This window comes from Podarcis raffonei, chromosome 7, assembly GCF_027172205.1.
Source record: "Podarcis raffonei isolate rPodRaf1 chromosome 7, rPodRaf1.pri, whole genome shotgun sequence".
Lineage (NCBI taxonomy): Eukaryota > Metazoa > Chordata > Lepidosauria > Squamata > Lacertidae > Podarcis > Podarcis raffonei.
In genome coordinates this window covers 58,958,419-59,246,776 of record NC_070608.1, presented here as the reverse complement: position 1 = coordinate 59,246,776, position 288,358 = coordinate 58,958,419, and the positions used below count along the sequence as shown (strand labels likewise).

The following is a 288,358-nucleotide window of genomic DNA, read 5'->3' as shown; positions in this document are numbered from 1 at the left end:
CCTGCTTTCCCTATTAAAGGCAACTATTGCATTACTTATTTATTTGCACTCTCCTTAAATAAAGTTCAGCTCAGATGGATTCGAAGAGTAATATTCTGGGCCAGATGTTCATCTGAAGTGTTGAGAGGCTAGGATGAGATGGGAAATTTGAAAAAGGGTGGCAGGGGGTTCTCTTAAGGTTCCCTGTTCAAATGAGTTCTAAAGGTAGGGAGAAAGAAGGGATTTTGTTATATTGCAGCCCACGTAATATAGAGAATCAATATAGAGCATTAGAAAAGTGTAGGGTAAACCAAAAGACAGGAAATCAAAAAATGCTGCTAGCCCCCCCCCCCCAGCATGTTCAACAATGGTGTTTAAAAAGATCCAAATGCACTTTCCCACTGTAAATATAGAGAGACAAAGTAAAAGTCTTTTGTAGGGTCAATCCTAGGCCACTCAGCCTAGCTTAAGTTAAGGCCCTGTGCCTGCTTAAAGTCTTGTTTTTTGTTAGTTCTGCACAGAATGAGTTTTGTTTAACTTGGTGAAATCTAGGCTCACAAGGGTCAAATCTGATACTATTTAGGCACATAATATAACAGATTAGGAGATGACACAAGCCTAAAGATCTTATCTTTATGTGATCAATTCACAGCAGCTGGCTTCCCCTAGCAGCTTAACTCCTTGCTTCCTATCATTTATTCTCTTCTCTTGCTTTTATCTCTGCTTTTCCTTTCCAACCACCCCTTGAGCCAGTTTTGCACCCTAGCACTGAGAAAAGTAAGATATTGGTTACGAAAACCCTGCACCCTACCCAATGAGAACTTTCAGACATTTTTGTTCACCTGCGGAAATTTTCAAAATGCAATTCATTTTTCCATTAATTGATGGGTGAAACAAAACACACACAAAATGCATTAGCATTACTGCAAATAGCTATTAACCAGTAACAAGCAGATATAAAAAGCAAGATAACGAGGTAAAGGTAAAGGTACCCCTGCCCGTACGGGCCAGTCGTGTCCGACTCTGGGGTTGCGCGCCCATCTCGCTTAAGAGGCCGGGGGCCAGCGCTGTCCGAAGTCACTTCCGGGTCACGTGGTCAGCGTGACAAGCTGCATCTGGCGAGCCAGCGCATTACACGGAAACGCCGTTTACCTTCCCGCTAATAAGCGATCCCTATTTATCTACTTGCACCCGAGGGTGCTTTCGAACTGCTAGGTTGGCAGGCGCTGGGACCGAGCGACGGGAGCGCACCCCGCCACGGGGATTCGAACCTCCGGCCTTTCGATCAGCAAGTCCTAGGTGCTGAGGCTTTAACCCACAGCGCCACCCGCGTCCCTTAAGATAACGAGAGTGTGCCGTAAATATATAATTTCACTATTAGATCACAGAGACACTCTGAAATTCATTCTAGGAGTCCATCTCTAGGCTGAACCAGCGGTAAACTGAGCATATTTTTAGTTGTTTGAAGACATACTTGATAGATGAGTTTGGAGTAAATTCATGCAACTGAGCCTAAAAGATCAGCAGGGACTCATTTTCAACAGTGCATTTTCAAGAGTGGCATAGAGGTGGCCTGATGGGCCAGATCTTTATTTCCCTTGCACTGCCAAACCAACTTTGACAGGTAGGTGGGGCCACCAAGCTACCAATCATCTGATATCCTATTGATGTCATGTGACTGACACGTCCCCCTACACCAGGGGTAGTCAACCTTTTTATACCTACCGCCCACTAATGCATCTTTCTTGATGGTAAAATTTCCTTACCGCCCACCAGTGCCGCAGTAACATGTAGAACCCCCTACCACCCACCTTGAATCCTCAAATACCCGCTAGTGTAGTATGGACCAGGATGACTACCCCTGCCCTACACCAAAGTCGACCCGCTACTGTCAGCAGAGCTACAACACAGATAAAACAGTAAGTAATCTCAATCAATTAACAATTTGAAATTGGCCTTGGTTTCTGATAATATTGCTCTGTAAGGTAGTGCTACCAAGAGGTTTTCAGATCAGGTACAGATGCAGAACTGCCACTTCTCCAAGACAGAAATATAACCTGGATTGTATGCACACATATGCTGAACTGTTTCAATATTTTCTGCTAGACAGCAATGCATGTGGCTGGGAAATGGGGAACCGTACATCAAATGGCAGAAAAACAAAATAAAGCCAAATCAAATAGATGGGGAGGGGAGAAAGCCTCACCTTCAAATTGTTGGACCAATTTAAAACTGGCCAGGTGCCAGCTCCATTTGCTTATATAAGCACACGAACACACAGATAAAACCCCAGGCATAATGAGCATTTCAAGTGTTGCAAAACAAGGCAGATCAGACACCGTCCCGTTCAATAGGAGACATAAATGTTTATCAGCTTTGATAAACTCTCTTGCTTGCACCGACTGTATAAATGAGTATTGTGGAAAGTAATAGCTGCCATGTTCATTGCAATTTTTAGGTATTATATGGTGCCAGTAATATCACAGACATTGTGAGAAAAGGTTTGCAGGTCTGTGTTTTTGTTTTTTGTAGCAATGAACTGGTCTCGTGAAAATTCACAGGTGTATGGTATATACACAGGATCATGGTCCCCTTTTCCGTATGCGGCTACAGCATCCATCTATGGCAAATGTTAATTGATTTGGTTATTGTGGTAGAAGTCCTTATATTAAAGGAGAAAATTTTAATTAGGTGTGAACTGGAAGAATGCTTATATGGCTTCTCTGCTCCAGTTGCTTCCTGGAGCTCTCTTCCCCCCCGTATCATTCAAAACAGAGTTGTGCTTTGAATACAAGTCAAAAAGTAGATTGGGGGTATGTTTGCAGTAGAAAAAGAGTACAGCTGGAAACAAGAGTTGGCAACCGCTCCTTCCAGATACTGTTCATAATTCCCCTCTTAAAGCTGCTTTTCTTCTTCACTGCCAGTTTTTGTTTATATGCTTTATAAGGCATGCCGTTTCTGCAATATGGTGCCTTTATTATACTTTATATGGCATGCAATTTCTGCACAATTAAGCAAAGCATGAAAACAAATTGGCCTAGTTTTTCTACATCTGTGGCAATGTAATATGTGACTAGGAATTTACCCATTGTGCATATCTCCTTAGGTGTTGTATACTGTACTTATTAAGAAGTAATTAGAGATAATTTTGACCCACAGGTGATCTAGTGTGGCAAAATATGCTGTGTAGCTAACACCTTTCTTCTCATCTATGCAAACTGTGTTTTTCTAGCCACTTAACATTACAGTGGTACCTCGGGTTAAGAACTTAATTCGTTCTGGAGGTCCGTTCTTAACCTGAAACTGTTCTTAACCTGAGGTACCACTTTAGCTAATGGGGCCTCCCGCTGCCGCCGTGCGACTTCTGTTCTCATCCTGAAGCAAAGTTCTTAACCCAAGGTACTATTTCTGGGTCTGTAAACTGAAGCATCTGTAACCTGAAGCGTCTATAAACCGAGGTACCACTGTATAGCAAAAGTATTTTTACATGATACTGTCTTCAATAGCCCTGTCAGTGATTTTAATCATTGTTCTCTTGAATTTTAGACCTGAATACATTTTCTTGAAAGATGAGTTCATTACTAAGACTTTTAAGTTTGAGTATTGATAGTCAAATAATGGCTAGCATTTTGTTGCTGTTGCCTTCAAGCCAGTCAATTTAGACAGGATTATACTTTCTGCTGTACTGCCCATCACAATGATCCCTCTCCACTTACATCTGACTGACGCTGTGCTTTCATGAGCAGTACTGTAATATTGTATTGTAGTATTTCACGTTTCTAAGCCACCAAGAGTATGTCATTGTGCATCCTATATAAATGCTATAAATAAACAAATGAAAAGCATCTGATCAATATAAAGGTCTGGTCCGTTTGTGCTATTGCTTCAAAACCACACTTTACAACTTTGTGCTAGTCACTAGTACAAAGACCCTTACCATGGCTCCTACAGTATATGCTCTTAGCTTTGTGTCTTAACATTTGGCTTCTCCACTCTGTTCTATTATCAGTTCCAAAAATAAAATTTAAATCGTCCTGTAATCTGAAGTTCCCTGTCTCATATCAAGGAAGATACACACAAGAAGGTGATGGACTGAAGACTGAGGGTCCTGTTTGAGGGTCAGGGCAGAGAGGGCTTCCCAGAGGGGCAAGCTCCCAGGCAGTGCTGGATTAAATCCTGTGGAGGCCCCTAGGCAGTCAAAATCCTGAGGGGGGGCTCATGCATGATCTCTAGTGGGATAACATTGAACTAAGAAAGTTCAATTGTAATTTTCTTTCAAGAACAAATCAATGTTATTGTGATCTGTTGCAGGGCACATAAAAGACATAGGGCCCAATAGGCCAGTGCCTATTCTACCTATTTATTGTTTCTTGTGTGAAAAACTTTCAATGAAAATTGATTACAAAAATAAAATTTAATTGAGCATTTAAAAGTCGCAGACACCAGTGATTCACAGGAATTCTGTTATCAATACCATGGTTTGTGCATTTCCCTTTACTTCTACAGTCCTTGTTTCTTATTATGGAACCTGCATGAGTATTTATTGATGACATTTTTCTTTCCATTCAAAGATGCCCAAGGCCACATTCAAAATTTAAACAACAGGTATATACAACAATCATACCACACCACTGACTGGAGAGTAAATCTCTTTGTCTGTTGGGGCCCCAGTACATATTTCTGTGGGGGACCAATTCCACCCCCCACAACAGTGTTTGGACTGGTAGCAATCATTGGTCTCAGGAAGAACATGGGGACCTTGTACATCTGTTTCCAGGGACCTGACAAGAAACAAGCAGCCACCATTATAAATACAGTACCGGCCCAGTCTTTGTCTTGCATTGCAGCCTCTTTTTCTTCAGCTGAATATAAAACTTTTGGCCCCAGATGGTGAAAACGCTTGAGTTTGAGGGTCATGCTTAACAGGGTCCATTTAGGGAATTAACGCTCTGCACACACAAGTGTTTTTAGTCTCTAAACAACAAACAGGATTGATTTCCAAATGGTGGCATTAAATCCAAACTGCTAGTGCGCAAACACAATAGGGCAATGTACTAGAACTGAGTCAGAAAGCAGCTAAAAGGAAATAGTATTCTTGATAGCGAGTAAACTATTAACCGACACCAACTATTGCAGCTGCAGGTAAAACAAATGAGCGATAACATTGCACCTGGCCTTCAATAAAATGTTCTCTGTGATTTAACTAGGGACGGTGATAAGTGAGCATTTTCTAGCTTGGTAATTAATAGCAGAGAGAGAGAGAGAGAGAGAGAGAGAGAGAGAGAGAGAAGACTTTGTTGTTTTGTAGGAACAGCTGATAGTATTTTACTTAGCACAAACTTTTGTCTCTGTGCAGATTTATGATTTACAAGATGAGAAGGTCTGTGTGAAGAACAAACACTTTGGTACATGGTCTGGAATACACTGGTTGACTTTTCCAGATCAGTGCCTTTCAGATAAAGACAATAATCTGTGTTAAGTGAAGTAACAAACTAGTCTTTCTTATTTAACCGTTCTGATTTCTCAAAAACTTGCCAGATGTTCCTAAAGTTAACTTAAATTACTCTTAAGTGATTTGGTTTCTACCACTTCTTGAAATCACCTAGTAGTTATTTGGGGGGGGGGGTTGCCATTTTTAACGTCTCTTTTCAAAATTTTAGAAGTATTTTTATTGCTGAGTTTATCACTAAGACATAGTGGCAAAAATATTATTTAAAAAAAATCAACATGCATGAACAAAGTGATTGCAACCAGTTTTGAGATGAAAGCATATAGTGCAACAGAAGAAAGCACTGCTGGAATTCCTCTGTGACAAGATTATATCACTGTGCTGAAGCTTATGTCTGGTCAGGGGCGAAACTAGGCTTTATTTCACTGGGGTCAAAGACACAGTTTGCTGCGTGCGTGCGTGCGTGCGTACGCACGCACGCACACACACAGGAGCCTCAATGGCGCTCCTCTGGAGGTTTCACCCAAGGCAAAAAAATCAGCTAGGAAACCCCGCCCCCTAGCTATGGGAATGCCTAAGTGACAAGTGGTTAGGACTAAGGACTTGGGGGCAACAGCAAGTGAATTGAAGGTTATGAAAGAAAGTGCAGCAACAGAACAACACAAATAAGTAGACAAAGATAGGGAAAATGTAGAAAATTAAATAAGTTGCCTTTTTAATATTGCTGTTCTTGTGACGTTGACTTTTATTATTCATGTAAGCTGCCTTGAACTAAATGAGAAACTAAGAGGTATACCCCTTCATGGATCACTGCCTTGCCGTGGCGAAGGGGCTTGAAGAACTCAGAGAAGCTATGAACTACGCCGAGCAGGGCACACAAGATGAACAGGTCATAGTGGAGAGTTTTGACCAAACGTGATCCACCTGGAGGAGGAACCGGCAAGCCACTCCAGTATCCTTGCCAAGAAAACTCCATGGACAAAGACAACAGGCATATAAAAGTTATGACGCTGGAAGATGAGCCCCTCAGGTCGGAAGGCGTCCAACATGCTACTGGGGAAGAGCGGAGGGCAAGTACAAGTAGATCCAGAGCTGATGAAGCGGCTGGGCCAAAGCCGAAAGGACGCTCAGTTGCGGATATGCCTGGAAGCGAAAGGAAAGTCCAATGCTGTAAAGAAAAATATTGCATAGGAACCTGGAATGTAAGAACCATGAACCTGGGTAAGTTGGAGGTGGTCAAAAATGAGATGGCAAGAATAAATATTGACATCCTGGGCATCAGTGAACTAAAATGGACGGGAATGGGCGAATTCAGTTCGGATGACCATCACATCTACTACTGTGGGCAAGAAACCCGTAAAAGAAATGGAGTGGCCCTCATAGTCAACAAAAGAGTGGCGAAAGCTGTACTGGGATGCAATCTCAAAAATGATAGAATGATCTCGATACGAATCCAAGGCAGACCTTTTAACATCACAGTAATCCAAGTTTATGCACCAACCACTGGTGCTGAAGAAACTGAAATAGACCAATTCTATGAAGACTTACAAGACCTTATAGAAGTGACACCAAAGAAGGATGTTCTTCTCATTATAGGGGATTGGAATGCTAAAGTAGGGAATCAAGAGATAAAAGGAACAACTGGCAAGTTTGGCCTTGGAGATCAAAACGAAGCAGGGCAAAGGCTAATAGAGTTCTGTCAAGAGAACAAGCTGGTCATCACAAACACGCTTTTTCAACAACACAAGAGACGACTCTACACATGGACATCACCAGATGGGCAGTATCGAAATCAGATTGATTATATTCTCTGCAGCCAAAGATGGAGAAGCTCTATACAGTCAGCAAAAACAAGACCTGGAGCTGACTGTGGCTCAGATCATCAGCTTCTTATAGCAAAATTCAAGCTTAAACTGAAGAAAGTAGGAAAAACCACTGGGCCGGTAAGATACAATCTAAGTCAAATCCCTTATGAATACACAGTGGAAGTGACGAACAGGTTTAAGGATTTAGATTTGGTGGACAGAGTGCCTGAAGAACTATGGATGGAGGCTCGTAACATTGTACAGGAGGCAGCAACGAAAACCATCCCAATGAAAAGGAAATGCAAGAAAGCAAAGTGGCTGTCCAACGAGGCCTTACAAATAGCGGAGGAGAGAAGGCAAGCAAAATGCGAGGGAGATAGTGAAAGATACAGGAAATTGAATGCAGATTTCCAAAGAATAGCAAGGAGAGACAAGAAGGCCTTCTTAAACGAGCAATGCAAACAAATAGAGGAAAACAACAGAATAGGAAGAACCAGAGATCTGTTCAAGAAAATTGGAGATATGAAAGGAACATTTCGTACAAAGATTACCATAATAAAGGACAAAAGTGGTAAGGACCTAACAGAAGCAGAAGACATCAAGAAGAGGTGGCAAGAATACACAGAGGAATTATACCAGAAAGATATGGATGTCTCGTACACCCCAGGTAGTGTGGTTGCTGACCTTGAGCCAGACATCCTGGAAAGTGAAGTCAAATGGGCCTTAGAAAGCACTGCAAATAACAAGGCCAGTGGAAGTGATGGTATTCCAGCTGAACTATTTAAAATTTTAAAAGATGATGCTGTTAAGGTGCTACACTCAATATGCCAGCAAATTTGGAAAACTCAGCAGTGGCCAGAAGATTGGAGAAGATCAGTCTACATCCCAATCCCAAAGAAGGGCAGTGCCAAAGAATGCTCCAACTACCGCACAATTGCACTCATTTCACACGCTAGCAAGGTTATGCTTAAAATTCTACAAGGAAGGCTCAAACAGTATGTGGATCGAGAACTCCCAGAAGTGCAAGCTGGATTTAGAAGAGGCAGAGGAACCAGAGACCAAATTGCAAACATGCGCTGGATTATGGAGAAAGCTAGAGAGTTCCAGAAAGACATCTACTTCTGCTTCATTGACTATGCAAAAGCCTTTGACTGTGTCGACCACAGCAAACTATGGCAAGTTCTTAAAGAAATGGGAGTGCCTGATCACCTCATCTGTCTCCTGAGAAATCTCTATGTGGGACAAGAAGCTACAGTTAGAACTGGATATGGAACAACTGATTGGTTCAAAATTGGGAAAGGCGTACGACAAGGCTGTATTTTGTCTCCCTGCTTATTTAATTTATACGCAGAATACATCATGCGAAAGGCTGGGCTGGATGAATCCCAAACTGGAATTAAGATTGCCGGAAGAAATATCAACAACCTCAGATATGCAGATGACACAACCTTGATGGCAGAAAGTGAGGAGGAATTAAAGAACCTTTTAATGAGGGTGAAAGAGGAGAGCGCAAAATATGGTCTGAGGCTCAACATCAAAAAAACGAAGATCATGGCCACTGGTCCCATCACCTCCTGGCAAATAGAAGGGGAAGAAATGGAGGCAGTGAGAGATTTTACTTTCTTGGGCTCCATGATCACTGCAGATGGTGACAGCAGCCACGAAATTAAAAGACGCCTGCTTCTTGGGAGAAGGGCAATGACAGGCCTAGACAGCATCTTGAGAAGTAGAGATGTCACCTTGCCAACAAAGGTCCGTATAGTTAAAGCCATGGTTTTCCCAGTAGTGATGTATGGAAGCGAGAGCTGGACCATAAAGAAGGCTGATCGCCGAAGAATTGATGCTTTTGAATTATGGTGCTGGAGAAGACTCTTGAGAGTCCCATGGACTGCAAGAAGATCAAACGCATCCATTCTTAATGAAATCAGCCCTGAGTGCTCACTGGAAGGACAGATCGTGAAGCTGAGGCTCCAGTACTTTGGCCACCTCATGAGAAGAGAAGACTCCCTGGAGAAGACACTGATGCTGGGAAAGATGGAGGGCACAAGGAGAAGGGGGCGACAGAGGATGAGATGGTTGGATAGTGTTCTCGAAGCCACAAACATGAGTCTGACCAAACTGCGGGAGGTAGTGGAGGACAGAGGTGCCTGGCGTGCTCTGGTCCATGGGGTCACGAAGAGTCGGACACGACTAAACGACTAAACAACAACAACAAGAGGTATAAATATTTATTATATAAAAAATCTACAGACACCATCTTTTATACCAAAACCTTGCATTTTAACCCAAATTACAAACCAAAATGGAATTATACTACAAGCTTGGTTTACAATTCAGTTTGTAACCGAATCTTAAGAATTTCGCTTTATCGGTGATACTGTGAAAATCAATGGAAAATATTCTCAGCTACGTTTGGGCAGAGTTGCTCAAAAATCTGGGCATTGACATTATAAACTGAAATGAACTGTCTGTTCCATGTTGGTTAGAGCCAATATCCCAGATCGTCTACAGATTCAGGCATGTTTGGGGATACATTATAAAATGAAACAGGACAATGCAACAAACATCTCTTAGATACTATAGGAAAGCAAGCAGGCTGAAGCCCCACTCACTCAATTAGAATATGACCTAACTATAGGAGATCTGACCGATTAAGAGCTTCGCTAGCTCACCATTTTTTACTCTCTAAGACGGGACTGCAAGCCTGTCAGATTTTACTATAGCAGACATAATTCATCCAATTCTCAATTAAATTCTTGAAGGTTTTCCACAAGGCCTGATGCCAGACAGAAGACACTCATAGTGTGTTGTTATTACTCCCGAATCAGAGTCTATATAGCTAGCTAACTTGTAAAAATAAACAGATAACTTGTGTTTTCTCTTACCGAGCCATATGCATTCTGCATATAATTTCCACTGCCATGAGTGCAAAAAAAATAAAAATACCAAAAATGTTTTATGTGTTTTATAAGCACCCTGATAAGTACTGGTTTCTTTTGTAAGACGTGCATCTTACGACTAAGGAATTATGACTAGGTATGCACATGCACATAGTATGCATGACATAGGTATGCACATCTGGGACATGGGTGGCGCTGTGGGTTAAACGACAGAGCCTAGGGCTTGCCGACCAGAAGGTTGGCGGTTCGAATCCCCGTGATGGGGTGAGCTCCCGTTGCTCGGCCCCTGCTCCTGCCAAGCTAGCAATTCGAAAGCACGTCAAAATGCAAGTAGATAAATAGGTACCGCTCCGGCGGGAAGGTGAACGGCGTTTCCGTGTGCTGCTCTGGTTCGCCAGAAGCGGCTTAGTCATGCTGGCCACATGACCCGGAAGCTGTACGCTGGCTCCCTTGGCCAATAAAGCGAGATGAGCGCCGCAACTCCAGAGTCGGTCACAACTGGACCTAATGGTCAGGGGTCCCTTTACCTTTACGCACATGTCAATTTAACCACCCTCAACATATATATACATTTGGGGACCTGTTCCTATATGGTCTTTTAACCATACATTTGCTTGCTGGTAGTGCTGCTGTTATGCCACACCTTAGATCAGGCCACGACCCAGGCTGTACTGGGTCCCAGTTGAAGACTGCTTGCCCCATCAGAGGCAGGCTCCTGTCCCCATGCAAGTTCCATGGCAGGCAACTATGCAACAGGTGTAGATGTATCTAGTATGGTGCTGGTGCCAGAAGGGAACCTGCACATGCTCCTCTGCTCATTTGTTGAGTTACACTGCTGGTGTGACGGCTTGGCAACACCACACATGTGTTTCCTTTTCAGGCATCCTCAGTTTAGTGTTTCCCCAACTTGGGTCTCTCTCCAGCTGTTTTTGAACTACAATTCCCATCAACCCTGACCACTGGTCCTGCTAGCTAGGGATGATGGGCGTTGTAGTCCAAAATCAGCTGGAGACTTAAGTCCGGGAAACATTGTCCTAGATGCTATTCATTCCCAGGCACCTTTTGTTTTGTTTTCCGTGCTAGGGATTGGAAGATAGGATTCAACTGTCCCCACCCTAGCTTTATCTGCCTTCAGCTAGTCACAGGATGGGACTCAGGCGAGGAAAGCAGGAAGTTTGGGGAGTTCACGATGTGTGCCTCCTCCTATCTCTGATCACTGTAGTGTAAGGAAGCAGCCTCTCAGGCTGCAGGAGGATGGGTGCTGCTGCCAGGGTATATGGGGCAGTCAGCAGGGGGTGGCGGGGAGGGAGAATGATGTGAAGGGTGCTGGCATTACTGTTGGCTGTGTCCCTTGGACCGATAGAGTTAGGGCACTCTTGCATCATGCTGTGCTGCAGGGATGTGTGCTGAGGGCACATCCCCATTGTTGTGAGTTTCATTGGCATGTAGGGTCATTGCTGACACAGTCCCCAACTGATGGCCAATGGCCATGTTCCAGGGAGGCTGGAGATGCACCTGTCATTTTCACCCCACTTTTCTATTGCCTACTCAAGCATACAGTATTTCCCCTCCTGAGTTAAGCGCACACTAGATATTGGCCTTCTACCAGCATAGCAGCAACATCTCGCTCCCCCCTCCTGGTTTAGGATTATGTTGCCTGACAAGCAGGTGCCTGAGAATTTTATTTTACTGTAAAAAAACAAAAAATACTTTTTTTAAAAAAAAGATAGTGAGGCCATTGGAATATTTATTGTCATAAAGCACAAAATCTGAAACTATAGAATACTTCGATTAATTTAAAGTGACTGCGTTTACACAGTCTCTGTACAGTACAGCTGTAAGCAGCTGTAACTTCCCCGTTTCCTGCCCAGAAAATGTATTAGGTAACAATTCATCAACCTTAAATACAAGCTTTAAAGAGAAAAGCAAATTCAAATCCTGTCTCAGTTAAGCACACCTGCACATTAAGATCAATCATAAAAAATGATCGCAGTGTCAGTTGTAAAAATGCTATCCAGAGGAAAACGGATGGTGCCCAATCTAGTATTTCTTGAAAAACTACTTTAAAGAGATAACTTGGGGGGGGGTTGTAATTATATAACACATTTCCTTAAGATAGTTCATATTTAGAATCAAGAGCACCCTCATTACGTACAGGCTAATCAATGTGCGTACAGGCAGCTGACATGAATAAATGTAATATATGAAGTTTTCCCTATCACTTCATCTCTAGTACAAGGGGGGAAACGCACCTTCACCAGTTAAATTTCTGATTGTGAAGCTGCTGTTAGCAGCACAGGAGCCTTAAAAGCACCTTACCTGTTAATTGTGACCAACAAGATTAACGTGTGAAAAACGCTATTCACAAATATGTACAATGTTATGGGGGGGTGGAGGATGGAAGACTAAAAATACACTTCACTTAGTTTAGAAAATGTCTATTCACAGGTTACATGAACAAAGGTTTAAAGGTGTTTATAAATCCTACACCTTCCTACACAGAAATTGATTTTTTTTAAAAAACCTTATACATGTGCATTTAAAACTGCATTTCTATCTTTCACACATGCAGGTGGCACAAAGGGAACATGTGAAAAGAGTACATGGGCAACTACATACATAACATTTTAAGTGCACTCAACAACAGGGTTCCATTCCAATGCATCTGCTTTCAAAGCAGCAAATGTGTACTGAAACCACGTCCACTGCATTTACAGTGCAGTAAACTTTTCATATTTGCTCAGAAGTAAAGCTCACTGATTTATGTGTGTTTCCTTACAGCTGTGCATAGAACTGCAGCCTTAAGCTCTGTTTTCACTCTTAGGCTGTTCACAACACTTGAGCTTCAAGTTATAACGTGGCATTTGATTTCTGAAAATGACAAGTGTTAGGGCTTACTAAGGACACACGCACGGAAGTAGTTCAACTGCAATTGCCGTTTAGCTAGGTGTGACCTGGTCTCTTTGAGCTTGGACACTGAAGCAGGGGCAAAGCTTCAAACTACAACCCACTCACTTTGGAGTAGTTCAATTGATTTCAATGAACACTACATTACTAATACCAGAGTCTATGTGTTCTCAACATTTTGGGAGGAAGAGGGGTAGGAACTGCCACTGTTAATAAAGGCATTATCACTGTATTTTTCTGTAATTCATTTTTTTTTAAAATAAATTTTTATTAATTTTCCAACACATATTAAATAACAATACAAAACAATACAAAAACAAACAAACATATAAACATGTATAATTTCTTAACCTTCTTTTCCTTAAACCTTCTTTCAACGACTTCCCCATACCTCCTTTTTCTGCATCCTTGTTTTAAATTTTTCCAGCAACCCCTAAGTATTTTTCTGTAATTCATTTCCCCCCGACCTCACTGCCTACCATCTCCACTTCTACCTGCAACTCAGGATAACACTTCATGCATCTGGTGAAGTGGATTGCAGTCCAAGGAAGTTTATGCCATGATAAATGTGTTGATCTTTTAACATCTTTTTAATCCAGAATGCGGTAGCTAGACTGGTGACTGGGAGCGGCCACTGGGACCATATAACACCAGTCCTAAAGGATCTACATTGGCTCCTGGCATGTTTCCAAGCACAATTCAAAGTGTTGGTGGTGACCTTTAAAGCCCTAAACAGCCTTGGACCTGTATACCTAAAGGGCCTCCTCGACCCTCATCGTCCAGCCCGGACACTGAAATCCAGCTCCGAGGGCCTTCTGGTGGTTCCCTCACTGCAAGAATTGAAGTTACAGGGAACCAGGCAGAGGGCCTTCTCAAGAGTGGTGCCCGCCCTGTGGAATACCCTCCCATCAGATGTCAAAGAGAAAGAACTACACAGTTTTTAGGAATCATCTGAAGACTGCCCTGTATCAGGAAGTTTTTTTAATGTTTGATGTTTTATTGCATTTTTATATCTGTTGGAAGCCAGGCAGAATGCGAGGGGGGGTATGAATAAAAAAAAATTTATTGTTGTTATAAGATGCCACAAGAACCTTTGCCTCCGAAGTAATCCTTCTAAAGTCTGCGTCTCTCTCTACATGCACTCGCAGGCTGCAATCCTACACGAACACTTCCTTGGGAGCATGTCCCGCAGACCTCGATGGGACTTACTTACTCCTAAGCACAGGCATCCATAGGACTGCGCTGTCGGTACATGAACTAAGCATCGGCAGTGTCTGTGTCTGCGTGCGTGTTGCAGAACAAGCCCCCACCGCCAGGCATGGGCAAGGCTCGCAATTGCGCTTGTGCAATCCCTCACCTTTTTCCTTGTTCTTTCCCCCTCCCCCAGCAGGACTCCCGGCGCCACCTGCCTGTCTCGCGCGCAGCCACGCGCCACGCCCGCTCCTTCCTTTCTCTCTCTGCCAGCCAAGAGGCGCGTGGCGTTTCCTTTTGGAAAGCTCCTCCCGAAAGCGGTGCTTTCCTTTCCCCCACCCAAGAGCAAATCCAAGTTCAAAAAAAAGGGGGGGAGGGGAAGGGTGCAGGTGGGAGGGCCGGACGGAGGGGCGGGGGGGGGGGGGAGAAAGGTGACTTTGGCAAACAGAAAGAAGTTGCTGCGCAGTCCCGGGTGGATCTGATGAAACGCAACCCGTCTGCGCGTTTAAACGGTCGGAAGCGGTTTTGTTGAGGAGGCTTACTTCAAGTACGGTACAGTGGTACCTCGGGTTACATACGCTTCAGGTTACAGACTCCGCTAACCCAGAAATAGTGCTTCAGGTTAAGAACTTTGCTTCAGGATAAGAACAGAAATCGTGCTCCGGCGGCGCGGCAGCAGCGGGAGGCCCCATTAGCTAAAGTGGTGCTTCAGGTTAAGAACAGTTTCAGGTTAAGAACGAACCTCCGGAACAAATTAAGTACTTAACCCAAGGTACCACTGTGCTAACAATAAGGCACAGGATTTCAGTCTCTTTGTGACCTAGGGCACCAAAGCAGGGTTTAAACCCTCAGGCAAGCTGCACCTCCATGATTTCTCGCATTTTCACCCAGTAAATGTGCTGCAGAGACTTGCACCTGGGCGCACTGCAAAAGCTGGCCATTTTACGCACGCTTACCAGGGCTCAAGTCCCCTCCCGCTCAGTGGCGCAAGGTAGCGCTATCTGCGCACTTACTTGGACGGGACGGGGATGGTCGCCACAGGCGCTTTCCTTCCAGCGAGCCCTGGGCGTCAATGGTGGCTGGAGAAAGGGCGGGAAAGCCTTCGTCAGGAGACGCCGCCTATTTGTTTTGCTTTTTCGGGGTAGGGGTGGCGACGAGCTCCTAGTGCGGGTGGGTGGGACCGAGTAGGCGCGGGCTGAAAGTGGACTTTGGCGGGAGAAATCGGGCCACCTCCTTCTCCCCCCCACCTCTGAGGCTGGAAGAGGAGGAGGAGGAGGACCGCGAAAAGGTCGCGCCGACGCGGCTCCTGGTTAGAAAAAAAAAAAGCCCTCCGGCTTGGAGCGAGACGCCGGGTACTCCGCAGCGCGCGAGGGGTTAAAGACAGCGGCCGCGGGAGCTCCGCCGACGCCGCGCGCGCCCGACGGCGGGCTCCGCCTCGAGTTGCTCCAGCGAAGCTGCTGCTGCTGCCCCTCCTCCGCGGGGTCGGCGGGAGGCAGCGGCGCGCTCCCTTCCCTCTCGGCCTCCCGCTCCGGCAGGTGTCTGGGCCTGCCTGACCGCGAAAGCGGAGCAACCCCCTCCCCCTGCGGCTTTTTCGTAATTATTATTATTATTTTAGCGTTGCGCAGCAGTTGGTTCTCTTCCCAGTTTCTCTCTCTCTCTCGGTGACCCCGCCGCAGCCTTTCTGGGGAGGAACCAGGAAGAAGAGAAGGGAGGTGAAGGGGGAAGAAGGGGGTGAACGGCGCCGGCACTTGCTACGGGGAGCGAGTCAGGCACATCGAGAGAGAGAGAGAGAGAGAGAGAGAGACACACGTATATATTTATACACATCCTTGTTCTCCCCCCCTTTTCCCTCTATCATTTTCCATAAAATATTGCTATTATCCTTTCCCTTTTCTCCCCCCCCCCAGAAGATTGCTGAAGAGTTATTTCCACCACCCCATTCCCCTTCAGAAATGTAGAGATCTAACTGTGGTTCTCACCATGGGAAACCACTGGCATGCACAAACAGGACTCATTTGGTAAACGCTTGCACGAGTTTACACACACACACAGCCCAGAGAACCTGCTTTCTTCGAGAGATGTGGCCCTACAAAGGCAGTCCAGTCAACTTTCATTTAAACTTTCATTTAAAACCAGTGGGACTGACAAATGAACCAGTTAAGGAATGCCATGCAGCCTCCCTCCCAGCAATGAGATATAATTTTTAGCAATAAATGGGCTGTATGTACTTGCAGTCCCTTGTGCTCACCCAGTACAAAACTTGCCTGTTACAGACATCTGCTTGGAACCCATTAATTGCTTCCTGCAGATGGCAATGACCTTGTCAATAGTTAGGCTTTTAGGCCGTGTCACGTGCCTGCCCTGTTCTAAATGTACTGTACATCTGAAAGTGTAAAGTCTAAGTGTGACAGATGTATATCACAAATACAGATGCACTCGTCAGGGAGACAGGTTTGGCTGAGGCTTCTTGTTTGCACAGTTGGCAGGCCCAAATGAAACAGCTCTGAGATTGCAGGTCACGGGCCTGGAAAGGCACTGAGAGTCTGTGCCAACAACTTGCTGTAATGGAAAAGGCCGTCTTCGTTGCAGCTGTGCTAGGCATGAAACAGTTAAAAGGCACAGAGATTGTAGCTTTTGGCGCATGCAAAAAGTCCCATCCCTGGCATGTCCCCGTAGGACTGGGATTGAAATCCTGGATAAACCACTTCAGGGTCAACATGGACAGTAATGAGCTGGATGGGTTAATGGTGCGACTGTAGAAGGCAGCTCCTTAACCATGTGAGCCTTGGGTATGTTTCAAAAAAGTTTGAACAGGAGATCATAGAACTATAGAATTGTCAAGTTGGAAGGGACTCCAAGGCTCATCTATTATTATTATTTTCAAAAAAAATTATTGGTTTTCACAAAATTAAACAACACACAAATAAACAGACAAACATAAATCATAACCTTATTAAAACTAATCTTCTTAACATTGTTAAGAAGGCTCATCTAGTCTCACCCCCTGGAAGGCAGTAATCTTTCGTCCAGTGTGGGACTTGAACCCACAACCCTAATATTAAGAGTCTCATGCTCTACCGAGTGAGCAATCCCCTGGATCCTTGGTAAGCTTGCAAAAGGGTTGTGAGAAACAAGTATTAGAGGACAGTCAACAGGAGTGATTTGCACATCACACACTGCATTTATCATGGGTGCCTAGCCTGCAAAACATGGGGTATCTCTTAACATTCTCTGCAAAAGCGAATGGAGATGCTTGCTCCCAGCTACGTATATCATATAGGAATGTGTATCGGGCAACTGGGACAAGTTGCAGCTCCATGCCTCATAGCTGTCCCCACAGTATCTTGCCTGAGGCCACATCACCCATGAAACCACTGGGAAAGTTCTGAACTGCCGACTTCCTGGGTCACAGCTGACAATCTTGCACTGCGATCCTTTACTCAGCTGTAAGTGTAACTGTATTCAGTGGGAGCACATCCTCAGGCTGGTGTGCCTTAAACCATTAAGTACCATAAAACCAGTCTGACGGGAGTTCCAGGCCATTTCTTCATCTCTATGGGTGCAATGGGGCCTTATTATGAGATACTTCAGGGGTCATCAGCAGGGCCTGTGGTGCTTATATCCAGTGTTTTTTTCCTAGAAAAATAGGTGCCGGAACTCACCATGAAGTTGTTACAGTAAGTGCCACACAAAAAGAGGTGCCAGTACTGCGTGCCCTTGCGTACCCCCTGGGGGAGCCCTGCTTGTATCTACCCAGAATTACTGAATGACCAGGTAAAGGTAAAGGGACCCCTGACCATTAGGAATGACCAGGTAAAGGTAAAGGGACCCCTGACCATTAGGTCCAGTCGTGACCGACTCTGGGGTTGTGGCACTCATTTTGCTCTATAGGCTGAGGGAGCCGGCCTTTGTCCGCAGACAGCTTCCAGGTCATGTGGCCAGCATGACTAAGCCACTTCTGGTGAACCAGAGCAGCGTACAGAAACGCCGTTTACCTTCCCGCTGGAGCGGTACCTGTTTATCTACTTGCACTTTGATGTGCTTTCGAATTGCTAGGTTGGCAGGAGCAGGGACTGAGCAATGGGAGCTCACCCCGTCGCGGGGATTCGAACTGCCGACCTTCTGATCAGCAAGTCCTAGGCTCTGTGGTTTAACCCACAGCGCCACCTGCGTCCCTACTGAATGACCAGTTAGGATAAAAAGCTTGCACTCTTAGTGCTGGGATGTGGGACCTATGGCTGTTCCAATGGCAATGGTCAGTGGTGGAAGTTGTGGTGCAACAAGCATGACAATGGTGGCCTATTAGCTGTTGTTTTGTATTGGAAGTTCTATGATCCTTTGCTTCTATGAATGGCATCTATGTGTTTTTTTTAATTCTGGAGGGGCAGAGGTTCCCTATATCCCTGCTTTCAGTGGACAAGAAAGCAGACCCACTTGGCCCCTCGACCCACCCACCCCTGACAAGTTTTCCAAATGAGCAACACGGGTGTCAAATTGTGCTGGATTAAGTGCTTGGAACTTTGGGATTGGCCAGCATTTCAGCAAAGAGCAGGAAGGAGGAAGAATGAAGGGCAGTGGTCTGACTCATATGGTCACTAGAGAAGCAGCGCTTCTCCTCTGTTCCCGGGGCTTGCGGTGGGAGGAGGGTTTTTCCTCCCCACCGCCAACATTCAGAACAGCCTTCTGAATGTTGGCGGTGGGGAGGAAAGCCCTCCTCCCACCGCAAGCCTTCAGGACAGGTCTGGGAACAGAGGGGAAGGCGCGCTGCAAGAGAGGGGAAGGCGCGCTGGAGGCAGCAACTTCTAGCATATTCTCTTTTATATCGTAATTTATAAGTTCCAATGCTTTCCACAAAATGCAGTAAAAAACCCCCCAAAAAACCTAAATTTCCCACACTATGGTAATATTTAGAGCTAACTTCCAACTGTTCGAAGTTGTGTGTAGGTGTATGGTGTTTTCCCTCAAGAATATATTTATATATAAAAAAGCCTTTGGAGTTCAGTCAGCAGCATACAGCTTTATGCTGTTCAATAAATCATGGGGGGAAATAATACATTGTGTTAGTTACATCTGAATTTTCCCACGTTTACTTACTTTTCTGCAGAAGAGGCTCAGCACTGCCCCCTAGTGTTCTGCTTTCCATGACATACTTCATTTATTAGGAAGAAATATAATCAAAAGTGAAAATGTGCAATTTTATACCCCAGTGTATGGATCTTTACAAAACTCTTGTGGAGTAAGTTATCAGAGGATGGTGACCAGAATGCCCAGTTCTTTTAAAAATATGTTCGTTTGTTTTTAAATGATACCTTTCGTTGTCTTTCACCATTAGCTTATTGACACACCTTAGGTATTTTGAGCCTCTCTTCAAAATAAAAATAGTTAATAATTTTATCACATGAACAAAGAACAAAACAAAGTTAGTGTTATACATAAGTGCTTGTTTTGCTCTGTATTGTTAAAAATATGTGTTTGAATTTACTAATTATAACTGTTACACTACCCTGCTTACAGTTTATAATACATGGTTGACACAGTTCTGAAGATAAAGACAAAGCATTGATTTCATATGGAAACATTTATCACGGTATCAGGCTATAAGGGTGAGGGGGGGAAATCACCAATGGTTTCGTTCAGCTTTGTCACTCTATTTCCCAGAATGTATATGTGCTTACATTGATGATGCAGCACCCAGTGCAGTTTGAGCACTCTAGAAGCAAGTAGACCAGGAGACACAAGGGTCTTCAAAGAAGAAGCTGTGAAGAAAGGGAAATTTGGAAAGGCTCGTGCAAAAGCTCCTCGACCTGCTTTCAGCACCTGTCTTTACTTTGCTGCCGGTTACACCTGCCACAACTTGTAAGCGGCTTCTTTTAGGATATGCTTTCTTCAATGCACTCTGGGGGAAAGTGAACTTTGGGGCCTCCTGTAGCACACATCCTACAGCTTCTGCTGCTGTTGCTTTTGTGTGATTGGGACTGATTTTTGCAGGTTCTGCACTCTCCGAGAGTTCTGATTAGCTCTACCCAGACGCTAATGCTGATTGTTTTGCTTTCTGTAATTTGGGTGAAGGGAAGAAATCTGGGCCTGCTCAGAAATGCACCTGGAGGACCCTAACATTCAGGTGGGTTGCTTTCTGTGCCCTCCACCTGAAGCAGACACTTCTCCTGCTCCTCTCAACTCTACATTTTCTCTCTCCAAAATACCAAACACGGCACAACAAATCTAAACAGAGATTAACCTTAAATTAGTATTAGGTGTAAGCTAGTTATTATTGCAGGCTGACACTCGTTCACATCAGTGGCAAATAAGCATCATCAAATTCAGGGTTACTGCAGCCACACCATGGTATAAAATTAGAGTATTCTGCTGGAGACATGAACAGATACAGAGCATTGTGCTGGTGTGAAGAATGTGCATGCTCATGCTACTGCAGTGGAAACAGCTACCAAAATCGGTACACCATAGCAGCTTAAGTGCTGTTATACTACACTACACTACACTACACTACACTACACTACACTACACTACACTATATACTATACTATATTACACTGAAAGCTGTGGCTGGTATGTAGAAATTGGGGGCAGGACTGGAAACAGCAGTGTTCCTCTAACCTCATTTCTGATATATGGTATTTGTAGTAAGAAGTTATAGCATAGCATAACAGAAGAAGACAGATGTGTTTTGGTTGACTCACATGGGATGTGGCTGTGCTTTTCTCCATATAAGGGTCTAACTAAATATTACATGCACGTGCATATAATAAAACCCTTCTGGCCTGCTTCTGCATTGCAAAACGGTATTGGGGGTGGTGGTGGAGGAAACTTGCAGTGGAACACAGTAGAGGGAAGGGGTGATTGTTTAAGGCTTTCCCACTTCCTACTTATCCCCTTCTCTCCAGCCATTTTGCTATGTTACAAGGTTCCAGGTCTTTTTGCAAGATTAAAAAGTCACCAGGTGCAGTACTGCACATCAAGGGAGCTGAGGTTTTTTTTATTCATTCCCAGTGCCCACTTGTGGAGTGTTCATGTGCAACACAGACTGTGAAAATCTGGAGCTGATCCCTACCCAGAAATGGCATCCTATGCTTTGGAAAAGGTCAGACTGAAATTACGCCTGAGTAGTAGGCTTCTGCTCAATCAGACTGAAAGTAAACCTGAGGCTTTTGCTAAAGTTGCTGGGATGTATACATTACCAAATAACATTGGCCATGTTCAGTTACGTGTATGTTACTGACTAATGTTTTGTGCATTGGGCATAAAGTTACATGTCGAAAACTTCATACACAGTGAAATCCCTGGATGTACCTAATATAACAAGTTATATTTTTGCAGTGGGGCTGGGAAGTGCTTAGGGAAGCAGTATTATTATACCCAGGAAGCTGGTGTAAATTAAGGCAGCATAAAATTATACCCAAATCCAAGCTGGCCCAAGCCTCACATAGGGAAAATGAGCCTTGGAAATAGTGTTTGTCACACCACACTTTCGCCAGCTTAACTTACCTCAGGTTGCCAGGTCATCTGGCTGTCATGGGCTGACCCCTATAACACTGACTGAGCTGAGTGGGCTTTGGATCCAGCCCTGATTTAATCCTGCTCCTGAACGCACCTTCTTCAGGGTTTATACTAGCATAAGACCTGCTGGGCTAGGCTTAGCCAGCTAGGTCCCAACTGAGACAGGAAATCCATTGCTGTATCTCTTGACTGAGCCAAGGATGAGGGAGTTAAGCTGGAGTAGACCCTTCCAGCCCAGCTAGAGATCTGCTGGATCCTGGCCTTGCTTATCCAGGCGGATCATGCAATAGGATTGCTCCCTATGAAGTGAATGTCATTTACACGAATGTAAGTTTCTGGTTGAGGCACTTCGAATAGCAATGGTTCTTTACCAATGAAGGCACTGGCCTTTTTCTACACCAGAACATTTTATTTGTCTCCCATTAAGGCTGAAAATCTACACACACTTACTTGGTAGTCCCAATGAACTCAGTGGGCCATACAGTGGTACCTCAGGTTACAGACACTTCAGGTTACAGACGCTTCAGGTTACAGACTCCGCTAACCCAGAAATAGTACCTCAGGTTAAGAACTTTGCTTTAGGATGAGAACAGAAATCGTGCGGCAGCGGCGGCGGGAGGCCCCATTAGCTAAAGTGGTCTTCAGGTTAAGAACAGTTTCAGGTTAAGAACAGACCTCCAGAACTAATTAAGTTCTTAACCTGAGGTACCACTGTATGTGTGTATATATATATATATATATATATATATATATATATATATATATATATATATATAAACAAAAACAACAAACAATAACAAGCATTTCATTCTGAATATTAAAATGGATTCAGCTCCTCTATACGTACTCAAATTGTGTACGCCACCAGTTAATATAATCTCAATGTAATGCCACTTGTGCAAATAGATTTCTACTATATTTTGTTCAGTGAATGTAAAGCCAGAAAATAAAGTGCTGTTGTTAATTACGGAGCCTGATCCCATACACACAAGTCCCAAGTGAATGGGGCTTACTTTCAATTAGATGCACAGGGCTATAACACTGCACAGCAAGGTAATGTGTATTAACAGTGAACAATGTTAGCTGCTTTCTTAATCCATTAATATCATATAGTCTCCTCGCCTACTGCTGCATTTGCTGTGATGGGGGGGGGCTTGCAACAGTTTAAACAACAGAATTTCAGCAAATCAATCAACAGCAACAGAGACCAGTAGTAAAAAGAGAAACAAGGTGCAGAAATAAAACAAATCAAAATAGGGGGTCTATTAGGATCTTAACAGTGTATTTATTATCATTGCTATCAGGCTGAGTAAACTAAAGATGATGATCAGATGCTGCCAGCACTTTTTGAGAAATGGATGAAATAACTAGATATTGGCTGGCTTGGATAGGCAACAATTTATCCAGATATTCTCTGCATACAAAGTTTTTCCTGTCTAAGATACAAATGTTATTGACTGATCTGAACCGAAAAGGCAAGATCTGGTTTAGAAAAGGATCCACATTTAGGCAGTAAATCAAACATTAATAGTTTTTAAATGTTCCTGCCACTGAAGAAGTGATGTATTAAGAGCATTTGAATTTAGCTTCGAACTGTTCCTTTCACAGCTCTCTTACTGAAGTGATATTTTCAGTAATTGCATTGCAGTTAGGCAGGCTGCTTATCCTAATCTGTGGTAATTGTTGCAGCAGAGGTAGTAGCTTGTGTTGTCACCTATACTATAGTTATCTTATCCATCTGGGACTTAGGGGTATTAGTGCATGTAACACAGATTTTGTGCCAGTCCACGTTGACTGAATGTATGTTTCTGGGATCAAGACTACTGTAAATGTTGGTTTTGACTTGTGAAGCCCTAAAAGGTTTAGGAGCAAGTTATCTGCACTCTTTGGAGCCTGTTTGAACACTGAGAGCTGCCTTTTTTAAAAGGCCTGCCACTGAGATTGGTTCGGTTGGTGGGCATGAATGAGAGTTTTTCCTCAACCTCGGTCCTCCAGATGTTTTGAGACTACAATTCCCATCATCCCTGACCACTGGTCCTGCTAGCTAGGGATCATGGGAGTTGTAGACCAAAAACACCTGGAGGGCCGAGGCTGAGGAAGCCTGCCCTGGGTTATGTAACCACTCCCCTGCTGAGTTGGAACAAACTCTACATTAACAGCTTTAAAAACATGCTTATTTAGGAAGGCCTAATTATTATTTTATGTGGGGCGTTTGGGGTATTAGGGGAGGTGTAGTACCTCTGGTTGGGAACACATCATGCTCCTTCTGGGGTAGTTTGTCCACCTTTTGTCCTCATCCTGGGAGTTCTCACCTGTGGCTCCTAGAAAAAATCAGCATATGACAGCAGCCACACCCTGGGAACAGCTTCGACTGGCTGGCTAAACCAAGTAATGGGGTCTCAAACCCTCAGTGAGTTAGGGACTTCACTGCATGTGAAGACAGGCTCTAGTGGATTGAGCAGACAAGACCAATAGTGGCTGCAACGGTCAATAATGTGGTTCCTGCATGTGCTGTAGAGGGAAGTGAGGGGCAAATGATGCTCATCAACCTGGGAAGGTAGCTCATGTAGGAGAAGGAAAACTCTGATGCTTGGGAGAAGAAAAGGCTAAGGAGTAAACCCTACATAAATACAGAGTGGAATCCCTAAGATGGTTGGATGGCACCTTGTATGCCTCCTTCCAGCAACTCCTGCAGCCACGCTGATGCCAAATATATTGCTCTGCTTTTCTTTGGACCACATCAGCAACACCGAGGGGGAGGTCTTGTCTCCTGGGCAGCCCAGGACCTCCATGCACACTGCCCAGGCTTGTGCCCTGGGGAGGACCCTTCGGTGCTGCTAACCGAGTTTCAAGTTACCGGTCTCTGCAGCCACAACAGGCCCTTTAAATACTCCAGTGCTTTGACTTCACCCCTGGAGGTGCACTCCAATGTCTTTCGAGACAGACGGAAACCAACAATATTTCAAGTTATTCAGCTGTCTTAAAAATGTTTTAATGCTGTGGGGTCCCCCCCAGCCCTGAAATTAATATCAAAGCCTATGCTTTTATTCCTGTTTGTAGTTTATCTGGCTCATGTTGCATTTTTTTATGCTGCTGCATAACTCACTTGTTTTGTGTGTGTGTGTTACAGCATTTTGTTATTCTGCTGTAAGTTGCCTTGTGTGGGTTATGCCCCAAAATGTGACGCATAAACATGTTTATAAATGAATAAAACAATTGTATGACTGTCTTTACACAGTGTCATTTTCTATATTTTTGTGTATGGGCCCTTAAACCCAGTTCAAGGCACTATAGACCTAAAGTGCTATATCATTAGAAACAGACTGTAAAACTCTGTCCTAAGATTTACGTCACAGTTACATACCTAGGATTGGACATCCATGCCACCGCTGAGTCACAAAACATCCCAGCCGTGTCTAGCGATACTCATCTTCCTAGGGTTTCAGGCAGGATCTGGAGAGGTTGGAGACACAAAACATGCATTCCACCACTGATGTGTGAATTTCGCTTCAAATACTTGTTGCTATTTTATGTGATTTGTTTAAGATGGGATGTTCACTAAATCAAATTCTGCAACTGTGTGGATTTCTGAATTTACACTTTCCAACCGTATTTGAGATGTCCCCTAAGGTATTATCTCTGTTAAGGGTACAGTAATTTGTCATCAGTCCCTATGCAGTCTTCAGTGCTCTGTGTTCATGATTAACGGTGCATGCTTAAACCGGAAAAGAACAAGACCATCATTAGAACCATCCTATTAGGAACCTAACACCAGTTTTGGGACCTGTCTGCTCTATTATTCTTATTATTAACCCCCCTTCATTCCTAGATCTCAGGGCAGTTCACAACATAGGAGTCCTGTTCGTTCACTCCAGCATTTCTGTGACACACCAATTTTGAGGAGTGCAGAGTATTTGGGAGATAAGTTTGGACTGCTTTTGTCTGATCGCACTTTTTTTGTCCTCAATTCATTCCCCCCCCCTACATTGTCATCAGGTGGCATGTAATTTATTCTGAAGGTTCTCCTTTTTTTGTCTCAGCACCTACTAGGGATGAAGCAATGACTTGATGGGTGCTGTAGAACCTGTTTCACTTCTAACAGTACTGTTGGATAAGAAGGGAAAGTCTGAGCTATTTATTGTTTGTTTTAAAATTACTGTTTTCCATTTTCACAGGCATTAGGATTTGAGAGTTGGGCAACTCAACGAATCATAGACAAAGTATGCCATTGTAAACAATGTACCTGAGTGTATTAACGAAGGGGGGGGGGCGAGAGACAAGCATCCAGTTTATAGCCTTATTTGTTCTGCAAACCATTCGTTGACCAGCCTATTTGCCACCGGCTCACCAGGGCTTTCCAGAGGAGGAGCTCTTCACGGAGGCTTTTTTTGCCTCCTCCCTCCAAGAGAAACTGAAGGGGGCGAGGAGGGAGGGAGGAAGACTTGGCATGCTACTTAATGCAAATCATCCAGGATTATAAGAAATCATATGCAGGAGGGTGAACCTTATCCACCTGCCTGCATGGCGAATAACGAGGGCCGGTTGGCAGTCAGGATATCCACGGTAGCAGCTTCTAAAGGCAAAGCAACACGACGGTGTAATTTACAGCCACAAAAAACTCTCCTTTGCACCTTCTTCCCCAATAAGTATGTAGAAGCTGCGCTACTGTGCGAAAACTACTAGTGGGGGCCGTGGTAGCCCCAATCATACAAACCAGTAGGCCATATGTTTTCCACTGGAGAAGACAGGATCGAATAGAAAGCAGTGAAGAGCGCGCTGCGGGGCGGGAGCGAAGTTTGTGTGTTTAATCTGTTTAGATAAAAGGAAGAGATTAAGCAAAAACACGTGCTGGGTTCTTCTCCCATCCCCCACCCCGCTTCCTCCTCTCAACTAGGAAACGCTCCCAAGGAGTCGCCTTTCCCTTTACGCGGAAGTCCACGCTTCCAATGCATCGCCCGCCCGCTCCCCCCTCCCCACCCCCCTTCTCTGCTAACATAACGGGCAGAGCTCATCTCCCTCCCTCCCTCCCTCCCTCCTTCCACCCCCCGAGTGTAGTAACACACGGACGCCAGCCCCGCTCCCTCCTTTCCGCTCGCGAGCGCGCCGGCGCGCACACGCATTCACACGTGCACACGCACGTTCCTCTCCACGCCCCCCTCCCCCGCCGCCCTTTTCGCCCTCACACGCGCACACGCGATGAAGTAGGAGGAGAAATGCAAACTCAAAAAAAGGGAGGAGAGGTGGGGGGAAAGAGAGAGAAAAAGAAAAACCAGAAATCTCAGCTGCACTTCTGGCCCTTTTAAAAAGTTTGTGTAAATTGGAATGAGGTCAGATTTGGAGCTTCTCATTGCACGCGGTGATTATTGTTACATTGGGTTCCAAGCCAATGGGAGCCGAGGGGGTGGGGTTTGGCACGGCGGAGCGTTGGATACAGCCTGCGATTGGCTGGAGAAATGACTGTGAAAGGATAAAGAGGCGCGAGGCGGAATTGGGGTCCGCTCTAAGCTGCAGCCAGAGTAACCGTCTAAGAGAGGGGGGCGGTGCGAAAAAGCAGGCCACTTGCATCGCCCCGGTTTGTACATGTCTCTTTCCTCTCTTTGGGGCTGTGCATCCAAAGGAAGGCGAGACGGGACTAAATACATTGATTGCACCAGTCACCGCGCTTCCTCCCGGGAAGACACACATTTGTTAACGCTACTTGGTTGCATGCGCGGGGCCGCCTAATCCCTCGCAGCCACTGAATGCCCGTCGAACAAACTCCTGCTCCCTTCTACCACGAGTCCTGGACGGACTGAGGAAGATTTTCGTTTTCTTTTCTTTTTTCCTTTGCTTTGTGGGAGGCGGCCTTTTTTTTAAAGAGGTATTTTTTGTTTTTTTTGCTGTGCCCTTCCAAGAAAACGAGAGACTTTCAGCAGTGGGCGTGCTGCTTTGCTGAAACACCTCGAGCAGGGAGAGGAGAGGGAGAAAGACGGAGCGAGCAAAGCACTTGTAAACTCCGGGGTGGGGGAAGAGGTGGAAGAGAGAGAGGCGAGAGACCTTGGATTGGCGGTTGGCGGCGTTAAAAAAAGAAACTGTTTCTGCTTGGAGCCCGGCTTCTGTAACTAGACCCCCGGCGCAAAGTTGCGGCGGAAAGGCGGGCAGAAAGTCTGCCGGGCAGAGGAGGAGGAGAGCGGTGTGGAGCTACAACTACTTCCCAGAGGGAACCGTGCCTTAAGTAGCCGAAGGACGGCGCGCTCGCCGAGGGGGCTGCCGAGCGACGGGGAAAGTTGAGCGCCCGGTTCCAAGCTGGTGCCAAACTGAGCGCCGCCGCTTCCCCCGACAGCCGCCGCTGCTGCGCGCGCGAGCCGCCGAGATGGTGCAGCAGACGAACAACGCGGAGAACACGGAGGCGCTCCTGGCCGGCGAGAGCTCCGACTCCGGGGCCAGCGTGGAGCTGGGCATCGCCTCTTCGCCGACGCCGGGCTCGACGGCATCGACGGGCGGCAAGGCGGACGACCCGAGCTGGTGCAAGACGCCCAGCGGGCACATCAAGCGGCCCATGAACGCCTTCATGGTGTGGTCCCAGATCGAGCGGCGGAAGATCATGGAGCAGTCGCCCGACATGCACAACGCCGAGATCTCGAAGCGCCTGGGCAAGCGCTGGAAGCTGCTCAAGGACAGCGACAAGATCCCCTTCATCCGGGAGGCGGAGCGGCTGCGCCTCAAGCACATGGCCGACTACCCCGACTACAAGTACCGGCCCAGGAAGAAGGTGAAGTCGGGCGCCAGCGCCTCTAAGCCGGGCGAGAAGAGCGGGGGCGGAGGGAGCGGCGGCGGCGGGAATAGCAGCAGCAGCAGCAGCTCAGGAGGAGCCGCCTCCGCTGCCAACTCCTCCAAAGTCGCCCTGAAAAAGGGCAGCAGCGCCGCCGCCAAGCTCTCGTCGGGTGGCGCCGGCGCGGGCAAGCCGCATCCCAAGCTCAGCCTGGGTGGCGGCGGCAGCAGCAGCAAAGGCGCGCCTCCGTTCGCCGCCTCGGAGCAGCCGGCCGCCCTGCTGCCCCCGGAGCACCACTCTCTGTACAAATCGCGCGCCGCCTCGCCGGGCTCCTCCTCGCCCTCGGGCGGCGGCAGCGCCAGGCACCTCCCGGAGAAGAAGGCCAAGCGCCTCTACCTCTTCTCGCACGCTTCGCCCGGCGGCGCCGTGCCGGCGAGCCCCACACTGAGCTCGTCGACGGAAGCCAGCGACCCGCTGAGCCTCTACGACGAAGCGGGCGCCGCCGCCGGGGCCCCGCACGACGGCGCCGAGCCCTTGGCTTCGCCCTGCTCGCCATCCGACCACCGCAGCTACACCAGCCTGCGGGCGCCCTGCTCGCCGGCCCCGTCCACCTCGCGCTCGTCGTCGTCGGGCTCCTCCTCCGCCTCGTGCGCTTCCTCCTCCTCGGACGACGAGTTCGAAGACGACCTGTTGGACCTGCACCCCAGCCCGGGCTTCGACGGCATGGCCCTGGGCAGCCTCAGCTCCTCGGTGCTCGACCGGGACCTGGATTTTAACTTGGAGCCCGGCTCGGGCTCCCACTTTGACTTCCCGGACTATTGCACCCCGGAGGTAAGTGAGATGATCTCGGGGGACTGGCTCGAATCCAGCATTTCCAACCTGGTCTTCACGTACTGAGGGGGTCGAAGGTGGAGACAGAAAAAGAGAGAGAGAGAAAGAGAAAAATAAGTGGGGCGCATGGATGGCACACAGACCCCATTGCGCCCTGCAGACTGGAGGAACGAGAATTTTGCCCTCTGAGTGTTCTTCTTCCCCCACCCCTGATGAATCTGACTTGGGGGGAGGGGGAGTTGTGTGTATTTTTAAAAAATAAATAGATACGGAACTTGGCAAAAGGGATCAACCTTTTTTCCCCTTCTTCTTGGAGAAAAAGCGACCGCAGGAGTCCGATTTCTGGCTAAACAGATCCTCACACAGAAACACACACCCCTCTCCTCCCGCCCCCACGCTTCATCCTTCCAACAGCCGGAGAAGGAGTTCCACGTTTCAGAGACTATAGCGAGAATCAAGTGGCTAAAACAAGAATGGCAACGACTTGCGGGGGGGGGAGGGAGGGAGGGCTGGAAGTCACGCACATCTCTTAAGGTTTGTTTCTTGTCCATGAGTTTTGAAAGGGGTGGGGGTGGGGAGCAGATTGTGCTTTGGAGATCTCTTTTGGGGGGCGGGCGAGGGTTTCCCGGCGGGTGGGGGTGGGAAATTATGTTTCAAACAAATCAGCAGGACTTGCAATTGACGGGGGTGGGGGTGGGGAAGAATCCTTGTTTGCGTTTGGGGGGGGAATGGGGGTGTCCTCTTTCGCCTGGAGAGCAGATGGAGTTAGAGAGAGAGGCCCTAGGAACTGGACTTGGCACCCCGAGTGGGATGGAAAATAGGGGAGACGTTAAAAAGGAACTGGAAGCTCTGCTAAGAAGATAATAATAAAGCTGAAAAGGATTTGCACGTATAAAGGAGGTGGCAGCGATTTTCTTAAGTCACCTTATATTATATACAGAGAAGTCAGTATGTGTGGAATTTCAACAACGCTGAACTTTTGTTTAGAAAAAAAAAATGGAGACAGATATAGAACATACCAAGTTTCTGTAATGATGTGGTACAGGGGAAAATAGAGGGCAGTTGCTCTTTTTTTTTTTTTGCGAAAATGTGTTTTCTTGCTCAGAATCGTGATGGTGTTGGATTATTTCACTGGTGGGGTTTAATATAGCATGTTATCCTATCTTTCTGAGGTTTCTGTAAGACTGTTGAACAGTTTAAAAGAATAGTGTTAGAATAATATAAGAAGCAGATAGATGGCGCTATGTTTGATTCCTACAAAATTATCACCAGCTTTTTTCATTCTTAACTCTTTAAAGGATTCAAACGCAACTCAAATCTGTGCTGGACTTAAAAAAAATGAAATTCAGGACCAAATTTTTCCTCAGTGTCTGTATGTGTGTGCGTGCGTGTGTGTTCTCCTTTATAGCTGTAAATGAAGTCTCTTTTCTTTTCACACCCATGATCCATCCTTGAAACATTATTATTTTTCCTTGTAAATGTAATTTGATGCCATTTTATAAGTGAAGTATTTATACTGGCCAAACATTTTTTTACCTGTATTACTTTGTCCTATTTTTTATTTTGGTAGTTTTGTTGTTACCCACACCATTTTTATGTCACCTTCACTGAAGGGCTAGAGTTTTAACTTTTAATTTTTTATATTTAAATGTAGACTTTTGACACTTTTAAAAACAAGAGAAGAGAGATGAAAACGTTTGATTATTTTCTCAGTGTATTTTTGTAAAAAATATATAAGGGGTGTAAATTGCTGTTTTGGATTTCCTGATTATAACAGGGCTGCTGGTTAATCTCTCACACACAAAAAATCAGCCCCTACTTTCCTCATGTTTACACTCCAATCTGCAGGCTTCTTAAAGAGACAGCATCCCTTGCTATTCCACTCTACTTGTGAGTTGAGAGAGAGGGATTGTACTAATTCACTGTAGGGCTAACTTCTAACAAATAAACAAACAAACCCACTCAAAGTAAATAGTATGTTGTACAGAAACAACTGGAGCATTTCCAAGAGAGAAAAAAGGGATCCTGTAGCTTTAACTTTTAAACCACATCTTTTGCACTTTTTTATAAGCAACAAAATAAAATAAAAAACCGTGCCGTTTAAAAATCACTGGATCTATCTAAATGCCGATTTGAGTTCGCGACACTATGTACTGCATTTTTTCATTCTCGTATTTTGACTATTTAATCCTTTCTACTTGTCGCTAAATATAATTGTTTTAGTCTCTTATGGCATGATGATAGCATATGTATTCAGGTTTATAGCTGTTGTGTTTAAGATGAGAAAAAAAGTGAAAACATCTTTGTACATTTAAGTCTGTATTATAATAAGCAAAAAAAAGAGTGTGTGTTTATGTATGTTAATATAACATGACAGGCTCTAGGACCATCTGCCTAATGAGGAGGTTGTTCCGTTAAGGGTTTTTCCTTTTCTTTCCCTTTTGTTTTTTGGTCATCCATCCTGTGCAATATGCTGTGTGGAATATCTTTGTCTAACAATCTGCCCATAACACAAAGGTGGGGGAGGGGTGGGGAGGAAGCTGGCTAACGATGCCAAGTTCACTGCCTGTCAGATTGTCAATATACTTTCTGTAAATAACCTTTTATCTTTTTTTTCCAAAGGAAATAAAATCAGCTGGAACTGAACCCTAAAACCCTGCCGTCCTTGTTGTCATTGCCAGAGCTCTTCTTTTGTGGTTTTCTCATACTCTTTTTTTACATTGCCAGTGGAAAAAAATGTCTTTAACCGTTGATGCTTCTGAAATGCAAAAAACTGTTAATGCAGAAGCTTGGCCCTTGTCTCCCAACATCCCCCCCCCCACACACACCTGCCCCGCCCCCCCTGGAAGGATTTGGCAAGCCAGATCTTCAAGCCCTTTGTGCTGCTTTGAATGTGTGCTGCCACAGCATGCTTTCTAGGAAATTGTATGCACTAAGCAAGTGCTGATAGCGTTGGGGTTTTTTCCCTGGAAGAGGAAGGGGGAGGGGAAGAGGTGCAGGGAGATGATGGAGCTGCTGCTCACGGTAACACAGAAAGCCACTGGAGATGAAAGGCAGGGGATAAGCTTTAAAGGCCCCATCCACCATTTGTCCTCAACAGTCTGACCTTGCAGTGTGAAAATCCTGCCTCACCCTTTCAGTAGGCTTCTGGCTACATTTCTGCCCAGCACATTGCCTGCTGGTTCGTCTGCAGTGAAGATGGGAGAAAGCAAGCCTGTTTGGGGTCACTGCGAATTCACAGAAGGGTTTCTTTTTTTAAAAAAATTTTTACCAGCAAGGAACTTTTAGAATTCCACTTATTAGAGCCAGAGCACTTAGATTCCATCTCTGGCATTCGAGAAAGTAGATTTAAATGTTTTTAGCTTGGTGCACTGCCAAATAAAACAAAACACAACCACACACATGAATTACATTTGGTGGATCTTCCTTACCCTCCCCTCCCCCTGTAATCTATTTGTGGAAAATGCAGGGAAAAGCAATTAGAACACTATAAGAGAGAGGGGAAAGTAACTTACGAAAGGACAGGGAAGTGCCAACCGAAACGTTTTTCCCCCTCTAACTTGGGCTGATCTTCAAGCATACTTCATTGGCTTCACTTTCTCTAATGGCCTTTTAGATAATCCTTTTAAAGCAGATATGAAATATTAGGTCAGTGGGTGAACTGAGAGTTCTGTAGCAGCTTTGAGGAAGAAGCTTAGAATTTGCATTGCAGATCAGGGTTAGGGGACACACACACACACACACACAGCTATGATCTAAAGCTTAGCAGTTAATTGTGCAGTGAATGAATTGTAGCTTAGCACATCTTTTTTTAAAAAAACCACCTGTTCAAGCTACATTTCTAAGCACACTGGCTTGGAAACTGAATGCACTGAAAGCCATTGCACTTGACAAGCCATTGTTGAGATTGGGGCTGTTTAAGAGCATTTCCAAACAAGTGGGGGGGGGTTGGGGTTTTTTATTATTTAAAAAAGGTTGATCTTCGTAAGGGAGAGCGGGCACACTGGATTTTAGTTATCACTTCATAAGCTTTTATATTTTAGATGGTGGCAGTTCATTTGGGAAACACTGGAAGTCCAGAGGAAGGTATACTCTCTCACACAGAAAGGAACAAACATACATGCAAGGAGCCCATGTTGAAAAATAACTGCAGCATTCTTGTAGCCTTAGGTTGCATTTATGAATACTCTTGCTAGAGAGTAAGCCCCACTTAATTTAATGAAGCTTACTTCCAAGTAAACTAGGATTGAGTTGACGAAGAATTACATGATGCATGAAAACACAATAAATCCTTTCAAAGGGATCTTTCTAGAATGGGTTGCGAACCTCAGAACAATTTCCAAATGTGGCCTTCAGGTCACCCTCAAGGCTGCACATGGCACTCTAGGCATAAGTCATGCCCCTAGCACAGCCTATCCCAGTCTTTTTGCCACGCTCAAATGTGCCCTTGAATTGAGATAATACCTTTTGAGATTGGAGTATGTGTAGAAACAAACCTTTTGAGTTTGGTGTGGCTGGAATGTAGCTTACTATACAAGGGCAAGAGTCAGAACAGTTGTTCCATCCACTGTTCCCATTGGTCTTACCCCCCCCCCCTTTGCCCCAGTCACCACTGGCAAAGTTGCCTATGAAATATGTGTCCCTTGGGCAGAAGAGAGTTCCCCCTTTGTCTGGAGGGAAAGTGGACTGTGTGGTCCACCTGCAGACTACTGGCCTGTTTCTGGTGAGCCATCTAGCATAGTGGTTCTCAAATGCATACAGGGGGGCACTTGGAATTCTTTGGGGGTCTCATGTGGTTACTTAAATCTTTCTTTTCCCCGGGAAAGGAAAGCACATTTAGGACATGCCGTAATGCTGTGAATTAGCGTTTTGCTTTCACTAATGGACACAGATTTATATTTAGTAATTTGCTGTATAGAAGCAAACATCTCTTTCTTTCTACAGTCACTTCCACCCGTGAAACACTTAAAAGCACACAGCTGACAAATGGTACCCAACAAAAGAAATATATGAAACTTGGCCGAATTGCATCTAATGAAAATCCATGATGCAGGCTAGCTGACAAAATGTGTCGGGTGAAAGCTATGCATGCACGGCTGACAAAATGCAATAAATTAAAACTATATGTAATACAGCAGGGTGGTGCCAATTTAAAAGGAGGAAAAAACACATTTCCCTTCTGGGTTAAATATGAAGGAAATTAAAGTAATGTTTCTCCAGCACTGGTGTAATGATCAAAACTAGGGCTGTGTTTTGGGGCCTAGGCCAGGACCTTATCAGCCAACCTGACAATCTGGCCATGATTAAACTGGCCTAGATCTCTGGCAGGAAAAATAAATGGAGTGCAGAGCCAAGTACAGTGGTACCTCAGGTTAAGTACTTAATTGGTTCCAGAGGTCCGTACTTAACCTGAAACTGTTCTTAACCTGAAGCACCACTTTAGCTAATGGGACCTCCTGCTGCTGCTGTGCCGCCGGAGCATGATTTCTGTTCTCATCCTGAAGCAAAGTTCTTAACCTGAAGCACTATTTCTGGGTTAGCGGAGGCTGTAACCTGAAGCGTCTGTAACCCGAGGTACCACTGTACACATATTCTTGACACTGCTACAATCTTTCCTTGGGCCTCTTGAAAGCTCACGGGCTACAGTTTGAGAACCTCTGATATACACCCTACTAGATTCTGGAATTCTTGCAAAGAAAGCCAAGGAACTGGGAATGTGACCCAGGAAATCACTCTGTAAGTTATTCAGCGAGAATTTACACTCAAGAATCATTTAGCACACACCAGTTATTCCTTAAGTGCTGAGGTCCTTTGTAGGCATGCTTTTCTTTGTAAATGTAAATGACATTTGGTAGATCACAACAATAATTTAATAATGTTACTTTTTATATTTCTATACAAGGATTCTAGCAAAAATAAAGTCAAATCTGGCAAGGCTGAATGCAATACTCCCAAAGGCTGGTATATTTCTTTCATTAAGCTCCATATAATAGCTACCAGGGTAGGTCCCATCTACAAAAAGTAATAGATAAATGATACAGTAACAATTATTTTGTGCAGCTGTGTTCTGCATATTTTAAAACTGGATTCCTGGTGCAATATAGATGGACTGACACTTGGGATACAAGACCTTGTGCTTATCAAATTCATGTTACTGTTAGAAGCCGAAGAAGAGTCAATTTACAAGGACAGTATAATATGCCTTTATTAGGAGAAACCACATGCAGCATGTGAGCTTTTGACTTCTAGCAAAAAATTTTAGTCCCAACTGTTTAAACAAATTGAGAAACAGGGAAATGTTTGAGTGAGGATCTGATTTCAATGATCTTCAACTTATTTCACTTGCTAGCTTTCCATGGCCTAGAAATTATTTTATATGGGGGAGTATTTATGCCCTCCCCTGCAAGCCTAATATCGAATGTAGCAGTACTGTTCAGATTGGTTACATAAGATCAGACCAAAGTCCTCTGGTTCTTACAGATTTCTAAGGGAATCCTGGAAGCAGTAGATGAGTGCAACAATCTACTGTGATCAGTTTGCCTTCCTGCTGTCTAAACCACCTTCTGAGTTAGTGACATAGAATGGCAGGGGCCACATCACAGACTTACATGCTTCTAAACATATGGACGCGGGTGGCGCTGTGGGTAAAAACCTCAGTGCCTAGGACTTGCCAATCATATGGTCAGCGGTTCGAATCCCCGCGGCGGGGTGAGCTCCCGTCTTTCGGTCCCAGCTCCTGCCCACCTAGCAGTTCGAAAGCACCCCTAAGTGCAAGTAGATAAATAGGTACCGCATTATAGCGGGAAGGTAAACGGCGTTTCCGTGTGCTGCGTTGGTGCTGGCTCACCAGAGCAGCTTCGTCACGCTGGCCACGTGACCCAGAAGTGTCTGCGGACAGCGCTGGCTCCCGGCCTCTTAAGTGAGGTGAGCGCACAACCCTAGAGTCGGACACGACTGGCCCGTACGGGCAGGGGTAGCTTTACCTTTACGTTTTTAAACATATGGAGGTAGGAAGGAAGAGAGGAGCAATTGGTCTCCTGACAGGAAGGAAGTGAAGGCTGCATTAATATATGTTGTATATTAAAACTTGCAAAGGGGCCCAGATGCCCCTCACTGGCCCAACCTAGCTGCATTACTATTGACTTCTTGTAGTACTCCTGGATGCTTTTTGTAGGTGAGCAACTTTTCGGTGAATGGAAGCCAAATTTGGCTCCCATCAGTGGTGGCTGTCTGCCATTTAAAGATGCTCCAATGTATTGCCATGGCTCCCGTCTTTCATGTAGAGCCAGTGTGGTGTAGTGGTTAAGAGCGGTAGTCTCGTAATCTGGGGAACCGGGTTTGCGTCTCTGCTCCTCCACATGCAGCTGCTGGGTGACTTTGGGCTAGTCACACTTCTCTGAAGTCTCTCAGCCCCACTCACCTCACAGAGTGTTTGTTGTGGGGGAGGAAGGGAAAGGAGAATGTTAGCCGCTTTGAGACTCCTGCGGGTAGTGATAAAGCGGGATATCAAATCCAAACTCTTCTTCTTCTTCTTCATAAAGCTATAGACATAACGGCTGGATTCACACAAGCCTCATTCTACAGAACATGCTTAGAAATCTTTGCTGCGAGGTTTAAAAGTGCATTCAACTAAATACGCTTAGAAATCTTATGCAGACCTTCATGCTAAACACCCAAAGTCTATAAAGAAGCCTACATGATGAGGGATGTTAGGAACAGGACCTAGAACAACCCTGTCCTGCCACCATTTTGAGCTCGTGTGCATACAGACAGGGCCTGAATGGGACTATATTGAACCTGCCTTCTGGTATTTTTAGACCCCTTTTCTCTTCCAATGTGGAAATGAGAGCTGTTAATAGAAAACAGGGAGGGGAAATAGGATTTTAACTTAGGTATAACTGGGCAGCAGCATATTTACAACTCCTTGAAACAAGAATAACTAAATTAGTTCCTGCCTTTGGCATTCAGTGTGAAGCTGGAAGTTCCCTCTTCAAACAATGAGATTGTTATTGAGGGGGAAATCTAGAGAGATCACCCATGTGGTGTAATTAATAAAAAAACTTTGCTAAATCCCTACATCCTAAGCATGGAACTAAACACATGCTCCAGTAAGAAAGCCTTAAAGGTAAAGGGACCCCTGTCCATTAGGTCCAGTCGTGACCGACTCATCTCGCTTTACTGGCCGAGGGAGCCGGCGTACAGCTTCCGGGTCATGTGGCCAGCATGACTAAGCCGCTTCTGGCAAACCAGAGCAGCGCACAGAAACACAGTTTACCTTCCCGCCTGGAGCGGTACCTATTTATCTACTTGCACTTTGACATGCTTTCAAACTGCTAGGTTGGCAGGAGCAGGGACCGAGCAATGGGAGCTCACCCTGTCACAGGGATTCGAACTGCCGACCTTCTGATCGGCAAGTCCTAGGCTCCGTGGTTTATTTTTTTTATTTTTTTTATAAGATATTTATTAAGGTTTTACAGAAAAAACATAAAAATGCATACATCATAAAAAGAGAGAACAAAAATAACAAAAATACACAAAAAATAAAACAGAGAATACATAATAAAACAATACAGAAAAAAATGAAAAAACATAAACAAAAGAAAATCCATCTTTAACTCTATATTTGTTTAGCCCTGGTTCTTGACTTCCTCACACCTCCCTTTCTTGTGTTCCCATTTTTCCAATCAAATTCAGCAAATCCCTACCCTCTTTCAGTTCTCATTATTAATTATATAACTTAACATAGTATATCTCCAATCTTTCATCCCTTTTTAGTTCATTCTTACCATAACTTAATCACTAATGCCATATTATTTTTAAAACCAACATCATCTTAGCATTAATAAATTTTGCAATATTTTTGAAGGTAATCTTTAAATTTCTTCCAATCCTCTTCCACCGACTCTTCTCCCTGATCCCGGATTCTGCCAGTCATTTCTGCCATCTCCATGTAGTCAATTACTTGCATCTGCCATTCCTCCAAGGTGGGTAGATCTTGTGTCTTCCAATGCTTCCAATGCTTTGCGATGAGTATTCTTGCTGCTGTAAATTTCATACCGGTGGTCCACAACTGCTTCCAGTCAGCAAACATAATATTATGACCAATATCTTGTGCCCATTTAATCATAGCAGATTTTACCGTTTCATCCTGTGTATTCCATTTTAACAGCAAGTTATACATTCTTGATAGCGTCTTAGTTTTTGGATCTAAAAGTTCTGTTTCCAATTTTGATTTCTCCACCTGGAATCCATTTTTTTTATCCGAATTATAAGCCTCTCTTATTTGAAAATAATGAAGCCAATCTCGCACTTTATCTTTTAATTTCTCAAAACTCTGCAGTTTAAATTTGTCTCCTTCTTGTTCTAATATTTCCCAATACTTCGGCCAATTGGCCTCCATATTGAGTTTTTTCAGAGCCTTTGCTTCCATTGGTGACAACCACCTTGAGGTCTTGTTTTCCAATAGATCTTTATATCTTATCCAGACATTAAACAAAGCTTTCCTGACAATATGGTTTTTGAATGCTTTGTGTGCTTTTACCTTGTCGTACCACAAGTATGCATGCCATCCAAATGTATTGTTAAAACCTTCTAAATCCAACATATCTGTGTTCTCAAGAAGCAGCCAGTCTTTCAACCAGCAGAATGCTGCTGATTCATAATAAAGTTTAAGGCCTGGCAGGGCAAACCCACCTCTTTCCTTTACATCAGTTAATATTTTAAATTTTATTCTGGGCTTTTTGCCCTGCCAGACAAATCTAGAAATATCTCTCTGCCACTTCTTGAAACAATCCATCTTGTCCACAATTTGCAATGCTTGAAACAAAAATAACATTTTTGGCAATACATTCATCTTTATAGCTGCAATTCTACCCAACAAGGAAAGCTTCAAATTCGACCATATTTCTAAATCTTTTTTTACTTCTGACCAGCATTTCTCATAATTATCTTTAAATAAATTCAAATTCTTAGTAGTCATAAAAACCCCTAGATATTTTACTTTCTTAACCAATGTTAAGCCTGTCTCTTTCTGAAACCTCTCCTTCTCTATCGGTGTTAGATTTTTCTCAAGCACCTTAGTTTTAAACTTGTTCAACTTAGATCCTGCCACATGACCAAATTCTTGAATCAGTTCCAATACCCTTTTCGTACTAGATTCTGGCTCCTGTAACTCCGACCCGGATACCTTCAATCAGACGGTCCCTTCTAATCATGTTTAGGAGAACCTCCAGGACCGAGATAAAAAGTAATGGAGAGATAGGGCAGCTCTGTCGTGTTCCTTTTTCTATCTTAAATTCTTCTGTCACCACATTATTATTATTATTTTTTATAAAGATATTTCTTAAGTTTCCAATTTTATACAAACAAAAAGCAAAAAGAAAAAGAAAAACACATACAGTTCTGAATACTTAATTTTCTATGACATATTTCCCTGACCTCCTCATACCTCCCCTTCTTGTATTCCAATTCAAATTATTTACTCAGCAAATCCTTATCTCAAAACATTACAGCTGGAAACCCCTTAATTTCAATCCAACATCATTCAGCATTCTTTAATTTTACAATATTTCTGTAAATAGTCCTTAAATTTCTATCAATCTTCTTCCGCTGACTCTTCTTCCTGGTCACGGATTCTGCCAGTCATTTCTGCCAATCCCATACAGTCGATCATCTTCATCTGCCATTCTTCCAGAGTGGGTAAATCTTGCATCTTCCAATACTTTGCAATAAGTATTCTTGCTGCTGTTGTAGCATACATAAAAAACGTTCTGTCCTTCTTTTGCACCAATTGGCCGACCATGCCCAAGAGAAAGGCCTCTGGTTTCTTCAAGAAGGTATATTTAAATACCTTTTTTAATTCATTATATATCATTTCCCAGAATGCCTTAATCTTAGGGCACGTCCACCAAAGGTGAAAGAATGTACCTTCGGTTTCCTTACATTTCCAACATTTATTATCGGGCAAATGATAGATTTTTGCAAGCTTGACTGGGGTCATGTACCACCTGTATATCATTTTCATAATATTCTCTCTTAAGGCATTACATGCCGTAAACCTCATACCTGTGGTCCATAACTGTTCCCAGTCAGCAAACATAATATTATGTCCAACGTCTTGTGCCCATTTAATCATAACAGATTTAACCGTCTCATCCTGAGTATTCCATTTCAACAGCAAATTGTAAATTTTTGACGAAGTCTTGGTTTTGGGTTCTAGCAGTTCTGTTTCCAATTTAGATTTTTCCACCTGGAAGCCAACTTTCTTATCCAAATTGTAAGCTTCCATTATCTGATAATAATGAAGCCAGTCTTGCACTTTATCTTTTAATTTCTCAAAACTCTGTAATTTCAATCTGTCCCCTTCTTGCTCCAAAATTTCCCAATATTTTGGCCATTTGGCCTCCATGTTAAGTTTTTTCTGAGCCTTAGCCTCCATTGGTGACAACCACCTTGGGGTTTTATTTTCTAGTAAATCCTTGTATCTTATCCAAACGTTAAACAATGCTTTCCTGACAATATGGTTTTTAAATGCCTTATGTGCTTTAACCTTGTCGTACCACAAAAATGCATGCCACCCAAACACATTATTAAAACCTTCTAAATCCAAAATGTCTGTGTTCTCAAGAAGCAGCCACTCTTTCAACCAGCAGAATGCTGCTGATTCATAATAAAGTTTAAAGTCTGGCAGGGCAAATCCACCCCTTTCCTTTACATCAGTTAATATCTTGAATTTTATTCTGGGCTTCTTGCCCTGCCAGACAAATTTAGAAATGTCTTTCTGCCACTTCTTGAAACAATCCATTTTGTCCAAAATTTGCAGTGTTTGAAACAAAAACAACATTCTAGGCAATACATTCATCTTTATAACTGCAATTCGACCCAACAAGGAAAGCTTCAAACTTGACCAAATTTCTAAATCTTTTTTCACTTCCATCCAACATTTTTCATAGTCATCTTTAAACAAATTCCCATTTTTACCTGTCATATTAATCCCCAAGTATTTCACTTTCTTAACCACAGTCAGTCCTGTTTCATTCTGAAACTTCTCTCTTTCAATCGGTGTTAAATTTTTCTCAAGAACCTTAGTTTTTAACTTATTCAATTTGAACCCTGCAACCTGACCAAATTCTTGAATTAATTCTAAAACTCTTTTAGTACTAGATTCTGGCTCCTGTAGTGTCAAGACTAGGTCATCTGCAAATGCTCTCAATTTATACTGTTTAGCTCCGACCTGTATACCTTTAACCATCCGGTCCCTTCTGATCATATTCAGCAAGACCTCCAGGACCGATATAAAAAGCAAAGGGGAAATTGGGCATCCCTGTCGTGTCCCTTTTTCTATCTTAAATTGTTCCGTAACCACATTATTTACAATTAATTTGGCCTTTTGTTCAGAATATATTGGGTTCAGAGTTTAAAAGTCACAAAGCGTAGCGACTGAAGTATTTGGAATATAGGCTGAACAGACCACACTTTAATAAGTTTAAACGCTTTACTTACAAAACTTCCAAAGGTCAGATTCATTTGTTATTCCATGTAGCAGCAAAAACACAGGGGTGGGTGGGTGTGGAATGAGCTTGTGATCTGAGCTTGAAACGATCAAGCCCAGATGTGTTGCCTGGTCAACTTCACATAGTGGAAGAGAGTGAACAAAGGAAGCTTCACTTCCTTCTTCACCAGAGATGAGGGTGCATGACCTAGGTGAGTCTAGAAATACAATTTTGCGGTCTTAACCCCTTCATGCATTAACTATCCCTAAGCTTACTAGTTACATTTGACTGCAATTTCCCACAGTTATGTCCTCAGCATTTCATAGGTTCTAGATGCTTATATCTTCTGAAAGTGTTTTGGATTTTTAATGTTACCAGAAAATAATAATTACAAACTTAAAACAGTTTTTGCATAGCAAGGGAGGCTATGTAAGCCATTACCTTGTTGTTTTGTTTTGTTTTGTTTTAATTCATTCATTGAGGTTGGAACTCCTGACAATTATTTTAACAAAATTTGGATTGGATAGCAGCTTTGGGAGGTGTGTCTTTAAAGATTTCCCCAAGCTACTTTTCCCTAACCTTTGTCCTCCCTCCCCTAACCCCCTGCCCTGTTGTTTTCCATTAAAGGAAAAAATAAAGGCACATATATCATACATGCAGTTTCCCCTCATAACTGGATGAAGAGCAGATAGAGAGTGCAGTCATTTATGTAGAAGAAAAGCCATGGAAGGGAAGGATTAAAGCACTGCCTTCCCAGCACCACTTTGTATGTGCGTGCACGTGTGCGTGCGTGCGTGCGTGCATGCACGCTTCAGAATTAAAATAAATGCCATGAGATCCAGTCATGGCGATAGAACTTCTGCATTAACTACAATAATGACTCATTCATTGCTGAGCCTGTTACCTGAAGGTTGGGCACTTGTTAGGCAGTACACTCATGCATACGATAATACATGTGGTGGATTACATAGGTGAACATTTCAGCTTATATCATTTGCAAAATAGGAACAGAGCAGGTTCATTAATTATACTTACCAGGGCCCCTTTAAATTCATTATCAGCCCCAATAAGAGATGCTAGTTTTTGTATTATTATTTGCATCAAGTTGCCTGGCATGACTACCGCACATTGGGAATGGAAGAGTGTGCAGAACAAGAAAAGGAACAGAAATGGGCTGAAAATGCAGTACCGCATGTGAAGTCATTCGCTTGGGACTAATAAGGTTGTCTTTGGCTATCTCCTGCAGAAGACTTGTCAGCTTGAAATTACAGGGGAAGAAAATGACCTTAAGGTCTTGATCCATCAAAAATGTCTGTGAGCTGCCGATATAATGCAGTTGCAGAACAGGTAGACAGCATAATTCTTAGGTTCTGAAAATGAAGCATTCCTAGTACTTGTGATAGGAAATTTAAAATATTGCACAATGGCATGAATGGTTGGGCAGGGTGCACATGAAATACAGATGTTTCATGGTATAAAAGGAGATAAGTAAAATGTGTGTATCTACAAACACATCAAGCTACCAATGAGTGAGTGGTTTTCCTATTCTGTAATCAATTTTTGTGAAGAAAACCAGGGTTGGTTTAGTTTACAGTGGTACCTTGGGTTACATATGCTTCAGGTTACAGGTGCTTCAGGTTACAGACTCCATTAACCCAGAAATAGTGCTTCAGGTTAAGAACTTTGCTTCAGGATAAGAACAGAAATCCTGAGATGGTCAAAAAGACATCAGGTTTCAAATAATTCAAGAACGCAGCTACCGGTGGGATAATTTGTACATTCTTTCCATTGAAAAATCTTAAGCTTACACACATTGAAGCAGAAATGGTTTGAATACCTCAGACATGGAAGGGGGCAGGGATGGTAAAATAATATCATTGTACGTCTGGTAAGACGTACTTATACAGTGGTACCTCGGGTTACATACGCTTCAGGTTACAGACTCAGCTAACCTGGAAATAGTACCTCGGGTTAAGAACTTTGCTTCAGGATGAGAACAGAAATCGTGCTCCAGCGGGAGCGGCAGCGGCAGCGGGAGGCCCCATTAGCTAAAGTGGTGCTTCAGGTTAAGAACAGTTTCAGGTTAAGTACGGACCTCCAGAACGAATTAAGTACTTAACCCGAGGTACCACTGTATAGATAAATTGTGCATTATTAAATGTAGGCTGAGACATTACAAGGATCCCACCCCCCTCCCATGTTCTCAGACCAGTTGCAATGGGCTGGACTTGGAGCGCAGCTCCTGCATCTGGAGAACTGTCACCTGGACATGTGTCGGGGCCCAGCGGAGCCCCAGAGATGCTGGTGAGTCTGGTGCTGACACGGCTTCATCATCTGCCCGGCACCCACTTGCTACCATGGCTGCTTATTCAGTGATCAGCACCTGACCCCTTTTTCTAATGATAGCCCACTGGGTGTTCTCCAGACAGTGGCTTTCAACTCCCAGGAGAGCAGCACCACCTCTGTTACCATTTGTGTGTTGTTTGGGACTACAGTTCTCTGTGTGAGGGGGAGGGTGCACTATTTTTAAATTTACTACTAGTATTTTCCTTTTGAAATTTTGCATGTGCCCCTTAGAAATCTGCGCTGGGGGCAATGGCCCCCTGCCCTCACACATTACGCCACAACTTTGCCCTCCTCTAGAGTTTTACATTTAAATCTTTTGTCTATACAGTTTACCTCTTTTCTCTGTATTGAATTTTATGGATAGAATTGTGTGTGACCATCTTTTAGTATGAGTTCTATTATTCTCAAGTAGAAATACTAAAAAATAAATAAATAGGTTGTTACATTGTGGGTTTTTATATTTTTTTTAAAGAAAAAGTTAAGTAAGAATGTTCGGTGGTTAATTGAGAAAGTTTAATAATAATAATAATAAATTTTTATTTATTTATACCCTGCCTTCCCCTGGCCAAAACCGGGCTCTTTGAAGAGAGTCTGATGTAGAAAAGGAATTGGTAGGAAGACTAAGGTAAGATTTACTGAATAAAAGAGCCTTTGCATCTCAGCAATTTTTTCAGGGTACCAGCCATTAAACTATTGATCAGTCTACTCAAGATCAACACTTGAGAATAACGGCTTATCATCAGTGGTGCAGTTAGGTAATTTACCATCCACATTTAATAGTCTTGTACACTCCACTCTTAAGATGGTCATGTGCATGATTTCATTTGTGAAGCACACAATTCACATCCCCCTCCATTCCATGTGTTAAAACTACTTCTACATTCTGGCATGTTAGAGCAAAAACAAACATGCCAGCACTTAAAAAATAATAATATTCTGAGCATATAAGGTTCAGCATTTTAAAAACTTACTTAAAACATAGTGTGTCATGACTACAGGAATAAAATGGTGTTTTCATCTGCTACCCTAATGCTAAACATATTTACTTGGGAAAAAGCACTATTTTGTTGCAGAAAACGACAACAGATTTTAAATGTAAAAATAATAAAATGAGCACCTGTAACCAGGCACATACCTGGCCAGTTGCCTTGACTATAACATTGTGGGTTGTTTTTTTTTAATTTTAATAAATAAGAATAAATAATGAAAGAACCAATGTCATCCTTGGTGGGCCCCAGTACTCCCTTGCCAATATAGGTGCTGACGTCTGGGAATGTTTGCAGCTTCTATGATCAACTGCTGACCTCTGGATGCTTGTTTTGGGGATGGGCCTGGACTGTGGGGCTCTGAACTTTAGCTCTGAGGTTGTCGGAGCTGCACCGCTGCTTATCATTAGCTAATCAGAACATGTCGGAACAATGAACTGCCCAAAAATTCGGAAAATCTTTAATCCTTGAAACTTTGGAAACTCTGGTCAATTCCAACCAACCTGTTTAATAATCATTTAGTCTGATTTGTGGGGTGATTAGACAATGTTGCACCCAGCAGGTGTTATTCTATACTTTCCAGCACAGTTTTCCATCACTTATGGAAAGCCGTATTGTTTTACAAGAGCTCAAAATCATCTTTAACTGAGCAGCCTGACTTTACTGGGATGTGACAGAATCCCACCCGAAAATTGTGAGTCTAGAAGTGCCCCCCTAAGCATGAAAAGTCCTTAGATATCCTGATTATCTAAATTAATTAGCATGGGTGCAACATTTGCTATCAAAGCAAGTGGCAGAAGATCACAGCCGAAGTCATTATTTGACCCCTGATGAACTGCAGGTTGATGCATCTCCCATAGTAGGAAAAAAGCTAAGTTTACATGGACATTTCCAGCATTTGGACTTTCAAAACAAACACAGCACCGACTTGCTGAGGTGGCATCTCTAGGCAAAAGAAGAAGAAGAAGTCATAATTCCCAGCACAACATATGTTGTTTCACTTACTGGCACATTTATCTTGATTGTTATATCTGTACTTGTAGATTGGTCTAATGATTTAATTCCTATCTTAAAACATAATTTCAGAAGCTGCATTGGTAGAAGACAGAAGCTGTTGATTGGAAGTAAAGAAATGGGATGCAGAGCGCTGAATCCCATGTTTATGATAATATGGACTGAACAATCACCATGAAGGGATACAATTCTGGGGATTGAGTTATTTGTTTTAACATGTGTTTTAAAAAATTGCAAGATTCATCATATATACTAGTTTTAGAAACCTTTTATCAATCAATCCATAGAAGCATAGAATTATGGAGTTTGAAGGGATGCTGAGAGACATCTAGTCCAACCCCACAGCCTGCCTACAGCCATCCTTGGATGGTTTTGAAGCACCAACCTTCTGGTTAATAGCCAGATGCACTGACCCATTGCACTGCATATCTAGCAAGTCCTTCCATGCTCCCCTTTACTACTGATGGGTTTGCCACCCTGGGCTCCTTCGGGGGAAGAGTGGGATATAAATTGAGGGTTGCAGCCACTGCTTGGAATACTCAAGAGTAGATCCACTGAAATTAATGAACAATACAAACTTGGGGCCATTAATTTCAATGGGTAAAACTTAGTTGGAGACAACCTTAAATGCAAGAATGAAGTATGGGTAGGAAAGTATAACCCATGGAGACATGAATGGGTCATTATCTGATATGTATTTGTGTCTGGCCTGTGTGTGTGCAGCTTGGTCAGACCTGCTGTCACTATCTATAGATCACTCTCTATGTGATCTGAGGCTTCTCTGTCATTGGCTGTTCTCCCTTCCCCAGCGGTAGTGTCAGGACAGGACTTTGAGGCAGACATCCAGGGTCCTGCTCAGCAGAATGAGCAGGAGGGCCTCCCAATGGAGAGGAATTTTGAAGGAAGTGATGTACCGTGGTACCTCGAGTTACAGACTCTTTAGGTTACAGACTCCGCTAATCCAGAAATAGTACCTCGGGTTAAGAACTTTGCTTCAGGATGAGTACAGAAATAATGCCGTGGCGGTGTGGCAGCAGCGGGAGGCTGCATTAGCTAAAGTGGTACCTCAGGTTAAGAACAGTTTCAGGTTGAGCATGGACCTCCAGACCTCCAGTGGTACCTCCGAGGTACCACTGTCATGTAAACATTGCCATAAGCTCATTAAGCCCAATGTAACCCTAAGAACAACTAAAGAACGCAAGAGTCTGCTGGAACCGGAAAATGGCCCAGGGGCCCACAAGACGCCTATGGTACCCACACTATTACCTAACTTCAGTACTGTTTTCTAACTAGCTTGAATATTTACAGCTAGCATCAATATTACTAGCCAACGCTATGGTAGGAAGAATGGCTGGGGAAACCCAGCCAGATGTACAGGGTATAACTATTATTATTATTATTATTATTATTATTATTATTATTATTATTATAATATCTGTGAGCTACGAGCATTCATCTGTGTGGAGGCTTAGTGGCTGAAGAAATTGTCAGGATATATCTGCTGTGGCCTGGCCTAGCTTGGCTGTGCATGGAACTGCTTGACTTATTACACTTTGAGAAGCTAGCAAAAGAGCTTTGATTTCCTTTCATCCTGCTCCAAGTCAGGAAAGATGCTGGAGATGCAAGGCTGAAGAGCTAACATGCACTTGTTGCAGACAGGCACTGAGGGTTTTTATAGACAACTTGATTCCCCCTCCTCTTGAACCGAGCCAATGAACAGGAGGCCTTTGGCTTTTCATTGAACATTGCATTGCTGATCCTGAGCTTTGAGCTGGGACACTGATCACCACTGCTCCTTTGATCTTCTGAGGCTTGGGGTGGGTGTGCTGAATAGGGCAGTGGATCCCAGGTATTGGAACCCCCTTGAGGAAGTGGTGTCCAGATGTGCCTCAGAAGGGTCAACCACAGCTTCTGGCTCCCTGTTCTCTTCAGAGAATGTCTCATCAGGACCGAGGTCTGGGGTCTAACAACCCTGAAGACAGAGCAAACTGTTTGGCTGATCTTGGGGAAGTTCGCATAGAATAAGAATGGGAGGGGGGCATACATGCCACCAGCTGAGTTTTCCAATGTTCTTTCCACTTTATTAGAGGATCATATACAGTGGTACCTCAGGTTACATACGCTTTATGTTACATACGCTTCAGGTTACAGACTCCGCTAACCCAGAAATAGTGCTTCAGGTTAAGATCTTTGCTTCAGGATGAGAACAGAAATTGTGCTCTGGCGGTGCACCAGCAGCAGGAGGCCCCATTAGCTAAAGTGGTGCTTCAGGTTAAGAACAGTTTCAGGTTAAGAACAGACCTCCAGAGCGAACTAAGTACTTAACCCAAGGTACCCTTGTATTGCTTTATCATTGGTTCCCAGGGCAGTGATCCCTCTCGCTCTCCTGGCTTCAGGGATATCCATGCAAAGCCTACTGAGTGCAGCGGCCCTTCCATTTCTCCTCCTGCTTTGCTGGAGAGGCACTGCGCAGAGAGGGAGATAATTTTTTTCTTTCTTCTTCTCTAAAACTAGGTGTGTCTTATGATCGGGTGTGTCTTATAGAGCGAAAAATATGGTAACTGGCAGAGGTAAAAGAGGTGTGATTAAGAAGCCTGGTTAAAATAATATAGATCTTCACCTTGTGCCAAAATGACATTGATGCAAGTGCTGGGTGAGACACCACCATCGAGAAGGCTGCACCTCCAATGGCAGGAACACACTAAGGAAGGCCTCTGTTGAAGGCACATATGTGGAAAAGCAATCCTTCTGGCACCTCAGGCTGACGGCATCTGAGAGTGTACAGAGTTCCTGTTCTTCTACAGCAGGTAAGTCTCTCATCCCCTTTGATCTAACATCAAAGTGCCTAAGCATAATGTATTTCCAAGGAACGCTTCCCTTGTCTGTCCTAGCTTGACTGCCTAGGGTGGCAGCAGCCTGTGGTTATAAATGAAAGGCTTTACTCGACTGAAGGGCTTTGGGTTCTGCTTTGAGCAGAACATTTCACCTACCTGGTGGAACTGGAAGACCAAGTCCAAAACACATTCTCACTAAAAACGTGCTGCAAAATTGTATTTATTATATGTCCTCCTTGTAAAAAAAAGGTAAAGGACCCCTGGATTGCTAAGTCCAGTCAAAGGTGACTATGGGGTGTGGCGCTCATCTCGCTTTCAGGCCATCAGCTTTCTGGGTCATGTGGCCAGCATGACTAAACCACTTCTGGTGCAACTGTGATGGAAACCAGAGTGCATGGAAACGCCGTTTACCTTCCCACTGCAGCGGTACTTATTTATCTACTTGCAGTGGTGTGCTTTCAAACTGCTAGGTTGGCAGAAGCTGGGACAGCAACAGGAGCTCACCCTGTCGTGCAGATTCCAACTGCCAAACTTCTGGTCCTCCTTGTATCCCAGGTCTATTCAGGTGGATGGCCACAAGGGACAGTTCTAACTCTATGGTGGTCCCATGGCTATAGAATTTTCTTATATTTTTCAATTGGCCTTCAAGGCATGGTGTTAATTAGCTGGGTGATAGTATGGTTGAACTATGCTTTCCCACTCAGGGAATGGGATATTGCTGGGTTGTAGTTTTAAGTTTTAGAAATTTGTATTGTTGTTCTTTTAACTTACTATTGTTTTTAGTTGTGAACTGCTTTGGATGGTCAGATGCCCAGAAAAGCAGCATAAACTATTTTAACAATGTTTTAAAGAAATAAAAGAATTAAAGGTGGCAAAATGTGTTATTTTTTCACATCCAGAAAATTGCAACTTCTATACTTTGAAGATGGGTGCTCCTCATTCCCCAAAATGGCTCACTTGGAATCTTTTCTGTGTCTGCAGCCTCCAATTCTGGCAAGTGGCCAAGAGGACAAAATCTCAGCTGACTGGAAACCTTAAGAATTAGTAGTAGAAAGATCCTGATGTGCAAGGATAATTTTTAATCTTGTAGAAATATATCTCCTTGGGCCTCCTGAAGCTCACAAGGGAAAAATATACATGTAGCATTATCAAATTGTAGCTGAATGTGAGCTACATGATGGGAGGGTCTGGGCTGAAGTGAAAGAAAGTGATAAATGAATTTCTGTGGTTGAGAGATATTAGATTGGGATGGCAAGACACGGGAACGAAAAATGACTTTATTCATAATAATAATAATAATAATAATAATAATAATAATAATAATAATAATAATTATTATTTGTACCCCACCCATCTGGCTGGGTTTCAGTCTTCTGTTGCTATTTTACAGCCCTTCTGGGTCCCATCTAAAGTGCACATCTTCATCTGATAGTAAATGACAACTTTTTTCACCACGATTTGAACACTATGATGCCCCTTTTAAAAATGTCCCAGCAAGTCACAGGAAAGTATTTTTGCATTGTTTCCAACGTTATGTGTAGGACTACTAGATCAACACATGTAACCTTCAGTTCTATGAAGCTTGAAACAACAAATAGCAATGAACTTCTTTTAATTTGTGATACACTTTTATTCCTATATGCTGTTTTTCCTAAAATTAAGGAGAGCTGTGTTAGAAAATATCCTTTTGAATGGGATATACCATAATTTCTTTAAAATAAATAAATGGTTGACTGGTTAAATAGGAATCACCCCTAGGTGAAAAGACAGAGAAGTATTTGCAAAAGGTTCACTTCAATTTTTTTAAAACCTACTTTTAAACCTGTGTGTGGACAGGCGGTCTAGTAAAAGGACTGTAAATGGATTGGACTTATTTTAAAGTCGAAATAAAGCCTGTTTCTACAGCCACCATGTAGTCATTAAATTAAGGAAAAAAATTTGGGGGGTGATATTGAACTAAATTATTTGGCTAGATTACTGCAATGGGATTCTCTTCTTCTCCCCCTCCCCACGTCTCATACAAGACATGCTAGATACAAGGGCAGCCCCACAGTAGTGAACAGTAGTAAAATATTGAGGTTACCAATACATGGACCACTGTAGTCAGACTACCTTGGTCCAGGAATGGTCACAGCTGGAATATCAGGCAAAGATGATAGAAGGCACACCTAGTCACAGAGGTCACTTGGGGCATTTGTGATAAAGATGGACCACTACCCTCAAACTCCTTCAGATTAAGTGCAAACCTAACCAAAACAGGTAATTGGGCTAACTCTTGTGCATGGGAACCTCTCACCTCCAAAGCCTCTGTCTTTGAAGGACACAGCTCAGTTTATTCTCGTCCCATCCACCACTGCACCTGGGGCTTGCACAGCCTCATCTGACTCAGATGCAATGGAGAAACAGAGATGGGCATCATCAGTGCACTGATGACACCTTGCTCCAGAACGCCTAATGACCACTCCCTGCAACTTCATGTAGATAAAACAGTGAACTGTAAACATCAGGGGGCTTAAGGGAACTCTCCCAAATGCATGTCTCCGGACATGACCCTGCAGATAGGAAGACAACCACCATAACATAGTGCCACTGATGCCCATCTCACAAGGTCAGGATTGCACCATTTTCAAGGATGTATTGGATGCTGTGGAAGAGTGGAGTCTCGCAAGGTAGGTACTAATTCAAGTCAGACACTAGATATATAAAACCATACTTTCAGATTCAGTGTTTAGCGTCCATTACACACCACCAACATCCAGTTCCAGTGGCGTAGCGTGGGTTGTCAGCACCCGGGGCAAGACAAGTAATTTGCGCCCCCTAACCCGTGGATTTGCACCCCCTAACCCATGGATTTGCGCCCCCTAACCCTAACCCCCAGATGTTGCGCCCGGTGCGGCCGGCCCCCCCTGCACCCCCCACGCTACGCCACTGTCCAGTTCCATTCTCAGAAGTCACTAACATGAATTATGGCTTTATCACTGAAACAGGATGTATTCCTAGCTACATTTCCAAGCAGCAGTAGTTTGCTTGCATATTCTATTCCGTGGTGTTCACATTGCCAGGGCAGTAGGGAGCGTTCCTAAGAGTCGGCACCTCCTTTTTCAAGCAACCCAGAGAAGACAGCAGCAAACAGCCACTGGGTTTTTAAGCAGCAGAATCACGAGAACTGTAGAGTTGGATGGAACTACAAGGGTTATCTAGTCCAACCCCCATAAAATGCAATAATATCTCGCCCAATGTGGGGCTCAAAGCCATGAGAGTAAGAGTCTCATGGTCTACAGACTGATTTATCCCTGATATGAGGTGGGGGTGATCATTTGAAGGAGGGGTGCTTCTTACAATCAGGGTTGACCAGTGAAGACTGGTTCATTAGGGGGCTTGAGGCACTGCCCCACTCGTCCCAGTTTGCTCTCACCCAGCCCCCACCTGCCTGCCTTCATACTTATCACCAATCCGGGGGTGGCAATGGCTGTCAGCGTCCTCCTCCTCAGTCTCAGTGTTGTTTCCTCCCAGCGAGGTGGGGGGGGGAGTAGAATTAGCTGCCTCTTCCTGTCATGGCCAATGGCTCTGCCGACTGTTGGTCTCCCAGCCTCCTGCTCTGCCAGTCTCAGTAGGTACCACCCACCATTGGAACTGAAGCAGGTATACTTCAATAAGATGCCCACTTCAGTTCTGCTCAAGTCCTCTGCTACCCTGTACCTCTCTTCACAGTAAATCCACCCTCCCCAGAAGAAGGAATTGTAGGCAGGGTTTTTTCCCAGCTGGAACTCAGTTCTGGCACCTCTCAGGTGGGCATTATTGCCATTATAAGGGTGAGTTCCAGCACCTCTTTTTCTAGAAAAATAGCACTGAATGTAGGTCTAGATGGATTGCGTCAATTGGACTGACCCAACATTTCTTTTGAATGGTTGAATTTCCCCCTCAACAGTTTTTGAACTTAGCCAGGAGTGCTCAATGGACCCACTTGATTTTGAGGCCAAACATTCTATGGCTTTCTGACCTCTCCTGCTATCTACATACAGGTAGGAGGTTCACTCAGAAGCACTTCCAGGGGTGAAGTGCCACAGGGAATGAATCCACACAACTTGGAATCCTTTCCTCAAGGTCAGAATAGTGACCCAATAGAAGGAGGCGTTTTGTTACCAGTGGTGGTGAAATAGACTGTGCCAGTTTCAGATTGTGGACTGAGGAAGGGATATCATTTTCGAATATCCCTTTATACTAAGTTTTTTTTGTTGTTTGTTTTTTTGTAAACTATTTACGAGTAGCAAATTTGCTGCCTGCCCTAAAAAAAGGTTCCTCTTTAGTGCGCTAAATGTTTTGATTTCAGGTTGGTCCCTTTTTGTTTTAAATTGGCGCTCTCTCACCTGCAGTCTAAAGTGGTGCAGTCCATTCTACCGCCCAATTTCTCTGCAGGTGTAGACCGGCAAGGTAAAGCAACATGGGGACGTTGTAGGGAACCAACTCCGAATTGAGCTTTTTTTTTTTTTAAATAGCATATTGGCGCGGCCTTGGTGGAAGTTAGCCGTGGGGACTGGAGGAGTGCCGCGGAGTTTTCCGGGCACTACTTGCTCGGGCAGGCGCTGTTCTGTAAGGGGGCCTAAAGGGAGACCCGGCCGCGACTCGTTGCTCAAGAACGAGGCGGGGTCGGAACTCGGAACATCTTCAACTTTTTGCGCACGTGCGCACAAAGGGATCATTTGGCGCCGCGACGCGCTCCCCCTCCTCCTTGGGGTTAACAACGCCTTTCCTCGTGGTATCCAAAACAAAGCGCGCGCAGGCCATTGGAAAGAGAGGAAGAATCAGTCTACCCTTGTGGACTTTCCCCAACTTCCAGGCTCGCTATGATCCACATCTCCTTCCCCCACCCCGCTTCTAAGACTTGTTTGCTGAGGGGTCTTAGTTTTTAAAGAGCGAAATCGTTACAGCATGGCATGGAGGATGGCACAATGCAATAGCGGCGGCTGGGGGAGGGGGGAGCGGGCGCCTTAATTTTTCCTTTTGTGTCCTTTTCACGTCTCCGCAACTAGGCACCCGACTTGGGTAAAAGTTGCAGAAGCGGGATCGACGTGAGAAAAAAGTTAAGCGCAAAGCAAGCCGAGCTCTTGGCTGCGCCTTTGTTTGGTGCCGGGGGACGCGAGGAACGGGCGGGCGGCCGGCCGAGGGGGAGCCACTTAGCTCAGATAGACGGACCCGCCGCAAATGCATTGTTTTCTCCTCCTCCCCCCCCCCGCCGCCCCGTCCAACCGTTTGGAAGAGGAAGGAGGAGAAAGCGGAAGGGGTTATCCTTCTGTCTCCTAAGGTGAGTTGCGTTTCTCTTTTGTGGAGCGCCGCGAACTTTAACTATTCTTCTCCCCCCCCGCATCTTCCCAAAACAGCGGGACCTTATAAAAGTTTTCTTTTTGTGTGTTCAATATCCCTCCTCTCCCCAGCCCGGCCTTAGCTGTGCGCGTTAGTTAGGAAGCTGCAGCCTCAATGGCAGGCAGTTTAGTCTGGGATTAGAATGTGCTCTTGGCGTCCGGGTGTGTTTGTGTACTTCCCCTCCTTCTCATTGATAAAAACATGGAGCAAGTGGAAGGAACAGGCCGGGACTGAGACTTGTTGCTTTTGGGAGACGACTGAAAACGATGGTTTGTAGATGAGAATGGAGGCGGCGGGGTGTGGGGTGTGGGGAGGACTGTTTTTGGCTTTCTTCCCTAGTCCCCACACTCTTTGCGTTCCTCAACCCCCTTCCCTTTCATTTTGGGAAGCGGCTCCAGTAGCCCCTATTCAGGGAGGACAGGTGAAAAGCTTGGCGGGTCCCTATTATTATGGGCTGCCGGGTGCTCTCGTTCCCACCGCTCCCTCCCTCTCGCTGTGCAACAGGTAGAGAGATGTCAAAAACTGGCTGCTGCCGAGCTCCTTCGCGCGAGGACGCTTTTGTTCCCCTTGGCTGGATGGAGACGTTTCCAAAAGTGAAAGGGAAACGTGTTAACCCTACATCTTGCTGGCCTCCCCTATCCTGTACCTCCTTCTCCCCCTTCACTTTGGGTGTGAGGATATCTTTCCCATTTTCGGGAAATCAAGACCTTGTTCTTGGGAATCGTAAGGGGAGGGGGCTGGGAAGGGGAATCGCGCCTAGCCCGAATACCGAGGGGAATTGTTCTCAATGACCGTCAAGGGGAATCCAAACAAAGAGGTGCATCTACCGGAAATAATGATTTGAGAGATTCTCCTCCTTGCCCCCTCCCGCCTCCATTAAAATTGTTTTTCTGGGAGGCTCAGTTAGAGGGAAGTTTTGAACTGGAGGCTGTGATGAGGCGCAAAGGGAAGTCTACGAGAGGCTTCTTTTTGGGGGGGAGAGGGAAAAAAAGTTGCCGGGCAGGATCTGTTCAAAAGAAGAAGAGAAGGCTGAAGTTAGACTTGAGGTGCTCTTGGATGGGGGTGGGTGGGGAGAGGGAGGGAGGGGGAGGGAAAGGGGGTGAGAGGGAGAAACCTGCTGCCGCTTGCTGGTTCTTTGTCTGCTCAGGGAACTTGAACAAAAGAGGAAACTCGGATGAACTCTCCATCTCCCCTTCTGTGTTTATCTGGTCTTTTCAACAGTTTATTCAGACTTCTCCAACTTCTCCCAAAGACTTTGTAGAATGTTCCAGCTACTCCTCAGAGAGTCCTGGTTTTTAATTTTAATATATATTTTTTGGTCTTAAGAGAAGAAGGAAGGTGAGTTACTTCTGCTATTTCTCTCTCCCTCTTCCCTTTGTGGCTTTGTTATCAACTGAAAGTGTTAAGTGGAAACTGCCGATAGAGAGGTTGGGATGTGTGCATCAGACTAGTGTGGAATCCACTTGGGTCTGGATGTTAATATGCTGGGGGTATGATGTTGATTTTGTTAATGCCTGCAATTCTGTCAGTTTGGATCTGCTTATGTAATGCAGTTTGGCGGGCACCAAGGGGGGGGAGAGACTGCCTCTTGCTTGAGATGTGGATTCTCTGGACAGTGACTGGGAAGAGTGTTTTTTGTGACTGGGGCTGCTGCTGGCTGAACCAAGAACGGGATGCTGAAATGATCAGATTGAAGGGAAGGTGGACATTTTGGAAGGTGTGGTCTACATTGAATCTGCCTGGGTGAGATGCAGGTGAATGCTGGTTCTTTGTTGATGTGTGGGTTTGTGGAGGCATAAATGTAAGGTAGGTACCAGCAGAAACTTCTCTACTTCTGTAGAACTGGAAAGCTGTTCGGAGTTGGACCATTAGGATAGCACATTTCACTGTTAAATGGGCCATTATTAAGATGGAAGTTTTCAGGCTACTTTCCAGTATACTTGTGAAAATCTTGTATTCTTTTTGTTTGTTTCAAAGCTCTAGCATTTCTCCCCTTTTGTTAACTTGTTTTGGTAACTTACATTATATTCCTCTTTGCTCTCTTATTATTATTATTTAAATTATTTGTCCTGGTTTTTTCTGTTTTTTTCAATAACTACTTTTTTCTTAATCCCATTGTTTCCTTGCTTTTCCCGGTTTCTGTGTTCCTTTTGATTTATGGTACCTACCATTCTACAACTTCTTTCTTATACACGACATTTGTTTTGCCGTGATATCTGCAGGCATGTCTTCTTTTAATACTTTATTTTGATGCAGACACTTATACTAGTTTAATACTTCTTTCCTCCCCGGGGAATCCTTGAAAGTTTAGTTCCAAGATGTGGACTAGAAATCTTCAGTGCGATTTTCAGCGCCCTTGTAGAACTTCATGTTCCAAGGATCTTTGATGAAACCATGCTAGTTGGATTGGTACCAAAGCATTTAAAGTTTGTAGTGTGTATCCGTCCTTCATTTTCTCCTCACTTTCGTCTCACAAATGTTAGTAGATCCACAGGAGAGCCCGCAATGGGCAGATTATTTCCTTTCATGGCTGGTCTTGTTGAACCACTATATCATAATTCTAGCACTTGGATCTAGTACTGGAATGACAAATGCTGGATCTAATGTGCAGTAACACACAGGCCTTGTCTATGTAGGAAATTCTGGAGCACATTCTGAGTATTGTAACCACTGATAGAGCCAGGCTGGTAAGATCACTAGTACAGATAAAAGTATTGGCAATCTGGTCACTGTGTGACTAGGCCTTCATATGAGTCCAGTTGTGTGATTCCTGTACAAGTTAAGGGCTAATGTTAGGGTTTGAGAGTGTAAGCTGTAATGCCAGAAATACTTACAAAGTTCATTAAGCTCAGCAGAGCTCAGAACAATAGAGTACTTCAAGAATAGAGCTACAAAGGAGAGACGGTGGGAAGAGAAATAGAGAAAAGAGGCTCCTAACTTGTACCACCTCATATCTCATATTTTTCAACTTCTCCTGTTCCTGTATTGTTCAGTTTTCTTATTAATTTAATCTTATTACTTTAATTTTTGCTTACATCTTTGTTTAATGTATTTCACTGATTCCCTACTAACTTTCCTACTCCATTTCTTACCTGAGGCTTTAACGCTATTTCCAGGGGCTTTTCAACAACAATAGAAGCTTCAAGCCTATAGAAATATTGTGGGGGTTGTGCAGTTGCTATTGTGATTTGTAGTTAAGGAATTGCACTTGGTGCATATTTGGGCAATGGGCACTTGTTCTACGCCTAAAACTCAAGCAAGATATGAAAAGGGAAGTTGGCCTTTTAATAGTCAGTGCTAAAGGTTGCCTTTGGTTTTGGGAATCAGCTGTGAAGTTTGGTTAGAAATCTTAAAAACAAAACAAAAACAAAGATCACCTAGACTTGTACAGAAAAAGATCCCTGTTGGATTAGGCCAAAGGCCCATCTAGTCTAACATTCTGTTCTCACAGTGGCTCATGGGAAGCCTGCAAGCAGGACTTGAGTGTGACAATACTTCCTCCACTTGTGCCCATCATATTATTCAGAGGTATACCACTTCTGAAAATCTAGGTGACTGCTTAGATTCTAGAATAAAGACAATCAGTCCTTTTTGGTTAGATAACTATTCCTCATGCAAGTGCATGCTGTCTGTTGGAACTTATACCCATAGTCAACATGACTGCATAAATAATAATAATAACTTGTCTTTTTGGTGCTACCAGAAAGACTCTTCATTGTTTTTGCAGCAAGAGACTAACGTGGCCACCCCTATCGAAAAATGGTAGGACCACAGTTTCCAGAAGATGAGTTGTAACCATATTTGGGAAGAGAACTGTGGCTAGTTTAACCATGTAGCTCAAACAGTGTTAAGTATGTTACACTACAGTCAAATGCACCAAAGCCTCTTTCTCACTGCAAAGCACCCCTGGAGGCACTGTTTTGCCTGGGAGAAGAGGTGAGAAGGAAGGGAATGCTTAAGCCAGGCATAAGCCAGGCCCTCCAGCTGTTTTGGGACTACGACTCCCCTCATTCCTAGCTAACAGGACCAGTGGTCAGGGATGATGGGAATTATGGTCCCAAAACAGCTGGAGGGCCAAGTTTGGCCATGACTGGCTTAAGCCTTCCCTTCTGGCCCACTTGACCCTGAAGATCCTCTCTGCAATCTGTTCCTTTAGTTTCTGCTGGTATTGCAGATCCATGTTTACCTTGCAGACATGGGTCTGGAAAATCACAGGGTTAGAAATTTAAATAGGGATGGGAAATTGATGGGCAGAAGGAAGTGATTTGAGCAACTCTCTTCCTTCCATCTTTTCTCTGATGCAGATTGCCCTTTGGGCTTTGTTATAGTGTAATGAAGTTATAGTGTACCTTGCGACTAAATCTACAGAAACAGAAAACTTTCAAATGTATGCAGATTATAAAGTCAGGAGAGCATGGTCTTTGGGGGACACATTTCCTCAAAGTGGTGATGGCTTCATGTCTGGTTCTGCATGCTATTTCATCATCTATTACTCCATGCTGTATCTGCATAAGGGTTGAGTTGCCAGTCACTGGGGTCAGCAAGCTTTTTCAGCAGGGGGCCGGTCCACTGTCCCTCAGACCTTGTGGGAGGCCGGACTATATTTTGGAAAAAATAATAACGGATGAATTCCCATGCCCCACAAATAACCCAGAGATGCATTTTAAATCAAAGCACACATTCTTTCTACTCATGTAAAAACATGCTGATTCCTGGACTGTCTGTGGGCCGGATTTAGAAGGCAATTGGGCAGGATCCGGCCCCCAGGGCTTAGTTTGCCTACCCATGATATTAAACAAATCTTCCCTTTAACAGGCAGTTAAGAGTAATGTTTGTAACTCTTTAGATTTGTGGGCCCACTTGTAATTGCCTAAGAGTCTAGGATGGTATCCATTTGATACTCTTTTAGTGATTGTGTCAGTCTTCTTTTAATACTTTGTGATTTATGCAAACAACAAAATTTGTGTTTTACTGTGCACCAAACTCAAATCGTTATTTGAATAGAAAGGTTGGGAAATGTCATTGCTGTAGTTGCTAGGAATTAATGGCTAATGATAAGTTGCCAGAGGTAAGATTTAAAAGTTCAATGCATGTGGAAAAACCCTGTTGAGGAAAAGTTGCTTCTGTAATGGTTGAGATGAAATGGGTTAGGCTGCAACCCTCTATGCCTTTACCTGGGAGGAACTCCCATTAAGTCCAGTGGAGCTTACTTCTTAAATAGGCACACATAGATTTGACTGCAATAAAAGCTTCTAGAACAGTGGCTCCCAATTAGCTAAGTACTGCAGACCCTGTGTTTTTCAAAAGCCAAGTTATGGACACCTTACTTTTGAAAATTTTCATATCTCTATGGCATCGGTAGCTTTTGTTATGTGAATGGTGCCACAGATTCCCTTGATGGTTTATTTATGCGAACCCCTTGAGGTCTGCAAACCCCCAATTGGGAACCACTGTTCTAAAGAAGGGGTGGCTCACCTGCTGTTTGGGGCTCTGGTTTACCTTCCCCACCAAGCATTTTTCTGCCCCCCACCTAAGCCCTACCAGGTTTTGCAGCAGCAAAAAGGAAAACTACACAGTAGATTCTGCACTGGGGTGGGCACTGGGGATGCAAATCGCCCTTGTGTGTGCAAATGGTCACGCTCATCATTGGCATGTGGTCCACTAGAGCACCCCTGTTGCAAAGGAATATCAGGATTGTTCTGATACTTTCATCTTTGAACACAAATGAGGCTTACAGGAGTCTTCCCCCTGAATTCTAAGCATGTTTAGGTGAAAACAGACCCTACTTAAAAATCAGTCGGACTTAATTCCAAGTATGTGTGCTTACAATCACAGCTTTAGAATTGTTTTATAGTGAAACTGTTGAAATGTACCAATACCAAAGCTTACAACCTTTCATTTCTATTGAATAGGTAAACTGTGTGAATATCTCTGAAGCAGGATACCTGCCAGCAAGCTACGTCTAAATCGGTATCAACCAGAACCAGACAGATGCCATGTTTTATTAACCTTCTCATTGTGGAATACAGTGTAAACCAAAGAAGACACTAATACTTGGATTTATAAGTTGTAAGAATTTCTCCAAATGGAAGCTGGTGAAAATTGTAGGTGAATGGCTTGGTCGCCTCTGTGATTCAGAATAAGGTATGTGTAAAATAAACAGTGTTGCTCAGCATAAGTCTTACTCAAGTACTGATTTGATGCCAAATTTAGGATTGCTCCTTTAACTATGTTATGCATGTCAGTTATGTGCTCCAAAATATGTTCATTTGTTAAATGCAGCTTCTGAAATGTTGAGGCATGTATCGGGGGTGGTCCTCCAGATGTTGTTGGAGTCAGTCAGTCCCAGTTGGCGTGGTTAATGGTCAGGGATGTTTGGAGCTGGAGCCAGTGTGGTGTCAGACTAGAACCTGGGAGAACGGGGTTCAAATCCCCTACTCAGCTTTGTAGCTCACTGGGTGACCTTGGACCATTCACTGCCTTTCAGGCCAACCTACTTCGCAGGGATGTTGTGAGGGTGAAATGTGAAGTGGTACAACCATCTATGCTGCCTTGAGCTCCTTGGAGGAAAGATGGGATAAATAAATAAACAATAAACATCTGGAGGGCCACAGGATCTGTGTGTGTGTGTGTTTGTGTCTGTCTGTCTGTCGATCGATCTGGATCTGGCTGGCCTGAGCCTTGTTGGTCCACAGTGACAAGAAGAGATTCTTAACTGGTTAGTTCAGAGGGATCAGGTGGTCTAGGTCAAGAAACATATTGTGACCATAGACTTGACCTTCCCAGTCTGAGCAACTTGTCACAGACTCATTTATTTCCATTGCCTTATAACACATCACTCGTCTGCTGCCTCTTTGTCTTTTCCTGCCTGCCCTGGAACCCAACCTTCAATGTGACTTGGGCCACATCGCCTTTTTGGACTCTTGGTTACTGTTTTCAATATTACCTCCTTTGACCCTGCTTGGCCTTACTAAAGTGAAACCTGGATTGGGTGTTGCTGTTCTTAAAAGGTGGTTAGGATCTCTGGACTTTGAATATGCCTTCTTTGGGTATCTTTCCCTCCACCATCTGAAATTTGCTGCAGGCTTTTCTTTTAAGTTTGTTTCATTGGATGCTTCTGTGGAAGCCAACCATTTGTACATATTATGAATGTCCATTTACACAGTGAATTAGGCTATGGCTTTAAGTGGTCAAGGTGGATACTATGGGGGAAAAGATAAGTATTTGGGTGAAATATTAGTGTTGAGAATAGATGCAATTTTTTTGGATTTGTTTAAGATTGGGTGAATGTTAAATGCATGCCTCTAAAAGGTATCGCAGATAGTTGTGATGTTTGCATTGGCTTTTGTCTTGTCAGTTTTGTATGCTCTGTTTGTATTTAGGGCACAGTTAGTGCCATGAAAATAGTTGCTTTTGATATGCATATTTTCTCCCAAAAGATTTGTTGAGGTCTGTAAAAGATGTAGGGCAGTTAAGTATGCACTCCTTAAGAAAAAGTGTTGAGGATGGCTGGTTTTTTTTTAACATTAGGGAGAGAAACATAATCTCTTGTTTTCCAAGTTGTAAAGAGAACTTCAATTTCCTCCCCTTCCAAATCTGCATTATATTGAGGGTTTATTAATAATAATAATAATTTATACCCCGCCCATCTGGCTGGGTTTCCCTAGCCACTCTGGGTGGCTCCTAATTGAATATTAAAAACACAATACAGGATTAAACATTAAAAACTTCCATTGCCAGGGCTGCCTTCAGATGTCTTTTAAAAGTAGGATAGTTGCTTGTTTCCTTGACATCTGATGGGAGGGTGTTCCACAGGGCAGGTGCCACTACTGAGAAGGCCCTCTGCCTGGTTCCCTGTAGCCTCACTTCTTGCAGTGAGGGAACCGCCAGAAGGCCTTCAGTGCTGGACCTCAGTGTCCAGGCTGAACGATGGGAGTGGAGATGCTCCTTCAGGTATACAGGACTGAGGCGGTTTAGGGCTTAAAGGTCAGCACAAACACTTTGAAATGTGCTCAGAAACATACTGGGAGCCAATGCAGGTCTCTCTGGCCAGTGTTACATGGTCCTGGCGGCCGCTCCCAGTCACCAGTCTAGCTGCCGCATTCTGGATTAATTGCAGTTTCCAAGTCACCTTCAAAGGTAGCCCCATGTAGAGCGCATTGCAGTAGCCCAAGTGGGAGATAAGTAGAGCATGCACCACTCTGGCGAGACAGTCTGTGGGCAGGTAGGGTCTCAGCCTGCGTACCAGGTAGACAGCTGCCCTGGACACAGAATTGGCCTGCGCCTGCATTGATGTGGTAATTTCTCCCTTGTTGCTTCATGGTGCTTGTAATGTTAAAATTGAGGAACCAGGCAGCTCCTTCCCATGCAAATGTTACTTCCCTTTTCAGCTCAAGTTGTACTTAAGCAGAAGATTGAGGTGTGTATTGAAGCTGCAAATGGAAGCTTGTGTTCCCTTCATCCCAAGCATTTCCCCCAATATTTTGGTAGTTGCTTGGCATTGTGATGCTGATGATACTGATAATGGCTGCATAGGAGTGGAAGGGGGATGGGGGCAACCAAGGAGGGGGAGGCACTTTGACCAGGAAGACAACACTGCATAAAGAAAAGGTTGTATGAGCAACCAATAAAGACAAAATGGTTGGTCTTTAGAAAGTCTAACAATATTTGAGTCTAGATTAACAATGCAGATAGTAAATCAAAAGCAATAAATAAATAAATCTGACTTTATATTGTCCGTAGCTGTAAATTTTGTGACTTAATTTCTTCCTTAAGAACAGCCATTCACATAAAATTTACCTTCGAGTTACTTCAGTTTTAAACATCAGCATAATCTTCATTTTGCTTTTGAGAATATGGGCTAACTACTTTAAGCTACTATTGCTTAAAGCATAGCTTTACAAACTGTGTGTTGAGACACGTTAGTTGAATATGGGCAAACTATGGTACTACTACTACTACTTCTTCCTGTAAAAAAGGTCTTACTCCTGTTGGAACAACTAACAATCTAATATTGTACACACTTACATGGGAGTAATTTCTATTGAACTACCTATGACTTACTTCTGAGTAGACATACATAAGATTACACTGCTCCAAAGAAAAAAGTTTGAAACATATAGGCTGCATCAATCTGCTTCAGACAGTTAGTTTATTATTATGAAGGAGATCACAAATTAAGTGGTGATAGGAAACATTGTGTTTTAAGTTTGTTTGTATTATTTTAGGGAGTGGATTTCTGTATCCTTCTGTAGCCTTCTACAAATTAAGTGGTGATAGGAAACATTGTGTTTTAAGTTTGTTTGTATTATTTTAGGGAGTGGATTTCTGTATCCTTCTGTAGCCTTCTACAAAACAATGTTCTCTTCTGAAAAAAAGAAAAACCACTCCATAATGATTCACTGTAATTAGTATGAATTATGTAAAATGGCTGTGGAACTAATATGATTTCAACCACTGAGAATTTCACTGCAAGATTGTTGGGTTTTGGAATTGGTATGGAAGCTGGAGAAACTCCAAATTCTTCACCACAGTGGTGCTATTTTTTCCAGATTAGAGACTTCCTTCATTGCTTTTTCGCCAGTGGCGAATTTTGTAAGAGCATGCCTGTCTGGGTATAAGCTCTGCTCCCCAAATAGGGAGGGTTCCTTGTCAATAGAAACCTTCAGAATCAGCACTGAATGAAATAATGTTTTTGAAAACATTTTTAATGGCAACTGCTTTTAGAATAAACAAAAAAATTTTTTTCTTTCCAGTAGCACCTTAAAGACCAACTAGGTTAGTTCTTGGTATGAGCTTTCATGTGCATGCACACTTCTTCAGATACACTGTAAACTGCTTTTATATGTTTTTTTTAATAGTAATTGTTTTTAGAATGTTTTAACTGTTTAGCTATTTTTTATTTGGAAACGTTGGTGTGTTTGCCACCCTGGGCTCCTTTGGGAAGAAAGGCTGGATATAAACTAAAACAAGTAATAATTAAAAGAATTTGTTCTGAGCAAAGCAATTGGGTCATGATGAAGTTACAGAAAGGTAGCCGTGTTGGTCTGCCATAGTCAAAACAAACAAAATTTTTTTCCCCTTCCAGTAGCACCTTAAAGACCAACTAAGTTAGTTCTTGGTATGAGCTTTCGTGTGCATGCATTTTTTTGTTTTGGGTCATGATGCAGTGATTGTGTAAGGTCTCTCATAGAACTTACATGTTGGCAACGTTAATTTTTCCAGTAAAATTAGTGACAAGTCAAAGTGCTTGGTTTCAACTGGATTGGGGCCTGCGTGTTTGGATTGGGGCCTGTGACTTAAGTGAGTACACAGCTTGGGGGTACTTCTGGAATCCTTTGCTGTCACTTGAAGCTCAGGTGACCTTGGTGACGTGGAATGCCTTCCATCAGCTTCAGCTGGTTGCCTAGCTGTGCCCCTGTCTGGATAGCCTGTGCTCTGGTAACCACTGGCCAGGTTGCTCAAAGGGGCAAGACAGTTTGAGCACATAAAGCAGCCATGGCCCGACCACACTGGCTGCCAGTTAGTTTCTGGGCCCAAGTGCTAGTTTTGCTCTATAAAGCCTTAAGTGGCTCAGGACCTCAAAGATCACCTCTCCCCATATGAACTGACCCAGACACTGTGATTGTCACCTGAGGCTCTTTTTGTGTGCCTCTTTCATGACAGGTCTGGAAGGGGGCAACCCGAGAAAGGCCTTTTCTGTGGTGGCTTCCTACTTGAGGAATGCTCTCCCCAGGGATTCGCCGCCAGGCAAAAACCTTCTTCTCTTCCAGGCTTTTGACTAATTAAACCATCTATAGCCTTTTAAACTAGGGGGTATTGTTTTTGTTTGTTACAATGGTATGTATTTCTGTGTTTTTGTATTCTAAACCTCCCTGTGATCCTCAGATGAAGGACGGTATAGAATTTTAATCAACAACAACAACAACATAACTGGGCGTGATGCATTCCAGTGATACTATAATATTTTCCTGTTCTTCTGTTTCTCTCTGTCTCTAATCTCTTACTTTCCTGTTATCAGGTTTGTTTGTTTCTAAAGCCAGAGTTTCTAAATCCTAAAGGCTGAATGTTTCAGTCTGACATTCCTGTTCAGTACTTAACTTTTTTCTCAAAGATGGCTATAGGATATCATATAGATATGTATAAAATTCCCATCTGGCTTTCTAGTAAAAGGACTTTTGACATGGCTTATCTGTGTCAAGGACAGCGGAAATTAAATAGGAGAGCAATTCACTGTCTCTTCCTCACTGCTGTTGTTTCACTGCATATTTACATTTGTGCAGAGGGTTAACACTAAAATGGGGAGGGATTTGCATTATGAAGGCGGTGAAAGAGTCTGATTCTTATAGGTTCATGGTAATAACATGCCTCTAGCATTCTTACTGTGGTCTGAGATGTTGGAGCATCCTTCCTGGTGAAGTACAGTACCTTCCACCTCAACAGGATTAACAGAGTCAGGCTGTGAATAAACTGGGAGGCCAAGATATGGATCTTCACCTCTGGTGGGGTTTATTTTTCTTTTTCACATCTATTTTTTCTTTGACACATTTGTTTAGGGGTTATAGTGTTCATCTCTTTATTGAGTGGTTGGACATTTTCCTGAAAGATCTGCAGCAAAGTTTGTTTGACCTTGGGAATTGTGAGGGGTTAGGAGGCTGGTTCTTCCAGTTGGCATTTAGGGCAGGCTGGGAACTAATTTGGAGGCAGGGTAGGGTAAGTAACCTAAGGCACCTTTGGGTGAAGTGCTTCTGACCAACCACTTTCCATTGCTGCCTGACTCAAGTGAATTATTAGTCCAGTATTCTTGGGATCTAGTGGAGCCACCCTGCTGAATGCTGGGCAGCAGGGACAGTTTGGGGAAGGAAGCCTTCCCCTGAGCTCAACTTCATGGTGAGTTGGCAGTGAAAACCTCACTTCAGTGGATTGGGTTTGAGTGTGGGTAGTGTTGCCCAATAATTGAGATAAAGGCATGAGGATGCTCTTCCCCCATGCAAATTCCTTTCTCTCGGTTACTTGCTCTCTTGCTGCAGGTCTTTTCCACTAGCTAATAAAGTTGTGATATTTGCGTTTCTTGTGAATCTTTTCTCCAGGGACATGGATACTATTGCATTATGAAGGCCATAATTGGGACTGATTCTTATACACCCTGATGTCTTATATTAATGTCACTGCCTTCTGTCATGGAGGCCTAACCATGATCTGGAACTGTTTTAGATTCACCATAAAATTTTGACAATTTAGAATCTGATCCATAATGTATCTTACCCAAAGGTACCTTCTTACCTTTGAATCCACCTGAAAAACTGAGTCTGGGTTATGCTGCAGCCCACAGCATCCCTGGAAATAAGTGTTTTATGTTCTTATTTGTTTCATATTGTTAAATTACTGTTAGTGATCAAATAAATAAACATCTTGGTCCTCTTTTGCCACTATAAGATGTTCCATGGCTGATGGTGGTGGTGGAGATTTAGATGTTCTGGAAATATATTGGAATATTTCTGTAACTGTTGGAATGACATTAAAGATGTGGATTATGACAAAACTCATGATTCTATGATTCATTGTAGATTTTCTTCATATTACAATTTGGACTCAGAAATAGATAGTAACATGGGTGGCGCTGTGGTCTAAACCACAGAGCCTAGGGCTTGTTGATCAGAAGGTCAGCAGTTCGAATCCCTGTGACGGGGTGAGCTCCTGTTGCTCGGTCCCTGCTCCTGCCAACCTAGCAGTTCAAAAGCACCTCAAAGTGCAAGTAGATAAATAGGTACCGCTCCAGCAGGAAGGTAAACGGCGTTTCCATGTGCTGCTCTGGTTCACCAGAAGTGGCTTAGTCATACTGGCCACATGACCTGGAAGCTGTATGCCCGTTCCCCCGGCCAGTAAAGCGAGATGAGCGCTGCAACCCCAGAGTTGTTCGCGACTGGACCTAGCAGTCAGGGGTCCCTTTACCTTTATTTTACAAAGTTCAGATGGCATTTCGAAGCTTGTAACTGACTTCTGATTCTAATAGGCATGAAGGGACATCTGCATGGAAGATTTGCTGAATGACATGGGCTGCTTTGCTCTTTTTTCTCCCTGCATTTTTTTCAGTTATTCTGTCTCCCCCACTACTCATTTCTCCACTAGTTAACACTGGAAATGAACCCAGACCTCTCTCTCTGTGTGTGTGTGTTTGCATGTGTGGGAAATACATCCATACCCTCTCTTTGTGTGGCTGCGCTGATAGGTTTTCAACCTTCTGTAGTCTTTGTAATATTACTGTCTGCGTATCTGGTAGCTGCCAGTTTATATGTACTTTAGGCTTAACAAAGATGTTGGTTTCGATTTAATGACAGACACTTGTTAGCTTTATATACTGCAGTTTTCCATGAACTGAAAATCTTGCTTAGTTTGAGATGCTTAGTTTGCGTCTAGAGCGCAAGAAGAACTTTTACTTGACTGTCATGTACTGAGTTTTCATGGTCTTTTTTTTGTGGGGGGCCTGGAGTTGTTTTTTCAGGTTGGGAATATGTTCTTATGTTCTTAACTCCGCCTACCACCTCTCTACCCTCCATTAGTTGGGTAAATATCCTAACATTAATAAAAAGGGTGTTCTGTTTTCTTATATGCTTTGGTTAAGTGGGTGAAAGGACTAGAATATCAATAACCATTTGTTTATGAAGATTCTTCCTAGTCTTTTCCTAAACATTTTCATTAATGTGTGAGAAAGGGATGTAGTGGCAGATTGACTTATTTCCATACAGAAAGTTCCATGCTCAATTTTGGCATCTTCAAGTAGGCTGGAAAAGACCCATGTCTGAAACTCCCTGAAACCCCAGGGTAGTTTGTCTGGCTAATTCATTATACATCTTTAGGTGCCCATTGAAAGTGTTCCTCTGCAACAAGGGCTTGGGTTGGTTAGCAATCCTTTAAAATGTGTTTATGGGAGGGAGGGTTTTTGTTTTGTTTTTGCTATGTACTTTGAGGTTTTATTCCGTGAACTTCCCTGAGATGAAATGTAATGTATAATATAATAATAATAATGATGAAATATCCTTGAGAACTGCTGCCAGTCAGTGTAGACACTACTGAGGTAAATGGACTAATTGTGGGGCGTCATCATCGTCATCATCATCATCATCATCATCATCATCATCATCATTAATTTGTATGCCATTTCCCCAAAGTGAAACCAAGCTGAAGGCGATTTACAACATCAGAAGATACACATAATTACAAAAATAAAACAAAATTTGAGTAGACGTAAACAACAAAGCATCTCAGTAATTATATAATTAAAATCAAACCGTCCCCGCACATTTCACAATAAGTTCTTAACAATAAAGGTACAAATGCCTAATACCAAGAACAGCAATAATTAAACATCTGTAGAATTAAAACGTGAGCCCATCAAAAAACTCCTAAACAACACCCAACTCTGACAGTCTCTAGGCCTACCGAAGAGCAGGTCTTGCAGGCAAGATGGTCTCTGACCCTTTAAGCCAGAGCTTTCCAAACTGTTCATGTTGTTGACACACTTTTTAGACATGCATCATTTCATGACACAGTAATTAAGTTTTAATAGCAAACTGGAGGTTAAAGTAATCCCTTTCCAGCCCCAGGAGGAGTGCTGGGAGCACTTGCGTGACACACCTACAGGTGTTGCAACACACAGTTTGGAAAGCTCTGCTTTAAGGAATAGTGGCTGCCAATGTTGCTGGAGTTAGTCAGGGCTCCACCCTCCTGGACTAGGTGGGAAGAGGCCAATACAGCAGGAAGCAGCTCTCCTAGGACTTGCAGCAGAGATGGTCTTTATTATAAAGTGTTTATATAGGTAAAGGTAAAAGGTAAAGGACCCCTGGACGGCTAAGTCCAGTCCAAGGCGACTATGGGGTTGCGGTGCTCATCTCGCTTTCAGGCCAAGGGAGCCGGCTTTTGTCCACAGACATCTTTCTAGGTCATGTGGCCAGCATGACTAAACTGCTTCTGGCGCAACAGAACACTGTGATGGAAACAAGAGCGCATGGAAACGCTATTTACCTCCCCGCCACAGTGGTACCTATTTATCTACTTGCACTGGCATGCTTTCAAACTGCTAGGTTGGCTGGAGTTGGGACAGAGCAACGGGAGCTCACCCTGTTGCAGGGATTTAAACCGCCGACCTTCTGATCGGCAAGCCCAAGAGGTTCTGTGGTTTAGACCATAGTGCCACCCACATCCCTTATGTATCTAGGACATCTATCTATCTATCTATCTATCTATCTATCTATCTATCTATCATCTATCATCTATCTATCTATCTATCATCTATCTATCTATCATCTATCTATCTATCTATCTATCTATCTATCTATCTATCATCTATCTATCATCTATCTATCTATCTATCTATCTATCTATCTATCTATCTATCTATCATCTATCTATCTATCATCTATCTATCATCTATCTATCTATCTATCTATCTATCATCTATCATCATCTATCATCTATCTATCATGGATCTATGTGTGTGTGTGTGTGTGTATGTATCTAGCACATCTGCTTGAGTCCAGATCTTCTTGTAATGCAGAATATTGCGTCTTCACTTTTAACTCAAAACTAAACAATTCTACAGCTAGAATATATCCAAATTGCGTTTCGCCCAAATTGTGTGGTGGATTTTCAAGCTTTCCCCTAATGGCTTGTCCATTTCAAAATTGTCTTTGTCGCTCCAAATTGGGATGTTGCAATGAGGTGAGGCACAATCCGCACGCAAGGATGGAAATAAGGATAGTACTGTAGTCCCTTCTTGCAAATGGTCACAGCTTCTTTCCTGTTCTTGCCCTAATTAATGATAGCAGCGCTGGACACTATTATCTCTGTGGTCACTTGGATTTACTTCTGTTACAGGAAATGTGAGCTTCTGAATAGTTGCATTGATTTTCCAGCATAATGCCATACTGTCCTCTCTATAGCATAAAACATTTCTGGTAATTCTCAGTCACACTTCAGATTCCATTAGGTTTTGAGTACATGCTTATGTGTAGTACTGTGTTTAGAAAGCACCCGTAGTTATTAGTGGTTGGTACTAAAGCCAATGGGTTAGCAATTATACGCATTGTGTTGTCTAAGCTTTACAATGGCAGCGCAGCCACACTTGTGCTTTTGTCGTACTAAAATGGAAGTGGTCCACTGTGTACCCAAACAATATTTTGAGGTCAGGTGTAACAAAAAATGGCTTATAAGTTCCCAGTCTTGCTTCTCTCATCATAAATGTTGAAATTCTTATTGTGATTTGAGCGTTGTTTTGTTCATGTTAAGATTCTGAAATCCAAATTGGTTTTTTGGCTAAAGTAATAATCAAGTGTGGCCAAAACGTAACAGCTGGGCCAAATGAGAGGTGGGAGGGTTTTCAGAGAAACTGCTTTTCTTTATCCATAATAAAAGAAAATTCTCCCTGTGGATGATAATGGTGACCAATAAAGATCATAATCATTTGCTAGCTGATATTTTTTATTGTATAGCTCCATCTCTGCAATAAAAACATACCGATAATGGTTATAATTGGTTTCATAATTAGATGTGGCATGGTAGTAATGTAGTCTTTTGATATTCCTTTATTACAGTGAGGATTCTTAACTCATTTATATGTAATAAGGTAAGGATGAATGGACTGTGGGTTTTTCTGGGTTTGTATGAGGAAGAACTCCTGGTTCCTCTATCCTGGCTCCTCCTTTCTCCCATTCTCTCTCTCCCACTATGACATCACTTTGAAAGCAAAACACTGTGCAAACATTTAAAATGGCTTCTGTACAGAAATGCACCAGTAAGGGCCCTGATTAAGAGCAAGAATGCTAAGTAAAAAATATAAGCAGGATATCTTCATCTAGGAACCTGCTTACAACAATCACTGTGGGATTTGTTGTTGTTGTTAACAGACAGGATTAAAATGTTTAAACCACATGCCCAGTAAAAAAAGCAATTTGCACCATTTTATTAACCCCCAGCTCTATAAAGGATATGCATTTTGTTTGACTGACTGTTAAGAAATGCATTAGGAGCTGAAACAAGTTATTGCACAAGCTGCGTATGATCTGACAACCTTTTGACTTGGTGCCTGGAAAACCTGTGTTCAAGAAATATTGATTGTTCAAGAAACACAAATTTTGCATGATATGCACTGGCTGCCAGTTTTCTTTGCAGGCTCAGTGCAAGGTGCTGGTGTTAACTTCTAAAGGTCTGAATAGCTTGGGCACGGTTGCCTTTGAGGGCCCACAAGTTCAGTGCTTTGGGGGCTCCATGGATGCAAGCAATGGGAGTGACACCCAATGTGGTTTGTCCTGGGCTGTGCACTCTCCTTGGGATGGCCCTGAGCATAGGACCTGGGTATTTTAAGGACTGTGCCGCCTTCCATAGACTCTGTTCATCACATGAAGGCTTGAGTCAGATCCCTTGACAAGGTGGGGCATAGTTGATGGCAAGCAGGGCAAGGGCATTCCCTGTGGAGGGTTGCCTGGCCAAGCAAGTTGCTTCAGGCCCCATCATTATATTGTTTTAGGTGGCTAGTAAACACATGGCTGGTGGAAAATTCCTCGGAGTTACCGTTTTTCCTCTTTGGAATTTATTATTGGTGTGTGTGTGTTTTATGATTGATTGAATATAAGCAAGGGACCTTTTTAAAATATTTTGGTATTTTGGTATTTTGACTTCATAGCTGCTGTGACTTACCTAGAAAGTAGATAGAATATAGGTTTGTTAAAAGAAAATAATAAAATACATAAATTGGACCTGCAAGGAGAATCTAGTGTGTTTTATAGACGAAAGGGGCTAATAAAAGGTATCGCTCCTCCAGAATTGTGTGAGATATCATGCTTTCTATCAGTGATAATGAAATAGTGCAATTATTTTTGGAGAACACTTTGTGTGAGATAGGAGACTTAACAATCGAGTATCCTTTCCATAGTGTTAGAGATTTCTCTTTGGTAACAGAAACACTCTGAAATAATGTGTGTTTTCTACAACCTAGAACAGGGGTCAGCAAACTTTTTCAGCAGGGGGCTGGTCCACTGTCCCTCAGACATTGTGGGGGGCCGGACTATATTTTGAAAAAAAATATAAAATGAATCCCTATGCCCCACAAATAACCCAGAGATGCATTTTAAATAAAAGCACACATTCTACTCATGTAAAAACACACTGATTCCTGGACCATCCGTGGGCCGGATTGAGAAGGCGATTGGGCTGGATCCAGCCCCCAGGCCTTAGTTTGTCTACCCATGACCTAGAAGGTTGAAGCCCAAGAATTGGCTGTTTGGTTCCCATTATTTCCATCTTTATTAAAATCTTTTTTAAGCTGCCTTTTGTCAATTAGGTATTGGAGTGGTATACAATGTCTGCTCTTGCTTCCAGTCTCTTCATTGCATCCTTAGGGTTTCAGGGCTCTTCCATCACCCCCCCCCACTAGCCCATGCTTCTAGTAACATTGTTTTTGCTTCAATTCCTGGACTTCTCTCTCTCTCTCTCTCTCTCTCTCTCTCTCTCTCTCTCTCTTAAAAAAGCCTCTTCCTCCATTTTATTTCACTGCCTTGCCCTTTACAGTTTTCCTACTTTGCTACTGTTAATTAAAGGCCCCAACATTTCAAGAGCTAAGAATGATGTGCAGCATGGTGTGCCATTGAAATGTTAAAGTTCTTTAAAATAGTAGAGATTAAGTCCGACGAAAGAGGAGGAGGTGTAGGCCTCTGCTTGACCATCTTTGCCGCCATTAAACTGCTGATACAATTACATAAACAAATGACCGTGTACCTTTTTTCAAGTGCTTTAAATCTAGACAAATCAAGAAGTCTATTCCATTAAACATATTGTAAATATACTTCTTGTCTGAAAACCAGTCAGTGAAGTACAAGTGGATTTATTCTTTTGAAAAGCCCGTTAAGTTTTGTGAATTCTTTCTCTCCTCACTAATTGAGGAAACTTTCCTTTATTACCCTGAGTTGTGTACACGTGTTTTCAGATTTTTAAAAAGACCTTTTCCCACTTATCTTTACATTGTAACAAAAATAATATTTATTTAAGGAACATGAAAGTGCTGTAAATTCCACTCATTCATTTTAAAAGTACTAAACCTTTTAAAGATCATTTAAGATATATTTACTTCCCACAAGGATAAATCCATGCTAGGGATGTGTGGCTAAAATTTCAAGTAGGATATGGTATTTTAACCCAAAACAGGTGGAGAAAATTGTGGTGAATGTATTGAGATGTTTTCCCAAGGGTTTGGGGAAAACAAATCCTGCATTTATTTCTTTGCACACAATAGAATTCTAAAATTGCTTAAATTGTGAAGTTCTTTTAAAATGTATTGAATAGGAAAGATGCAAGAGATTAAACCAGTGGCTTCCCAAGAGGGACTGAGGTCCATCCAACAGGTCATGAGGGCTTTATTTATGGATCACTAGCCTGCTAGTAGTGTGCCCTGGATGCCGTGTAGCACAAGAATATAAAGGGAAGGAGAGTTCACTTCTAGGTTAAGTGGGTCTCGAACAAAGATGAAATTCCACTGGTAGGTCCTCTTAGGAAGCGCTTTGGGAACCAGCGGTTTATACAATGAATGGTAACACTGCACAAGGACCTACTTTGCTAACTTATTAAGCAAGTAGAATTGGTGGTGATGGGGAGAGCTAAGCAAAAACTACAAGTGTTTGAACCCGTCCTGGAAGAATCTCTCTTTTCAGTTACACACAAAGCTTTATTTTCCCCTGTATTGTTCTGTCACCACTCTTTCACAAATGTTTTGGAGTTCAAGAGGTCTGCTTTTGCATGGGCATAGTCTGTAGGAAAAGCATGTGAAGCAGAAGAAATGAAAAACAGTGACTTCCAAAATGCTGTTATTTTAGAAAAAGTGTGTGTGTGTGTGTGGTGTGAATGGGGAGTATATGTTAAATGTTGAAAATGTCCACAGTCTGATTAAAATAAGGCCTCTCTCTATCTATTCCTTTCTTCCTCCTTCCTATATATTCTCTTTACTCACTAAATTTCTTACATATTTTGCCTCCAAACTCCATCTAGAGGCAACCCAACTCTTCCCTTTCTAGTAAAAACTACTCAGTTTCTTTTGAGTGGAAATAGAAGAGTATTTTGGTGTGTTTTGACTGGAAGCTATTAGTTAATTTAGTTCTGTTTTTGGATGACTTGTTGAGGCATCCAAGAATTAATTGTCGTCCTAACAGCAGGGTTGAGCTCATTCTTTGATTGATAGGCATGATTGATTAACTGCAGATTAAAACGGTGGTACACAAATCGAGCCAGTCATTTGGGGGATGGCTGTTTGGTGCTTATGGCATTTCTGCATTATAACAAATTCCTACGTACCTTTTAAAAATGAGCAATGTGTGTTTAATGATTCTTTAAAAAGCAAATGTTTCGCCTGCGATCCAGTTCTAGGGAAATGTTATCTTAATTAAATATTGGAAAGTATGTCCAACATTGAAGTACAGATTATGTATTTTAAATGGTTAATGAGTCAGTTACAAGGAAAAGAGTTAATGGAGTAAAAAAACAAAAAACCTTTTAATTGGTTGGTTGTAATTTTCTGAAAGTGCTAGGAGAAAGAAAAAGAGACTTGAGGAGTCATTTAATGTGGCAAGCTCGCCGCTCCAATTTGGAGCCCTGCATGTGTTAACAGTGTGCATAACAGACTCCAAGGGCAGTGGAGCCATTGATCTAGAAGTGCTCCTTCCCCTTTCATCTTTGGGGCAGGTGGTGTCAGTGGAATTGCTTCATTTGCAGAGGCGAATGAGGAAGTCCAGAATAAGCACAGACCCTGGAGTCCCAGGCCTCCAAGATATAGTTGGATTGAGGTTGTGTGTGCATATTTATGAAACGGGTTCCCTATTAATATATAACACTTTTTGCAACGTGTGTGTTAAATTAATGTCATCCATCACTGCATCATTTCATCTTTTAAACTGATAACATACAGATGATGGTAGACGGAACCACAGTATTAATTAAAATCTATTTCTGGGATCAACGCTAGACTTGAAATGAGACTTCCAGATTTGTGATGAGCAGAGTTCTCTGTGAGGAGGGGGGCATATGCAGCAGGTACTTTAACACCCCTCTACCCTCACCCCACTGCTACCTTTCCTCTGCAGTGCCTCGCCCCACCTGTCCCGTCCCCCCCAGTTATGAAACCCAGACAGGCAGGGGAAGTGTTAAGAACAGCTAGAATTCCAAACATGTCTAGTTCTACCTTTCATGTTATCTGGGAATTCCTTGAGTTGGAGGACACTCTTACACCCCTTCTCTTAATTTCAATTGATCTTATGTAAGTGTCTTTTATCCGGCCTTGGCAACAGTGGTATTTATAAAGTTACCCTTGAACTAGGGTGATTGTAAGGAAACAACCCATTTCAGTTTTGTGTTATATTTTAAACAGCATCCTGTTCCCCACTATATTTTTTTAGAGAGGCTGAGATGAGCATTCAGAGTTGAGAACAGGTTCTATGGTTGACAACTTGGCACCTGTTGGCAAAATGGAACTCTTGTGGACTCTCCCTGGCACCCGTGAAACCTCTGAGTCCCCCCCCCCCACTGCTCCCTTTGTCACCTCATGAGAAGGATGGTCACCTTCTCCCCTCTCACTCTCTCCTCCCCATAGATAGAGTTGTGATTTTCTTTCTCGCTTCCTCTTTCTGCTGTATCTACTTTTCAGGGCTCAAAATGGTACCTGAACAAATGGGGCAACAAAGAGGGTGGGATGAAAAATGGCAGGAATGTAGGAGAAGAAGGGAGAGCAATCTAGAAGACTTGGGGAGGGAGAGGAGGACAGATTGACTTGGATGGGCAGGGGAGACAAAATTGGGTGGTGTAGGAGTCAAGAGAGTGGGAAAGAGAATACTGTAGTGTGGCAGTACTGGAGAGAGAGAGAGAGAGAGAGACAGACAGACAGACAGACAGACAGACATAAAGTGCAGATTAGATAGGAGTAAAACAGTTCCTGTTGAAATCACAAGGCTTTTCCTATGAGCCCTTCTCCCCCGCTGTGCCTCAAAGGCTTCAGGGATAGCTTTCCGCAGCCATCCCCAAGCTAGCTTGGGAACAGCCTTGCTAGCCTCTGCGGGGCAGTGGGGTGAAGGCAAGCTAGAACAGCGAGACGGAGCGCTCCTATGAGCCCTTCTCCCCCAATAAAGCCACAGATTGCATTTGTCTCTATCTAATGCTTCCCTGCATTACGAGGCATGGATCCTCATAATTTTTAGAAGGAATCACCAGAAAGCCACCATCAAATCACAGGTCACCTCTGGGACGACAGATGTGTCGTGTGATTTGTTGGTAGTTTTGTTGTCATCTTATGTACAAACCATGAAGATCTGTGCCTTGGATCAACATTTTTGACCCATGTCTTATCTGTGATTGTTATTGTGCGGCCTACAAATCTAAGGTTTAATTTGATGGTGTTTTTTCAGTGATCATGTATAAAATAATGTAAATTCAAGAAGATATGTTTTAATTCCACTGGATCTGACTTTTACTTTGTGTGTGTGTGCTTGTCTCTCCCCCCCCCCCGGTGTATTCTCTCTTATTGTCCAGGAGATAGTGGAGAGAGACATCTATAGGGGGTGATGCCCATAGCATTCTCTTAAAATTTTAAATGTGCCTTTGGGCTCCCCTGATAAAAAGATTTTAAATTGGGGGGAATTGAATCCACAGTGGTGGTTCATAGAAAAGCAGAGTTCCGTAAGTTCAATTTTTATCAGATGATGAACTATTTCCTTACCAACACACACACACACACACACACACACACACACACTATTGTGAAGAAACATATATGCCAATTGAATGGGAGTGATGGTAGGGTTTGACTCCGTAGAATCATCTGGTTAATTTCAGTGACATGATGTTAAAAACTTAATTAACTTTGCCATTTAAATTAATAATATTTAGAAATGTTTTAATATTGGTGGGGGTGTGTCCATAGATCTTTGAAGATTACTGAAACTGTTCACAGGTAAACAGATCATAACTGATGTATACTCTTTATCTAGGGCACCATGGTTTTGTGGCATTGCAATTTTTTATATGCAGAGTCTATTACTATAAAGCTCTTTTCATAGCATCACAATATACAGAGCTTTAGGAATTGTTTCAGCCTTTTTATAGAATACCCTCCTCTCTCTGTTGTATGACATTCTAAGCCTATCCCTATAGATAACTGCCCCTTTGAACTATAGTCATGTGTGTGATGAAATATGATGGTGATATCGTTCTATATTGTTTCAACAACCCACATTTCAAATTAATAATCTGTGTCCCCCATCATATAATCCAAGCCTCCGACAAAGCAGGCCACAATGGCTGCATTGTTAATGTGAATATACATATGAAAGAGTCTTTAGAAATGCATTTTTGGTAGCCGTTAGCCTACTGCATGGCTCATTCATATAAAGGAAAGTCTCCTATCAATCAACTCATTTTTCTCATCCTATTTTTTAACATCCAGCTTAGTTCCTTATTATAGTATAATAAAAGCAACGAATAATGTGTATTATAGTAATGGCCACACCATTTGGAAAGCACCCCCCTGCCTAGAAATTACAGCAAAAATTATTTATTTTAGCAAAGCAAACTTATTTACAACTTTCTCACTTTTTTTTTTTACACTCATCTATGAGGTTCAGTGAGATGTAGCTTTTGCTTCCAACCAGCCTCAGAAAATGGGCAGAAGAAACAAATTTTGCAACAGTGGCTTTGAGAGTGTAACTTCTTTTGCTCATAGCTGCTTTCAGCAGTCACCGTTCTTTAATTCTGGGCCTCATAGGCTGGGAATGTAAGCTGATGAATGCAGTACTTTGCTAAGATGAACACTGTTGTTCTGGTTAGATAGTGGTGAACACCATGCTTCCTTTCAGCTAGGCCAAGTGCAAGAGGAAGAGCAATATAAACTTAACGTGAGGATTGCTCTGTTTCTTGAAATGAGAATGTTCAGGGTGTGTTAAGCTTCTCTACCATCTGCAGTTGCTTGGCAGCCATTCCTCACCCCCTTTCCTCTTTGTGATTATGTATTTGTCACTCTTCGAATGGTGCTAAATGGAGTCCCAGCATCGCCTCCCCGCCCCCCAGTAGAAAAATGGCAAACCTTGTTGCATCTGAGGAGGAGAGCCGAGACAGTGCTTTGCTTTATTATTTGCATTCTGATTTTTTTAAAAAAACAACAACTAATGTTGAGCTCAAATTGGCTCACAATAATCACAGTAGCATTAAAGAGCAACAAACATTGCAATCACTATAATATCAAACACAGCGCATAAATAAAGCAAGCAGCAGCAACAACAGATTCATCAAAACAATTAATACAATTCAGTAAAGTCACAATAATCCAAAATACAGGAAAGAGCTGATTGAGCACCAGCCCTGAATGACTCCCTCTCTCTGGGAAGGGGCTTCTTCCTCTCTTAGAAAGAGCTTATAGGTGACAATAGCAGCTTTCTTGCCTCTCCTGCTCTTGCCTGAGCTGTATGGAGAATGCTGGGAGGGACTGAGAGCACAGTAAACCATTAAGGAGACGAGGCACTCAACACTAGATCAGGGATCATAAACAAAGCTCTGATCAGCCAAAACTGAGGCATTCTGTACCTTGTTTGTGAAGAATTTGTTTCTGAGGGTCGCAGACACTATGGTTTACGAGTGTGTTCTGCCACAAGAATGCAGATAAAGAAGCCTACTTATGCTGCTGTGGTGCCATGATGCTGTGACCTGCTAAAACAAAAAGAGAGAAGTAGCAGAAGCGGCGAAGGGGGAAAAAACCGCATCCACTCCATGGTTATTTACTGATGCATGCTAGTTACCCAATGTGTTTCTGTTAAAAATATATGTTTGTCTCTTTACCTATCAGAATATCTTGTCCATAGTTCCTTTTCCAATAAGTATTTGTTGTAAGATCCTGCCCTTCGGGATTGATTGTTATTTATTTATTTAAATCAAATGTGCTTGGCAACTTGCAGATGCCGATAAATTGCCTGTTTTTATGGGGGAACAGTGTTTGGGCATTGTCCCTCTTTGTATGGAAGAGCATTAAACCATGTGAGAGGCCCTTACCTGCAGCCTGGAGAGGTAAGAGACCAGCCACAGGTGTACTTACCTCAGTGAGAACTAGGCCTGTGATTCTGCTGTTCATGAAATGATAGTCCTATAATTCCAAGAAGGTAAATGATGACCCAGTTTCTCATTTGAAAATGTGGAAGTGTAATCCTGGAAGGCCTTTGGGAGCCATATCTTTCTGGCTTGTGGGCTGAGGCAGGCCTTTCCATATGCTTAGCTGATCCACTTGTGCCAAATTTCCATTCGGCACAAGCAGAGGTCATCAACGGGGCAAGTTAAATCCTTCCAGAGGTGCCTGCATGTGTTGAATTCTCCCCCCCCCCTAAAAATTAAACTAAATTACTCCAAGTGACTGAGGCAAGCAAACTGTGCTGATGGGAAAGACAAAGAAAATGGACATGGGCCAGTTTGTCTTCGTGAAATGTACTTTTCTGATCTTAAGTAGTAAAATTTCACATTTGCAAAGATACTGGTACTTCTTTCCAGACTGCCATGTTAAATCACTTCTTCAACCTTGTCTTTTCTACTTGTGCCTCTATTGCCATGCAATCTCCTTATACCCTCCACGCCGTGTTTGTTAATCTCTGAGCCCTTTCTGCCTTGTCCCTCTGGTGTAGTTTGTAAGTCATGAGACGGTATCAATATTGTGTTCTGTACAACACTTGTCCTAGGGTTGGCACTATACAGTTCAAGAGTGTGAATGATAGTGCTGCCCATTGACACAGTTAGATGTCTCCTAGCAATTTTACTCCATTGCATTCTCAATTACAGCTTTCTCTAGCAGCTCAAAAGAAAAATACCCCACCCCTACCAATTGCGGGGAAAATAGGGCTTTCTGATATATCTTACCTTGACTATTGTTGTCATTGGGCACACCATAGACATAGGACTTGAGGAAAGGGACTTAAATTCTGCATGTGCTGGTTGGGAGCCTTTGGTCAGATGAATGCTTCATGACATGGAGGGCCCAGCTTTTGCAGATGGTGTACCCAAAGATGAATGCTGCTTTGCACTCAAATGATTTCTTGTGATGTGAAGTGGATGTTTCTACCTATCTGAGTTATTGTGCCAAGTTCTGGCATCCTTAACAAGGCATATTCATGTTGAATGGTTTCTTTAAATGTAAAGGTTCATCATTGTTCCACCCGATGTGTATGTCTTTAAGGGGCCAGAGCAAGGGCCAGAGTAAGATAACGAGACCCAGCTCTACAGCTGTGAAATGTAGCAGGTGCTGCTGAGTTGTATTTGATTAAGGTGTGTCAGCATTTGGCTGTAGTATATAAGGAGCAGCACCTAGCTCTCCCATTACCCTGGGGGATGGGTTGGTGGTTGGGTCTGGTTTGGTTGTTAATGTACTTAGTGTAAAAGGAGTTTTTGTTTTTCTTATTAAAACCTTGTTTAAGTTATTTTTGAGTCCTTTATTTTTTAATGCATGGTCTCCCCAGCAAGCTCTCTGCAGCGTTACCATACTGCAAACAACCAACATCTTTGGTTATGGGCCCAGCTGCTGAGTGGATGACTGCATATTTTTGGACTCTGAGAAAGGTTTGAAAACTCCTTCTCCTGTTAGCGTAGTTCTGTGGGTCTGGAAGAGTTCCAGAATGGTTGACCGGGTTCCTGAAGCTGAGAAGGCTCTGGTCTTCCCACAGCTAACAGATGAGAACTATAGTTTATGGTCTTTTCGGGTGGAGGCGCTTTTGACCTCTAGAGAAGTATGGACCTGTGTAACTGATGACCCTCCTGACCCTGTGACTAATGCTTGGTCGAAAGGAGATGCAAAAGCCAGGGCGATAATTAATTTGGCAGTCAGCGACCAGCAAGTAGTCTATATAAGAAATAAGAAAACTGCCAAAGAAATGTGGGACAGTCTTGCAGCAGTGCATGTTAGAAAAGAGTCAGCATCTGCATTGACGTTTTTCAAGCAGTTGTACCAGACGAAGTTGCAGCCTGGTGGTGATTTGGCAGCACACTTGAGACGCCTGGAGGCAATACGCGGCGAATTAATTCGAAGGGACATGGACATACCTGATATTCAGTATGTTTTTATCATTCTTTGTTCCCTTAATGAGGACTTTGATGGTATAGCTAGCCAGATATCTGCCGTTCCACCAGCACAATTAACTGTGGAAGGGGTGACGGCAAGATTAATGGGCGAGTTGGATAGAAGGGAGGCTTGTGCCATAAGCACTCCTATTTCCAGAAGTAATGAGGAACGCCATATGCAAACCTGTGGTGATACAACTGCATTTAAAGCTGCAAAGCGTTGTTGGTTCTGCAATAAACAAGGACATTTTGCAAAGGACTGCAGATCCAAAAGAAAGCAAAGTACTCCCAAGCCTGTTTCTGTTCGTCAGTCATGGTTGTCAGCCCAGCAGCCGACATCGTATAGTAGAGACAGAAACGAGCCGCGAGTTTTCCATGCTAGGACAACAGATCGTAAAAGACTTAAACGTGCCAAGTGGAAGTCTTTTGTTGTGGACTCAGGAGCATCTCAGCATATTTGCAACGATCGAAGCTTGTTTATTTCTTTCGAAGAGGAAACTGGTAATGTACATTTAGCCAATTCACAAGTCTTGCAGTCGCTTGGCAGGGGTACCGTTAAACTTGACTCTTTAAACATTACAATAGCGAACTGCATTTACTGCCCATCAGTGGACAATTTATTGTCAGTAAGGTGCTTTGCTCATCAAGGCATTACTGTGCGTTTCTTAAAGTCAATGTGTGAGTTTTTCGATGGGAACAAACGTCTATTATATGCCCGGGAATCTGATGGTTTATATAGACTGTATTTTTGCACCTACTCCCAATCGCCTATAAACTGCAGAGCAGCACAGTCAAGCCAGGGGTTGAGGAATGTAAGGCCACATTCCGGGTGTGTCCATGAGGCGCACAGAATTCTGGGACATCTGAATTTTGCTGATGTAATTAAGACAAAGAATATTGTTAATGGCCTCAACTTAAAACCATGTAAATTCTTTATGCAATGTCTATCCTGTTGCAAGAATAAGATTAAGGTTGCACGCAAGGGTAGGTGCTCAGATAGGAAAGTAACTGAGCCATTTGAGCGTGTACATTGTGATTTAGTTGGGCCACTCCCACCATCATTAGGAGGTTCTAAGTACTGGCTTACTCTGATAGACCAGTATAGTAGATATTGTTGGACTTATGCAATAGCTGAGAAGTCCCAAGCATTTGAGAAGTACAAAGTTTTTTGCAACTGGGTAAAAACGCACTTTAACAAACCAATTAAGAACCTATTTTCTGACCGGGGCGGGGAATTTGTTTCTGAGGATTTTGAGAAATTCCTGGAAGCGCAGGGGACTACTCATGAGTTATCTTGCCCCCGAAGTCCCTGGCAAAATGGGCTTGTTGAAGTTGTGCAGCGTGACCTACAGGCAGGGGTTAAAACGTATCTGCACGATGCTAATCTGCCCAAAGACTTTTGGGCTGAAGCGCTTAATGCCTTTTGTTATGTTAGAAATCGCAGTTATCATTCTGGTTTAGATGTCACCCCCTATGAGAAGCTGTTTAAAAAACGCCCTAATCTGAAATACCTACGCATTTGGGGTTCAGATGTAATTATGCATTATCCCGCTAAGCAGAAATTGGGTGAACGTAGTGTCCAGGGAAAATTAATGGGCTACCAGCAGGGGGCGTACAGAATTTACATACCAGCAACTGGCAAATTTCATATTACCAGAAGCATGATACAAACTGTAAATTGGAATGGAGTTGCTGTCTTCCAAGATACTGATGGTATAGATAATACTGAGGAAGAAGAGGAAGAAGCAGCAGCAGCAGGAAATGGTGCTTCTGAATTAATGGAAAAAGACAAAAAGTCTGTTGAATCTGATTTGTTTGATGATTTAAAGTCAAAGGGACCCGAGGGGAGGTTAGATTCTCTTGATTTTTCTGACCGTGAGCTTAGCTTACAGGCATCTCTTCAATCTGACAATGATTTACAACCTGAAACTAGTGGTTCACTTAGTCCCATTAAGTCTGAGGAGTCTGACTCTCCTTCCGGACTGAGACGTTCAGATAGAAAGAGACAGAAGCCACAATGTTTTGCAGATGAACATTTTAATACTGTGTATGCCAATAAGGCAGTTTTTGAGCCAAAAAGCTACAATGATGTTCAGAAATTACCTTAAACACACCAAACATTATAGGTTGCAGTTTACAACATGTATTGACAAAGGTTTTGAAATATTCTGCGATGCATCTCATGCAGTGGAACAAGATAATTGCAGGGGTGTGTCTGGTATGGTGTTTTGTTATAACGGTTGTCCATTTGAATGGAAGTCCCAGACACAAACCATTATTTGTCTCTCCACAACAGAGAGTGAATTATGTGCATGCGTTCAGGCCACTCGTGATGTAGAATGGTATCTGCAAGTATTTGCAGACCTACAGATGCAAGTAACACTACCAGTAAAAGTTTACCTTGATTCCCAGAGCGGACTTGCTATCCTGTGTTCAGAGACCAATACGCAGCGCACTAGAGTCTTAAGGTTACGTTTACAGTTTGTAAAGAAACTAATTGCTGACGAAATGATTGTATTTGAATATGTTCCAGGTGACAATCAAATTGCGGACATTTTTACTAAAGCACTTCCAAAGGTTACACATGAAAGACATGTACAAAGTATGCTTTATGTTTTTGTTCCACAATGATGAACCGCAGGGGAAATGTTGAATGGTTTCTTTAAATGTAAAGGTTCATCATTGTTCCACCCGATGTGTATGTCTTTAAGGGGCCAGAGCAAGGGCCAGAGTAAGATAACGAGACCCAGCTCTACAGCTGTGAAATGTAGCAGGTGCTGCTGAGTTGTATTTGATTAAGGTGTGTCAGCATTTGGCTGTAGTATATAAGGAGCAGCACCTAGCTCTCCCATTACCCTGGGGGATGGGTTGGTGGTTGGGTCTGGTTTGGTTGTTAATGTACTTAGTGTAAAAGGAGTTTTTGTTTTTCTTATTAAAACCTAGTTTAAGTTATTTTTGAGTCCTTTATTTTTTAATGCATGGTCTCCCCAGCAAGCTCTCTGCAGCGTTACCATACTGCAAACAACCAACAATTCACTATATTTTAAATACAGGCTCACTCTATGTGTGCTTGTGGGTTAGCAAAGTCACCTGGAAGAGTCACTTGTTCTAGCAGTGATCCCATTCTAGTTAACAGAATGCTGTTGTTTCAGTCTTAGATACATTTGTGTTGATTTGTCTCCCAGTGGTTCTGCTTGCCATTATTTTTAAATAACCATACCCAATAAGCGACCAAAAAGTTGTTACATGATAAGCATTGTTTGTGTTCTGAAATACTGACAGTTAACGAGTGGTTCTTTATATAGCGAGTAATAAATAATCCCTTGTCTTATTTCCCCCCTTTATACTTCCTGTTCAGTTTAATTTATTTAGCTGTTCAGTCACAATGAAATCTGTTAACTGCAACAGAAATGATGGAATGATGTGGCAACTATTTTTATCACGATGTTAGTCTTTTTCAACAGGGTTTTCTTCTTGTAAAAGTTCATCACCTTTTTTTTTTTTTACTCACTTTGGCAGCCATTGTAATCCAGAAGTTTGATAATCCTTTTTGCAAATAAGATTCTTTACTTTTACAGGCAGGCCTTTTTTCTAATTCTTTCGCTCTCTTCTTCTCTCCTTGGGTTCTTAAACATCCTCCTGATCTAAGGCATGTTCCTGCATTTTGCTTAGGGCAGAGGTTTTCTGCAGCATCCCTGTGGGACTCAGGAGCCCAGTTATGTCACCCCTTGCCTACAGAGCTGGCAGCCTCTCACCCTTTTTTGAACACTGTCCCTTGTGGAGTGTTTCCTGAGCCTCCTCTTTCCTCTCCCCTCTCCTTGGAAGTCCTTCTGGCAGCCTTTGCTGCAGCAAACAGCTGTGCAAGCCTTTGGGAGGTAGAGACATGAGAGGGCATCAGAGAAGAGAGGGGGGGAAAGAGGGACAGTGTTGCCTGCGGCACCCCTGGCCATCATTCAAGGCACCCCAAGGTGCCTTGAAAACTACTGGCTTAGGGTGCATCCTTAAGATGAGAATCTGAGTTTCAGAATTCAGAGCAGGAGCAAGATGTATAATTAAACACCGCCTGAAACATGTGCCATTTTTGAGGATGACTCTTCATATTTTCATGGAAGCATTTCCATCCTGTATATGAAATGGAAGAATTGGGCAGTGTGGCCCAGTGAATAAACTGTTGGATTGGATGTGGAAGCTTTGGCTCCAGATCCTTCCCATACTTTGACTTCATGACCTTTTGATTCTGAATGAATGGCCACAGCCTATGTTTGCAGGCACATTTCTCCCTGATGGTCTGTGTACTGCACAGCTTTCTGCGACAAGTTTATGCCATGTGTACTATTGTGGAGTATGCATGTTTGAGTCACTCTCTTGGCTCTGTTAACATGGGGCAGCATCCTAATTAACAGTGCATCTCTTTTTGCTCTGCTTCCAGTTACATCAGTGTGTGTGTTGAGGTGGCTGATAAGAACTGGACTGAAATATCCTCTGCTTGTCCTGTTGCCTTTCTTTCATCTACTGGAATGCCCAAGCCCTTTCTCTCTCTCATCTTATTGATGCGTGTATGTGCTCATGTAATATATTCTCGTTTGAACAAGTTATTTTGGTGTTTATTACTATTTATGGCTTTCTCAGCACCATCAGCATGCATGCTACTTTACAGAGTGTAAGTCACAAGGACCTTGCACTTTAAAATTTGATAAAATAAAGCAAGAAAGGAAGGGGGAGAGATGGAAGCAATATGTGATGTTGGCTGTTTTTTTGTTGTTACATGTGCTTTGGCTGAGTTAAGCTATGGAAATTAACAGGGTTGTGCCAAAGGCATATAGGGAACTCCAGAAAAATCAAACAGAAGCTTATTGATTTTATGATAGGCAGAATTGCATGTTACCTTTGGCCGATATATTTTCCCATACAAGCATTTGTGTTGAGAACTCAAATATGAGGGGTGATTGTGGCATCTTTGCTGCCTGGAAAATGTACAAAGCCCTATCACATGCATGTTAGTTTCCACTTGAAGATCCCAGGACTCCTTCCCCTTCCCAACCAGGATCTTTTCCTCCCAGCAAAGCTTGCTTCCTATTCTACAGCCTAGATGGGGAAAATGATTTAAACAATGGGTGGCCAACCCCCAAGAGTCTGCGAACTACTCACAGAATTAAAAACTGGCAGTGATCAGGTCAAAGTTGTGGAGCTATTTTTAGCAAGGAAAGCCCTGTTTTTGGGGTTGCATGTCAAAGACAGGAGGAAGGCCCGATTTTTAGGGGTACAGGACAAAAATGTTGAGCTTTTTTAGGAGAGCCAAAGTTGTTCAGCTTCTTTGGGGGGAGCCACTGATCTACCAGTGATCTATCACAGATGACGAGTAATCTACCTGTTGGACGTGCCTGATTTAAATCTTTTTGTAAGGCTTGGGACCAGAGTACTTGAAACATTGCCTGTCTCTATATCCGGTTGCCCACCCCTTGAGGCCATTGCTGGAGGCTCCTTGCTGAGATACTCCCACCAGGAAAAGTTCAGTGGGCGGTGCTGGGGGCAGGAGGCAAATAAACCATTCTTGGCAATGTGCTATTCTTGCAGAATCCACATCCTTTTGATCACAGACTTTCAAAACCCTGGGCAGTTTGGTCTTTATATTGCTTTTACCTGTTTTTTTGTGTTGTCGTGTATTTTTACTAGATGTAAGGTAGTATGGGAAAATACTGTATTTTTCGCTCTATAAGACGCACCAGACCACAAGACGCACCTAGTTTTTTGAGGAGGATAACAAGAAAAAAAAATATTCTGAATCTCAGAAGCCAGAACAGCAAGAGGGATCGCTGCGCAGTGAAAGCAGCAATCCCTCTTGCTGTTCTGGCTTCTGGGATAGCTGCGCAGCCTGAATTCGCTCCATAAGACGCACACACATTTCCCCTTACTTTTTAGGAGGGAAAAGTGAGTCTTATAGAGCAAAAAATACGGTAATTTGAAGGCCAGGATAAACATCGTTTGAACTTGAAATTTCTGGGAGGGGCAAGGGAGAATCAGAGGAATGGTGGAAGCACTAAGCATTCCTCCTACACACAGTCCCCCTTCCTTTGTTATTTCCTTCTTTGTATTACTGTACAGCTAAGAAAGAAATAAGATGTTTGCAACCCTTCTTTTCCATGGTAATATCTAAGGCTGCCTTGTAACAGTAATTGTGCCTTTGGAGTCTTCTGAACCAAAGAATGGGATATTACTGTTCTGATGATGTTACCAACAGAGAGAGAGAGAGAGAGAGAGAGAGAGAGAGAGAAATAAATAAATAAATAAATAAATAAATAAATAAATAAATATTACCCCTAGATCAGTGTGAGCAATTTTACATTTTGACATTTTTCCAATACCCAATTTTCTAGACCCAGGTATGGGGAACCTGTGGTCCTCTAAATTTTGGACTTCCAATTCCCATCAGCCTCTGCAAGCATAGCCTGTGGCTAGGAATGATGGGAGTTGTAGTTCAACATCATCTGGAGGGCCACAGGTTTCTCCATCCCTGTTCTAGACAAATAAAACCCTTAAAAGTCTGTCTCTGCCCCTCCCCCCACCTCTCTCCTAGATCTTAAAGAGAATGACACACATTACTGGGTTTGCCATTCTGGAGGGCATTTGAATAATTGCCTCTGAAATAAAATCAATACATGATGCAGTAGGCTATTTACATTTAAGAAATATTGAACAGCACAGCAATTTATTGGTTAAAGAAATGGGGACAGAGTAGCAAATTACTAAGATTTTAAGATTTTGAAAGTGCTCGCAAGCTGCACAGTAGAATATGGCTTAAATTAAAAGAAAGAAAGAAACCCAAAGGGCACCAGCTGCTCTGTTCAGTTTTTGCCTGAATATAATATTTACATGGCCTGATTTTATCTTTAGTAGCCTAGTCTATATATCAGCGATTTCCTGAACCTGAATTTGTCAGTCAAAATTTGGATCCTTATAGTTTAGTTGGTAAGGGAGGTTAAATCTTTTCCCACCCTTGTTTCAGAATATACTAGCTCTAGAAAAGTCCAAAATACACCAGAGATTATAGTTTGGCAATTCTTTTTTTCTTTTCTTTTTTGAAACATTAATTCAACAACCTGTAATCTCTCATTCGTTTTGGACTTTTCTAGAGCAGGTGTTTTCTGAAGCAAAGAGTACGTAAGTATTTGTTTCGTGTTCTAGATATTCATTAATCCAGTGGACCATCTTGCTTTAGCATAAGAGGTAAAGTGACAACCTTGTATACATCCTACAGGACTTCTTGAACCTAGGTTCTATTGAAGGGAGAGTAGAAGTGCACCACAATGATGTGGCTGCCTCTTAGGCTTTTGATGCAGGGATGGCTAACCTGTGACCTTCCGTATTTGGTGGACTGCAACTCCCACCATCCTTGAACTTTGGCACATACAGGCTGGGGCTGATGGGAGCTGGAGTCTAAGTCCAATGACATTGAAGGGCCCCAGGTTAATCACCCCTGAGTTAATGGATTGGTGGCAGGGGAAGATCCCAGGTAGTGAGAGGAAAAACTGTATCTGTTAAACTTCTCCCTGAAGTGTTCAATGCAGTATATAGATGTGCTTTTCCAGGCAGCCAGTGCTGATGCTGATTTACTGATGTATGCACTTAAGAATAAAATACACTGATGCTACTCCTCATACACCTCTGATAAGGTGAATAATCTTCATGTTGCAGAAAGTAAAGTGACAATGACTTAGACATCATGAACACAAATATATCTGGGCTGCTTTTCATAGCAAAGATATGGATGTGCACTCATGATTCATGTTTGTTCTTGAAGAGAAAATGTGAACATTGCAGGAAGTGTATTTTTTACATTTAAAAATACAGCAAGTTTGAAGAAATGGTAGATAATGCACAATTGTGACTGATGGTCATTGTACCGCTATTCATTTATGTTTCCAAGTCCTGCAGCTCTGATGAACAAAACTACTGCAGGGCCTCTAAGAGGCTTCTCATGCAACAGGACTCTGCAATGGAACTCTGACTGCTAGTGGTAAAAAAATTGTATCTTTGGAGCCCCCGGGTCATACAAGTGTATTGCAACTTGTTATTTGATGCCAAAGAATTTGAACTACTTTTCTAGTCATTTGCATTTGGGAGACATTCCTATGGCTCAGCAGAAATAAATTGCGACCAGGGATTTAAAAAAGACTCTAGTTTACTTTATGTTGCATCAACATAATAATTTCCACCAGTGGATGTGGAAATAACTACAGGAAGAACTTGTTTATGAGCTAACATTGGTAGTAGAGGCTATTATAATCAACACTAGGAAATGCTGCATGTCTACTTGCAGCGTGTTTCTGATATATCACAAAACTTAAATGTGACAATATTATTACTGTGTTAATGAGGACAAATGGCTTTTCATAGGTTTCCAGAAGAAAAGCCAGCCGATGTTATTGGACATGGCAGGGCCCCGAAAACAGAGACAAAGAATACTCCAGACCTCGAGAATGCAAAACTTATTGGAGTGAAGTAAACTATTAATGGAATATAATGGAATATAACATTCTAAAGTAATTAATATGTCAGTCCCTTTCAGCAAATATAGATAATTTAGGGGGATGAGGGAAATGCGTTAGAACTTCCTCATGTTGCAAGACATTGTAACTGACCCAGCTGTAACACAGGGTAAATTGTCACTGAAGTATAATAAACTCCTCTGTAGAGAGCAAGACAGATATAAGGATGAGATGGTGTGAATGCTGGGGATAGTGTTTACAGCTGAAGCTTTGCTTGATATCCTGTAGCAGTAGCTCCTTCTGAGGAGACAAGCTGTTGTTCAGCTTTAAAAGTGGTTTGCCTCTTCTGCAATGGAAACTGCTGTAGTAGAAAAAACTTAACACAGCAACTAAGGCTGCATTCTTGTGGGTACTTAGCTGGGAATTAGCCCCATTGAATTCAGTAAAATTTCACAGGAATGTGCACGGGATTGCAGCATAAACACACAGCTCTTTTCTCTGGATACTATTCCATTCTGTTTGGATCACAACTGACATTTTTTTTATCATTTTAATAGCATAACTAGAGGAGGAGACAACAACATGCTGTTTGACTGATACTTCTTTGTATATTCAATTTTATATGTTTATAAATGCAGCCTGGTTGTTTTCATTATTCTATCTGAAAAGCCTACTCAATAAATAAAATGTAGCTGTTTGCTTGGTGGTCTTAAAAGGAGAAGATCCTAAAGCTGCAGAAGGCTGATGGGTCTTTATCAGGATCTAATAAAATGCCACCAAGTAGTAAGGAAACTTTTGAGAAGGGTCTCCCTTCTCCCTTCCACTAAATCAGGGCTATGAGACAAAAGGTCCATAGGCCTTATGTTCTGGGTAGTGAAGTTATGCACTAATAGGACAAATGGTCGCTGCCAATCACGGCTTCTTTGTGTTTTGCATCTGCTTCTCCTAACTTTCACTTTACATTACTTGCGCAAATGTCCTGGAGTGTGGAGAATATAGGAATTGGGGCAGGGTAGAAGGAACCCCCACGTGATAGCAAACCATGGTTGGGTTGTCATGGATGTACTTTCCAGTTCCACTGCTCATTTCCTTTGGCTTGGGCTAATCACAGTTTGTTATAATGTTGAAATGTTGAGATCTGTTTATTTGCTGACCATTTGCTGATCTATTTAAACTGCTGACCATTCAAAGGGAGGGTGAATTGTGTGAGCCTGAGGTGGGATCTGATGCTCCAACCATGGTTTGATGGTTGCATGCTCAGCAAGCCAAGTGAACAACGTTGCCTGATGCGTTGTACGTTCATAAGCATAGAACAGGAGACACTACCCTTTTTGGCCTTGTGGGCTCACTTGCAAACTAGATAAGCTGTTGTGAGCATTCTCATACACATAGCAACCAAGCACATGCCACAGAAGTCTATTTCTGGAAAGGAAGAAGCTTTCTTTTGTAACACCTTTTCCCTTCATTGGGTGTTCTCACTACCCAAAACAGTGTTAGAAACTCAGATATATAAGCTAGGTTCCAAATGACTCCTTGAACCAGTGTTAACAGTCACCAAAATTAAATGCCCAGTCGCCATTTTTGGGCCAGATGGCTCGAAAGTTGTATTTTTCAACACGACCTTTTGGTTCCTGAAATTCATTCCGATTGTGCAGATAAAATATAACAGAATTCTAAACAGTCAAGATCCAAGGATCCCCAGGCATGCACTTCCAGATGGTAGAGATGTCCGGTGCTATCCTGGCACCCAGACATCTTCACTTGGTTGCAAGTGGCCAATAGCCAGGTGCAAAATGAGCCTGGCACCTGGTGAATTTTGAATGCTGTCAATGAATACAAATCATGAATAAAAATATATTTATGGGTCACGTTTGTACAGTTGGATGGAGATTTGGACTTGAAACTGGAAGACCTTAGTTCAGGTTGCACCTCTGCCATAAACACATCTGGAGCACTTGTGCAAGTTGTTATCTTTCAGCCTCAGTTTTCCCATTTGCAAAATAGGACTATTTATAAGTTAATGGTGGTTGGAATGAAGAAAACAATTCTTTGTAAAGTACTTCACAACTTAACAAGTGTAAGAAATTTTTGTGCGGTTCTGGTGGGAACTAGGATATGAACCTCACCATGTCTCCTTGGTTATTCAATCTTCAGCACTAGAAGGAGAACACAATATAATCTGTAAGATATTGTAGCTATTATATGTGCATAGCAACTAAAAATATATTGGTTAAAAAGATAACAAAGTGGCTTGCTATCTAAAAATAAACAAGGAACAGGAGGAAAGGGGGAGAAATGCTATCTAAGAATGCGGTGTTGATTTAGTTAAAAGGGAGTGACTAAACTTTTCAATTTTTATCTAATTGTGTTGATATTGAACATTGCGAAGGTGGTGATTCTAATACTATATATCCTGCCACTCCACAATTTATAGGAATGTCAAATTGTGTCCTTGATAGATTTGTGCTTTTGCTCTAGCACTGCTGGGCTGAATTGGCATTTGCTTCTATGCAGCCTTGACCTAGGGAGTGTAAGGCCTAGTTTGGCTGCAGAATATTTAGGAATAGATATGCAAACATATTTCTGAAGAACATATGCAGTCATCAGTATTCCATCTCTAACCCACCAACTTGTATATAAAGGCTATTTTACAGCAAGCAAAAGCACTAATTTGCCTTTCTCCCAAGCTAGCTGTAGAAATTCTAGATTTTTATAATTATAAATTAGCCTTACTAGGCTGATAAATGAGCATGCAGATCATTAAAACATACAAATCCCTAAAGACAGACAGTGATAATGTAGGAGCTGAGATAGTAGAAATGTCTGTGTCAAATGACCTCTTCAAAGGATTGCTTGTTTTTCGTTTTCTGCTTTTTATAGAAGTTTGTGTCAGCATATGTGCGTAGTTTTTTTCCCCAAAGAAAGAGGCTTTTGAGCTTTGTTTTAAAACAAAACTATTGTTTCCTTAAGAATTTTCACAGACATATTAATGGAATGATAATAGATGTGGTGTATAGTATATTATAGAAACCATGAAATGCACTAGATCTATTTTTATATGTACGGTTGTACTAAATTCTCACCAGCATTCTTAAATATTTCTGGCTTGTTTGATAGCTTGTTAACTTGTATGGAAATCTGGGCAGTGCATGGGGACAAACATAGATTCACTTACTTGAGAGCAAGCCTGACTGAACTCCCCCATGTGTAGCAAGTTGTACAAGCTTACTGGGTGGCCTTGGGAAAACCATGATTTCTCAGCCTAGCCTTCCTGAGGTTAAGGGAGACTTTGTAACTAAAATGAGAGATGCACATTGGAATCTACCCTTGGCCCTTGTAATAGGGTAGGTAAGATGTTAAATAACGTACACACATTTGCTAAAATCTGGACACCATTGAGTGGTGGATAATATTTTGCTTAATATGTGTTCCTGGTTGTGTTTTTAAAAGAGAAGCAGGATTTTGTTTGTTTGTTCATCTTGGTTAAAGGTAGCAGAAGGTGTAGTGAGATTCGATGGATGATTTCATTGCTGACAACTTATGAAAAACAGAAATTTATCACCGTTTTCTAATTTAAGGGGGTGTTAAATTTTAGCTGGCTGTCGCTCTGTGCTTTTGTAAAATGGTGTTTTATTAGTAATTAAGATGCCATTTGCAAACAATCAGTACTTGATTAATGGTGACTGAAAAGGAAAGGGACTGCTTGTTTACAATGCTACCTGAAGAATTTATTTAGTTGTTGCTTTCGACTTCAACAGATTGCATAAGACGTTTTACCGAAAATAGAATGCAGGTGGCCGGCAGATACCATCAGCAGAAATTTGTAAGCATAGTTCAGAGATCTCCTTTCAACTTCTCCAAACACATCAGGTTCACTGAACTCTGGAGTAGTTATTAAAGTGTCACCCAGGAAAATTATTGGTGCCAGTGGATAATGTGAACACACTAAGGGCCATTCTAGAGTTAATTGAGCATCTATTTCAGTGTTTTACAGAAAGGGGCCCTATTTATTGTATCATTTCTACAGATCCTAAGCATACGCTGAACCGAGGTTTAGTATTTCTCCCTCCCCACCCCCATTTGCTTCCCACTTATTCTCTCTCTTATATAATTAAATTGTATCTTTTACAGGATGATGTTTCCCTTTTTAATTTTAGCAGATGAAAAGTGAATAATTGCTGTTTTAGGAGCAAAAAAATGATGGTGACTATCTTTGTTTCACAGTACAATCCCATTAAGAAGTAGGCTGGGAAAATTCCAGGTTTTTGATTCCCCAGGCATCTAGAAATTTCAGCTGAACAGATGAGGAGAAGCTTGGGGGCTGAACATGTCAAATGACAATTGCTTGTCATAAGCAAATGGGTACAAATAGTTCTACCTTTTATGTGGAATGATGATACAGATACTGTGCAAGCCATAAGGATGTCGTCTTCTGGCTAATTTAGAAGTTTTCCTTTGCTCTCAAACTTCCCCTAGCACCAGGAGAATGCATTTTTTTTTGAGATATAAATCTACATAGTACTGCCATTAACATAATTTAATAATTCACTATATACTAACAGAAGTTGTTGGATTAGGTAGCCTAAAGTTGGTATGTAATACCAGCCAAATAGGTACAGTGTGTTCCAGTATTAGATATAAATTCAGTCACTGAATGGGAAAAAGTAGGTACTGTACTTATTAAACCAGTGCAGCTGGAGGGTATGGTATGCTGTTTATTCACAATATTTGCATGGAGTCTGTATTAGCTCAGATGAAGCCAGGTGAGGCCAGCCTGAGGTTTGCCCTCACGGTTGAGTGTGAGCCTACACAGAATTGCAGATTTTGTTAGGTGGGTCTTGGAGCAGTATATTGTGCTCTTGCCACTTTTCCCACACTGTGCATAATTTTATATACCTCTATCATGTCTCCTCTTACCTTTCTTTTAACCGAATAGCCCAAAATGTGGTAACCTCTCCTGATAGGGGAGCTGCTCCAGCCTCTTGATCATTTTGCTATACATCAGGAGGCTTAGTTTGGTCAGAATTGAGTATACACTTCAAGAGTTAACACTAAATGCGTTACTTCTAGTAAATGAGCCACCATAAGGGCTAGAGGGCTGTGAAAATTTGTGTCCTGGGTTTTTTAGACTCGTCTACCCATGTACTATCTGAAACCAAAGGGGCACATCGGTTGATAGATATGATTCCCCCCCCCAGCTCTTCTACCCCGCTATTGGGGCATATTGTGAATTTGTTCCCTGAAGGAGAGAAGGTCTAACATTTTGTTGTTTCTAGAGCTGTTCCTTTCTGTGTGTTGGTTTCTCCATACATAACTGGTTCATCTGGAGAACCAGTTGTGCTTTCCATTGCAGAGGTCTGTGCTATTATGATGTGAGAGTGCTTATTGTGTGCTGCTTGGAATAAAGGACCTTGTATGCCTTGTTGTGGGGAGGGGGGTTGTAGGGGTAATTCATTAGTACATTAGTTCATTAGGCAAGGAGTACTGGATAGAATGCTGGGAGGGATCCTGCTGGCCGAGGAGAGCATATCCCTCCCCAAGCAATCAATTCTGCCTCCATGAGGAAGCAAGTCTCGTGTTTTTGCGAACTGCACGTTTTATGAGGCGCTGGTGGAAAGGGTGTCCTAATGGAATAAATGCTGCAGCTTTGAAACTGCGCTGCACCTGGAGTCTTGATGATTGCATCTGTTTAGCTGTCCGTCTCAAGGCGTATCTTTTGGGCAATGCTGGCGTCCGGTTTGTTCTCCTGCTCAGTCTGACTGCAAGTGTGATTGGGTGACACCCCGATGCTGAATGGAAACTCTCTAGAGCTGCTGCATTAGCTAATGGTATAATGTTTCTAATTGCACTTTGTGAGTTCTTGCCGTGTAATGACCAAACAGCTGCCAGTGCGTTAGTTTTAGCCATTAGGTAGGAATATGTGCGTGTGTGTGTGTGTGTGTGTTCGCTTCTTTGCATTTAGACTGACTCTTGTTTGCAAAAACAGCCAGGTTTTTAGCAAAAGGCCTTTAGGCACCACATACTGGTGGCATGTGGGAATGCTATGTGTCCTATAGTTATGACTACAGCAGTGAAGGGAGATTGTTCCCAGCAATAAGTTTACAAATGACCTTGTAAACAAAGATATGAGGTGGTATACTTGCTGGAAAGGACAACATGGGTCAAATACTGCCTGCACCTTTTTTAAGAATGTGAGAAGAGTCATACTGGATTGGACCAATGGCCTGTATAGTCCAGCATTCTTTTTTCACATTGGCCAGTCAGATGCCTGTAGGAAACCCACGAGTTGGACATGAATGTAGCAGAGCTCTCCTGTTCATGTTCACCAGCAACTGGGATTGAGGGGCATACGGCCTTTGATATGGGACACAGTAACACAGTCGTCATGTGTAGCAAAAATGGGTAAGTCTTTTCCTCTGTCAATTTGTCTGATTCCCTTTTAAGTCCACCCTAGTTGGTGGCTGTTGTACAAACTGCAGTAGTGAATGTGATACTTAAAAACTGTGCAACATGTGAAGAAATAACTCCTGATCCCCCCCCCCAACATTGAGGGCTCCTGCCGATTATGAGAGAAGGAGCAAAACTTTTCCCTGTCTGCTTCCTCAACAACATGTATCACTTTATATACCGTATTTTTCGCCCTATAGGGCGCACCAGCCCATAGGGCACACCTAGTTTTCAGGGGGGGAAATCAAGGAAAAAAATATGATTCCCCCCCCTCGCAGCTCTGGGAGCAGCGGACAGGCTGCACGCAGCCTGTGCGCTACTCCAAGACCTTCTTCCTGCTTTTGCGGGAGGTGGCAGAATTCCCCCACCTCCCACAAAAGCCGCGCGTGACTTCTGCGAGCTTTTCGACCAGGAGGGAGAAGGGACTGAAACGGCCAGTCAGTCCCTTGTCCCTCCTCGGGGAAAAGCCCCCAAGAGCGGCGCGCTGCTCCTGCGGGCTTTTCTACGAGGTGGGGGAATTCCCTCCCTCGTAGAAAAGCCCGCACAAGCCACGCACCCTTTAAAGAGCGCGTAGCTTTTGCGGGGGGTGGGGGAATTCCCCCATCTCCCGCAAAAGTCCACAGGAGGGAGAAAGGACTGACTCTGCCAGTCAGTCCCTTCTCCCTCCTTGGGGAAAAGCTCCCAAGAGCGGCGCGCTCTTTAAAGGCTGTGCGGCTTCTGTGGGCTTTTCTATGAGGTGAGGGAATTCCCCCACCTCATAGAAAAGCCCACAGAAGCAGCAAAGCCTTTAAAGAGCGTGTGGCTCTTGCGGGCTTTTCGACCCAGCTTGTGGGGCTGGCGGTGGGAGGAAGGGCTGCTTAACCCCACCGCCAGCCTCCACACCAGGTCCGGGAGCAGCGCGAAGGCATCGCACGGCTTCCTGGTGCCCCCCGAGCTTGTGGGGCTGGCAATGGGAGGAAGCGCTGCTTTCCCCCACCGCCAGCCTCAAAGAGCAGACTCTCCTGGCTTCAGCGAAAGCAACGCAAAGCCTCCGGAGCGCAGGCTTCGGAGGCTTCACGTTGCTATCGCTGAAGCCAAGGAGCCTGCATTCGCCCCATAGGACGCACACACATTTCCCCTTCATTTTTGGAGGGGGAAAAGTGCGTCCTACAGGGCGAAAAATACGGTACTTCTGTCATGTCCTCCCGCACCTGCTATAAAGTTCTGAACATGGTAAGATTTCCTCTTAGGGGAGTTGTTCTAGTGCCTTGGTCATTTTGGTACACATTCTAGCTGAGCTTCTGCTACTGTATTTTGGAGAGAGCTGGCCATCCTGACGCCCTCCCTCTGTTGCAGCCTCCCCAACCTGGTGCCCTCTAGATGTTTGGCTATGACTCCCATCGGCGTCAGCCAGTTTTGCCAATGTCAGGGATGATGGAAGTTGTGTCTGAAATACCTGGAGAGCTATACCAGGTTGGGGAAGGCTTCTCTGATGCAACCTAGCATTACTGCCATGAAGGAGTGATACTACAGTACAGTGGTACCTCGGGTTAAGTACTTAATTTGTTCCGGAGGTCCATTCTTAACCTGAAACTGTTCTTAACCTGAAGCACCACTTTAGCTAATGGGGCCTCCTGCTGCCGCCGCACCGCCGGAGCACGATTTCGGTTCTCATCCTGAAGCAAAGTTCTTAACCTGAGGTACTATTTCTGGGTTAGCAGAGTCTGTAACCTGAAGCGTATGTAACCCGAGGTACCACTGTACTTGTATGTTATGTAGAATTATAATGACCCAGATGACTTTGAAAGAGTATACAGAGCCAACAAACAAGATTTTTTCTCTCTGTGTGTGGTAGGACAGGGGTTGGCATTTGAGAAAAGAAAATCCTTGCATGGTTTTTGAAACATGTTTTCTTTGGCAAGGCACCTGCGTTCTTTTGTGTATTCTTCACAATTGGGGTGTTAAATCAAATTACTTATCAGAAAACTGCAGGAAGGGCCGAAACTCTGTGATAGAGGAGCAGCTTTGCAAGCAAAAGGTCTCGGATACAACCCCTGGCATCTCCAGGCAGGGCTGGGAAACACTCCAGTCTGGAAACCTGGAGAGCTGCTACTGTTAGTAACTGCAGTAGATGATAATGAGCTAGCCAGATGAACCAGTGGTGTAACTTGGTATAAGGGAAATTCCTGTGTAATAACAAGCTGCATAATAAGTAAGCACCCATTATCTTATTTTTGATTGAAGCTAATTACCGCAAATAAATAAATTTATTGGAATAAACTTTTGTAAGGAAAGACATTAAAAAAAACATGTAAAGTGCAATTTCCTACATTGGAATGTAGTGTTAGTTGGAGCCTGCCTGTCTCGGGAGACGATGGAGGAGGGCGCCTTTGGAGGTGAAGTTGAACCGTTAGAGGGTTGCTCTAGAGACCAATATGGGGGCGACATGTGTTGCTGCAGATGCACCAAGGCGTTTATTCTCTCTGCTCTCCTCCCAGCAGTCATTCCTTCTCTGGTCCTAACCACAGATTTCATTAAACCAGGCACAGGCAAACTCGGCCCACCAGATGTTTTGGGACTACAACGCCCATCGACCCTAGCTAACAGGACCAGTGGTCAGGGATGATGGGAGTTGTAGTCTCAAAACATCTGGAGGGCCGAGTTTGCCTATGCCTGGATTAAACAATCAAATACAGTTTGTTTTATAGGTATTAGCAGATATGTGAAGACGGAGATGATAGTTTAAATGAATTTGAAGTAAGTCTGCTATCCTGTAGTAAAGAATCTGTGCCTGGACTGCAGGGTTTGCAATTCAACATCTTCAGAAGCAGCTATTTGCTGATTTTGTCTAGTTGTTACCTAAACTCAGGGACACGGGTGGCGCTGTGGGTTAAACCACAGAGCCTAGGACTTGCCGATCAGAAGGTCGGCGGTTCGAATCCTCGCGACAGGGTGAACTCCCATTGCTCGGTCCCTGCTCCTGCCAATCTAGCAGTTCGAAAGCACGTCAAAGTGCAAGTAGATAAATAGGTACCACTCTGGTGGGAAGGTAAATGGCGTTTCCGTGCACTGCTCTGGTTCGCCAGAAGCAGCTTAGTCATGCTGGCCACATGACCCAGAAGCTGTACACCGGCTCCCTCGGCCAATAAAGCGAGATGAGTGCTGCAACCCCAGAGTCGGCCACAACTGGGCCTAATGGTCAGGGGTCCCTTTACCTTTACCTAAACTCAGCTAATGCTATTGGCCATTGCATATATTTGAAATGGGCTCAAACTGTATGTGCCACGTGTGATTTTTATTTTATTTTAAAGCTGCTCCTATTACCATTCTGCTGCTAAATCTTTGCTTTGAGTAAAATGAAAATTGATTTAGTGAGCCCTTTTGTAAGCCGAAAAAACTAATCTTTTCGATCTTGACTTATATGAAGATGTTCCATGCTGGTGCTACTTCACCCCTCCCCTCCCGTAGGTTTAGTGGCATTGCACACACACACACAAAACCTCTCTTCCGTTACTTAATTATTGCAGCTGTTCCTTTAAAAATAAGATTAGCTTGAAAAAGGTTTAGGTAGGAAAAGTCTGCAGGAAGGAAAACAGTCATCCAAGCAAGGTCAACAAGGAGCTGAAGCTTTATTTGACTGGAATGTTAACTGCGGCTCCATAGTAACATGTATGTTTTCTTGCCAAATGCCCTTATTTGGTTGCAGTACAGATTTGAAAAGATTCACTTACACTAGGATGTGAAATAACATCCCCACCCCCAGCCCTTAGATTTTTTTTGAAGGCTATGGTTTGGTAAAATCCTTACTTTTGCAATAGGAGAGCAATAGCTTTCTCTCCTTGCTCCCAACCCCCTCCCCCAATAAAAATAAAAATAAAATAAAATGACACTTCAAAACCCTGGTTCAAATTTATTTATTGATTTCTTCCAGTTGTAGCATTGTCACAATGAATTACTAAATGAGGCAAAGTAAGGATGTATTTTATCTCTCTGGGAATTTTAAAGCTCTCTTCTTGGATGTGCAAAGCAATCTGCTTGCACTAAGGTATTCAGTGCAGAGGAAGATGTCTGTATTTTGAGAATTTAGAAGGCAATTAAGCTTCACAATGGCAGATGTAGTCATTAGAAGTTAATTTGTATCGTGAAATTATCTAGCAGTTTCAGAAGCCTGATTGGCCTTCCAATTAAATGGCAGTTGCCTAGCATAGCATTCTTGGATGGGCAGGGGAAACACCCCTTTTGTTCCTAATACTGCCTTGGTGGGTGTTTACTTCTGCTGTTTGACCCTTCAGCAATAAGCGAGGGAAGAGAGATGTGATGCACTTGGATTCTGAGGAAGATGTAAGCAACAGGCATGGGACCTCAGTAGCAATTTACCAGAGTCCCATCAGGACAATTTGTGTAACTGGAACATAGGAATGGCCTCATCCCAAGTCAGACCATTATCTATCTAGCTCACTATCGTCTACACTGACTGGTAGCTGCGCTCCAGAATTTCAGACAAGAGTTCTCTTCCAGCCCTACCTGGAGATCCCAGGGATTGAACCTGGGACCACACAAGTCAGATGCTCTGAGCTATGACACTTCCCCAATATTCCTAATACTTGTAAGTGTACGTAGTAGCTCTGTCCTTTGGCTTGCATGTCTGTTCTGGGCTTTGACTCTTTGCTTCTGGGCTCTGTGGTACCATTTGTGATGAAATGATGTCGCTTCTATGCATACTGCAAATTTGATCCTGCAGCATTTCTGCATGTTGAGAAGCAAATATAGGCTCTTTAAAGAGAGTGGCATTTCCCTTTGGAAGTGTGTTTTTAAAGATTTTCAAAAGGTGAGACTAGGTACCGTAGAGATGTAAAAACTGGGCAAGTGAGACCCATTGCACTTGGTGTAATGTACTTCTGAGCAAACAAACCTAGAAGCAGGCTGCAAGTGTCTAGAGAAAAGAGCTTTCCTGGACCCATATTTATTTATATTCTTCTCCATCTCTTATCTTATTTATATGCTGCTCCTTCATGCACCTGGTGCACTCATTTCATTCCTGGGCCGATTTAAACAGTATAATTGGCTCAATATTATGTCTCAACTGGCCATAGTTTCTCATTTCATATCAGAAAGGGAATCAACCACCTCCACTCAGTTTGTCTAGGGCATTGTAGGGGCTGGTTGAGCTGACCTTTCTGCCTAAGAATACCGTTTTCCTGTGTTTATTCAGCCATCTTAAAAAAGGGGGCAAGATCTGGGTTTTCCTGTCCCTCTGCTTTTCCTAGGCAGGGAAAGGGAGATTGAAAGAGTGTTGGTGCCATAGTTGACCATACATTGCATGAATAAAAGCATTTAATGTGATTTCTTTTATACAAGATCAGGATTGTCATGTCTGGGGAGTGGGCTTTAACACTTCTCTTTCCCACAATCTCAACAGAAATCATTCTTCCAAGATGCGTATTTGCACCAATGGCAGTTTTATCTCCTGGGGCAAATAGTAGCTGGGTTAGAATGGGTGAGATTTCCCCCCCTAGAATGACAGCATGAGGGAAGTGTCTTAAACCTGCTCACTACTCACAGTTGTCCCTGTCCTGACTGAGCTCCTCAGGGCTGATGATGTTAAGTGCAGTCACACACATGGTGGTATAATCTAGTTTATTCCTTAGTCTAGCCAGCGGAACGCATTCTTCAAAATGGAATCTAGCAAGTAACACAAACCTCTACTCTGGAGAACACACACAAGTGTTTCTCTCCTACATCTCCCTTTACCCTGTCCCAGGAAGGAGAATAATAAATTAATAATAATTTTTTAGTTATACCCTGCCCTTCCCGGTTTAAAAACCGGGCTCAGGGTGGCTAACAGCAAATATAAAACATTAATTAAAATGCGGCTTAAAAACAGCATAAAATACAACATAAATGCAGCGTCAATGTCAGTAAAACTCAAAAATTCAGGGAAGAGAGATCTCTGACCATGGGGCCTCCAGAGGAGATTTTCGTAGCCTTTTCCTTCTCATTTCCAGGAAGAGGAGCAGCTGTTGGTATTATAGTGCGACTGAATGCACCTGGTTATTTTCATATTTGTGGTGACACTGGTGGTTAGATGAATCCTTGGAACTGCATTTGTGTAACTCTAGTTGTAGCTGGTTATGAGCATAGTTTGATGCTTTTAATATTTTCTAATGGAATAATTAGCAGCAGCTCCGTGGAATCCCTAGAATATTTTGAAAAGCATTACCAAGCAGTATTCACTTTAATATGGAGATCACGTTTAAGAATGTTCAAAAGGCCTTTTCAAAAATCCTCAGATTCAAGAGCTTTGACAGAATTGTTATAGGTTACTGTGTCAACGAGGAATTGACGGACTCTTAAACCTCTGGATTACACTGCCATGTGTGTGTGCTAAATCTGCATTCATTTCACATTCATTTCAAGATTCTCCAAGGCAAACTTTAATTTTAACTCCTTTTCTGCCTGTATTAATATTTTTTTTTAAAGTGGCTTTACTGCAATATGACTTCCATAATTTTACATTGAACAGGGAAGCAGGGTCTGCAGTGTTTAAAGCTTCAAAACACAAGCTATCAACACTCTCACATTAAAAGTTAAAATTCTAGCTAGGAGTATTCCACACCTTTTGAACTCTATCCATCAAAGTACATCAAGCCATTGTAAAAACATCCATTGCAGCCCTTCCATGTTATTGAACTAAGCTTCTACTTTTTTACCACCCTATTCTATTCTTGGCTTCCTGAAATAATTCATCAGCTAATAGTGGAGAACTAGGATGTATTATGGTCCCTTTCAATAGTATGGAAGCATGTTGTTTGAAATCTGAACACAATGGCAGAAGTGTGTTGTTCACCAGGCTAGCTATCTCAAATAAGGATGTCCTAGGGCTGATGCTTAAGACTCTTATTATTAGGAAGTCCAACTCATTAGGAAGAAATCAGTGGTATGAGAGGCTGGATGAGATGTGACCTTTGCCTGTTCCTCCATACAGAATATCTCTGGGTATGCAGCTATATAGAGGAAATCCAATCTGATTTAGCATGTGCCTAGGTACAGCTGCCATTTCTGGCGATGATTCATTTGGTCACAGTTGCTGAAAAATGTACTGTGGTGTTCTCTGTCTCTCTCTCTCTCATTGTAGCATATCTGGAAGTTTACAATTGTGGCAGGCCACTCTGAGCTTCATAGTAGAGATAGAGTCGTCCCCCCCCCCCCATGTACAGGCTCAAGACCCTGGCTACATTTGTACAATCCTGCAGCCACACTTCAATGAAATGGTGTTTACTGTAGTCGGGGGAGGGGGAGTGTTGTCAGCAGCATACTTACTAATTGGGTTTTCAGTTTGCTCTGCTTTGAAGACTCCTCAACACCAGAGTGAAAGGTGGAACCTTTAGAAATATGGCTACACTTTGATAATTCCTTTTTTAATGTTACCATCCTTTTAAGCTCATTGACGCATGTCCTGTAACTTCACCAGAACGCTGCCATCTCGTTAGCATATTCTGCTAATTCTGAAGTGTGTGGCATCAAAAGTAGCATGTTCACACCTTCCTCTGCAGCATTAATTACTTATGAAGGGAATCTTAACAGCTAGGGTACAGTGGTACCTCTGGTTAAGAACTGCATTCGTCCTGGAGGTCCGTTCTTGACCTGAAACTGTTCTTAACCTGAGGTACCACTTTAGCTAATGGGGCCTGCTACACCGCCACTGTGTGATTTCTCTTCTCATCCTGAAGCAAAGTTCTTAACCTGAGGTACTGTTTCTGGGTTAGCAGAGTCTGTAACCTGAAGCGTCTGTAACCCGAGGTACCACTGTATATGGAAACTTCATGCATTATTATTTAAGAGACAGCAAGTTTTAATGCAGCAGAGCAATATATTTGTTTATTTTGAATAGTGAGGAGGGTTACTTGTAACATTCAGCACTAAAGACGGTCTCCCATCTCAATGAGGAATTTGGCTATGCAGCAACCACAAAACCTGGCAAATATAGCGGCACTGCTAAGAAGAGGCAGCACACTCATCCATACTGTTGTTTGATGTGGATAGTCAGCTTCCTGTGTATCTCCATTAATTCTCCATTGTCCATATCATGCTCTCCTCCAAATCACTGCCTTCCCACACTGTCTCCTCCTTCATGCCAGATTTTCTCATACCAGGGTTACTCATACTCGGGAAAAGAAGAGGGTGTGAGAAAATCCAGACTGAGGGAAGTGTGGGAAGGCAGTGATTTGGAGGAGAACTTCGTATGGACAGCAGAGACTTACGGGAGGTACAGGAAGCTTATTACACACAATAAATAACAATATGGACTAGCCCTCACTTCACTAATCTAAATCTAAATGTGAACAGTTTTCAAAGTGTGTACTTGGTGTCTTGCATCTGAAGCCATTGGGAGCAGGAAAGCCTTCTCACAGTTTCTTAAACTTCTTTTAATTTTTATTTCACTGATTAAAACAAGAATAAGAGTTATCACTTCTGGCCTTCATCGCTTTAGAGTCTGCAAAGAGGAAGAGAAGGCAAAACGGAAAGGAGCAGGAATTTGAAGGCAGATAGAAACATTTGTTGTAGTTGTCAGCCATGGAAAGACTTGACTTAATTTTGCCTTTTTCCCCATCTCATGCTTTTGAAAGCCCCAGTGTGGTGCATTGCATGGTTCTCAGCCCCCTGAATATTAGCATGTGCTTTTTCATGATTATTGGACTGCTGTTCTTAAAAAAAACATATCAAAAAAAAATCACACCAACTGCTGTGTCCCCCTGGACAGCAATAATTATGGGCTCTGAAAAATATGAGATGAAAAGAGGTGGGTCAGTGTTTTGAGAAATATCTCAGCAGGGTTCTGAAGTTAGTTGGAGTTGAACAAGGTGACTTTGCTTCCTTGCCACGGCCAATCTATTGGTACTTAGTCCCTTATTCACTTTATAACACTCAAAGTTGTTGTTGTTGTTGTTGTTGTTGTTGTTGTTGTTGTTGTGTGTAGCATTATTAACATGAAGACTGAAATCTATGTAACTTTCAAAAATGTGGTTAAATATTTGACTTTATCTCTGCCAATGGATTTATACAAAAGATAATAAATGAGCTTCTTGATCTGTGTGAAATAATGGCTAGATGCAAGTGGTTGGGTGTTGTGTTGTTGTTTTTTTGGGGGGGTGCTTCTTGTTTGTTAATCAACACAACAAAGGGCAACAGATCCAAATGAGTTTGAAATGTTTCTTTCTCTTCTCAGTTCTGCATTTTTCAAACTCATTAATTTCCCCAGCATTGGATAAACTTCAAAAGGCACAACAGAGAAGAACAGTCTTTGTTTTGCTGTTTTAAAAATTATCTACCTGACACTTAGTGTCATAGCAAATGACCTAGCTCATTATTTTTCCAGAACTGTGTTTATGTTGCCCTTTCTTTTCTGCCCTGATACAATTGTATGGACAAGCTTTCTCAAGTCACCTTCACTGTTACTTTTGTCCTAGCTCTAACCTCCTCCTGTAACTACTCCCCAGTCTTTGCCCTTGAGTCAGTCGGATTCATCCCCTGTCACTCTGCTGAGTTCAAGAGTCTGCCAACAGTAACAGGCAGGGGGAAAGGGGAGGTGGGAGAATTAAGATTGGGAGCTCAGAAATGCTGTAGCAGCACTTCAGGATTAAGATTTTAATAAATTTCACCTTGCTTTTTTTAGGATCCTCCTCCTTTCCAGTACATGGTATTTATAAATCAGCGGTTGAGCCACTGACCTTGTCGGTTGTCCCACTTACTGATTACTGTGCATTTTCTAGTTGGTCCTTTTTATTATTATTACTTTTTTTTGCTATGATTACAAATGCACACTAAAATAGATGTGTATGTTGGAATGCATCTTTATGGAAAATAAAATGTCCAGTTGCTTTCATCTACACATAGAGAGGTTGGCTTGCTTGTGTTAGCCAGAGAAATCTCTGTTAGCAGGGTCGTTTCTTCTCTATTTTTGGCACACTCATCTGGAGGGGGCTGTTGGATGGAAGATCTTAACCTGTTGGCAAGGGATTTGACTAGATGACACTTTGTTCCATTCCCAGTTCTTTGGGTGCAATTCACATCCTATTGAAATCAGCACAAACACTCCCCAGTACTCCAAAAAACTCTGGATTGTACCCTGATTGATGCTTTAAGTATTTATGTTGTTTTTAGTGGATGATGTGAAAACTCTTTCGGAGAAGTAGATGAAGGGAGCTTTTGAAATTGGGCTTCTCTGCCTTGCCAGCTTGAGTTTCAGAGCTCTCTCTCTCTCTCTGTGTGTGTGTGTGTTCCTCTTTTGCTTCCTAAAAAGATGCATTTGTAGTAGAGCACTACTCAGATCCATGAAGCTTCCTCCCTTCTTTTTGCAAAGGAGAAAATGTGGTTACAAAAATCTTGTTTTGTGAATTGCCCTGAGATGATGAAGGGCGGTATATAAATCTAATAAATAAAACAAAACAAGTAAAACGGACACTTTGAAAACTTTGATTACCAGTGACGGTTGCCCCTCATCAAACTTTCCCACAGTTGTGTTTTTCAACTTTCCATTACCTTCCTGATTTTTTTTTTAAGATGCTGAAAGAAATTCAAGTTCTCATAGCTTGCTTAAAGTGGACAGAGTCCAAGAAAAAGGCAGTTCTTATTTTTTTCTTCTCATTTTTTACTCTGAGGCATTCTTTACTCAACAGCTCATAAACCGTTAAGATGATGAGGGCAGGGCAGCGGATAGTGCCCATGGCCAGCAGAATAAGAAATCTGTGTTTTTAGCCCCCACTTTTCTCTCTCCCTTAATGCTGAGCATTTCCTTGGCACCGATTTCCTAGTGAAGAAATTGCATGGGGACAGAACGAGGAAGCGTTAGGCCAGGCCTGCTTCAAACTGTTCTCATGAACTAAGTGACTGCATGTGGAAGGGAATAATAAGCTGGCTGTCTCTGCAGTTATGATCTGGCTGTGTGAGTCAATTGGTCTGCTAAATCCATTACATTCTCATGCCGTTTAGATTAAGAGGAAAGAAGAGCACTGATCTCTGGCCCAACAGTGAGATCACAATTAAAATCCTGAAGTATTTATAGAGCTTCCCCAGTTTTCTTTTCATTACATTTTTAATGTAGTCATGGACTTTCCTTCAAAATCACCACAGTTTTTAACTTCAAAAGTAAACATGGCCTTTCAGTAGATGAGATTTTCCCCCTCCTTGTTAAAGCTGTGTTTATCATAGAAAGCTACAGTACATCAATTTATGACCATCAGTCCCTCCAGCTCATTACTGTCTGCACTGACTAGCAATGGCTCTCCAGGACGTTCAGATGCAGACTTTCCCAGCCTTGCCCAGAAATGGCAGGACCCAACTTAGGACCTTTTGCATGGGAAACATATGCTTGAGCTATAGCAGATCATTAATGGCATGGATCATTGGTTTCTAATAGGTATGGACCTGCATTGAACAAAGCTGTACTCAGTGCCTTGGGTCCAGGATGCTTCTTACCCTTGTTTCATATTGATAAATTCAATTAATGAAAAGGTTTTTCAGAAGTATTTGACTGCCTCATATTTTTAAGGCAATATCACGCTACCAAAACATCTTAGATGTTAGAAATCTGCTCACTCACAAAAGTCTCCAAGTACCCCCTCTTTCCACTTTTGCAGGCAAAAATAGTGCCCTGAAAGTTTTTAGGACAGCTCTAAAACAAACAAACAAGCAAGCAAGCAAGCAAGCAAACAAACAAGCAAAGACAAGTCCCTGATCACATTACACAAACTCCCAAATTACATGGGACCATGAAGTTGTGGAAACTGGGATCTTTAATGCCGTGTACTTTAGTTAGGTTAGCTATTTGGGAGAATTAGTAATAGCCAGCTTCTTCCCAGATTTGCAATTTCATTCTCACTACATTTGTTGAGTGAAGCTAGAGGAATCTCATAGTTCCAAGGCATGTACGGAGTGCCAGCTGAACCATGCTCCTCTGTATTTGGAAATGCAGCCGGGATTTATTTTAGTGGGGGCTGGTTTTATGTTAGGGCAGCCAGAACCAAGTTATCTGTGATGCAACTGGTCACTTAGTTAAGAATTTTTGTTTTTTCACTTCATTTGGTGGTGGAGAGGGGGGGAGTAGTTGCTCCTTCTGCACCCCTATGACTATGCCCATGAACGCAGCAGCATATTGATGCTTCACACCATTATCATGGTTATGATGATTGAAAAAGCTTTTGTTTTTTAAGCTCAAGAACTGCAGGTAAGTGGCTTTGCAATGCCAGTGTCAAAATGCCTCTCTTCCCCCACCAGCCAACCTGCACTTTCATGAACCCCCTATGGCATTCTAACTATGTTGACCTGTAATAGCATGGAGACTTTGGGGCTCTATTTCTTCCAAACATTGCCCATTATACAAATGCTTCACATAGCTATTGCTAATAGGCACTGACATAGTGTGCTGCACGTAACCTTGTAAAGGTGTGGTACTGAGTCAGCTCCACTTTTTTCAAACAGCTTCCTCGACCTATCTCTGTATATATTTTCATTTGCACGTGGCTATCATGGACATCACATTTGCACCAGCCCCTCCAAGACATTTGTTCTGCTTCTGCTGCTGCTGCCAAGATGTGACTCGTGCTATGAGATCAGAATCAAATTCTGAAGTGGAGTCATCCTTGCAGTGCAGATCAGCGTGGGCAGGAAAGGTCATTGTGCTCTTCCTTTGGGATAAATCTGCGGTGAGGTGAGGGAAGAGGAAGACTGCTTATGTTCCCTTGACCAAGATTCATATCTTCGGCAGCTTTTGAAAAACAGGACTTAATTAGATATTTGTGTAATACAGAGGATAAGGCCTATCAACTGCTATTAGCCATGACTTCTAAATGAATCCTTGTTTGGGAAACAGACTTCTAAGCCAGAAGAAACCGGAATAAAGAAGTTATAGCTAGATTGAAATTTAATGAGCTTAGGTTACAAGAGGGTAGGCTTTGGTTAAACAGGTTCAGGGTTCTTGTATTAATTCACAAGGCCCTTAATTTGTTTTTAAGAGATCTCAGGATATCTCAGGGACCTCTGGATTCCTTATAACCTTGCCTGATCATTTGTTAGTGCCCTCTCCATGGCTTGGATGCATAGTTCATTTGCACATGGAATATTCTGGGCCCAATTTTGTAGAACCCTCTTCTAGTTCAGGTCAGACAGGCCCCCTCCGTGTTGAATTTCTGGTGCTTACTGAAGGCTGTTTTGTTAAATTCCAGCAACATTTTAATTGAAGTCTGATAGGCATTCGGCACGGAACTGTCTTTGTGTCACATGGAGCTCCCACTGAGGCCAGCATTACAGGAGGTGTAGCAGCTCTGGATTTCTTATGTAGAGCAGGCACTTAGACTAGAGGGCCTACAAGACCCTCTCCAACTCTTGTAATCTGTGACTAGAAGACCACACAGTAGTAGCCTTTGGCAAAGGCCAAGGAGATGGCAGAGATATTGAAACCTCACTCACCGATGCTAAAGGTTGGTGTTCCAATTGCTAGACTTAGTTAGCCTTTTCTGGCAGAAATTCAACGTATGTAATTGCTCCCAGCATGGCACAGCGGTGGTGGGAGAAAATAAACTACCTGTTCCATGACTGTTATGAAACTGTTAAAGACACAGTATTCCCAAACCTGGCAGACCTCCTCCCACTTTCAGATTTTTTCCAGATGCTGCCCACAGCTGTAGTTTGCAATATGAATCCTACTTTTAAAAAAATGAAACCTAGATGCTAAGTTCTATTCCAGAAATGAAGGTGTGAAATGCCCACAGCTTTGAATATGTTGATATCTCCTGCTGGTCAAAAAATGCTTCCGGATTCCCTTCAAGCTTTATTAAGTCAAAATGTAACAGGTTGGTTAAAACTAAACAATGCTGTTTCCTCTAGGAAACATTGCCTAATGATTACTCTTGAGCATCCTCCCTTCTTTTCTATTTTAAATTTGCATGTTGGGGGTGGCCGCTTAAAATGAAATGTTCATGTTCTCTATGGGTGGTCAGAAAACAGGAGACGACTTCCAGCGTTATAAAGATGCAAGTTTGTTTTTGCATGGAATCTTCAAAGGCTTCCAGACTTCCTTGCATGATGATACAGTCAGGAAGTTGCGTGGGAGGAATTTTCTGAAGCTGTTTTCTATAATGGGAAACGTACAGCGACCATCCCCCCCCTTTTAGCTGCAAGCTAATACAGCTACAGATTCTTTTGTTTTTGTTTTTTTTATATTTGCTTTGTCCTAGAAACCTTTTGATTTTTGCATTAGTTGCCCTCGGTGTTTCTAGGTGTGCACTGTATGAATTTAATTTGGCTATGTGGAAATACAAATGCTGCATTCATGATTCAAACCGTTAATAAGATTCTCAGGCTGGGCAACTTCAGCGGACGTACCTTGAGGTGCCTCGTTCTGGGACTTATTCCAGGCCATATGTTTAGCAGATTTCTATTTCCTGCATCTGATGCATAGAATGAAGGTTAAAATTACAGTCTCTAGCTGTACAACTTAAGTACAAGTGCTCGCAATTTCTCTCGGGAAGTCTTGGGAGAACTTATTTAGTCTGGCATAAGTGATAAGGCCGCTGTCATCTGAACTGGTTTCAACAGCAGCGTGTTCAAATGTGTTTTGGATAAATATGGTGCACTTATGTATTAACTTACAGCTTGTTTGTTTGTTTATAGTCTCCCCCTGCACCTTGCACTTTTCACTGCAAAAGGCTCCCAGAATGGCTTAGGGAAGATAAATAAAAAAACACAAGATGGTCCCTGTATACAGGCTTGCAATCTAAAAGACATGACAGCAAAGAAAAACATGGTCGGGAGGAAGGAGGCAAGGAAGCAAACTCAGGTGGCAGTTCTTAAAGCTAAAAAGTTCTTATAATGCCCAGTTGGGGTGGAAACAGTTGAGGGAGAAAATAAGCAAAAACAAAGCAAAACCCAGCTGTCTCGGGAGAATAAATAAAGTGGGCCTTTCACTCTCATCTGTTCTGCCGCCGCAGCTAGATGTCATGACTGCTAGATGACAGCTGAGAGATAGGAGGAGCCAAATGGAGTTTCTCTCAGCTGAGCTGTGAGTTGTTAGTCTAAAACCTCTGGAGGGCACTAGCTTGGTGAGGGCTGGCTTAGTGGGCTTTATCACATGTCAAGGGTTCACAGGGAGTCGTGCTGACGTCTGCCCCAAACTACTGTTTGGTGGCTGTTGACAGATGAGGGCTAATGAACTGTAGATGAATTGGAACATAGCTGCTTCTGATCATCACCCTTCAGGCTATGGTGTGTTGGGGTGGATTTACTCAAAGTATACCCACCGAAATGTATGAACATGACTAAATTAGGGCCATTAATTTCAGTGGGTCTATGCTGAGGAAATCTTAGTTGAGTGCCACCCTTTATTGCTGTTTCTGAGCAGGTGCAATTAGCTCAGTCGTTGGTGTGCTTTTTATCAACTATATGTGATACGATCACGGCACCCAGGAATAACCTGGCAACAGCAGCCCGGGATTCTGTAATCCCTGGGATTTTTGAGTGTGACGCACAAGGGAGTGGCGCTGGAGACTGCCTGGTAACCGCAGCTAGCATAGCTATAGAACTATGGAAATTCAGGGTTCAATTAAAGTGACTGCTGTTGACCACTTTACAGCCTATGATAGCCCTGTGACTTGCAATAACTCAGGGTAAATATCTTTTTCTTAGATGTAACCCCTGCTGTCCACTATGAGGGCTGTTCTCATGGCTGTCCTGGTTCTGTGAGCCCACCTTCTCAAATGCCAGCTATAGCCACATTTCAGAATATTCAGAACATCTCGTATGAATATTCTCACAAAAACCTACATACCACTTCCTCCATTTTTTAAAAAAATATTTAATATAAGTTCAGTTTCCCCTTTATTGCAAGGAAGCTCGCATTGATTTGGCTAATTGGGATGCTGCTCAGTCAATTACATGGGAAAAATAAAATGTGTTTAGTTTTCTTGGCAATATGTACTCCTGTTATCTATTTAATAAGCATCTGGGGCTCTTCTAATTGTAACTGGAGATTGCCTTGTGTGTTCCATGCAAACCAGCTTCCCATGACCTCTTTTTTGCTCGCTGTCAGCACCAGTGGCTCTTCAGGCCTTTCCAGATAACTCATTTTCAGTGCAATAAATATGCAGTTGTTCTTAATTTGTTGCACGAGAGCCAAGCACCATCCCTCAAGTAGCATTTCTGTTGCAAGGAGATTTCATCCGGCTCTCAAAATGCAATATTTTGTGCCACAGGAAATGTGATTAGGTAGCATAGCCATTGCCATGACGGCTGTATTTTATGTGGCTGAACAAGTGTTATGCAGATGTATTGGGTTTGGTCTCTGACCCATTTCCTCCATTCCTGTGCCCATGATGTTTAGTGATTCTGCTATAATAGTCCCTAATTTACCAAAAATAACTGCTTTAGATACTGAGTGCATGAACTCCCATCGTGTATAGGAATCATAGAATTGCAGAGCTAGAATATAACATAACTTTTTCTTAAACAAATAAATAAATACCAGCAAAGTTCCAACACCCTGCCATCTCATCACAAACATTTTCTCTTTCTTTTATTTTAATTATTTGAAAGCTGTGCCCCTCTCCTCACCATAACTGAATTTGAATTATAACAGGGGATGTACAAGTCAGAGATAACAAACTAGGCTATATGCCTGGGCAGTTAAGTAGTGCTGATGGTAGTCCTTGGACTGGCGATAAGAAGAAGAGTGGCAGAGGAAGGGAAACAGTCCCATGTTGATATAGCTGATTTGAACTGGCAATTGGCTGATGCAGATCAGGAGCAAGGAACCTGTGCCCATAGTCCTGCAGACGTGTAGGTATTCCATTGGACCGCACACGAGCTGATCAGGGTCCCAGACACATGCAGCCCATGCTGAATGGGTGGGCATCAAGGGGGGGGGCAAAGATAGAAGGCCTTGATTCCATGCATGCCCCCCCACATTGTGTAGGATGTTATACACAATCCATCCACTTGTGGCAGGGGAGGGACTCAGTGGTAATGCTCATGCTTTGAATGAAAACGGTCCCAGGTATAATACTGGCAGTACATCCAGTTTTACTTGTGAGCCGAGAAAGGGGTTCAAATCACCTGCCATGTTTTCCTTTTTGGCACAGTTCAACTGAGAAGGTCTTCCATTTTCTTATGCTGCTCCCATTCGTTTTCAATAAGCATCTGCTGGAGAAATTCCTGTTAAATGGTGTCTTTTGACCATTTGAAAGCAAAGGCGTTTGTTCTGTAAGCAGGGATGGACAAATATGTCTTTTTCCAGTCTGTGACATTTTCGCACGTCATTACCACAATTCTGTTCCATTCCATTCAGTATTACTCCTCTCTCTCTCTCTCAACTGCCCCCTCCTAAATAGTGTTCAAATTGTGTTGGATCTTAACTTAGAGCCAGTGTGGTGTAGTGCTTAAGAGCAGTAGATTCGTAATCTGGGGAACTGCGTTCGTGTCTCCATTCCTCCACATGCAGCTGCTGGGTGACCTTGGGCCAGTCACACTTCTTTGAAGTCTCTCAGCCCCAATCACCTCACAGAGTGTTTGTTGTGGGGGAGGAAGGGAAAGGAGAATGTTAGCCGCTTTGAGACTCCTTCGGGTAGTGATAAAGTGGGATATCAAATCCAAACTCTTCTCTCTCTTCTTCTTCTCCTAGCCTTTTGAGAACAGAGTGGCTCCTCCTGTCCATGGAAGGCTTTTGGTGCAGTGGAAAATCCCACTGGTTGAACTGGGGAGAATGCAATTTTTGCACATTTCTTCCTCACCCCCTGCAGCTCTCGCCATCCATTTGTTGACTATCGTGGACAAAATGTTAAGCCACAAAATCAAGCTCAACGATCCTGCTGTGATCGGTATGCTGAAGTGACCAAATTTCTCAGAAATCGGCAACACCTACCATTTGTTTCACACCTGCAAAACATTTGTTTCATTATGTCCTTTTATTAGGTGCCCCATGGCCAAAGAGTCTGTGTAGGAATTGCTAGCCTTCTGTGAAACAAATTATATAGATCTGAGGCAATGTAAAGAAAAAGTAGCTATTTTGCCTTATATTATTTTACTTGTTTCTGTGATATTTCAAGGGTGGGTTTTATAATTGCTCCTTTTACAGAAAAGACAAAAAGGAAATGCAGTTCTTGTAGGAACAAAAAACCAGACATTTCCAACAAGTAGTTCTCCAGTACTGATCTGAAGATTTGCTTACATGTAGCAGACATGAGGGCTGGTTTGGTCTACTAGTCTTTTTTGCTTTTATGGAGACACCAACCGCCTACCAGCATATTGCCATCAACAGGGTGTCAGTAAACTGGTAGGATGTGTGTGCTGTTATGTGGGCTCTTCGCTCCTGGAAACGAGACATATGGATGAATGTGCTGTTTCCTCTCATTCTGTTTTGTGTTCTATTCTAGGTTATTAATATTATGGAAGCCTTCATAATGAAGAGATTTCACCAAAGCCCTTTGGCTCTAGGGGACATTGCAAAACATATATACATGGTATAGCATTGCTTTGCATTTTTTTTTGTAGAACCCCACCCTACTGACTTTGAAATCACTTACTTTTCTTGTGGTCTTAAGAAGATTTGATCTCCACGTACCTCTTACGAAGTACTTGTTACCACAGCATTTAAGGCCTAACTCAGGAATTGTGAACTTGTGGTGATGGACTCCAACTCCAATCAGCCTCAGCCAGCATGGCCAATGGTCTGGGATGCTGGGAATTCAGTTAGTGTGCAGTTACATTGATGGAAACCTTGAGAGAGTTCTTTGCTCTGCAAGGCCACCCATTGATGTGTTAAAATACAAACAAAACAAAATAGTTACATCATTAGGGGGTTCTTGGCATTAGGGAGGGAAACATGTGGTTCACATGTGGACTGCTCATATTCAGTCCTTGCGAACTTCAGCTAAAAGGGTCAGATAACAACAATACTGTACAGATACTGCACCTTGTGACCTTGAAGAGCTGCGGCAAGTCAGAGTAGATGATGCTGCGTTAGATGAACAAGTATTCTGATCTAGTATAAATCAGCTTTTGATGTTCAGGGAATTGTTTTCAGGGAAATGTATTACTTCAATTTAACCTACTCCCCCCAATGGTTTATAAGCAGCTCAAATGAACAGGAAGCTGTACCTCTCTTTTGGGGTTCTCTCCCTGATCTCCCGAAGAGCTGATTACATAGCAGCATACAATAAATAATTTACATTGGAATGGCTGTTTTGTATTATATCGCTGTAGCATAAATATTCCTTGTAGTAGTGGAAAGTGATCTTTAAGGCAATCTGATGGTATTAGAGGACAGTGCAGTGGGTTTTAAAAAACAAACAATGGTTAAAAACATGAAACTAACAGTTCCCTTCCCCACTTTGGTTCAAGAAAGGGAGGACACTTCTATCTGTTGGAAAACAGTAAATCAAATACCCTCAAGAGGGATTTGGGGAATTGACATGCTTTGCACAAATTCTTCTGAAACATGAACATGTGTGGTTTGTGTGTGTACAGTTAAATGCTTTTTAGGGTGGACGTTTTTCTAAGTAGGGCTGTGTTGCTCTCTGTTTAGAATGAAAGAGACAGCTGCAGGTATCCATAAGAACTAACTCTATCACAGTGACAGAATGAAAAAAACATTCCTACATGTGTTACAGATTGCTTAGAACTTGGATAAGACCACTGGAAAAATGATTTTGCACTGCAGTCCAAGATAATCTTTGGTATGCATAACAAAAGTATATGTGTGCCTAAGGAGGACAAGTTATTTTAGAGAGCATTTAACTGGGCTTCTTAACAGGAAGGCCCTCCTTGATCTCCTGGCTACTTCCTTGGTCCACTTTGGCAAACAGATCAAACCAGAAACTATTGAATCATTCTCCAATGGCTGGTGTTTGTGCAGAGAGGAATTGATTTGCAACTGAAGCGAGGAGCTATCCAACCCTCCGTGGCCACTTTGAAATGCAGCTGGGCTACCTGCTTGTCACCAGTCAATCACATGGTATCATATGACATCAAATTGAAAGTTCAAGCTGGGGCGGCAAAGGAATCAGATGCCCAAAGGCCTGTTTTTATTTCTACCACAATATTTTCAGTTTTATGAAGGCCGATTTTGGAGCAGACCAGTAGTAGATGGAACCTTCAGTGTGTACTTGGAACTATGCTTTGGTTGAATTTGTTGTAGAAAGATAACCAGTATGTGAGGAACTGGAGTGCAAAGCTTAATTTCCAACATGGATACCTTGCAGGTATACTAGATGCTAACTCTTCATTTCCAACATGCTAATCTTCTCTGTATCATTCCAATTTTAGTATATGTGCTGCTGGAGTGAGCATGTTGAAAATTTAAAGAAGTAGCAGGCATCTTTCTTCATATGTGGTGGACATTGAAAAAAGTTAAAGTACATGGAGCGGAAATTTATGTCGAGTATATTGAAAATAATTGTGCACAGTTAAAAACTCTGGCAGTATTAAAGTAATTCAACAGTATAACATATTTTGAACTGATGTAAGATGGGAAAATTAAATTGGATGGATATATTAAAATATGCAGGAATGGTGGATAAGTTAAATGAACCTTGGAAGGGGAGAGAGGGAAGTCAATGAACGCATGGTATAATAAAAGATGTTTAATTTGAAATGTAAAATTTGAAAATTGAATAAAAATTATTTAAATAAATAGATGCTAACTCTTCCATAATCAAGGAGAATAACAGCATCCTGAAGAATCTGGATCCCACACCTCTTGCCTCCAGTTTATTGCTCTAAGAAAGTGGAAGCTCGGTTATCTTTTATTTTGTCATTGTTTTGTAGAACTAACTTGATGGCTGTATTACACTACTTCAGACAAAATTTAAGCCCAAGACACCACTGTGTCAGAAAACTTCTGATACAACAATGTGAATTTCCAATGGAAACGATAGGAGAGAAAAGCCTTGAGGAAAACCATATGTTCCCATTTTAACATGAATAAGTCATCTCCTCTGTAAAATGTAACCATAATTTGGAACCCTTCCCAGGAGAATTGATGTCGTTTCCCTTTTCCTGTCTTCAGTGTAAATGATGAGAATCATTTTGCTTTGCTTAGGCTGTAGGAGCAAGATTTTTAATCTGTTGGTCTTCATCCCTCCCCACCCCGGCACACATTTCAATATAAGTATATATTTTTTTCATCCCACCCCCCCAGTACAGGTGGGGAGGCTCCATTCTGCTTGTTAAATATTCTTTTAATTTCTTTTATGGCTTAGTCTAAGTATCTGAGGGCTGCAAATAAGTTTGTAGAGTGTAAAATGGAATCTTGGACATCAGTTTTGTTGCAAGCTACTCGCCCAAGCCAAATAACAATTCCTTCTAGGTAAAGTAGCACATTGGGTCCAGTACTCCAGCTGTCCTGTGACATTGGATTGTGTCTCTTGTGACCTGGTAAAAGTTATGAGCAAGTGCATTTGGGGTGTTCCTGTAGAAGGCTGTATTGTTCCACCATTATCAGAATGTAGTTCTACCCTGTCAACAGGTACACTTGAACAAAATTTGTGGTCCCAATCTCCATGACGAGCAATATTTTCTGATGACATCAACCTAATATTGCTGATGACTAAATGGAATCGGATTCTGTGAAAGAAAAGGAGCTTAAAAGTCACGGTTGAAACTGAGAAGCATACTTAAGGAAATAGTTCAGTAACGCTATTGATTTGGCTTGTGTTTACTGCATTGCTTTAGGATGTAATATATGACAGCCCTCATGTTATAATTCCCCCCTCCTGCGTTGGTGTGATGTGGCTCTGTTCTTCTCTTTTAAACAGGGTTTGTCCCAGATACCATTCCATTATCACAGGAGAACCGTGGTTGCTGGTAAACATCTCGCAGGTAGGAAATCATCTATGAACCTTCTAGGTTGTTCACCCTTCAGTATCTTCAATCGGATTCCCCCAGCATTTTAGCTAGAGCTGCTTCACATTTTGTACGAATCTTTTTCCATTGACATACTCAAAGCATGTGTACAGAGAGTTGAAAAATCCACATAAGCAATAATCACACTTTGATTGTCTACCCACATGCAAGTTGTTAACTATTAACTACTGTGTAGAAGTTTTGCAACATGGGGTGCTCATTTTCATAAATTTAGGTCAGAAAACTTCTTAAAGTTGCTTTGGAAAAATGTCTTAAAGTTTCTTTGGAAATATGGAAAAAGATGGAAAAATCATCCAGAAAACAATTTTAATACAGGATCTTCTACAGGATCTTCACGGATTCCGTCTTCTTTCCTCCCTGAGTTGTAAAGGGTGTTTGTTAAATATTAAAAATACGGCCTAATAAGACCTGATATGCTGTCCTAGGGTTTTTTTGAGCAATTCACCTGTTCTCTGAGGAAAACATCAAAGGCCCTTTATGAACACTTGTTCACCCCATGCATGTCTCTCTCTCTCACCCTCGCCCACCCACCCACCCACCCACCCACCCACCCTGTGAGAACTCTATGTGGTTGTCCACATTTCTGTCCTTAAAACCCTTTTGTGTGAAAAACTCAGACATTGTGTGTGTGTGTGTGTGTGTGTGTGTGTGTGTGTGTGTATAACAGATTCTAGCATAATACTTCCACAACTTCTAAATGCGGTAGCAGGAAAGATCAAGTAGATGACTCATTCTCAGATTGGATTGTAATTTTAGCTAAGAAAAACACATTCATGATGTTCCAACAGCTAACGCTTGTTGCAGGGATGTTCTCTTGACGAGGGCTATCATCAATCCTTGCCGAACCTCTTTCATACTGCATACTGTTACTGAGAAAAGCAGGTGTTGAAAGAGATGGTGCATATTACAAAGACATAAAACATTCCAGGAGTTGACTTGCAAAAAAGCAGAGCCAGCTGGTGGCAGAGGACAGTAAATTCAGTGTTATGTTGATCCTGCTTTGCTGGCAGACAACATCTGGGCAGCAAAGTTCACACAGCTGGATAAATGTTGCACCCTGTAGTTTCTTTTTCCACTTGGACTGAAATGGAGGTGTTGGGCATATAATCTGACCTGAACACGAGGCCAAGATGGTGCTGTGCAACAGTATTTCCATTCTGTCTGTATCTGTCCTCGTTTCCCCTCATCTCTGCCTCCTCGTTGAAACAGAGAATGCGGAGACAACTTGGTGCTTCAGATAAACAGGATATATAAAGCAGATGATGTAATGAACAACCTGCAATATTGCACATAACAATTGATCCGAATGTGGAATTTTGTAGACACACTTCCTTCTGGAAGAACGATTTGGAGAGCAAGCCGTATTCTTCCAGTGGCTCTTTGTTTTATTTCTCCATGTATTTATAAATAAAAGTAATTATACCTTGTATACCTGGTCCAAAAGCCAGACCACCCAAATTGAAATATGATTATAGAGCAGTGTAAGGCCAGGTGTCTCTCTTTAGACTGAGCCTGTGTCTTGTTCTACTCATACCACTTTTGCTGTATGCTTTTGCATGCTCATCTCAATGTATCTTCAACTGCTGCTGCTGCTAAGTGTTGCCTTGGTCCCATAGCCATATTATATGGAGGAGTGGTAGCCTTCTGGCTACAGAAGATTGGGAAACACCAATCCAATGGACAGATGAGATCAGCCCAATCTGGTGCCTTCCAGATGTTTTGGAATGGAGCAGATGGGAGTTAGAGTCCCAAACATCCTGAGGACACCAGAATTGGGAAGTATCCCAGAAATAGACATCATGATTGAATGTAATCAGAGAGAGAGAGAGAGAGAGAGAGAGAGAGAGAGAGAGAGAGAGAGAAACTCTGGGCCAAATTTAATGAAATTGTTCCATTAGTGGGAGCCAGCACAAGAGCTCCTGCTAGAGCAACAGGGCTTTCCCCCCTCACTCTTTTACACAGAATGATCAGTAGCAAGATACTTACATGTGCGTATGCACAAAAGGGGCACAAATCCAGAATTTTGCAAGCTATCTAAATCAATGTGTAAATTAGGAACTTCTGTAAGAAATTACAGTGTGGTCTATTTTTGTGTTTGAGGATATATCTTCCAAGCAATGTAGAATCCTGATTATTGCACACCTCACAAAAAATTGTTTGCATAGAATTGTAGAGTTGGTAGGGACTCTTGAGAGCCATCTAGTCCTTCCCCCTGCAATGCAGGAATCTCAACTAAATCATGTGTATAGAATCATAGAATTGTAACGCTGCTCTTCTGTGACTGGTGTCCAAAGGGCAGAATCCTCTAGCTTCTCAAAGCGCATACTCCAAAACCACTATTGAAGATTGGACAGTCTTCCAGGTGCAAGGTGATGCACCTGAAAAGGAGATCAGGACTCCCAATGCGCCTTTGGAAGCTGTTTTCACATGGGCACTCTTTGGATAACAGTTTTTTTAAAAAATGTAGAAGAAACAAAAATGTTTCCCGTTGCCCCATGTTGTGTCCCTGTCCTAGGCTTGATAAAAATTTTTAATGTTGTACTCTTGAAAGCCTTTAATAATTTGTACAGATTTATCATGGTCCTTTCCCAGGCAAATGGAAGTTTGTTAATTTCTTTTCCCATTCATTCATAAATACAATATTGTGGAGTACTTCCTACACCTCAAATGTGGGAGAGTTGGCATTATGTGATAGTTGATAGCTGTAGGTTGGCAAAAAGACAGCATTTTCCCTTCATCTTTTTCCTGCTTTCTAAATATGCCTGTTCACACTGCTGCCAGAGTCTTCTGTAGACCTCATAGTCAGCTAACAGGCTCATGTAGGTCTCAAAATGAAGACAGCTGGGCCAGATCATGCCAATTGCTATTCCCTTTCCCAGAGCCAGCCCACTTGTTGCTTCCCACTCTGAAAACATTCGGAGAGTTTGTCATCCTCAGTAGTGGAAAAAACATATGGTGTTTTGAGCAATGACGATATCAACAAAGGAACTTTTCATTTAAGAGTACAGCAACGGGGATAGATATGCAAAATTGAATAGCAATTGTGATCACTAAATCTTACGGGGTTTATTCATTAACTATATTCAGCTGCTTATACTTTTGCACTTTCCCTTTCAACTGAAAACTTATTTTGGGCTTAACAGTGAGAGCCAGTGTGGTGTAGTGGTTAAGAGCGGTAGATTCGTAATCTGGTGAACCGGGTTTGTGTCTCCGCTCCTCCACATGCAGCTGCTGGGTGACCTTGGGCTAGTCACACTTCTCTGAAGTCTCTCAGCCCCACTCACCTCACAGAGTGTTTGTTGTGGGGGAGGAAGTAAAAGAAGAATGTTAGCCGCTTTGAGACTCCTTCGGGTAGTGATAAAGCGGGATATCAAATCCAAACTCTTCTTAACATGCACAGGTGAAACAAAAAGTAGAAAGAACAGAAATCGTTTGTACTTTTATATGCAAATATTCTGCCATGATAAATAGTGTAGTGGTAAATTTGGAGGTATAGGTGAGCATAATGGCATAACCCATAACCATATTTCCAGGGCCACCAACAGATGGGTAGGAGGAGTCAGGCAAGCAGACTCTTACCTTTATTTTCAAAAAGTGAGTACATTGGACATCTCTGAAGAAAGTTAGGGCACAAAACATGATGGTAGCTCTCATGCTTTGGTACTCAGCAGGCAGCACAATTGCTAAGGACACTTAATCACTTAAACACATGGGTGTCCATAGCTGGGTCTAAGCGGGGGGACAAAGCTGCAGGATAACCTCTCCCTTGAATTTTGTGCACTTACAATATGATGCTTTTTGTTCAAAGGAGCCATGGAAACTGGTGCAAATATATGGCTAGATAATAAAGGAAGACAAATGGGTTTAATTTTTGCAGCTGTCTTTTCCCAACTTCACATAAGTAGGAGTGTGGTACCAGTCACCACTTGTGGCACTGCTGCCCAATCCTTCGTGTGGTCTGATGTCATAGATCACCCACTCATGCATATAAACAACGTTGTCTAAAAATATATTGGTTTATATTTTTAAGGATACAGAAAATACATTGTGTTGGAAAAAACGTTGAATGCATTTTTAAAAGATAAAAAGGGGATTGCAGATAGCATGTGTTAGGGATTGAAATGTATTTGAACCCCTGGGACACTGTATGACTAACTACATGGTACATCTATATTTAAGCAACTACATATTATCTTGCTATCCAGTTATATTGTCTTCCACAATCAGCTTTTAATGCCCTGAATGTTATATACCAAATATGGTGGGGTGTTTTTTTTGTTTTTTAAAAAGATAAATGGTGACCCATAAAATGGAACATTATTGTGTCAGGTAAAATATATATTCTACAACACCCGAGTTACTGTCATGTATCATATTTGTTATTGGTATAAATACACCCCATTCCTTTATGGCTGGAATAACTGCAGGGCCACCATGGTTTAGCTAGCGAACATTAATGCAGTTCTCTTAGACCTCATGTACAGGTGTTGACAGATCTTTGTTTTTCTTATGGCTTCTTCTAACAATTCAAAATTAAAGGAAACGAGAGAGTTCTGAATTTGATCTCTTTAGCATTAATGGAGGAATGTACAAATGAGCCATCTGCAATGCATGCTGCAAGAATATCTCTCTCTCTCTCTCTCTCTCTCTCTCTCTCTCTCTCTCTCTCTGTGTGTGTGTGTGTGTGTGTGTGTGGCAAGATAATTAGTTTTGAGAAGATTTGTGCAGCATTATGGCAAGATGGAGGAAAAATGGAAGATGTGCTATTATATATCGGTGTCTTGGAAAGACTGATATGAACAGCTGAGACCACACTGTGTGCACCAATGCTGATAAGTAATGTGCTTGCCTGATATGGGGACTGACTTGAGCTGCAAGATAGCTAGGCTCAGCATGAAAAACTAATATATATTTAGCTTTCCAGTTGCTTAAAAATGGGGTGTGTGTGTGTGTCTGTATGTGAACATTGTTTTGATTTCATAATCTGATGGGACTGAAGTGCAAAGATAATTGGACATCAAGGCACAATGAGGGAAATGGATAGTTTGAACGGAAGCAAACATTAAACAAACCCTGATTAAAACAGAAAAGGGGAGCTGTTTGCCTCCATTGTCTAGACTAGTGTCCACTGCCGTTTTATCATGTAAGGGACCCTCGCACCGTGTTTGCTGACATTCCATCACTAGCTGTCGCTCCACTGTATCCACTGCAAAGAGTGTTAAGTAAATGGAAGTGATAACTCCTCACAAGAGAGCTATCAACAAGTGAGGAATTTCATCTGTTCGTAGGATATGGAATTCTATCTCTGGAACTAGACCACCCTTGGATAGGCAAGATTGTATTCAATTGAAACGATGTTGGTGGCATGGCTGAATCTCTGCTCTGTTTCTAGGTTCAGACAGCCATGAGATTAGGCCTGTTTCAAGCTGTCTTGTTTTCACGGTTGTGCTCCTTCTTCTGATCCTGATCATTAAGAGCTTAGGTTTCTACTTGAAATATTAGTATTTGCTGTCACTACACCTTTCCTCCGGTTTGCCCCACCCCGCAAATCAAGCAACCAACTTATCCTTTAGATTCCAGAATGCTTGAATAGTATTTCCATCTCAAATACCGGCTTCAGTAGTATACTTGTTACACTTGGTTTATTTTAATTGACACACTTCTTTTTGTACTTCTGGTCAAAGGAATGTGCTAGTAAGTTGGCAAAAGGAAAATGAATGATGGCACATTCCAGAATACCAGTCACGTTTGCAGCAAGAAAAAGAAGCACTGTCTGGGCTACGGGATCTCAAAGGCTATGCTTACAATAATGGATGTAGTGGTAATACACCTAAATAAGAATCACAGAATCATAGAAGTTTAGGGTTGGAAGGGACCCTAAGGATCATCTAGTCCAACACTCTGCAATGCAGGAATATGTAGCTGTCTCATGCGGGGATTGAACCTGCAACCGTGGCGTTATCAGCACCATGCGATAACCAACAGAGCTATCCAGGCTGTCTCAAAATATAAAACATTTTGCAGAGCGCATGTAGCTTGTAAGGTAATGGGTACACTGTGCGCATTCACATCTTTAAGTGGGTATTTGTTCCTCACATATATAAACTGAAGCAGGGGAGAATATTTATCCTCCCCTTTTCATGCAACCATTCATCATCTTTGAATGGCTTTTGGAGGATAGGCATAAAGAGTTTATGTCTTTCCTTTAAAGATGATGTCTGAACAAAAGAGAAAAAGCCCTTGGCTGTTTCTTTCTTAAAGGAAAGGCAAAAAATCCTTAAAATGCTTCCACTTAAAAATGAATTAAATATTTATTGGGAAGGGGTTAGGGTGTCCTCCAACTTATAAAAATGGCTGGGTAGCATACTTTGTGGCACCAAATTTAAACATCCTAAGCTAGGCACAGATGAACTTTATTATGTGAACCTCAGCAGAGCCTTGCTGGATCAGACCAAAGGCTCATCTAGTTTAACATCCTGTTTCACAGTGACCAGACTGATGCCTATGGGGAGTCCATAAACAGGGCATGAGCACAGTAGCATTATCTTGCTGCTATTTCACAGCAGATGCTTTTCAAAGGCAGGCTACCTCTGATTCCAGAGGTAGTATGCAATCATCAAGGCTAGTAGCCACTGATAGCCTTATTGTCTGTGAATTTGCCTAATCCCACTTTAAATTCGTTATGTTTGTGGCCATTACAGTACCTTGTAATTTCCTGAATCCCACTTGGATTCTTCTTTAAAAATCTGGTGTTATGTTTGCCGCTTTCCAGTCGTAAGTATGGAGGCTGATCTTAGGGATATTTCACATTTGATTCTTATAAGAACTTTTGGGTGGTGAATACAATCTGGACCAAGTGATCTGTTAATTTCCAGCTTGTCGATAAGGACTAGAACTTTTTCTCTTGTCCTCATACTTGTCTTGGATCTTATGACTCTCTTCTAGGAAATGTCAGTTCAGGCATCTTCTACATATTCTGCAGTGCAGACAGGAGCAAGAAATTAATTCAGTTTCTCTGAATGTGGAGCCGAGTAGGAAATTAAACCCCAACCTTGGTTAAGCAAAGAACTTTGGATTTAAGGAGATTTTGTCTTATTGACTTCTCTGTGCCTGCAGGTTGTCTCAGATCTGAGAACTCCAGCTTAACTGGAAAATGGATCAGACTGGCACATTGATTTTCTTGCATTCTCACATGACTCCTAAAGGAGATATCTAATTATCTGAAACCTCGCTCCATAAATACCCTGCTTCCTGCTGGCCCAGAGGACCACTTGGGAGTTCAATACAGTAAAGTACAAGCCACATCAAAGCATATTATACTCTTTCCCTAAAACGTATGTATTTAATTTTAGAAGGGGACGGAAAGTTAAGCAGGCACTTGGAAAAATTGTCTTCCAAACTTGATTGATACTTTAAAAAGGGGTGGGTGGGTGGGAAGCATAATCAACACATTTTTCAGCCAGCGCCTTAAAGAACAGAGCTATGACAGTCTGCAATTTTGAGGCAATTCATAGCGTTATGGTCAATTGATTTTATGTGCCTGTGGGCTTGATTATAATAACTTGTAATCATTATTGGAATGCATATTTTGTGGAGAAAGAAACTAATCAAAACCTTCTAACCCAAAGAAAACTACAAGTAAAGAACAAAACACTATATAAAGGTTGCTGTAAGATCACATGATAATGAAGTGCATCCATTGGTATTTAAGGTGCTTAAATAATTGAACTTCGGAAAGTAGTCTTGGATGTAAAATGCAATTTCTAGTCTTAATGTGGGGCTAAGGGGGTGTTGAGTGGCGGATCCACTCCTGCATTTGAAACCCTGTTGCCAGCAATGTGGTCCCTACCAGCTCACCAACCTTAGTGTGCTGTAGCTGAGGGATCGGGCCCTTTGGGATTCATGGGGCTTTAGATCCAGTGGTGTCCCATCTCTGATCTCCATATTCTCCATTTCATGCAGTAATGCTAGTGGGGGGACCTGCTGCTGGCAGCTTACCACCCATCTGGGCATCACCTGAGACATCTACCACGGTGGACTCCCTCTGTCCCAAGTGGTGCTGTTCTCTGCCGATGGGATAAATCTATATGATCCCATCCTCCTGAACCACGGACGTTTGCATGTGCTCCAAGTCTCATAAATTTGGACCATTTCAGTTGAAACCTGTCATAGGATTAATTTCAAGGGACTTGAGTACTTGATATTTTGTATGTGGGAGGGGGAAACTTATAATTGACTTATAATTTCACAGTGCTTTTTCACTGAAGAGTTGTAGCTTTTAACTAAGCATATTGCATGTAAATATAGTGTGTGTATATATATATATATATATATATATATATATATATATTGGAATGAAGGTCAGTGATTTTTGGACTGAAACAAAAAGTAGCACAGTGGTACCTTGGCTTAAGTACTTAATTCGTCCCGTAGGTCCGTACTTAACCTGAAACTGTTCTTAACCTGAAGCACCACTTTAGCTAATGGGGCCTCCTGCTGCTGCCACGCCGCCGGAGCACAATTTCTGTTCTCATCGTGAAGCAACGTTCTTAACCTGAAGCACTATTTCTGGGTTAGCAGAGTCTGTAACCTGAAGCGTATTTAACCTGAAGTGTATGTAACCCGAGGCACCACTGTATGTGAAACAAAATACCTTTTTTTCTGAATCGAAGAGTGTCATCATACACGCTGCTGAGAAACCAGTCCATAAGTGTCAGGAACTGCTCATTACCATCTCATGTGGTGAGCCGTGTAACTGCAACCTCTCAGAGAAGAACCTGTCAGATCTGAAGCAAGGTCTATCTTGCTAGGTTTATCCTCCTGGGCAGGAATGAGTATAAAGCACTCCATTTTCCAGCCGAAGAAACTTTCTCAAACAACAAAAGTCTACCAGCACAGGGGCCAGTAACCTTTTTCAGCCATGGGCTGGTCCACCATCCCTCAGACCATGTGGTGGGTTGGACTATATTTTTTTGGGAAAAATTAACGAATTCCTATGCCCCACAAATAACCCAGAGATGCATTTTAAATAAAAGGACACATTCTACTCATGTAAAAACACGCTGATTCCTGGACCGTCTGTGGGCCGGATTGAGAAGGTGATTGGGCTGGCCTTAGGTTGCCTACTCCTGCTCTAGCATGTCTCATTTTCCATCTTGCTCCTTGGTTCTGACTCCTTCCTGCCTTGTTTTCTGCTTTCCCTTGCTGCCCATCCTTCGAGTTTACCTTTGCTGCCCATGGTTCATTTTTGATAGCAGGACAGGATTATGCATAAGCTTCTCTGCATGGATGCACTGCATTGACTTGCCACATTGCACTTGTATAGCAGTTCAGGGTAATTAGGTGGCATCTAATGGAATATGGGCTCTGTGATACGTAAGCACATAGAATTGTCTGAGTACTTTGTATGTGTGGCAGTAAAATCCATGACAGCTGCGCTCACAGCCTGAACTCATCAGTGGAACATTTGTTGAAAATTATAGGGCCAAGCAAGAATTTTGAGAAGAGGTTAGATGGCAGCAGGGGTTGGGGAGAGATGACAACAGAAATGACAAGGTATGGCAACAGTTTAATTTTGTCAGAATTTGGTTCACCCCTCTTTGTTCTCTTTAGGCACAGCCTTGGAGTTCCTAGATAACTCTGCAGTAAGCAAAACTTTCAGCCGTGCGGTATTCTCAAATTAGTGTTGAGTGTTAGCATTGTTGTCTTCCTTGGGACCAGTGTATCTTTAACTTGCTTTCAGTAGAGCATTCTGGCTGTTAAGGAGCAAATAGAAGACTTGTTTTTTTGTAGGGCTAGCTGGCTGGTTTCACTAGATTCCCTTGAGAGCAGGCTGGTCATTCCTGAGAATGCTGTGGGAATGTTGAGCTGGTTTGAATACTTGCAACACGAGTCAAGATCACAGATAGCCCAAATTTAGTGGTTTTTGCCTTTGACCGGTTTCAGACGTAGAGGGAGTGCAAGAGCTCCTCCGCTCCGTACAGCTGCATTTCAACGTAACCTTTGCATAGTTTGATCAAAAATTGCACAGCTGGTTGGGGGCCCTATGAAACCACAAGGTTAGAAGAAAATCTTGACCTTTTCGAACTCTTTTCTGCACATCTAATTTATTGTGCTTTGTAAGATTTAATTAGATAGGTTTTATCTTGTTGCTTCACAGCAGAGTGTGTGCCTTGGCTTTCCTAAGCCTAACTTTCCATCCACGCAGGCTTGAACTTGGAAAACATGTTTGCTTTTATGAGTGCTTCCTCTCCACCTCATAATTATATTTGCCTTTCATCCCATTTGGAATTTCTCATATGTTTGATTCCTCCAGCAATGAATATGATTGGGGAAGGTATGCAGCACTTGCTTGCAGCAGCTACTTCAGCTATCCTGCCTTTATTACACATTCATCTGCTTGCTTCTTTTCTGGAAGCTTATTAACCCACTCGCATGACACAGTCCTTCCAGTAAGGCAGTGCCAAATGGTATAGCAGCATGCCAGAACACTTTAGAAATGAGCATGCTGTTTATTCTTCCAGGGATTAAATAGAATGACTTCCTTCATCTAATATTTATGCCCCAGTCGGTTCGAAATTCCTCTTCGTATTTTATTTTTAAAAGAAGTGAAAGAAAGAGATGTGCACCATTTTTACCATCTCCACCACCATCATCATATTGTTTTAGAAATTAGTTTTAAGGATTGCTGCACAAATACCTTTTTTTGTGGTCTGCATGCTAAAAACATAAGCTGTGAGGAGAAACAAGGGAGTTTTTGAAATATGTGTACCATGACTTGACAGAAAGATGTGTGTAAATGCCAGGGAAGCTATAATTGGCCAGGGACCACCAGCTCATGTACATATCTTAAAAAACATGTGTGCATGTTCCATATTGAGTGACGCAGCCTTGAGAGAAGGAGGAATGCTTGGAGCTCTATGATGTTTTAGGGGTGAATGTTAGAACTATTGCAGAGTTATCGCTACTTGTGACTGTTTGACCTGGCTTCATGTCAGAGCTGTTAACCTCTAAATAACACAGGTCCCCCCCTTCTTGTTCTTTTTTAAAAAGAATGTGTTCTCTCTCCCTTTAGAAAACTCCTCATTAATGTAATTTATGGAAACCTTAGTCCCTGAACCAGAAGCTTTCCTCGGTTCTAGGAACTGCATCAAAAAGGGTATGAGATATACTCAGCTTCAGGCTGAATGCAACTGTCAGCTACCCTGGTTTGCCTTATTTGTTGCTATTAATTTATTATTTAGGTTTGTACCCATCCCTTCAAAAGCATTATCAGGGCAACTGACGATAAAATATTGAAAGCACCACAAATTAAGAGTTACATTACCATAAACTGAAAAACAGCAACACTAGAGAAGCAGTATTCGTAAAGAACAGACCAATGGAAACCCTGGAAAATAAAAAAGGCCTTCAACTGGTGCTGAAATGAGGGCCCAGATGAGCCTCTCCTGGAAAAGGACACCAAAGATCTCTCTTCTTGGTATTGCGACATGTCGGGGGGCGGGGCGGGGGCGGGGAGGTGCCTGAAGATTTTGCAGTCCGAGCAGGACCATGTTGAGACTGGTGATCTTTCAGGCTTTGTATCCTGAGCAAGGCTGGAGGAACTGCAAGGGCTACAGAGTTTGGGCCCACTGTGGCACTGGGGAGTGCACCTGTGTGTAAAGGTTGTGATCCAAGCCCCAGGCTCTCCCCCACAGCTCAGCATGTGCCTGCTCCTTCATTAATGCAGTTGACTTATTTACGGGTTTCCAGTTCCTTTTCTCTTTCAGTCGAGGCCCCCAAAGTGGCTCACAATAAGGTATAGAATTTACAATATGAATCATCTTCTTTTTAATTTTTTAAAAAAAGCAAAATAATCATGCTCTGCTCACTCCACTTCTCTGAGTGGCGAGAAATTATTTGGGAACAAGTTTGGCTTCCCTTGGAAGGAGGTTAATAGAAGTGAATCATGTTTCCGTTTGTTTACCAATAAACAGCTTGAGCCTCCTATCGGATTTTGAGGGAAAGACATCACTGAACCCCAGAATTCTCTCTTTTCTTACATAGGCCAAAAACTCAATCTTCCCTATCTTGTCCTTGGTGTCCTGGTAAAAAAAACCTGTACTCTACTGTTTATTTACCAAGACACAGAGCTTCATTACTTAATATTCATATTCTATCTCTCTCTCTCTCTGGTATGCCCCCTTTTCAGATGCCTCCTAGCCACACAAAAGACTTGAGGAAGATCCAGCAACTGAAAGCCATCTACCCATTTCCTTGGCAAAATACATGCTTGACAACTTTGCCAGGACCACTAAGAGAATTTGCAGTAGTGTTTTTGATTCTGTTAACTGTCTCCTATACACCCCTCCAAATCTTAAAACACAGAACACATCCTTTAAAAAAATGTCTCCCAACTTCTTACACCTAAAAGCTAGAAGAGAAAAGTTTTCATTGTCCTCCCATTAATGCCATGTTTGTTTGTTTGTTTGTTTATTTGCTTGGAGTCTGGGGACAGGTTACAACAATTTAAAAACACAATATTAAATACAGATTGCAATCAAGACTAGAATGTGTCCTTCTACTAGGTGTGAAAGATCTGGGTAAAAAGGCACATATTCCCCATATGACTAAAATATTGTAAATAAAGGGAAGGGTATTTCACACCGCCAACCCTCCAACATTCTGCTGATCAAAATTGGGATGCTCATTTTTGTGTGTGTCCCAAGCTCTTGCAAGAGCCAGTTGACTTGCACAAGACCAAAAACTGAGTGTCTTTTTGGTCCTGCATTTTGGTGTGAGATAGCTGACTTACGTGAGACCCCAAAACGGGATGTTCTGGGATCCAGCCAGAACCTGTGATGACTTCTATAATTCCAGGATGTCCCACTCAAATTGGCACAGTTGAGGGATAGGTTTAGGGATGGCCAAATAAGTTGCACTCTTCTGACCCCTTTCAAAGCTTCTGAGAGTGGTGGAGCTACCAAGGGGACCTACTTGGTGGATGGTCCAGGAGGCTCTATAGGTAAAGAAGGAGGCCTTTCATATTAAGTCGGGTTGAGTGTGCTTCCATTCTGAGGAATTCCATACTGAGGTGAACCACCATCAGGCAGGGGAAGAGGCGAATCACATTATGTCCTCAGATGGATAGGCAGCCTCAGAGCACAGTGACAGAAGTCAGATTTGTGTGTGTGTCTTTGTGTGTTATCTTATGTGTACTTGGAGTAAGTACAGCATATAGTTTGCAGTAGGAGGGGTTAACCTATGGCTTTTTGGATGTTGGACTCCAGCTCCCATTGGTCCAGCCTCCAAGGCCATTGGTTAGGGATGATGTGAATCCAGCAACATTGGAAAGCTCACAGGTTATCCACCCCTTGCTTAGAGTCTGCAGTTGAGTGGTGTGAAATGAACCCACAACTTGTAGCGGGTTTACCTTAAGATCCCCCTTTGGTTTTAATTCATTTTCCATTCTGATATTGGTTGGCTTCATGTTGGCTTTGAACTGCAGTGGAAGTTTGGTTTTGTTTTGACTTTATTCTAACTCAGCAGGAGGCTGTCTCCTTATACATATGCAACGTGTTTGCAAGAGAGATTTTTCCCTACTATAAATGTGAGGGTTTAAAAAGGCTTGTGTTTTTGCTGGTTGATGCCCACAGTTGAAAGGCTGGATACATGATGTGGTTTTGTGAGAAGTGGAGTTGAGGAAGTGTAGCACACAGGGATGTTTTGATTACTGTTTTTTCTATTTAGAGCGGAGTCTTGCTTTGAAAATACTTGGTGTCTTTTAAACGGTCACACTTGGTGGTGCTGTTCAAAACAGCAGGGGCGAAAATGCTAGGGAAAATACTACCTGCCACTGTAAAATGCTATCTTTCAAAATACCTGCCCCATTAACCTGGAGACCTGTCTAACAGAGAGCTGTAATTTGACCCAAGCTCTTTCAGATGCACCATTCTCCTTAATTCCAGGGAGGAAGTGAAAACTGCAATTCTGAGATAAGTTCCATAGCAGTTCTTTTTTTTCTTTTGAAAATGTGGCCCAGGGTGTCCACCTTCTCTAAGTGGTGCAGGAAGGAAGGAGACACACTGCAAGCATAACACAACTACCTGCTTTATTCTTGCATTAAATTAACTTTTAAAAATACATATTTAAATTCCTGTTCATGTTGCAGTTCTCTCTGTTCTCTTTTTATTCCCTTTGTCCCCCCCCCACTGCCCCCGGTCCCCTTTCTGTCCTTTGTTCCTTTTCCAAAATTAGATTTAGGAAGCCTTAGAACTGCAACTACCTCCTCAGGGAAGGAAAGTCTTCTGTGCTGAAATACTTTTCTCAGCTCCAATTCCTACAGTATCTTTTTCAATAGCGTATGCAGCTGCTTCTCAATGCCTAGCTAGTAGGAACGGTTGTATAGGAGAGGGGAAATATATCTGCACAGAGACATTTGTAGCTGTAGTTAACAATTATGTGTCAGCATTTCCACTGCAAACCCTTCTCCCAAGAGTTTGTGATTCCTGCCATTAGAATTTTGCTACAACCCAAAACTTGGCATTTCATACTTGGATCCGGAATGACTTTTTGATTTTTAACATAATATTGAAGCCAAAGCAATGCACTACAAACTATTAGGATGATGCAAATAGTGTTAAGAAATTCATGCTTTTTAAAAGTAGCATCCTTGCACGATACCATGCCAGAATGTAGACTAATAGTTGAAGGCAATCTGAAGCGGAAAGGCATATACAGCCCAGTAATTACTGTATATGCTCGAGTATAAGCCGACTTTTTCAGCACATTTTTAATGCTGAAAAAGCCCCCCTCGGCTTATACTTGAGTGAGGCAGGCGGTGGTGGGACGAGCGGCCCGAAAGGAGCCCTTTCTCGCCGCTGGTCCCTCTGCCATCGCCTGCCTCTTGCAAGGGCAGGCACAGGAGCCGTGGTTGGGAGAGGCACTGCACTGCGCCTCTCTCAACTGTGGCTCCTATGCCTGCTCTTGTGAGCGACGGCGAGCAGCCTTAGGGGCTGCTTGTTCTTCCTCCACCGCTGCCGCCACCACCAGGTTTGTGGTGTGGTGAACCAGCTTATACTCGAGTCAATAAGTTTTCCCAGTTTTTTGTGCTGAAATTAGGTGCCTCAGCTTATATTCAGTTCGGCTTATACTCGAGTATATACGGTACTTTATGCAAGTACAGTGGTACTTCAGGTTACATATGCTTCAGGTTACAGACTCCGCTAACCCAGAAATAGTACCTCGGGTTAAGAACTTTGCTTCAGGATGAGAACAGAAATCATGCAGCGGCGGTGGCACAGTGACAGCGGAAGGCCCCATTAGCTAAAGTGGTACCTCAGGTTAAGAACAGTTTCAGGTTAAGAACGGACCTCCAGAATGAATTAAGTTCTTAAGCCGAGGTACCACTGTAATGCTGACAGTTGAATGGACACAGAGACACTCTCTCCCTTTTAGGAGCATTTCTGGAACCTAGCTTACATTAGAGAAATCTGATTAATGTGAATGGCTTACATTCTGGGGAGTGACAAAGAATTTAGACCTTCTCTCCCATGTCAAACTGGCAGACACTGCAAATTAGTGACTGTTAGCATGCAGGCATTTCTAGGTAGAGTTTGAGGTAGGTAGGTAGAGGTTGAGATGTGCATGTAACAAAGTGAATCTTTTGCTCACCTTGCTCTTCTCTCCTATTTTTATTTGTTGCATTTTTTATTGGATACATTTATTTGCTTGCTAAAACTTTATTTGATGCATTTATTTGCTTGCCAAACTAAAAAAGGTTTGAGATTTGAAGTTCCGTTGCAGATGAAACACAACCACTTTTTGTTATGTGAATTGGCCCTAACTATCAGCTCTGTCTATCTTCTTCAGTAGTAACTGCAATAGTAGTATGTGTGAATCTCATATAAAGAACTACTCAGCTCTACTTCTCCTTTATATCTGCAGGTGAGGCAGTGGAAGTGCTGGACCAGTGTCTTGCCTTGGTAATCGACTGGATGAGAGCCAACAAACTAAAACTCAACTAAAACTCAATCCAGATAAGACTGAGGCACTGAGGTGGTTCCCTGGACCAGATGGGTGGGAGATCACCTGTGCTTAATGGGGCTACACTTCCTCTGAAGGAGCAGGTTCATAGCTTGGGGGTCCTCCAGCATCCTTTGCTGTCACTCGAGGGTCAGGTGGCCTCAGTGGCTCAGGAGTGCCTTCCATCAGCTTTGGCTGGTGGTCCAGGTACGCCCCTATCTGAACACGGATAGCCTAACTACTGTTGTCTATGCTCTGGTAACCTCAAGGTTAGATCACTGCAATGTGTTATATGTAGGGCTGTCTCTGAAGACGGTTCGGAAACCTCAGTTAGTGCAGAATTCAGCGGCCAGGTTGCTCAGTGGAGCGAGATGGTTTGAGCATATCACACCGATCCTGGTTCAACTGCACTGGCTACCAATTAGATCCTGGGCCCAATTCAAAGTGCTGGTTTTGACCTATAAAGCCTTTAACGGCTCAGGACTGCAATACCTCAAGGACCGCCTCTTTCCATATGATCATCTTCTGAGGCTCTTCTTTGTGTGCCTCCTCGAGAGGTCCAGAGGGTGGCAACACGAGAACGTCTGTGGTATGCCATCCCTGGGGAAGTTTGCCTGGCACTGTCATTATATACCGTTAGGAGCCAGGCAAAAACATTCCTTTTTAACCAGGCCTTTCGTTGATTTGATTGCCATTCTATGCCCTTTTAAAATGTGTGTTTTTTGGGGTGCGGGTTATTGGGTTGTTGCTTTTATTTTGATTATGTATTTTGTGGTTTTGTATTTTGATTTTGTTCTGTGAACCATCCTGAGACCTCCTGGTATAGGGAGGTATATAAATTCAATTAATAATAATAATAATAATAATAATAATAATAATAATAATAATCCATGGGGCTATGGGGCCATTTAAAATCTGACCACGAAGGACTGACTATATCTGGATTTTCAACATAACAGCACATTCCTGCGACTTGAATCAATTTTCCTTCTTCTTGTTGTTCTTGTTCTTCTTCTGGACACTTTTAATTTGCACAAAAAGTAACTTTGGAAAGAAATCAGATATGTACTTAAGCATCTGTTCCGAAGCTTTGTGAATTTACTTTCTCTCTTTAAAATTCACTAGTCAGGGGAAGGGAAGGGGAAAGAGAAATATGCTTTCCAGCTTGCATTTTGACAGAGGTAACAACAAGCAAATAATTGAAAGGCTGGGTTTCCCCACATAAAATTGTAGCTCTTTTGAGGGCCAAATTCTCAGCAGCCAGGAATCGCTATATATGAAAGACAAGCTGAGTTGCAAATTGGAATGGGGGTCCGTTTTGAAGTGTGTTGTGCTCCATGCTGGTAAGCAGAGCCAGTAGTTGCCTAGACATGCCTGCTTCACAGAGCTGTTAGATGCTTCCCACTGTTTCTCAGTCCCAGGGAAGTATGCATTATTATTATCATTATTATATATTTCATATTTATAGTCTGCTTTTTTGCCCAAAGGTTCTTAAAGTAGCTTGCAACAGTTATGCAGTCGTCGGGCATGTGAGCAAAAGCCCCACTAAGACTGTCTGGGCATTGCCAGTAAGTTAGTTAGTTCCACAGCATGCCAGAACTGAAATTCTTTAAACATAAGATTGCAAGAGTGTCTGTTTTAGTGATAGATGCAGATAGTCATCTAGGGGGGGGGGAGGAGGAGAATGTGTATAATTTGCATGGCAAATATGTAAAGGATGATGCAGCCTTGAGACATGGTTACTTGGCCACTGCCTGCATGGAGTCATAGAAATAAACCACAGTCCTTTGGAGCAGAGAACTAGGCAGCTTAGCAAATTCTCCCACTGCGGAGAAGCTGATAGTGCAAGAGCTGTTTCACCTCCTGAAAAGGAGACGGAAAATTATCTCTCTGCCTAATTGAAGCTTCCAAACAGTCATCAAGGGTAGCTCCATGTACAGGGTAGTCTAAACAGTATGTTTCTGGAGTGTGAATTACTGTTGCTGGACGATTTATGGAATGCACTTTAGACTATGAAATGTTAATTCAGATGTGGTTTTTTAAATTAAAAAAGTACATTTTGATGTGAAGAATGTTTTGCATTGTATCAAGACGGTGCACTTGTGAAACAATGTTTGCTTGTTGTACACATTAATATTAATACATTAAATATTAAAAAACTAAAGCATTTAAGCTGCAGGCTATGCAGAGCAAATATTTATAAGAGTGATCTTAGATCATTATAAATGGTAAAATGCAGATCTTGTTCTAACAAGGTAGAATAAATGTTATGCACAACTTCCAGTATTCTCAACTGTCAGACACTTACTTTAAGTGCCAAGGTTTCTACTTTGGATGGAAATTATTCAAGATAGGACGCAATGTACTACTGAATTGCAGTTAATTGTTTTTCATTATATTCAGTTTTTGTATTGGAGACATTTTGCCTTGAGAGTTATTCTATAGGAAATGCAGGAAGAAGCAGCAGGTTTCACATATTCCATTTTTAACATGAGGGCATAGGGCAAGAAGCAGCTTTGTTTTTAGATGCTGTGAAGTTTAGGCCAGTTCTTACATTATTTTCTATTGTTTTCTTCACTTGCGGGAACCCACTCATGTGACCAATGCAATGTATGAAACAGGAGCTTAGGGACCTTGAATATGGTACTTTCCATGGTGTCTAAAACTCCAAGATGTACCATTCAGATTGTCAATGACAGCTCTGGTTGATACTGGTCAGCTTCTGGCTCATTAGGTACAAGGCTCTTGCAAGTGGACAGTGCCCATGTAAAGAGAATAAAACAACAGTATATGTAGTGATGGGATTTTATCATAATTATTAGAGGCCTCCTGCAACAGATAAATGACCCTGGCTTGATCCATTTAAACTTCTGTGGCATAAATGCCCGTTCCAAGTGGCTGGGATCCCATGTCCCATATTTAGAACCAGGAACCAAGTGGTTTGAGTGGGTGATGCGGCTGCTATTTATGAAAAAGTTGCTTTCCCTGGGTGGAAATGATGATGTCATGGGCAAGCAACCATATCATCCACCCAACCACACGGTATCTGGTTACAGAACTGACTGTAGAAGCAAGTAGATGAAGCAAGTGAAACATATTGGTAACCTTGTGCTTAAGGTCAGAAGCACAGGGAAAGTGTTGTAGTCATGTGGTAGAGCACATGCCTTTCATGCAAAATGGCTTGGATACAGTCTCCAGGTACAGTTGAGAAAGACTCATGTCTGATAGTTGCTCTTCAGAGTTCATCAATGTCGACTACAGTTAGGGAACTTCTGTCCCGTGGCCCTAATTAGGCTTCTCCATTTGGCCCACAAGGCTGTTTTGGGCCAAGCCATGGCCACCTACCTGATGTCATATGTGACATTAGGTGTTAGATAGTTAAATATGTAGTTGAGTCAAAGGGGAGTGACAAAGGCAGATTGGGTGGATGGCTGGTGTCTGCAAAGCCCTGTGCACAGCACTCTACGTGCAGCTGGTTGTCAGGGCTTGCAAAATGCCTCAGACACTTTGACTTAAAAGAAACATTTTTAACAGAAAGTGGAGAAGATGGATGTTATCATGGGCTGAATATATTTAATTTGTTATTCTATTTTTTAATGCAACCGGCAGATGGAAAACCGGAAGCCCTTTTTATCTTTTTCTAATGTTTCTTTAATTTGTCTTTCTTTTCTTTCTTTTTATCTTAATGATTCCTTTTTCTAGAAGTCCTATGCATGGGGCCTTTATTATGGTCCAGGGATTGTACATTTATAGGGGTGGTAGATGGTTGATGCAGGACCCTGGGTGGGAGTGAGGGAAATGTCTGTCTCCCAGGGTGAGCAACTGGGATGAGAAAGGAAATATCCCAGGTGAGAGCTCAGAGGGACTACTACCTTCTTTGAGTGCTAATGGCTAAGAACTACCCTTAAGAGAGGACTCTGTATTCTTGCTGCTGTTATCTTAATGTAGTATGAATTTTTTAAAATAAAAATCTTATTACAAAATGCCTTTGCACCTGCAAAGCCCTGTGCACTGCACTTTATGAAGACTGACAATCAGGTGCACATGGAGAATGCAAGCGCTGATGGTTAGGGATTGCATAGCTCCATATTTGGGTGTTTTGCAAACTCCAGCCATTAGCTGATCACCCACCTGGGCAAAAACAATTCAGCTGACGTAACTGTGATGTCAGATCACCTGTCATACTTGGGCTCTATCGGGTGGGGCAATGACCAGGGAGAAGGGACACTATATGAAGTCTTCAAGGATGCCACTATGCCTACAAGTGGCATCCTGGAAACCCAGATTTTTCCAATGAGGCTCAGCATTCAACTTTATGAGAGCATCAGTGTTCAGTCAGAAAACATTTCAGGCTCTTATGGTCACAAAGATACACTTGGAAGCATGTGAGCTCTTCTCTGACAGGCCAGAGAGCTGATATTTCCACTGTTACAGATGGAGAGATTTAGTGCCCTGTACAACTCCTTGGTATAACTAACAGCAGGAACAGCAATTTTGGAAAAATAAATAAATAAGAAGAATATAGAATAAACTGTACAAAGAGAAAAGTAGTATGCAGATTTGCCTAGTTTTCATGCTTTATTCAAGTAGTGAAACTCAGCTTTCCTTGGGGCAGACTTTAAATTTCCCGTTTAGCATAGATTTCTCAGTGTCCCGGTTTTAATGAGCCTTAATACAGGGATTAGAAATCAAGACTCAGCAAAGTTCTAATTGTGACCATATCATTACAATAGCTGATTGTCAGAAAGCCAGAAGGGTATGGTGGCAAAAACTTGGTCTCAGACACTTGGGTTCAAATCTGTCTTCTGCAGGTCAGCAGTTTCTCATCTGTGAAACAGATATGCATCACAGGGCTCCCGTGAGTGGTCAGTTCTGGCAAGTTCTTCCAAAATAAAAGCGATACAAAAAGATAAATGGTAGTTGAAATGATGGGAACGTTAAGAGATTCTGCAAGGGATTTATGGCACTACCCCCTTCGGGCATCTTTATTTTTCTGATTAGGACAAGAGCTGTAGTGTTCTCCCAATGAGTTTTCCTTCCAGTATATTTACAGACTAACAGTTTGGGTATTTTCTGAGGGTGTGTTTTGTTTGGCCACAATACCACTTCCCTCTTGGAACTTACTAGGGGGTTGTGAGGCTTAACTCACTGGTATGTGTAATGAGCTATAAAAGTGCAAACCATTTGAAATCTGTGAGTGTTAAAAAAACGTTCTTTGGATAAGACCATGTATGTACGCAAAGGTTTAGTCTAAATTGATTTTTTACGAGGTTTCTGAAATTTGAGTAGGTTTCTGAACTTGGGGAAAAATTCCCTTAAAAATAAATGGAAACGCTGTAAATTTGTAGCCACAGAGGTGTCAAATACTTCCACAATGCAAGTAATGTTCTGCCAGGACTGACTCTACTGTGAATTAAAGTTGTCCTCAGGGAGGAGTGTGTGTTCACGACCCCCTTATGCATTGAACCTACATGCTGTATGTACTTTTTCTTGTCATGCCTTTCAATTTCCAAATTAGAAATCTGTTTTAGTCCCCCGCCCCCCCATGCATATAATAAGATTGTTACTAAAGGGAAGCAACTAGAACTCAGTATTTACTTAGGCATGAAACTGGAGGTTTTCAAACACTTGGACAGTTGCTAATTCATTTATTGTTTCTGTCTGGTGTTCTGGATGGCTCTTAAGTGCACCTAAGTCCCATGATCCACCCATTCATCGGCAGATACAAATTGGCTATTTTGTGGGTAGCTTTCTAAAACCAGCATACTGATTCTGTTTTATTTTTTGTTCATTGGATTGTGTTATGATACATTTGGAATGGATTACTGAAAACCTTCAGTTGTACCATGTCATAAATAGACCGGCCCTGACCCCAGAGTTCAGTGACTCACCAGAAAACTTCAGAAAGTATAAATTTTACCTAGGGGCTAAACATTTCAGGACAGTAAGGAGAAAATTAATATCCTTCTGAAGCTGGATCTGCAGAGGCTTGCATATTATTTATTCAATAATATGTTGCAACAATTTGGGCATGTGCCCGGTGCTGGCCTTGCAAATTGTTAGTACAGATGCTGCTTTTCTAAATGCTCAGAGATGACTGCAGTTTCTCTATACAAAACTATAGATACTTAACTCTCCGTTTTACCCATATTTAGGAGTAAATCTGACTTACATCAATACCATGCACTCATTGGTGTACAGTTGTACCTTGAAAGTCAACCGGAATCTGTTCCGGAAGTCCGTTCGACTTCCAAAACGTTCAGAAACCAAAGCATGGCTTCCTATTGGCTGCTGGAAGCTCCTGCAGCCAATCAGAAGCCACGGGAACCCCGTCAGACATTCGGGTTCCAAAGAACATTCGCAAACCAGAACACTCACTTCCAGGTTTGCGGCGTTCGGGAGCCAAAACGTCCGAGTAACAAGGCGTTTGAGATCCAAGGTACGACTGTATTTAGAATCACACCATTTGCTTTCAACAGAAAAATCTGTATTGAGAACACAAAATGCAACAAGTTGTCATTATGGATGGAACTATCAAGATGCCAGCTTGGTAGGTAGAGAGCTCATAGATTATAGACCCTGACATGTGTACAAACACAGGTCCTTGTTGTTGACAGCTGGACTGCTTGATGTCAGATGCAACAATGAGTTTCAAGCGTAGTCTGTGGTGTTCCAAAGAGAATGAAGGGCAGCTATTAATTCATATGGAAGAAAGTAAAAGATTCCTCCATTGCAGGGATTGGACTAGATTACCCTCAACGTCCCTTTCAACTCTATAATTCTGTGATCCTATGAGATCCTTGAGAAAGTAAATAAACAAGAGTAACTTCTGTGCTGCTACTTCATTTAGATTCATATTTTTTAAATGGACAGTTTTAGGCTACTCGACAGCTAGGATGGACTAAGGAAGCAAAGTAAAATATAAATAGAGAGAGATGCCAGCTCAGTGGTAGAGCACAGAATGCCATAGGTTCCGTTCCATGCATCACCATGCATTCATTTGTTGGTGGTTGCCCAAGGAGGGTGGCTGCCTTGTTTTCCATCCATGGACACCTTATTCTTCTGCTCTCCTGTGTTGGCCAGCTTAGGGTGCTCCTCCAGCAGGATGTCTCCCTCTGTCTCACAGATGTTGTGGAGGATGATGGCAAACCATGATGGCATTCATCAACAAAGTCTTCCTCTGTGTCATGCAATATGCAAAAGGGACAGCCACCTCACATGAACAAACAAACCATAGCTTAGTATTTTGTGCAAAGCAGGTCATTGCCAGTTCATTTTGTGGCAGTGAACAACTGATATTGCTAGTAGCAAATATTTAGAAAAAATGAGAGATTTACCTCATCGAAATCACTTGTGGTGATAGGGGTGCTCTTTGGAATGCCTAAATCCATAGAATGCACCATATCTGTTAAAAATAAAGTGCTTGATCTGAACTGCCTGTGGGTAGAAATCAGTCCAAAGGTCTTACCTGCTGGAGGAAGTGCTGGAGGCAGTTTTTTCTAATTCCCCCCTGCAGTTCCCTGTGTCTCCCACCAAAAGCTGACCTGGAGGTTTGGGTGACCCCCTGGAACAATGTTGAAGCTACCAGCAGAAGTGGCACTTGGTGAAAAATCACTTTCTCTTCCCTTCTTCTGCAGTGTTTCCCAAACTTGGATCTTCAGCTGTTTTTGGACTACAACTCCCATCATCACTAGCTAGCAGGACCAGTGGTCAGGGATGATGGCAATTGTAGTCCAAAAAGAGCTGGAGACCCAAGTTTGGGAAACACTGTGTTGGTGCCTTCGCTGGATCCCTGCTCCTTCAACAAACACAAGGAAGAGCAGGTCTGGATACAATGCAAACTTTATACATTCCTAAATACTTACAGATGTTTAATTTTCTGCCCTTGCTATGACTACTTGCGTGTAAGTGCATTTGTGCAATAACTCCCTGGTGTACTGGCTGTAACCTCAATGCAAGGTCAGGTAGAAGGGGCATGGCAATTACAGATGTCACTGTTCTTTGACCTTTGCCTTACCTTTGTTTTTCAAGTCAGCTGTAGAAGCTATGGCCTGTCTGAGGTTGTTTCTGTGTTTCACATCCTGTCTGGACAGTTTACATTGACATGCCTAGGATTCTATACCTTGAATGTGATTGGCTAGCTTCAGTACTCCATTTTCAAATGCATAACCAGAGGATTTAATCTACAAACCGGTAGCCTCTAGTATCTAGAGGTTTACATGAGTCAGTGATTATGTAGCCTCAACTAGTCTTATCCTCCTAAGCTTCCATGTATACAATGTATTTTCAGTTTTATGATGGGTGCTTTCATTTCTGAGGAGGGCATGAGATGTGTATGAATGGACACAGTTGCTTCATATAGAAAAGGAAGGACAGAGAAGAAGAAAAGTCTTTGTGGTTTAGACACGGCCCTGTTTGCACATTTTAGGAGGAAGGAAGGAAGAATCCATACATGAAATTTGTCTCGCAGGCACAAGTAAATAGACAAGTAATTAGGATACAGGTTGAGATATTGCTTCCTTGCATGCTTGAGCATGTACACAAATTTGTACACAAATTTGTCAAGCCCACCTCACACTTTGGGAATCTGGGATAGTTATGAAAACTTCAAGCAAGCCTTTCTTTCCTGGCACATCTTTTTTTTCTTGGCACACCTACCTTACCAAGGCATCTCTCAAAATCATATAGTCAATAATTCAGTTGGGTGGGTAAATATCCCCTTTCCTCACCTTCTTGCTCAACATGTCTAACAAACCCACATTTATTAGGAGAACACATGCAGACCTTATAGGAGACTTTCGTATTCCAGGTTAGATCCACATCTGTCAAAGGCAGTAATTATGTTTGGGTTGAAACTAGAACGGATCTAAACATGTATAAGAATTTCAGACGCAACTTTCTGCAGGTGGTGACTTGGGTAAGGTTAACAACCTAAATCAATATTATTGCGGCTGCTCTCTTCATGAAGGGAAGACCCTGGTCTCCCTGAGCCTCCCTCTCACCCGGCTTCATCTTGTGAAAACTGTTTCAGACTGAGAAGGGGCGGGGGGGGGGCAGCCATCACTCACAAACAGGATACTTAATCCTGTGCAGGTGCAGTTTGAGTAACCAGCTATGCAGGGCCTCAAGGTCACTTCGGCTGCAAATTTGGGCAGACTTGAGCTTTTGCAGATGGTACGAGGGAGATGGGAAGGGGAAAGGAGGACTGAGGTAAACTCTGACATTTTTTCACATCTGTGCTTCTCTTGTTAAGATCCATGTTTGCACATATCCCTGCCTTTTCTTTACATAGTCCAATATATGCACCTTCTTCTACATGTACATGTGTGCAGTGATTTTTTCCCCTAGGGGGGACGCATACCCCTAAACATTTTGTGGATCTTAAGTTTGGCCTCATTGAGGAGCAGTATTTCAATATGAGTAGGAAAATGAGAGTATCCCTAAACTTTTTTTTTTAGAAAAAAAGCACTGCATGTGTGTATGTAGTGGCACACATCAAGGTCTCTGGGAGCAGATGTAACTTTACCTTTGGTTGAAGTACTTGAACTGTTGACACTATTTCCTGTAAAAATGCAGTCTCTGTCAAAGGAAAATACAGGCAAGTAGGCTGTTTTTTTCAGTGGAGTAGTCAATTAAGTTTAAAGCAAAGGCTTTTTATTTGCTTCCTTCCTGTCTAGTGATTTTTTCTTAAAGTGTGTTCACCAAAAAAGTTACCAAGGCAGGTTGTTGCCAATAGCTGCTTCCCTGTTCCAAATTATAGTGCTTTATTTTCTGAAAAAAGATTGCCACAATCATTCAAGTGAGTCCTACTTTCATGTGAGTCCTAGCGGCAGATTGTACCACCTCATATTCTTCCATTAACAATTACTAGCATTGAAGCCATCCTTCTAATAGACCAAAAGCTCATTTTTCCTTCTGTCTCTAGTTTTATTTTAGGGTGGGGTGGTTTTTTTTTGGTATATTGTAAGGAACCTGTAAAATTCACTTAGAAATATTTTCTTCAGAAGTGCTGCGGATTTTTTTTTAGCTATTAAGTTTCCTTTTTTTTTTTAAAGATCTGGACAAAATAAACTTGTTTAAAGGTGCATTTTGTTTTTTAAAAGTAAGTTTAAGCAACTGTGAAGTGAAAAATCCATGAAATCCCTTAACTGCAAAAATATAACACTGGATTGGACTATGAAAGCCACCAATCCTGGGCGTAGTTCTGCTCCTGCCTCCATGACATTTTTACAGGAAAACTGTAACAGTTCTCAAATACTTCAGCCAAAAGGTAAATTTACAAGGAGAACTTGTGGTGCGCTAGTATGTTTAACAAGCACACATAGAGGCCTGCATGCACAAGTGCACAAACAGAAATTGGTGGGGCCTCTCTCTTGATGTGGTGTGTTAATGGTATCCTGAGCACTAGGCTGGGTCAAATATAGCAACCAAGGAAGCTGCCTTATACTGTAGCTGATTGTAATTTTTGCACATGGCATGTGTAGCTATAGCCCAGCAGTGGATTTGCGCTCTCTCTCTCTCTGTGTTTCTTGTGTGCACATTTTAAAATTGCCAATTACAGTTAAAGCATCCTCTCTCCAACTTTGGGGTAGTTGGGCGGGTACAGTTGTGTGGGCTCTATGCTACCGAGGCCCTCAAGATATTTTGGAACCATTTCTTGTAAGCTTGGGCTGTGGAGTGACCATTCACCAACCCCAAACTGGCCTTGGGTGGTGCAGCAGAGCAGGAAGGTACAGTACTTGCTAAAAAGCATGCTGTATTAAAAACCTGTCCTTACAGTGGTACCTCGGGTTACATACGCTTCAGGTTACATACACTCCAGGTTACAGACTCCGCTAACCCAGAAATAGTACCTCAGGTTAAGAACTTTGCTTCAGGATGAGAACAGAAATCGTGCTCCGGCAGTGTAGCAGCAGCGGGAGGCCCCATTAGCTAAAGTGGTGCTTCAGGTTAAGAACAGTTTCAGGTTAAGAACAGACCTCCGGAACGAATTAAGTACTTAACCCAAGGTACCACTGTACTTGAACACTTGGGTGGGAAACATAATTTTGTACTAGTTGAGAGAGTGAACTTAATAATAATAATAATAATAATAATAATAATAATAATAATATGCAAAATGCAAACAATTCTTATAAAATAGAGTGAATACTGTTTTTGTGCACCCTTATTGAGAGAGTCCTCAAACTAACCAACTGGTCAGGGTGCTCAAGAGAAATGTAGGTGTCTTTAGGAGAAATTCAAAAGCTGCTGAATTGACTGCCTGGGCAAGGGGCTATAACCTGAGGTGTTGCCCAGGATCTATGAACATGCCCCAAAGCAGTGTATAAGAGCTGAGCAACACAATTTGAAGAATAGCAACAAAACTTCCTCTCTCTGGCAGAGTAGCACCACTGGCAATGCCACTATTCTGCCACCTCTACCTTCCTTCCTGAATCCTGCCTGGCCTGACAGAATTTCCTTTCCTGCATTCTGAGAAGGCTCATGGGGGAGGAAACATTTTTCCTCTTTCCCTTCTGTCTCTTTTTGCCAGATTTGCTTGCTCTGTCTGTTCACATGTTGAATCTGCATCCTTCGTGTGTGGTCACAAAACCATTGCTTTGGGGATATTCCCTAGAAACAGTTGTGTGCTGCAGAAGTTATTGCAATAGATGTTATTATCAAAAACATAAATGCCAGTCTAAAATTAATGTAAGTTTTTATTTACAAAAAAGCCAGATATTGAATAAAATGGGTTTGCAGCTTGAAGCACCCATACAGAAATAGAAAATAGTGAAATTTTTAGTTGTCACAAATTATACAGGCTACCCAAACCCAAGTTGCCGAAGCCCTATTGTATCAACAGGCAAAGAATGTCATATTCCAGGTTACTGCATTCTTATAGTAAGTTGCAGAGCAGTGAACAGAGAGCTTTGTTTTTTAGGCAGGAGTAAAAGTGAGCATGATTTGGCTTAAGTGTTTTTTTTAAATAGTTTAAATGTAGCTATATTTTATTGTTTTATGTATATATTGCAAATCGTATTGGGTTCTAATTGATGAAAGGTAGTTTGCAAATAGAGCAAATAATGATAAATAAACTGCTTAGAGGCATACATATTCTGTCAAATAAATAATATTTGATTGGGGAAATAGGGGGGAAAGTTGGGGCAAAGGTTCGAAATATATATAAACTGAATAAGAATTGTGACTATGTCACTAAAAAGATATATGCTGCTTCTATTTAATAACTAGGTGCAAGACAAGGATGCCTTGTGTCCGCCTTATGCCTGTATTTTCTTCTCTTAATGCTTGTTCCTAATTCACATCCATACTCCTCCTTGATGGGATTTCTGTATACTTGCAGCTTTATGTCCCAAGCAACAGTTTAGCTTACATTCTAGTTACTAAACTGGCTTTGCAGTTCCCCTCTCAGTAGTTTGTTGTAGTGACCAGTTGTTTTCGGGCACTTGGTTGGATCCTGTTGTGTTTCATCTGCTTCTTCCACACTACTATGTATTCAGATTCACAGGGACAAAAAAAATAAATAACCTGTCTCAGACAGTTCTGAGGCTATTTAAAGTACTGTATGCCACGCTTCCGATGGGGAGGCCACTTGCTGATTATGTTTCTAAATTGTGGGCAAACCGTTCCATAATGCCTATTTTAGGAAAACACTGTGGGTATAATTATACAAATCTGCAAGAAAATAAGCAGATCTGCATGGTATTACCTGCTATTGTCCAATTTCTATTGAAGCTTTTCCAGGGCTTCATTGCAAATAGCATCTGGGGTCCAAGGGATTGCTTGCAATTAGCATTTTAAGATGCATGCTGAATTAGTGCTGCACTGAAATCTGTCCTCCAGTTTCTCAAAATATTTCTTCTCCTGCGGGAAAGGTTTTAGTTTTTCTGCCTCATCCTTATCACACTTCAGGATTTTGGTGGGTGCAGAGTTTTCAGCTCATGATATCATTGTAATGTGGCCAGGGGTGGTATACGTATTTTTCTTTCCCTCAGCCATTTATCCTGTGTTCTGTAGCTTCCCTGACTGTCCATATTTCCTCCTTTGAAAGAGCTGCTGCGTTGGTGTTGATGGGGAGAGTTATCTCATGTCTTCCCCTGGCCTTTAAATGAAGGCTAGACACCAGGGAGTACAGACCAATGGTGAGATGATTTGCAGATGACAGAAAAGGACACTCACAACCACCTTTTGACTACCTCAAAAGTAAGGTAAGCGCAGCACAAACCCTATTATAACACACCCATGAGAATTTCACCCCAATTTTCTCTGGTAATTTTTGCATGCCACCCTCCCTCCCCTACACACACACACACTCCTTGATGGAGAATAGTTGAAGACGGGGATGCAGGATAAATTTTTGGCGCAGGCACTGCCCTGAACAGAGCTTTATGCAATGTTGAGTATCATTTTGAGCTGTTATAGCTGCAGATTGGGATTTCCCTAGTTTGAATATTACCTGTCAAGCAAACATTAGTTTGCCTCAGGCAAGCCATGCTCTCTTCACAGACCTGCCTCAGCTGCATAAGACGTAAGGTATCTGAGATCTGCTGCCAAGATTCTCTCCTTCAAGACTCCTGATAACTCACAGTTTAGTCTTGTAAGCTTTCCTGATTGTGGACCACTTGAATTCCATGTGCAGGTTGCTTGAGCTCCTAAAGAAAGAAGCAGGGTATGTGAAATAACTATGTGTACACACACACGATTCTGAAAGGGCTTTTTTGGTGGTAACACCACACTAACAAAATGCACTCCTTGAAAAGAGGCTCACCTGGTCCGTATATTATGGTCTTTCAAGTGCCAGGTGCAAGCCTTCTTTCCCTCCCAGACCTTTTAATCATCATCTATATTAGGAACGCCACCCATTTCCCTTGCTGTGTTTTTATTCTGATTTTAATGGCTATCTCAGATGCACTGTTTTATGGAGCTTTTTAGATGATTCCCCCCCCATGGCTTTTTGCTGTTGTGATTTATTTTATCTTGGTTTTCCTGATTCATTGCGAATTATATTTCAAAGCTTATGTAAACCTCCTGGAGAACTTGGCTGGATGGTCTGTATACAAATGTAATAAATAATCTCAGGTTTAAGAAGCCTGTGCTGAGAAAAATGGGCATGTGGCACTCCTGCCCCCTGATCTTTTCAGCTGAAATTTGTTTTTTGTTTTTTAAAAAAATTCTATACAGAGAGAATGAAACTTCCCGTCTTAAATGGTTGTTTTGCTGTAATGGTTTGCCTTAGAGCGATCCTGGCCATGGCCCACATATTTTGCCCTTGCAGGCCCTTATTTCTTTTCCAGATGAAGTGGTACATTTGTAATGTGGTGTAAAATACGCTGGAAAACAAGAGACTCGTGAACCATAATATTTCTGTGGAATGTGATAATGTATCGGAGCAGAGACATTTTGTAGGCTTCTCTTTCCCTTCCCCCAACACCTGGAGCTCATGTCGCCGCCGCTGCTCCTTGTGTTGCTGCCTCACTGTTGGTTTTCATATATCAACCTGTCACAGGGTAGGGGAGGGGGGAAATAAATGTAAAGAAAATATGGAAAGCAGTCACGGCTGAGGAAGCAGGCGTCTGATATTGAACTGCTCTGCAAGCAGCAAATATCTACAAGAATGTCCATTCTTGGCTCCTTTCCCTCCGGCCACCCAGTTGGCATATTAGCTTGGGGAGGGAAATGGAATAACTTAAAGAATTTGTCAGCATATCAAAATTCAAGTATTGTGTGTGTGGTATTCTGGAAAAAAGAAAAACAAGGCTAACCTTAGTATTTCAGCTGACTGCTCAGACTGCATAATAGGATATGCTTATCCCAGAGATCAGCTTAACTTACAGGTTGTTGTTTTTAAAATGTAAATAGGGCCAGGGTGGGGGATAGGGGAGGACTGGTAAATATTGGGATCACTGCAGACATGAAGAGGGAGTTTCCTGCTGTGGTCTTGAGGAAAATTAGTCTTTCAAAGATGTTCCTCCCACCCATTTCAGCACCCATGGGAGATTCTCTCCGCCCCTATGGCCCCCAAAGGGAATACCATCTTCAGAGGTTTTTCTGAGGACCAAGGGAACCAAAGCTTAGTTTCTTCCTCCATACGTACTGTGATCCTGATCATTGTCACTCCACCCACCTTCAACAACCAGCAACCACTTGGAGAGACTGTATATAGAAATGTTGAAAGGACACAGTATTCTGCTGCCACGAGACAGGCAACCTGATAAATAAGCACACCTAAGAAAGAAAATGGAGAAGAGAGATGATGCTATCAAGTCGATGCTCACTATGTTTAGGCATTTGCCTAACACAGGGTGTGCGTACAATCCCCCAGAAGTATTGGAGGGTTTTATTTGTGTTCAAGTAAATGCGAGTAAAACATTAGGAGTGGGGCTGAGCACTGCTAATGCTTTCTTAAGTCAAATAGGCATTGAGGAATTTATTGAATGGTGCAGTGGGATTAAACAAACCAGATTTCAGTGGGGAAACTCATTCCAAATATAAGGAGCCAACCCCAATAAAATGTACACAATCAAGATAAAAGGTTAGAAATATGTAGTTTGGAGAGCCAGAACTTGAAGAATAAAGAGATCAAGGAAGGAAGAAGAAAGATATAACGGAACTGCAGATGCTAATAGCAGAACTTCAAATTGAATGCAAGAACGGATGAGGTAACTAAACAATAATGGAGTTATGTGATCAAATTCATGGACCAAAAGAAATAAGATAAAAGAAAGACCTAAGGTGAGATAAAGGGAAGCCCACAAGGGACAAATCAGAACAACGCAGCCTTGATAAGATCAAAGAATTCACTGAGAAATAAGTGGGGTCAGTGGGAAAAGCTTAAGATGTAGTTCTAACCATGTTTAACTTGTAAGTTCTTTTAAAATCGGTGGGGCTCACTTCTGAGTAGATGCACACAGGATTGTGCAGTTAGGAAGATTTAAGTAGCCCAGTTTGACCTGTCTTCACCATGGGAGGAAGGTGAAATGAAAAGGAGAATAATAAAAAAGCACAGGCAAATTTTGAGCAGAAAAGACCAAGTCAGAAATGCCAGAAATAGACAATAGCTCTGACTGAGCATGATGATGTTGGGGTCATGTTTATTCTCCCACCGCTACAAAAGTTCCCATGTATGCTGGCTCTGCACTCTCTGTTCCTGACCATATTTTGAGCAGGGGAGCTCTGAAAGGGGCTGTCCTTCAATATTTACTTACTTACTCATTTATTTATTTCCACGCCGATCTTCATCCAAGGATCACAGGGTGATTTACGATATAAAGAAACAAAAATGCATAACAATGCAACAAACAAAAGCAGTACCCCTCCCTCAGTTTAAACATGGATAGAAGCCTTCTTCAAACCTTGTTGAACATGGGAAGGCTGGAGATGGACAGGGAAGCTGGTCATGTGGTGGTACATGTGGCCTTGTGCCCCCTATGTGAATGGATATTGAATAATAATAATAATAAAAAATAACATGTAAGGTTATTTTTATGTATGCAAATACTTAGCTGTTTTTATGTACAGGCGGCAGCCATTTTGTGTGCATCCAACTGATGTGTAACCACTGACAACATGAGTCTTTTTGGACCTGGAAGAGGGTAGAATGGGGGTTGGATTGGCGTGGGTTTTATGTATGCACCACTGATGGGTGGGGGCCAGGAATGGAACCCCCGTGCAAAATGGCCACCGCCTGTATGCAGTTGTTCATTGTATGTTTTTATCATATTTTTGTGTGTGAACTTCCTACTAAGTTCAGTGGGGTTTATGCCAAGGTAAGTCTACAGAGCACCGCAGTCTACATTTTTAATAAACACTCAGCAAGAATAAAGCTCCAGTCCTTGGACAGTCCAACTATAATAAGGGATTTTTGTCAAGGCCTTCCCAGAATAAAGTTTTTTAAAATAATGAGTCTTAACAAATTAAACCACAGTGATCGTAAAGCTTGGAACTGAGCCATATACAACACTATCTCCATATTGCTGAATGCTTGTTCCTTGGCTGCATCCTGGACTGTTTTAAAGTCTCAAAGAAGTTGGCTTTGCATTTGGAAATGGTGTTAAATGATGAAAGACAATGCTTTAAAAATAATGTTAATATTAAATACATAAGCAGGTTTTCAGACTGCCTGTGTGATTAGTCCTAGAGGAACGGTGCCAAATTTGTCATTAAGGTAGATCTAGGAATACAAAGTGGCTGTTAACAGCATAGAACGCAAGCATGTTTCATTAAGATTCGTTTGATCATCTTAAAATAAGGGCTGTAATGATTTGCCATCACTTTACCAAGAGCTGGAATGTTCTGCAGTATTCTAATTTAGACTATTCTTCATAATACGGAGCCCAAAGGTCAGAATTCAAGAGTCATTTTTGGTTAAAAGCTCTGTCTTGGAGACTGCAAGTCAGTCTCTTACATATTCTCCAAACCTCCAAACCCCACCCTTCCAGTACTTGCAGCAAGTCACGACAAATATACTTAAAGTAATTAAACTATAAAGCTTCAGCTTGTTTTAATATTCACACTAATTTGGTGTTTGGGAGACATGAAACACAATGGAATGATATTGCAATTATAATATTACTTGATTTGAAAAGAGATTAAGTAAAGGCACAATATGTAATGTAATTCAAAATTAGCCGATACCTTCAAGCTCTCATTTCCAACCATTTTTTGGTTTTGTGGGTTAGATGCTGTCTTAAGGTAAGGTGTACTTGTACAAAGTACTAAAAAAAAATCTGAATATATTAAAGCTTTTTATGCAGTATCCTAGCAGACTTGGTTGGCAAAAACGGGGAGAAACTGGTCACCAGAGAAATTGGGGTGTGTGTGTAGTGGTTAAGAGCAGTGGACTCGTAATCTGGGGAACCGGGTTTGCGTCTCCGCTCCTCCACATGCAGCTGCTGGGTGACCTTGGGCTAGTCACACTTCTCTGAAGTCTCTCAGCCCCACTCACCTCACAGAGTGTTTGTTGTGGGGGAGGAAGGGAAAGGAGAATGTTAGCCGCTTTGAGACTCCTTAAAGGGAGTGAAAGGCGGGATATCAAATCCAAACTCCTCTTCTTCTTCTTCTGTGTGTGTGTGTACAGTGGTAAAGAGGATAGCTGAACTATGGATATCACTTGTATATATTTCTAGAGTGGGTCTGCCATATTTTGGCTTGATAAATAGAAATGCAGGCCTACTATTTGTCAACCCCAGTCATTTGCACCCATTCAATATACAGTTTACCAAATCCTGCCAACACCATTATTATTATTATTATTATTATTAATGAAATGTTGTCCCTCCCTATACCCATAGATTTCAGGGCAGTTCACAACACAGCACTTTAAAATCTCCCACTCCTATTTTTAAAAGCCACACAATTCACACAACTGACCAAGTTCATCAGTGAATGGGGAGGAGGAAATTGCAGTGTGGGTGGCAAAGTGGGGCCCAGAGCTTGGGGGGCAGCAACGGAGTGTGGGGCAGCTTTTGCTTGTCCACCTCAGGCAGCACATGTGTTAGGGCAGCTTGGTGACAGAGAGGGCAGAGTGATGAGGTGTTGGGTTTAATATTTGTATTTACACGACAGTCCTTTTGTGCTTTCACGCTGTGAAGTATTTTCTGAAGTTTCAGGTACTCTTATATGATGACATTTGATAGGTGAACTTTTGGACAAATGCCAGGTGGAATGCTGTTAAAAGATTTGCCTGACAGACACACACACACGCATATATATATCCACCACCCTCTCCCACTTACAGCAGATAATGAAAGATGGCAGGCTATTGCTGGGTGGTCTCTAGTCCAAATAATACAGCATGTGTGTTTACACCAGGTGAAAGGATTACGACTAAAGTGCAGAAAGTGAGGAGGAATAGGAATGTTGATTTACATGCTTAGCCTTTCGGTTCAGCCATCTGCAAGGCAAGTAAAGGGTGCTTGATTGTTTCTGAGTCCATCGTTTATCCATTTTGTGTTTTGATGAGAAGGCCTCTGAAGCCCTGGAGTGTCTGTTTGATAGGTACCAGCTCAAAGCATAATGCATTCATAAAAGCCTGAAAGTTAAACCTCATCACTCTGTGCCCTCCTCCCCCTGTCATTTTATTTATTTGTTTTAGTAGCTTAAGGTGTGCAGTAGGATACTGAAACAGGCAATGTATTGATAAAAGAAATGTCTTGCTGCCATTTTACTTGCACCACAGGAAAGAGGGAAGGGAAGGAGCGTTTATTTCGATTCAGGGTTAGCTGAGGTTATCTATTTTTTGCCTCAAGCTATGGACTGTTGGCAGTTACAGGTTACTAATCTCTCCAAATCCTACAAAATCAGCACATGTGTGAGCTCTTGGAGTATATGAGCAATCCTCCAGAATGCAGCTAGCAATTGGCAAGTACAGTAATTCCGCCGAGCCTGTAAAAAGCCAGAGGAACACCTCAGCAATGTTACGTGTTTCCCTTAATCAGTACTTCCCTCTAGAGACTCAAACGGGTGACTTGGAAGGGGTGTTGCCCGGATATTACTTTTCCACCCCACCCCCCTTCTGTAAAGACTGAGATTGAGAGCGGAGGGAGGAAAGAAGAACCTAAAGCCATGCACAAGTTTCTAAATCATTCGGAGGCTTGCCTTAGGTAATTGATTTCGTGCTGGGGAAAGGAGGAATGCCAAGGAAGGCCAAAGCCAAGCTGGGAACCCAGAGAAGATGCCACATCAATGCAGTTCGTCAGGCTGGCATTCTGGCTTTTATAATTTATCCTGGTGCCTTGTGTCTGTGTGTTTCCACCACTGTATTTAAAGAAAACACACCTAACAACTGGATGCCCGTAGAAGGCAAACCACTTTTGGCGCTTCTTGTTTTCTTTCTCCCCCTGTGGAATTTTTGGCGAGTGTCTGCTCGATAGCTGTGTTTGCTGACTCCACCAGTCCTCTTGGCACGGCTGCTTGGTCTCCACCTACTCAGTGACCTCAAAGAGGACTTGTGAGGACAGACCCTGCTAGAAAACAGACTCTCCATATCTACATTTTTTTAAAGAAGGCTTTGCTCTCTGTCCGTAATGGTCTTTGGAGCAGAACTGCCAGAGTTTGAGGGAAAATTCTGCAGCAGCTTAGGAATGAGGTTTCATCATGCTTTCCTATGAAACAGCCTACTTCAGCAGACGGTTTACCAGAGTTTGCTGAAATACTTTCATTCCATTGAGGTGAGCAGAAAAACCTCCACACATGCAGACTCACACACCATATGTACTTTATTTTTCCCACCCACTCTTATCTATTTCCCACCTTAGTGGATCTATGTAGGATTGTAGATCAGTGGTAGGGTGTCTGATTTGCATGCAGAAGGTTCCAGGTTCAATTCCTTTCTCTGAAATGCTGGAGAGCTGCTGTCTTTACAATAGTGTAAAGATAATGCACTAGATAGACCAGCGGTGTAGCTAAGATTGAGACAGCTTCCTCATGCAGAAAGTGGAATGCATAAACTAGCATTCAGTATGATTAGTCCCCCCTCCCTTCCACACCAATACACAACTAGGATACACGTTGCTACCTCCTCTACCTGATTTCTTCTGCAGGTATAAAGGGAGCCATCTTTTAAAATACAGATGATTGCAAAGAGATTTTTTTCGCCCTTGCGCAAATAACTCTTATCCTGTTTTGCATCAAAACATCTTTTCTTGTCTTTTTATGGATAATGATAATGAGCAATGAGAGAACAGCTTCATAGATGATAAAGGACATTACAGAAGCCATGCTGCGAGTTAACTGTAAACTAAATTGTGTTCAAATCATCAGCCTAAGGGAATGGTCCCCTGCTGTGCTTTCTCCTTTCTCTGATTTCCAATAAGATTTAAAAGTTTTGTCGCTGCCAATAAAATGTACGGCATTGGAAGAAAAACACTGAAATTGTTCAACTAATTGTGAAGAGGCAGTGCTTGAAATGCTAAAATAGCTGAGCCGCTTTTATTATGCCTTAACGGGTGTCTACATGTTTTGGTTTGTTTTTCATGTGCCACTGACCCTCTGTCCTCACCTGGACTGGGAGTGAGGGGGTTGTCATGCTGGGCTTTATCCGAAAGTCAGAAGCACTGTGAGTCTCTTGTTTCTTCTGGACAGTCTTTCCTCACAAATCCTTTGGCTTTTGATGTGCAGAGGGCTTGTGGGGAGTATAGTATTACAATATAATAAAAACTTGTATAGAACAGCTGCATACGTAAAAACAATTTTAAAAATGGATGTATAGAAAGAATTAAAAATTGCACACGCAGAGTGATTAAGATTAAAGATAGCAATTGCACAGTTTAAGCTCAATGCAAAGTGCTGGTTTTGACCCATATATGGCTCAGGACCCCAATACCTGAAGGGCCACCTGTCCCCACATGAACTGACCCACACCCTGCATTTGGCATCCAACATCCTTTCTGTGTGCCCCCTCCGAGGAAAATGCAGAGGAAGGTGACATAAGAACAGGCCTTTTCAGTGGTGGCTCCCCACTTGTTATGATGATGATGATTTATTAAATTAATATACTGCCTTTCATCCAAAGATCACAGGACAGTTTGCAGTATAAAGTTGCTGGACTCTATCTCCCAGAAGCCCCAGCCAGGATGGCCAGTGGTCAAAGATGATGGGAGTTGATTCTAGGAACATCTGGAGTGCTCTCCCCTGGGAGATACGCCTGATACCACCACTATCTACTTTTAAGTGGCAGACAAAAGCATTTCTCTTTACCCTCCCCTCCCTAATTTGGAGGCTTTTCAATGTGTCTTGCATTTATACGTGTTTAGGTCTTTTGGTTTTATTCATTGTTCTATTTTGTAAATCACTTTGGGTTGTTTTTGCAGAAGAAAAGCAACTAATAAGTGCAATAAACAACAACAACAACAACAACAACAGTAATGCATGAAATAAATTCAAATGCAATTCAAATACCTTTATGCCCAAGTGACTTCCATACAACTTAGAAAAATAATGTATAGTAAAACAAAGATACCATGGTTGGTGGCAAGGAAGGTGAAAAACATGAATTCCACTGCAGAATGTCTTTGCTGCTGGTATCTATGCAGTTGGACACCAGAAGAAGAGCAGTCTGTTTTGTGTATCTTTTGAGATACAGCAGTTGAAGGAAATGGAACAAATCCCTTGAGAGTGAAGGTTTTACAAAATATATGGCAGAAAAAGCATGCATGTGGAAAGCAGTGATAGAGGCACACATTCATGCAAATAAATGTGGTTGCACAGACACTGTACTATAGAGGACGTGTTAGTCTTCAATCCCAGCAGCTGCAGCCAGCATTTCCAGAGTCTGGGATGGTTTTAATCCAACATAATCAGGAGGGACACATGTTTCCTATCTGTGCTCCAAAGAATGAGATTGCAAAAGGTTATGTTGAAACCTATATCACATCAGGAGTTCTGGCCATGCACCTTCTATGGTGTTGCGTGGAACCCTGGTACTGATGGGATCTGAGGGTTCAGAGGGATCTCATGTTTTGCGGAACCAAATATCACATGGTGTGGAAGCTCTGTGATCAGATCTCCTGATTTTATTTTATTTTATTTAACTTCAAAGCAGGAGTGGCTGTTCAGCATGGTAGCTTACATATGCTACTTTCTCTCTGTGTGTATTATTTTAAATCAACACATTTTGTAGAATTCTGCAGATCATATAACACACTGCCTTTCTATTTCTAAAAGTCTCCTTTAGTGCTGCTTTGGAAATATCCTGAAAATGTAATGTGTGCTCACCCAAGTAGGAAAATTCATATTTTTTATTTTGCTTAGCATTTGGCTGCCTCTACCTTCTGTGGAATCCCTTGGCGATTTTAAAGGGTCAGGATGTGTCCCCATTCTCATATCTCTCTTGTGGGGCTTTCTTTCCAGAACCCTTGTAATGCAGAGAAACTGGCAATTAGTGACCTTCTGCATCAGTAGTTCCTTCTTCTGGGCATTAGACTTGATGTTATGCATCTTGGCATGTGAAGATTTAGAGCATGGCCCCCTGACCCCATCACCAGAGCAGTGGCTCCAGCTGCCAAAGATGTAGGGGAAGAGTAATGGGAAAATGGCAACCTATGATCTTCTATATATGGATGAAAGCAAGCTTAGGTAGTTCTAGTTCTCTTATTTACTTAACTAACAAGAAGCATGTTGATGCAGACCAAAAATACAGCAATGTCAGACTTGTTTAATATGCCGATATGTATGCAAGAGTGTTTTAAATAGGGAGAGGTATACCAAGAAAGGGGGAATTCCATATGGTACATGTGTTATCTGTGCCCAATTATGCGGTCAACCCAATTATGCGGTCAACCAAACTCAGCCCAGATGCTGGTATGCATTTATCAGATGCTTTTCTTTTGCTGAAGTCCATGAATTCATCTCCCACTCTCTCATGTGTATGTGCGTGTGAGAGAGAATTTCACATAGGCAAAGTTAATACTTTTGGACTAAAGCTATAGATAGACAAAGTCTTTTTGGGCTTCAAAGTAATTGGAAATAGGAGTTGACATGTCAAAAAAGCACTCACTTCAATTAGCAACAGTGATGTTTCAACATTAACACTGAAAGACTCAGGAAACAAGATAACTAGGTTTGACACACTAAGAAAGCATTGTAGGAAGCTGTGTGACAGTGTTGACAATTTATCGCCAAGGATTAGTAGCTTAATTAAAAAAAACAAAACTCAATAGAATTTTTAGAAATAAATATCTTTGTGACTTTTAACACACCTGTTGCTTAATTATACTTAGTAGACTATTCCACATTTCTACTACACTGGAAAAAATAATAATTTGGGTGGCTATTGAATTAAGGTTTTTTTTGTTGTATACAGATAATAGAATTTGGCAGATAAAGTATGTTCTTAAATTTTAGGGGGACTGACAATATTTGAAACATGTATTTTGCAACCATAAGGCCTATAGACTTGCTTATTTTAAGCTAAAAGTGGAGGAGCTAAGAAGCTGAATTCTGTGGTCTTCAATATTGTCTAAGGCTTTTCTGTACTTCCTTAGAATATTGCTAATATCCAGTGATGCTAGATCAGAATGGTTGAATATGGGGATTTCACCCCTGCCAACAGGCAGACTCTCCTGTTGTCTACCAACTGTAGCTCTTCAAAAGTAGCTCTGTGTAGAAGACAATGTTGCAGTTGTTTCCTTGGCATTGCAAAGCTGTGGGTGGTGATAGGTTGGCCTCTAATTCTTGGGGTGGTTAGAAAATAATTTCCTGCTCTCCAGGATTAGCTTTTGTTTACTGATGAACTGTAGTTGATAAAATGCACTCATGGAAGTAGCTGTCCAAAGCAGTCCTAGATCCAGGGCAGAATTCTTCAACCTTGGGTCCCCAGAAGTTGTTGGACTACAACTCCTATCATACCTAACTATTGGGCTAAGCTAGCTGGGGATGATGGGAGTTGCAGTCTTGAAGAAGACTATTCTAGGGGCTCCCTAAAATCCATACATAATCCATTAGGAGCAGGAATGCCCCCTTTAATCATATGCAACCCAGCTGATGCCAGGTCAAAAATTTCCCTCTCAGGTAATCAATTCCATCTTATCTGGAAGCAGTTTTAGTTCATGATCCACTTGGTCATAGTCAGGGCCGGCCCAAAATATTTTGTTGCCTGAGTTGCAGCAGTCTAGCCAAGACTAGCCAGTATATTTTTGCATCTGAAGTAAAAAACCCCACAAGTGTTTCTCTTACCCCCAGCAACAGTGAATTAAATAGGTAACCATTTGCTGGCTTTTCAGTATACCTCAAATCATTCTGCCTAATGGTCTTGGCCAGCCCTGGCCATAGTTTTCAAGACCCTGGTTCAGGACATAGACTACTGCTACCAGGTTGGGAATGAAAAGCAAAGGTAAATGTCTCAGCGTATTGAAGACACCTCCCTCCAGTATCATTATGTCAGTGTTAAAACATCACCATTGGTTTAATGTGCACGTTTTGCTATCAGCACAACAGGCCCACAAATCTTTCGGTGTTTTTGTATTTGCATGCAATTAAATAAGTATAAATTTACAGAACTGCTTGTAACCGTTTCAGGTACAACAGTGAGCATTGGCACAACACACCTACGCAAATTGTCTTAACTTGATTCGAGCATGGGGAATTGCTGAACTGTATATAACCTAGGCATTTACAAAACCACAAACTGCTAGACTGTTACAATAGTGACCTTGTCTTTAGCCTTCCACTCTTGCACTGCCTGTAGGATGGAAATTTCTCAACCACAGTGGGAACAAATTTAAGGTTGGGCTTCCAGTGCTGTTGCTTAATTTAGGGTCTTGCTTCCACTTTGGATAAGTTGTCTAAATTGCTTACTTGTACATGTGTCCTCTTATTTTCCCAGCCCATGTTTCCTTTTCTAGCACTCTTAATACTGCAGCTAGTAATTCACCACTTCCCAACCTCTTAGCTTTGGACAGAAGCCACAGCATTGCATTATAGTCGGTCCAGGGGAAAGGTTCTGACCTTCAGATTTTATTCAGATTTCATTCTCCTCACTTAAACAAGTGAAGGCTATCTTTTAGAAGAAAGCAGCCTTTCCCCCTTGAATGCCCCAAAATATTTTATTTCACGAAAATCTGTGCAAACTCCATAGATTTGCTATCTGTAGGTTATAAATGCTTTGTATGGGATGGCTAAGCAAAATCTTATGATCTCTGTGGAAATGTTTAGTGACATCTAGGCAAAGGGGCATATCTCAGTGGGAGAGCAACTGCTTTGCATGCAGAAGGCCCCAGGTTCAATCCTTAGCATCTTGAGCTAGGGCCAAGAGAGACCCCCTGCCTGAAACCCTGGAGGACAATTTCAATGCACTGTAGACAGTAGTGAGTGAGATGGACCAATGGTTTTACTCTGTATAAGGCAGCTTTATACGTTAGTCTGTTAGAAATGTTGTTTGCTTGGAAATGGTTGAAGTCAATGGTGTTTTCTTCCCAGTTTAGCATTTAGCAAATGTAAGAATGAGAAAATATTTTTACATGCCCAGGAACTTCTCAGATGTTTATGACTTGGTATCAGAAATTTGCCTTGCTGATAAAGCAGTTTAGTTCGTCACAACTGGGGTCAAAGGTTTAGATCAGGGTTTCCAGCTTCTTGGACTACAGTTCCCGTCATCACTGACCACTGGTCCTGCTAGTTAGGGAGGATGGGAGTTGTAGTCCAAAACAGATGGAGACCTAAGTTTGGGAAACCTGGCTTAGATAATGGTTAGACAATGTGTTACCTTCCAGATGTTATGAGAATACAGCTCCCATCACCCCTGATCATTGGCTTTGCTGGTTGGGCTGATGGAAGTGTAGTCCACAACATCTGGAGCACGCCATGTTGGCTATCCCTGGTTTAGTCACCCATTTAACATCACCTATTAATTGTTATATTGAGCAAGGAGTCAAAAGGGCATCCATTTTAGTGTGGGGCTATAGAAACATATGATGGATGCTTGTAGCGGAAGACATGAAGAGTAACTTGTCATTTCTCCTTACTGCATTTTTGGAATCAATAAAGGTGCATGATTTTAAAAACTCTTATCTGTATGATTTCAGTGCAGCTCACAAATGAGACCCTAAAAGTATAAATTTAGCCTAATCTTCTAAAACTGTTTATGGGCTCATCAACCCTGCTACAGCCTGGCCTGCAAAAATATTTATATATTTATCTGAACAAGTCACAGTCACTTTTACATAAAACACTATATGAGGATATTTAGGCAAGACTGAAACATCACAATCAAATTCCCTCTAAATTCCCTTAAAAAGACAACAGACTTGTACATATTCACATGTTTCAAATTATAAAATGCTAGAACACTTTTCCAGATTCCATTTGGAGGGACTGGACACAAACAGAGAGGATTGAGCCTGTTACATCTACCTCCCTGAAGCTCAGCACTGGCACCCCACAGGGATGTGTGCTGAGTCCCTACTTGTACTCGTTGTATACATATGACTGTATTTCATCTGATCCATCTACTGCAATTATTAAGTTTGCAGATGATACTACTATAATGGCTATAATTACAGGTGAAGATCAATCAGCGTACAGGGGGGAGCTTAAAAAAGTATCTACATGGTGCCTAGATAATAACTTGCACCTAAATATTAGCAAGACGGAGGAGATGGTGTTGGACTTTTGGAGGAAGAGAGTGGAACTAGCCCCGTTGTATATCGGGGGGGGGGGGGTTGTGTGGAGAGAGTCTCTTCCTTTAAATTCCTGGGAGTTTACCTTAGTGAAGACCTCACTTGGAAAAACAATATAACTCAGGTGGTTAGGAAGGCCCAACAGAGACTCCATTTCCTCAGGGTCTTGCGAAAGAACAATGTTAAGCAACAGTTGATGACCTCCTTCTACCGGTCCACAATCAAAAGTGTCCTCTCATATTGTATCACACTATGGTACATTGGCTTGACAGCCCCGGACAGAAAGTTTTTACAGAGGGTGGTGAACACAGCACATGATATCATGGGCTGTCCCCTGAGCCCGCTAGATGACATCGCAAGGGATTGATGCCTTAGGAGAGCGAGAAAAATTCTTGGGGACAATTCACACCCCGGCCAGCACCTCTTTAATCTTCTACCCTTGGGCAGGAGATCAGTTGTATCAACAGGCTAAAAAACAGTTTCTACCTGTGGGCTGTTAGGCTGCTGAAGGGAAAATAATATAGTGCAACTGACTTTTTGGGTTGGTGTGTTGTGCGACAAGAACACAGAGTGCAATGAGATTGAGTGTTTGGTGGTGGTGGTGGGGGCTCAGTTAATTTCATTGTTCACAGGTTGTACATTGACAATAAAGGTATTGTTGTTGTTGTTGTTGTTATTATATCTCTCTATACTGTCCTTTATCCTAAATGGAACACATTCTTATGAGACCAGTGCTACCATTCTAGAAACCCAACCATTTTAATTAACAGTGCCGTCCTATGCATATTTACTTGAAAGGAGCCTTACATCCCTGTAGGTATCTTTTAGGACTACAGTACAGCTATTGTCTCATCTTAAAGTTTGCAAGAGATAAAAGGTAATTGTGTTATTCCTTCTAGTGGTTTCATAATTGATTGGAACACTCACATTTCTTTGCTCATGAGTGAATCTTCACCTGCTATAAAGCTCCTAGCTCATGGAGGAAAGGGTATTTCTCTACGTGCTTAATCCCCAAACCTTTAAAATGTTTTTAAAAGGTTTATTATGTGCTGGTTTTAGAGTTCCTGTGAGAAAATATATAACTGCCATATATAGTACAGGGTCTACTATTAATTGTCTTCTCCATTTAAAAAACAGAACCAGACTTTCTTTTTGACATAAACTGACTCAAGATCTTTCTGTGGTGATTTCCCTCTCTTTCAGGTAGAACTCGTGTCAGTACAGTGAATGATGATTTATCTTTGAGAGAGTCAGTAATTAAAGGATTTACTTGTGGGACTGTGAGTTCCTTCCTGTTGCAGGACAGATATCTCAGGTAAGTGAGTTATGGGATTCTATGTAATACCACAAGCTTTCTTTTAGCAGACCTACAGTTAAAAACAGGGATATTACCTAGGTGTTTTCAGATTGGAATAGAAACCCACTGTGATACTGTAGGGACACCCTTTAATTAAAAGTCAAACTACCGACTTCTGTCTTCCTGTTTGGTATTCTTGAGGGTTTCCATAAGCAAAAGTAAAGAGGTTACTATGAATCAGAGAATTACAGAATTGTAGAGTTGGGAGGGAGCGCCGAAGGTCCACACTCGAACCAACTTTCATACACTTTCTATCTAGTAACTGCCAATACTGGATTCCCCCCCCCCCCAATGAGTTCTTGTGGACAGTGCGTTCTGTTTGACAACTAGCTCTTTCTTAAAGAAGCTTTACGTTAACCATTCATTCAAGAGTAGAAAGTGTGGAGTCCAGTCTAATGTGCTCATTTGCCTAGATATTGTCCTCCTTTTAAAATAGGTCTATTGACATAGAAAGGCTCCTCTGCATTATTTATTTTCTTACACTTATATGCCAACTTTTTCTGTCTTGGAAAGGAAATCAGAAACAGTTTAACTTTTGAAAAAAAATTTTTTTAAAATCTTCTTTGCAGAAAGGTTGTTTGTCCTTTCGAGGCACCACTGCAGAAGCAAAACAAGCCTTTCCCCCTCTTTTCGTGTAGCGAGACTTGCGTTTTTTCAGTCATCCAGACTATAATTCTCTAAGTCAAGCTGATCTGCATATGGCTTCTGTTATTGGCTGTGTTTAATTGCTGTACTTAGTTTTTAGTTCCCTATGTCCGCCCCCCCCTTAAAACCCACATGATGCTGATTCCCATGAGTCTGTGAAGATTCTGAATTGGCATCATATGCGGCAGTCTGATGAAGTGATAAGTATTTCACACTCTGGTTCTTCATCTTTTATGGCGTGCAAGTTAAAGATCCCTTTCATACTCAAGTAAACGAATAAAAAGAACCCCTTTTCACATCTGGAAGACCTTGTGTATCTTTGGCCAATGAGACTGTATGACATCATGTGATGTTATATTGGCTTAATGTCTAGCCAATATAGCAAAGCAGAATGTGTTAGAATCCCCATCCTATGGATTAATGTTATTATTCCCATCAGTACTGTCTGTAATAGGTTCCATATTCAGGATCAAGCTGTTGGGTTTTTTTGTTATCGTAGCCAATGCATGTATGTATGTGCATGTGAAGATAGATTTTTGGTATCTTGTGTTATGATACAAGACGTGCAATAAGCAATGCATGTCTTAGAGACAAATTACACGTGGTGCTGAGTTTGTGGACACTGCCAAAATCAGCAATAGTGTGAGCATTCTGTTATTCTGTGATCTCACTGCCTCCTGCCACTCTGTGTGCATGTTTGCTTATTTTTGCAGGATTGTTTGCAGGATTACTTTCCCAAGTAGTTTGGTCCTTGGGTTTGGCTCTGGTTACATGGGTGATAGTTTGCTATCCTTCCTCTTACACTGGGTAAAATATTCCCATGGAAATATATTGTGAAATCTATCTTAAACCTGCAACTCCCCCCCCCCCCGCCGCTGCATAACTGTGCAACCTTCATTCTCACCTGCATCTGTGTGTCTCACTCAGTACTTTTCATTCTCCTTTGCAAAAAACGGAGGAGGGCCAAGGGAGCTGATGGCAAGCACGCCTTCTTTCCATTTCTTGCATGGTTCTGAAGGAATGCGGCCACTTTCGCGGAACTGATTTTGCCACCTGCTCCATCAATGCTGCTGAAAGCTTTGCCAATAATTACTATTAACTGTTGTGCTGTTTTTATACAGAGAAATTTAAGTTCTAGTCTAAAACCAATCAAGGGGTAGGGGTGGGGGAATCTTTCTTTAAAATGGTTTTGAGAATGCGTTTTGATTTGGTTTTCCTATTTTCCCCCCTCACCACCAAGTCAGATGGCTGTTGCACTTGTTTATTTATTTAATGGGAATCTCTGACGTCTTAATGGAAGACGCACAACCTTTAAACCTCAAGCTCCGTCAAGTGCAGTGCCTAAAGCATGGGTAATTAACGTACACATGTAGTGACAGGAATACACATGTGATTTTCGTATTGGAAAACTAAGATACAGTACTTTGATTTTGGTAACCTGGCCAGCACTTGGCTCAGACTTAGATGTGCAGTCAGCATAATGTAGGCCATAAAGTCTGAGAGAGGGGTGTGAGTCACTAGTAGAGCTCTATGAACAGCTCTATGAATGCTTTGAATTTATTTACACTAAAGCAAGGATGGGGAACCTCTGGACCTCCAGTTGTTGGATTCCAAACTGGCATTTCCAGCTCAATTGTAAGGGATGATGGGAGTTAAGGTCCAATTGTCTTGGGAGGTCCATACTCGCCACACCTGACACACCTATCCCTGCACTTGCAAGGTTTGTCTGGAGTGCACCATTAACATGGATGTGTGTCTTTTTAAAAAGAGAAAGTTTGTATTTAATATGTTGCTTGCTATTGTATTTAAAGCCCATTTTTTTATTAGGGCAGCTAAATTGCACTATTTAGGTTTAGAGTGCTAGAAATGTGCATGGACAGAAACCATCCATTAATCAATTGCAGTATAAATTAGGCATAGCTGTTTCCTTGTCACTTCTTGCCAATGCCCCCCATGCCATATGTTTTTTGTGTGTGTGGGAAATGGAGCTTAGTCTTCATATAGCTGCTTTTCTTTCCCTTAACCAACAGTTTGGGTCACATTTTCTGGCATCACTGAGACAGCATTAATGCAACTCCTATGAGATGTAGCTATGTTAAAAAAAGTCTGACTGAAGAGAATAATGGGCAAGTAGACACCTCCCATGAATCTTGAAAGACAAGCCAGTCTCCTTGGCATTAGGAGGGAAGCACAGTTGCCAGTGATATTTTTAGATACGGTTGCTATCCAGACATATAATACATGTAAATCTCTTTAATTCTGTTGGCTTTGGGTCCTAAAATCATCAAAACATTTACAGAACTTTAGGGTGGGGGGAAGCAGTAAGTATATAAGCATTGTAAAAAAACACACCCTTTGTTGCTCTATCATATTGGTAAGTATGTTGAAAATGATAAAGTGTAGAAAACTTCCTTCCTTTTCTATTGAAGTGATTTATTGCCCGAAAGAAGACTGCTGGAATATTGTTGCAGACTACATCGTTCTCAGTTTTCTATATATGTAAAAAAGAAAAAGAAAGGATGCATCCTGATTCCAGCCAAAGTGACTCAAATTACCTACCTCTTTTCTTTCGCACTCCCTTCTCCCAATGTGTTTCTCCTCTGATTTTGATGTTGTGTGGGAAAGTTGAAGGCAGGTCACAAGTTTTAGAGAGGAGACTTCAGAAAACTGTTTTAAAAACAACAGCGCAGTCTTACTAAAATAGAAGAAGTTGAAAGTTTGAAAATGAGTAGTTTTGAAAACAGGTCACCACTTTCTTCCTTTCAAGTCACTAAATTCAGATGTTTGGATGTCCTGATTACTTCTAAATATAATACCCAGTTTCCAGCTACTGTTATGGCATGGCATGCTAAATTAGGATGGCTGAGGATGGTTTCCTGCTTGTAAAGCTGATCTTTGACATTCTACACCAGATCGAGAGGTGATTTGGTTCCCTAATACATTTGGGAATTGCTAAAATGCTGTTGTAGAGGAACTGTCAGGAGGGCTTTGTGCCATTATTTTTAGATCTTTTTAAGGTTGTGTTTAGTCTCACTCGTGATCCTGTGAGACGTTAACTGTGGCGGTATAATTATTTTTAGAGAAAGCCTGGCCTGCATTTCCTAGCTACCACATAGAAGCCACTTTAAATCACTGTAGCTTATAGTTTTATTACATAGTTAGCTACAGGGGTAGAGCTGCTCACCACACAGAATAGGTGCAGTTTTTGCCATGTCACTACATACTTAACAGATAGGTTTTTGCAATCTTATTGTGCAGTGCTGGTTTTCAGTAGAGTCTAGTGTTAGTTCTCTGACATTGTTTAAAAATATGGAGTAGTCAGGATAACACTCTTCATGGTAACGTAAAGGTAATGAAAGCACATAAGAAGCATCCCAAAATCTTTATTAGGGCATTCCACTCGCCCATCCCATCTTAAGTCTATGACCAAATGCAAACTTAAACATCAGTCCATCACAAATCCCCATTGCCTACTTAGCCTGCTGAAGAATTTTGAAGATCTCAAAAGTTTGCATAGTATTTTGTGATATTTTGGTTGGTCTAATAAAAGTATCGCCCCAATAAGGATTTTAGAATCTCTCTTTGCAATGTGGATGGATGTGACACATGACCCAGTGTCTTATACTGCTGAATGTGTAAGGTTACTGGTAGCTGCCACAGGTGATAAATGGCCACATCTTTATCCATGGTCTTTTTTTTGTTTTGTTCATATAGTAGTGTGGTGAAAAATGCTCGATTGACGTGATGAAAAAATTGCATGTTATGTGATACCTGCCACCATTTGGAGCAATGTGAAGTGACCCGGCATGTGACAGCAGCAATGTGTAGACCAGCCCTGAGAGGCCTGGGATGAGCTTTGAAATATCTTGCACTTCTAATAACTGTGGTGTGTTGATGGTGGCATGCACATACTAAAGTCCTTTCCAGCTACTCTGCCTATGACCTCTGTTAAGTAGCTGATAATGGCATCACCTGGCTTGTGACCAGATCACCTCCTTCCCTTTCCCCACAATGTAATATACTTTCTTTCACAAGGCTGTGGGTCGGGGGGGGGGGGGGGGAGACATTTTGGCTTGCTATGTTTGCCCTATGATGTATTTGATGAGTGAGACATTGTTCTGCTTTTTACATCCCTCAAAGGAAGTGTCTGTTGACACAGCCTCTGCTTCAGTCATCTTTTATTATACAACACTCTGGGAAGCCTTTAGGGCAATCCAATGGCCCTAAAAGCAGCTTCTTTCACACAAGGAGAGAGACAAGCCTAACCAGACACCAGCAGTTCATATTTCTTTATTTACAGAGATCTTTGTAATGATAATGTCAGGCCTCATAGAAGACTAGGATTGCTGATTTGGAGTTGTCTACGAGGTGTGGGAGTTAGGCCTCCCAGCTGTTGCTTTACCTGCCACATTAGAAGGAACACCTTCTCGTTTTTTAAGAATGAGCAGTGAAGCAGAATAGGCTAGTTTAGCATTTTAGGCATAACTGTTGAGGAACCTTTTGATAAAGCTGAATAGGACTTTCTGGGTGACCTGGGTGAGGGTGTTACTGGTATAGAACTAGCATGTAGATTGAATGTGGGAAATGTACATCTTCAGGCAGCTTCAGGATACAACTGAAAAGAGATCCTAATTGTCGTTGCTGTTGTTAGACCACTTCTTGAAATAAAGCTATTGAAGCAGTGCACACAGTAAAAACATAATTAAACACTGAAAGACAACTTTTAAGAACAATAAATTCCATTAAACAAACTCTAGGACATTAACACTGTCCATACAAATTCTAAAAAACGAAGGAAATCATTTCATCAAATATGAAATGTATCTTCCATAAATGACTGGAAAACACTTCAGAGAAACCCTTAGAAAAAAGAAAGATAAAAAAGAGAGAGAGAGAGATAGAAAGAAATTCTTTGATAGGCACCAAATCATCCCCACAGTAGACTCCTGTCTGGTTTCATCTGGTAATAGATACAACACATAGGATGTCGCTAACCCTGATACTGTCTAGAAAAACTGTAGAATCATGAGTTGGAAGAGATATTGGAAGTGATGGTCTAAGCTAGTACTCAGTGCAGGATCTGCAAAGCTGGCTACAACTATAGCATCTCTGACAGATGGCCACCCAGACTGCGTAAATAACTCTTGCAAAAGAGAGTTCACTACATCCTGAGGCAGTCTGCTCCACGGTCAAATAATATGTACCAGTAGGAAATGTATCCCACTGCTTAGCTGAAACCTGCTTCCTTGAAATTTCTACCTGTCGGTTCTTTTCTTGCCCACCCGAGAAACAGAAAAGAAGTCTGCTCCATCTTCTGAATCATATCTGAAGACTGCTATCATGTTTCCCCTTGCTTGTTTTTAAAATATCTTATCTCTGAAATTAGCCACAACTGGTGGTTGGCAGATGGGTCAAACACAGGAGGAGGTGACAGCAGTAGCTCAATAGCTATTCAAGGAAAAACTTCTGGCATGACAACATTTCAAGCAGGGCTTGACAGAGTTTAGGAAAGGCGAGGCAAGACAGAGCTTCAGGCTAATAAAGATAAGGTGAGGCTTTGGGTGAGGTGAGCCAAACCGAAACAGAGCTTCAGGGGAGTTAAGGTGAGGTGTCAGATGAGGCCATGGAAGATGGTGCTTCAGGCAAGGCAAGATTCCAGGAATCTGCAGAGCAAGAGTGGGGAACCAGATGTTGTTAGGCTGAAACAACTATCAGCTCCAACCATCACGGGCAGTAATGATGGGAGCTGCAGCCCAGTAACACCTGGAGAGCCACAGGTTGCTCAGATGGAGGAGCCAAAGCCTGGGGGCATCAGTTGTATGAGGCTTGCAAGGCCTCTGTTGGCTCCCTAGATCACTTGATTTGGCTGGACCCGACAGTGCAGCTTTCAGCCATATCATTTTTGGAGCCGTGGAGTGAGAAAAAGTATACAATCAGCTCTTCCTGTCCCAGTGGCAGAGAAAGAGGGGCGGCGGTGGGAAACCTGGAACCTGCTGCCATATTTTTCAGTTGGAATTCACTGATGCTTGTGTCTTGATGCTAGACCTTGGAAGATCCAGCCAGCTGGCTCTAATAAAACCACTGAATATTGAATGCATTCAAGGGAGAATCATAGAACAGTAGAATTGTAGAGTTGGAAGGGACCCCAAGGGTCATTTAGTCCAACTCAGATGTATCTTTGTATGCTGTGAATATATCAAGCCACCCAGCTCTGTTTTGGCAGAAGAGATGTTGTAATTGTCACTTTTTTCTTTCTAAGTGACTCTTGGTGTATACTTCAATTTAGCCACCCATTAACCTCTGTTCAGCCTGTCATAGTAGTTAGTAATAAGGAGAAAAAGACTGGCTGCTTCTCTGTCATGTTTTGGCCAGATAGTTAAAATGCTTCTCTTCTGCTAGAGTATTTTAACCTTGCTAGCTTTTGTTTTAATTGTTTTACTCCAGCTTTTAATGTTGCCTGTACATAACAGTACTGAGATTTACAGTTCTAAACCACCCTGGGAGCCCCTGATACAGCTGAAAGGTGGCATAAAAAGCATTTGTATAAATAAAAATACATTTTAAAAGATGGATTCTGCTATCCAATCTTTTAGCCTTTAGGTAGAGCATGGATTCTGAGCCATAAAAGTGATCGTGAATGCAAAACCATTTAGCTTGGATATATCTTGAATTTGAAAGTCGTGGTTTGTTTCTAAGCTAGCCTTCATAATCCAGTGCAAAGCTTTTATAGCTGGCTCACTCTTGCTATATCTTTAATTTAAAGCTAATTCCAGAAGCACTTCTATGTCATAAAAGTAAAGGAAATACAGAAAATCTTAAGGTTCTCTCAGTCCTCCTGCTAATTAAGGGTCAAGGAGTAAGCTCTATTAGTTTTCATTATAATTGTAGTGCTATAAAGGTGAACAGAATTATATAGCTACATTACTTTACTTTGTTTAATGGGATCTACATCACCAAAAGAGTCTTGTATGTCTAGCAGGAGATCTGGACCTTGTGGCTCACTTAAAGTCCAGTGACACTTTAAAGACTTGGCTAGCTGTTATCTCCCCCCCCCCCTAAAATAAAGAGTGAAGCTGATTTTAAATCAAAGCCTCAGTCTTGCGTAAATTCATTTATAGTGGGTTGTAGCCAACTAAGTGTTACTCAGTGTAGACCCACTTAAATCAATGAACCCAAGTTGCTCATGTTCATTAATTTTAATGGGTCTCTTCTGAGTAGGATGAGCATTGAATATAACCCAGTGTTCAAAGACGGGATCTCTATGACCGTTTGGTTAGTCCACAGAATTATATTTTACCAGCTAATTTCTAAAGGTGGGTAGGTCAAAATCAATGTAGCTTTGGAAAGTTCAGTCTGCCATCTTGATTCAAAATGGCGTCCGGTTGTAGCAAAACGTAGAGGAAAACATGGTCCTTGATCTCAGGAACTCTCATGCAAAATTAGGTTGTGATATATTAAGAGGTGTGCATAGTGAACCAACTTTCCAAAATACATAATAGATAGGTTAAAGTCAACCTGGGGTTGCATTTATTTACTTTTAGAAGTTGAACTGTTGTTTCATCATGCTATGACAAATGTAAAAACCATGCCTTGCCATATTCTGGTTCAACATTTTCTGGGAAAATTGGAAATGAGTACATAGAGACAACCAATTGACATGCTCAAATACTCAGTGGAAGGAATAATATCAGGGCTAGTTCAGATATTATGGATGAGTGTACATACAGCCCACATATGAGTGCCACTGAAAAACAATTCCATCTGGTGGGCTTTGTGCGTAAACTGGAATGTTTGTAAACAGTGAATGTAGCACATGGTTGGAGTGGTTCCGATTTGCTTCACATTATTTAGCTGTTGAAAACAATAGCCCAAAATTTCTGTCTTTGGAAAACTACTTAGGCTGCAGTTTCCGATCCTTACATAAAAGTGCCCTTGAAATAATCTGTTTAGAATTACAGTGTCAGGAATTAATAGAAGTGGACAGGGTTGGAAAACTGATCATCTGCAGTAAATCAGACATTGTTCTTTTCCAGAATCCCTAGTACCAGCTCCAACTACATTAGGTTCATTCACACTGACTCATCTTGCAGGCTTCCAGCACTGCATGTTTTGTAATAGGAGGAGACAGCTATAAACCTGGCTTTGCCAAAATGGCTACTTTCCCAACTCTGCAGATTTAGGTAGGCTTAAGATCTCTCTCCTTCCCCCAGCCCCCTAAAAAGGCTGCTCTCCCTAAATTGCAAGGAATTACTTCTTCAGAACCATAGGTGGCTCAGGGAATAAGAGATAACTTGGTTCTCAAATGTCCATCATCTATTGCTTTGCTTAGGCAGGTGCTAAATAAGCTAGTTGTTGTTTGTAAGTGATAACAGATAAAAGCAGCCGGAGCCTTAAAAATTGCTAACAACAGGCAACACATGTCTGGATTTAGACACGGATGTTAAAGGAGTAAAATCTGCTGTTTTGTGGATATGGGCAGATGATAAAACAGCGTATTATTTCTTGGTGCAGTTACGATATGATTTCTGCTTTTTCTTACATTGGCCTTACCTCTCTTGTGCTGCTGTAGCTTTGGGATGCATGTGCTTTGGTGGAGAAGGGTGCACAAGGACCTGACTGCAGATCCTACAGATCTTGTGCTAGCATTGCCATAAACAACTATAAATTGTAAGTTTCTGGGAGGTGGAAACTTCAAGGGCAAGAGAAGCACAGAAAAGGGAAAGTGTGTACAATATCAAACGCTGTCAGTCTTTGCATAAACCTATCTTCTTGGTAATACCATGGATTTCATTTGTCAAGGAGTAGATCTTAAAGGCATGTGGGGCCCAAACTCGTATCACTGAAAGCCCACATTTGTGCTTAATGCAATCTGTTGACTTTCTTCCCCTTTCCACCTTCTGTACTGATTTGTGGTGTTAACAGCAGGAGTAAGGCAAGAAGGGCGTGCAGGATGGAGTATGAATCAGGACAGACACCTTAGTTATACTCTGTGCTTTCTGTGCATGAGTATTTTCAGTCTGTCTTACTGCCCTGTGGGCTTTATGTCTCCTTAAGTAAACATTCCCGTTCTTCTCTTGGGTAAGAGAAGGTGAATTTTGCCAGTGATGGGAACTGCCACATATAGTTAATACTTTGTTTGTGTGTGACAGTATTGTTGGCAGAATTAAAGCAAACTAAGTAAGCCTCAGACACATTCTTTGAACCAAGGCTTCATCTGGCTCAACTGTGAGCTAGTTTGCAGTATGTGTTCCCTGCACATTTTTGTTAAAGGTTAACAAAACTGTTTAGACAACTTTAATGGCTGTGCATCAATCTGCTGCATCAAGTTGATTAATGGAGCTCATTTCTGTAGTGAATTCTTTAATTGCTCCTTATTTACCGCAGGGAGGGGGCGTGGTGTACTTTTGATTAAGGCAGCTGTCTAGAGTGTTCATTCACCTTGTAAATTCAATTCGTGTCAGGGTTCATTTCTGAAATACATTTCTACCTGCTCTTCTGAAGCTTCTCCAAAATGAGGCATCACTCCGGAAGCACGTTATTATAATTTGCGTGAGATGTATGTGCTTTAGTGATTGCAGCATCTTAACAGAAATCGATCTGAATGCATTTTAAGAGGTTGCTTGCCGGATTGTGAATTTGTCTTTCAACATAATTTGTTATTCCTTTTCAGGAGAAGTAACTTTAAATACATGGTCATTAGCAGTCAACTCTCCCACATTTCTTGTCATTTTCTCTGCTGCCTTCAGGGGCTTCAGCAGAGCTCCGTTACCTGTAAGCTGCTACCTCTGTCTTGAAGAGAAACTGAAAGCAACACAGAATCATAGTTCATCCTCCAAAACCTGCAGCAGGGGGATGATAAAGGGATTGTTGCCTGTGATGTCTTCACCTATCCTTTAGTCACACACAAAAAACTGTTTTATGGTTTTCCAGAACCTGTTTAGATAGCGAAATAGGTAAAAAAACAGATGTATATGCATATGTATGTATGTACTAAGGGAAATGATGCCTCTTATCATATCAAAAATTGTTTGCGGCTAACAAGGATGAAGCCATTCTGAATGTGGCCTTGCTAATGCAAATAATGCATGGTTGTTTTGGGGCATTGAGACCAGACCAAATGTGTATGCCATTATATATAGGTGTGTGTGCATGTGTACACATTGAGCTTTTTGTCACTAGGTCACACCACAGCTATATATATCCATGTTCAGCTAGGAAGCTTATGTATGTGTTTACTCTTTTGCAGCGTCTGGGTATAAACAGGCAAATTGTGAGAGCTGAATTTTAGGATTAATCACTGCACATCAAACATTCTGATAGGTGTTTAGAAGAAGAGCGAATCTGTTTCCTGTTGGATACAAAAGCAAGGGGGAAATGATGGCTTTGAAAATCGGCCAGAGAAGCTGAGATCTGAAATTAAAAAGAATTAAGGCATTTGATGGCAGGATTTTTTTAAAAAATCGGTCGCCGGCATTATTAAATACTCATTGTGAAACAGTAATCTGGCAGCTGAAGGGCAAGGTTTGAAGGCCTGCAAAAATGATGGAAAACTATTTGAATGCAACTAAAAAAGTAAGTTGTAGAAAAGGGGAAAAAAACAACAACCATGCAGCTCCAAAACTGCAGCTTAAAACCAATGCAGTAGAAATATATAAAATGTAACCTAAAGTTCTCGGCCAATAAAGTGAGATGAGCGCCGCAACCCCAGAGTCATTCACGACTGGACTTAACTGTCAGGGGTCCTTTACCTTTTTAATGTAAAGTTACTGGCCACCAAAAAACAATGGAGGTGTTGGAGAATGGAGAATGGAATAAAAGTCTCCCTATTGTAGATAAATAATGAGAAGTTTGGCAGAACCATTTGGTGTGATGTGTTTCTTTCAAAATGGAAGATGTAATGAGAACATTTGAGTTGTGTATGGAAGCAGGTGTTATTCCCTAGCATTGGTCTTTGAGCCATAGAGTGAACTGTTAGCCTATACCTGTTAGCCTATACCTGTTAGCCTATACCTGTCTGACCCACTTATCCTTGTGTCTCCAAGAGAGTCGCATTTGCTTATGCCCAACCTGCTGGGAGCAAGAAGTGGGCAAGGCTAGAAGAGAGGTGAGTAGAGCCTAATTGAACTGGACCAGAACTGGAGGGTATGCACATGCCCCCTTCCAAATGCACACATACAGGGCACACACAAGGACACACATGACTCACTGTAGATGCATCACTCTCTCTCTCTCTCTCTCTCTCTCTCTCTCTCTCTCTCTCTCTCTCTCTCACACACACACACACACACACACACTGTATTCTCATCTTGCCCCACTGAGCTCTGCAGTTAGGCTTGTGGGAGGAGCCTCTTTTCAGCTCTGATAGAAGGGTTTTTCCCTAATTGCTGCAAGCTGAATGGAGAGGCCAGTGGGCCACCAGTTTCCCACCCCTGCTTCTGTATGCAAGTGGAGTGGAGTGACACACACATACACAGATGCAGTCTACTTGTTCCATGGCTGAATTTTTTTCACAGCGTGGAAGCTGCGGCAGTTCTGCACTATCTTGCCGAGTAGTAAGCTATTAGTAATTTAAACTCCAGAATAGGAAGACAACTACTGTGTGAAAAAGGGGGCAATGGTTGTGTTCCGAGCTGTTTTGCATTGTAAAGGGTCACAGCACAGGAAATGCTCTTGCTGCTGATTATTAATAATATTTTTATAAGATTTATTAACTGTCATTCACCATAAGGTTCCAGGGCAAATAATAATAATAATAATAATAATAATAATAATAATAATAATAATAATAATATATTATTTCTACCCCGCCCACCTGGCTGGGTTTCCCCAGCCTCTCTGGGCGGCTTCCAACAAAGATTAAAAATACATTACATTACAAACTATGTAAAAATTACAGTGTTAAAATCGGTCCAAACATTCAGAAGAATAGGATGGATCTTAAAAACATCTCTCTCGGTTGTCCAAGGCCAAGGTCAAATGGTACATCTTCATCATATGTAATAAACAGCTGTGGACTGGTTCCTTCCAGGTGGCGCAGCCTGTGTGGAACAGGCTACCACCCCATCTCTCAGAACTGAAAGCTCAGAATGCATAACACCTGTTTGTATCATGATTCAGCTGTGATTTATTGGTCCATATCCAGCCCATTGCCACTTCCAAACACCAGTCTAGATCCTGTTAAAACAGTTTTGGCCAAGTGATGCCCATTTAATTTATTGGCCCACATGTAGGATTGTGTGGTGCTTTGAAAGGGGCTTCTGAAGACCCCTCCACGGTGGGTGGGTGGGTGGTTACCTGACATCTTTGTGATGTCAGGTAAACGACAGTGGGCCATATCCAGTTCCCCACCCCTGTTTTGTAGTTTACTCACTAGGTGGCAGTAGACTTAGATCTTTCTGGGTGGAGTCACAGAATTGTAGCGTTGGGAGGGACCCCCAGTCCACCCCCCTACAATGCAGGAATCTCCTGCCCAATGTAGGGCTCAAACCCACAACCTTGAGTTTTAAGAGTCCCATGTTGAATTGACCTAGCTATCCCTGGAGTACTTTGGAAAACCATAAAGTTCTTGTCTAGCTGTAAGACTGGCGTGGCCTCTTAACCTTCTCTAAAAGTGTTTTGGAGCTTATTATTGTTGTTATCATTTCCCCCCTGCTTCGCTCACACCTGCTGGAGCCAACAGGAAAAAAAGAGCATTCAGACTTCTGTTCAAAGTTCAGTGTGTCTGAGAAAAGCAGCAGACACATGCCGACTTCAGAAGCAGCTCTACCTTAATTATTTGTCCTGATTGTAGCTGCAGATTGCCCCAATAAATGCTAATGATCCTGGATTCCTGCAGTCCTGTTAGCTTCCTTTTCCTCTTACTTTCTCCACTGAAAGTCTTGAAACCCAAGGGCTGGTTTCAACAAAGGGCACAGGAGGGTGGGAGGGAGATGAAGGGAAAGGCAAGCAGATAACAGCCACATGTAATCAGCATTTTATTGCCATCCTCAGGAAGTGGGAATAGTTGAGAAAGAAGAAGAAAAAGAAAGTAGATTGGAGCAAGGAAAGTTAATTACGGTGAGGTATTTGACAGGAAATTACAAAATGCAGGCAGACAGAAGAAACACACTTTTAAAACAGGCTAGGAAGTCTCCAGTTACTCCATGCTGTGTATTAAAAAAATAAATAAAAATAAAAAATCTCAAAAGCGAGTGCTGAAAATAGTAGTTTAAACAAAAGCTACCTTATCTGATAAAGACATTTTGAGCACAAAGGGAAATTTATATATTAGCCGGCAGTCTTCAAATAAACTGATGGTTTTGATAATAGCATGGATTTAATTGTGGGGGTAGGGGGTGGGAAAGAATGAGTTTTCATTTGAATGACCTGCAGATGCAGCAAGTCCTTGCATAAACCGTCTGGGTTTATCTTGCACATACAAACATACGCACACTCTTCTATTCTTGTAAACATTGTTTATCGCTGTTTTGCAGAAATTGTAAAGGTAGACTTATGGATGTAGGCTGAAGCCGATAAATATGTGCATATTTTAAATGCTGCTCTGCAGAGTTAATACAATTTATTTCATCTGGTAGGGTATGTAGATGGAGTCGCGGTTTATCCATGTTGGGGAATGAACGACAAAGCAACATTTTAAGGGAGGGTTCAGAATTCCCATGGCTTGACAGAGTTCTGGAAGATTTATCATGCTATTATCATTTCATTGTTGGCTTAAGAGTACCCTGTTCTTTACCATTCACCATGCCTGTCTTGTTATCCTTCTGTAAAGCAGGGAAACTCCCTTTTCCATGTTACCCATTTAAGCAGGAAAGAGCTTGTGGACTTTGCTCCCTCCTGCCTTGTTCCTCTGAATTGCCATCAGTTTTGAAGCTGGAAAGAAATCACCACTAAGAGACTAACACCTACCGTATTTTTCGCCCTATAGGACGCACTTTTCCCCCTCCAAAAATAAAGGGGAAATGTGTGTGGATCTTATGGGGCGAATGCAGGCTCCTTGGCTTCAGCGATAGCAACGCGAAGCCTCCGAAGCCTGCGCTCCGGAGGCTTTGCGTTGCTTCCGCTGAAGTCAGGAGAGTCTGCTCTTTGAGCCTGGCGGTGGGGGGAAGCAGCGCCTCCTCCATCGCCAGCCCCAGAGGATGGGGGGCAGCGGGAAGGCGAGTGACGCCTTTCCGCTACTCTCCAACCCGGGTTGGAGGCTGGCGGTGGGGAAAGCAGCGCTTCCCCCATCGCCTGCCCCAGAGATTGGGGGGCAGCGGGAAGGCGAGCGACGCCTTCCCGCTACTCTCCAACCCGGGTTGGAGGCTGGCGGTGGGGAAAGCAGCGCTTCCCCCATCGCCTGCCCCAGAGGATGGGGGGCAGCGGGAAGGCAAGCAACACCTTCCCGCTACTCTCCAACCCGGGTTGGAGGCTGGCGGTGGGGAAAGCAGCGCTTCCCCTATCGCCAGCCCCAGAGATTGGGGGGCAGCGGGAAGGCGTGCGTCCTATGGGGCGAATGCAGGCTTTCGCTGAAGCCTGGAGAGCGAGAGGGGTCGGTGGGCACTGACCCCTCTCGCTCTCTAGGCTTCGCGGACCTCTCCGCAAGCAGCGGGAGCGCTCCCGCTGCTTGCGAAGAGTTGCCAGCATGCCGAAGCCTGCGCGCGCTGAGCTCAGCGCGCCCAGGCTTCGCGGACTTCTCCGCAAGCAGCGGGAGCGCTCCCGCTGCTTGCGGAGAGTTGCCAGCATGCCGAAGCCTGCGCGCGCTGAGATCAGCGCACCCAGGCTTCGCGGACCTCTCAGCAAGCAGCGGGAGCCAGCGGTGGGCTCCCACGGCTTGCAGAGAGCTGCCTGTTTGGGGGCTGGGGTCGGGGGAAGCTCGGGCCTCCCCCGCCCCAGCCCCGCGCCTGGGGGGAAAAATAATTTTTTCCCTTTATTTCCCCCCAAAAATCTAGGTGCGCCTTATGGGACGGTGCGTCCTATAGGGCGAAAAATACGGTAATACAATTTCTGTCCCTCAGGCTTAATGAAAACTGCATTCTATGTACTGGTAGCTATGGTGAAATAAGGACCCTGTGTTTAAACTCCATTCTTGGGTCCTGCCTGTATTCTATGCATCTTCCTTGGCCTTTGCAGACAACCTGAAGTAGTGGCACAATCACCAAAAAAAGGTGCCTTTGCCCAATCCTACTAACAATCTGCCTGTTGGCGTGCTTTTTGTCTTACTTTTGCTAGCACGAATTCATGTTGCCCCAAGATGAGAACAGTTCCTTCACTTGCAAACAGTTAACATACTCTGAGCAGTAGAGAAGTGCTCATTGAGGCTGTGGGGATAGGAAGAGTCCTCTCGGACCATTATAGTACAGAAGGGAGACCTAGTTTTGACAGGTCACCTTTCCATAATGCACTCACCAATAACTGGATCATTTGTCTTTGGCCATCCTTCTCCCCCATATAAAAAGCTACTTTCTTTTAGGGTTGCAATGATATAAGTTGTTTTAGTCTATTAATTATATGAGTATTAGTTCATCAGTCAATTGATTTATTAAATCTGCAAGAGTGTTCATATGGAGAAAATCATCATGCCATGCCGACTTAGTTTTTTAGCCAATGGTCACGTTTTGCACCAAGGGCATTCCTCTGCCCTCCCCTGTCACTTGGGAGAGAGTGCTGCTCCTAAAGATGATGCCTGCCATCTTCAATTTGTAGAAGTATTTGTATCAAAATACATTGTTAAAAAACGACTGCATGATTTAGGTCAGCCTTTTGCTTTGCCAAAATGTTTAATTCAATGAATTTAACATTAATTAGCTCTTGATGAACCCTACTTAACTTTAAATAGATGTAGCTGGCTCTGTTTCAGTGATCTTCACAGTCTCCTTCTGAAGCCCGTGCTGAAAAACATAAGCTTACAGAAGCATGCCTTAAGACTACCTGGCACAGGAGATAGAGGGCATCATAGCTCAATGGCAGAGGGCGTGCTTTGCATGCAGAATGTCCCAGATCCAATCGCAGACAGTCGATGGGGAAGAACTCTATGTGCCCAAAATAGTGGAGAAGCTGTTACCTGTCAGAGCAGATAAATAGGTTGGCTGGTAGAAGGCTGTTTTCCATGCACCAAAGTGTACACTAGAGCTGCATTCCCTGATGCCCTCCAGGTGTTTCAGACTACAACTCCCATCATCCCCAGCTAAGCATGGTCAACTGTCAGAGATGATGGGAGTTGTAGTCCAAAACATCTGGAGGGTGCTGGGTTGGAATGGCTGCACTAGAGCATAGGAGTCTCTTGCATTTTGGACTTGATCTGTGGCACACTTGACAAAAAGGTTGGTCACCACTGCTATAGGCCACAGTACATATGGCACTGCTGTCATAGCGTATTTCTACAAGAATCTCGACACCACTAGTTTAGCCTTTAAAAAAAGAGAGAATAAACTGAGGCTAGGCAAGCATGCAACCATTACTCGCAAGAGTGTGACTTCATAGGTCAGGCTTCTCTTCCTTCCTCACTGTCTCCAAAGCCTGCCTGTCTTACTGTAGTGCATGTTACGTTATACCCGATGACAATTTTATAGCACAGGCGGAAGAGATATAAAGCCAGAGGGCGGGGAGTGGGGGACAGAGCCCAGTGGAAAGAGTTCTGCTGGCACAGCAGAAATGGCTTTGTCTAATGTGACATACTTCCCTTGCTCTGAGTGGGATTTAGAGGCACGAGGGATTTTGAAATGAATGCTACCAAAGTTAATATTATAAATGCCCCAGTCATAGTTATGAATCAGCAATGCATCATTGTGCTGCTTTGCTCTTCTTGGAAATGTCATGTGGTTCTCTTCTCTCTCTCTCCCCCCTTCCCTGGATTACTAACCTGACTAGAGATGTAGTTGACCAAGTACTGCTTCTGCTCCTGCATGCTCAGGTTTCCAAGCCCTCTTTATTCAGGCGAAAACAGGAGTTTAATAAAGCAGCAGCATGGCTGCAGACAGGGTGAAACCCTAAGATTGGCCAGGCCTGACACAAATACTTGGAGCCTTCTAGGTTTTTTTAGGTTTTTTTTGCCAGCAAAGTAGTTCAAACTTCAGCTCCTATCATTTCCAACTTTCAGAGGAACCCTCAGGGACCCCTGACTGCTAAGCACACCTTTCAGACTTGGTATTGGTATTGGTAAAGCTGCCAAAAGATCTAGCTTGATGATGATGAAAAGGTAAAGGGACCCCTGACCATTAGGTCCAGCAGTGGCCGACTCTGGGGTTGTGGCGCTCATCTTGCTTTACTGGCCGAGGGAGCCGGCGTACAGCTTCCGGGTCATGTAGCCAGCATGACTAAGCCTCTTCTGGCGAACCAGAGCAGCGCACGGAAATGCCGTTTACCTTCCCGCCGGAGCGGTACCTATTTATCTACTTGCACTCTGACGTGCTTTCGAACTGCTAGGTTTGCAGGAGCAGGGACTGAGCAATGGGAGCTCACCCCGTTGCGGGGATTCGAACCACCGACCTTCTGATTGGCAAGTCCTAGGCTCTGTGGTTTAAATCAGTTATTTTATTGGTTGTGGTGTTGTTAATGCCAAGGTTGCACGTTTGATCCCCGTATGGGACAGCTGCACTGCAGGGGGTCAGAGCAGACGTGCCTCAGGGTTCCTTCCAACCAGTGCTAGATTTACATAAAAGCTAACAAGCTATAGCTTAGGGCCCCACTCTCTTGCTCCCCCCCAAATTAATGAAAAATAAATTTAAGTTAGAGCTTAATAATTATTTCACTATTAATATACTTCTTCTTAATAGTATTTCTGTTCAACAATTAAAACAATTGCATATTTTGTTATGTGCAAATGGCTTTAGATACCTATTAGGTCCATAAATTACCACATAGCATATATTCAAGACAAAAAACAGCGTCAGTTTGTTGTTGACAAAGGACAGCTGGACATATAAAGGGCTCCATTACCTTCAGTAGCTTAGGGCCTCATCAAACCTAAATCCGGCCTTGCTTCCAATCCTACAATTCTATGATTCTATGGAGCATACAAAGTTGTCACAGTAATCAGACCATTACCAGGAGGATGGGTGGGAGAACAACAACAACAATAATAATAATAATAAACTTTTATTTATACCCCGCCCTTCCCGGTTCAAAAACTGGGCTTTGGGCGGCTAACAACAATTTTAAAATATGGTGATAATGTTTGGTCAGGGACATAAAACCTGCACATTTTGGACTTGTATTCCTAACAGTTGCTTCCTGGGAAATACAGCAGAGTGCTGCTTTTAAAACAGAAGGATTTTTTAAAAAAGCACTGCTTTTCAATGGAAGAAAAATATAAAAAGATAAGATCCAAAGTAAGTTGCAAAAAACTGAACATCAGCAGCAGCAATACCCCCCGCAAACCTCCCCCGATACCCCTGCCTAAGATTCTTAGTTCAACCTGAATCTGCACAAGCTGAAAATTCAGATGTCAAACCTTTGTGCTCTGGGAACATGTTCTAACTAAGTTCAAGGCCTCGGATTTTTGTTAGGTATGGGAATGATGAGCACACATCTGCTTGCATCTATAAACACAACAGGAGGAGGCCTGGTTTTAAATTACCATCCTACTGCTGTGAAACCTTCCTAGTAATCCTATAAAACTGTCAGAGGCTGATGGGTCCTTGAGGGTTATGGCAATTTTCAACACCCTGCTATCAAATGTCAAAAGAATGTGAGGATTTGGTTACTACATAAATATTCCAAACTTGATTTTATTGCATTTTTAAAAAACTCACACAGAGTTTTTAGATACCTGCACAAGAAACAACTATGAAGCGCAGTTCTGTTTACCCCCCCTTCTGTATATTTTTTTAATTCATATACACAATCTTATCTGTGTGAAAGTAAGCATGTGTTTAGGTATGCAGGTCCCTAGCTGTGTAGGTCATATATATTAAATCATTGTATGTCTGAAGAGCCTTGCATGGCATGGAGAAAGTCCCATGTTCAGTACCTGATGTTTCCAGGTATTTCTGGGAAGAATTCCAGTCTGATTTCCTGAGAGCTGCTGCCAACCAGTGCATAGCGTTTATAGACATTACTGAGCTAGGTGAACCAGTCACTTTCTTTGCTATAAGGCAGCATCCTCTGTTTCACACTGGAAAATAATTCAAACTAGCAAGGTAATGAGAATAGAAAAACAACTCATCTGTGGAATGCTAAATATATCCTGAATGCAAACCAAATAGGAGAAAGTCATTATTTATAGAGTAAAGAAATTGTCCCATATTCTTATTCAAACCTAATGCAAAGCGGGCTCTTAATTTTGTAGCTTCATCTCTAAACGGGAGTTTGAAGATTGTTTTGCTCAGGAGGAACAGGAAGTGCTTCTTCTCCAATTGTTTCTGTTCTGGGAGTTTCCGCAGTGAAGATCTGGATAGCTCGGTTGGTTAGAGCTCAGTGCCGATAATGCCAAGGTTGCAGGTTCGATTCCTGCATGTGACAGCTGCATCATACTGGATTGCAGAGGATTGGGCCAGATGATCCTCAAAGTCCCTTCCGACTCTGCAATTCTACAATTCTATGATCTCTGTAATGGGTGGGGGTGGAGACTATTTTGGGTAGATGCAAGGGGTGGGTTTTGACCTAGGAAAGGAGAGTCATCAAAGTTTCAGGAAACAGGAGTGAAGCAGGGCAGGGATGTTAGTGATGAGCAGAGGAAAGGGAGGGGCAGTTCCTGTGCCAGGCAAAAGGCTGTGGCATGAGTGGGCCCATTTGGATCTTGTGCACAGAAAGGTGCAGAAATGTTTTACATTTAGAAGAATTCAGAACAAAGTCCTGGAGAGAGAGAGAGGGAGAGAGAAAGGTCTGCACAGTGTGTTTCATTAAATATAGTAGCTTTGAAAGGGTTGCTAATAAAGAAATGAAAACTGGTCCAAACAGGCTTTGTAAGAGAGCCATTAAGTGAAGCTGCATGTCATGCATTAGCTTAGTAAGCGTGCTTGTGTTTCAGCTACTCTGGTGCTGGTATTTGCCAGCATTCTTTCTTCTTTCCCCCCCTTTGGTCTCCCCCCTGATTTGTTCCAGCTAAAACTAGCTCTTGGCAGCCTATTTTATCAGCTGGCCTGTTGTATTTAGAGCTGCACCTCACTCCTTATCTCCTGCACTGTGGCAGGGCCTCAGCCTTCAGGAGTCCAGGGCTCAGCTCTTTTTTTGTTTATACTTGTGATCCTTTTCTTATTTTGCTCTTTCAGTTTCTGCGCTGCTTTCCTGGAGGCAGTGACTAGCATTTGGGTTTTTATGCATGCCATGGATGAAAAGTGTGGCTGGGTTAATGTGGCTTCTCCAGTTTTTGTATTGACGCAGTATGTTTGCGAATGATGTAATTTTCCTAAAGGCCTTTTTCCTTTAAATGTTGTGCCAAAGATACCAACCTATTTGATTTTTCGTTGTGCGTACACCAGGAGAAACAAGGTGGAGGGAATCGGGGTGCGGGGGAGATACAGTGATAAGTAGAACTCATAGGGGGAAAAAAGTTTGGACAAAGGAGTCCATGGACAATTTTTTTTATTGAGAAAAAACACACACAAGTGTTTCTACCTTCCAAGAAGCAGTAATCAAGCAAGCTTTGTTTATTTTCACTCTTCTCAGTAGGACATAATATAATTAAGGGCATCTTTGTTATACAAACAAAAACACATGATTTCTCCTCTCAGCTCTGTGTGGCTGACCATACGGTTCTGGCCTCAGCACATGCAAGTCTGTGTGCCTATCCAGTTAGCTAAACTCATACCCAGCCCATATTTTCATGTAAACCAACATACAACTTTATTGGCTTGAAAACAAACTTGAAGCAATCAACTTCCAAATGCAGAGGATAAAAAACTTTGCTGTAGAAGAAGGATTAATGGTGGTTTGAATCTTACTGAGATAAGAGAGGTGTCATGTATGGACGAGGTGAAAAGAGAGTGCAAATATTTGGCTTTCCAAGCTGCTACTTAGAGGAGCAGATGACAAGGCCAGAGAGACTTTTCTTCTTCTGGGGAGAACTGGCCTCAACAGGATGACATATCCTACATAGCTGCAAACAACTGATGCCTGGTAATTGATCATTGTTGATCAATTGTTAACAAATCAACAAACGTAAAAATTAAGTTGTAGAAACAAATAACACATTGTTTAGTTGAGACGGAACACACCCTTATCTTCGTAGAGTCTCTTGTCTTCTTTGAGAAATAGCACCAGTAATTGATTTTAAAGAGTTGTGGTCATCTTCATAAAGTGCTATACAATGAACCTTCTCTGTATTCTTAACCATGCTTACCATCTATTTTCCTGAATCTCCTGAGAGATTAAAGTGTTCATCATGCCTTAAGACTAATGGCACACAGGTGTTTATCCACATATGGAGAAACAGTGAGGTCAAGGGTTATGCCCTTGACTTTATACTTTGATTTCCCCATGGTTTTAGAAGGTGCTAGAAAAGCTGGAGGTTCAAGGCGACAACACTAAAGGTAAATCCACCAAGTTGATGGTGGCAAAAAGATTCTAGCGATTGCTTGTGAACTTTCCACGGATAATATATAATAATGTAGGCAAATATATGTGGCAGTATGGCGAACTTCCTTGGATTTCTGATTGGTTCCAGATTTGTGGTTAAAAATTGCCTAGTGGTCAGACACAACTTATGTCTAGCTTTCCATGTGGTAATAGGTGCAGCAGCATACATTTCCAAATGTGTAATAAATGGTTATGTGCACCCAACAGTATTGCTGCCTTTTTTCTCTTATAAATGCATAGTGCAAGCTTCATCAACCTCGGTCCTCCAGATGTTTTGAGACTACAATTCCCATCATCCCTGACCACTGGTCCTGCTAGCTAGGGATCATGGGAGTTGTAGGCCAAAAACATCTGGAGGGCCGAGGTTGAGGAAGCCTAGCATAGTGTCTCTAAATACACAGGGTGGGATTTACCTAATGAGTCCCATCAGCAGAAGCCCTGCACAAGGACTTCTACTTGTGCAATGGGGTTCCCCCGTCTTCTTCCTCTGTGCACACTCTGTGCCCCCTGAAATACAGAACAACTGGAAAAGCATGGCACTGGGCTTCCATTAACACACCTGATTTACAAAAAGGGTTCCATCCCTCCGTATGTATGTGTGTGTGTGTGTGTGTGTGTGTGTGTGAGAGAGAGAGAGAGAGAGAGAGAGAGAGAGAGAGAGAATGACTGGTTTGTACATAGTTGTGCTCATTCTATAAGGAATTTTAAAGTTCAGCTGTTTATTTCCCTTGCATGCTCATTAGGGAAGGCCACATAAATTTAACTGTCAGCACTTCTAATTGTGGAAGGTAAAAAGCTTTTCCAGAGTCCCATGTTCTGGAAAGCTGAGTGAGTGAGTGAGACAGTCAGACAGTCTGTGTGTATGTAAACTTTTACGTCATTTTCTGATTTCTGGTAGTGATTACTGAGAGGGAGTCAGAGAGAGGAAATCTCAGCAGAAAAAAGAGAAGGAAATATTTAAATATGTAGATCTGGTCTATATAATTAAAGGGACACATTTTGCTACATTATATGATACTGAGATTTGAAACAACAACAACAAAAACAAACCTCAAAACAATATATGGGAAAGTATGCCTCAAAAGTGTGTTCAATTAGGAATTGGACTGTAAGTAAGAGGAAAACTTTTAACTAAGATAAAGGTTCCGTTTCACCAAAGATAAAAATAGAAAATACCCCAAGGCTTTATGCAAAGAAACTACAGTGAGAGAGCAGCTTTCTGTTGAGCCTAGTTCAGGAAAAAATGTGAAGGGAGACTTACTCAGTCAGCAAAACATACATGGTAGACTCCTGAGAACAGACTGATATGAGAAGCTCTTGTTCAGAAATGGTTGCATAAAGTCCTTCAAAGCCCCGGCAGCTTTGATCAAAATCTCTGATGGTAGAGAGAATATTTGAGGGCCTCAAGGTTGCTAGAAGCTTGGAAATGAATCTGTAAGCAATGAATTTTTCAGGGGTGATGTGACCTGGAGACCATTGCATATCTTTTCATTGTTGAAAGAATCACAGTGCTTCCTCTAAACTTTCTGTTCCAAACAGCAGATGGCCTTACCTCTTCCTCTTCAAGAAACTTCAACATGCAGATTCAATGTAAACCATCTATTTTTTGTGGGTGTGAAGTGTTACCACTTGGAAGGTCATCTGCATTATCTGGGTCCTCACTATTTGTTTCTTACAGTTCCGCCTCCCACAATAGCATTATTTTACATCAAATAGTTTCTGTGCCTTTGGAATTAATTACAACATTCAAAACTCAGTGCATTGCAGCTTTAAAGTCACATGCTTTACTACAAGAAGTTGTGTGTATGCGTAAACACACAGGTTTTTGTTGTTGTTTCTAGATGCGATTTGTTTCATAATGTAATGCCCACAGTAAAGCAAAGAAGATGTTTGCACTTTCATATATGCAATAAAATAAAATTTCAAAATGGAAATGGAAGCAAATATTTTCAGTTATTGATATTTAGCCATAAGAGGGCTACTTTGACATATAAACATACACCTTGAAAATTGTGGTTCTGTCTAACAGCACACCCTGTCTTATATATTCATAATGATGCTTCCAGATCAGCTTATACTGAAAAGGACATAGTTGTGATCCTAAATGGTTGACTCAGATTTGTGTATATCACTTGATGGCTTCTAGGTGTGAAAGTCATGACAGATAAAACACCACGTATAGAGCTATCATATTGCCATTTTCATAGGTGAAGCTGGGCTCTTAGACCTGTGATCCCGTCGCAGTTTCTTGGGAAGTGTTTGGAGAAGGACCTTGTGGTGGCGGCATTGCAGGCCTGGAATTCTACTGCGTCGCTCCATCTCTTTCCAGTTTCATACACATCTGTCCTGCAAGCCTTCAAACTGTTTAATCAAGAGAGCCTTTTCCTGGTGTATTTCTAGGATATTCATACACTGCATGACTCAAACTGAAATTCACAGATTCAGGATGGTTTTGGCTAGGCCTTTCCTTTTCACTGAGTGTCTGTTTTATGTTTCCTGTCTGTAGGTGCATGCTTCACTCCTTGACCATATTCCTTGTATACTGATATGTAGACCATGGCTTGGCTTGTTCATTTATCTGAATACATTTTTCCTTCTCTGCTCTGTATGTGTTTGATTTACTGCAAAACCACCCATTCCAAAGTAAATGCCATTGATCTAAATGAGATTTGCTCCAGGCAAGCATGCATAGGATTGCAGTCTTCTCATTTTCTGAGTTGGGTTTTGATCAGTGGGAGGTCTGGCTAGGTCTGAAAAATACTGTTTGGTTTCTGGGGACCTGGAAGCAACAAATGGCCCCTTTAAACTCTAACAAATTTACTGCAGCGTAAGCTTTCATAGAGGAAAGAATGGGGGACAATAACCATAGTTAGTGGAAAAATGGTAAAGGGGACCCCTGACCAATAGGTCCAGTCATGACCAACTCTGGGGTTACGGTGCTCATCTCGCTTTATTGGCCGAGGGAGCTGGCGTACAGCTTCCGGGTCATGTGGCCAGCATGACTAAGCCGCTTCTGGCAAACCAGAGCAGTGCACGGAAACGCCGTTTACCTTCCCGCCGGAGCGGTACTTGCACTTCAATGTGCTTTCGAACTGCTAGGTTGGCAGGAGCAGGGACCGAGCAATGGGAGCTCACCCCGTCGCGGGGATTCAAACCGCCAACCTTCTGATCGGCAAGTCCTAGGCTCTGTGGTTTAACCCACAGCTCCACTCGCGTCCCCAGTGGACAAATGAGAGAGTACTAAATGACAGGTGAAAGGAGAACACTCCCATAAGCATCTTGAGGGCCCACAAAAACCTGAAACTAAACAGTGTACTTCCCTTGTTTGTTCATTGATATGTATCACACAAGTGGCAGGGAAGCCCTTGACTCCACTAGTCTTGAGTGAGTATGATATAAGGAATTTTCGCCAGCATTTCAGGACAATATTCAGCAACAGACTATATGTCACCAGGGAGTAAATCATCACATTGCAATGATGGGAGGAAAAGTCAGGTTGAAGTCAAGAACGCTGAGTAGGAAGAGATCACAGTAGGATGAAAATGAAGTTCGGGGGAGACTACAGGCAGAGTGACTGTAGGAAGCCGTATTTACAGGGGGGCTAGCCAAGTATTTTGCCCCAGGTGAAGCCTCCAGAGGAGTGCCATTGAGGTGTGTGTGTGTGCCAAACTGTGAGTAGTTTCACCTCTGAGGAAGGAAACAGTGAGTGGAGAAACTGAAGTCTAGAGAGGGTTGGTTGAAAGAATGTACGTAGGTGAAGTCTTCCTCAGTCTATCCCCGTGCCAGGAAAAGCCTCATTAGTGGACGATGAGAATCCTAGTAGCCAAGAGTCAGTTGAGTGAGGGGTTGGAGGTTGAATTTCACCTGCTGATTTGAACTAACAAGCCAGTTCTTTTGGCCACAAGCTTCTAGTTGTGTTTGAAATAGCACGAGGCCATTTTAAAGAACAGAGGGGGAAAGAGCTAAAATATGGAAAATATCAGTGACATGTAATTACTGGCTACTCTTTCCCTATTGATTTTCTCATTGATATACTTGCTGTTTGCTTGCATGTGTGATGTGTCACGATGACATTTAAGCCTGCATTGTAGGCAACATTCATTCATCCAACAAATGAGGTGGGAAGATAACCATTTTGAAAGCCCCGTTTCCCGAGAAGGCATCTGTGCACCACCAACCTGTGCTTGCTTTCTCATTGCAGCAGTAAATTGTTTCAAGCCTGTCGTCATGATGATGAGTTATCATTAGCCTCTTATCTCCGACAGAAGAGCCTGTAGTTGATCAACTTTCCCAGAACTGGAATGATGACAATCAGTCTGACAGAGCATGTCAAGCAGATGAAAAGGGGAGCTTGGAACGGCAGAAACATTAATGAAAAATAGTTTATTAAAACCCAGCTCCTTTAGAAGTTGATAGGAATTTGACTGAGAAAATTGTATAAATTTGGTTTATCAGGCAGAAACAATCCTTTCTTAAGTTGCATTCTGATATGGACTGAAAGTATGCTTTTTTTGTTACTGAAGTGATGTAAATATTGATGGCAAAATTCTAGCATTAGAAGGAGAACAAGCATCACCATTTGTCATATGACTAAAGCAGATGTTGGGGCAAAGAGGAGATAAAATGGAAAAGGACATGTGTTCTATCTAGTTCCCATGAAATCTCCATGGCAGCTTTTCTTTTATCTGGGTTTTCATGGGTGTCCTAAGATATTTTGCTGTCTGAGATGGAGTAGCAAATGTTCCCTTTCCATCAAGATGCAGCCTCCAAGACTGGTCATTTTATTTTGGCACCTGAGGCAGAAAATCCCGCAAGCGCTTCTTCCTTTCCCTGGCGGTAAAAATCCAACAATTTTAAATTAAATAACATTTTTTCTGCCCTTTCATTGCTCCCAAAACCAACTACCCAAGACGGCTGCCTTTTTACCTTTAAAATGTACATAGTTTTGATCACATTTTTCTTAGTGTGTCCCCTAAGGATTTTGACAAAATCTTACAACATTATGCATATTTCTAAATGTTTTCAGAGCTCTAACATACTTCCTTCTTTCCAATATGGAATATGTGTGACTTTATTCTTTTCAGCCATGTGTAGCATTTTTTAAAAAATATGAAGTGAGGACCCAGTAATTAGAAAGACTCGTTTTATTACGCCACTTGCAAATTAGTTCACATTTTGTGATTCTTCATGGTAGACCACACACACATGCCTTGGATTAAAATTAGAGCAAAGCCACATACTCACCAGAATTTTGTCACATAGTTGCACTTGACTAGACTGTTTCACAGCACTGTTTTTTGTTTTTTTGTTTTGCCAAAGGAGGGCGGGTGTTGCATGTTTAACTTTTTAAAAATATTCTCAGGGAAACTTGCATGGCACAGAGATCAGTTTTGCTTTTCTGTGTTCCAGAAGATTTTATTTTTCTGGAGATATATATATATATATATATATATATATATATATATATATATATGGGAGGATTCATTGAGCAGCCCCACTTGTATTCTGAAGTAGCATAGCTGCATGTTGTGATTCTGCTGATTGTGTTAAGAGTTGAAGTTAACTGGTGTCCTTGCATTCAGAGGAGAACTTTTGATCCAATAGAGATGTCAACTAACAGCAGAGAAGGGTAGATTGCTTTTACTGATGCCCCCTTCTTTCTGTAGCATATACACTGTTCTGTCCCAAATCTCTGGAGCTGCTTTCCAGTGTGTGTTAGTTTAGTTTGAACAATCATTTGAGGAGGAACTAGGATCATTGCATCATGGTTTGATCCTGTCCTTGCTTGAACAAACCATAGTTTATACTAACCAGAGCTCTCTGGATTTTTGAAAGATTGTAAGGTGAGGAAAGAGTGGTTTTTGGGGTTTTTTTTGGGGGGGGAATGAAATAAATCTATGAGTAGAAAGGTACAGTCATACCCTGGGTTACGAACGTTGCGGGTTGCACATTTTCGGGTTGCGGACCGCGCCAAACCCGGAAGTACCGGAACGGGTTACTTCCAGGTTTTGGAGCTTTCACATCCTCAAAATGATGTCATATGCATGCACAGAAGCACAGAATTGCATCATGCGCAAGCACAGACGCTGCGCTTCAGGCTGTGAATGCTGTGGGATGCGGACGTGCCTCCCGCACGGATCACGTTTGCAACCCGAGGTATGGCTGTACAATAGCAAAGGCAGATAATCATACATTTGTTCTGAGTGGCTTTTTAGCTCTATACCTAGCACATGATTGCTTAGCTGATATTTTTACTGAAGATGATTAACTTAATGCTTTCTAAATAGCAGGTGGATCTGCACCCCAGTGGATGACATGTAGAGATTTGCCACCTGCTTAGGCTGCTCCCCCTTGCCCACATTAACTTGATATTAATCAGCTCTGAGCCTTCAGACAACAGGAAAACATGTGCGATCTTAAGTGCAGCTTAATATTTTATCAGCAGCTGTGATTGATCTTAACTGTGGTTTAGGGGAACAAGCCAACTTCAAACCATGGTTGATCCTGGCTTGTTTTCCTAAACCATCGTTAAGATTAACCATAGTTTCAGGTTTGGACATAATGATAAATCATGACATATTGAAAACAGAAGGCAATGCTCCTGATCTCCTTGGGTTTGCACTAGAGAAGGAGGAGAAGCACATCAGCCCAAAGTTTCTGCATTCAACACTAACCATAGTTTTGTGTTATGCTCCAAGCAGATTGCTAAGACCCAGTGGCTGAGAAGCAACAGTGGGAATGAGCTTTGGCCTTTGTAGGAAGCATGATGTTAGACGAGATAGACATCTGCTCTGTAGTAGCAGTTAAAAGTGCACATCACTACCAGCTGCTTTAATTTTTTGGTGGTATAATTAAATTTATGCCCCAGTCCTATGGCCAGGTATGCCCTCTGGGTGGCTCACAACAATAAAACTAGCACAATATTAAGCAAGAACCCAACACTTGTTTATAGTTAATGTTAATATAAGAGAGCTACAACAAGGCACAATTAGCTATAAGCGGATGAGAAATCTGCACAATTTTGGGCGCAAGTGAATTAGTTTTGCCGTGACTTGTCTCCACCACTAAACTGATGACTCAGCTCGAGCTATATGAGATCAATGCATTCAGTTTAGTTCAATAAATATTAAAACCTGTACAACAATGGGTTGTTTTTCTTTGCTTTTTAGACTGGGGCTCGTTCTCTGTGCTAAACTCTTCTGCTTATTATTTTGTGAAAGTCAAATTAAGTGTTCACTATCAGCTGTTTTTATACCCAGAGTGCTGGAGTTCTTTGATCCTAAGGCTTAAGAGACTTAAGGGTGGACAGGATAAATAAATTCAGTTAGGCCAGAACAAGTCATAAGAGTCTGGGCAAAACTCTGTGTGTATATGCGCCTTGGAACAGAAGGGGTGTTGAAAGGTCTAACAGGCTGTGACTTTTACCTCGCTCATTACCATCAACTGGGCAACACACTAACTCTGACTGTAGCTGCTGGGACCATGACTTTTTAGCCATACCTGCCATGGGGAGATGAGCAGCATCCATACTCTTTTCAGCAGCGAGGTAATAAATGCAGTGTGTTTCCTTTCAGTAACAGTATGTATAAAAAGGGGTGCTTTTTAATTTCCTTCCCTTTGTATGTACACTGATGCAATTTTAAATGAATGTCTCTGTATCTTTTTATCTAGTACTGCTGAACCAGAGATGTGAAAAGTTCTCCTAGGTGACTTAAATACCCCAAATACTTTTCAAGACCACGTTGATAATTTATCATGGCATGCCAAGGATCAGTTTTTTAGAACTGATAATGTAGACCAATCCCACTGTGGAAATGTATCACGCAGGCTCCTCCTTTTTGGCAACTGGTGACATGACATCCAGAAAATAATTAATCATACGATGAAATTGTGTGAACTGTTTTTGACAGCCAGGAAGTCTATGTGGCAAAATCTAATTGTGATTGCTTCATCTAACATAGCTTGGGGAGGATGTTTTCAGGATGCAATGTTAGTTTATTTGATTAATCAAATGCATATTATGAGCTCTCATTTCAGTGGGTTAACTTTTCAGACAGTATTACTGACAGTGTCTCTAGGAGGGTCTAATATGAACCACAGTTGCATAGTGGTTAGAGTGTTGGACTAGGACATGAGTAGGCAAACTCCAATAACACTAGAAACTCCCAACCCCAAAGAATCAGTTATTGTTGCAGATAGCTTGCCTTTCTCCCTCTGCCAAAACACACACACAGGCCATTTTTCCCCCTTTACCTTGGTTAGAGGCAAAAGGTCAATTGCAGTCCTCAGAAACCAATCCATTTGAGGTTTGAAGGGTGTGTTGGGGGTCTGTTGATGCACAACTGCAGATAGGACAAGATTATTCCCTGCCTCCAGCAATGATCAGCAAAGGCCCATCAGAGCCAGCTGCATACCAGCCCCTGCTGCCTGTTGCACAGCTCCTGTTTTCTCATCTCTTCTCCCCACACCTAACAAAGGACCATTCATGCAACATATCACCCCTACTTCTGCACAGCTCACACACTCTCCCCACCCCAGCTCCTCCCTTAGGAAATAATAAACCTAAGATTCCCATTCAAATGATTACTTAATCCATATTATTTTCTAAGTATTGTTTTGCTCTCACCTATTGCTTTATGTTTCTGTGTTTTGCTTCAAAGTTCAGAATATCCATAGGAAAATAATGATACGCTCTGAATGAAGCGCTGTACATTGGTAAACAGATTGATTTCTTTCCATTGCAGTCTTGATGCTGCAGTCTTTATTATTGTTTATGCTTTACTCCCTGACCCACTGGGGTTGCTAATGTGCAAATTCGAACGTTGATTAGATCGCCAATTAAAAGGAACACAAGCACCATGTCGTACACATATAATAAAACTGGTAATTTTATGTCTTGTCTGCTGATGAAGATAAAAGATGAGCTAACATTTGTCAAAGAAAAACAAAACAAAACACCCAAGCTAACCTGAACCAGGAAAAGAACAAAATGCAGCCTTGGTTTAAATACACCTATATTTGCTGAAATAAAATATCTCATAGATCCAGTTACAGAAGTCCTAACCATCATAACTGTCTTCCTGTGGGTCAGTGGGTCTGATTGTTAACGAGAAGCTTGATGGTTTGAGCTCACCCAGGGATGGCTGTGGACAGGATTCCTGCATTGTAGGACTAGATGGCCTACTGATTCTATGTACTTTGTAGCACCCATACACACAGCTATCGCTAGCAGCAATAGATTACAATTCACAGGGGAGTCAGTGAAGGTCAGAACACTGTAACAAAGTACCACTTCACTTCACAAGTATGGCTTCATTAAATTCATGCGCCAGCCAATCTAATCCAGAATGCAAGCATAGCCAGCAAGAGAAGGGCCCCACAAGATTGTATCTCCGGCATCTGCATTCCTGAGACATTTTGCAGAGCATTTGGTTTTATTTAGATGCTGTTTAGTTTTCTGCAGCTTTTGGTGTTTTGAGTAGCATGGAATTTCTGAATGCTCCAAATCCCGTATTCTTTGGAGAACAGGCAAGACTGCCAGGAAGGAAAGCCATTGATTACCGATCAGCAGCTGTTGATGTGCATGCTTTTCTCCAGTCAAGCTCTTGGTCACCAAGCTCTGGCAGAACATGGTTCCAGCTTGCTTATAAAGACACTCTTGAAATGCTATGAAATATCTTAGCCACATCTCTTTTCCTTGAGGCTATATGTTTGCTATACTAATGGGAGGGGAGGAAGGGAATGACATCAGTGATGCATGAATGGGAGATTGTTCATGTACCAGGTTACATCATCTTTTGATGTGCAGCATATGTCAGCAGTGCTGAAAGGCAGGTAACCCAAACCCTAGAGGCAGCTGTGGCAAAGGTACCTAGATGATACGACAGCAAACCTAATGCTGATAAGATTCTAAAGTTGGGATGTGTGGGTAGATACACTATGCAAGTATTCTAAATACAAGACTATAGTAACAATAGTGCAGTGGTACCTTGGGTTATATATGCTTCAGGTTACATACGCTTCAGGTTACAGACTCTGCTAACCCAGAAATATTACCTTGGTTTAAGAACTTTGCTTCAGGATGAGAACAGAAATTGCACAGCGGCAGCAGGAGGCCCCATTAGCTAAAGTGGTGCTTCAGGTTAAGAACAGTTTCAGGTTAAGAGCAGACCTCCAAAATGTTCTTAAGCCGAGGTACCACTGTAAATGGTTTCCGCAGAAAGCTGACCTGTTTCTATTTTCCCTCATATATCTTAAGCAGAATTGAGGACGACTTGTAAGGCAACATATACCGTATTTTTCGCCCTATTGGATGCACCGGCCCATAGGATGCACCTAGTTTTCAGGGGGGGAATCAAGGGAAAAAAATATGATTTCCCCCCTGCACCTCTGGGAGCAGCGGACAGGCTGCACGCAGCCTGTGTGCTACTCCAAGACCTTCTCCCTGCTTTTGCGGGAGGTGGCGGAATTCCCCCACCTCCCGCAAAAGCCCACAGGAGGGAGAAGGGACGGACTCGGCCAGTCAGTCCCTTCTCCCTCCTCGGGGAAAAGCCCCCAAGAGCGGCGCGCTCTCCTAGAAAAGCCAGCAGAAGCCGCGGAGCCCCTTTAAAGAGCGCGCGGCTTTTGCCTGCTTTTGCGGGAGGTGGGGGAATTCCCCCATCTCCCGCAAAAGCCCACAGGAGGGTTGGAGAGTAGCGGGAAGGCGTCACACGCCTTCCCGCTGCCCCCCAATCTCTGGGGCAGGCGATGGGGGAAGCGCTGCTTTCCCCACTGCCAGCCTCCAACCCGGGTTGGAGAGTAGCGGGAAGGCGTCGCTCGCCTTCCCGCTGCCCCCCAATCTCTGGGGCAGGCGATGGGGGAAGCGCTGCTTTCCCCACCGCCAGCCTCCAACCCGGGTTGGAGAGTAGCGGGAAGGCGTCGCTCGCCTTCCCGCTGCCCCCCAATCTCTGGGGCAGGCGATGGGGGAAGCGCTGCTTTCCCCACCGCCAGCCTCCAACCCGGGTTGGAGAGTAGCGGAAAGGCGTCACTCGCCTTCCCGCTGCCCCCCATCCTCTGGGGCTGGCGATGGAGGAGGCGCTGCTTCCCCCCACCGCCAGGCTCAAAGAGCAGACTCTCCTGACTTCAGCGGAAGCAACGCAAAGCCTCTGGAGCGCAGGCTTCGGAGGCTTCGCGTTGCTATCGCTGAAGCCAAGGAGCCTGCATTCGCCCCATAAGATCCACACACATTTTCCCTTCATTTTTGGAGGGGAAAAAGTGCGTCTCATAGGGCGAAAAATACGGTAGTTGGCTCAGTGTTATTTCAAAGTAGATTTGCTTCTGCACCAGCCCTTTTTCTCTGGAATTGACAATTCCCCCCTCATTTAGTTATCATAGAGATTCTGCACAATGTTGTTTTTAATGCAGGGCAATGGTCTCCAGATGTTGTGCTGTTGGACTGCATCTTCCGTCATTCCTAGTCATGCAGCCAACCATTGCATTTCGATCTTCTCCATATTATTGTCTTGTCTTGAGCAGCGCTGGCTTCAAACATTTAATATCTCATTAAAGGTGCTCTTTTAAAAAAATAAAATTGCAACCTCATTTGAAATATAAATGCTGGCAGTGAAATCAGCATTTTGGGTAAAGATATGGTAATTTCTGGTACAAATGTGGATTGTTTATTTATTTAGGAGAATTATATCCTCTCCTTTGATTGAATGACACACAAAGTGGCTTTCAGTAGATTGGAACAGGATATATACATGCATACGCACAAACTCAAATCCACACAGTCCAGTAACCCTTAGCTTCCTTCCTAGTGTTTTGTGCCAGAATTAATTAGATCACAAACTTGGAGATAATGTTCTCATTTCCCTTCCCTTCCTCTTTTTTCTTCTCCTTTTCCTTTCCTGTGTTTGACAACTTTTTTAAAAGAGGTGAAAAGAAAACCTTATTAAACAAAGAAACAAACAACAGCAGTGCCAAAGTTGGAAATAAGACTTGGGCTTGTATTCTGACTTGGGTATATATTAAATCATTTGGCTTTCGCAGTAACAAATGTAATAGGCTAATTAGAAATACAAGTAGCTAATATGAGTTATTTTTACAGAATCTGTGAAGATTAAAAGCTGAGAAGGAAGGGCAGAAATCATTTTGTTGAACTTATGTTTCCCATGAAGACTTTTGATTAAAAAAAAAGTTCAACGGAAAATGGGGAGGAGATGCTTGGGTGCACTTGCAAGATTGCCTGGCCTGCTAATCCTTCATATTTGGCTGGCTCCAGATTTTATTTTTTTCCAAAGTATCGAACACATGTTCTGGTACTGTTCAAAGGCCTGTGAGAGTTGGGAGTTGATTGAAAGCTCTCAATTCCACTGAAGTGGGTGGCCAAAGTGCAGGCGTTCAACAGCTGCACCGAGCCCACTGATCTTTGTCATTTATGAATTATTTTGCATGCCGTCTGGAACCAAAATGGTGCCGTAGTTTTTACTAGAGGCAGTTGTTTAGGTACATAGCCAAAGAAGCACATTTTTCTGCATGTTATAAAATGATCAACTCTTCAAAGGCTATTTTTTTTCTCCTGTTTTTTTTTGCTTCAGTGTCTTCCAGCACGAATTCAGATGCAGATGTCTAAACTTTTAAGTATTTTATTTGAATTGTTTTTCCTAAGTTGCTACTTTATGCACTTTTGGATGAATGTAGTGAAAAATGTGCTGAGCAGGAGAATTCGTTCACTGGCAAGAACACCTCCTTCCATATCGAGCTGCCTGTGCTTTCATATCAGCCCATGGGGCCTCCTCATATTCACTCCGTGGGATAAGGTACATAGTGGGTGGGAGCCCAGGAAAGGGCTTTTTCAGTGGTGTCTCCTTCAATCAGAGACTGAGCCTTACTTGTTTACAGCTTCAGGGGATTGGTGAAGACTTTTTTGAAGAATGTTTGGAGGAGGTTGCTGTTCTGGTTGTTGTTGCTGTTGCTGCTACTAGTAACTTTTATTTGGTTGTTGCGTGTTTCTAACAAATTGTGTTTTTACAGCTTAGTTGTTGGAACAAATTGGCTCCCGAACACTGCAAACCTGGAAGTGAGTGTTCCGGTTTGCAAAAAAAATTTGGAAGTCAAATGTCCAATGCCGCTTCTGATTGAGTACAGGAAGCTCCTGCAGCCAATCGGAAGCCACGCCTTGGTTTTTGAACAGTTTCAAGAGTTGAATGGACTCCTGGAATGGATTAAGATCAAGAACCAAGGTACCACTGTACTTTTATGTACTTATTTTGTTATAAAACAGCCTTTGCAAAGGGTGGTGTGTAAATATTCTAAATAAGATAAAAAGTGCTAATAGACCATACACTGTATTTTGTAACTGAAGCTCCCAAGGAGTCTTGCTAGGGCCTCCACATTTACAAGGCATCACAGAAGTCCAAGCAGGTCATACTTGTACAGGATGTATTGCACAGGGTAGTGTGCAGCAGAGGTTGTGAATCTTTCTAGGCTCGAGGGTCCATTTGCAAGCAAGAAAAACTGTTGTAGGCAGCGCACTCATACTGCAACTGAGCACACACTGAAACCCACCCCATTGACTACTGTAGGATGCTTCTTTTAAGCCTAATTTCAGTGGAGGGAGAAAACCCTGTGAGTTACAGGAACCATATTGGTTACACTTGCTATGCAGAATGTTCAGTAATCAAAGCAAGATGCATTATAGTAATTCAAGCAGGAGCTAACCCAAATACAGTCATACTTCGAGATGAATGTGCTTCGGGTTGAGCGCGTTTGAGTTGCGCTCTGCGGCAACCCGGAAGTAACGGAGCGCGTTATTTCTGGGTTTCACCACTCGCGCATGCGCAGACGCTCAAAAAGACGTCATGCGCATGTGCAAAAGCAGCGAAACACGACCCGTGCATGCGCCGACGCGCCGTCACTTTTTGCGTTCCATTCGGGAAGGATTCTGATGAAAAAGAGAAATAGTGCTGGATATTCTACATATTTATGATATATCACCCAACTTCTCCAGATGACTGTTGCCAGGGGTTTCATGTACATATTTCATAGCATGGGGGACAAGATGTAGCCCTTCTCCACACCATGCTGTAGCTACCAAGAGCCACCATTGGCACCGCCTTCTCAAGACTGCCATCGAAATGAGAACTGGACAGCTGGGAGTCAGTTGCCATCCCAGATAGTCCATCAGAACTATCTAGTATTGAAAGCCACTGAAAGTTTGAGGAGAATTAGCAAGGTCAGATTCCTCCTGTTCTTTTTCCAGGATAGGTTATGCATCAGAGTGATCAAGCCTGTTCCATGTCAAAGCCAAATTTAAATGGGTCCACCCAATAATTTTCAAGCAGCCACTGCCATGAGCATCTTACCCAAGAAGGTGAAATTTGTGGTGAACGTTTGTTACATTTCTTTGGGTTTACTGAATATTTATTTTAGGGCAGCATATCAATGATTTCCTGCAAGGAGGCATTGCATTTTGTGTTAAAAATAAAATAAATTATCTTCTGCATCCAGTTGGTCAGTCCTCTCCTGATAGATGCTTTATATAAGCCAGGAATGGCAAGGGTCAAGCAAATATAGATGGAAAGCTGAACAACTCCTTCAAATACCTTTTCATTGTCCTTAGGCCTCAACCACTGGAATACATCACAAAAATAAATAAAAAATTGGCTATATGGTGTTCTTGTAGTAGCTGCTGATTGTACTGTAGACAACACGGCACGCCAGGATTAAGAGTGTGTCACATTTGTCAGCCTCTGATAATTCAGTGTATATGTTAGAATAAATGCAAAACAAAATAAAACAAAAGTAATGGAACCCCCTCACGGCCAATTAGCATGCTAATGCATTTCATGTTGCAGGGATTCCAGGATCTGGGGTGGTATGGTGGGAAACCTCATGGTACATTCACAGCTGTTAAAATAGGAGAGCTGGTGGTCAGTAGCAACAGAGTTTCCATACAGAGGTGGAATACAGATGGGGGGGGGGAATCATACACTCACCATAGAGCAAATTATTTCATTGTTGGCATAGGCAGTATGTTGTTAAAAGCGAATGGCTGTCATCTGTTAGAACCTGCAAGGAACAGTAGAGGGTAATAAATTGCCGAAGAGGCAGCTCTCAGGTGGCCTGCCATACCTCTCTTACTTAGCACGAAGGAGAAGAAATTAACTGCAAGCTCTTATAGGTTGTCTTAAGATGCATATTCAGTGTGTGCCACAGTGGCCCTTTGTGGTATATAAAGGAATATCTGCTGTGGCTACATAGTTAGAGTAATAGGTTTCCATTGTTGCAGGCAGAGTAAAGGTTCTGTGGAATTACAGCACATCCATTGAAGCAATTTCTGTCTTAACAATAGCCTTCCTCCGTCTTACGATTCAACATCAGCAGCAATGTGGAATACTAACAAAGCACACTTCAGTCTAACAGTGAAGTGGCTAACCCTTGTAAATATTCCTTGAGGAGAATTTTGTACGCTGCATCTCGTGGGACCCCCATGAGGTTTGAAGGATGGAGGGCAGATGTTTGCCTCGCCAACTAGCATGTCAGGGAGAAAGTAAGCTAGGATTTTCTCCTCTGACATGTGTGTTTTGTATCTGCAGGGAGATACATAAAATCTCCCATTTACAGGCTGAAATGGGCTCATGTGATTCTTCTGATTGTGTGCTTCAGTTCCTTAAATATACATGACTTTGCGGCAGAGTACATTGCATTTGCTAGGAGAATATTGCCCTAAACGGGTTTTCTGCGCTAACTGGTCCCAGATCTTGCCCAATATATTTTGTTGTTTTCGGTGGAGCACAAGATGGTGACCCCCATTCAAAGTATGGAAGCTGACTGGACTGTTAGGTGAATCTTGATTCAACGTTGATGGTGGGATCGTGCTCTCCATCATGAGTCTGAGGCAAAAGCATAGCTTTTGTGTGCAAAGAGATGCCATGAAGCACACATAGCTCTGTTCTCCAAAGGAAGGGAAAGACCAGGGGACCTTAGGAGGAACAGCCAGGGGCTGCTGCCATTGTGCCTAAGCATCTGTTGCCTGAGATACGGACTTAACATTGTCCAATGGTAGGGCTGGCCCTGACAGATATGTAACTCAATTCATTATTCAATGTGTGGATTGCTGCTGTCATTTTCTGAGTCTCTGCACTCATACTCTGTTTTCCTGATGGCACCAAGTTGCGAGGTGGAAGTGTGGTTTCACAATGTGATGAGGAATCTTGTGGAAAGTAGTTCTATACATTATACATTATAGCAGGAATGGGATCACATTTCTGTAAGGGGATGCAACTTTTACCTTGTCTATAAGTAAAAGTGGAAAAGAGTGAGTATTGCAGGAATATTCAAACAGGAAAATAGTGGTTTCGCACTGAACCTAGTGCTGCTATTTGCTCTGGTAAATCAAAGATTACTTGCAAAGATTTCCCTCATTTTCAGAGTTGTTCTCTCTCCCCCTCCCCCTTGTTCTGAATGTTTAGGCTGTTTCTTCAGTCAGTGAGCCCAAGATAGCATCACCAGCACCACCAGCACAAGATCCTATGTTGTAGATGTTGGAGACCTAAAGGAAGTAGCTTATGCAATCTGAAACCAAAATGAAATTGATGAGAAACAGAACATAAAATATGTGCAGGTAAGCAATTTATTCACTGTTGTTTTATATGATGTATATTTCTATTTGTTAAGAATATGTATTATTCCAGCAAGCACTATTATGCTATGTTTCTGGAGAATGATTTAATTCCTAAATCCACTGTGTGACATTGGATAAGTTTCTGTCTCTCAGCATCAGTTACCCCACCTGTTAACTGGAATACTGGAATACTAAAAAGTTTTCATATTGTAGGTTTTTATAAGGATTTTAGCTGTGCAGTCCCATAGATTTACTCCAATGGGGGAAGGGCTAGAGCATGTGCTTTTCATGCAAAAGGTTCCAGGTGCGATCCCTGGCCCTGCAGGTAGGATTGGAAAAGACCCCTACCGAAATCTCTTGAGAGCTGCTGCCAGTCAGAGTTGACAGTGCTGCGCTAGATGGATTTAATAGTCTGACTTATAAAGCAACTTCCTATGTACTCAGAAATGCATCCCATTGAATTCAATAAATGAATACAAATTATCAGCCTAAATAACTTCGTATAGTATTTGTTAACAACACAAAACATCTCAGTGGTTTGCAACGTAGACCCTATGTTATTAATTTATTTACTTTCTTATAAACCTATATCGCACCCTTCTAGTGAGCTTGCATCAGTTAATAAAATTCAGCAATTAAAAACAATACAATCAAATAATGTTAATAATAATGGTATGAAATATGAATTGCTTCTGCACAGACATCTGAAACTAGGCATGCTGTCTTAATGTGTGACAAACTTGTCTTAGGTAAGAAGGAATGTTCTCGAGGTTCCAATGCATGTTTCCATGATAGATTTGCTCCTGCGACATCACACAGGCAATTTAAAATGCCGCCTTCTAATCAGCTCTATTAGCTATTCCCTCTGAAGTGTGAGTGCCTTGCAAGTCTGTCAGAGCTCAGGTCTCTGTGAGCTCTCATGACTCATCTTTGACTTATTAAGAACTTATTATTGCTCTGGGTTCCTCATTCCACTAAAACATGTCTGCTGGTGTGCTGAGATTTGATGGCCCAAGATTTGCCACTGACTGCGGATTTTAGATCCTGACATTTGGTAACCTGAATGCAAGCTGACTGAGAAATTAATTTAGATGCTTTTATGAAAATGCACGTGTTTTAAAAAGGCACGTAAAGTCAGAGCTTTTAGGTTAGAAAATGGATAACATAATAAAAGGCTTGTGTGATTAAAGATGACCGAGACACATTTTGTGTTGCGTTGGTCAAAAACAAGGTCAAAATAATGAGTCACTCTCCAATAATTTATATAACAGTTTACAAAAGTGCATCCTTCTTCACATTCATGAGAGCATTAATTTTTTCATTAACCTAGCTGTGCCAATTGCTTCCTATCAGCTCTCATAGAGTGAGTAGCAACTGCTGCGGGATGATTAGCCAAATGGCAGGCTGCCTCCTATTTGCCTCACTTCCCTTCAAACCGCTCCCATTGTAACCACTGTACTTGCTTCCCATCAGCTGCTGCTGTGGCGACTCTGCTGTTGTCTTTAGTCCGAGGAATGGTGTGTTGCCCTTTTACCAGCTATGTGTGGTCAGAGGGCAACTCACCTGGAGACTGAGCAAAGATAGCCTGGGCTTCCCTGCATTTCTTTTTTTCCCCTTTGCTGCAGCTCAGCACAATAAGAGAAAGGGTAGATTGGAAAGCTTTGGGGCTTGGGAAGAGTAGGTTGTCTCACACTCTTTCCCCCGCTATCCTGATTATGTGTGTGCTCTTGAAAGCGTGTGAAGTGCTTGCCCAATCTGGGGCCACACACACCAGTTGTATGGTTCCCAGGGAGAGATTGCAAGATGCAGTACAGTGGTACCTCAGGTTACATACGTTTCAGGTTACTGACTCCTCTAACCCAGAAATAGTACCTCAGGTTAAGAACTTTGCTTCAGGATGAAAACAGAAATTGTGCTCTGGCGGCGCGATGGCAGCGGGAGGCCCCATTAGCTAAAGTGGTGCTTCAGGTTAAGAACAGTTTCAGGTTAAGAATGGACTTCTGGAATGAATTAAGTTCTTAACCCGAGGTACCACTGTACAGCCCATGGACATCTTATGTGATGTGGTCCTTAGGCTCATCAAATTTACTTGTATTCCTGTTTTCTGGACCAGAAGGGGTAGAAATGTGACCTAGAAATTCTTATAACATTTTTTCTTTCTTTCCCTTGGAAATTCAGCAAGCCTTAAAGCTTTCTGTGGCATCTGCTGGCTCCAAAATTCCAATAGTAGGCCAGAGCTATACTGAAGTGGTATCTAATAGAGGCTTATTATATTCTATGAACAGACAGGAGGCGGAGGATCTTGCTTCGTTGCCAATTGAGCAGCATGTGTTGTATTATTGTGGAACCATCACCTGTAGCCCCTCATTCTCCCTGTCCCCCAAATATTTCATTCAGAAACATGGTCTACTTCTAGTTTATATGTTTGAAATGTCATTGCAGGATTCTACGGTGGATAAAGGTGCTGCAATGTTTCTGAGCAGATAGTAAAGCAGGTTGCCCCGGTATCATTAACAATCTCTTTCCTAAACTACTATGGTTTGCTTATTTTTGAGATGACTTCCTTCAAAGCAGCTGCGTGCATTAGCCAGTTTTACTTGCTATGCAAGATGTTTTTGGACAGTAGTTCAACATTTAGACACTTCTGTGGTCCTCAAATCCCTTCTGTTTCAGAAGGGGCTTACCATCTATGTTCATGCATGGTTGGGGGGCAGGGGGAGAACTATTTAACTATTTCCCCCTTCCTTACTTTACCTAAGGGAAAACGCTTTGTGTGTATGTTGGAGGATGTTGAAATATGTCTGTGTATGTAAAACTAAAATGTTTAGAAAATATCTGAGAAGGGGATTCCGTTTTGCTATCCAGTGGATCTTACAGCATGTGGCCAGATATTATCATGCTTATACAGCCCAGTTCTCCTCTTTTATTAACAGTCTTCAGCGAGTTGCACAGAGTAGCTCTAGTCATGTGGAACTGTTTAGAAATGCAAGCAGTGACAATAGGAAATGTCAAGCTGTAATGGAATAAGTGCAGTAGAATTACAGGCAGCAAATGTTCATTAATAAATTAGAACCATGTTTTCCTTTTCTACTAATTGCATTGGTCTCTGGCGGACAAGTGATTGTATTTTTCAAGTAACTTTTATCATTTACCTTTCATTTGTCTGGGGGTGTGAGGGGCAATGGAAGCACAAACCTATACCAAAACCCATTCTTTTAATAATGTGTTGCACATTTAATACTATTCTTGCTCAAATGTAGTTGGTTGGAATTGCTTCAGGAAATGATAGCAGACGTGAGACGCTTGTATAGCTACTTAAGGTGTGAACTCTGGGAACATCAGTGAAAAATGAGAAGTAGTTGTAGGAAATCATGACTGCAAGTAAACGCCACAACACATGCATCTTGAATATTAAAGTCTGCATGCACTCTGCAACAACCTTTATGCTGTGCAAGGCTATTCAGCTAAAAGGACAGTATTGTGATACAGTATTGTGTTAGGAAGACTTAAGTCAGCATGGACAAATCTGTCTGTTTGGTTTCTCTCACCTTCTAATTCTTTCCAATTTTAAGTTTGCCACATTTGTGCATTGGCTTGCTTTTTAAAAAAAGTCCTTATGGAAATTCATCAGCAGTATAAATTCCAAATTCTCTTAATATACACCTGTTTGGATGCATTTTTTTTTTGGGGGGGGCAAATAGACATAATTTGGCCACCTTTCCCCTTTAATATAATACATTTTGGTATGTTACCTTCCCACTATATTTGCATTTTGATGCACACCTTTCCCTAGTACACATACGTATTTTTTCGCTGGAGAACTGCATCACAGAATTTGATGAAGCACAAATTTTGAAAGGTAGCTGTGTTTCAGTTTGCATATAGTTTCAGAATATGCCAGTTAGGTAGCTTCATATTAAAACGCAAACTAAGCAGAACTCCTTCCCCAGCGCTTAAGACACTTCTACACATTACAGTTGCTATATAAAACATCAGAGTTTCCTGAAAGTATGGACCTCATATGTGAATCTTTCAAGACCTTTGTATCTGGATCTGGGCACTCAGAGAATATTGGCGGTGTTTCCCACAACAGTTGTAATGTGTAAATCTGCCCCTACTTACATTCTGCGTAAGTGTAAAGTTCTGTGGCGTAAGCTTCCCTAATAAAATTAGCTTGAACTTTGCAGAGGGTTTTCCTAGCACCACATAGAATGTTTGGCAACAGATGAGCCACCCTCCTTGTTAAATCTGCTTGTTTTTATTCAAAAGGAGTGCAAGCCCAGTTCTCTCTGCGGTAATATCTTTCGATTTTAACACTCTGCTGAGCTGCTGAAAAGGAACGGGCCACCCAGTTCTTCGAAGAAGCAGCTGTAGCCCTTTGACAGACCTCTCAATGGCCGGAGTGAAGCAGCACACGTTCTCATTTGTCTGCATAAAACATGGGTGGCCAAATATCTCTTGTTTTCTGGAGGTGGCAGCTATTGTCCCCTGCTCCAGCTTTGCAATGTGAAATGGTTTTGTTTGGCTTCCCGTTTCTGCTGATTCAAATACATTTGGATGACAACAAGGATTTGCAAAGCAGCCCACAGGATAGTGACCTCTTACACAACCCCCTCCTTTCTGAGGCTGTTGTTATGGCTTGCATTGTCCCAACAGGGTCTGAAAGAGCTGGTCGCTGGATGCTTTCCTTCTTGTTCTTCGGCAAAGAATCACCATTTCATACCATATATTTATTGATGGAGCACAGTTGCCTGCTCCAGGGGTGTGTTTGTGTGTGTGTGTGTGTGTGTGTGTGTGTGAGAGAGAGAGAGAGAGAGAGAGAGAGAGAGAGGGAGAGAGAGAGAGAGAATATTAACACATGATATATGTGTTCTTAGACATATTGCACTTTGCTTTAAGGAAACACGCTTTTGAAGAGTTTTAAAGAGAACCTTTTTTTTTTAAGGGAGCTTTGCAGGTACCAGGTGTTGCCTCTGCATGTAAATATCCAGAAATGAGTTCTGCAATCTTTCATTTCACACAGCATCATGTTACCCACTCCCCTCCTCCATATAAATATCAATATCCAATGCCAATATCCACATGCCTTCCTAAATGTGTACAGATCGATTGGCTTATTGTACTTCCTAATTGACAGGAACGTGAAGCAGGTTCACACCCTGGAGATTCCTCTGTAACCATTGCTGCTTCTGGATACCCAGAGGCTGAAGGCAGATATGGCTGGTTCGCTAGCAGTACCCATAACTTATGAATGCCCAGAATGCATTGCTGTAATGCACTCTGTGGTGGGACTGCCTTTTGACAAGTACTTGGAAACCTTAGGTGGTTCAGAAGGCAGCTGCCCAAGAACTACTTGGAGCTTGCAGAATTCAGAAATAACTTCAATATTAGCCCAATATCATTGGCTGCCAGTTGGCTTCCAGGTTTAATTCATGGTTACATCATGTTGCACGATCCCATTGGCATTTCGGGAAGTGCTGCTAGGTTCTGAAGTCTTTTTGCGTAAAGAGCCTTGCACTTCGCACAATTGTGACTGTACAGGGGGTGTTTAAAAACGTTTACAGGGCAAAAAAGATTCCTTGGCCACTCGTTCCATTGGGGAGGTCAGCACAGCCCCCCACCCCACCCCACAGAACATCACATAAATTATTCCACTACCTGCAAAAGAGTCAGGAATGACCCATCTCTTGTGGGGAGGGACAAAGTGTTTCACAAAATAGTGGACTAGGCTCACTGCAGCATTAATACACACCTTCTTGAACACTCAGATCAACTACTGAAGCCCTGTTCCATGTCATCCTGCTTTTTGAGGTGTAATGGCAGTCAACACAGATCAGTTTGGGAATGGCACCATGGCTATGGAATTCTCTTCGGGTATGTGTAGATTTTGTTTAATTTAACAGGATTTATATACTGCTTGATCAAAAGCTCTAAGCAGTTAATATAAAACATACATTCACATTGATTGCCTTCTGGAAACTACTGTGGTACCTCGGGTTAAGTACTTAATTCGTTCCAGAGGTCTGTTCTTAACCTGAAACTGTTCTTAACCTGAAGCACCACTTTAGCTAATGGGGCCTCCTGCTGCCGCTGTGCCGCCAGAGCACGATTTCTGTTCTCATCCTGAAGCAAAGTTCTTAACCCGAGGTACTATTCCTGGGTTAGTGGAGCCTGTAACCTGAAGTGTATGTAACCTGAAGCGTATGTAACCCGAGGTACCACTGTGCTGCAAACTTATTTATATTAGATGGACTGGGTATCTCATTTGCTGTTGCCCAAAGTGCTGTGTTGTTTATGGTGTGTTGCATTTCCTATTGTTTTTATCATTCTTTTTAGGTGTCTTGGTGGCTTTTCCAGCAGGAATTAGGGATGCAAATTATTTTACTAGCAAAATAATTAAAATGAGATCTCTGTGCTGTTTGTTGGTATGTTTAGCTGTCATCATAGGCCATATCCTCTTTTCCTAGTGGCCAGCTTTCTCTTTCTCTCATGAAACCCTCCTTATAAGTCTGAAGGGTGTTGAGAGATTGTTATCTCAGGCTAACTGAATATGTAAACATTTCTTCCCAGGTGCAACTACAGTGACTTGTAGAGGTGAGGTTATGAGGAAGCATTTGATTGACTGGTCAGTTTGTATTTCTGCGTTTATGCTCCTGTTTTCCTTTGCAGCAGTATTTCATGTGGACATATTGATAGTGTCAATATTTAGAAGGACCCGAGAAATCTTTGGAACATAATCAATAAGGTGCAAAGCAGATGCACCCACAGACCTTGAAACTGCTGAGTTGTTCTAAGGTGTAAGAGAACCAGATTATTGCAGGTTTGAAATGTATGTTTACCTTGCCAAATTTATGCTTTGCTGATAATGTTCAACTTTCTGCCTTGAATGTTTGTTGTTGAAGGTACAGGTGTTTTGATATTTTGCAAACTTTTAGGCGCATCAGCATATTTTACACATTAGTTCATTTGTGTTCAGTGCAATATGTGAAACATGCAGGAGAAAATAGAAGGCTGCAGATAATTTTGTGTCTGTGTTGGTCACTCATGGATTCATTGATTATTTAATGGAGGATTTATACTCTGAGAACACAAGAATAGTCTGTTGAATCAGGACAGTGGCATGTCTAGTCCAGCATCCTGTTCTCACAGTGGCCACCCAGATGCCTGTGAAATCTAAAGGCCGAATAAAGCTTTAGTCATCAATACAGTGTGTCACGATTTTCAAAATCACAAGAGATGTATTGCATGAAAGGGCAGAAGTATTATAAAACCTAGATATTTTGGTCTGAAAGGTTTAAAATGCCACGGGAATGCACTTGTGTAAATATACCATGGCTGTTGATGCAAGTGCAGTAACATAAGTTTTAAAGATGAGCAGGCAGCAAATATATTGAAAGAAATGGCAGATTTAGGGATGGCCCACATTTTTAAAAATCAAATCTTGACCTTAAATTCTGTTTCTTGTGAGTGTGTAAACTGCAGTGACAAGTCTGTATGCAATTACAAAGAAAGTAGGCAGCGAAAACATTATTTAGAATTATTTCTGTTGTGGGTAACATACATTTACAAGAGGCAGGTCCTGCCTATATATGCCACTTTGTGTTCAGAGCATTAAGACATGGAATGAGGTTGATTGCAAGCAAGACTGCAGATCACTATTACCTCAACCTACCTTGCGTTTGAGCAAATGAAATTTCCAGTTGTTTGGGATGGTGTGATAGCATAGAAGCTTGTCCATGAGCATTCTTGTTACTCAAGAAACAAATATTGTAATGTTTGCAACTTCTGTAAGACAAGGGCTCCCCCCTCCTCTTTGTCTGGAATTAAAGCCTTTTAAGTGGTTTGTGGATTAGGCAGTACATTTGCACCAAACTCTGACCTGGTCTGCATCAGAACAAGGTGAGAACAAAGTAGAATGTTCTGTGCCACTTCAGTCTGCAGGTGAAAGATTACATTTCTAAATGGTCCCCTAGCTTAAAATAAAAAATAGCCTTCCTGCAACCAGAAACCAGCAAGGAACAGCCTGGGGTAGAACTTGCTGATGGACTAGTTTTATTTTGTTCTTACTTGCAAGATTGTTCAAAATGGTATATCCCACCTGCAGCCTGTAGTGGTACAATGTACTCTACCAACTTTTCCTAATGCATGCACGGATCAGGGTCCTGTGTCTGCTGCTGAGATGGCACGATGGTGTTTTGATTTGTTTTGAATCCTCTTCTGGTGCAAATATGCTGAATAGTGCCTTTCTGCTTGGTTGGAAATAGAAAGGGCTTCATAGTCTTAAACCTCATGTTTCTCTGTGCCCTTACAATTTAATTCTGATGCAACACCTCCCCACCCTCTTCTTGTAGGCTCATGTGACAACTTGCTTAAAACCCATTACTGTTGATTATTTTGTTGCTATTGTTTTTCCTCCCACTGTTTTTGTGAGTCATTTCCATGTACATGTATAAACTCTGCAGTGAAGCCACATGGGATGTTTTTTTCAGGAACAGGGTGTATTTACTGAACACATGTGCACCAAGCTCAGCCCATTCAGGCCTTTGTTTTCTCACACAAAGGTGAACACAGAGCATGTAATGGTAGCATACACTTTTTGCATTGTCACTGGGATTGTCCTCTGCAACATTCTCCTCATCCCTTAGGATCATGGTAAGTTCTTGTAAAGGTATAACCTGTGTATCACCACTCATATCGTTCTGAGTTTATTAACCCCATAGCAAAAGGAATCTTTAGACTCTGTTGTATTCTGGCTTACTGAGTAAGCTAACTTCCCCATGTCTTGTGACACAACTTTACTGCATAGTTGTACTTTACTACATAACAATGTTTCGTTCATTAACTTAGTTCTAGACAGTGATAGAAACTCAGATATATAAGCTAGGTGCCAAATGGCTCCTTAAACCAGGGTTACATTTGCCAAAATGGAATGCCTAGTTGGCTGTTTTGGGTCCAGACAGTTCAAAAATTGTATTTTTCAATACAGTCATACCTCGGGTTGCGAGCGTGATCTGTGCGGGAGGCATGTTTGCAACCCGCAACGTTTGCAGCCTGAAGCACTGCGTCTGTGCATGCATGTGATGTCATTTTGCGATTCTGCGCATGCACGAGCGCTGAAACCAGGAACTAACACATTCCAGCACTTCCGGGTTCGGCATGGTCCGCAACCCGAAAACGTGCAACCCGCAGCGTTCGTAACCCGAGGTATGACTGTATGAATTTTTGGTTGCTGAAATTCATTGGATAGAATTCTATCAATCAAATTTTTATTGATTTTCCAACACATATTAAATAACAATACAAAACAATACAAAAACAAACACACATATAAACACGTATAGTTTCTTAACCTTCTTTTCCTTAAACCTTCTTTCAGCGACTTCCCCATACCTCCTTTTTCTGCATCCTTGTTTTAAAATTTTTCCAGCAACCTCTAATTTTATTTACTTATGGCACTTCCTTTAAATCCTTATTCCCATGTCCAATTGTTTATCGCTGCAATTCTATTTTACATTACTCAAAACATTTTAGCACTCATTAATTTTACAACAGTTCTTAAGGTAAACTTTAAATTTCTTCCAGTCTTCTTCCACCGTCTCTTTCCCTTGGTCTCGGATTCTGCCAGTCATCTCAGCCAATCCCATGTAGTCAATCACCTTCGTCTGCCATTCTTCCAGTGCATTGGATAGAATTCTACAGAATGTGTTGCTACTCTGTGAAAACAGTCAATATCCAAGGAATGCACCTCCAGATAGCGGAGACATCAGATGCCACCTTGGTGCCCAGGTGAATTTCGAACCCATCAAAATCTGGGAATTCCATCACTCTGTATCTGTTCAATACAGCCCTCCAGACCTTTCTTTCCAACCCTTGTGACTGTCCCAGACCATGTACCCCTCTCTCTTCAGGCCATACCCCTCACCTTTTTTTGAGTGTTTTTATCTATCTAGTTTGTACCTTTTAACTATGAGGATTTCTCCTGCTTGACTGCATGCATGCTGGGGAGGGGTGTTTGTGTGTTTGTGTAGAAACCTCTGTGTGGTGGGATGTAGCTTATGGTACAAAATGTACGAGTCTCACATCCATTGCCTCTGGTCCTGCCCACCATCCCACTTCTGACACCACGGGGATGCGGGTGGCGCTGTGATCTAAACCACTGAGCGTCTTGGGCTTGCCGAGCAGAAGGTTGGTGGTCCAAATCCCTGCGACGAGGTGAGCTCCCATTGCTCTGTCTCAGCTTCTGCTAACCTAGCAGTTCAAAAGCATGCCAGTGCAAGTAGAAAAATAGGTACCACTGTGACGGGAAGGTAAATGGTGTTTCAGTGCGCTCAGGTTCCTGTCACGGTGTTCCATTGTTCCAGAAGCGGTTTAGTCATGCTGGCCACATGACCTAGAAAGCTGTCTGTGGACAAATGCCGGCTCCCTCAGCCTGAAAGCGAGATGAGTGCCACTCCCATAGTCCCCAGAAAGTTGCTCACAGGGGAATGTAGCTCTCAAGCTACCCTAGATCTGAACCAACAGGGACTGATCTCTTTCAAGAGAGAGGGAGAGAGATGGGCTGTCTTAGTTTCAGACCTAATCTTAAAGAAACAAAGATGGTACTGATTAAGAACACTGGGACTAAGACTACGTACCCTTTAGCAACGGGTTAGTAATATCAAGGATAGTCACCTCATATGAATTGTTGTCCTTATTACACTGTTGCTAAATGACAGGCGCCTTGCTAGTGCAGTTTTATTAGGACACATGATTGCATAACTTTTTGCTTAATTTATCCAGCACGAGTTTAGATGGTAGAAATTTTCCTTAAGGAAATTGAGGGTGGTTTTGTTGTTGTTTATTACATGAAGTATAGTAGGAGTCTGCTCAGGATATCTTAACTTATTTTGGAGATAATATTTGTCTAGGCTGCTTTTCTTTTTATAACATCAAAATAATGTCCAGTGTAAGCAAAACGCAAAACCAAAACCAGCTCATAAATTCACAGGATTATCTCAAAAATGAAGAGGGATGCTATTTATGAAACATGTTTTTTTGTTTTTCTTATTTGCTTATTTGGATGATGGGCCTATTTTTGGCAGATAGGAGGAAACCTTGGGGGCTGGGAAGACATTGGCATATATTCTTTTTCAAGATGCATGAGAAAAGTGTGGGAATGTTGCTCACCACCTCACACATTGTCACAAACTACACGGAGTATATAATGGGAAATGGTGTTGCTCATGCGTAAAACTCCAAACTGCCCCCAAGCAGGTTATATAGCTCAAACTTTCCCTGGTTTGACAGCGCCTTGCAAACGCGACTGTCTTAATCACTGCTAGAATCCGTCAGTGGGCGTTTCCTGAACTTCTTCCAACATAAGAATTCCTTGACAGCCAGTCTCCGCCTAGCTTCTCTGCGCGGAAGCCTTCTGCGCAGAGTAGGCGTGCCAAGCGGAGGTCCTGCGCTCTCCCCACTGGTCTCACTGGCAGAGTCTCGGAGCCTTCCCTCCGAAGTACTCTCAGCCTCCCCTTTCTTCCTGGTGTCACCTTGGTTTCCTTCCCCAGCGGAAGCTCTCCCTCTCTCCTTGCTGGTTCCCTCCCCTGCATCCTCGGAGCGTCTTCCCTCTCCGTTGATCTCTGATGTCAGTTCCCTGACAGAGTAGTTCTAAGCTTACCTGATATTTTAGGAGTAGCAATTTCCACAGAGCTTTCAACCCTCCTTTCTCACTGAACATCAAACCCCCTCTCACCTGCCCCAACTCCCCCCCCCCGACATTTTGTACCACCAAAAAGGGCGTTTTGACCTGATTCTAAACTTTCTCCTTAGGTAAACAGATAGCCATATCCGGGTGTTTTACAGTAACTGCTGATGTGTTTTTGAAATGTGCTATGTGACTGACCTTGATACCACACATTCTATCCTGGGCCAGTGTGTTTACTGAACAGGATGACTAATGCAAAAAGTTACATCATAAGTGATGACAAAACAAATGCAGTGGACTTGCATCTTTCTGAGATGTTTTGCTCGCATCATTAAAAATCAGCAGGTAATGTTGGTGGCCATGTGTATAGATGGATGCACCTTCTTAGTTGACACCAGGGCAGCCACATGCACACAAACTCCCTTTTGTGCAGTTGCCTCTTTATTCCCTCCAAGATCTTTGATCAGTGGCTTATAGAAAATGCTCTTCCCCCTCTCTGTCTACCAGGTTGCCTCTGCCACAACCAGAAGAGCCGGCAGCTGCTGATGGAGGCCTCCTCCTTCTTATCCTGAGGGCCACCCTGTTTACATCTTAAAAGGCTTTGCTGTATCCCCGCCATCTGCTCCCCAATGACAGTGTGCCTGAGTTTTGTTCTCCTTCACTTCTCTCATCCTTTTGGGTGGCAGCTGACAATGGGCAATGTTCCCGTTCTCCTCTCTTTTTTTCACTGAGAAGGCAATCATGCCTCACCTCCTTGTTTTTAGAAGAGCTGTGCAGTTGGTGATTTAAGGCAGTGACGATAGGCATAGAGCATGCCTGATTTATAACCATTTCTGCATGATGCCACACCTGTCTGGTGTTTAAAAAACTGGCTTGGTCACATTGTGCCAAGTCAACGGTTTTGCCTATATAGAGAAATCATGAAGATTATCTTATGAAATGAAATGACATCAATTGTGCACATTTGGGCAGGCCTGCCTCCAGATGTGTTTTTAAGCTTATTGGGGAATGGCTAAAGGTTGGTGATGAAGCAACTGGTTTGCTTGCAAAAGGTCCCAGGGTCACCCCCCCAGCATTTCTAGGCTGTGAGAAATCCCATCCCAAAACCCTGGAGAGCAGGGTCGACAATACTGGGTTACATGATCTGGCTCTGCATAAGGCAGATTTCTGTGCCTCATTTCTTGGGTTTTATCCATATTATAGGCTTGCTCCTTAGAATCCCACAGACTCCCACCTTTTCATTTTCTGGCCAAAGTCTTCAGCCCTTAACAGAAGCAGAAACAGGAGGCAAAATGTGCAGTCTGTATCCTTTCCAGTGCTTTTGTGAGAATTGAGCCTGCTATCAACTATCAGGGTTCTTAGCCACTGAGTATAGTCACAACAGTGGTAGATGTTTGTAATCCATAGAGATAAAAACAAGAGCGTGACACACCCATTGTCTGAAGAAAGGGCTTCCTGGTTTATTTCTCTCCCTCCCCCGCCCGGTTGTCCTTGATGGCAAAGCGATTGCTGCTCCTAGAAAACAATTCAGAAATTCAGAAGTTTTGTGTAGCTGTTATGGGGTAGGAACATTTCCACCCTAATGCAAAAGATAGCAGCAAAGTTGGAAGTTTCCTATTCAAGTCTTGACACTTGTGAGTTTTATATATTTAGAAAATCACCTGGCCAATACAAATACAAATCCAGTTGTTTTTCCTGTAAGGAAACATGAGAACATTGGTTAAGCCCACTCTGCAAAGTAGCCCAGTTTTGTTACACCCACATTGCTGGTGGGAGAGCTAATTCATGGCAACCCTGTAGTGTAATCCAATAGTTGTTATCATGTTCCCTGGAACGTTGGGATTTTTTAGGAGAATTCAGTCGGAGGGGACTGACTCAACTCCTCTTTCCCTCTCATTCCTAATCCCAGTTCATATTCTCCCCTGACCTTACTTCCTCCTATCCCCAGAGTACAAATAATAGTTTGTGCTAAAAAAGAACTAGCAGAAAGTTTTAATAGTTTCATAACTTAATGGCACAATCCTGTGCATATCTACTTAGAAGTAAGTCCTACTGAGTTCAATAGGACTTGCTAACTGGAAGTTAGTAAGTTCTGCAGTTTAAGACTATAGTCCTTTACCCATTGACCTGCAGTAAGCTCAGCTGAACTCAGTGAGATTTACTTCCAGCAGTGGCAGGGGTGGGACAGCAGTGCTTTATCAGGCTTCTCAAGGTTGTGTGTTGCTGCAGGTTACCAAGAGGGAGAGGTGGAGGGGCAAAGGCAGCAGGGAGGTCAGCATGGTGCAACGTAGTGGCAGAACCATCTGACTGGAAATGTGAGACCAAGCAAATGAAAATGTCTGGACTGTGAGCAAAGTCAAAAGCAATCAAGGCAAGCTTCTATGTGTATGATTTCTAGGCATCTGTTGCCAGGGCACATTTGGAAGCATAAGACCTAGATACAGAATTAAGAGAGGAAGTGTGTGTATGTGTGTGTGTGTGTGTGTGTGTGTGTGTGTAATAGTTTGACACCCCAAGAGGGAAATAATTTGGAGATTATTTTCATAAAGATCCCCATCATGCTCTAAGTACTTCAGTGAGAACTGAAGTGCCTATGATAAACTTCGGCATATATGCCTATGTGGCATATTTTACGTGCCTACAATGTGGTACTCTCTTCTTCCTCTCAAAATTGATGTTACAGGCAGAGAAGTCTTGGATAAAGCAGGGTTGCAGCTGCAGAACATTTCCCACACCAAGCAGGATATGCAAAAGTATTTTGGGTGTAGGAACGAGAGAGTGAGGTTTGCATATTCACTGCTGGCAAAACAAACCTCCTGCATCTTTTTCTTTCCTGTTGCTAAAATCTTTCAGGCTTGTTTTCTATACACCATGATTCAGGGCAACAGGAAAAGTCATTTGGTTAAAAAAAAAAAAAAGGAAAATAATGGTGAAAAGGTTGGTTATGACTTCCCTGAATAATCGTTACTGAAATTTGCCTGCTGCTTGTTTACAGTAAATATTTGTTGTACTTCTGGAAAATGTAGCATGATGTGCCATGGAAATTGGTCTCATTATTTCTTAGTTTGGAAAACCTAGGGAAAGTACTTTTCAAAAAATAAAATTGTTTTCAGGTTTTTGACTTACTGTAATAGTGCAGAATTGCACTGTGCTGTTCTTTTCCATTCAACAAAAGAAAGGGTATCAAATCAGACACAGGCTAATGGCTTTCCATACTCTCATTTTCTTGCCAATACCTGTCAGCTCCAATAGTACAATGATAACATTGACATGAGTCAAGGGAACTGCTGGAGATTGGGAAAACAATAGGTTTCTTTCCACTTGTTGAACATTTTCAACCGCTTTACAATTTGGAAATAGTAAGTCATAGCACCCTGTGGTGCATGAAGCTGTGTGTGCAGTGCTTATTCATTTGGGATAAAATAAAAATGGTTCAGGTGATGCCATTTGTAGTGGACCAGCTGCGTTGGTAGATCATCAGTGTGCACAGGACTCTTCTATGCAACTTGAATCCTTGCTGCTCCATTCATTTATAAGTGTGTCACAATTTCATCCCCTGTTTTCCCCATCAAATTCAAGGCAGTGTCCATGGCCTTTCTCCCATGCTACCCTTTCAGCAACCCTGTGAGGAAGATTAGATTGAGAGTATGTAGTCCAATGTAATCCAGTGGCTGAAGTCCACTTGAAGGCATAAAAGAGGGCTTCTAGTTAGCAACTTTTCCCAACAAGGGTTGAAAGTGAACTTGGGCCTGGTCTGTCTTGGTTGGTCTGGTTGGGCTCTTCTGCTTTCTATGATCCCCCACCTGGTGCACTTCCTGTTGTTCTGGCAAGGTAACATGCAAGGCATTTGGTTCACCACCCATGAGGGACCTGGCTGCACTTCTATAGTCCCTAATGCTGTGAGCTCTGGTTCAGTAGCTCTTGCCTGCCAGCATTGGTTTCAGTGGTCCGCTGACCATCAGCATCAGGTTCAGAGCCAGGACCAAGTCCTTAGCCAGTAGCTCCTTAGCCTTCACTCCTTGTCTTGGCCACTAATGGACTCCAAGGTTTTGACAAGTATTGGGACACATACGCATTGCCAAAAAACAGAACAAACAAGGAAAGCAGCTTCCCATAAAATCAACATGTGCTAATATATATATGTAGATGCAAATTTGGAAATAATTGTAATAATAATAATAATAATAATAATAATAATAATAATAATAATACAGTGCATGCCACTATAGTAGGGAAGACTGTGACTGATTTTTTATCTGTGTGCCTGCTCAGTCTGGTGTCCTAGTGTTGTTGATGGCTGACTTCAAGACTCCTGTTCTCCTTTCTTATGATGATTATTTTTTTGCCTTGGACTGGAAAGCTTCAAATCAAGCTCTGCTTCTAAAGGGGGACTGTCCTCTGATCGCCCTTCAAATAAGGACTGTCCTTTGAAAAGAAGGTTACGTGGTATATAGGATGGGGCCATTCTCACAGCCACTGTTGGGATCCTGCACTTACAAGGCTTAGGTTGGGGAGCTGGAAGACTTGAAGTAGCAGCTTGGTCCTGACAGTTGGAGTGAGGGTAAATGGAGCCAATGTAATGCAACTAATGTAATATTGATGGTTTCTTCTCCTCGGATTCATAGCCCTGACTTGGTATGAATAGTAGTTGCAGCAGGGGCTTTGCCCCAACTTCACTTGGTGTGCCCCCAGCTTTCGAAATTAGCCACTTTGCGACCAAGTGAAGATGCCCGTGCATCAGGATGGTGCCTGATGTCTCCACCATGCCTGGGGATCCTTGGATCTTGACTGTTTTCACACTCTAGCCACACATCCTGTAGAATTCTATTGGTTATATTTTATCTGCATAATCAGAATGAATTTCAGAAACCAAAAAGTTGTGTTGAAAAAATGGCAACTAGGCATTTTGTTTTGGCGACTGTAACCCTGCTTTAAAGAGTCACCTGGCACCTAGCTTATATATCTCACACAGTGTCCATCCCCTACTGAGTTGATCTAGCAAGGAGGCTGACACACAGATAAGCATGTGTGCTGTGCTGCTGTCCTTTTCAGTTGTCTTAATTCCTACTCCCCTTTTCACGTTACCTATCTTCTCTTGTTTTGGTTAGCAAGCTTTATTTGGGGAAGGGGTTGGGGCAGTAAAAGGATGCCTACAAATGGGTAGGGGGGGCCAGCAGAGGAGAGAATAGCCGACAATGCCTTTCAGTTGCTCATACTGTTGCAATGCAAAGATCCTTCCAAGTCATTGTTTGTTGTACCGCTGTGAAAACTATTGTCCGCTGCATTGTTGTATCACCTAGGAAATCTTCCAGAAACAAAGTTGATTCATGCATATCATGCTTAAAAGGCCTGATACTTTCCCTGAAGTTACCCTTGCATATTTCCCAGGTATATGCACTCCTGAACAGATGATAGGCAGCTACAGCAATGGATGGTGGTTGTATGGAAGGGGTGGAGGAGAGAGACTTCAGCTATTGAGAATTGAAAACCATTGTAATGTCAAGCATTTTACACAAAAAGGGAACCTCTTTAACCTCTGCAGTATTAACGCTGTAAATTGCTCTTGGATAAAAAGTCTCTCTTTGTCAGGTTTTGGAAAACAAATTGGACTTCAAAATTAAAAAAAATCCTTCCAGTAGCCCCTTAGAGACCAACTAAGTTTGTTATTGGTATGAGCTTTCGTGTGCATGCACACTTCTTCAGATACACTGAAGAATACACTGAAGAATACTTTTGTGTATGCACACGAAAGCTCATACCAATAACAAACTTAGTTAGTCTCTAAGGTGCTACTGGAAGGAATTTTTTTATTTTGTTTTGACTACAGCAGACCAACACGGCTACCTACCTTGAACTAGAAAACTTCAGTGCTCCCTCAACCATATGCTTCCCAAATGCTGAATGAAGCTGCAGCAGTATGAAGTGGAGCACACCAGCCCCAGCAATGGAAGGCCTGAGGCAGAGAATTAGTTAGGTGTGAGAAACCAAGGGTATTCCCCCCCCCACTCTTGCCTTGAAACCAATTTTCACTATTCATAGGCTGAAGAGAATTAGCAGCCCGAAATGAAGTCACAATGAGCTCATTGTTGTTCAGCGAGTTTTTATATAGAGTCCCAGATCTGATCTTGAAACTTTGTGTTTTAACTGCGCTCACATGATTGGCTCAGAGACCCTTAGGGGGAGGCTTCTCATCATGGTAGTTAGAATGTGCCGGTCAAATGGTTCCTTTAAAGGCTGAGACATCTCCTTTTTGTTTACGTGTGTTGTTCTATTCTGCCCCTTTGCCCACCGTGTGACCAAGCAGTGATAATGTTGGGGTGAGCTGTCAGCTCTGCAAAACCACTTACATGAATGCAGCAGAGCTGATCACATTCTCGTGATCTCATTCTGCAAGATGAGATCATTTACATGAGGTCAACAAGCTATCGCGCCGTGTAGGCCGTTCTCTAGAGTATCTAAACCATACAAACAGTGATGTAAGCTCAGTGCCAAGTATATATGTAATCACTCATTGTGTTTTGATGTGGCGAAGCTGTGGAATTTAGAATTTTCCCTTCTCCTCTCTTTTAATTCTCTTTTAAACTAACTGAAAGCCATCAGCACAATTGCCCTTGAAAAGGGTTTTGCTTCGTTCAGTTGCTGACTTTACGTGCTGCAAAAACAAGATAACCAATTCTTTCTGGATTGCAAAGGCTGGCAGTAGTAAGAGTTGGAACTTCCATTTATTATTTGTTGGTTAATACTAATACTAATAATTTAAATTCCGTTATGCTTCCCCATCTTAAATAATTCAAAACATCACTAGGAAGGCCAACAGGGGGAAGGCAGCTAACACCTGTATGAGAAGCTCCTAATAATATGCCTACTGCCAAAAAGCTCTCCTATCTGTCTGCTGGAAGAATCAGGTCTGATTGGATGTCTACATAACAAGCATTCTCATGTATTTTATAATTAAAAAAGAAGTACGTGTGGTTAACCACCCAGTCTTCTGGCCTCCCTAGTAGGAGTTCCTCTGAAGGCTTTTAAATAAATCCTTTTCTCCCTTCTGCAAGTCCCTTATGCTATTCTTGGTGGTTGCTTCTCATGCAAGGCAGCTGGAGGATTCACCACAATGGCAACACCCCTTCCCCGGACTGTCATTCGTATTCTGCTGCAATCATTCTGCATGTACTGCTTGCACCATCCTCGCAGGTCAGGGATACTGGAATAGGGACTGGTGAATCTATTAGTTTCAGTTTCTCTCACGCTTCTAATTTTTCTGTATCTTGTGCTCAGTTCTGCATCAGTTTTATCTTTTTATAAAAGTCCTCATGAAAATACATCAGTGTGATTTTCTCCTAATATACATATTTTTGTATGCAATTCAGCCCAATGTACCCATTTTGAAAAAGCAACTTCCCTATATATAATATATTCTTGTGTGTTATTTTCACTAAATGTGCATTTTTATGCACATTTTGCCCCACAATAATACATTTTCCTTTCCCCCTGGATATCATTCAGGCAGCAATCCTATGTATGCTTTCCTGATAGTACTGAACTTAGTAGCCCTAGTTCAGGATTGCACAGTTTTAAATAGATTATGTTCTAAGAAACCTTGTGCTTGTGGACTCTGCACTGTAGAATACCCAAGATCTCAAGGCAACAATTAGTTGAGATAAATTCCTTAAAAAGTACATCATATATTGCTTTTTTATAAAACAAAACAAAACAAAAATCAACTGTTATAGCTGTGAAATGCAACTTGCCTCAGAATTGTTTCACACCTTTCACAGAAGCTGCAGAGAGAGAGAGAGAGAGAGAGAGAGAGAGAGAGAGAGAGAACACAAATTTCCTCACTTTTACTGCAATGTTATGTGTGGGACTCACAGATTTCAACCTGCACTGCTATCTTTGTGCTTCAGAAGTCAGCTGGGAAGGTAGTAAGGGGAAATCAAGTGTTTCTTGCTTCCCATGTTAAGGCAGAAGCAGAGAAAGAAGGGAGCATGAGTTCATTGTCATGACCTCCGTAGAGTCGCACACTGGGGGAAATGTGTGCAACTCCCTAATGAGGGTGTAGTGGATCCCCTGTTCCCTTAGCATGACATTTGTCATGGTGGCAGAAAGGTAGTGATCCTCCCTCTACACTTTGCTGCCACGAAGATGGGAATGTTTCAGAGTGTATTTTTGTTCCAGCATTTCCTCCCCTCCTTCTGGTTTTCTGGTTTTAAGTATTTATGGTGCTGATTTAAGCTGTGGAATATTAGTTACTCAAACCGCCACTGCAAAGGAAACAACGTCGAATTTCTGGTTGTTGTTTTTTCTTTTCTGTTCACATTACACTGCTGTGGGCCTGAGAAAGAGTTGTGCAACATTGCTGGTTTTAAAACTGATTCCTTGTAGTGTTTAACTCCTCTTGTTTTGAAGAGCATCGGAAGAGCTGTTTGAAGAAAGTCAACTGAAACGGGGTTAACAAACAAACACCAAACAAAACCCTAATTAAGTCTTCTAGAAATTTTCACATGGCTTTAAAGTTATAGTCTGTGGTTCTGAAATTGCTCCATGAAATAGATGGGGCATCTGGTCACTTAGAGAACCTCTGCTAACCTCTCTGGGTGGGCTGTAGATATCTGCTTGTGAGAGCCACTGTGTGCCGTTAGGGATTTGCATGCGTGGAGATGTGATGACACCTGTTTAACAGGTTAGGGGACATGCTCTGTTATAGTGGCTTGACTGCCAAGATCTGTACCTGTGATGGTTTTCTACTGCTGTAGTAAATAGGAAATGGGGAAAGAAGTCCTGGGCGACAAAAGAGGTATTTTGACTCAACAGTCCCTCATTTTAACTGGATTACTCTCATTGATCCTGTTAGTCCATTTGGGCTAGCAAAGATTAATGTGGGACATGTCCTTTGTGCAGGTCAAGTCTACACATGTCTCCATCTGAATGCAAGTACAAAATTGCTTGGGCCAGCCTTTTGAAATCTCACTGGTTGCTTTCAAAGAGAGAGAAATAAACAGCACTACAGTATTCTTTAATGTTGTTTCAGTTTTATCTAGTTGCTTTTACTTTGAGGTTCTTGTGTAAAAACTAAACAGAGATTACATGTTCAGGGTAGAGTTCAGTGTCACGCTATTACAAACATTCTGTCTGTGCAAGAATTTGCCAGACAGAATTACTGCCCCTCTGCTACCCCTGCACACTGTCCTGGGGGTTATATCTACCCCCGAGTCAGATTGGGGGAGCTCACAGGGGAAGTCCTTGTGCAGGACTTCTGCTGATGGGGCACCTTAGGTGAATCCTGCCCACAACATTTTAGTATCCAGATGTCAATACTTTCCCCCACCCTGCTCTTGAAACATTGCAGGAGAGACATGCTAGCCAATTACCGTATTTTTCGCTCTATAAGACGCACCAGACCACAAGACGCACCTAGTTTTTGGAGGAGGAAAACAAGAAAAAAAATATTCTGAATCCCTCTTGCTGTTCTGGCTTCTGGGATAGCTGTGCAGCCTGCATTCACTCCATAAGACGCACACACATTTCCCCTTACTTTTTAGGAGGGAAAAAGTGAGTCTTATAGAGCAAAAAATACGGTACTCAGCAGAAGAATGGAGCGTTATCCAGAATAGCTGCATTAATATTTCTGTCTGTTTTATTAGAGATTTTTTCCCTGATGAGAGAACCTTAAGATTGCATTCCACAATATGACATTAACTACTGTTTTGCAAGGGCAAAAATGGGAAGGTAGAGTTTTCAGGGCTAAGTTCGACTCCTGTTTGGAGAACCCTTGTTCTCTGAATAAATTTGTCTGCACTCAGGACTCCCTTCTGTTCAGTGATTCATTTGTTCACTTGACCTCACGCAAACCTAGCTGTGTTTAATTAATTGCGCAAGCTACAAATCCTCTGTAATCAAATCAGCATAGGAAAACTGAGGAATATGATGATCTCAAATGTGTATGGCATTAAAGGGTAAAGTAACAATGGACGAGCAATCGGGTTCTCTGGTGTCTTGCAGTGTAAAAACTCTCATATGACAGAGTGTTCTCCTTGGCTGCTGCAGTTGCAGTTACTCAATGCCTCATTCTGTTTCAGCATTTAACCAGTTGTAAAGACATTTATTGAATTATTTGTTCCTTGGCCAAGAGTAAATCATTGCTTGTGTGACCCTACAATATAAGGGATTTGAATTATTTATTTTTTTAGAGTAATGGCCAGGCGCATGCGGCTGATAAACCTCATGAATTTGGAGAATACCCAGAGATTTTCACATATTTTATATATATCAACAAATATTTCAGCATTTTTCACTGTGAAAGAGCAGATGCCTTCCTCAAGCTGTCAGAGCTGCTTGCGAGGTGGCCTAACCTCTCATAAACCTTGACGTGGGGCTTAAGGTGTGGGTGTTTTTTGTCAACAAGAATCTGAGCCTCCTTCTAGGAATTTGGTCTTTAGAGTGACCTTTGGATTCAGCCAAGCAATTGCTTGAACATGTATTGAATGCTTTACTCAATCATAACCAGGTCTGATTTTTTCCCTCTCAGTTCAAAATTTTTCCATGACCTACGAAATTTTCTGTGGCTGTTGTGGTTCACAAATACACATTTCCTGCCCTTTTCCAGTTAAGAGCATAACCTGGAAAATTATTGAAAACATCGTGCCATTTGTTTGTTTGTTTCTTTTAAAAATGGCTTACTCCTGGCTTGTAATAAAAGACCGCTGGCCACAAATTTGTCTTCTGTCCACACGTCTTTTCCACTTTTCTTTGCATACAACCAGGTTAAACATACACACCTACTTCTGTTTCTAATATTGTCCTATATGTGCAAGTTCAGAAGTACGCATTATGTGTAGCTGCTTGCTTGTATGAGACAGATTTGTTTTCCTTTCATTACACAATGCAGCCTCTGTGGTTGTCATTTGAAGTGGAAAATGACAAACCCACCTCCAGGAGTACCTGTATCTTTTTTCTAGAAGGGGTAATGCATTTGTGGGGAGGGAAGCTATAGTAATATGGTGCATCTCCCCACCCCTGCCAGCATACTGCCCTTCAACTCAGATTTGAGCCTCGTTGATTGCATTCTGTAATAAAACTTTTCAAAAGTCCCTCACAAAGAACTCAGCTTCAGCTTCCGTATTTGTTCATATACATATGATGTTGTGCTTTTGACCTGACAGGAAGACTTAATGGTGGCATAAACTGAATTTGTTTAAGCCTGTTCTTCAGAAGACGGTTCAGTTAAATAGCTATTTCTATTTAATAGCCAATCAACGGAGAGAGTGTGAGCGGGTGCCATTTACCCAGATGCTGATTACTGTGGCTGGACAGCTTTGCTGCAATTTGCTAACCTTGTTTACCAAACGGAAATTGACCTCCTAAACCTCATTGACTTAGTTGTGTGCCATTTTTAAACATTTTATATTTTTAAAAAATATTGGCACAGTATTGTCAGGCACATGGGCAGAGGATTTGTCTCTGCCCTTTCCTAATATAGAATTAATTGAAGATGCCCCAGATTTGAAACAGCCTCATAGCATTTTAATGGGGACGTGGGTGGCGCTGTGGGTTAAACCACAGAGCCTAGGACTTGCCGATCAGAAGGTCGGTGGTTCGAATCCCCGTGACAGGGTGAGCTCCCGTTGTTCGGTCCCTGCTCCTGCCAACCTAGCAGTTCGAAAGCACGTGAAAGTGCAAGTAGATAAATAGGTATCGCTCTGGCGGGAAGGTAAATGGCATTTCCGTGCGCTGCTCTGGTTCTCCAGAAGTGGCTTAGTCATGCTGGCCACATGACCCGGAAGCTGTACGCTGGCTCCCTCGGCCAATAAAGCGAGATGAGTGCCGCAGCCCCAGAGTCGGCCACAACTGGACCTAATGGTCTGGGGTGCCTTTACCTTTACCATAGCATTTAATAATGGCAGTACAAAACAGAATTCTCAGTGTTGCAGTGGTACCATGAAGTTCAGCCCTTGGTTTATTTGGAACCAGAAGACAAAGGGCAATTGGGGATAGAGTCAGCAGTTAGCTTAATGGGTCTGTAATGTGTATAAACATGCCTGCATGTTTTGGCCTGCTAATGTGGCTAGACTAGTGTGTAACAGAAACCATGTTTTCCTCACTCCTTTTTACAACTTCCACGAAACCGCCGCATTGGCAGCATATTTTAAGGGCATTTGTTTGAACACATGAAGATAAGACACATGCAACCAGAACAGTATTTCAAAGCAGTTCTAAAGCATTGCTTACTTAGAGCGAATATTTTAGGTGTTTGGTTGAGATCTGCCACTAAACAAAATGCATGTTGCAATAGTATGATATTGTCTCATAAAGTACCCAATTCCAGTGCCTGTTTCTGGGAAGCTAATCTGGGGCATTACAAATGACTGTAATGCTATGAGCCAATAGAATAGTATGTTCAGTTTTCTCTGCTCACATGTTCCTGAAAGAATTAACAAGATGACAAAAACAACTGTTGAAGTCTGACTCTCTCTCTCTCTCTCTCTCTCTCTCTCTCTCTCTCTCTCTCTCTCTCTCTTCAGTACAGTTAATAGCTGAATTGCTTATTCTCCTTTTAGGTCTGAAACTCATGTGTGACTATATATGTCTTCCAAGGTCTTTTGCCTTGTGAGAGCATTTACTTGCTGCCCTCTTTGAGATTCTGCCTAGAAGATACTTTGGCCTTTCTGTTCTTTTCTCCTGAGCATCTCTCAACCACTTGGGGCTCAACACAAGGAGGAGCAGGATATAAGCGATTAAAACAACAACAACAACAACAACAACAACTTTCTTCTGGCCTTCAAGTGTCCCTTTCTGCCTTGCATTCTCCTCGCCCTGGATTTTTCATAAACTCTGCTAAATCCATTTTATTGATCTGCTATTCTCTGCGCCTGCCTGGCAGCATCAAGCATCCTTTCTTTGCCGCAATTGGATTTGAAAGTTGATAGAGCACAGTGATTGTAATTCACTACAGTAAAGAATTCTTTTCCTGGCCCAAGACGAACTGTTATTTCCTTGTTTCCCAGCTGCATGGACCAACCTTACAGGGTTGTTGTGTTGCTTACTGAGATAATGTATGTGAAAGTTATCTGGATGCAATAAAGAGCTATGTAAGTGCAGGATATTATTGCATTTACTTTCCTTGTCAGTGATCACTGGTGATGTTTGTTCTTCACTAACAGAATTTATGATTTCTTCATTCGCATGGGTTTCCCACCCACATTAGCCTGCACTATCCCATAGGGCTGATTTTAGCCTTGTTTTGTTTATTGTGCTGTGAATACAAACCAACTTGCTGTTACGTTACTTTAGTTGCAAGCTAGCTGCTTCCTGTTTTGCTTCCTGACTTGGTTTCTTCCCTTTGATGTCTTTGGTTTGATTCCTTGCCATTTGATTTCACACAATTCTGTACGTTAAGTTCCGTTCATTCCAGACCTCGTTCCTTAATTCTCCTGACTCGCCTCCTCTTTCCCTTCTTCATGCTTCAGCTGCACCTGAGTTGCAGTGGCATCAAACAGCTTTGTCTCTTGATGACAAGTGGAGGCAGAAACAGTCTTGCACTATCTCAATCTCTCCCCTCCCCCGCCCTTTATAGGAATAAATGAAAACACCCTGGAGGAGGAGAGGCTGGGAGGGGAAGGGGACAGTCTAGACTTCCAAACAGTTTCCCTTTCCTGACACAGTCAGATCATGTTTCCTTCCTAAGGAACACGGCTGTTTGTTTTCAATCCCAGTCTTCCAGAAAATGCCTGAATCAAAATCTGACTGTAAAGAATGACTCGAGAGTAGATGTGCTGAAGTTTGCCTCCTCTTCCTTGGCCTTCATTAACTAGAGAGGTCTGCTTGGCTGGAGGAGAGAAGAACAGGATGCCAACAGCAGCCCAAGCTTCAAAAGGCAGCAGCCAAACAAAGGTGTTCATCATACTTCATATACAGTCATACCTCGGGTTACAGACGCTTCAGGTTGCGTTTTTTCAGGTTACGGATGCGCCAAAACCCGGAAGTACCAGAATGGGTTACTTCCGGATTTCGGTGCATGTGCAAAAGTGCCAAATTGCGCTTTGCGCATGCGCAGAAGTGTCAATTCGCAACCCACACATGCGCAGATGTGGCGCTGCAGGTTGCGAACGCTGTGGGTTGCAAACATGCCTCCTGCACGGATCACGTTCGCAACCCGAGCGTCCACTGTAGAGAGATCATGCTTTTTTATCCTGGTGTACCTTTAGTGAATCACTCATCCTCTGAGGTAAATATAATCCACGTAATGACATTGTAAAAAGTAAAGGTAAAGGACCCCTGACAGTTAAGTCCAGTCGCAGACAACTCTGGGGTTGTGGCGCTCATCTTGCTTTACAGGCCGAGGGAGCCGGCATTTGTCTGCAGACAGTTTTTCTGAGTCGTGGCCAGCATGACTAAGCTGCTTCTGGTGCAACGAAACACCGAAACCAGAGCAGTGCACGGAAATGCCATTTACCTTCCCACAGGAAGGTAATCTACTTGCACTTTTTTGTCGTGCTTTTAAACTGCTAGGTTGACAGGAGCTGGGACCAAGCAATGGGAGCTCACCCCGTCACGGGGATTCGAACCGCCAACCTCCTGATCGGCAAGCCCAAGAGGCTCAGTGGTTTAGACCACAGTGCCACCCTTGTCTCAGTGACATTGTAGGCCTAGATTATAATTGCTGCGGTAGATGGAAAGAAACTATTGAACATCATATTGTAGGTTGTGGTATGGGATAGGGCAAGGTGAGCAGTAGGCAGCCAAAGGCTCTGTTGCTGAAGATGTCTCCTGGGCATCAGGCATCGGTGCCAGATCCAGGGAAACTATCAGGCTGTGAGCCCAGTTCCCCAGGAAAGGAAACCTCCATCAAAAGCAGGCTTCACACCTAATTCCAGCTCAGCAGAACACCCAAGCAACAATATTTTCATTTTATATGGAACAAGTGTCACATTTGTTTGCCCACATCCATTCCATCAGTGATGTGAGATGTTGGCTCACAGGTTCCACCACCTCATTAGAATCTGGTGGAAAAGGGAGAAAGAATTTATAGAGTTGTCACAACCCAAATCTCTGAATGCAGTCTGCAGTTTGGTGTAAATCATTGATGGGGAACTTGTGGACCATTAGATGTTGTTGCAGGCCATCTTTCATTGGTGCTCTCCAGCATGCCTCATGATCAGGAATGATAGGAACTGTTGTCCAGCAACATCTGGAGGGCCACAGGCTCCCCAGCCCCGATGAAGATGTTAAAAAGCAGGGCAGGTGAGTTGGAACCCAAAAGCCACATTTTGGAGCAGCAAATTTCATCGCCCCGCATCCTAGGATTTAAACTCAAGGAATCAACACCTGCCACAGATTGCACCACTAGGGCTACTGAGGCAGGTTTGGTCCTGAAACCATGGTGGGATTCAAATCATTTAGAGAATTACTTCTCTTGTAGAAAATATGGTCTGAATCGGGGAAATTGCAGTGTCCATGAAGTGCAGCACTGTTAAAGAGTAACGGTTGCACTAGTCTCTTGAAAGATCAGTTCAGGTGAATCATCTTGGGCAAAATTCTAGAATCCTTCTTTTGCTATGGAACTTAACAATTTCTACCACCACCTTTTATATTTCTTTGTTGAAACAGAATCCTCATATCCTGTACTAATGCAGAGTTTTTGTCACAGCAGGGTCTTTTGAGGACATAGTAGTTCACCAGGAATTAAGTGTAATAGCTTCCCAGTAACAATCAACAAATAAAATTTATTGCTAGAGAAGGGAGCCAGCATTTGCTCTTTGAACTTCTGTCAGGGTTTGCAAGGGAAGTTTGTAAGGGTCTGGATTTAGTGTAACTTCCCTGTCTGAAGATCAGTACAACTTAATGTTCATCTGAGGTCAATGTGAGAAAATAGAGCTACATTGCTTAAACCTCAGCATTGCAACAGTAGTAAGAAGCAACTCATTTGCCCTAGAATGCTCGTTAAATATTATTATTAGAAGGTTTTTTTTTTTAGTAGGGGTGCAAAACAGTGCATTTAAGTGTCTTTCAAACAGATAAGCAAACTTTCCCCAGGGACTTAAAAGATTAAAACAATTGACAAGCCTAGAGTTTGAAAACATATGACTTATCCTTGGCCTTCCTTAAAACTCAAGCATAGTCTTCCTGAAATCCTAACCTATTCCTTTCTATCTAAGAGTATTGGTTGGTCTAGAATCTAGATGCAGCAGGGTGGAGAACTGACACCTTGAAGAAAAGACAAGGAGATGTGTGAAAAGCAGTGGAGCACCTCCTTGTCCTGACCATTGAATGCACTGCCTGCTTACACCCTCTTGTGTCTGAAACTGCAAGTTTAAGCATCAGAAAGTCAACCCCATTGAACTTTTGTGAATTTGAACAAACAGGATATGTTCTATCACCATTTTGGTCAGTTGTAATTTGGCATTCTTCAATGACTGTTACACTTTCTCTTTGGGGAAGTTGGATTATTATTTGGGGCGTCTACATCTCTTATGATTTTTGTGAGCTTTAATATAATCTTAAATGAGTGTTTTAATAATCTGTCCTAGCTTGTTTAATAGCATCTGAAAGGAGTATTTTAATAATCTATTACTATCTGTCCCAGCTTGTTTAATAGCATCTGAAAGGAGTATTTTTATAATCTGTTACGATCTGTCCCAACTTGCTTAACATAATATATTATATTACTATATGTCCTAGCCTCTCCAGCCTGATGTCCTCCACATGCTTTGGGCTGTAAACTGGTAATCTTTGACCAATTGGCCATGCTCCCTGGATCTCATATGAGTTGTAGTCCAAAGTATAGAGGGCACCAGATTGGGGAAGGCTGATCTGTCCCATAGATTTCAGAAAAGACAGGGCTGTAAACAACTGAGAGTCAAGTGTTATCACTGGAGCTGTGTGTGATGATTCTGCAGAAGTGCAGCAACACAACAACATGAAAACCATAGAGCGAGAAGGAGGGAGAAAGTAAATTACAGTGGTACCTCAGGTTAAGTACTTAATTCGTTCCGGAGGTCCGTACTTAACCTGAAACTGTTCTTAACCTGAAGCACCACTTTAGCTAATGGGGCCTCCTGCTGCCACTGCACCACCGGAGCACGATTTCTGTTCTCATCCTGAAGCAAAGTTCTTAACCTGAAGCACTATTTCTGGGTTAGCAGAGTCTGTAACCTGAAGCGTATGTAACCTGAAGCATATGTAACCTGAGGTACCACTGTATATTGGATGAAAAGCTAAGTTTCGTCAGAATTTCTGTGCTTTTATTCTGAAGTCAGCTTTTTTATTTTGAGTTGATTTGATATTTGTATTCTGCTTTTCCAACAACAAATGTTGCACTCAAAGCTTCTCACAGTAATCATAATGGCATTAAAAAAAGAACCAAACATTGTGGAAATTTGCCCTAAAACGTGCTCCGACCATAATGCTGTGAGAATGGAGATGAAATTAACACCAACCGGTTCCTTCAGATGGAGGATGGATGACACCTTGTTTAGAGATAAGGAGGTTATAAAAAAGGCCCAAAAAACCTTGAGAGACTATTTTGAGATAAATTTGAATACTACTGCTGGAAAAAAAGTAGTATGGGACGCAAGTAAAGAAGTCATGAGGGGATTCTTAATCCAACAGAATGCAATTAAGAAGAGATCCCAAAATGAGAAAAAAGACAAAATTTTAGATAAAATTAAAGAGGCTGAAAAGAAATTGAGAGCGAAACCCAAATCACAAGAGATTCTGAGAGAAATAAAGTTATATCAAGTGCAATACACGAAAATGATGAACCAGGAAGTAGAATGGAAAATTAAACAGATGAGACAAAGGACATTTGAGTCGGCTAATAAATGTGGAAAATTGTTAGCTTGGCAAATGAAGAAAAGACAAAAGCTTAACACTATTACTAATTTGGAGATAGAAGGGAAAAGTATCCAGAATCCAGTGGAAATTAGGAAATGCTTCCACAGATATTTTAAACAGTTATACACACAAGGGCCACAGAAAGAGTTTGATATAGACCAATTTTTGAAAACAAATGGACTGCAGAAAATCTCTCAAGAAAATAAGTTGATGCTGAACTACAAGATCACAGAACAAGAGGTGGAAGGTGCCATACAGAACATGCAATTGGGCAAGTCCCCAGGACCGGATGGAATAACTGCAAAATACTACAGAACTTTGAAAGACTGTGTAATTCAACCATTGAAGGAGGTTTGCAATGAAATTATGGAGGGGAAAAAAGCGCCTGAGTCGTGGAAAGAAGCTTACATTACACTCATACCGAAAAGTGAGTCTGAAAAGACACAACTTAAGAACTACCGACCCATATCCCTGCTGAATGTGGATTACAAAATTTTTGCTGACATTTTGGCTAATAGGTTAAAAAGGGTATTAGTTGAAGAAATACATAAAGACCAAGCTGGCTTTCTCCCGGGTAGACACTTGTCTGACAACACAAGGAATATAATTAATATTTTGGAGAAGTTGCAAGTGAACATCAACACTAAAGCAGTTTTAATTTTTGTTGATGCGGAGAAAGCCTTTGACAATATTTCTTGGAGTTTTATGAAGAAAAATCTTCAGGGGATGGGGGTTGGTCAAGGGTTCAAAAATGGTATAGGTGCAATTTATTCAGAACAAAAAGCTAAGCTAATAGTTAAGAACGTGGTTACAGAAGATTTTAAGATTGAGAAAGGGACACGACAAGGCTGCCCAATTTCCCCACTGCTTTTTATTTCAGTCCTGGAGGTTTTGCTAAACATGATTAGAAGGGACGGTTTGATCAAAGGAATACAGGTCGGAGCTAAACATTACAAATTTGCAGATGATTTGGTATTGACGGTACAGGAGCCAGAATCTAGTGTTAAAAGAGCTTTAGAATTGATCCAAGAATTTGGTCATGTGGCAGGATTTAAGTTGAATAAGTCAAAAACTAAAGTTCTCGAGAAAAATCTAACACCAATAGAGAAAGAAAGGTTTCAGAAGGAGACAGGGTTAACATTGGTAAAGAAAGTAAAATATTTAGGGGTTAATATGACTACTAAAAACTTGAACTTATTTAAAGATAATTATGAGAAATGTTGGTCAGAAGTGAAAAAAGATCTAGAAATATGGTCAAATTTGAAGCTTTCCTTGTTAGGCCGAATTGCAGCTATAAAGATGAATGTATTGCCAAGAATGTTGTTTTTGTTTCAATCTTTACAGATTTTAGACAAAATGGACTGTTTCAAGAAGTGGCAGAAAGATATCTCTAGATTTGTCTGGCAGGGCAAGAAGCCCAGAATAAAATTTAAGATATTAACTGACGCAAAGGAAAGAGGTGGATTTGCCCTGCCAGACTTGAAACTTTATTATGAATCGGCAGCATTTTGCTGGCTGAAAGAATGGCTGCTTCTTGAGAACACTGATATTTTGGATTTGGAAGGTTTTAATAATGTTTTTGGGTGGCATGCATATTTGTGGTATGACAAGGTTAAAGCTCATAAAGCATTTAAGAATCATATTGTCAGAAAAGCATTGTTTAATGTCTGGATAAGATACAAAGATTTATTGGAAAATAAAACCCCAAGGTGGTTGTCACTGATGGAAGCAAAGGCTCAGAAAAAGCTCAATATGGAGGCCAAATGGCCAAAATATTGGGAAATCTTGGAACAAGATGGAGATAAATTGAAATTGCAGAGTTTTGACAAATTAAGAGATAAAGTGCGAGATTGGCTTCATTACTATCAAATAAGGGAAGCTTATAATTTGGACAAAAAAAACGGCTTCCAGGTGGAGAAATCAAAATTGGAAACAGAATTGTTAGAACCAAAAACAAAGATACTCTCGAGAATGTATAACTTGCTGTTGAGGTAGAATACTCAAGATGAAACGGTTAAATCTGCTATGATTAAATGGGCACAGGATCTTGGACATAATATTATGTTTGCTGACTGGGAACAGTTGTGGACCACTGGTATGAAATTCACGGCATGTAATGCCTTAAGAGAGAATATTATGAAAATGATATACAGGTGGTACATGACACCAGTCAAGCTAGCAAAAATCTACCATTTGCCCGATAACAAATGTTGGAAATGTAAAGAAAATGAAGGTACATTCTTTCACCTTTGGTGGACGTGCCCAAGGATAAAGGCTTTCTGGGAAATGATATATAATGAAATGAAAAAGGTATTTAAATATACCTTCTTGAAGAAACCAGAGGCCTTTCTCCTGGGCATAATCGGCCAATTGGTGCAAAAGAAGGATAGAACTTTCTTTATGTATGCTACTATAGCAGCAAGAATACTCATCGCAAGGTATTGGAAGACACAAGATTTACCCACCCTGGAAGAATGGCAGATGAAAGTGATGGACTATATGGAGTTGGCGGAAATGACTGGCAGAATCCGAGACCAGGGAGAAGAGTCGGTGGAAAAAGATTGGAAGAAATTTAAAGATTACTTACAGAAACATTGTAAAATTAATGAATGTTAAAATGATGTTGGAATGGACCTAAGTGGACTTAGTAATAAGATCAGTAAGAGTATGAAAAAATGGTAGGACAATTGGTTAAGGTATAAAGTTGTAAATTCGATGAAAATCAATCTAAATGTTATAATGAAAAAGGGGTAAGGTTATGCTGAACTAATGTTATGACTGGGAATACAAAAAAGGGAGGCGTGAGGAGGTCAAAGAAATAAGCGAATGAGAATTTTGGAAATATGAGAAAATTGAGTTGGTTTTTAATTTTTTCTTTTTTTGTGTTACGTGTTTGAGTCTTTTTTTTGGATGTATTTTTTGTAGTTTTCTGTTTTTGTATGCATTTTTTTCTGTTATGACTATTCTTTGTTCTGTTTGTGAAAACTTTAATAAATATCTTTTTTTTAAAAAAAGAACCAAACATTGAATTCGTTGCATATAAAAAACAGCAACAAATTCATCCAAGTAAATCGGTTGCTTTATTTATATGCTGTTGTATTCTGCCTGCTCAGCATACAAACTTTTACACTATGTACAAGCAATACTTTTTTTAAAAAAAAGCTAAACCATTATTATTGTTTTCTTTACAATCATCCTCTTTTTTAAAAAAAGAGCTCTACACTATCTGTGGTTGTGATTTTAAGACCGCCTCCCCTTCCCCATTGTACCCACTAGTGAGAAACTGCTTCCCATCCTTTTCTTCTTCCTGTGTGCTGACATTTAAGGTCAAGTATTTATAGACTTGTGTCTGTTTGTGTGGGCGCATATCTGCCTTTTGCCTCCTTATGTCAGGTGTGCATTAGAGCAGCACACACTGCTTGCAGCGAGCCCACATCCTTTACCCAAAGAGCTCGTGGAGCAGGTGCAGCAACATCAGCCAGGGGGAAACCCTCAGATTGTATGCCGTTGGAGCAGGTGCACGAGGGTTCCTCGTTTTGTCACGTGACAACCTCACTGCAGTGCATCAGCTACTGATGTTTGTTACCATTTTCTCTTATTGAGTCAAGATCCCCACTTGACCTTATAATGAGTGCAGTGTGGCGCTCACACACTCTGTAGGTCGTTCCGTAACTATTTCTCTCATTTTGGGTGATGTGGGGGCGGGGGCAAGAGGAAGCAACTGAAAGCAGGGTACAATAATTCGGAGCGTTTTCACCATAATTAAGGGTGCCCTGGTGTAATTACACCAAAATAACTAAATCATCTTGTGTGTTTTATAGTGGGAAGGCAGAGTGGCAGAGGGAAATGGTTATTTATTCTGAGGTCATCATCTGCCTGTGCTGTTTTGCTGTTGCTAGGGATCTTTGAGGAGTTTGATCTTTGTGGATCCCGATGCAGGCAGACCTGAGCCTTACAACTTGGCCTCATATGTACACAAGGATCTGTTAGGTTTTGCACCTCTCTGCACTTTTGCACTGTGTTTCTTTGCTCAAATTATGTACCAAAATGCATTAAAGATGGACATAAAGATACATTCAGAAAGTGTGCATATTGTGATTAAATATGGTATAATTATGTATTTTAAAATTTTAAATGAGAATTTTTGTGTGGATTTAAACAAAAAACAAAAAAAACCCCACACAGTTTAAGGTAGAAGAAGGATTGAATGGATGTATTAGGGGGGAAAACCATAGACTGAGAATAGACTGATCTGCTCATCTCTAGCTGTGGCCAAACATGTTTAGTTGTGAATGTGTACAGGAATACCAAGACTTCAAAGGGCTTATGACATGAAAGAGCCATAGTTCTTTCATCCTGAAAGCATTTGATGGTTCGGTGTTTTAATGTCCCTTCCCCACACCCATATGTCCTCTGAGTCTTGTAGAGGTAAGGAGGTAGACAACTATATTTTTCTATGATAGCACCATTCCTTTCCCTACTAGATTAGGGACCTACTAGATTATGGGGACCTAAGACCACCTTTTCCTTTCTCCCACTCTTGCTCTTTTTCCTGAGCCACAGCATGGCTCCACCTAGCCCAATAAGATTCACTCTGGTCAGCAGTAGGCATTCATATTATTGAGATCCTGCTTGAGGTCCTATAGTTGGAATGGTCAGCAATTGATGTGTCTCTGCACCTTCCATTGCATATATTAAGTGTTATGAAAACATCCCCAGCTACATCAGGATTTATCTTGCACAGCTTCACATATCTTCAACTTTTGCAGCTTTCTGGTTTAGTGTTATTGCAGGCATAGACAAACTCCGGCCCTCCAGATGTTTTGGAACTACAATTCCCATCATCCCTAGGTAACAGGACCAGTGGTCAGGGATGATGGGAATTGTAGTCTCAAAACGTCTGGAAGGCCAGAGTTCGCCTATGCCTGTGTTATTGTTTGCCTGCTTATGAATTCAGGCAGCCTCTCCTTTTGGACTTTCAATAAGACATCATTGGACATTAACATTTAAGAGGGCTGATGTCCAGGTTGCTCTCCATGGGAGGGGCTCCTATACAACAAACCACTTTTCTACAGCAGCCCACCATGGAGGTGATTTCTGTACCTACAAGCATCATAACTCAGTATAACCTGCCCCAAAGATTTGGATTGTCCTTAGGGATAGATTATTGGTGATTGTGCCAGTAGGACGTACCCTGACATTTTGTTTTAGCGACAACATCAGTCTTTCCAAATAATCCTTTTTAAAAAATACTACTTTAACAATGTTTTATTTCTATCTTAAAGCTGACCTCTTGGACTTGGATTGTGTTGGGGTTAAAAAAATCAGCCTTCATTCCCTGCTGCGTAGAACATGAAAGAGAATGAGATCATGCTCTTGTGAATAGTTTTTGAATGCATGATGAGAACATCAATAATTACATTTGATGATTTAAAAAATAAATTTAAATCCTTAATGTTTAGGGCACGAACCTATCTGCCAGCTAAAGGCTTATTGGCATGATGTGTCTGACATCAGGTCAGAGGTTGCTTTAAGCGGTGTTTACATTGAAATCATTTGGACGTCAGTGTAGACACCACTGGAAGTTGTGCCTTTCAGAAGCTACTTTGTGAAGAGGGATAGAAATTCCCTTAAAACTAAGGCAGCTTCCCACTGCAACTATAATGCTCAACTGGAAGTGGGGGAGATGGTACATTTGAAGAGAAGCTGCCAACAAGGAGAAGGGTTTAGCTCAGGCATAGGCAAACTCTGGCCCTCCAGATGTTTGGGTTACAATTCCCATCATCCCTGACCACAGGTCCTGTTAGCTAGGCATGATGGGAGTTGTAGTCCCAAACATCTGGAGGGCCGGAGTTTGCCTATGCCTGGTTTAGCTCCACAAGGAAGGACTGTACCCCAGTGGCAGATCATTTGTTTTGCATGAGGAAGACTCCAGAATGAATCCCTGCCGTCACCTGCTATAAGAACCAGGTCACAGGTGATGTGAAAGACCTCTGCCTCTGAAACCCTAGAGACATGGACAAATAGTTTGACATGGTATGGGGGATCTTCCTAAGTTCCCATAGTTGCTTATTTGTTCTGTGCTATCCATGCAAGTCCTGCTTGCCTATGTAGTTGTGACCATCAAATAATGACTAGTCGTCTTGGGAGAAGTAGGAGCTCTGATTCTAAATTTTTACTGCTTACCAAACCTTCCACCTGGGAAGTAGGTGCTAGTTATATACAATAATTTAGAAAGCTGGACTAATGCTTGGATGCAGTTGCACGATTTTGTGTGTTGTTTCTTTATGAGTTGTGATACGTTCATGGTTTTCTTAAGTTGCATGGGGGGGAAGGGGGGGAATGGATTTTCAATGGCAGGAGTGGGGAACCATTTGCCTGTGGGTCAAATGTGGCCCCCCAAGCCACATAATCCAGTCCTCATGAGCCCTGGGACTCCCCTAGGCTATGCTCCCTCTCGCCAGGCCAGGCCATCCGCACTTATCCTTGCACTACAATGTGCATCTTGCTTGCCTAAATGGAGAGATGGGTGTGGAGGGGTGTAGAAACCTCTGATTTTACATGGCTGGAATGTAGCCCAAAGGAAACAGCCACCCATTGCACCATCCAATTTTGCTTCTAGCCGCATCCACCATATGCAGGCATCCTCCCACTGAAAGTTTGCCAGTGAGAATACAGCACTAAGGCTGAAATAAGTTCTATTTCCCTGATCCATGAGGTTGGTAGGCAAACACAACCCATATCTTATGGACTGGGAAAACATGCTAACCAAGAAGATCAATTTTTTGCACAGAGACTGCTTCTCTGATTTTCACCTCTGATGCTTTCCGACGTTAAATTTTAGACTGCAAGTTCTTGGGGGGCAAGAACATACTCTAGAATGTGCCATGCACACTGATAATGTTTAATAAATAAATAATCCTGCTGAGATTTACTATTTTGCCAATCCTGGATAGATTTCTTATGCCCTTACCATTCCTAACACTGCTTGAGCAAAAATATTTGGAATTACTAATTGAAGACAGTAGGATTTACTTCTAAATGAATGTGTTCAGCACTCAGGGATCAAATTGCCTATCAACAGTTTTATTGCATTTCCTTAAGTATTGGCCATTTTGGGAGGCAGGAAGCTCAATCAGCTGAATTATTGCTCTGGACTCTAAACTCGGTGCTCTGTTTCTGAACTTGGAAGTATAGAATCGTGTCTGCATCTACATATTTATTACATAGCAGCATTTGTGATGGAAAAATGGATTCTGGTTTCACTAACTCAGCAGCAACTTCTGGTGACCATATGGTTCTAGTAACTTCATGTATGTGTGTTGATGTCTGGAATTAAGTAGTTCTTGGCCTAGGACAGAAAATACGTCGATGGTCATTCAGGGGTCACTGAATGATTGGCCTGTTTTGCTGCTTCATCGAACAACTTACTTATCTCAGTTACTCAAGTTCTCCATATTGAGGGGCAGGGGAAGGCAGAACAGACTGGCTCATACATCAGGAAAGACTCGGAAGGGAAGACAAATATTTTCCAGGATTAATAATGTTAGTCAAAACATGAAAGAAAAGAAAAAAAGAATTGTGTTTGGAGAGGAAGAAGTGCTCTGACAAGTGTGACCTCTGCTTTTCTCCTGAGTCCCTGTCTTTGAAACCCAAAGCCGCCTTTAATGTTCACCAGGTGTCACCAGGGCTCTCCACTTCCTTTCAAGATAGGAAATTTAGCCTTGCCGTTTCAGCCTCTCTGATTCTCTGCAAGTGAGTATATTCATATTCCTTTCAGTTGTACCCTGTGAGTTCAAAGGGCACAAAGAGGTTGGAAAATGGTTTGACTTTCTTTTCTTGCCGCCCTTAAAAGTATGGGATCCCAGAATGTTTGTTCACTTCGCTAGGCAAAAGGGCCCTGCATCTAGGTCTGTGAGGTTACCCAATGTATGTTCTTACCTGGTGCACCAGTTGCCTCTTGCTGACCCTCCATTTTTCTCCCTGCTGCTACAGATTGCCTCAAGCTGCTGCCATTTTGAACATAATGTATATGCATCCTTTGAGCTCACCTTGATGCTAAATATGGTGGCAATTGTTTAGGCTACAGGTTAGCAGGTTGCAAAAAAAAAAAAGTTACAGGGGGCAGAGGAGTGGTAGAAAAGGGGAGAAATTTCACTTAAAGGCATTAATCTTCTTTCCAGATCGACTTACTGTTTTTTAAAAATTTATTATTACCATCCTTGTTAATTATAGAGATCATTTAACTGATTTGAAAAGCTTCATGCTACCAAGCTATGTTTGGAATCCCAAGTCCACTCTTTTTCTTACATTCTTTTGTCGTTTAAACTAGATCTTTTCCTTCGAGAGAGAAAAAAAGGTTGAATTGCTTTTGCCATGTTTTCAGTTTGCCTTTGGGTAGTTCTGTGTGCAGTAAATAAAAATAAAAATTTGGTTTGAAACTTGATTTCATTACTGCATTACTGCTTTTCTGCTTTGGTCATGTTAATTTAATAGTTTCCCAGTTTTCTAGATCCTTTTTAATTTTCTTCATATGTGGGATAGAAATGAAGTTTTTTAAGAAGTTTGGTTAGTTTTTAAAGGTTTGTTTACCCCCCCCCCCAGTTATATTATTATTTTGTTATTTACTACTTACTTTTTGTTGTTTATTGGTAATTCTCATGGAGGAAGCACATGAAAAGGGCTTCAGATGAGGATCACGGGGTCCAGGTTGGTTCATAGGGGGAGAGGCGGTCCTTGAGGTATTGTGGCTCTTAAGCCGTTTAAGGTCAAAACCAGCACTTTGAATTGGGCCCAGAAATTAGTTGGCAGCCAGTGCAGCCAGCCCAGGATTGGCATTATATGCTCAAAGCGTCTTGTCCTGCTGGTCAGTCTGGCCGCTGAATTCTACACCAGCTGAAGTTTCCGAACTGTCTTCAGAGGTAGCCCCACGTATAATGTGTTTCAGTAACCTAACCTCTTCCACTTTTGCAAACCTTGGGGTTCCTGTAAGCCTGTTGATACCTGCATCTTGTCTGCAAAAGTAACAGATCAGTCATAGAGGGAATGGTAAGATGATAATGATCTGTCCTATTAATTAAGCACCTTAAATACTGCCCTGTGATACATAAATATTGTTGGTGCTGATTGGAGATCTTGTCTGTATTGCAAGTTCTATAACTCACTTTCTAATCCCTCCTCCCCATTATTGGAAAGATTGTTCTGTTTGATAGCTCATGCTAAACAGAGGACAATTTCAGCAGTGGATTAATTTAGCTGTATTTTCTATTTTAGATATTGTAAGTTTTGCCAAATACATAGGACAGTATAGAGAAGAGCCCCATTTCTGTTGCATCACAATTGTGCATTAGGCGTTGGCAAATGAATCCCTTGTGCGCACAGGATCCATTCAAAAGGTGCAACCCTTGTGGGCACTTGCCATGTTATTTTCTTGAATTGTGCAGCGAGCACTGGTGCTGTTGTAAGCATCTCTAAATGGTACATGCGACATAGAGCTATCATTGTAGCAAAATGCTTCCTACAAACTTCCAAGCTGCTGGGGTACTATTTAAATGTAAAATAATAAAAAAATAATCCCAGAGACTTGCTGCTTTCATTGTTTGCCTTTGATATAACTCAAAAATTATTACTTCTTAACAGTGATAAACACAATGTGTACAAGCAATACATTTGTGCTGGAAAATTATTCTTACACTATATCAATTGTTACAGATCATCATTCTTTTTAAGTTACTAATCAGTTTCCTTGCCTCTCCCCTCACCCTTGATTATATGCCCCCCTCCCCGGTCCCCCAGGCTGTTTTGTTCCTTAGCTATATGAAAAGAATCTCATCTGGGGTCTTTTTTTCCACCCATTTGGAATGCATGAGTCACTTAAGATGCATTCAAAAGGAAATATGCATCTCTATTCAGTTTTTTAAACCAACACAATGTTTACCTTCATTGTACTTGGTGGAGGTCTTAGGTCAGGGGTGGGGAACCTTTCTCAGGTCCTGTTCCCTCGGAGCTAACTTTCCAAGAGATGCATGTTAGTGGTGAGTGCAGCAAGTGCAAAAAGTGTGGGTAGGGGCACCCCATAAATATTTCTCATAAACAGACATACACTCATTCACATCCCCAGCAGTTTAGGCATCAGCAGGCACTGCAACCTTCCAGCAGCTTGACTTCACCCCCAAAGGCACACTCCTCCATTGTCTCCCAAGACAGACGGATGCCAACCCAGTTTAAACCTATTTGTCGAAGGAGGAGGGGGGGCTTGTGGAAATTTCATTTTCCCCACCTGCATTCTCCACAAAGATCACCCAATTACCTCACACCCTGTGCAACAATTAGGCTTCAAAACAATTTTCCATTTGCACCAAGAGAAAGCTTCCTTCAAGCCTAATTGTCACACAGAGGAGAGTGGTTCTGGTGAAGAGGGTCAGACCGCAATGGGGAAATAATCTTAACCCCTTTTTCCTCAGCAGTGCCCTTCCTTGTGACATCTCCTCGTCTCTGCAGTGCTTGTGCTCCCTCAGAAACTACTCCAGAAGGTTGGAGAACCCTTGGAGCAGATTTTGGGGTACGTGGGGAGAGGGAAGGAAGGGAAAGTCTTATTTTCATGAGGAGTGTTTAGCTCATCTTCTGGTTACAAGTATAACCAGCGTTCCTGTTCCCAAGTAAAATACCGTAGTCTTGGTTTCCCAGATAGGGAACCAGCTTTTGAGACCCCATTGGATGTGTATAAAGAAGATACCTACCATTTGTCAAAATAACACATTGGGAAGAAGGTGGAGTAGACAGACAGACATCCTGTTGAGGTATACATACAGTTTGCTTTTTGGCTGCTTGTGGAAGAGTCCATAGCTTAGTGGTAGAGCACATGCTTTGCATGTAATTAGACTTAGGTTCAATCCCTAGTGTTTCCAGATAGGGTTGGGAGACTTCCCAGCTGGAAACCCTGGAGAGCAGATGCCAGTCGGTGACACAATACTAAGCTAGGATGAATCAGTGGTCTGACTTAGTGTAAGGCAGCATCCTATGTTCCCTGGGTGAAAAGTGGTAAGGAGTTGATTTTTAAAAAATACAGATGGGATGATGAAGATCAAAGTTGCCTCCAGACTGCCAGTATCTTGCAGGAGGGACCCAAGTGCATACTGGAAATTCAGGTTTGCAAAATTAAAGTGGGTTAAAGTGGTTTAGAGCAACAATCCACTTTAAAGAAATAAAGACTTACTGCAGTAAGGAAGGTGACTGGGAAACACTGAAAAGGGTGATACGAACAAATGATTAATGGGAAGACATAAACACCACATAAGCAAATCAGGCTGAATGCTCAGAGCTGTAAAACTCCCCTCCCCGCAACAAAACAGATTGAATGCTCAATAAAAACAGGACATAGTCTAACCTCTGCGTAAGCAAATCAGGAAGCATGATCAATAAACAGATTGTCTAGAGGAGCCCTAAAACACACTTAATGAAGTTTGTCTGAATTAGTCAGAACAGCTGGTCTATCCTAGAAGTATTAACTGAGAAGATTATACAACCCTCCTTTAAAAGTAAAAGTTAGTAATAACCCAATAAAGTTAAAAAGCTTGCCTCTGTTATCTTTGGCTGTAGTTCACGGCTATGCTTCATGATTGTGAGGGTAACAAGAGAAGAAAGAGGATGTTTCTGTATCTGAAAGGCTAAAAGGTCCTACGTAACTATTTTTTGTTTTGTGTCTTTAGCTTAATTTCTCAGTAACATACTGTTTGGAATGTTTTGTTTAAAGAACAGGATTTAACTTGATGTTCTCATCTTTTGCTCTGAACAGTGTTTTTGGAGAAGCAATGCCCATAATTTAAATGGATAAGAAAATAACGTTCCCAAAAGCCACTTTCAAGCTAAGGAAACACCAAAGCTCAGTTAAGTGAAAAATCTAGAGGAAAACAACAGATGTTTAGTAGCTACCTAATACAATGGGAATAATCCAGCCCCTTTGGGGCCCAGAGCCGGAAACAGAGGGGTCTTCATAGACATGCCTCTCTTTGCTTATTGCACCAGTCCTGTGCCATCACTCTGGCATTCATTCATGCCCACTCTCTGCAGCGTACAGACTTCCTACAGTATCTGTTCATCATGTGATGTGTTCCACCACTGGCTGGTGGTGATGATGCAATGAAGTGGGCTACTGGATGCCTATAGATGAAGTGTTGCTGTAACTTACCATGAATAACCCAGGTGTGTTGGTGGTACGTCTAGCACAGCAATGGAGTAGCACAATAGAGCCAATTTGGTGGAGCAAATGATACATTATTATGTGGCATCGTTCTTTCATAACTAAACATAAAAGTTTGTTTTTTTTTAAAAAAAACTTTCTTGATCCGCATCTGCTAGATGAAGTGATCCCCAAGTGAGAAGCGTTTTTATATTTGAATAAACTCATGAATATGTGCTTTTATTTGAGAATCTGGTTACTGGAATTCTGAGTGTTTGTGAGATATTTGATGTAACTCTTTTGGAAAATTGCAATAGGTTTCCAGATTGATCATGAAGAAGAGGTGTTAATTTATAGTACACGCAGGTTAACTTCAAGTGTCTTAAAAGAGATTTATTGGTAGGTTGCCCTCTTTGCCAAAGCCTTCCTCATCGAATGACATTTGTTTCACAATAAACACAAATAAACTCTTCAGTGTCACAGACGGTCTTTTCATGTTAGAAATCTGGCTCCAAATTAGCAGTGAAGAATTCAGAGCACAGAAAGATTTGTGGTTTGACGGTTAATTTATGCGGTAAAATATTAATCAAAAATAAAACGTCTTGGTCTCATTCCACGTAGTAACTATGAGTGTGGGCTTCATTTCTTCATTATTTCTTCAATCAAGAATGCCTGGCTTTGTTTATGTCTCCTGTGGGTTGGCGGGTTCAAGTGGACCATTTGTTAGTTTGTTTCAGAAAAGATAACCTAATTTCTACCATTGGTTCTCAAAGCAGGTTAGCACAAATAAAAACAACCACTTATAAGAAATATAAGAAATAAAACAGGGGTGGCTCCTGTTCTAATGTGTCCTTTGCTAAAAGGTCCTCCATTTTTCAATATTTTTGACCAGTCCCACAGTTTCCCAGCTGTGATGTGGAAATGTTTTTGTGACCTCTCTCCAAAGAAGAGTTTGGATTTGATATCACGCTTTATCACTACCTGAAGGAGTCTCAAAGCGGCTAACATTCTCCTTTCCCTTCCTCCCCCACAACAAACACTCTGTGAGGTGAGTGAGGCTGAGAGACTTGAGAAGTGTGACTAGCCCAAGGTCACCCAGCAGCTGCATGTGGAGGAGCAGAGACGCGAACCCGGTTCACCAGATTACGAGACTACCGCTCTTAACCACTACACCACACTGGCTCTCAAAGAGCTCCCCTGCAGTGTGTACTTTAAAAATAAAATTTAGTCATACCCACCATTACACTTTGACCATGCCCACTTTGCAATGAACCCCTCAGAGGTTTCACCACAGGTCATTGTGACTCCAAGCCCTGTAAGCCAGTATTAAATACAGTCTTTAAAATGTAACATTTGTGATAATCTGTGTATTTCCACACAGCCATGACTTGAGAACATCTATGGATGCCCTTTTCCAAGTGTCTGAGGTATGGAAAAAGGCTACATGGGAGTGAACCCACTCATTCAGAACTGATATCTGAAAGCTTTGGTTCTGTTCTGACGCTGGCTATTTTCGAAGCAAACAGAGAATATTTGGCACAGCCCAAATTCTGCACCTCTATTCCTTTGTCAGAGTTTTGCTCACTACAAATCAGTGACCATCTTGTTTCCCCCAGAATTCCAGACTATTGCTTCCATGCTTCTGATGTGTGAACAAGCCAGTATTCTAGCCAGAGCTAACTGGGCTTACTTCATAGCAATTTTGCAATGGATGAAAGAACTATTAGGCATTCCTGAAAGCTTACAGGTTCACCCCAGAGTGAATTATTACAATTTAGTTGTCAGCTTTAGTATGCTCTTACACTGAAATGCTAATACGCTTTTGACTGTAGCTGCTCAGCTATGAACATCTGTAACACTGTTGTAGCGTACACGGTGAAAAACAAAATAAGTGGTGGCTGAGTACATCTATTGACAATTTTTCTTTTCAGTCTGAAGCCACCTGAAGACTCTAACCAGATGAATAATAGCCTAACCTCCATATGGTTTCCGTTCTTTTAGGGTGATAGCATACAGAAAGAAAAATCTACTTTTAGCTCTGGCTTCTGTTTGCCTCTTTGTGAGTGCGTCTGAGAAGGCTTCCTGTCTGCTTGCTGATAGGAAATGTTAGTAAAACAGACGGGTTGAGTGACATTTCTCATGCGCTGCTAACATTTGCAAACTGGCACAGAGAACTTATTTTGATGCAGTCGTTAGCATGAAGGAATTCTTTATGACAGAGCTAAAATCACAATCCTTCACTTTTAAAAAAAGGAGGAAAGGCACAAAACAATAATTTCTGTCTTGTTCATGGCCTTATACTATACATGCAGTGCTGTCTAGACTTTTTCCTATTTACAATTTACATCAACTACCAACCAGTCAGAGTAGATGGGCTGCAACCCTGGACCCAAATGAACGGGGGAAAGCTTGACCTTACAGTCACTGGGGTTTAACTAGGGCAGATTCTGTCCACATCTCTGTGTTGCACTTGGGTGCTGAACCCCTTTCATTTCTGCCTTATAAATGGATGTCTATCATTCACTCTTGTGAGGGAAAAGTAAAGTGTTGTATTCATGGACAGTGTTGCAGGAGGGGCAAACCCCATACACCACCCAGGTTGGTGCTAACCTAGTCTCCTCTGAGAAGGATTCCATGAAAAATATGTCCACAGAGTGTTTCTCTGTCTTCTATCTTCACCTGCCTATCTTAGTGGCATTTTGCTAGTTGCTCTTAAGATGCGGAGACCTTAATTTATCCTTGCAAATAATTCCACGAACAATGGATTTAGTAACAAATGTTAGTCATTTGTGGTCTAAAAGGGTGGCGGGGTTTGAAAGGTTCTAGTGCCAGGTCATCTAGAGGCAAGTCTTGCTCACCTTAAAAGCATGGCTCATTACAAGCCTGAAAGTAAGAATTTGGTATTCTGGAACCTGGTGAGAAAAGCAACGTGTGGCAAGCAGGATAACTCATGCACAATTTGCCAAATGTTCACTTAGCAGATTTTTTGATATTCGCCACAAACTCTTCTGCATCAGTAGACGAAGTAGCAACTGTATAGCTAAGGTTATGTTCCCCTTCATTAGGATAAACTCCCATTTGAGTGACATTGCCCTTTTTCAGAGGCATAATTCAGCTTCTTACAAAATCACAGCGTTGTATCCCCGCCTTTGCTCCATTCTTCTTAATTTCTGCAGTAGTTGGAATAATAACATCTCCGCTTGCTCCTGCTTTCATCAGCTGGGCTGGGTCCCTTCCTTCCCCTCGCAGAGGCCATCAGAAAAAACTGCCCCGTAAGGAAGAGCAACAGGACCATCTGCTCTTGGAGAGGGTGTCAGTTGAGCCTCCCTGAGCCTTTCCTGTAGCAGCTGGAGTGATGAGTCACTGGCAGATTCTGACAAGGGCCCACTCTGTAAGCCCAGCAGCTTCTGACTGTATTATACTTACTTCCAGGAAGGCTAGGATGCCAGGATATTTCTTGGAGGCCTGTCAAAGCCTGTTTGGAAATGTGACCCACCTGTGGCATCATACCCTTCTGCTCTAGGGAGAGGGTGGTGTCAACACACGAGTCTTACTTTCCATGGAGGGATTGGCAAGATGCTGGAATATGAATATGGAATAGGTGTGAGAAGATTGAAGTCCTGCCGTGTAAGTTCAACACCCAACATTTCAGTTGTGGGAGCTAATCAGATCTGTAGCTGAGGCTAGTTCCTGTGTTTGTCTTTTTCCTCCTCTCTCCAAAACCATCTTCCTTCTGTGTCATGTCATTTGATCTTAGCATCATAGAACTGTAGACTTGGAAGGGACCTGAGGGTTGTCTAGTCCAACTCCCTGCATGCAGGAATCTCAACTCGATAATACATGACAGATAACCATCCAACCCCTGCTTTAAAAGGAAGGAGAGTCCACAACCTCTTATGGGAGTTTGTTCGACTCTCAAACAGCTTTTGCTTGTCAGAAAGTTCTTCCTGATGTTTAGTCAGAATCTCCTTTCTTGTAACTTGAATCCATTGGTTTGGGTCCCAGAGCAGGAGAAAACAAGCTTGCTCCATCCTCTACATGACAGCCCTTTATATATTTGAAGATGGCTATCATATCTCCTCCCAGTCTTCTCTTTACCAGGCTAAACATACCCAACTCCCTCACCCTGGTCGCCCTCCTCTGCACACGGTTCAGCTTGTCAATATCCTTCTTAATCTACAGGCGGCTCAGTGAGTCAGTGCACCTGGCTGTTAACCAAAAGGTTGGTGGTTCTAGTCCACCCAGGGACAGCTGTGGGCAGGATTCCTGCATTGTAGGGGATTAGACTAGAAGATTCATCGGGTCCTTCCCCACTCTACAGTTCTGTGATTCTTGAATTGTGGTGCCCAGAACTGGACACAGTACTCCAGGTGTCGTCTGACTAAGGCAGATTAGAATGGGACTATGGTTTTCCTTGATTGGCACACTATATTTATGATGATGCAACATTTGACTGACTTCTGGTTTTATTAAGCTGTTCGGCAAGACCTTTTCAACTGAAGCGGGATTAAAAGAACCCCGCCCCCATCTTTGAATAAATAAATAAAATGTCTGCTATAAGTTAATTTATATTTTCCTTCCAGCTGCTTTCATGTCCATATCTCCATCCAAGTGAAGGGTAAGTTTGCAGTCTAAATGTGTGACCTGCCCAGAATGAACAGATACAGTGGTACGCTGAGTGCAGTGCAGTCCAGGTGTATGAATTAGCTGGGAAGCCACTAGATTTGAGCTTCTACTCACAATTCCTTTGGACCTAGACTCAGCATTCCTGGTGCCTTACTCTTCTCAGACACCAAAACTCCAGGAACTTACCAACCCTACCGCACTATTACCTCATGTTTACATAGCGAGAAATTGAATAACTGCTACAGATAGCACAATCTGTTCTGGACATTGCTCAAGTCTGAATCATGGTGAGCCATCGTTAGGTTTTGCTAGCATTCCGAAGACCCTGGCAGACTCAGCCCATCACTGTGCTGCAAACTAACCTGGCTATGTGTTGTACAGTTTGGTGGGTGTTGCTTTGAATCATTTGCCTTTTCCTATCCACTCTGCCTGATGCCTTTCTTGTTTCCTGTGTTGCATTTCTGCAAAGGCTTTATAGTTCTACTGCATGGGTGGAGTTAGCCTTCTTGGTAGTTCCGCCTCCCTCAGTAGTTTGAGGGGGGATCCAGCAGAGGGCATTCTCTATGGTAGCCCCTGTGTTATGGAATTCCCTCTCCACAGATACACTGAGATTCTTCACTATACAGATTTTGGTGAATACTGAACATGCATTTCTTTACCTTGATCTCTGACACCTGAGATGTGCATTTTCTGTGCATACCCAGAATCTGTTCCAGCTGGTTTTTTTTAATTATGCATTTTAAATTGTATTAAATTGTTGTAACTCACCCTGGGATCTGCTGGTGAAAGGTGGACATCAAATTTATTATTATGAAGAATAATAAACAATAGTAAATTTTAAAAACTAAAATAAATTATGTCAAGCCTTTGAAGAATATTAGGGCTTCAGGAATAAGCTTGGGCACTGTTACAGGGTTTTTCTTGTCTGGCATCCTTAAAAAAATGTTTTTTTTTGTTTTATAACTACGTTATGAGTTCTGCAACTGATGGGCTTATTGAATGCGAATTGCTTGAGTGCATGATAGAGCAACAAAGATGAGAAGCAAACCTATGGACTGTCATATTAAAAATTGGCTCAACGGAGTGCATTCACTCCATTTTGGAAGTGATGAGAGAGCTTTGAAGAGTGACAGAAAGCTAGTGGGGTAGAAAAGGGAAGGATTGAGAGTGTGACCAGCCCCACTCACAATGGAACCTTTGGAACCAAAGGTTGCCTTGCTGAGAATCAAGGGGATTTTGAGGAACACCACTATCTATGACTGTAAGACCGCTGCTGATTATTTATGCTGGATTTGCCAAGTGAGAAAAGAGAGCAGAGAGCTTAACCACAATCCTGGTTTGGACATCACACTAAAGTAAACCTTGTCTTAGCTTGGTGTGGCAGTAAAAGGACTTGGGAGGAGCAGTGAGGCTGCTCTCTGGTGGAATCTTTGTAAGCCATAGCTTGGCAAAGCCAGTACCTCTCTTTTGTGTGTGAGCTATGCAGTTTTGCCTGAGAATACACAAATTGGTATTCTGATGTACCTTAAACTCAGTCTCGGAACACATAGCATCCCACTCTGCTTTAACTGCTCCTTAGTTTCCATGAAAACGCACCCGCTACTTAACCATTTGGGATTATATGTTTCCAAATGAGTTTAGGCAAATAGGATTATGAGCAGCTTTCTTGTCTTTGTATTATATAACTTTGTGGGCAGGTACATTTCTTTCCAGAACAGTGTTTACACCAGCAAGTTTCTTACTTCTTACAGCAGGTTTGCTGTTGGCCACTTTTAACATCAATGCAATCTTGCATTCATTCCTTTTGGCCATCCTTTATGGTAGGATCTTAGGCACAAAAATGTGGTTTCATTTAACCAACATGGTTTCTTGCCTTCACTGTCTTATCACTCTGTGGTTGGCATGGCGGACACTGCATAGCTGCATTTCTTTACGAGGTCTACAGGTAATACTGCATGGTGTTAATGAGACGCGTGTGAAATGCTTGTGCATTGTGGATGCATATAAAGTGTCCGGTTTCCTGGCATCAGTATTTTCCTGTGGATTGTGTTAAGTGATATTGACAGGTCATGTGGTCATTAGGGGCTTGACACAGCAGGAGGTAGCAGATATGCGTCTTCTGCATTAACACAATCAACATCCGTTCAACAGAAGGCCAGCCAGGCCTTTCCCTAGGAAACATATGCCAAAACTATTATCAATGGCTACATTATGGCCTGCAGCAAACTGGACAGGATGCTAATGGGGAGGGACTTGTGCAAGGAAGGCCCTGAGAGCATCGCAGTCTTTCCAAGAAGAGCATTGAATGAAAATTATACTTCCACGGCTGGAACAATATATTGGTGTTGTCAGCAACATTAGAATTGTGATCTTTGTGCTGCTTTAGGATTCTGTAGGTTTGCTTTGTTTGTTTTGGCTGCTGTTTAACAGAGAGCGTGCCAGAAGCACAGGAAAAAACATTGAAGATGTTTATAAAAAGCACCGAAGGCCCCGGACAGCTCATTATTTCTCTTTGACGGAGAAATCTGTGATGCACATTAGGGTAGCTGTCACTATGTGTAATGAGGCTCTCTGCCATGTCATACTCAGGAGCTGTAATTCCATCCTACTTCATGTGATTATTACTATTATTATTATTGTTTTAATATGAAGCAGTGGTATTATTGGTAGATGTTATAGGTGTAAAGGGAAATAAGTTGTGGTTTGCCACCCATGTAATATAATGAGAACCAGAAGAAGGAAAGGCTTTCTTCTTCTTCTTCTTCTTCTTCTTCTTCTTCTTCTTCTTCTTCTTCTTCTTCATCATCTTCTTCATCTTCTTCATCTTCTTCATCTTCATCTTCATCTTCATCTTCATCTTCATCTTCATCTTCTTCATGTAATTGTTGTTAAATGAGACAGGTACAGTATTTCAAACTTTTTCAAGTAGGCATAACAAAAGATGTAATCTTGGAACTAGCTGACAATCTAAAAATTGGTTACCAGATCAGATGGGCATTCCCCTTTAGAATTCTTAAAAAGGATTCAAACGTAAAATTGTTACTATTTTGACAAAGTGATGCAACTAAGCACAGAATTAAATCTTTTTACTTAAGGTTTGGGTCACTTCTGTGCTTTTTTAAAAAAAGAATCTATGGAAGATTCTCTGTGCTACACCGCTCTCAACCTTACTTTTGCCCTGGTAAGCTTGTGGAAAGCACAATTAAAGCTATAAATATTAGGCATATGAAAGAACAAACCATGCTGAGAGAGAATCAGTATGACGTCTGCAAAAGGGTGTCTTGCCTCACTGATGATTCTTTTGATGTGTCAGCAACCATGTAGATAAGACATATTTGGACTTTCAAAAAGCTTTTGACAAAAGCATTGCTACCGATCCTTATTAAGTGACATTGTCAACCACTTTACTATTTCTGTTGTGCCTTACTGTGTCTACTGGCTGATTTTTGACCTAACATCAACATGTCTCCATCATTTTGGACACCAGCCTGCTTTTGGCATGTCTGGGAACGGGACCTGGACCAGCTGCTTCGGAGGCCAGCATAGTCCCCTTCCTTCATCGTGGCACCGGAACCTTTCCTGACTTTGCCTGTGGCTACTGCCCAGTTCCATGAGTTCCCTTGCATGCTGGAGGTGTGTTGAGAAGACAGGCATGGCCCCAGTTCAGCCGGCATGGGTTGGCTTCTTCTGTGTTATGTGTGGTATATGAGTGTCAGTTCTGACATTGTCCCTGATCAGCGGACTATGGCTGTGTTTAGAGGGTCTCTGCAGGAGTGTTTGGTATTTTCACACCATTTTTCTATTTTTATATTGTATCTCTCCCCCCCGCCCAGGCCCCATATGCATTGAATTGATTTCAGTAGTATGGCGGCCATTCCAAGGGTCCTGTGGTAGCATATTTCCAGTCTTGGCATAATGTTGAATGGCTTTGTCCATATGCATTGAGACCAGTTCACATTTCTAAAGTGACTGAAAGGCTGAAGGCTATTTGTAGAAAGGAAGTAAGCTTTCAGCATCATTTTCTTGCTTTAATTCTAGCACAGTCCTACTGCATGCAGTTGGCTGACTTGTGTCAAAGAAACCCTGTAATAAGTAGGCCCGGAAATAATATGGGAAAATGTATGTTTAGCCCGTCGATGTGTCAGCTCTTTCTCTCTCCTCCTCCTTCTCTTTCTTTGTGCCATCAATGTAAGTGAATTCCACATTCAATCACAGATTGAATATATGCCTTGTAGCATTGATTTTTCTTTCCTGGTCAACACCTATCATCCTGTGTAAATTTCATTTTGAAAAAAATAAGTATGACCCACCTTTTCTGCAGCCGCATCATAATCTTTTTCCTGACTTCAGAATGTGGCAGATTGTGTTTGTGTGTTCACTGTGCGAAAGCTTACAAAAACATACCCTATTTTTTCATGTATAAGACCGTATTTTTTCCTCAGAAATAATAGGCAAAAATTGTGGGTCGTCTTATACACGGATAGCAGAGGGGGGACGGACAATTAGTGGCAGCAGCCAGCAGGAGATTGGCAGCGGAGATTGGGCGTGTGATTGGTTGCGTTGGCAAGGCCTGCTGACGATTGGCTGTGGCAATTGGGCGGGTGATTTATGGCAACAGTGAGGTGTGCGTGCAATCGGCTGCGGTTGCATCGAGTGGGCAGTTAGGCTTTTGGCAGTGAGTGTGACTATTGGTGGCCACTGCAATGCGTATGATTTGTATTGGTAGACTGGCTGTAGAGTAACTGGCAGCAGTGCCCTCCCAAAAGCTCAACAACTCTGTGCAATCTCCCCCCAAAAGAAGCTCAACAACTTTGGGCTATTTCCCCTCCAAATTATTATTTTTTGTGGTAAAAAAAAAGGGGTAATCTTATACATGGGGGCATGTTATACATGGAAAAATATGGCACCTATCTCTCATCCCTTTTTCTTCACACATTAAAAAAAAAATCACAGCATTAAACCACAGGCATAAAATAGGGAGCATGCATGATATCCTTGGACCCTTCAGGGGGACAGAAAGAATTTCTTGGTACCCATGTAAATTATATATGCATATATACATCCCAAATGTGCCCATAGGCTGGGGGTCCCTGATATGTATTGTAATTTTTGAATTTTTTCCCCACTCATGCTCAGGCATTTTGACTTGTGAGAATGCATGTATGCATTTATTGAAATTGTTCTCTCTCTCTCTCTCTGTGTGTGTATGTATGTATATGTCTTGAGAAGGAGACCTCTGTCAAATTGATTAAAGCTGGGGTAGAATATTCTCTTTCCTCACTTGCTTACTCCCAATATTTTTCTGTGTTGTTTAGAATCGGGACAAATAACACTGTCAAAAAGCCCCTGAGCCTTGCAAGAAACCCTGTAACCTTATTTTTACCCATCATGAAGGAATTATCATGCAGTATACGTGTGTAGGCTTGTAATTACCATGCAGATTGTGTGAAGTACAAATTACTTTTTCATCAGGGCAGAAGAAAGTGTTTCTTAAAATTATATCCCTTAACAGAAGCAAAAGCATATGACCATTAAATATATGTTGGTTCATCAAAGCTAATAATGTTGAGTGGACTCTAAAACTGTTCCAGGAATGAAGATCGTTGTAGATTGTAAAGTACATTTGAACTGATGAAAAATTGATCCCAGATTAACATTTCTTTTTTACAGCCTGGAATGTGTTTCACAAATCCACAGTGAACTGTGGTCAACTATTCCCATGAAAGAGAGATCCTAGAGGGATAACTCCCAAAGTGATATGTGCAAACGAAACAGCATATGGTTATACATATGTGTGAGATAGCCTCTTGACCTTGGATGAAATACTGTACTTTAAAGAGCCCCCACCATTAAGTAGCTTTTAATGACTTAAAAAAGTATCTAGTTACTACTTTCAGAGCACCAACAAATCTGTTTGAAGTGCAAGGCGAAAGTAATGCAGTGTGGCAGTGGGGATAGTTGTGGATGTATTGAACATTCAGGAAAGCTTAGCTCAAAAGGCTCATTTCATTTACAAGGAAGGATTGGATTGTAATCCGTCTTGTCACGAATTGAATAATTCTGGGTGCACAATTTGGGTTTGGGACAATCATATCTCAATAAGCCAAGATATATACTAGTCTTTTAGCCACACATGCAGTTCCATTCTCTTTGGTGAGAGCAAAACAAAACAGTATTGCTTTAACTACAGTTTCTTGTTTTGTCTGAGCCAAGAAACTATAGTTAGTGGAAAACCTCCTACTTGGTTTGCTCCTCCTTTTTTGCAAGTGAGCGAAGGGGCTATACAGCGTCGCTTGTTGTGTCAGCGTCGCTTGTGCAAGTTCTCTTTGGGAAAGATGGAGGGCACAAGGAGAAGGGGACGACAGAGGATGAGATGGTTGGATAGTGTTTTCGAAGCTACCAAACTGTGGGAGGCAGTGGAAGACAGGAGTGCCTGGCGTGCTCTGGTCCATGGGATCACGAAAAGTCGGACACGACTAAACGATTAAACAACAACAATACAATGCAGAAGATCAGTTCAGCCACTCGGTCAGTGAGAAATTAGTAAAGTTACAGGAAAAAACTTAGTGCTGAGTTGTTCTGCAATCCATCCATTAGTTGTTCATATTTCTGGTGCATCTGTATCATCAATCAGCTTTTGAAAATGTGATTGTAATTATTAAATAATAGTTTAGGATGAGAAGGAAGTGACTAGGCAACAACACCAAATGTCAGTGGAAAACTTGACTGATCTACGTATGTAATTTCTGGAGGCTGGAGGAATCATTATCAAAACCACCTTGTTGGCATCCATCTGTCTTGAGAGACAATGGAGTGTGCCTCCGAGGGTGAAGTCAAACCGTTGGAGAATCACAGCACTTGCTGCGACTGCAGAAACTGGTAACACTTAACTGCTGCTTCCAGCGTTGTTTTTGCTGCGTTAGCACCAAAGTGACCTCTCTAGGGCGCAAGCCTTGATAGTGTAATGGAGGTCCTGGACTGCCCGGATGACAAGACCCCTTGTTGGCCTTTGCTGATGTGGTCTGAAGGAAAGCAGAGTAATACATTTGACACCAGCTTGGTTGCAGGAGTTGCCAGGAGGAGGCATAAAATACAATACCCAACTGTCTTAGGGACTCCATTCTCGATTTGTCTCAGGTTTGCTACTTAAGATGTCCCACAAGGCAGCAGGCACAGATTTTTCCTCTGAGTATGAATGCAAGGCTGTGGAGGTTTAGGGTCAGCATTTTCTTCTTCTAGACCCACTACTGGCATCCTAATTTAGGCATAGAAAGTCTGCCTCTGGGTGAACAGAGCTTTCTTTTATTAATTTTTTGTTAATATGCATGCAAACCTTCCCCACCCCATGTTTTTTTGTTTTTTGCTTAGTGGGGAAACTGAGTTTCTACAGCTCTCTTTTTAAAAGGCGGCTGTTATCTCTCTTTATACTGAGGTTACATATTCTGCTATAGCTCACCTCTGATAGAGGAACTTGTTCATGTTAACTGCCCATTTTCCCTACCCCACACCTATCAAAACAGTACTGGGCCATATAAGAGGTTCAGTTCCTTCAAAGGCAAGATCATTCTGAGAATGGTCAGTGCAAGTTGCCGCTTTCATTTCACGAACCACCTTCTCCTCCATATCTGTAAAATAATTATCTGCAGGATGCTTTTATTCTCAGGATCGCTTGGACCTATGCTGACCCCTTCTGTTTCATTCCCTTTCAGCTCTTTAAGTATATTTAAATATTAGAAAACAGAGCAACCATGGTTATACAATGAAAATCAGATTCTTTGGAGGTGTACAGCCCAGTACACTTTGTGTTATGAGGTACACGTAGTTGGCTCTCATTAGATCTCTTTTGGTTCTTCTCAAATATGTGTTCAGATTTGTCAGGTTTTTATAGTTCTCTGGTAATACCAGGTAAGCAAATGGGGGGGGGGGGGAGAGACAGAAGTTTCCTTATTTTAAATCCACTTTTCAACCATGCAGTCCTCTGTTGGCTTTCAAGAATCCTTGAGAAAGTGTGCAACTCTATTGCCGAACTGTGCCTTTTTATTCGGGAGTTTGTTACAAACTCCCAAACAGCTATTTTAAGCTTTTGTCAGCTGTATTGGAAATCTGCATTTCATGACTTTGTCCATGAGAGGGGTTTTCAGAGAAAGGGATTGCATTCCAGCTGGAACAGAGTTATGTTTATACATTTTCTGTTTATACACCTTCCATTCATTCCCACTGTATTCTGAATATGCTTGGAGGCAGTGAGATATTACCACTGCATGCTAATCAGATTTCATATTCCTATTTATATGTGGCTTTGATGCCAGCACCAGGAAAAAGGAAAAAGAAAATAATAAATATAGTTTGGATTCTAGCATTTTGTCATAAAGGCATGCCTAACTCTATGCAGATCTGTCCCTCTGCTCACCTTACCATGCCATTCAGTTTGATTATTTAGAGCAGAAGACCTTTTTCAGCCCACAGACTAAGATTCCTTTCTTTGTGACTGAGCCAAAGGAAAAAGCAAAATTCACCTTTGTACCGTACTCTGTTTTCTACACGTATTCACCTGCTTCACACACATTCGCATCTTGCATATTGACAAGCAAGAGACATTAAAAGCTGAGGGATATTTCCAGCCAGGCAAAAAAACATTGGGTGCAAAGTAGGGCAAGTGAGGACTGTGATCAGAGTGTGTTTATTGGTGTGTGGCTTAGGGAGATTTCCAGAGGTCCTGTAGAGAGAGAGCTGGGAGGACCACATTCCACCCCCAGGCCTGAGGTTGGAAATGGCAACATAAAAATATGTGTGTGTTTGTGAATGTTCCTGTAGGATCCCTACCTCTATGTTGGCAGGACTGACATGTGAATCTGAATTTGTAAAAAGGATTGTATGGGTTGATTTGTGTGGAATGGTGGGCTGATGGCCCCATTTTGAGCAGAGGTGGCTTTCTAACTCAGATAAACATTTGTTTTACATGTTGGCAAAACAATTCACCCATTTCTCCAAGTGTCCAGCAGCTATCTTTACATTTACTACCTGTTTAGAAGATGGGGCCAGTCTTCTGGATTTTAACAACAACAACAACAAAACCCCACCCATCTGAGTGGCTTACAACATATCTAAAAACATCAAGTGTTAAAATCCTCATGATACTTCTAAAAAATCCTCCAGATGTCTTCTAAAAGTTGTCTCCTTGACATCTGAAGGGAGGGCGTTCCACAGGGAGGACACCACTACTGAGAAGGCCCCGTTGTCCTCTTTTATCCAGAGAACAAGCTCCCCTGAATTCAAAGATCGTGAAAACTCTTGCACCACCTGCTGAATAGCTTCCAGCATCAATATATAACTGAAAAGTTTCCAACCAATAAACTTAGAGAGAGAGAGAAAAAAATACATATTTTAAGACAAGTGAGGAATATCCATGGGGAGCTATGTTGGTTTCTTCCACATAAGTGTGGAATTCTTTGAGAATTCCTGGAGAACAGGCGAAGTCCCGGCAGACTGGAGGAGGGCAAATGTTGTCCCTATTTTCAAAAAGGGGAAAAGAGAGGACCCAAATAATTACCGCCCAGTCAGTCTGACATCAATACCAGGGAAGATTCTGGAGCAGATCATTAAGCAAACAATCTGTGAGCACCTAGAAAGGAATGCTGTGATCACCAATAGTCAGCATGGATTTCTGAAAAATAAGTCATGTCAGACTAACCTGATCTCATTTTTTGACAGAATTACAAGCCTGGTAGATGAAGGGAACGCAGTGGATGTAGCCTACCTTGATTTCAGCAAGGCATTTGACAAGGTGCCCCATGATATTCTTGTAAAGAAGCTGGTAAAATGCGGTCTTGACTATGCTACCACTCAGTGGATTTGTAACTGGCTGACTGACCGAACCCAAAGGGTGCTCATCAATGGTTCCTCTTCATCCTGGAGAAGAGTGACTAGTGGGGTGCCACAGGGTTCTTGGGCCCGGTCTTATTCAACATCTTTATCAACGACTTGGATGATGGACTCAAGGGCATCCTGATCAAATTTGCAGATGACACCAAACTGGGAGGGGTGGCTAACACCCCAGAGGACAGGATCACACTTCAAAACGACCTTGACAGATTAGAGAACTGGGCAAAAACAAACAAGATGAATTTTAACAGGGAGAAATGTAAAGTATTGCACTTGGGCAAAAAAAAATGAGAGGCACAAATACAAGATGGGTGACACCTGGCTTGAGAGCAGTACACGTGAAAAGGATCTAGGAGTCTTGGTTGACCACAACCTTGACATGAGCCAACAGTGTGACACGGCAGCTAAAAAAGCCAATGCAATTCTGGGCTGCATCAATAGGAGTATAGCATCTAGATCAAGGGAAGTAATAGTGCCACTGTATTCTGCTCTGGTCAGACCTCACCTGGAGTACTGTGTCCAGTTCTGGGCACCATAGTTCAAGAAGGACACTGACAAACTGGAATGTGTCCAGAGGAGGGCAACCAAAATGGTCAAAGGCCTGGAAACGATGCCTTATGAGGAACGGCTAAGGGAGCTGGGCATGTTTAGCCTGGAGAAGAGGAGGTTAAGGGGTGATATGATAGCCATGTTCAAATATATAAAAGGATGTCACATAGAGGAGGGAGAAAGGTTGTTTTCTGCTGCTCCAGAGAAGCGGACACGGAGCATTGGATCCAGACTACAAGAAAGAAGATTCCACCTAAACATTAGGAAGAACTTCCTGACAGTAAGAGCTGTTCAACAGTGGAATTTGCTGCCAAGGAGTGTGGTGGAGTCTCCTTCTTTGGAGGTCTTTAAGCAGAGGCTTAAGGAGTGTCAGGAGTGCTTTGATGGTGTTTCCTGCTTGGCAGGGGGTTGGACTCGATGGCCCTTGTGGTCTCTTCCAACTCTATGATTCTATGACCAGCCTGAGCACTCACTCCTAGTTGGATAAGCTCTCCTCTAGATTCCTAGAAGAACAGGATGTTATAGTATGTGTAGTCTTAACTTCCTTATAGGATAGTGCCCACATCTGAATTGAAAAAAAATGCTGAAACAGTGTAACATGGCTTAGGGCCATACTTCAGAACACCAGAACCCATTTCTCAAAGGCTGCCTTAGCTGAGGACAAAAGGCTGTAGTCACCAGTAAAGCTCTGTGATGCTGACACCATAACATTTCCTGAAGAGTCCATTTGCCCAGAGGCTGCTGTAGTCAATAGTCTCCTCACCAAGCGTCTAATGAGATATCCTTTAGAATAGAGGTGGATAACCTGTGGCTCCTCAGATGTGTATTCTCCATGCTTCCTGGGGCTAATGGGAATCCAACAGGGCCACAGGTTAGCCACCCCTGATTAAAAAAACAAGGGATATTAGAAGAATGGGAATATAGAAGAATTCCCCTTTGAAACTAGAATGAGATTAGACTTTTCTAATGTGATTCATATGACAGGAACATGCACATAATTCTCTCCTTATACAAACTGCCCCCTTTTTTGTATCAATTAATTGTGTAGCTCAATACAAAACGAAATATTAGCTTAAGTGATACATCTGCAGTGTCTGCTGCCAAGTGTATATTGATCGTACCTAATGGAATCTTTGTCGGATTGTTGTCTGTCTGGCATAGTGTGTGTTCATGACATTAAAGGAACATAACACGTCAGCCAGTCAGAAGCTATTTTACTCTAAAACGTTATCTGCTGGCCAGAGTGTTCAGATTTTATGAGCTTCTAAGCAGGAATATAGAGGCACAACCTTGGGTATGTGCAGATTTTATGCAATGCCTAATTGAACCTTTGCATCCAGTACTCCATTCAGCTGTGTATTTGTTTGGCTGGGCTCATTCAAAGGAGTTGAACCCAGTCGACTGAGGCCTTCCCTGTACAGTGGTACCTCGGGTTACAGACGCTTCAGGTTACAGACTCCGCTAACCCAGAAATAGTACCTTGGGTTAAGAACTTTGCTTCAGGATGAGAACAGAAATTGTGCTCTGGCGCCGCCGCAGCAGCAGCAGGAGGCCCCATTAGCTAAAGTGGTGCTTCAGGTTAAGAACAGTTTCAGGTTAAGAACGGACCTCCGGGATGAATTAAGTACTTAACCCGAGGTACCACTGTACATTCATTTGTAGATGGATGGAGCTTCTATTACTCCAGGGATAGCCAAAATGGTGCCCTCCAGGTGTTGTTGGATTCCAGCTTCCTTCAGCCTTAGTCAGCAAGGCCCATGATCAGTGGTGCTTGGACTTGTAGTTTAGCAACATCCGGATGACATCATGTTGGTGGCCCCTGCATTACTGCACGAGAGCAAGCCAGTGTTGCATTGGAAAGGGTTTCTTGGCTTTCCACACCATTTCAGGCTAAGGGATGTGGCATCTAGTGTACAGAACTGTATTGGATGTAAGATAATAGATCTTATAGATATATTATTTGTTTGTTTTTTGTTTGTTTGCTTATTAGCTTGCTTTTTAAAACTATTATTATTACTACTATTATTACTATTATTACTATTAATTAGTTGTGATTGTGGATTTAGTCAGGTGAGCAGTTAATTCTTAGTCTTGATGCACGAATAACGCTTCCTTGCTAACCATGGTAAGAGGATGGAAGTGTTGGCTGTTTGCAGTATAGTAGCGCTGCAGAGAGCTTGCTGGGGAGACCATGCATTAAAAACAAAGGACTCAAAAATAACTTAAACAAGCTTTTAATAAGAAAAACAAAAACTCCTTTTACACTAAATACATTAACAACCAAACCAGACCCAACCACCAACCCATCCCCCAGAGTAAAGGGAGAGCTAGGTGCTGCTCCTTATATACTACACCCAAATGCTGACACACCTTAATCAAATACAACTCAGCAGCACCTGCTACGTTTCACAGCTGTAAAGCTGGGTCTCGTTATCTTGCTCTGGCCCTTGCTCTGGCCCCTTAAAGACATACACATCGGGTGGAACAATGATGAACCTTTACATTTAAAGAAACCATTCAACAGGAAGTGCCACAACAGTTCTGATGTTGTTTTCTGCTTTTCTTTCATGCTCATAAGAAGCCTTGGTTATCATTGAGCCTTCTTTGTGGTTTTACCAACCATGGGTAGCTCAAATCACAGTTTGCAAACCTGCTTCAATTACAACCAAGCAAACAACAGTTTGAGGCTAAGAATGGTTAGTAAAACACCTGTGGGTTAATATCTCATATTGAGACCCACCACTTTGAACAGGGAAAGCTGCTGCAATTCCTGCCCCACCCCCCATCAGCATTATATTGATCCGAACAGGACGTTACTGTTACATTTCAAACACTAATATTAAAGTCCTTGAATGGTGTGCTTCAAGAGGATAGCCAATGAGAAAGACCTTTGGAAGGTGACAGTTTTGCGCCATTGAAGCTGAATTTGTTTATTTCTTGAAAATCCGAAAACAAAATCATGTGGTACCCTACAACTGGTTAACTCTTTCTGCTACAGCTGACTTCATCAGGTGTGTCAAGTGTGTCATCAGGTGTGTCAAGTGCACAGAGGAGGTGATGGGTCACACACACACACACACAAACAAACAAACAAACACACACACGTGTGTTTGTGTCTCAAGTCCAAAACATTTCTTACCCCAACAGCTCTTCAGAGGAGACTATACCAGAACTGTGTATTTTATACCTTGTAATTTAGGATGTTTTATAAGCAACTTTGAAGAGTTTTTATTGGATTATAAATGAAACATAATTTAAATCAATGACAACAAACAGTGGCTTCAAGAAGCTGTGTTTTCAGCCAGGAGTATGTTTTTGCAGACAGAACGCTTTCTTTCCCAGCTGTGGTTGCTGTCAGAAAAGCCATAGCAAGACATGCCCTGTGTGGGTAAGGCAGGGTTATATATTTTATCCATGTGTACACATAAAACCAACCTCTCAGTGCTGGGATAAGGGTAAGCAGGAGCTATTCCTGATCTCTTCCTTGTGTTTGGCTGTTATTTCAACAGCTTGTACTCCTGGTTGTTTCTTTACTTTTCTGCTGATTTCCAGAGTTTTTGAGGGACTCTTCTGTTTCTCTTCTTCAAGGAAACATGCTATTATCTCCCCTGTAATAGACTTTTCATTATGTGTAACATAATTTGTGACATTGCTGCCTTTAACGTTTCTGCTGTACTGAAACGTAAGAGAGAAAAGTACTGATTGAGATAAGCATGTTTATTAACATGCTTCCTGCTGTGCCAAAACTCAAGCATGGAAGAGGGTATGTGCTTTTCTTTCCCAAGACAATCTGCATATTTTGTCATTATGATGCATGGTGGTTGTGATTGCTGTCTCTTAGCTGTGATTTTAAAGTCTTGGCTGATGATTAATTCCATGGCTCAGACAATTGCAAATGGCCTTTGCTCCAGTCACATAAATTTTGCACATCTCTAATAACAATGGCATTCATTATAATATGGTACATAGAAGGGGGCTGGTTTGCAGTGGCACAGGGGAAAGAAAAATCGAGGGTTCAGGAAAAGAAGGTGGCTCCTTTTTATCATCAATCACTTCTGTGATTCAGAGAATTTTAGTTACAAACTGCATTATAATAATGTATTATGTTCACATTCTACTTGTAGTTTGTGGTTCTAGGGGTGAATCATATCGAAGGCACAGTAGCAATGTGGAGTGCATTTCTAAAGTTGCAGCCTAGGACACTTACCGTATTTTTCGCTCTATAACACGCACCCGACCATAACACGCATGTAGTTTTTAGAGAAGGAAAATCCGTAGGCATGCCACCCGTAGGCATTTCCTCCATAACACACACAGACATTTCCCCTTACTTTCTAGGAGGAAAAAAGTGAGTGTTATGGTGCAAAAAATACGGTACTTGGAATTAAGTACTACAGAGCATAGTGGGACTTTCTTCTGAAGCTGCATGTATAGGATTATGCTGTAAGTCTTCTGTGAATGGAGCACCCACCTCAAAAAGTTTCCAAGCCTTTTTAAGCTTGCAGTGGCTTCAGGTAGTTGCACGGGTCATGCCACATTAAGGCTGCATTCAGACATGGAGAATATTGCATTAGATTCCCTTATTATAATCCTAGTGCTTCTGTCCTGTTTCCTAACATTCCTTTCATACCGCAGTATCTGTTGTGTTATGAAACTGTGGCTTTTTAACTGATATGCCAGGATGTAGTGTTAAATTTCATTCACACCAGTGGGTGTGCAGGGACACAACAATGAACGTCATTGGACAATGTCACTACTCGCCCATACTTTCTGGAGACAAATGCTTCTGTTCCCAAATGAAAACGGCAGGAAAGAACTGTATGCTGGCATTCTGCCCCAAATTTTGTCATTTTTGTGATTACCCAGGTTTAGGGGACTGCAAGTGGTTACCCCCCCTTCCTGGAATCAAATAACACAGGAATGAGCACTAAACATGCACTGTATTCCATTCGTTTCCCAAAAGGGACTTTTACATCATGTGAAAGTTCAGCTATAATGCAGAAATTAGCATTTAGGGAAATGGAATAAACTACTGTGTGAATGCAGCCCTAGTTTGGCTCATAGTCTGTTGGGAACTGAATTCTTTATGAATTCTTCTGTTATGGACTTTGGCACCTTCTATGCCAGCACTCGGATGAGTTATTAAACTTTCTGTCAACTTTTTGGTCCTTTCTTGGCACAAGGATCTTGACGCACATTTGGGCTGCTTTATATAATATGTGGCAGCGAACCAGTTTGTTGCTATGTGTACATATGAGTGGAAATGGCTGCTAACTCCAGGCAGCCCTGCAGGTGTGTCTGTATACTGCAGACATTTGCAAATGTTCATCAGTAGCATTTGTTCTATGCAAAGTGTATGATATGTAACGAGGCCCCTGGTGCAAGGTGTCTTGTTTATACAAGTGCGATGCAGCAACAACACATTCCTTCCCAGGGTGGATGCTTGCTTTAATTTGCTTGCCATTTACTCTTGCTTCCAGTGTCTGGCAGTGGTGATGAATGTAGTCAAGATGGGGCCAGAGCTTTTGTGTGAGTATGCCCTGTGATTTGCAGAGCTTAAATCTCTCCTCTTTTCCCTTATGCCCTGGCTTCATGAACAGAGGCGCCTCTGTGTCCAAACTGACAACCACTTCTTTCATTGCATTTCTTTATATTTCCTTAAGCTTCATCGTCCACACACCAAAATAGAATGGAATCCAGTGCTTAACTTCTACATAGTTCCCCCCCCACACACATAGAAAAGCACAATATGACCATTCCCCCCACTGTCTTCTCATATTAGAAATGTTATTGCAATATACGTAGCCCCTTTATCTGCTTTGGCAGGACACAGCCAGAGAGAAGATGATGGGTTTCTGTGAACAGTCATATCCTCTACCCCAAGCTTCTCATAAAAGGATGCTCATCAAATCCAGAGGACTGACTATTGCTTTTATTGTCTTCCTTTTTTATTGGAGGTGTGGGAGGGCAGAAGGTTGGGTTTTGGTAAAAACGGGAGTATTCAGACCAGGAAGTGAGTGTCTTCTGACGTGTGTCGTTCATTTTCCCTTTTGTGCAAGCCTTGTTTACTGTCATCTGTTCTGTCAGAGACGGAGCAACGTTGACTCTGCAGAGCCAGTTCCTGACTCATCTGTAGTAAAGTTGCTGTGTCTGTCTGTCATTGTTTTTGTTTTCAACTAGATGATAAGGTCATTGCAGGAAGCATTTCATGGGAGCTTTCACAATCGTCTTTAGGGAGGCTACTGTACAGCATGTTCTCTGTATTGACTTCAGCAAGAAAAGAATGATGACAATGAAACCCTCAAGCAGCCTGAAGTTGGACAGTTAGTCCTGGATACAAAGCAGTGGTAGTCATCGTGTTGCACCACTGATGTTATCTCAGAACATGAGCAAAGTTGAATAGTAGCCAGGTTGAGTGTGTGGTGCTAGTTTAAAAACAAGAGCATTTATTATGAAAACGGGGGCTCTTCTTTCTTTCTTTTTAATTATGTTTGAGTTCTCCCTTTTCCTGACTTGTTCAAATCTTCACTTTCATTCATTCTCAGGCATAACTAGAAAAGTTTTAATATATCTGAGTAGCCGTTTGACTACAGAAGGAGAGTGCACTTTGATGAACTATTAACTCACTTAAAATATTTGAAAAATATTTGTTTTTATGCCACTTTTGATAAATCATCTTACAAGAAGAAAAGACAGGAGCACACTATCTTTTATCTGTTTTATTTGCCCTAATATACCCATATTTGCAAGCAATTTCCTCAATATAAAGCATTTTAAAACACCCTTCCCCCTAATATATGCATTAGTTTGATTGGAGAACTGCATTGCCAAAATTGACGACGTGCAAATTTTAAAGGATAACTCTGTTTCAGTTCAAATACCGTTTCAAGGACTGCAAATTAGATAGATTCACATTCTTAAAATTGTCCCCCATCCCTACCACCAACTAACAGCCAGGTTTCCTGGGTCTTGGCACTCCAGAAGCTGGCATGCACCCCTGCTGAAAGCTGACTGTTTTGTCATGATCTGCATGAAAAACTGCTTATGCATCTGTGTGACATGTCACATCTTCTCCTCAGAAGTTCTGCCAAAGCCTGAACCTGAGCATTTCCCAAAGGCAATGTTGAGTCACCCCTAGTTTGGGAAACATTTTGTGGCTGTGGATGATGACTTTGTTTAAATTGTGTAGTCTTTATACAATTAGCGTGCCATACAGTTTTAGACGGATGATTTGGTTTTGTTCAGTTTTAAGACTCTGTAAATAGGGTGGAATATGGACTGTATCTCCTGTCTAAATCAATATAAACATAACTTGCGGAAGTGGAGAAGAGTTTGGGATTCAGCTGTCAGAGGGTCATGCTCCTTCAGCATCTCATATTTTAGAACTGTTGCTTTGGAGTGTGTGTTGAAACCCCAATAAGCTCTTTTAATTAGCATTGTCATTCTGATTCAGTGGCATTCAAAACATGTTTTCATATAAGTACTTGTGAAGGCAAGTGTGTAATTCTGGTTGAAGATACTGTTGTTTGACTGTGACGTGGGAACCTTTCTTCTTTCAAAGGCCCATTTAGAACACCTCCATCTGGGCCTAAAGGGTGGTTGAGATGCTGCAGAATTTCTTGATCATGAATGCTAAGCTATTTATATGAGCAGCAGTAACAACAGTGTATTTTAGCATATGTGCTGTGTGAAATTGAATATGGATATGAAATTGAATATGGATGCCACTGGATACTGTAGCACGTCACAATGGCAGTTAGATAAATTCCTGATAGGGTGATTCTGTTTTGTTTGGATCCTGCCTTTGCTCCAGGGAGCAAAGGTTGCATTAAAGGGATTCTTCAGTTTATCCTCACAAGAACATGCAAGGTTAAGTTGAGAAGTAGTGAACAGACTTTGGTCACTCAATGGGCCTTTTGACTGGACAGATATTTGAACCCAGGGCTCTGTGGTCTCACACTCTGCACCACACTGCCTTTAAATTTATGCAAGTTGTACAGCATTCTGAGAGAGATCAGCAGAACATTTTACTTCTTAAATATAAGTTATGGATGATAGCAGAAATATATGGCTAGCTAAGTTTGCAATGTGTTCAGTCATTGCATTGCATCTCCATTTAAATGTATTTTGTCTTTTGTGTTACCTTTTTCAACTGATAATTTAAAATTGCTCTCTGTGGGGATGTTCTCCGTGTCGATCTGCCTATCAATCTTTCTATCTGAATGCAGAAGTATTTGATTAGTGTGTTTAAAGCAATAAAGATGTCTAGAGTAGTGTCACAGTGATTGATACTAATTATAAGTCTTTATGTGGCTCCTTCAGTTTGGCCACTTCCCTTGCAGATTGCAATTTTATTGTTAAAATAATGCCCTGCTGTCCACAGACTAGGGCCATAAATTGTGGACTATCTTTCTTTAATGATTCTGTATCCAGTGGTAGAATCCCAATAACCTTCATTATCTTTGCTCAAAGAAGTCAGTGACTTCCACAGTGAGCAAGGAATGGATTTATTAGGGCCAGCTGAAGACTGCCTGGGATCACATCAGAGGTTATCTTGATAGTGCTTCTAGTACATTAGAATAAGCAGAAACATTAGGCAGGCACTTGCAGATAACTGATGATTTTCATTTGGTGTCTGTCTTTCACAATATTACAGTAAACAGAAATTGCTGCTCTTGAATAGGTCAAACCACTGTGCAACTTACATGGCTTGTCTGGACTTAAATGAACGAGATGTTCTGAAAATTCTCTGTTTAAACACATTACATGTAGCAAGTTGCAATCCTTTGAAGCATATTCATTGGGATTTTTACTGCCCAGATAATCACTACATGAAATTCTTTTTGTTTTTACCTCTGTGGCAAATCAACTTTTCATAGGGAAACTGTGTTATTAAAGGGAAATATATATATAGATAGAGAGAAATTACATTTATGGTATTTTGTAGGCACAAGTTTCACGAGATATGCAAGCTTAGTTGGACTATGTTCTACACACAGAGAGACGCTTGTGTGTGTGTGTGGAGATCAGGAGTCAATTCTCAGCTGGAATAAGTTTCCTGACCATGCTTTGGTTGTAAACTGTGGTAGTCAAGCAGATCTCTTCCTTCTGCACACACACACACTCACACTGCCTCAGGGCAAAACATGACTGTAACAAGTGAACTAGTTTGACCTGGACGTCCAGAGCTTAAAGTACCATAAACATTGGGGCTGATTGAAACCCAAGCTGTAAGGTTCTTGCTTGACATCTGGGTGGTGGATGAGTTACCTACAGCTCATTTTGTGAAGCTGCTACAACTAGTGTGGTCAGCCTAAAAGGAAAAGAAAAAGCATCAAAACTGATCTAGGGTGTTGGAACACTTTCCTTGAAAGGAAAGGTGAAAACATTTGGACCTTTTTAGATTAGAAACAAGATGAGAGATGTACAGTAGACATTTATAAATGATGCATGTTTTGAAGCAAGTAGGAAGTCCCCTCTCTCCCCAGTGTTACATCTTGTTCCTTCTCTGCAGAACTCATAACTGTTATGAAATTTGCTAACAGAAGATAGAGAGAAGGCCTTTCAGTGGCTATTAGTTATGAAAACTAAAAGGAGGCAGTATATCTCTGAATACCAGATTCAGGCCTTCACACTGTACCTACCGTATTTTTCACTCCATAAGACACACCAGACCATAAGACGCACCTAATTTTTGGAGGAGGAAAACAAGAAAAAAAATCTGAATCTCAGAAGCCAGAACAACAAGAGGGATTGGTGTGCAGCAAAAGCAGCAATCCCTCTTGCTGTTCTGGCTTCTGGGATAGCTGCGCAGCCTGCATTTGCTCCATAAGATGCACACACATTTCCCCTTACTTCTTAGGAGGGAAAAAGTGAGTCTTATAGAGCAAAAAATATGGTACATGCTTTCTGGAATCACCTGGGTGGCCACTGTTTGAGACCGTATCAAATAAGATTTATCGGGGTTATTTTTGTATCACTCCCTTCTCCTGTAAAACAAGGTTGGAGCAGTGCAAAAGGCAGCCTGTAGCCATACTAATGTAAGAAGAGCCCTGGGGCAGGATCAGTCCAAAGGCCCATCTCTCAGCCAGCATTCTGTTCTCACAGTAGCCAACCAGATGCAAATAGCAGAGAGGATCCAAGCGCGGCTGCACTCTGCTCATGTGTGATCCCAACAGTGGAGCAGCTGGGAGTCAGCTGGAACAGATCTCCTAGCTGCTTAGAACATCAAGCAAAGCTGATGTGGTGGCTTTCAAAGGGGTCGCTGACACAATGGCCTATTTGATTGCACAGTGTCTTATCTGTCGCTTATAGCTTGTCTCTCTGCAATTCTTTCCTTTGTCCAGAATTGAGTTATGGCACACTAAGCTGAATCCCAGCTTGATATCTTTCATAAACCATTGTTGACTCAAGCCCTGATACTGTTTGGGCAAGGAATTCACAGCTATAAGGCAACTCTAAGGGAACTTCTTTTCCAGAGTGCCATTCCTTTCATCTCAGGCCTCTTGAGACACCAAAGCTGTAAGTGGTTTGATGGAGACAAGACAGGACTATGCATCTGTCTGTTGAGGGTATCTTTACTGACTCTGCTCTCTTTAGTTGTCGCAAGCTTTTATAGAAAGCCAGTGTAGAGTCTAGCATTGAAATTTAATTATATATATACAGTCACCAAAAATTAATATGTACTGGCCAGCAGTCTCAAGAACTTCCAAAACATTCAGATAAGCAAACATTTAGATAAGCAGTCATGATATTTACATAGGATTACATGGCTATTATTAGTCATTTATGAAGAACTTCCTTGGCATGCCAAATAATTTACAGCCCTTATCTGCTCCTTCCTCACAGCAGCCTATGAAAAAGATCATTATTATTTCTGTTTTTATGGATGGGGAGCTGAGTTTGCGAAGTAGTGACTGGCCCAAAGCTTCCTGGGAAGCCCATTCAATTGCCGAGCTAGGAACTGAAATTGAGTTTTCCAAGTTGATTTTCAAAACTCAGTCCTCTGGATTGAGCTAGCAGGCCCAGGGGCACAAAATGAACTCAGGTCATTAGTTTTGAAAACTTGAGGTTTGTGTTTAAGTAAGCTGCAGCATGTTGGTACACAACATATGCAGTTGTCCCACACCTACAATATTTCTGTTTTTAGTTTCCTAAATGCACTGATCAGGAGACACAGTAATATTTATTACTTTCTAAAACTTTTATCCTGACTACTTTCTGGAGAACTCATGGCATTGAACAAGTTGAAATGCCAAAACAGTATTTCGTATGAGTAGACCACCCATGAAAGCTCTTCATTGTATGAGATACAGCTGATTGTGTTATGCATCCCTATGTATAAAATAGACCAGACTCTGTCTATGAACAGTTTAAATCCAGGGCACACTGCATTGTCCTTCATCATAGAGTTTGCTTGCCTCAAACTGAGAGCAATTGTTTGTTCTGTAGAAGCAGCTGAAGACAAATGTTTGTTTTGTAGAAACAGCTTGCCTCAAGTCACAAATGATGGTGTACTTTGCAGTAGTAATGTAGTAATGTGCCAGCCTAGCACTTCTGTCTAGTCATAGATGCTAGGAACATGCTCTTCCTACCCCAAAGCTAAGCCCCCAACTTACATATATAGGCCTAGCCCAAAGAGAAGTCTTGTGCCTGTCCAATTTCGATAGTAGAGCATTGAACTTTTCCAGCTTCTCTTGTAAGAGTGTTGCAGTAATATGGGAAGCAAGTCATCACTGAACAGATAGGAGTGTCCTTCAAGCACAGAGGATGGCAAACACATTTGCTGGTTGATTATTTCTTCAACTTCTCTCTATCTTGCCATTTACCCCCCTCTGTGGGTTACCTCTTTGGCCCTTTTATCGGCTCATGTGGGACCAACATGGATAGCTGGCCCTGATCAATACTTGAGGTTCCTGACCCCTATGGTTGTAATTTGTGGGCAGTCATTTAATTTTATCGTGATTCTAATTTTTAAGCTGTATTTTAATCAGTTGTTTGATTGTGCTTGATATTTGATGTTAGCCTCCCTGAGCCTGGTCTTGGCCAGGGAAGATGGGGTATAAATAAAAAGTTTCTTACTTACCGTATTTTTTGCCCCATAGGGCGCACCGGCCCATAAGGCGCACCTAGTTTTTGGGGGGGAATAAAGAAATTTTTTTATTCCCCCCCCCCAAGGAGCGAGGCTGGGGCGGGGGAAGCCCGACCCCAGCCCCCAGAACAGGCTGCTCTCCGCAAGCCCTCCTGTGGCTTGTGCAGAGCTACCCGAAACCCCGGCGCAACTGCTCAGCGCGCCGGGGCTTCGGGATAAGAGGCAATGCTGCACAAGCCGGGGGAGCCCGGCGGGAACTCCCGCGGGCTCCCAAGGCTTGCGGATATCTGCCTGAAGCCTGGAGAGCGAGAGGGGTTGGTGCGCACCGACCCTTCTCACTCTCCAGGCTTCAGCAAAGCCTGCATTCGCCCCATAGGATGCACACACATTTCCCATTCATTTTTGGAGGGGGAAAAGTGCATCCTATAGGGCGAAAAATACGGTACATACTTACTTACATTGACTACCTGAATTCAGAATTTTGCATTTCCATCAACATTGAGCTGGACAAGCATATTGGTAACTAGTCATTAATTCCAGTGGGTCTACACAAAGAAGAACATAGTTGAAGACCACCCATGGGCTTGTATGGAAACTATAGTGTGATGGTTCAGAAGTAATAGCAAAATGTTGTTTGCACTAAACAGAACATTAACTAATAAAATCTGAGCATACAAGTGAAGGAGGAGGAAGAGAGCCAAGCCCAAGTTTCACTCATGAAACAAGGTCGTTCGTACTAGGCTTCTCAAGCCATATCACAATTGTGTCTAAATTGCTGTGGTTTTGAAGCTTTCCTGCTATCTGTGGTAGCTTTTTATCACCCCCGCCCTGAATTAATTTTATTCTTTTTCTTAAGCTCAATATGGGGAGCCAGCCAATAAATATGCATATATTATTTTTCTCTAGTTCAGTTCCCCCACCCATTCCCAATTTAAATGCTGAATTTAGGAACTGAATAATCAATTGTTTGACTGAAGAAAGTAGTGCCCATTCTTTCACAAAATGATTATTTCCTTTTGTTATTTTTGACAAATTCATGCAAGTTCATGTGTAATACAAGAGAAGGATTTTTTTATTATTATTAAAAATGTAGAAGTCCAAAGGCTTCTTCAGGTTAAGCCTTCAAGGTTTTCTAAAGCATTCTTACAGCATGTTACTAATTAAGATAGGGTTTTCATTTTAAGTTATACCAAGAATACCATTAGAGTTTCCCCCACCCACAAGAACTACTGCAATTCACTTGATACAGATTCCAAGGAACTGCTCAGAAAATATTGTGTGGTTTTACTGAGTGTAATGTAGAGCCAAATAACACAATCAGAACCTATTGTTCAGCCAGAGCCCACCTGAAAATTAATTCAGATTAGATGGAGCAGAAGGTCCCAGGTTCCATCTCTGATATTTCCAGGTAGGGATAGGAAAGACACCCCCCAACTAAAACCCTGAAGAGCCACTGCTAACCTAGACCATGTTGTACCTTCTAGTTATTGAACTCCTATCTCCCATTTGCCCTAGATAGTTTCCCTAGATTATGGAGTTGGACTCCAATAATAGCTGAGTGGCATTATGTTGACATCCTGGGGTTTTGCATTAAAGTGTAATATCAGAGCTTCCTTTTGGTGCCCATGAGGGATCTCTTTATCCACCCCATATTTACCTGGCCCTTTATCTGAAGCCAGTTCCTTCCTCTCCAAGCCCAGAGGGAAGAGCCTGCCAACTAAAGTGAAGCCCAAAACCAGGTAATGTCAAGGGGCTGTCAGGAATGCTGGGTCCTCCACAGGTCAGGAAATGACTCGAGATGTGAAGTGCAATAATTCAAAAAGTAAAGACACAACAGAGTTCATCTAGGCTAGTCTCTCTTAGGTGAAGTTGTTGCTGGATCTGGCATCTCGCTCCTTCTTCCCTTTCTATCCCCCTCACTCTGAACTCCTCCAAGCAGCTGTAAACTGTGGTGAGGAAGGACTCCTCCTCTGGGCTTTTCTGGCCTGTTACAGACTGGTCCTCTGTGTCCCGCCACCGCTGTCCTGGGTCTAAGTCTCTTTCCTCTGTGTCATCCCTGGGTGGTTCTTAGGTAGGTGGTGCCCACCACTCTTCCTCATCCAGCCAGTCCTTGACAGGTAATTGCTAAGGTGCTGTTACAGTCTTCTTTTATATATGCACCATCCAGGAACCTGATTTATATAGACCAGATAACATGCAGGCCTTGCCCTAATGAGTGAAAATGTTGTCCCGAGTTCACTGGACTTTATATGCGTATCCACCATTTGGACTTCAAGTCCAATCCCTTTGACCTTGCTCTCCAGGCTGCGTTTTGCCCACTTTTGTACATGTGTGACTAGGCCCTCACACCACTTGTCTGCTAGAAATAAATTACAATCCAGTTATTATAGCAGACATCTGTGTGGTCCAGCATGTGCAGTATTTTCAGTAATTATTTTTGCAGTCTTGGCCAACTGTCATGAAAAGGATCAGATGTGGAATTAAACAGAAGTTTTATACTTCAAAACTGCCACAGTTATACATTCATTAAAAGGAAGCCTATTTGCAGGCAGACAAAGAGCCATTGTTATGCAGGCAGAAATCATATACAACTGTGGAAGAGTTTCATCTCTTTTATACAGTTGTTGTGTTCTTATTTTCTTTGTCTTGCAAGTAGAAACTGCTTGCCTTTTGTTGAACTCCCCTGACTACAATTGCATTTTTTGTTAAGAATTGGATGATTATTGGCAGATGTGTCATTTTATTTGTGTTCATGCATCCTATTGGGATTTTAAAGCCTTCCTCAACTGTTCATTGTCAGGGTGTATATTTTTTTAAAAAATACAAAGCTATGATAAATTCTGACCAACTTATTTATGAGATTTGTTCTATTAAGATGCCTCTGTGTTAACACTGAACTGATTAAACATTTGGATGGTTGTAGGATGCCAGAATCATTGCCACGTCAGAGTATTTTACCAACAGCTACTGCTATTTCACTTTTATTATATGCCAACAGGGAAAAAGTCTGTTGAGCTGTTGGCAGAAGGAATGAAATAATACAATTATACCAAGACTTATTCACTCCAAATTCAAACTAGCATGAATCCTGGGAGTTGTAATTGGTGATGAATCTTAGAATTCTTTGTCTCACATCCCTAGTCTCTCTCATTGGGCTAGGTTTTCTTCACTGTACTCAGGCAGCTTTGAACACAGTTTGTTCTTATAGTTCAAGGTGGTCCTGCAGGTCCTGTTGGACTCCAACTCACATCAGGCACAACCAACATGGTCAATGGTCAGGGATGATGGGAATTGTAATCCAAGGGCCACAGGTCCTTTACCCTGCCTTTGTGTGAGAGGGCCTCATTCTGTTCTCGCACTGGGTCCCTCTGGTACATCAGTCCCAATTCTCTTCTGACTAGTTATAAGCTTTTGCTTTTGCTATGGGCAATCCTATGGGCAATCCCAAATTTATAATGAACATTGTACGCTGCCTTTTAAGGGCCTTTTGAGTCCCCTTCCCAAACTGATGGGATAGTTATATGAATCTTGTGTGGCCAGTCTCTGCTAATGAGCGTGCAGTGGTGTCATTGTAAACGCCATATAAAATATAGATATGAAGTAGGGTTCAATGTGCAGCAGTATACAGAGGTGTCTTCATGGAACTGGTAAAAATTCCAACATACATAGTAAGGCAAAGGCATATGAAGAGCATCTGTGAACCTCCCCTGTCTATACATTCCCTACATCCAGAATTAAGCTCTGTGTCGTTGTTGTCTTGATTCCTTGGCCCAGCCATGGTAATTGACTTCCACATCTCTTCTTCTACCCAGAGATAGCTGACTGTTTGCCTGTGTGTGTATTTGTGGCATGTATCTCTCCAACAGTTTGACTTCACCCCTGAAGGCGCACTCTTTCATTGTCTCCTGAGACAGATGGATGACATCCATTTTACCCCGGCTTAATAATTTGGACACTTGGCCGATTAGCAGGATGGAACCACCCCCCCCCTAAGCTTTGCCTGTTTAAATTGCAGGCGGGAATGTGTTTGAATTGAGGAACATTCAGCCAGGTGAGCTTTCACCAGCTGCTTGAAGTGTTACAGCTGAAAACAGAGTTTTATTACTCCATCTGCTATTTTAAGACCACTGGACCTAAGACTCAGAAGTAGCAGTAAAAATTGTAGGGACAGGCATCTTACAACATCTTAGCCATGGTTGCAGAATTAAAAGGAAGGCCCACACTCGTAACTGCTGCTTCCATTTCAGTTCTTTTTCAGAGTTCGGTTATCCAGCGATAATGTATTGATCAGTTCAATAGGATCCATGGATCCTGCCCCAAAGTTGTTGTTGTTTAGTTTTTAAAAAATCCTACACTTATATGGGGTTTCCAGTGATTTCGTATTCATGGCCAAGTTCATACTTGCTTAGCTTCAATAATGCTACAGCCATGGGGTGTTCCTAAACCAACTACTGCGTCCTTTCTGAAACGTTTATAATTTTCACAGGTTTAACTCACAAAAATAAGTGGCTTTTGCTGCAAATAAATTGATTTTTATTTTTTATTTTTGGCTTATGGTCATCTGAATGTTTAGCCTTTCTTTTATTTCTGGATTCAGCTCTTGTTTATTACTGCTCAGACCATTCCCACTTGTAACACTTGGATGTCTGCCAAGCACTCTTTGTTTACAGTAACAAGGGTGGAAAAGCTGACTTCCTGACCGTACTCCCAAAGTCTAAGGTGAAGCGTCTGGCAGGTGTGAAAAAACATTGCTCTTGCATTTGAACCTGTGCAATGTATTCCATATAAGGACCCAGTCCTAAACTAACAAAGGAAAATTGGACTGTTGCCCAAGATGAAATATTAACACTTCATTAGGCTATGACCTGGTTCAGCTGCAAAGTGGGTGCATCCAACATCAAGCCATTTGGCTATATAATTCTTGTTTGTACATTTTTCTACAGGAGAAGTCAGCACTCAGCAAGCAGCTAGAGACGGCGCATCACACAGTGAAGCTCAGACCTGTATCCTATGAGGCCTCTTCACCACAACTTTCTTTTTCAGGTTTGTACTATACAACCTGTATATACCTTTGTTTCAGGATATGGCTGGTAACTCTTGATTGTTTGGGGAGCCTTTGAGCTTACGTTGAGAAATACGTCTAAGATGGAGTGGGGAACCCTTTTCAGTTAGCTATGCAAGTGAGTGGGTCCTGATCAGCTGATCAGTACTGACAGCAAACCCTTTTGAAGTTGCCTATTTGCAGGTGCAGTTTGGATTAAAGCCACACCAGCAAATGGGCAAAGCTGCAAGGCCAACCTGCAGAGGAAGCTTGTCACTTTGCAGGCATGGTTTGAACACAAACTGCACTTGCAAGGGTTTCCTGTCAGCTGAGCAGTGCTGTCAGTGAGGAACAACCAGCAGTGCACTTTAATCTTTAATCTGCCAGTGGCTGCTTTACAGCCACATCCTCACCTGCCCCTTACCTGCCATTGCATATTATGTCAGGTGTGGGAAAACTGGTCGTGGTTTGGAAGGAAACAGTCTCAAAAGCCAAATTAGGGAATTTACTGGATCTAATCTGGCCTGTGGGTCAGTGGTTCCCCATGCCTGATCTATGTTGTTCCTGTCCCGTTATGCCTGTCGTGTTTAAACTTGCCTCCCTGGCATGATAAGCACAGAGAATATTCACTTCCAGAGCCCATATTTTGAAAAGCTTGCAGTACACAGCTTAGCTTGCTTTCTTGTCCAAAGATTGTTCTCCATTGTTATCTTGATATCAGCTCTTCTTCTTATGACACAGGTAAGCTTATTGCACCCAAGGCTGCATGCTTTGCAATACTACAAGTTACCAAATGGAGAGTAATGTAGTTTTATGTTGTGAACAGCGCTAAGATTAGAGAACTGGGCCAAAACAAACAAGATGAATTTTAACAGGGAGAAATGTAAAGTATTGCACTTGGGCAAAAAAAATGAGAGGCACAAATACAAGATGGGTGACACCTGGCTTGAGAGCACTACATGTGAAAAGGATCTAGGAGTCTTGGTTGACCACAACCTTGACATGAGCCAACAGTGTGACGCGGCAGCTAAAAAAGCCAATGCAATTCTGGGCTGCATCAATAGGAGTATAGCATCTAGATCAAGGGAAGTAATAGTGCCACTGTATTCTGCTCTGGTCAGACCTCACCTGGAGTACTGTGTCCAGTTCTGGGCACCACAGTTCAAGAAGGACATTGACAAACTGGAACGTGTCCAGAGGAGGGCAACCAAAATGGTCAAAGGCCTGGAAACGATGCCTTATGAGGAACGGCTAAGGGAGCTGGGCATGTTTAGCCTGGAGAAGAGGAGGTTAAGGGGTGATATGATAGCCATGTTCAAATATATAAAAGGATGTCACATAGAGGAGGGAGAAAGGTTGTTTTCTGCTGCTCCAGAGAAGAGGACACGGAGCAATGGATCCAAACTACAAGAAAGAAGATTCCACCTAAACATTAGGAAGAACTTCCTGACAGTAAGAGCTGTTCGACAGTGGAATTTGCTGCCAAGGAGTGTGGTGGAGTCTCCTTCTTTGGAGGTCTTTAAGCAGAGGCTTGACAACCATATGTCAGGAGTGCTCTGATGGTGTTTCCTGCTTGGCAGGGGGTTGGACTCGATGGCCCTTGTGGTCTCTTCCAACTCTATGATTCTATGATTCTAAGATCTACAGGTACAGAGAGGTATACAAATTAAAAAACCGAAAAAATTTGACCTTTTATGAAGGGACTGTTTACTGATCATAGATAATACTTTTGCTGTTCTCGTTATGTGCAGTTCATCACACACACACACGGAAACGTTGCATGATTGTGTCAACTCTCTATTATGATTCTTACGGTAGCTATACTTTATACACAGAGCATGTCAGTTTAAAAAGCAAGTAGGACATAATAGCAGGTTTTCATTCAAAATTCATATGAACAGCACCGAATAGCCCATCCTGAATCTTAAATATGTTCTAAAAATTCTCAGTTAAGCCCTGTTGTCATGAAGACAGGTGATGAGCCTATTTGGACTCTACCGGTTCAGATTGCAGGGGGGGGGGTCACATGGTTGAGAGTTCCACCATACCCAAAATATAGTAATAGACAGAGCTTCCCCCAGCTGGTACTCACCAGAACTCAGTTCTAGCACCTCTCAGGTGGGCGCTATTGCCATTATAAGAGAACAAGAGAGACATTCATGGTGAGTTCCATCACCTCTTTTTCTAGAAAAATGGCACTGGCAATAGATTCTCACTTTACATAGAAAACGAGCAAACAGGGGAAACGGTTTGCTTCCAATAGCTGTGGTTCATAGCTGTGGTGCATCAGAGCACTGTGAAGTGGTAGCATTAAAAGAAGGATAGGAAATGGCTTGGTCCAGGTGCCATCACAGACAAGTTTAGTGTCAGTACTTTGATCTGTGTACCATATTTTGTAATCCATTGCAGAGGCTCATGAGAACTGTTGTTCCTTTGACCTTAGAATTGTGATGGTGTGCATATTTCTGGAATCCAACCCTGAGCAAACTTGTGCTGAGAGGCCTTTGCTGATGCAAGTGTATTGATAAAGAAGCAGGGAGAATAAAATATGCAATCAAAGGGATGTGCAACCAAAGGGATGGCATTCAGATGAGCCTGAAGCCACTAAATAGCCCTTGGCAAGTCACACCAAAGTTAGGGATGTTTGTTTTGCTTTATTGGCCAACATCCAACTTGGGGTCATTGCTGGAGCTATGTGCAACTCTTGGGTTTCTATTTATGTAAGAGTTGACAAATGTTTGTTTTGGTTTCAATCCACAGGCTTCGCACCCCTAGGTTTCACTTTGAGGTTTCATGTTGAGTGAAAAATAAAGAGTTCTGTCTGGTTTGGGGTTAAAACCTCAAGTAACCACAGACTTCTCTCTAGAGTCTACAGGGAAAAGAGACGGTTCAATGGAAAGGGCTAGATGTGCTGAGCTTCATGAACTTTTCAAGGGAGCGTGAGCTGAATAGTGACTCTACTCTTTCCCATCAGGACAGGCTTAGTGACATGCTTCAGATTTATTTTTTTTCTGAAGTCAATATATCAAAGTTCACAGCCTGTTCAAAAATATTATTTCCCTCACAGTTCCTGTAAGTTTGTTGAGAGAGATGTTTTTTCTCGTAAAGTCATAACAGTTGACCAATACTTTAATAGTGCCGCCTAAACCCTTCTCTGCTTGTATCAATTCTCACCATTGGCACCCAGTCCCATCTCTCCTTAGGCCTTGTATGCTGAGATGTCTTTTAAAAACTTCTGAGCATTTGGAGTGTTCATGAGCATTCCATCACATCTTTTTTTTAATAGAGCCATTGGCTTAGCCATCGAGGACTCATTTAAGTCAACTGGCCAAAGGCTACTGATGTTTTAAAATAGCAGTCTGTGTTTTACCTCCTTGTCCCTTTGTTTTGTTTATTTGATTTGGGAAATAATTGGGAATAGCCATTGCTTCTCTGAATTTCTACTTTGCTGTGTGCTGGAATTTGTTACCTTACTCATGCAAAAGTTGATGACACAAGAGAGTCTCCAATGTTGGCTCTGATTTCACATATAGAGATAGTGATTATATAGATTACAGGTGTTGATTTAACAGGCATTTAAAAATTGGAATGTTAAGAGTGTTGGGATGTACACTGACACTTATCTGATACTATTTGAAAGTTGATCAATTACATTTAAATGCATTTACAGATTACTGAAATTTGGTATGGGTGCAATTTTTTTTTTATAAATAGAGCAAGACAACCTGCAACTTAATAAATAAAACAACACTGATTTCTTAAGACAGACTGAGCTGATGTATCAAAATTGCCAAAGCCATGATTTCCAGTGCCACTTCAAACCATAACAAGTACCAGCATTAGACAAGCCAGTGTTCTCTAGGCCTCTTTGTGTATTATAGCATATATTATTTCTGAGCCTAGATGTGCAGTTTATATTCAACAGTATGCAGTGTGGGGGATCTCCATAGCAAATCACCTTTTGGAACTCTTTTCTTCTTTTCCCTGTGTCCAAGGCTATAGCCTGTGGTATGCAAACTGGTTTTGCATTTGGATCATGCATGTATCTGCTGAGTGGTCCTTTGGGCCCCCCAGGACTGGCCCAGTGAGCCTCCTCTTTCACCTGAGAACTAATGAAAAGAAGCATTTGCTGTTTGGGGCTGCTTTCCTCCCCACCCCGTTTTCCATCTGCTTTTTACCGGAGTAGTTTTCTCTCAGTGCTTTGCTCACCTCTTTTCCTTATCCCAAGTGACGTGTACGTTGCTAATACGTCGATCTACGTTTGAGTGGCGTCATACAAATGCCAGAACTTGTACCAGGCTACTGTACAATGCAGCCACCCACATTGGGAAGCCATTGTCTCATCCAAACACAGCTTCCAGTTAGATTCCAGGGATATATAGAAGTAGCGGTGCAAGGGCATTGCCACAGATAAGCAAACAAAGGGCATGGAGGACATGTCGCCTCCTATTCTGTCATTTCCCACCAATATTGGAGCAACACAAGCCTCAGAATTGTTAACGGTTTGTCTGATGATAGTTACGCCTACAGGTCTCCCCACCCCTTTTTGGCCAGCTGACTATTCCCTCATTACCAGACATCTGCAGGCAAGAGGGAACACAGAGGGGGACCATTAACCTATTGGAGACTTGAGAGCAAGCCATAGAGAGAATTCTCAGGGCTTTAACTGGCCGTTTAAGGAACGTACAGTGTTTATTAACTGCATTAATTAAGGAAATACAGTGACATGCCATGCGTGCAGGAACAAAACTGTAAGGGTGATTTTCTTCCTGTTTTGCCTTCAAAATTATATTTATAACACACACACACACACACACACACACACACACACACACACACAAATATTCACACTCTGTTGTTTTTTCCCTTTCAAACGTGTGTGCTCACATATTTCTGCACATGCACGCACACACACACCGTATAACATCAACAAACATATTTGCTGTTTGGCAGTCACATGTGAGCAAAACCTACTTTATGCACAATAAAGCAGAAGCATCTTGGCCCAGATTGTTTGTGTTTCTGGTAAACCCAGCATTTGGGGGAAATGATTAACGGTCCTTCTCTTTCCCTGACTGCAGCAGGACACGCTTTACCTGCATAATGAATCCGGCATGTGATGGTAACAGGGGAAAGGGAACATCCTAGGTGAACATATTATTTGCCAGAAATAAATTATTCAGGATGCAGTTTCAAAGAGAGATTGCTGGGAGAGATAAAGCCATTGGGGATCTCTCCCCCTCCCCCCGCCAGTTCAGAGACATGGAGCATGCTTTTCAGGAATTCACTTAAGTGGAATCAGCTTGGAATAACGCAGCCAAGAAGTAATATTGCTGCCATCCAGCTAGTGTCTGTGGAACAGCATCCTCGGCGTCTCTTCACAGTAGCATGCACGCACATAGGCGCAGATACGATGCTGTGTGCAGAAGCGTATGTACACAGATTGTATTTTCCGAAAGGAAACTGCACCGCAGCTACCTGAGAGCAGCGTTTGTTGGCTCAAGACAATTATTTGCCGATGTTGCTCTTGTTTCCCTGAACTAGTTGGCCACATCAGCGTCCGTCTGCCAGCGCATCATGTGTCTCCTCACGCGATGCTCGGCTTCTTGCAGTTTGGGGAAAGAGAGCTCTCGTGACTCTGCACTCCTGGGCAGTAATATTCGGCAGCGCAGATATCCAAATCCAAAACGGCAGAAATAAAGTTGTGTGTTATTTTAGTGGCTTGATTTTTTAATTTTTTTAAAAACGATGATTTTAACTCTCTCCATTTTGGGGCTGGGTGGGATTGCGTTGCGGGGGGGGGGAACTCCTGCTCTTTACTTCCTGCAGGATTCGAGCCGTGCTGTTTGGAAGGAGCGATTTCGTCTTCTCTCAGAGCGATGACGCTGTACCACTTTCGGCATATCCTGCTCCCCCCATTTACCTGGGTGGCTGCTATTGCTGCTGTTGCTGTGGCTGCTGCTGTTGGGCTTGCTCCTGCCTGCCTGCCTTCCTGCGTTTCAACCTGGCTTGCACTACGGGAGAATCTCTCGTCGGCACATTCTCGGCAAGATGCGAGGAAAATCTGGGCAGAGCATTCTGTTCCTGCTGGAAGAGAAGAAATGTGCGATTCTGGGTTTTTATTCCCCCCCACCCCACCCTAAAGGGTGAAAAATGTGAGTCAAAGAGATACGATGCCAGGTAATCCGGTGTTTACAGCAAGGGCATCGGCAGTGATCCTGTACGTATGGCAAGGGCATCAAGAAGAAGAATCCCGGGCACTGCTGTTCGAAGGGATTATTATGGGGAAAGCCATGGCGATGCCGTGCTTCACCTCAGAGGAGCTGTGCTGGAGATGGATAAATAAAGTATCTGATACGTGAGCCTGTCAGAGCATAGCCATGGGAGGAAAAGAGTGGAAGGGAGCAAGCCAGCAAATGAAAAGGAGGAAGAGGAGACGGCATGCCGTTTGATCGTGTCTGCTCATTTCTGCAATGATGATGATGATGGCATAATTTACAGAACCCATATCTGGATAGAGGGACTCTAAATTGTAGTCTGAACACTCCCTAATGCGGTTACGGAGGAAACAAAAGGTGTAGGTGGCTGAAAAGACATGAGCACCTTGTGGGGGAAAGGAGAAGTGTGCAGTATATGTTGTATGTGTGTCTGTGTTTGTACATATGTGCATTGAGGGAAAGGCAGCTTTCTGACTTGAAAATGCATAGGAAGCCTTTCAGGCTGCTGGGTCAGGCTTGGTTATGGTGCATATTTTCAACTACCTCCTTTATACGTGTTCTTTTCGGCAATAAGCAGTCAGCTTGTTTGAAAAAGACATATTTGGAGGCGAGATTCTGGAAATTCTCTCTCTCTCTCTCTCTCTCTCTCTCTCTCTCTCTCTCTCCCTCTCCCCTTTAACACCTTGAAGCCTTGAACCTTCTATATGTTACAGGGAAGAACAGTGGGATTTTTTGTTTGCTTCATCTTTACAATCTTTATAAACACAGCTGTACTCAGTCTAGTGAAAAAATTCTATACTGTAAATAGACGTGTGGTCAGTCTAATCAAAATAAATTATCCCAGATGACTTTGGAAGCCCAGCTGGCAACTCCTCATTTTCAGATGGCTCAATGTGCAGCCGAAATGAAAATCGGCAACGTATTTACATTTTTAATGCATTTCAAAGTCAGCCTATAATTAAAAAAAACAAAACAAAGCTGGGGAGGGGGACTCCGGAGTCCCACTGAAAAAGCGCAGTGCTCAATTTTGGCAAAGATTTGCTCTGAAATGCTCACTGGCAAGTCCTATTTCTTGTTCTGCTGGGGTGGGGGGCAGTGAAGTAAGAACAGTGTTGTTGATGTTTTTAAGAGCAGCTGAACTTGCTTCTGAATAATAACTAAAGGTGGTCATATCTGTGTAATGGGCCAAATGAAGTGAAAGGAAACAAATGCTGTAGACAGATAGGAGAAGCTTGGTGGACTCTTCGGCAGCTCCTACTTTGTGTATGTGTGGGTGTTTAAATCCAGAGACCATAATTTTTCTTCATGTGTATCCAAAGGAGTTTTTCAGTAGTCGTTCTCTAAGGCTCCTGTCTATACCTTGCAGGATTTTTTTGCTGATGAGTGTACTGTTTGCTCAGTAATATCTTAGCCAGCTGTTGGAGAAATGTAGTTTTCTGCTTGTTTTAAAGGGGGAAAATCTGGCTTAGGAAAATACCTTTTGCTCTGCAGGGGAGCTACACCTCTTCTTCAGATATTGTGGTTGCAGCTCAGACATTTTAAACAGAGAGAGAGATGGGGGTGGAAAGCGGAAGAGAGGGAGGGGGAGGGAGTGAGGGACTTGTGTAAATCGTACAAAGCTGCATAGACCAGCAAAATGTCAGCAGCTTGTAATTAGCAGTTCATGGTTACGTCAGCGACCATATCTTTCCAAGAATAACTGTGATGCATGCCACAAAGTGAGGAAGATAGTCACAACCTAGTTATCAGCCCTGGTTCAAACAAGGGCAGATGGATTAATGAATGTGCTGTGTTCATAAATCAAATATGGATGGGATCACATGTTGTGGGTCTTGCTGAGTTCTGCATAGTTGAGGGCTCAGTTGTCAAGTTTTCTGCAGAAGCAGGCTGTGGGGAGAGATTTGCAGAGTATAGAGTGCGAACCTTTTAAAAAACGCACTGGTTGCCCGTAACAAATGCCTTTGCTTTTTATGCAGGCTTCATCTAACTCACGCAGCTGGCTGACATGATTGCACCACAGTTGCCAAAAAGGAGAAAACAACAAATGCAGATGTGTGATGCTTTCACTGAAAGGCTATGGCAGAGAAAGCGCACCGTTACTGTAGATTTGAGTTTTGCTGGGCTTTTCAAATATGCTTCACAAGTAATGTGAGATGGCTTTTAATCAGCCTTTTCTATTTCAAAGGGTGTGTTTTCTTTCAAATGTGTCAAATTTGGTACAGCATTTTTTAAATCCAAAGCAGATCCTGGGGGGAAAAAGAGCTTCTTCGGGAACATTTCGGGAGCTGAGCCTGAGTGCTTTGGGTATGCATTTGCAGTCCTGCCGCATGCAAGCAGTGAGGGGGACATGGGAGGTGCCTTGTCCGTGATTGGCCTTTTGCAGACGCCTTTTACGCAGCACTTTCCTGGCTTTTATCTGCAAGCCTTTGCAACGTGCGGTTTGTGTTTCTCCCCTCCTGTTCTGCGCTGCCCAAATTGCTCGGAGCCTCTTCTGGTTTCCCAGATTCCCTGCAGAAGTCAGCCTCAGTTCAGCTCTTGTTTATTTAGCTCGCCTTAATAATATGCCCAAAATAGACTGCATTGTGCAAACATGTTATATTTTGGGCTGGGAAAAAATGCGCATTTTGTTCGGAGGGCAGGGCTGTGTGTTAACATGAAGCCAATAGCTCTTTTGTTGCTGCATGTAGTGCCGTTTAAACGTCCTTTAATTACTTGGAAGTTTACAAAAGCCGTCATTCTCCCAGCCCCGCATTTTGGATTTGGGCAACGTGTATACCATGCCTGGACCCAGAATAGTGCTGTTCTGTGCACCAAACAGGCTGGAAGGATTTCATTTGGCTTGCGTGTGTGTAAGTTCAAACAGCTGGTCATTAATGCAGGACCCATCTCCAGAGTGAAAACGTTAGCGGACGTGAATGGCTGCCTGATTAATGCTGCCCTTCAAAGGGTCCTCCATCCAGCAGCCATGCTTGCAGCAGAATAATGCAGCCTGATTTGATTGCGCTCTAGCAGCGTAGTATGTCATTGTGTCGCCAAGCAATTGAGGTTATTATGGGGCAGGGCTGACAGACGGGACAGTGGGGTTACTAGACCGTGGCATTTTTAGAAATACAGGCCTGACCTACTTAGAGTTATTCTTGCTGGCTGGCTGGCAGCTGCATGGTGCATGGAGCGTCCTGATAGGCTGAGGCTGTTGCTAGGGGGAATTAGCATGAATTTTTCCACATGCAGCCTATGATTGAATGATAAAAGCTGACTGGAATTAAAGAGATGCAGCTCAGCATTATGTAGATTTATCTCCCTTATTTCTCCTTCTGGAAGCAGAGAAAAGGAACAAAATACTGTGTATTCTTTGACCCATTTTCCTATCCAAGGGGAGGCATATCTTGTACTGTTTTAATTCTTGAAATTATGTTATGGGGGAAAGGGCCATTTGACATCACAGAATGTTTCGTATGGGCTGACTGCTTTCTCTTCTGATTTACATAGCGCTTTTCTGAAGCAAGCTTTTTCACCCCTTCCTCTGTGCAGCTATAGATTCCTTTATTGTCAAGACACAAAATAATAGGTAGGATACTGAGTTTCAAAGGAAGCCATGTATACTGGCATTTGCTACATGGTATAAATCCTGGGCAATTTTTGGAGCTGCCTCCATTCGTTCATAAACAGAGATCAGTTCCCACAACCCTAATGCAGAAAGACACATACAGGGATTTCTGCAATGTTGGATGTGAGAAATTACTTGCCGTATTGCATTCTTATATTGAAGAGGCTTCCTCAATCTCCTCCAACCAATTTGATAATACAATGGTACCTTGGGTTAAAAACTTAATTTGTTCTGGAGGTCCGTTCTTAACCTGAAACTGTTCTTAACCTGAGGTACCACTTTAGCTAATGGGGCCTCCTGCTGCTGCAACGCCACCGCCGTGCGATTTCTGTTCTCATCCTGAAGCAAAGTTCTTAACCCGAGGTACTATTTCTGGGTTAGTGGAGTCTGTAACCTGAAGCGTATGTAACCTGAAGCGTATGTAACCCGAGGTACCACTGTATTTTCCCTGTCCCTGGATTTAAGTATATCTTTAAATGCTCTGTGTCAAAGACATTGGGGGGGGGGCTGGGATTGAGCACATGTCTTCTTCTTTCAAGGTGTCTCTCCCCCACCCCAGTTCAGCTCTGACTTTTTGGTGACAATTCCAAGCTCCCTGCAAGGGAAAATAAAACACCCAAGTCAATACTGCTTGGGTGTAATCACAGATCTTACCTTTGTTACCACTACTGATTATGTAAGATCTGTAAAATACACAGAAAGCATCCATTTATCTTCTTAGGCATCACTGAAAAAGGAATGGCAATTCTCTAAACAGAAAAAGTGGTGTGTGCACATTCATTTGAATTTTACAAATTGCACAAATGTATACATTTGTCTGAATAATGCAATGGAAGTTGATTTGAATTCGGAAGGTTTTTGATACACCATCATGCAAGGAACTCTGGAGGCAATGTTAATCTTTGCTCATCTCCTTAATCTAGATTCCCAATCTATTGCTATTACCTTTTCTTGCAGAGGCAGACAATATATGACCCTCTAGATCAGCCTTTCTCAACCTTGGGTCCCCAGATGTTGTCGAACTACAACTCCCATCATCCCTAGCTAGCAAGGTCAACATCTGCAGTCCACAACTCAGTCACCCCCAACATATATGCTGTTGGCTCTAGGTCTCAATGTTGGCCTCATCAGTGGCCAATTATGTGGTGCATGAAAGGCCACAAACAGTTTCTGATAGGAACCTACACCAATCTAAAGTGGATCTGTAATTGGCTTTGTCCCTGCTGCAGCATCCCCTCCCCCCGAGGCCACCCTCACTTCCTTTTTAACAGTTTGTGCAATTTCCACGAGTTGTAAAGTGCCTTTTCCTCTATTGCTAGCATTGCTTGTGGTCCTGCAGACTAGCCAAGTAGCCAGCAAGTTTTCACCTGCCTGTGGCTATTCTTCCTGGAATTCTCCCCATGTCCTGAGTGGAAGAACACAATGTTAGTGGTCGGTGATTCATCCCTATATGCGAGGAGAAAAGTCAGAAGTGACTGTGAAACTCAGGGGCCATGGAGGAAAACAAAGGGATCAAGGATCAATCCATTGTATTTGGAGCAAAAATGTACGCACTCTTGTTCCTTAATGGCCTTTTTATATCCCTGAAGTAGCTAATTATGAAACAAACTGGAGAAACGGATGGCTGGAAATCCACAATAAAACTTCTACTGTCCTCCAGTGTATGTAATAATAACAACCAATAAACTTAGTTACACCATAGTGTTGGAGCAGTAACTTGCTTGCAGTGCTGCAAATTACATCAGACGGAAAATGGAGGGGGAAAGTGATGAATACTAGGGGATTTCTCTCTGCCTCCCATATTTTTAAGCAAAAGAACACACATTCACAGAAATGTGTTTTTTTAATAGGTTTTATTTGGCCCTTGCTGATTCAGCTGGAGCATACTGCTCTCATACATTTTTATGATGGATGCAATGAGAACTTGGAATGTGTGTTTTTCTTCTTGTCTTTATTTGAATGTTTTCAAATAAGAGTAAATTTATTAGGGGATCCTGATTTTTCATCGGGATTGTAGCAGTTTCTGTAGACTGGAAAGACAATTTAAGAGATCTTAATACTGATCATATAGCAATTTTGGGGGTGGGGGGGTGGGGAGCTGCTTTGAAAAAGAAACACTCACTAAATTCAGTGCTTTTAAAATGAGGGGGGGGGGAAATGAAGGAATTGGGAAGTAAAATATTACTATAGGTATGAAAGAGCCAAACATCTTATTGATAAGAACATGGCCTTCTATTTGTAGCATGATTTGCCTCCCTCTCCCCTCTGGCTTTCCTTTTATAGAAAACTAAATTACTGTAACCCCTGAAAACAATAAAGTGTTGCTTTTGCTCTAGGTTTTTCTTGACAGTCTCTCTTAAAGAGGAAAAGAATTAGAGGCTTCTTTTCTCTTAAGCCAGCACTCTAAATGAAAACGAAAGCAAACAATAAATGGAAGCACGGTGGCATTATAAAATAGGTTTATCCAATACAAAAAAATAATAATTTAAAACATATAGTTCAAAGGCTCAGCACCCAAAGTTTTCTTAATATTAGGCACTAGCATTATGAAGCAATGGTACAAAAATAGCTCTGAGTATGTGGGCCACTTCTTTTTCTTTTCTTTTTGCATCACTAAGTTTCCAGGGGTAGAGATGCTTACATGCACCCAGGGCATTGCACCCAGTGCTTGCCATTCCAAGCTTATACAGTGGCACCTTGGGTTGAGAACATAATTTGTTCTGGAGGTCCGTTCTTAACCTGAAACTGTTCTTAACCTGAGGTACCACTTTAGCTAATGGGGCCTCCCGCTGCCACCGCACCGCGCAATTTCTGTTCTCATCCTGAAGTAAAGTTCTTAAACTGAGGTGCTATTTCTGGGTTAGCGGAGTCTGTAATCTGAAGCGTCTGTAACCTGAAGCATCTGTAACCCGAGGTACCACTGTATGCACAGTCTCATTTTTGATGCATTATCTAAAGAGGTCGAGGTGCTTAAATCGCCCGTACTGGGAAAACCATCTTGGGTTCTGAGATTTCTCACTGAAATAAAGCAGGTTTCTTCCATTACATTACTTTTCATCTTATCGTTCCCCCTCCCATAGGCTAAATCAAAAAATGGAAGGAGACCAGTACAAAATAGTATTGATGTACAAAATAGAAGGAGATGAT

The 288,358-nt window shown here is 42.3% G+C and overlaps 2 protein-coding genes and 1 long non-coding RNA gene across 3 annotated transcripts; 2 read left to right on the top strand and 1 right to left on the bottom strand.

The window, feature by feature from the left end:
* Positions 1 to 25,724: 25,724 nt before the first annotated feature.
* LOC128416894 (uncharacterized) lies at positions 25,725 to 26,692 on the bottom strand. Its single transcript, XR_008331338.1, has 2 exons — positions 26,461 to 26,692; positions 25,725 to 25,850 (listed from the first exon to the last, which is right to left on the bottom strand). It is a non-coding gene; the product is annotated as an uncharacterized LOC128416894 (long non-coding RNA).
* Positions 26,693 to 27,225: 533 nt separating this feature from the next.
* On the top strand, positions 27,226 to 29,445 carry SOX4 (SRY-box transcription factor 4). Its single transcript, XM_053396766.1, has one exon. It carries the CDS (start codon positions 28,099 to 28,101, stop codon positions 29,392 to 29,394), a length of 1,296 nt encoding a protein of 431 aa, XP_053252741.1. The 5' UTR covers positions 27,226 to 28,098; the 3' UTR covers positions 29,395 to 29,445.
* Positions 29,446 to 53,069: 23,624 nt separating this feature from the next.
* LOC128417527 (uncharacterized) lies at positions 53,070 to 282,465 on the top strand. Its single transcript, XM_053396321.1, has 5 exons — positions 53,070 to 53,150; positions 54,030 to 54,301; positions 118,184 to 118,247; positions 275,289 to 275,388; positions 281,216 to 282,465. Exons 1-5 carry the CDS (start codon positions 53,070 to 53,072, stop codon positions 281,527 to 281,529), a joined length of 831 nt encoding a protein of 276 aa, XP_053252296.1. The 3' UTR covers positions 281,530 to 282,465.
* Positions 282,466 to 288,358: the final 5,893 nt, after the last annotated feature.

Coding starts and splice junctions, on each gene's coding strand:
- SOX4 (XM_053396766.1), top strand. CDS start 28,099: ATGGTGCAGCAGACGAACAACGCGGAGAACACGGAGGCGCTCCTGGCC.
- LOC128417527 (XM_053396321.1), top strand. CDS start 53,070: ATGAATCCACACAACTTGGAATCCTTTCCTCAAGGTCAGAATAGTGAC. Junction 54,302..118,183: donor TTATCCTTCTGTCTCCTAAG/GTGAGTTGCGTT, acceptor TCTTTTAAACAG/GGTTTGTCCCAGATACCATT. Junction 118,248..275,288: donor TGCTGGTAAACATCTCGCAG/GTAGGAAATCAT, acceptor ATTTTTCTACAG/GAGAAGTCAGCACTCAGCAA.